The sequence below is a fragment of the Homo sapiens genome, chromosome 16 (assembly GCF_000001405.40).
Source record: "Homo sapiens chromosome 16, GRCh38.p14 Primary Assembly".
Classification (NCBI taxonomy): domain Eukaryota; kingdom Metazoa; phylum Chordata; class Mammalia; order Primates; family Hominidae; genus Homo; species Homo sapiens.
This window is the reverse complement of record NC_000016.10, coordinates 60321983-60610340: the sequence shown is the minus strand read 5'-3', so window position 1 is coordinate 60610340 and position 288358 is coordinate 60321983. Positions and strand designations below refer to the sequence as shown.

At 36.7% G+C, this 288358-nt stretch overlaps 1 long non-coding RNA gene and 1 pseudogene across 7 annotated transcripts, besides 2 other annotated features; one reads left to right on the top strand and one right to left on the bottom strand.

Moving 5' to 3' along the window:
• Window positions 1-63085: 63085 nt before the first annotated feature.
• LOC101927605 (uncharacterized) lies at window positions 63086-250559 on the bottom strand. Of its 7 annotated transcripts, XR_002957906.2 has the most exons (8): window positions 250438-250559; window positions 249636-249861; window positions 245409-245524; window positions 245246-245319; window positions 137518-137605; window positions 132793-132880; window positions 114185-114320; window positions 110975-111526 (listed from the first exon to the last, which is right to left on the bottom strand). It is a non-coding gene; the product is annotated as an uncharacterized LOC101927605 (long non-coding RNA). The 7 variants fall into 7 exon arrangements; XR_001752229.1 differs by lacking the exons at window positions 110975-111526; window positions 114185-114320 and adding an exon at window positions 63086-63249; XR_001752230.1 differs by lacking the exons at window positions 110975-111526; window positions 114185-114320 and adding an exon at window positions 63086-63249 and having other exon boundaries at window positions 250375-250473.
• Window positions 71649-71855: a silencer, noted in NCBI's record as "fragment chr16:60572390-60572596 (GRCh37/hg19 assembly coordinates)". NCBI's record gives its function as "represses an EF-1alpha promoter that drives an FKBP-Casp9 reporter gene in an ReSE screen in K562 erythroleukemia cells {active_cell/tissue: K562}" and the evidence as "EXISTENCE:reporter gene assay evidence [ECO:0000049][PMID:32094911]".
• Window positions 150679-151178: an enhancer, noted in NCBI's record as "NANOG-H3K4me1 hESC enhancer chr16:60493067-60493566 (GRCh37/hg19 assembly coordinates)". NCBI's record gives its function as "activates a minimal SCP1, AML or CMV promoter by ChIP-STARR-seq in primed H9 embryonic stem cells {active_cell/tissue: H9 hESC(primed)}" and the evidence as "EXISTENCE:reporter gene assay evidence [ECO:0000049][PMID:30033119]".
• Window positions 250548-252662, top strand: NPAP1L (nuclear pore associated protein 1 like (pseudogene); annotated as a pseudogene).

Sequence of the window (288358 nt, the reverse complement as noted above, 5' to 3'; positions counted from 1 at the left end):
CTACTCTGATGTAGAAAATTGTAACTTATTTCTTCTATCTAACTGTAAGTTTGTAACTATTCTCCAACATCCCTTTAATTTTTCCTCCCACCTTCACACCCTTCTCAGCCTATAGTATATATCATTCTATTCTTCATCTCTATGAGATCAAGGTTTTTAGCTCCCACATATGAGTAAGAACATGTGATATTTGTATTTCTGTGCCTGGCTTATTTCACTTAACGTAATGACCTCCAGTTCTACCCATGCTGCTGCAAATGACATGATTTCATTATTTTTCTATGACCAAATAGTGTTTCATTGTGCGTATATATACATACCACATTTTCTCTATCCATTTGTCTGTTGATGGACACTTAGATTGATTCTGTATCTTTGCTATTGTGAATATTGCTGCAATAAACATTGCAAGTGCACGTACCCCTTTGATTACTGATTTATTTTCCTTTGGAAAACACAGTAGTGAGATTGCTGGATCATACTGAAGTTCTGCTTTTAGTTTTTTGAGAAATCTCCATACTGTTTTCCATAGTGGTTGTACTAATTTACATTCCCACTAAAAGTGTATGAGTTTCCTGTTCTCCACATCCTTGACAGCATCTGTTATTTTTTCGTCTTTTTCATAATGGCCATTCTAAATGGAGTAAGATGGTATCTCATTGTGGCTTTGATTTTCATTTGTTTGATGGTTAGTGATGTCGAGCATTTATTTTCACGTGTTTGTTAGCCATTTGTATTTGTTCTTTTGAGAATTGTCTATTCATGTCCTGTGCTTACTTTTTAATGGAATTGTGTATTTGTATCATTAAGTTGTGTGATTTTCTTATACATTCTATATATTAGTCCCTTACCAGATGAATGGTTTGCAGATAGTTTCTCCCATGTAACAGATTGTCTCTCCACTCTGCTGATTGTTCCCTTTGCTGTACAAAAGTTTTTTAGTTTAATATAGTCCCATTTGTCTATCTTTGTTTTAGACATTTGTGCTTTTGAGGTCTAAAAATCTAAAGTGCCAAGACCAATTTCTTTTTCACAAAATTATTAAATAATGTATTCTGGCTAGGTTCTGTGTAGTACAATATATTGTTAATACTGTTGGCCTTTGGCCTAGAGAAACATTCCTTTACCAACCACGAATAAAGAGTTTCACCTCAGCGGATGCCCATTTACTTTACAAACATCCTGTCTGTGCAACCTAGTAAACTGTATTCTGGGAAGAACTGGCCAGAACCCCTGTGAACCACTTTCTTAATATATAAATGATAAGCTGTGAACTTAAACTGCAGGAGATCTTAGAAGCATCATCCTTAAGGACAATTAGCATGACTGGTGCATTGCTAAATGTGAAGTCTATCTGTATGTTAGTTTCATGATTTACTTTTTTATTTAAGCAACACATAAAAGTTACTAAGGCTTGTATCAGGTGCCCATTAAGTAACTCTTGACACTAATGAAGTAATGTTTTAGTAGGAACGATCCAAATATATACACCATGAAAATATATCCTTTGTTTCTTTCCCTAATGTTCAAATCCAATGTCAATACACTGTTCAGAATAACCAGGAATACTAATTACCAAACAGAACACTGTAGCTCAAAGCAGATTTTCTGCTAAGAAACAAAACTAATTGATTTACAGGTGACTTGAAGTCCAAAACTAAATTTGTAAGTAAGCCAAATATTCCATGAGGGCTATTGACTAGTAAAATCATAAAATCATCATAATAGTAACAATTCATAAGGAAGATAGGATAATAGTAGTTAGATTAGTTTTCTTTCTTAATGAAGACTGCTATAGTAAGCTTTAATGACATTCTCTTTGATTAATGTTTGCATTGCATACACTTTATTGGTCACTTGCTCAACAGAATCTTTTCAGAGAAAGATTACACGCAACGATGCTTCACCAGTTACATCTCCATAAAACATATCTAGATTACAAATTGGACAATAGGAGACTAATTAACAGTGATCAGCAGATGTGTATGCTGAGGTGGTGCACAGAGACAAACAAATTTACAACTCAGTTCCTGGAAAAGGAATTCATTTGTGACTCCTTACAGAATACCTGGATGGGTATTTAAAATCCATCCCCAAGGCCCTCTTTCCATATTACAACATCAACACATCAGTCTTCAGAGTTAGATAAAAGGAATCTGATGAGGACCACGTTAACATTTATGTTGAGCTTAAATAAAACATGAAACTAACGTCTTGAAAGACTGAGTTGAGCAAGGCAGCATTCACACCATGGTATTCAAGAATTATTCATGAAGCTTCAGTGCTTCTCAACATTTTAGTTTCTTATATCTGATTTTACTTAAAGTTCTTTTTTGCAGTGATTGTTTTTGGATATTTCGTCCACCGAGATAGGAATTTCTCAATAACAGGAAGAAACAGATTGAGCACCTAATGATATCTAAATGCTTTAATTGCCGGATCATCTTTCTTCCTGAGTGTTAATATCTCTATTTATTGTGGGTGGGGAGCATGTCATTGGGAGGAAAGGGAAAGGTTTACATTTAGGGAAGTCGATTACATAGAATGATCCTATTTTGAGAAAAATCAAGGCTATTCATTTTCTGGGTTCAGAGTCCAGTAAAGCTTAGGTAATTTTCTAATAATTTTATCACAACATTTCTTGGCGTTGTCTTTAAGCAAAAACCCAGAGAACTGACACCATTGACCCAGGTTTATTACTATTCATCCCCTAAACTTCTAAAACTTCTTGCCCATATCTGTAAGAGAAAGCCACTTCTTTTCTTAGGGTTTCCTCCTCTATACCCAAATTTGCACAGTCTCCAGAGAAAATGTGAGTGTTACAAAGTAACCCATCCTCACATCCTTCAGCCCCTGAAATGGCTCAGTCCCACCTCGTCTCTGAGAATTATTTGTGAAGTAAGCCTTTGTCTTCCAATAAACATCATTCCTTTCTCCAAGAGTTCCTGAAAGTCCTAATTTGCTAAGTCAGAAACCAAGGTCCTCTTACCTACCTCTTTAGTGGTTTATAATTTTTAAAACACTTCCATATACATTTTCTCATTTGATAATGATGAACATTTGGGTCCACTGAAAGCATGCAAGATGGGAAAGGGGCTGTGGCAGATGTGACATTTATGGGATTTCACACAGGTCAGAAGTTAACAGGAAGAAGCCAAGCCTATTCAAGTGTGTAAGACTCATAGTCCATAATCAGAGATAGGGCGTCATTTGTATTTACACCCAAGCAGAACTGGAAGTACCAATCATGAAACATTTAACAACATTCTTCTTCTCTGTCTTTTTTAACGTTGGTATGCATTGTAAACTCTGGTAATTCCCAAAATAATTTGTGCAAAATTAAAGACTAGAAACCATTTTGACCCATTCCATGCAATAGTTAATAAGAGAAAAAACACAAGCATATAAATGCAAAATGATTCTTTCAGTGGGAGTGTGTTATTCACTTTGAAATTAAAGTGTTTAATGGAAGGAGGGAAGACTGAATAGTTTTTGTGATTAAATATGTATTATGTTATTTACATTTTACAATGATGTAGCTTTTTCCTTATGACACTAAATTGTCTTTATTATTTTTTCATATTTAATTTCTATATCAAAGTGCCAATGCTTTTTATTTTAAAAAAAAATGACCATTGTGTTTCTTTCAGGACCATAGAAACTACATTTTAAAATATTTTATTTTTCAGGAACAAAGTGGCAAATACGTCTCTGTGTCTTAAATGTGTATGTCCCTTACAGTTTTTTGTATGAAAATAATTGTTCTATCAAAAGTTAGAATAAAAAAGTTCAATAAAAATGTTGAAGGACTTTTTCCTAGAAAAGTTTGATTTTGAATATTGTTTAGATCATTTATTTTTAAATATAGATTTTAGTGAAATAAAACATACATGCAGAAAATATGCAACTCATAAATGGATCAAGTCAATTAATTTTTGAAAAGTGAATATACTTGTTTAATTACAACACAGATCAAATTTGAACTTGACTAGCATCTTAAAAGCTTCCTGTATCACAGTCATTATACCCTTTAAAGGAAACCACAACTATGACCTATCACAACACAGATTAATTTTGTCTGTTTTAAAATGTATACTAAGGGAGTCATACAGTAGGTATGTATTTGAATACATTTCCAGTTTGGATTATTACGAACTACCTGATATGAATATATTTGACACATATTTGATTACCTTTTTGTCGGTCATAACCTCAAAGTAGAAATGCCTGTTTGAAGTATGATATGGTTTGACTCTGTGTCACCACCCAAATCACATGTTGAATTGTAATCCCCAATGTTGGGAGAGGGACCTGGTGGGAGGTGACTGTGATATGGAAGTGCTGCGAAGGGAAGGGCATGGTCCCTTTAAATGATAGGGGTTGGGGAGCAGGGTTAAGGGAAGTGCTGGGTAGAGGAGGGCATGGTCCCTGGCTAGGGCTCCACCTGCAGGGACCTAGGTGAGGACAGGCATTTCCTGCCCAGATGTTGCGTTTCCCAAGACCATCCTGGCCTGCCACGCCCCCATCCTGTGCCTATAAAAACCCCTGACTCACTCATAGGTGGGAATTGAACAATGAGAACACATGGACACAGGAAGGGGAACATCACACTCTGGGACAGCTGTGGGGTGGGGGGAGGGGGGAGGGATAGCATTGGGAGATATACCTAATGCTAGATGACAAGTTAGTGGGTGCAGCGCACCAGCATGGCACATGTATACATATGTAACTAACCTGCACATTGTGCACATGTACCCTAAAACTTAAAGTATAATAATAATAAATAAATAAATAAATAAAACCCATGACACCCTAGCAGGCAGATACATAGGCAGCTGGATGTCAAGAGGAGCACATCAGCCGAAGAACACAGAGGCAGCTGAACGTTGAGAGGAATGCACCAACAGGCACTGCAAGCCGGCAGGCAATCCACCAGCAGAACAATGTGGAGTTTGGCAGGGGCAGTCAGAAGAGAGCCCAGGTGACTCAGCAACCTGACTCCAGGGGAAAACCTTCCCACTCCATCCCCATCTGGCTTCCCCTATCTGCTAAGAGCTAGCTCAACTCAATAAAACCTTGCACTCATTCTCCAAGACCAGGTGTGATCTGATTCTTCCAGTACACCAAGGCAAGAACCCAAGATACAGAAAGCCCTCTGTCCTTGTGACAGGGTAGAGGGACTAACTGAGCTGGTTAACACAAGCCACCTATAGACAGGAAAAGTGAAAGAGCACCCTGTAACGCACACCCACTGGGGCTTCAGGCACTGTCAACATCCACCCCTAGACGTTGCCATGGGGTTGGAGCCCCACAACCTGCCTGTCTGTATGCTCCCCTAGAGGTCTGAGCAGCAGGGCACTGAAGAAGCAAGCCACTCCGCCTGTCATACACCCTGTGAGGGGGACAGAGGAACTTTTCCCATTTCAACTGGATCATGGGAGCAGATTTCCCCCTTGCTGTTCTCGGGATAGTGAGTTCTCTCATGAGATCCGGTAGTTTGAAAGTGTGTCACAGTCACACTTTCCCCTTCACTCCCTCTTCCTCCTGCCTGCCATGTAAGATGCACTTGTTTCCCCTTCACCCATCAGTCATGATTGTAAATTTCCTGAGGTTTCCCCAAAAGCAGAAGCCTGTACAGCCTAAGAAACTGTGAGTTTATTAAACTTCTTTTCTTCATAAATTGCCCAGTGTCAGTTATGTCTTTATAGGAGTGTGAGAATGGGCTAATATAAATAGTATGTATGTGTTCCAAAGTGATTGGATGGTCATAAACTGCATAATGAGCTTTAGATCATATACAGCGTTGGTCCCATAAGATTATAATACCATATTTTTACTCTACCTTTTTAATGTTTAGGTACACATTCTTATCATTGTGTTACAATTGCCTGTAATATTCAGTACAGTAACATGTTGTACTGGTTTTTAGCCTAGGAGCAATAAATAGGCTATACCATATAGCCTAGGTGTGTAGTAGACTACACCATCTAGGTTTGTGTAAATATATTCTGTGATGTTTGCATGATCAAATTGCCTAACACCACATTTCTCAGAATGTATCCTCATCATTAAGCAATACATAACTGTACTATTTTATATTCCCCCTCAAATTATACGAAAAATTCCTCCTAATCTTTGGCAGCAATTAGAATGTAGGTTTCGTTTATTTGTTTGCTTCTATTCTGGTCATCTGGTAAGTGTATAATGCACCTCTGTATGGTTTTAATTCACATTTCTCTACTGACTAATGATGTTAGATATCCTCTTAGATAAGGTGCCTGATATTTTGTCTTTTTTATTGGATTGTCTAATTTTTTTCTAATTGAGTTAAAGGAGTAGATTGACTGATAGAAAAATATATAGATTGATTGTTGGGTAAGTAGGTAGATAAATAGATGATGAAATGGACCTATTTATTTCTGGTAATATTCTCTGCTCTAAGAATGTATTTCCTCTGACAATATGACCACTTTTAGCCTTGTCTTAATAAACACTAGCATAGTATCTCTTTTTTCATTCTTCTACTTTTAACCTTTGTCTATATATATATGTGTGTGTGTGTATATATATATATATATATATATATATATTTTTTTTTTTTTTTTTTTTTTTTTTTTTGAGATGGAATCTTGTTCTGTCACCCAGGCTGGAGTGCAGTGGCGCTAACTTGGCTCACTACAACCTCTGCCTCCTGGGTTCAAGCAATTCTCATGCCTCAGCTCCCAAGTAGTTGGGACTACAGACATGCGCCACCACACCTGGCTAATTTTTGTATTTTTAGTAAAGACAGGGTTTCACCATGGTGCCCAGGATGGTCTCAAACTCCTGACCTCAGGTGATCCACCCACCTCAGCCTCCCAAAATGCTAGGATTACAAGCATGAGCCACCACGCCAGGCCTGTCTTAATATTTTAAATGAATATTTTGAAGGAAGGAATATAGAAAACATGTAGTAAGTCTTGCTTTTATTTCGGTAATCAAATCTGATAATTTCTACCTATAAACTGGAATTTTTAGACCACTTATATTTAAAGTAGTTATTTTATTTATTTATTTACTTGTTTACTTTTTAGAGATGAGGTCTCACTCTGTTGCCCAGACTGGAGTGCAGTGGTGCAATCATAGCTCTCTGCAGCCTCTGAACATCTGGGCTCAAATGATCTTCCTGCCTCAACCTGCCAACTAGCTGGTACTACAGGCTCATGCCACAGCCTCTAATTTTTATTTTTATTTTTATTTTTATTTTTTATAGAGATGTGGTCTTGCCTTTTTTTGCCCAGGCTCCTGGCTTCAAATAATCCTTCCACCCAGTCCTCCCAAAGTGCTAGAATTATAAGCATGAACACTGTGCCCAGCTAAAATGATTATTAGGATGTTTGGTTTTAAATCTACTATCTTCTTTTTTCTCCTAATTTGTTTTTGATCTCTTTTGATTCTAGATTAAACACTCCATTTCATGTCCTTTTTTGGCTTATTAGCTATGCCTCTTTATTGAGTTATTTTAGTGAAGCTGTGAGGTTTATAATATACACCTTTACTCATGGCAGTCTATTTTTAAGTGATATTGTATCACTTTAGCTATTGTAGAAGACACTTACAAGAGTGTACTCCTGTTCCCTGCTCAAGGGCTTTGTGCTGTTGATGTCATACATCTTACTTCTACAAATGTCATAAACTCTTCTACATATTGTTTTTAGTTTTTAACAATTATATTTAAAGAAATTTAAATAATTAGAAAATATACCTTAATACTTGTCCCCATTGTTACAATTTTCTATGCTTTTTGTTCTTTGGGTAGTAGATTTAGATTTTGATCTGGTATAATTTTTATTTTGCTAGGATTTACTTAAACTCTTTCTGTAGTACAGGTCCGTAGTGATGAATACTTACCTTTTTATTTTTGAATAATTCCTTATTTGCTTTTTTAAAAAAAAATTTTTTGTAAGATATTACTACCAGGTAAAGCATTCTAGATTGGCAGACACTTTTTTTTTTTCTGTATTGAAAAAAATCCCTAGTTCTCTTCTAGCCTGGATTAATTCCAATAAGAAGCTTGCCTTTTTTACCTTTTTGCCTCTATACATAATGTGTCTTTTTCTCTGGCTGCTTTTAAGACTTTTTTTTTAATCACTACAACTTGATTTTGATGTATTTTGACTTTGAGCTTCTAGTATCTGTGAATTTTTAATTTTCATCAAATTTAGAAAGTTGTTTGTCATTGGTTCCTCGAGTAGTGTTTGTTTGTGTTCTCTTTCTCTTTCAGAGACTAGGATTAAAAGTACATTAGACTACCTAGACTAACTCATAGCTCACTAATCTTCTTTTTTACTTTCATTTTTCTTTTGTTTTGAATATAGTCTTTTGCCATGTCTTCAGTTCTAGTAATCTTTTCTCTTGCAATGTCTAGTCTGCTGATAAGCCCATTCAGCATATTTTTTATTTCAGATATTATAGGTTAATTTATAATATCTGATTTCAATCTTTTTGTATGTATTTTGTATATTACATTTATTTTTCTAGTTTCTTGAACACATAGAATTCAGTGTTAATAATTGTTTCAATGCCTTAGTCAGCCAATTCCATTGTCTGTGTCATATGTTGGCAAGTTCCAGGTGATTTTATTCCTCATTATGTGTTTTATTTGCTTGCTTCTTCACATGCATGGATTCTTTTATTAGATTCTAGGCATTGTAAATTTTATCTTGTTTGATGATTGACAGATATTTTTAGCCCTTAACCAAGTCTATCTTTACTTGTGAAAAATAATATAAAACTTTGATGTTTAAGATCAAATTTTCTTTAGTAATAATGTTCATTTTATAATAAAATTGTGGTACAATACTGACATTTTATAGTTTCAACAAAGCATCATTCATGTAAAAATCATGTTCTAGCATGTAAATTTTACTTAGAAAATTTATAGTTCACAAAAGTGCAATCTTTTTGTTGATAGCTCATGAAACTTATAAATTTACCTAAGATGCAGAAAAAAATTCATAGCTAGACTTTACATTTAGTACTATACAATTCTATGTTGGATCTACTGATATTTTTATTAATAAGGTACATTTGAAATAATTGATTCAGACTACCAATGAATTGATATTTTATTGTATAATCAAGATCTATTGGTTTTATCATATGTCTAGTAATCAATTATTTCAAGCATAATTTAAATGACCGAGATCCAGTTGAAAACATCGTTGACATATACTTTTAACAGGATAACTAAAGTAAAAAGCACTAGCAGCTTTGATTTTATACGTGCATATAAGGTAAGACTGTATTTTACAGTTAAAATTTGTATACAAAGTCAAGCCCTATTTTTTCCCCAAGAAAAAAGTTCTGATGTTAAAAGTTTGAAAAAAAAAAAAAGAGTGAGAGAGTGTAAATATTTTTACTTAAAATGTTGGACATCAGCACCACTTGTGTTATAGATGAAATTTAACCTTCTACATATGAACATTATTTTGCCATTTAAGAGTCAAATTTAAGACTCACAAAATGTTAAAGCCTTCAGCATGCCATTAAAAAATAGTGGCAAATACATGTTCTCATAAATGGGAGCTAAATGATGAGAACACGTGGACACATAGAGGGGAACAAGAGACAATGGGATCTACTTGAGGGTGGAGGTGGAAGGAGGGAGAGGATCAGAAAAAATAACTAATGGGTTACTAGGCTTAGTACTTGGGTGATGAAATCATTTACACAACAGACCCTCATGACATGAGTTTACCTATATAACAAACCTGCCCATGTACCCCGAACTTAAAATAAAAGTTAAAAAACATCATGGTATATAAATGGAAGGACTTTAGTGAATTCAACACAAAGTACATCGTATTACATAAAGTCAGTCAGTTAATAATTTACTGATAATATGCTTCGTGGTAATGTGAGCAAAATTCATTGACGTATTCTGAGTCAAGTGATCATTTAATCAAGACTTCTTAGATATTTTTGTATTGCTATAAACATCCTTGGATGTGGTTGAGTTACTTATAAACTGTGTAATCCTTTGGGTTTTGTTTTTAAGCTTTTTCTAGGTGAAGATTGTTTTTGTTCTAAAGTTAGTTGTCACACACTTCTGAGGCAAGACTCTTAGCTGTACTCCACTCAATGTCCTGTATCTTATAAGATTTTCTCCTAGCTGGTGGTGCTAGGCTTTATTTCTGGTTGCAAGAAATCTCTGGGTTTGAATGGTTTTACAGCAGCTGTCATTAGTTTCCTCACATTTGTGTACTGATCAGCACTCAACTGAATAAGGAAGGGGCCCTCTGCAGATTTCTGGAGCTCCATCTCTGTGCAGCTCTCTCCTCTTTGGTACTCTGCCCTGCAAACTGTAATCACCTGGCCGGTGCTTTCTGAATTCTTCCTTCCTTCACTGTGGTCTGTAAACATTCTACATGTAGTAAGCTTGAGCAATTGTAGGAATCATCTTGCTTTCTTCTTAGAAATAAACAGCCTTCATTACCTGATCCTGGCTAAAGTTGGAGGTCCCGTGTCTAGTGGCTTTTGATGAATGGTGAATATTTTGGTAAAAGAACAGCTCAGTTTGTAAAAACATTTATATCCAGAAAAGGGCACACCCCATCTGTCAGGCTGCTGGTGTGGAGGACTGGCCAATCTGCGGATCTGTGTTTGTGTTCTGTTTTGCATTATTTAGGGTCAGTTCACTATAATTTTCAAATAATTTGAAGGTGAAATCATAAGCCTTCCTTTATCGGGGCTTGGGTTCTGAGTGTCTAAATGTTTCGTCTTAGGCACTGCTATCATCTCAGTGCTTGCTGATGAATAATGGTTGAGCAAGTAGAATAAAAGAAACCCTAGGCCTTAACACTACCAAGGAAACAGATGGTTCTTGGACTGTAAAGTGTCAGAAGAGCAAAAAGGAACACCCAGTGAAGCACAGTATTAGAGTAGAATTACGGCAGCAGAACAGTCTTCAAGAAACCCTCAATGCACCCTAGGCCTGACATCAAGTATCTTTCCTACTCCTATTTTTTCTCAAAAGCATTTGGTGAAAAGAGTTGACAAATGTAAACAGATCTTCTTTTCCATCTATGGCTCCCAGGGATTTGAAATTGCCATGTCAGTTCACCCTTGAACTTTGAAAATTCCTTAAACGTTAAGCTGTTTTCCTATTAAGTTTTTTCTTACCCACATCTATGGCGATTTTCTCCATTCTCACTGCTCCACCAAGGGTGACAGTAGCCATGAGTTCTGCCTTAGGATGGGCTCAACACTCTATCAATTTTAGTTCATTAGATTTCTTTACATTCTCAGCTCTCTACTGAGATTTATAATCATGATTTTGTAGATTATCTAGCAATTCTCATCACTAAAGTAGATGCAGATTCTCCTATGGCTTTCTACATCCTAAAAAGAAGCCTAAGTCAGCCAGGTAATTTTTTATTAAACGCTTTAATGTATGTGGAAAAAAAAACAACCCAGAAAGTGTAAATGATACTATTTTTTTCCAGAGATGATTTAACTTTTGTATAGTGAACTATTGGAAAGTAGCATGTTTAGCTTCATGCATTTAATATTTGAGTTAATCTGAAGCTGAATTTTAGGCTGGTCTACTTCTTGTTTGCACTACTCCTAGAGCTGAGCCCTCCTAGGACTTAAACTCAAAGCTTTATATACTTACCATGGTTCCTAGGCTTCAGTTGTTTTTCTTCTTCAACACTGCAAGGTTATTAATGCTCTGCCAGGCTTTTTAACCTCTAAGCATCAGACTTTTGCAGAATATTTAACCTTTTATTCCTGGAAATTTATATGTTGGCATGTGCCTTGTGAGCAAACAAAGCAAAATGACAGGTTGACTTTTCTATGGTTCTTCCCCACAACCCGCCCCCCAGGGATCTTTACTCCTCAGTGTGTAAAAGCCTTGCAAGTCCCAAATTCCTGGTTTTCTTTTTTTTTTTTTTTTTTTTGCTGTGTTTTCCCAGCCTGGGTAGAATAGTACAAACTGTAAGCCAGAATTTTCTATTTCCATGTCTTACCTTGATAAGAAATGTTCTAAGACAGAAAAAGAATACATATAAGTAGTGGAAAATATTGGGTTTGTCTCAATGCGCTCTTTTTCCCCTATCTTAGTTTGCTTTCTGATGCCTTCAAACTGCTTCATCTCCATCAGAGCTTGATGGAAATGTTTTAAGAAACATTCAAAGTGTAGTGAATTGATTTGGCAGCTGGTAATGTAAACTATCCTCATCATTAAAAAAAAAAAAAAAAAAAAGTACTGTGTGAGCCAAAGTAACCTATACGAATTTTGGCTTATTTTTAGCTAAATTTGGCTAAATTTCAATGAATTACATTAAAATGAAAAGTTACAGTGCTAGTGTCTTATTGGTAAAGGTATACCAGCTGTCTATTTACGATATGCATGCTGTAAGTCAAAATACCTAAATTTAATGTTACACAATTCCTATGACTTGCCTGTGTTCATATCAGCTAGTGGGAACTGCTCGTTAAAAACTCTCGATATCTGCCCAACCCAAACTTGAGTTTAGACTTGAATTTATTTCTGGTTTTCTGACATTAATAAATAGAATGTCTACCCAATAGTTGAATCACTCTGTAATTATCTTAATTTCTTTTCTTTCCCTTACCTACCACATCAATTTAGGTTTTAGGACAGCAGCCAGGTTTTGTAGTGGTTTTATTAAGTCTAACTTTCCTGTCTTAATGATTATCCCCAAACACATAATCCTGTGTATTAGATACAGCAAACTGCTTCCAAGTTATGAAGTAATATTTGCATGCATAATTATATTTTTGTAAAAGGCCTTTTGAATAAAATTTCTCTCTTTTATAAGGCTCCAAAACCCTGTCTGTGCAGTCATTTCTTCAACTAGTATTATACATTTCACTCTCTGATCTTCCATGACCCTTTATATATAGACCTGACATGGTACTTATGTGTTGTCTATTCATAAAAGTTTATTACTCTTCAGAGATACCTCCTGATTAATCTTAATAGTCTCTTCAAATTCTCCTTTCCCCAAGCTTCCAAATTTTAGTTTCAATTGCCTTCTTCAATTCCCCTGCCTTATTTACTCAACTTGTAACACTAAACTCATTATCTACTGCTCCCCACTTTATGGTCTTTATATTATCTAATCTTATTAATGGATACCCAATCTTTTTAGCCAAGAAAACCTCTGATTTCTCAACTCATTTATTTCATCTGCTTCCTGTATTCAATTGCTAAATTTTTTAAATCTGCAACAGATTTGTTGTTTATTTATTTATTTATGATTTTATTATACTTTAAGTTCTAGGGTGCATGTGCAGAACGTGCAAGTTTGTTACATAGGTTTACACAGGCCATGGTGGTTTGCTGCACCCATCAACGCCTCATCTATATTAAGTATTTCTCCTAATGCTATCCCTCCCATATCTCCCCACCACCCGACAGGCCCCGGTGTGTGATGTTCCCTTCCCTGTGCCCATCTGTTCTCACTGTTCAACTCCCACTTACGAGTGAGAACATGCGGTATTTGGTTTTCCGTTCTTGTGTTATTTTTCTGAGAATGATGGTTTCCAGCTTCATCCATGTCCCTGCAAAGGACATGAACTCATACATTTTTATGGCTGCATAGTATTCCATGGTATATGTTTGCCATGTTTTATTTATCCAGTCCATCATTGATGGGCATCTGGGTTGGTTCCAAGTCTTTGCTATTGTGAACAGTGCCACAATATACATACGTGTGCATGTGCCTTTATAGTAGAATGATTTATAATCCTTGAGGTATACACCCAGTAATGGGATTGCTGGGTCAAATGGTATTTCTGGTTCTAGATCCTTAAGGAATTGCAACACTGTCTTCCACAATGGTTGAACTAATTTACACTCCCACCAACAGTGTAAAAGCATTCCTATTTCTCCACATCCTCTCCAGCATCTGTTGTTTCCTGACTTTTTAATGATCGCCATTCTAACTGGTGTGAGATGGTATGTCATTGTGGTTTTGATTTGCATTTCTCTAATGACCAGTGATGATGAGCTTTTTTTCATATGTTTGTTGGCTGCATAAATGTCTTCTTTTAAGAAGTGTCTGTTCATATCCTTCACCCACTTTTTGATGGGGTTGTTTGTTTTTTTTGTGTAAGTTTGTTTAAGTTCCTTGAAGATTCTAGATATTAGCCCTTTGTCAGATGGATAGATTGAAAAAAGGTTCTCCCTTTCTGTTGGTTGCCAGTTCACTCTGATGATAGTTTCTTTTGCTGTGCAGAAGCTCTTTAGTTTAATTATATCTCATTTGTCAATTTTGGCTCTTGTTGCCATTGCTTTTGGTGTTTTAGTCATGAAGCATTTGCCCATGCCTATGTCCTGAATGGTATTGCCTAGGTTTTCTTCTATGGTTTTTATGGTTTTAGGTCTTACCTTTAAGTCTTTAATCCATTTTGAGTTAATTTTTGTATAAGGTGTAAGGAAGGGGTACAGTTTCTGTTTTCTTCATATGGCTAGCCAGTTTTCCCAACACCATTTATTAAATAGGGAATCCTTTCCCCATTGCTTGTTTTTTTCAGGTTTGCCAAAGATCAGATGGTTGTAGATGTGTGGTGTTATTTCTGAAGCCTCTGTTCTTTTTCATTGGTCTATATATCTGTTTTGGTACCAGTACCATGCTATTTTGGTTACTGTCACCTTGTAGTATAGTTTGAAGTCAGGTAGCATGATGCCTCCAGCTTTCTTCTTTTGGCTTAGGATTTTCTTGGCTATGTGGACTTTTTTTTGGTTCCATATTAAATTTAAAGTAGTTTTTTCTAATTCTGTGAAGAATGTCAATGGTAGCTTGATGGGAATAGCATTGAATCTATAAATTACTTTGGGTATGTCCATTTTCATGTTATTGATTCTTCCTATTCATGAGCATGGATTGATTTTCTACTTGTTTGGGTCCTCTCTTATTTCCTTGAGCAGTGGTTTGTAGTTCTCCTTGAAGAGGTCCTTCACATCCCTTGTAAGTTGGATTCCTAGGTATTTTATTATCTTTATAGCAATTGTGAATGGGAATTCACTCATGATTTGGCTCTCTGTCTATTATCGGTGTATAGGAATGCTTGTAAATTTTGCACATTGATTTTTGTATCCTGAGACTTTGCTTAAGTTGCTTATCAGCTTAAGGAGATTTGGGGCTGAGACGATGGGGTTTTCTAAATATACAATCATGTCATCTGCAAACAGAGAAAATTTGCAGATTTGTTATTTAATTGTATCAATTTCTCTTCATCTTCTTCACTTCATCTTCACCAGCACTAATAGTTCAAAGTATCACTATCTTCAAGGCTCATCCATCAGTCCACCCATGTTACAAGGGCTATTACTCAAAGATGAATGTAATATGACTTATTCTGCTTAAAATTTAAAAAATTGCCTGAAATATAAGCTTAACTCTCCAATTTGATGTCTAGGTGGAGAAGCAAGCTGGTACAAAGAGCCTAAGTCAGGAGCATGTGTGCCATATTTGAGAGCCCAAAGAGTTGATTTAGAGTGAGCAGAAGGAAAGAGTAGGAGATGGGAGTCATAAAACTATATGACACAAAAGCTTCTGTAAGGCCTTGTAGGCTACTGTGAGGGTTTTGGCTTTAACCCTGAGTAAACTTGTGAACTATTGCAGAGTTCTGAAAAATAACATGGCCTTTCCTACATGATCAAAGGATAAGATTGCTTGCCCCTAAATAAATCTATACCTATCTTTATTTTAATATTTATAGGAATACTTTAAGTCATCATATGAAATCTCATCTAACCCTGTCCCTGTACATATTCTGAAGTTCTCATGAATAAGAACAATGTGTTGTTATTCATCTTTTTTTAAAAATTTTATTATTATTATACTTTAACTTTTAGGGTACATGTGCACAATGTGCAGGTTTGTTACATATGTATACATGTGCCATGTTGGTGTGCTGCACCCATTAACTCATCATTAAGCATTAGGTATATCTCCTAATGCTATCCCTCCCCCTACCCCCACCCCACAACAGTCCCCAGAGTGTGATGTTCCCCTCCCTGTGTCCATGTGTTCTCATTGTTCAATTCCCACCTATGAGTGAGAACATGCGGTGTTTGGTTTTTTGTCCTTGCAACAGTTTGCTGAGAATGATGGTTTTCAGTTTCATCCATCTTTGTATTCATATGTACAGGCCTGTACTTACCCAGGACATTGCCTGTGACCAATAAATTGAGATGCAGAATTAATTACAAAATATTGCCTGTCTAGGATATAGGGTACAGAGATAGATGCTCTTGCATATTAAGTCAACTCACAATAGAAATCAGAGGTAATTTAATGCACACACCAATGAAAGCACATATTCATTGTACAGTGTTATTTCACTCACCTTTGGGTGTCTTTACATAACCATTTACTACTGTGAACACATAACTTGGACAGAGAATATCTCTTTTCACACGTCACCTGAAACCATTTTATGATTCAAATAAAATTGAGAATTACAAAAAACAAACAACAAAAAACTTTGAAGCTCTAATAATTCTTTTCATTATTGTGATACTGTATGTATGTCTTAATTCTTTTATTTTTTCACATGAATCCTAAGGGATGTGTAATAATATTTTAATGTTTATAATAAATATGATAATACTTATTAAAAATAAGAATTTGAATCCAAAACTATCACTGTGGAAATCAGAATTTCAGTATGTTTTTGCCTTGTCATCTTGTTGAGCAGAAAGTCTCCATGTTATAGAAAATTTATGCATCTACATGACAAAGATATGTATCTTTACATACATTCATAGACTTAAGCACACTTATAAAGCATATATGTTAAAAAAAGAAATTATTATAACAATTGGAAAAACTGTTTTGTATTTTTAACAAATGTTTTGTGTCAATGGCAAAGGATGAGATTTTGGCATATCCTAAGAAGTGAAGATAGGTTTAGCAGCTTATTTTCTTCAGTCTGGAAATTCTAACTTCTTTAGTAAGGTTCCATATCAATTTCTCACTTTGGCTTAATGTGCCTCTTAGAATGCTTTGAAAGATACATGGGGCTTTAAGTTGCTACCTTGCTTCTTTTTACCTTCACATAGTAGAAATAAAACCCTAGCAATTTTTCTTTCTCCTTACACCTCCCTATTACCCACAACCTCTCCTTGTCCGAGGCCACTGTATTCACACCTGAAGGGTAGTACCTATGACTTCCTCAGATTGCTCTTGTGAAGGACAATTCTGAAAGATACATAAAAACGATGCCCACTAACAATATGTGTATAGATACATAGATACATGCACATATACCTACATACATACCTACCTACATACATAAATATACAGGATAGACTTGCCTTTATGCAGTCTATGTATGTGCATTTGCATATAGTTGTTAAAAAATCTTAAACTCCAAGATCAGATAAACTGAGATTAGAATAAACTCGACTATCATTTTAGCAGCATGACCCTCAGCAAGTGAAAGCTCCCTAAAACTCAGTCTTCACATTTGTAGAATAGGGTTAATGTTGCCATCTTCAGAAGTTATTTGCAAGAATATAGTGACACAATAAAGTCAAAGGCAAATGGTGGAAGCTAATATTATTCATTTAATGATAGCAGTTTACTATCAGTTAATGACTAGAGCCTATGTATTAGTAGCTAATATTTCCATGTGAACATTGCACTTACGAATTTTGTATGTAAAATAATGAGTCAATATCAAATCAGCTTTTATAATAGAGCATTGTAATATAATTATTTATGCAAGCAGTGTTAATTTCCTTTTTTTTATAAAACCTTTGCTGGAAACTGAAAATTTTACAGTGGCATTGTATGGCCATTTTAGAGGAATGTGCTTCTTAAACCTTCCTCTTGGCAGTTAACTATTCTTTCCAATTTCCTGTAACTTACACATCTGTGCACCATGATGGGAAGCCATGCCACTAGATAGGCAGAGGTGGGCCATGCATCGATCTCAGTGACATGCCATTAGCCATCTTCTTTCACTTAATACAATCTGACGAGTCTTGACCCGTTCAATTTTCCCACTGAAGACACTGTGTTTAATAGAATTAGAACTCCCTCTACTCTTATGTTATATTTTATGCTTAGACAGGTTCAGTGTTGTCTCTTCTTAACCCTCTTTATACTAGGCCATTTTAGCTAATTCTTTGTTCTTTTTACATCCCTATGCTATGTGAAAAGCAAAACAGTTCCACTAGCTTGGGTAGAATTTGTCAGCCATTCTTTTGGAATATTTAGAATGCTAGCTAAACTATTTTGCAGAATTGTTCGGAAGCTTAGCAATTTGAAACTTTTGTCTTTGTCATTGTGTGCAACAGGATTATGAATTTATATATTAAAATATATCTTTTATTTTTGCTCTGGGAAACAATTTCTCTTTATTTTCAGATTTCTATTTTTTCTAAGCCAGAATATGTTTAGGATAAGAAAGTAGCAGTGACCCAGAATCAAATCCTTTCAATAGAAAAATTATTCAAGTCTGTTTCCAGGTATATTTTTTCCTTACTAATATGAAGTTTCCACCATAAAGATTGATATGGTTTGGCTTGTCCCCACCCAAGTCTCATCTTAAATTGTAGCTCCCATAATCCCCACATGAAGTGGGAGGGACCAGGTAAAGATAATTCAATCGTGGGGGCAGTTTCCCCCACCATGTTCTTTTGATAGCGAGTAAGTTCTCATGAGATCTAATGGTTTTCTATTGCTACTGCAGCAGGTTACCACAAATGGACTGGCTTAGAACCATGCAAATTTATCACCTGTGAGTTCTGTGGGTCAGAAATCTCACTGGGTTAAAATCCAGATGTTGGCAGGACTACACTCCTTCTAGACACTCTAAGTGAAAATCCATTTCCTTTCTTTTGCTTATTCTAGAAGCCTCCTGCATCCCTTGGCTTGTGGTCCTTTCCTCTCTGAGCAAAGCCAGCAGTGGGTCGTCTTTGTCTCTCTGACCCTGACCCTCCTAAAAAGCCTTTTGTAATTGCATCAGGCTTACTCAGATAATCCTGAGTAATCTTTTCCATTTCAAGAACCTTAATTTAATCATGTCTACAAACTTCAAAGTTATGTAAGACAATATATTATCTTTACATGTAAATAATATATTCACATGCCATGTAAGATAATATATTCTCAGCTTCTGGGGATGTGAACATGCACATCTTGATGGGTTACTATTCTGTCCATCACAGATGGAAACCAGCCTCTCCCTTTACATGCCCATAAGTGTTTAAAACACTTTTATGGCTTTTATGGCATACATTTAATATGAATTTATGCATATTGTTTCTGTTTTAGATTCATTTCATTCCTTCTACTATGTACCTTAGAATTCCAGAGGATGTGGAAATCTTATGTCTTCAAATCTGTTGTGAGAAATGTGGAAACATCCCCATCTCTTGATTGCTTTTTGATTCCTACAACTTACAGCACAGATTCAGTTTGTTGAATTGAATATTAAATTTTGGAAACAGATTTACGTGATGAATCATGCAGGACAATAGAAATAACAGATAATGGAGTTACTTTGTTAAGTAATTTTTGTTTCCAGGTATGAGAAGACAGGCAGCAATGTGAGCCTAATCTGTAGACTCTCATCAAGATGAAATTTAGGAAGTGAGCTTGTTGAGATTGGAGTATTTTCTGGAATGGGAAGATGCAGTCAAATTTTGAGAGGTGGATATCAAATAATAGTTGTTGATAAAACATTCAAAAAAGAAATAACTTAAGTCTCTTGCCTTTATTCCTGATTGCCTTCTAAGATCACTGGAGATCAGAGAGTTAGGGTGTTTCTGCCTCATATAAAAGAATGTAAACAGTCTTTAAACTGGGGTTCAAACCATTGACAATAATAAACTTGTTTCATGGCTGTGTTTAAAATTAAAGGAGAGGTTAATCATTAAGATAATAATATCCATGTTTTCCGTTTCTGGAGGGGTAGTTTATTCATTTACGGACTACGGTTAAGGACTGTAACAGAGACTATGATAAATATTTTCTTCGAATTCAGAACACAACAAAGTTGAGTTTCTCCACTCCATTGACTGTGATTGCCATTATGCTTATAAACTATGAGTGTCTAATGGATTTACAGAAATATCTTGAATCTCTGGAAGAAAAAGTCAGAAATGAAGACAAAAAAGGATTTACTGCAAGATGAAATATGTCTTCTTTTGAGGCAATAAGCACACAGTATTTAAGATTCAAAGCATTGTTTTATTTGTTTCAGGGTCTAACAAAAATTACCACTCTAAGAGACATTAATATCTTCAACTTTCAGATCAACAAATTAGGCAAAAGAGGCTGAATAACATAAAAAATAAAATAACATAAATTAATAAAAATTTAAGTGTCTAGAAAGATAACATTAAGACAACTCATTACTTTTTAAATTAATGGAATGCATTGTTAAATTAGCCATCACAAAATGTCCATCTTATTGAAAACATGTGGGTTTAGTTTTGTGACTTTGGAATAACTTTTCGGTGGGCACTATGTTTTCTAATGAAGCATATTAAATTTTAAATTAAATAAATTACTCATGGTCAAATAATTAGAAAAGCAAATTGTTAGAAGGCTTTTTTACTTGTTCTAAAAACTGATATTTAAAGCATTTTAATATGTATGATATGATGCAAATTTGACATCCTAAAAATCGAGGTGCCTGCCTAGTGCTTACAAAGATTAAAAATAAAACCTGCCTCCTTGTTATTAAGTGTATTTTATAGTCTTTCTTAGAAGCAAAACTATTATATAGCCTGATGTTCACTAGCTAACAAAATCTAGTAAGTTTGAAACTCAATTGCCAAGAAGTAGGATTCTGAACAAAGATTGTTTTCCGTAGACACACAATGATAGGTTTCTGTAGAGAAGGGTATGATGTTTAATTTTATGTGCCCAGATATGTGGTCCAAAATTATTCTGAATGTTTCTGTGTTTCTGTCAAAAAATACTCTGAATTTTTTTTTTTTTTTTGAGACGGAGTCTCGCTCTCTCACCCAGGCTGGAGTGCAGTGGCACGATCTCGGCTCACTGCAACCTGTGCCTCCCAGGTTCAAGTGATTCCTGTGCCTCAGCCTCCCAAGTAGCTGGGACTACAGGTGCCCACCACCACGGCCAGCTAATTTTTGCATTTTTAGTAGAGACGAGGTTTTGCCATGTTGGCCATGGCTGGTCTCGGACTCCTGTCCTCTAGTGAATGGCCTGCCTTGGCCTCCCAAAGTGCTGGGATTAAGGGCGCGAGCCACTGTGCCTGGCCTGAGATGAACATTTAAATGGGTGGGTTTTGAGTAAAGCTGATTGCCTTCCATAATGTGGGTGGGCCTCATTCAATCTGTTGAACACCTGAAGATAACTCAAGACTGATTTCCCCTGAGCAAGAGGAAGTAGTACTGCCTGCTGATGGCCTTTGAACTTCAATTGCAGATTTTGCACTTGCCAGCCTACATAACCACACGAGTCGATTCCTTAAAATAAATCTGTCTCTCTCTCCACTCTCTTTTTTCACATCGTATTTGTTCTATTTCTCTGAAGAACATTGACTAATACAAAGTGATTTATGTTCCCAAAATAAATGAAGTAGAAGGAAAAATAATGGATCACACATAAGGCATATTATCAAGAGCAGTATAAGTCATGAAGGTGAAAAGCAACCTGAATGGGTGAGGCAAGGAAACTAACATCTCTCAGCTGCCAAGGATTGGGCTGCTTGCTTCAACACTTAACCCTTGTAGCCTCCCTAAGAAATATTCATTATCATCCTCAATTTTCAAATAATGATAATGAGGCCAGAAACATCAAGTAATACACTATTTCAAGTAACAGAAAAATTGTTGGTAAATGCATAAATTAGACTTTCTTCACTTTGATTTTTCAGTTTACCTTGCACTTCAGGACCAATTTGATTACACCACCCATATAATTCATATGAAGTGTCATAAATATAGGTGGCATACATGACATTCAGGTACAGCTTTTATGTAGTTCTAAGTCATTACCTGTAGAGCTGAGTCAATTACTGGAAATTAACATTCAGGGAGTATTTCATATCTACAGCCATCATATGAACTCTTGCAATGGAGAGAAACCTTCTCCAATGGGCCCTCTGTGACTGAGGTTTATTACCTCGATGATTTTGTTGCTTGTTGTAACCCAATACGTATGTTAGTATACCTTAAGGAATATGTTGTCATCCGATTTATTAGTTGGAGTATCTTACATCTTTCAATGGTAAGGAAAATTTTATATTGACATATCCAGAGTTTTTATTGAAGTTATATTAGTCCTATCTATCAGAGATATGCTAGAAAATCTATAACTTCCACCAAAATGTTGCCCATGTGAGCAATTCAGTTTATGAAGTGCAATCTTCTAAGGCAGGCTTAGGGCTTCGTGATTCATTTTTCAACCTATGTGATGTTTAATGATTTTGTCAAAATAAAAACTAATATGCAGTTCTATGTCCATCATCAAATTATGCCATTCAATTTATAGCTTAAGCTATGAAAAAAGACACCTAGATACGGAGGTCTGAGGAGAGGGAAATAGCTCCAGTCTATGCAATTTTCATTCCTCTTTGACACAGATATTTGTAGTGGGTAAGAAGTTATTTGGCTTATTATTACACTGGGAATTTGTTAGAACAGAGTAATGACATTGTTTCATTATGTCAAACATGTAGATATCTGTCTAGGGTATACTGTTGAGCAAAAAAAAAAAAAAAATGAAACTATATAAAACAAGAGGGAAAAGGGTTGAAAGGTCTTTATCACCTTGTTTAAACCGATCTTAAATCCCATTTTCTAAACTACTGAACAGTAATTCCCGAACACATTCATTTTTCTTAACTATCATAGTCAACATAGCAAGGAGGATGCTTGCAGGGTACGTACATGTTTGTGCATGTGCGTGCATGTGTGTGTGTGTATGTTTGATGTGAGTTCATGCATGCAGACTTTTTAAAAGGTTTAATACAAGTTATATTCTGCTTTCATTAACTTTTTACATATTGTTTTCTTGAGAATTGGATATTATAAAATATGGTCAAGAAAAGTAAAAGCTTAATAATAAAAAAAGGAAAAATAGTCTTCTCTTTGGATGATATGATTTTTGAAAATGAAGTGTACATTGGTTATTTAGATTGCAGTATTCATTAAAAACAGCTGTTATGTACAGTGTGTTTTCACATTCAGAGTTGATGAAAAGTACCCTAATTTTTTTGGTAGGGTCAATTTTTTGATATCTTTTATTTGCCTTCCTGCAGTAGGAGACATCTAATATTTGCCAATAACTCTTCCAAGATCACTTTATGCTAGTCTCCTTATGCTCTGCGTTGAGATATACAGGGATTTAGACCTACTGTGTAACCCTCAACATGTATTCACCTGGCTCACTTGAAGGGCACTGGCACCTATGTTGAGAGGCCTCATGTCCATGCATAAAGACATTACATTTCAATATTTTGAGAAAACCAGTAAAGCTCTGAATGGTTCAAAGACTAGCTCAGAGCCTCACAATTATTAGTAGGGAGTTTGGCCTCATGCTCCAGTTTGTCAGATTCAAAGGCCTGTGTGCTTTATGCAATGTCACCCAGCCCCCGGAAGTTGCAGAATGCCAGCTGTAATGGGGTAAAGCCACAGGCACATGTCAGATTTAGAATATATCACCAGAATGTTCAGCACAAAGAATCGATCTTCCTCTGCATGCAAGACCCTGCCATTAATCATTTTGCCTTTTTCTCACACATAGCACATGACTTGGAAAGCAAGGTTCACATGGGAATGCAATTTACATTTTAAATGATAGCTCTGTTCCTGGATTGCATAAAAAAGATTCACCTCTAATACTACCTTAACCAAATCTTTTATTATCCACAAGTAGTCAAAGTTTATCTAGAGAAAGCAGACAAGTATTAAAAATAGAATCTCAGGGGATTTTGTCAACGATAGTGTAACTTAAGTGAAATAAAATGTAGGGGATTCTGGGAGACAAAACCTGTCATGCAAATAAGTTAATGGGTTAGAGGGTCTTTTATTTTTTATTTATTTTTTTTAATTATTCTTTAAGTTTTAGGGTACATATGCACAACGTGCAGGTTAGTTACATATGTATACATGCACCATGTTGGTGTGCTGCACCCATTAACTCGTCATTTAACATTAGGTATATCTCCTAATGCTATCCCTTCCCCCCCCTCCCCCCACCCCACAACAGGCCCCGGTGTGTGATGTTCCCCTTCCTGTGTCCATGTGTTCTCATTGTTCAATTCCCACCTATGAGTGAGAACATGTGGTGTTTGTTTTTTTGTCCTTGTGATAGTTTGCTGAGAAAGATGGTTTCCAGCTTCATCCATGTCCCTAAAAAGGACACGAACTCATCATTTTTTATGGCTGCATAGTATTCCATGGTGTATATGTGCCACATTTTCTTAATCTAGTCTATCATTGTTGGACATTTGGCTTGGTTCCAAGTCTTTGCTATTGTGAATAGTGCCACAATAAACATATGCGTGCATGTGTCTTTATAGCAGCATGATTTATAATCCTTTGGGTACATACCCAGTAATGGGATGGCTGGGTCTAATGGTATTTCTAGTTCTAGATCCCTGAGGAGTCGCCACACTGACTTCCACAATGGTTGAACTAGTTTACAGTCCCACCAACAGTGTAAAAGTGTTCCTGTTTCTCCACATCCTCTCCAGCACCTGTCGTTTCCTGACTTTTTAATGATCGCCATTCTAACTGGTGTGAGATGGTATCTCATTGCGGTTTTGATTTGCATTTCTCTGATGGCCAGTGATGATGAGCATTTTTTCATGTGTCTTTTGGCTGCATAAATGTCTTCTTTTGAGAAGTGTCTGTTCATACCCTTCACCCACTTTTTGATGGGGTTGTTTGTTTTTTTCTTGTAAATTTGTTGGAGTTCATTGTAGATTCTGGATATTAGCCCTTTGTCAGATGAGTAGATTGCAAAAATTTTCTCCTATTTTGTAGGTTGCCTGTTCACTCTGATGGTAGTTTCTTTTGCTGTGCAGAAACTCTTTAGTTTAATGAGATCCCATTTGTCAATTTTGGCTTTTGTTGCCATTGCTTTTGGTGTTTTAGACATGAAGTCCTTGCCCATGCCTATGTCCTGAATGGTATTGCCTAGGTTTTCTTCTAGGGTTTTTATGGTTTTAGGTCTAACATTGAAGTCTTTAATCCATCTTGAATTAATTTTTGTATAAGGTGTAAGGAAGGGATCCAGTTTCAGCTTTCTACATGTGGCTAGCCAGTTTTCCCAGCACCATTTATTAAATAGGGAATCCTTTCCCCATTGCTTGTTTTTCTCAGGTTTGTCAAAGATCAGATAGTGATATGTAGCATTATTTCTGAGGGCTCTGTTCTGTTCCATTGATCTATATCTCAGTTTTGGTACCAGTACCATGCTGTTTTGGTTACTGTCGCCTTGTAGTATAATTTGAAGTCAGGTAGTGTGATGCTTCCAGCTTTGTTGTTTTGGCTTAGGATTGACTTGGCAATGCAGGCTCTTTTTTGGTTCCATACGAACTTTAAAATAGTTTTTTCCAATTCTGTGAAGAAAGTCATTGGTAGTTTGATGGGGACGGCATTGAATCTATAAATTACCTTGGGCAGTATGGCCATTTTCACGATATTGATTCTTCCTACCCATGAGCATGGAATGTTCTTCCATTTGTTTGTATCCTCTTTTATTTCATTGCGCAGTGGTTTGTAGTTCTCCTTGAAGAGGTCCTTCACATCCCTTGTAAGTTGGATTCCTAGGTATTTTATTCTCTTTGAAGCAATACTTGAGGGGTTTGGTGTGAAAGGGAGACATTATACAGTATGAGTCAAAGCAAAAATTGTTTTATGAACTAGACAACCACCTAAAAATAGGTATCAAAATCCTACTGCCCTAATACATAGACCATTTAACTGGAAAGTGTGAGTAAACATTGAAACATTTTATAGAGGGTAGACAGACACTGGAAACAAACGCCATTGAATTGCTGAGGAAGTTACTTTCTTGTCCATTCTAATTGCATTACTAAAGAAGCCTTAGCTTTAAGTTAACATGTCTTTACCACTTTATTAACGCTTGTTAATTTCTCCTGTGTAGTAACATAAGGTTTCCCTTTAAGATACATTTGTTTACATTAAAAAGAGTCAATCAAAAGGAAGATAAGTAGAGACTTGTTGCAGATATGATGAAAATCATGATAGCATACTATAATTATTGAACTACATATATAGAGAGATGGAAGGGGAAACAGATAAGCACCTGAATCCATTAGCTAAATTTTAGAATTAGTCTCTCTCTAGTTGTCTTTAAGATTTGAGGGAGGAACTAATATTGGAGGGTCAAACACTAGATCCAGTTGAGGCAAGAAATAACAAGTTTGCATGTATACAATTGCTGATCATCTACCAAATATCAAGTCCTGAATGTACAGATAAGTGAGATGTTTTCTGACTATCCTCCCCAGCACTACCAATAGGTTTGTTCTTGTTTGTTTATTTAGCCTCTGAATACAATTTCCTGTAGTAAGAACCTTCCTCAAACAATTCTAACCATTACCAACAAATTTATTTCCACCACAGGCAGTCTTTCTATACTATTAGGTCACTCACGGGAGTTCTGATCTCTCTTATTATAGTATATGCCAAATATTCTTTCCTTGGAATGAATGTTCTCCATTTGAAATATTTCCAGGTCCTGCCATCATTCCTTAATTTTCCCTTCATCATCTTGATTCTTCATCACTGAAAGGATTCAATTTTGCCGTTTTTTAAAACCTTATAGCCAGAACTGAATTCACTGTTTTAGGTCTAGCAATATTATTTTAGGGTAGGAAACTTATTTATTAAAAACTTTTGTTTCAGCCCCAAATCACACTAGTTTTGCGTGTTCTGTTGATAGCTCCAAATGAGATTATTGTTATTTTGTTCTTAAAGGTACTGAAAGCATCTTAAGTAATCATTTCTTTTAAGCTTATAAGTTATTTAATTAGAAAACAAACGAAAAGATCACCCCCTCCAACAAGCATACCTCGTTCCCCAGTGTTCTCTGGATTGCTGAGGTAATATAAATGAGGGTACCAGAGAGTGGCCATGTGAATAGAAGAATATTAGATTATTGGTCATATGGCTCTATTTTGTTAATAATAATTTTTAAAGGCTTCATTCAGTCTGAGATATTTATAAAAACTTTAAAAGTTTCCAGATTGTTTTAAAGAATAAGTTTCTAAGTTTATTTCCACCAATTCCTTCCTCTCCCAACATCCAAAATTACTTACATGTATGTAATGATGTTGTTTTGTTACCAGTGGGGCAAGGGAGAGAGAGTAAAATTGATGCAATGAAAACATTTGTTGGTGCTGTATTTATCCTTTGTCAAAAATATTTCTCTAATACTATCAGTAGCAGAAAACTGCAGATTAGTTCACAAGCTAAGCCAGAAAAAGGTAGAGAACTCTAACTTTCTACCAAACATAGGAAGATGACTCTACACCTTTATTTACAAAGGGTTTTTAGCGGGCTTTAGTCTTGGACAATAGCGTCTAATTGAGGGAGTCTGTTCAATTAGCAGACAGCCAAAAGAAGTGAGGAATCGTTATACAAATAACGAGATATTCAAAGCCATTCTGCCTCAATGAACTCTCTGACCAAGCTTAGGCCAAAGCTGTTCTAACATTAATTTGCATACAGATCATCTGGAAGATCTTGTTAAAATGCAGATGTTGATTCTTGGCCTCTAGGGTGAAGCTTGAGAGTTTGCATTTCTAATAAGCTTTATGAAGAAGCCATGCCACTGGTCTACAGACCTAACTTGATTATTAAGGGATTAACACAAAACTGACAGATTAGAAATTTCCTAACTCTGCTTCCAATTCTATTTTAATATTAGACCACTGTATATTTCACTTAATAAATATTTATTGAGCATCTGCAATGTGCAAGGTCTGCTTTAGCTGGCTGGGAATTCAGCCGTAATTTTTTTCCCAGTGCCTTTTAGGCTTTAGTTCAAAAAAGCAGGTCTCCACTTCAAGACCTCTCTGCAACAATTCTAATACAGCTTTGACGTTAAATTAAGAGCAAGGATTTTGGAAATTAGAAAGATGGCTCTGCCATTTAATAGCCTTGCTACTTTGGGTAGATTAACTAAACTCTGAGCCTCAGTTTCCACATCTATGAAGGATGAAAGGATATATTTGTAAATCATTCATACCATGAGTAATAAACGTCAATTGGTATTTTTCTTGCCCCAATTGTGTCGTTCACTAAGCCACAGGGTGAAACTGAACCTGTGGGCACAGACACACTTACAGTTAATTCATGAGGGGCTGGGATAGAGGGGACCGACTAAAGATCCTGAAAGTAGTTCCTTAGAGGCATCTACACTCCCATTCCAGAGATTTTTGTATGCATCAAAATTGATCTTTCCTTAATGATAAAAATGTCTGCATTTTGAATGGAGCCATGGTTATAGGCAAGTCTACTTTCTGTACAAGCAGTAGAATGAAACATAGGAAGTGGCCAGGACAGATACCAAATCATCTAACCAGGTTTCACAAGAGCATATGGCTCCAAGGATACAGGGGACTTCCTATGCTCTGAATGAAATTCTTGGGGAGTGTAATAAGCCGCATAGGGTAAGGGATGACCCCAATAACAGGGTGATATTAGGAAGAGCAAAGCAGAGAAGAGGCAGGGACCTGGTTACAGGAACTGGGGTAGAAGGAGACATGGACACCATGGGGATGATCCTGTTGCTAACCTATGAAGTAACCTGCTTGAGGATCCTATGAGTTTTCCCGAATTGGATCTAAGATCTGAGAAAAAAAGATGTGTAAGGAGAAGAAGGTGAGAGTCACTCTTGGAAAGCAGGAGTGGCAAAAGAAACCTAACCCAAGCTGCAGTGCTTAGTTACACACATTAACAATTTGAACAAGGAAGTGCTATGTTCTGTGCTGTGCAGTATAGTTGATTGAGACGTGTTCACTTTAAGAATTATCAAAACACATATCATCATAGTGTTTAGACTGTAAGACTGAGAAATAGTCAGTGAGTTAAAAGCATAGGAAAAATATTTAAGAATGTCAGCCAAATGTTATGTCCATTTATAATATTAAAAGGATGGTAGAAACTACAGTCTAGAGCCATGAACTGTGATAACTGTATATAAGTCTGAAATATTAGTTTATTCTTTCATTGTTATTTTGTCAGTATCATTCTACCTTTCCCTTATTAATCAGGGTGTAATCCTTAAAAAGATAAACGTACTTGTGCTTGTCTGTCTAGATGACTGCAGGAAGAAAGAGTTGGGTATTCTGCTTTGATGCCAGGTATAGAAGGCAGAGAAAGATGACATAAGAGTGAATGACATTAGGGAAAAGTTAAGTACTTAAGGCAATAGCGAGAAAACCAAAAGCCATATTAGAATTGAGTAATGTGTTTAGTCATAGAGAACCATTGTAGTTTTGGAATCTTCTGCTTTTACTGAGCTGAAAATCTTTATTGATGAGCTTGACAGACTAAAGATCAGGTAAGAAGGCCAAACATGATTGGCAGCAGCAATTAGAGATTCACAAGCTACACTAGGAAATCATGAATTCCTCAGAAGAATGAACTTCTGCTCTTGTTCTCATTTACCTTTCTGATCTTACAGTGGAGTTCAGCATCAGAAGGAATTTAAGAGGCTGTGGCCACATGGTAAAATGTCAGAGGACTTGGCAACTGTCAGCCTACTTGAAGGGCATTTCTCCCTTTGGCTCATTAATCGTACCACAACAATATCTTGTGTACACTGGCATTTTAGAAACTTCCCCATTACTCCTTTCTGATGATTACCTAAGTGAATTACTGTTCCCTAGTGTGACTTTACCCTGCCTTTTCTTGTAACTAGCCATGAATATACCAACAGTAAATGGGTGACGAAATGGAAAAGGTGACTTTACAAATTTTTTTTGACTCTTCTGAAAATGTCATGTCCTCTGTTGGAAATATCTAAGAGGCCATTTTGCTTCCTCTCTCCCTATAATAAACCATGTCCACCTTTTTTTATATCTCCCTTCCATCTTGGTTTCACTTGGTCTTGGTCCAAATTAAAGTGTAAGGAGAGACACTGCTTTCATAGTAAATTGAGGTCTAGGGAAGATGTGTGAATTGGATGAATGAGGCACAGTAAAGACATGTAAATTAATTAATATAATGCACTTAATGCACTGTGTAAGAATTGCCTCTTTCTCAGCATTTACAGTCTACATTTTTAAAGCAACACCAAAGAAAATGTCATCCTCATTATAAAAAAAGGAATAATCTGGAGACTGTGTCTAAAATACAGCTACATTAATGGATAAAAAACTGTGATTTTTTTTTTATTGCCTACTTTAAAATGTTTTATTGTTGAACTCCAGGCAGAGTCTGTTTTTGTGGCAAAGAGAAATTAAAGTAAAAGTGACCTAGTAGTCCACCTAGGCTCTGTGCTCACCACCTATGGGGACAAAAATGTCAAAACCAGAAACAACTTACGCCACCAGGAATTTAGTTTTAATTGATTGGACGAACTTAAAACTCATTTTCCTGTCTCCTCCCTTTCCTCAAAGATGGACACAGGCCCAAGTTTTATCTGACTTTTCAAACACCTGATGTTCATATACTTAGTAGCCATAATGTTCTATGAATTCAAAATATGACACTAGTAATGGTTCCTAAAAAAGATAGTAGAAAATATTAGCTACGTATATTTTGCATTATACTTTACAATTGATATACCCCTTTCACCTTTGTTTTCCATTTTATCTTTCTTTATTCTTTTTTATTTGTTTTTATTTTTTGAGATGGAGTTTCGCTCTTGTTGCCCGGGCTGGAGTGCAATGGCACAGTCTCAGCTCACTGCAATCTCTGCCTCCTAGGTTCAAGCGAGTCTCCTGTCTCAGCCTCCAAAGTAGCTGGGATTACTGGTGCCCACCAACATGTCCGGCTAATTTTTGTATTTTTAGTAGAGACAGGGTTTCACCATATTGGCCAGGCTGGTCTCGAACTCCTGACTTCTAGTGATGCACCCACCTTGGCCTCCCAAAGTGCTGGGATTACAGGCGTGAACCACAACATCCAGCTTGTTTTCCATGTTATCTTATCTTCAATTAAAATAAATAATGTAACCCCATTGCTCAGCTAAAGGAAATGGAGGTGCCTAAGGGCAAATAGCTGCTGTGTGAAGTTTCATGTGCGTCCCTGTGAAGAGACCACCAAACAGGGTTTGTGTGAGCAATAAAGCTGTTTATTTCACCCGGGTGCAGGTGGGCTGAGTCCGAAAAGAGAGTCAGCAAAGGGTGGTGTATTATCATTAGTTCTTACAGGTTTTGGGATAGGTGGTGAAGTTAAGAGCAATGTTTTGCGGGTAGGGGTGGATCTCACAAAGTACATTCTCAAGGGTGGGGAGAATTACAAAGTACATTGATCAGTTAGGGTGGGGCAGGAACAAATCACAATGTTGGAATGTCATCAGTTAAGGCTATTTTTACTTCTTTTGTGGATCTTCAGTTACTTCAGGCCATCTGGATGTATACCTGCAAGTCACAGGGGATGCGATGGCTTGGCTTGGGCTCAGAGGCCTGATATTCCTGCCTTCTTATATTAATAAGAAAAATAACACAAAATAGTGTTGAAGTGTTGGGGCGGCGAAAATTTTTGGGCGGTGGTATGGAGAGAGAATGGGTGATGTTTCTCAGGGCTGCTTCAAGCGGGATTAGGGGCAGCGTGGGAACCTAGAGTGGGAGAGATTAAGCTGAAGGGAGGTCTTGTGGTAAGGGGTGATATTGTGGGGATGTTAGAAGAAACATTTGTCGTATAGAATGATTGGTCATGGCCTGGATACGGTTTTGGATGAATTGAGAAACTAAATGGAAGATACAAGGTCCGAATAAAAGAAGGAGAAAAATGGGTATTAAAGGACTAAAAATTGGGAGGACCCAGGACATCCAATTAGAGAGTGCCCAAGGGATTCAGCGTAATTACTTGCTTGGTTGGCAAGTTTTTGGGCTCTATCCTTGAGTTTTTTTGTTGTCATACACCTGGCCAGATTGATTTAGGTAAAAACAACTCTCTTCATTTAAGAATATACAGAGTCCTCCTTTTTCAGCAGTGAGTAAGTCAAGGCCTCAGCGGTTTTGGAGGACAACTGCAGCTAAAGAGTCAACTTGGGCCTGGAGGACTGATAAAGTTTGTGATATGTCTGTGAAGCTAGCAGAGAAGTCATTAGACAGGCTACGGAAGGTCGTGACAGAGGTTGAAATGCCTGCTATTCCAGTACTGAGAGCAATAGTGGAGGCAGAAAGTCCTAAACTGACCATCAAGGGAATTAGTGGAATAACTCTTTTTTGTTGTGTCGGTGTCATGAGGGGAACGGGGGGACCTCCCTTGGGAGATCAATCCCCTGTCCTCCTGCTCTTTGCTCCATGAAAAAGATCCACCTACGACCTCAGGTCCTCAGACCGACCAGCCCAAGAAACATCTCACCAATTTCAAATCCGAGTCACGGCACCAAATTTCATGTGCGTCTGTGTGAAGAGACCACCAAACAGGCTTTGTGTGAGCAATAAAGCTGTTTATTTCACCTGGGTGCAGGTAGGCTGAGTCCGAAAAGAGAGTCAGCAAAATGTGGTGGATTATCATTAGTTCTTACAAGTTTTAAGATAGGCGGTGAAGTTAAGAGCAATGTTTTGCAGGCAGGGGTGGATCTCACAAAGTACATTCTCAAGGGTGCGGAGAATTACAAAGTACATTGATCAGTTAAGGTAGTGCAGGAACAAATCACTATGGTGGAATGTCATCAGTTAAGGCTATTTTTACTTCTTTTGTAGATCTTCAGTTCCTTCAGGCCATCTGGATGCATACGTGCAAGTCACAGAAGATGCGATGGCTTGGCTTAGGCTCAGAGGCCTGACATGAAGAAACTACAGCTCAGAGACATGCCTTGTCCAATGGGCTAAAGGTTGTCTTGCACATTATCTCACTTATTTTTCAAAAAGTGTTATGAAGTATGTACTTGAAAATTATTATCCTACAGATAAGAAGCAAAATTTAATTGATAACAGTAAAAAGAAACTGATTCATTTAACTAGTGATATTCCAAGGGAGATTTAAATTTAACTTGTTTGCATTCCAAAACTTAGATTCTTTACATTTTTGAGAAAAGATATGTATAAGAAACCAAGAAGCACTGAAATATAGTGGCTAAGAGCACTGGAATCAGATTTCCGTACTGAAAATGCCAATTCTACCAGCTTATCATTGGGATAGTTTACTTAATTTGTCTATGTTTCAGCATTTTTGCCTGTACTGTGAAACTATTACACAGACATTCTCACAGAGACATCATAAAAAACAATGAAATACATCATGTAACTCTTGACACAGTGTATGTTATACAGTATGTAGTTTAAAAAAAGCTTGCTGCCAGGTGCAGTGGCTCATGCCTGTAATCCCAACACTTTGGGAGGCCGAGGCGGGTGGATCACCTTGAGGTCAGGAGTTCGAGACCAGCCTGGCTGACATGGCAAAACCCCATCTCTACTAAAAATACCAAAAAAAAAATTAGCTGGGCATGGCGGGGGCTCCTGTAGTCCCAGCTATTCAGGAGGCTGAGGCAGGAGAATCACTTGAACCCGGGAGGCAGAGCTGGCAGTGAGCCGAGATCGTGCCACTGCACACCAGCCAAGGCGATAGAGTGAGACTCCATCTCAAAAAAAAAAAAAAAAAAAAAAAAAGCTTGCTATGAGAGCTATGGTAACAATTATTCTTACTACGTCCTCTTCAGTGTAATCTGGAATCTAGTAGTAGGTAGGATCTAGGCCAGCACTTTGATTCAATATCCCTCCTCTGAAAAGAAACATGCCATCAGCATTGTATCCTTATGATGTTCCTGATAATATATTATTTTCCTGACAGAGAGAAGGCTCGTGTTACTGAATGATGTTTGCCAAGAGGAGTTTGTTTAGGAAGAAAAGATATATTTACCAAAACAAAAAAGCAGCTCAACACAGGGGCCCATTATTTCAGAGGGTCCACCACCGTAGCCAGATTGTCAGGCTTTTATACAATTTGCAAAGTAAAACATTTTAATCTTGATTGGTCATTGTGTCTTTCCTTCCCAAATCCTTCTATGTCTTACTCTTTGCTTGGGTTAGTTGGAGTTGAGGTGCTCCATGGACATTTTTGGGATCTGGCTAAAGGAAAATCGTGCCAGGAATACATGGATTTCACAGAATATTTTTATATAGTTCGTTTGCTGTGTGTATGGTTGCTACTGCTGGCTGTCTCAAAGTGAGAATGACTTCCCAAGCTATGATTCTGTCTCTCATAGCAAAACATAAATAGTTGGTATCATTATGCAAAAATGTCCTATGGCCCCCAACATCAGAACTAAGCGATGGAGGAGAAAAAAGATGTAAAATTTAAAACTTGTGTGTGGAATAATCTTCTAACCCATACACATGTAACTTTGTAAAGAAAGAATTTTGTTCTCACTGAAACCTAGTCAAATCACCATTTTTATTCCTTCAAGGATATCGTTGATAATTCAAGAAAAATAAGCAAAAAACAATCAAACTTGCTAGATAAAAGACTGAAAATAACTTTCTATTCACTCTATAAAACAGGATAATCCAAAACTGTCATGAGACTACACAGACAAATACTTTAGAAAACAAAAAGTATTATGGAAGTGTTTCAATAAGTTAATTAATTAAAAATATGCTATTCTTTTGGACTGTGTGATATTTGTAATCTTTTCAGTTTGTAATCTGCTATGATTTCTTCATTCATTTTAAATAAAAGATTTTGGTCATGCAAATTTGCATTCATAATTTGTATTATTAAAGAAGGCTTCACTCATATTGTAAAAGATTCCTTTTATAAAAGGAGAAATACACCTCTTCTAGGATATCTTCCAAAAATGCAAAAATTAGGCTCTTTCAAGTTTTTGAGGATGAATATTAACTCAGGCAACTGAAGTTGAACCAGAAATGCAGAGACAGTAAACACGAGGAGAAAGGTAAATTCATGCCGCATGTTCAGCTGGCTCTTTATATTTTGGGGGGCTTCAGGACTTTAGCCAAGTCTACACTGCAGAGCTCTGAAAGCCGAGAGGATGCATATCTTCTCTTGACTTATCAGAGCTACCAAATGGACTCTTTGGAAGGAAGAAATTGCATGAAGAACAAAGAAATAAACACGTGCGGAGACCTGAATAGCCATTATAAGGATTTAAAAAGGGGTTGAAAAAGGAACAATAAAGAAACTCTATTGGAAACAGACTGGAGAGGTTTTCACTGCTTAGAATAATGCTCCTTGCTAATAGTCCCCCACAATCTTCATTTGCTATAACCCCTTTTTTTCCTGTATCTTTAATCACAAATTTATGCACTAAATGTGTGTTACATAGCAACCCTGGGCCAGAATCTGAGCTATGTGTTGGGATACCATGTTGAGCAAAAATATACACCCTACACCTGTGGAACATATAGCTAGTATGCAAGATGACTCACACCTATACACAAATCACACAGATACAAATCATAACTCAGATAATGTGCTCGGAGTGGCACATTGGAAGAATATTTATGTGGATGTGACCTAGGCAGAGATCTCCAGACAGGTCTTTTTGAGTATGTAATATTTTTGCTAATTTCTGTTATGGGGGTAAGAATTAACAAGGAGATAGGAGTTAGGAATGAGTGTAGGTTGAGAGGGAAAGATAAACAACATTTCAATCAGAAGAAGAGTACATAGGGCAAAGGTACAAAACATAAGAGAGAATAAGAAAACAAGTCATGCACAAAAAGATTATTAATTTGGTATTTCAAGAAAATTCCTACTGTACAAAATATATTGTATCAAGTGGAATAATATCATCACCGTCACTTTCACCACTGTCACTGCCACCATGTCAATGACCACCAATTGCAGGCCTATGTTCCAGGAACTATAATAATTTTTATTGTACATTTTTCCATTTAATCCTTATACCATCTTGCGTTCATTTGTTTGCTCATCCATTCATTTATCCATTAACTTATTCAGTATATATTTATTAGATGCCTAATCTGTGGCAGGCATTCATTGTTATGCAATATTTAGTATTTGACAAGACAGATATAGATTCTACCCTAATGGAATAATAATTTGTAATTAAATATTGACTTGATATATGTTACTTGTTATTTTATATGCCTCATTTGATTCTATGTTCTGAAATTACACAATTCTTATTTCACAGCTCCTCCCTGGAGAGTGTCTCAAGCTGGCTAGATGAAACAAACACAAGTCAGGCCATGTGTGGTAGCTCACGCCTGTCATTCCAGCACATTGGGAGGCCAAGTCTGGCAGATCACTTCAGAACAGGAGATTGAGACTAGCCTGGCCAACATGGTGAAACCCTGTCTCTACTGAAAATACAAAAATTAGTCAGGTGTGGTGGCGCAAGCTGTAATTCCAACTACTTGGGAGGCTGAAGCACAAGAATTGCTTGAACCTGAGAGGCAGAAGTTGCAGTGAGCTGTGATGGCGACACTGCACTCCAGCCTGGGCAACAGAGAGAGACTTTATCTCAAACAACAACAACAACAAAATCCTACAAACACAAGTCAGATTCAGGAAGTTTGGAAGGTGGACGAGATAATCCCACTGGCATGGGAGTGGCTGAGAGATACTCCTGGGCATGGGACATACTCGTGGGTGAGTGCAGACCCTTAGAGAGGACCATGGGCCCTGCCACATAAAATTTGTCATACCTGTGCTTGCTGGAGCCTGTTGAGTGCCTGGCTCCCCATCTGCTAGCTGATGATCTGACACTCTATTCCCTGACCATGGGTAGAGTCTTGGGAAGTGGGATATCAGCTGTGTTTCCTTCCTTCAGGCTTTTCACTGCAACTCACAGTAGATGGCCAGCTCCCAGAGGTTTTAGTAGATGGTTTGGGGTTCCACTAAAGGCTTCCCCATGCTGAGATGCAGGCTCTAGTCAATCATCTGCCAGACAAACCATTGTGTTGCCAGCCTGCAGCAGTGACAGCCACTACTATGCCCCACTCTGAGATGTCATGGGGCAAGTGCATACAACTGTAACCTTCTGTACCCCTATCCGTGAACCTGCCAGTGCGAAGGATGGTGGTAGCCATGAGTGGAGAAAAGAGGGTGAGGCTGGGTGAGCCCAGGAAACCAGGAGGCAGGGGAGCAAGTGGCAGAGAACTCATCCCAGGAATGTGGTAGATTGTGATAGGATGTATAAGCCAAGGTTCCAAGTCCTGGGCACATGCTCCATTGTCTCCTTGGACTTCAGTTACAAAATACAAATTCAAAGACAAAATTATTAAGAACTCCTGGTAGCATGTACCTGTAGTCTCAGCTAGCTGGGAGGCTGAGGCAGGAGACTCACTTGAGCCCAGGAGTTTGTGGCTACAGTGAACGAGGATCACATCACTGCACTATAGCCTGGGCGACAGAGCAAGAGACTGTTTAAAAAAAAGAGAGAGAGAGAGGGAGATAATTGCAGGACAGCAATTGCAGACCACTGAACTCCAAATAAGGTGCCCTTCTGAGTTGGAGGGACCAATGCAACTTCACTGGTCATATGCCCATGAAGTCAGCTCTGAATGAAGGTCAGAAAATAATTATGTACAGCGGTCAGGAAGGCTTCTCTGAAAAGCTAAGACCTGAGGGATATGAATGCTCTGGCCATGGACTAGGAAGAGAGCATTGCTATTATTATAACCTTTTCTCTATTGAGATTTAGAGAGGTTAATTAACCTGTGTGTGACAAAACTCAAATTAGTTTGACTCCAAAGTCTGTTTTTAAGCCTTACTGTATACATCTGCCTCTACTTGGGAAGGTTACGTTTGTCCTGTTAGGCATTCTATAGAAAGAAGCCAAGATGATTTTCTGTAAGGAGCTATGCATACAATTAAGAAGAAATTAACTCATTAAAAACAACAACAAAAATCTGAACACCAGTAAAGCCATATGAAAAGCCAACTGTTACCTTTGTACTTAAACTTTGTCCTTGACTTCCAGTCATCAAGACAATAATGACTCATACCACTAGTCAAAGCTTAAACAAAGATGTTTCTGGTTTTTTTGTTTATTTGTTTTTTTTTTGGTTGTTTGTTTGTTTTAGAGACAGAGTCTGGCTCTGTCACGCAAGCTGGAGTGCAGTGGCACCATCATAACTCACTTCAACCTTGAAATCCTGGGATGAAACAATCCTTTCACCCCAGCCTCCCAAGTATCTAGGACTACAGGTGCATGGCACCACATCCAGCTACCTTTTTTTGTTTGTTTTTTGGGTTTTTGTTGGTGTTGTTGTTGTTGTTGGTGGTGGTGGTGGGGTATGTGTGTGTGTGCGTGTGTGTGTGTGTGTGTGTGTGTGTTTAGAGACAGGGTGTCCCAGGATGGTCTCAAACTCCTGGTTGCAAGTGATCCTCCCATCTCAGCTTCCCAAAGTGCTGTGATTACAGTTGTGAGCCACTGTACCCAACCCAAAGATGCTCCCTGCTCAGACTCATTATTCTTGTGTTAGCACATATCTTCATTCATTTCTGTTTACATTCTAGCACTCTACAATTGAATAATTGAGAAATTTACTCTTGCCTAAACCCACCATGTCATTTTATGCTTCTGAATCTTGTGATTGACTTTCCTAATCTCTTCAATGTCCTTCATTGCTTCTATTGCTTCTGTTTGCTCATACCAACCTTTTCCTCTATATTAAATAATTTTCTGTGAATGGTTTGCATAACCTTTGTGTTGATAGAGCTAACATTATGCTTAATTCATAGCTGGTACTCATTTAATGTTTATTGACTTGGGATCTGCCAATGGGATATTGATCAGCAACAATATCCCTCTGCCTGAAGAACCAGACAGGTTATTTTTTAAAAGATTATTTTCTTTAAAAACTCCATACAAATACATTAAAAACTCCATACAAATACAAAACATATTCTTGATGGGTGGACAGAGAAACAAAGGAACTGTGTCTGACTGTGGACCATTTTGATTTTGGAATTTTCTTGCCACAAATGTTCCCAATTAATGTTTGAAGAAAGCTATTTGTTTTGGACAATCATGCCAATGATATGTTTTGTTCTGTAAAAGAATAACATTTGACTCTAGAGAAATACAAGCAGACAGACAGGAGTCAGTGAAATGTAAAACTTCTTTCTTCTCTCCACTTTCGAATATGAAATATACATCAAGGGTAGTTTTTGAGTTCTGTTTGTGTTCCTGTCTCACTATTATGCCCATTAGGCACCCATGAAAACAAATAAGAGGAACACATAAAATATTGCAGAGGAAAAACAAGGACAAGAATCCATCAAACATAAATTATTAAAAATTATATACTTAATGTTATATATAACACATATGCTATGAGTAATATATTTGCAAACATAAATATAAAAACGTAAATGTGTATGAGTGTGCTTCCATTGTCACAGGAACCAGGCTAATTATTTTGTATAAAAAATTCATTTACTTATCACAACCATCCTTTTTTTGTTGTTTTTAAAGCACTTTATTAAGGTATGATTGATGTACAAAAAGCTATACATATTGAACTTGTACAACTTGATGATTTTGGAGGCAATATACACCTGTGAAACCATCACTACAATCTATGTTATAAGTGTATCCCTTAGCTACAAAAGTTCACTTCTACCTTCTTTATTTATTATCTTTGTCTGTGTGTGTGTGTGTGTTTGTGTGTGTGTGTGTGGTAACACTTAAGATCTCCACCCTCAACACATTTTTAAGTAGATAAGACGGTATTATTAACTGTAGCTACTATGCTGTACATACAGTAGATCTCAGAAACTTACTCATTTTGCATAATTGAAACTTTGTACCCTTTGACTACTACCTTCCATTTCCCCTCCCCAGTCCCTGGACATCATCATTCAATTCTCTGCTTTTATGAGTTTGGCTCTTTTAGATTCCTCATGTAAATTTTATCATGTAGCATTTGTCCTATGGCTTGGCTCATTTCACCTAGCATTATGTCCTCCAGATTTATCCATGTTGTTACAAATGACAGAATTTTTTTTATTTCTTAAGGCTGCATAATAGTTCATTGTATGTATAGACCACATTTTCTTTATCCATTCTTCTACCAATGGACATTGAGGTTGCCTCCATGTTTTTGCTATTATGACTAGTACTGCAGTGAGCATAGAGGTACAGATATCTTGTCAAGATCTTAATTTTAATTTATTTGAATACTTGAATAATAATTTTTATTTTTAATAATAAAAAAACAGATTATTTTTGAATGTTAATTATTTTTTCCAGAACAATAATTGATAATATGGTAGTTCTGTTTTTAATTGCTTTAGGGATCTCCATATTGTTTAAATTTATATTCTCACCAACACTATGGAAGGGTTCCTTACTTTTCCACTTCCTTGCCAACCATTATGTTTTTTTTTTTAATGGCCATCCTAAAAGGTGTCAGGTGATATCTCATTGTGGTTATGATGTGCATTACCCTGATGACTAGCAATGTTGAGCTCCTTTCATATACCTGCTGTTCATTTCTATGTCTTCTTTGGAGAAAGGTTTATTCAACTCCTTTGACTGTTTTTTAATCAAGTGGGGTTTTTGAGTGTTGTTATTGAGTTGTAGGAATTTCTTTTATATTTTGGAGATTAACCCTTTATCATAATATATATATACACACAAGCACACATATAACACACATAGGCACACATATATGTATACATATGTATACATGTATACATATATGTGTGCGTGTGTGTGTGTATATATATGTTCTCCTATTCCATAGATTGCCTTTTTTTCTTTTTTTTTTTTTCCTTTGCTGTGTGTATAGCAGCTTTTTAATTTGAGGTAGTCTTGTCTATTTTTTATTTTGTTTTTTTGTGCTTTTGGTATCATATTCAAGAAGCCATTACCAAGAGCAATGTCAAGAAGCTTTTCCCCAGTGCTTTCTTCTAAGAGATACAGTGTTTTGGGTCTTGTGTTTAAGCCTTTAATCCATTTTGAGTTGATTTTTGTGTATGGTGTAAGATAAGAGTCCAGTTTCATTTTTTGTATGTGAATACCTGGTTTTCTCAACACCATTTATGGAAGAGGCTATTCTTTTCCCATTGTGTATTTTTGGCACCCTTGCCAAATATCTATTTACCATATATGTGTACATTTATTTATGGGCTCTCTATTCTGCTCCATTGACTCATATATCAATTTTTATGCCCGTGTCACACTGTTTAGAATACTGTAGCTTTATAATATATTTTGAAATCAAAAAGTGTGATGCTCCCATCTTTGTTCTTCTTGCTTAAAATTTGTGTAGTTATTCTGGGTCTTTTATGGTTTCATATGAATTTTAGGATTGTTTCATTTATTTCTATATAAAACATTATTGAGATTTTGTTCAGGATTGCACCAAATTTGTACGTTGCTTTCAGTAGCATGGAAATTTTAACAATAGTAATCTACTCAACAAACGGGATGTCTCTCCATTTATTTGGATTCACTCCAATTTATTTTTACAGTCGTTTTATAGTTTTTAGTGTCTCGGTCTTTTACTTACTGGTTAAGTTTATCTTATTTAATTTTTTTTTTTTTTTTGAGATGGAGTCTCGCTCTGTCACCCAGGCTGGAGTGCAGTGGCGCAATCTCGGCTCACTGCAAGCTCCGTCTCCCAGGTTCACGCCATGCCTCAGCCTCCCGAGTAGCTGGGACTACAGGTGCCCACCACCACACCCAGCTAATATTTTTGTATTTTTAGTAGAGACGGGGTTTCACCATGTTAACCAAGATGGTCTCGATCTCCTGACCTTGTGATCCGCCCGCCTCTGCCTCCCAAAGTGCTGGGATTACAGGCGTGAACCACCACGCCCGGCCAAGTTTATTTTTAAATATTGTATTCTGCTTGATGTTATTGCATATGAAAGTGTTTTCTTAACATTTCTTTCAGATAGTTTGTTATTAGTGTATAGAAACACAACTGAGTTTTGCATTTTGATTTTGTATCCTGTATGTTCATGAATTTATTTATTAGTTCTCATAATTTTTGTGGAGTTGTTTTAGGTTTTCTATAGATAATATTATGACATCTGCAGAGATAATTTTACCTTTTATTTTCTGATTTTGATCTCCTTTATTTCTTTTCTTGCCTGACTGCTCTACCTAGCAATTCCAGTACCATGTTGAAATGAAGTGGAGAGAATAGGCATTTTTTCTTTTCTCACGTCTCCGAGGGGAAGCTTTCAGTTTTTCAGCATTGAGCATGATGTCCCCTGTGGGCTTTTCATATATGTACTTCACCATGTTGAGGCAACTTCCTTCCATACAAGTATTAGTCAGAGTTCTCCAAAGAAATAAAACCAATAGTATATGTAGATATTTAAGAAGAGTTTTGTTATGGGAATTTTCTCACAAAATAATAGAGGCTAAGAAGTCCTACAATGTACCTACTGCAAGATACAGAAAAAGAAAAGGTGGAGGTGTAATTCAGTCCAAGTTCAAAGTCCTGAGGATTGTGGGAGGGAACAGGGAGGTATATGGGAGGTTGGGGAGGGAGGCTGGTGTTAGTTCCAGAGTCTAAAGGCCTCACACAGGAGCTCTGATTTCCCAGGGCAGGAGAAGATAGATGTCCCAGCTCAAGAAAAGAAAGAGAGCACTTGTCCTTTCTCTACCTTTTTGTTCTATCTGGGCCATCAGTGGATAGGATGATACTCACTCACACTGGTGAGGGCAGATATTCTTTACTCTGTGTATGGATTCAAATGCTAATTTCTTCTGGAAACATTCTCACAGGTGCATCCATAAGTAATGTTTTCACTGTCTATCTGGGCATCCTTTAGCCCAGTGAAGTTGAGACAAAAAAATAACTATCAATGCCTAATTTGTTTAGATGTCACATTATCATTTTACAGATGTTAAAATCCAAGCTCAGAAAGAGATTTAAAGATTTAAACCTTGATTTTCTTGATTTCTGAGCGCATGTTATTAGTCCACTCAATGCTATCCAACCACAATGATAATATCAAAAACAATAATAAAACACAAGAGTAATCAGAGCTACAACTGAAAAGCTTCTAACTCTTATTGAATTCTTATCATATACCCATTCTTAGTGCTAGAGATATATGATGCAATTTAATTCTCACTGCTAAGCTATACATTTGTCATTCCCACTTGACAGAGGCACAGAGAACATAGACACAATGCTGAAGGATTACACTGCCTTTACATCATAGAACCAAAGTTATAAGCCAGGCAGTCTTACTGGAAAGCTCTAGTCCCAAGTATTTATGTTTCAGAATTATTCAGTATTGTATGAGTATGTTTATTATTCAGAATTATTATAATTATATGTATTATAGTATGTATGTAATATCTATAGACCTACATGTACCCAGTTAATATCAATTAACAATTAAACTGAAAAATTTTATAGGCAATGTGTTAACTAATTGTTATTACCATAACAAAATAGCAGGAGTGAACATGAGTCCTGTTATTTTTCACTAACAATCCTGTGGTTAATCCAATGACGTGGCTCTTTGAAAGTGATAGAAAGTTTCAACATTATCTATGTCAAGTCCATTTGGGATGAGGTTACACGGATCTCATTTAAGAATATAAGACCCTCTCTCGGCATGCTGTCAGGACATATATGGATGTGATTGAATGGATGTAAGGAGGAAGCAGGACTGTGAGTGCTGTAACTGGGTTTATGCTGGATTTACTGTACTAGGCACTTTACATTCCATTATTTCTTGGATACTGTATCTATGAGTTTGGAATTAGTATTCTCATTTTAAAGATGAGAAACCCAATTCTTGGTAAGGTTAATTAACTTCGCCAAGATCAGTCAGCAATTGAGTGCTTTTTAAAAAAATCCCGGAAATATGTAACTCTAATATTTCTGCTCATAACTACTAAGAAATTTGGCTTTCTTTTTATGTGTGTGATATATGGAGATCATGTTGTTTATGTGAACATTATAGGTCTAAAACACAAATAAAGTCGGGCAGGTAGTAGAAACAATTTATCATATCCATATCTCTTTTTCCAGGATGATTTTTCTTTGTATCTTAGATAAGAGAAATCCACAAGGAGAGTGCCCTGGTGTTGATTTTACCATTAAAAACAAAATTACGTATTTCGGAATTATTAAAAACATTATATTTTTATTGCCATCACTAAGTTTGTTAAGCTGTGATTGTAATTTTAGTGCTAATGTAAATTATGTTTCTCTTAAAAGAAATATCCAACATGGCATTTAGTACAGCAAATTGAATATGATCTTTTCACTGAGGCTATATTATCCTTTTGCTAATTAACATCGTCTTCCAGTGCAAGACTTTGTGGGGAAAAATGATGATGCCAACAGTAGCTGAGGGATGAAATCCAGAGGGAATGTTATTGAATTAGTTTGAGCACTGTGGAGTACAACTAAAACTAATTGTTTGGGAAAGATTTGAGGTTTGTATGCAAAAGGAAACAGATCAAATCCCCCTCTAAAGGATAATATGACTTTGTCTCATCTTTGAAAAAGAGACTAGTTATAGTTATTGTACATTTGTTACTTTTTTTTCCTCCCCAACAGTGGTTGAAAAGACAATTATTTATTTATTTCTCTCTCTCTCTCTCTCTCTCTCTCTCTCTCTCTCTGTGTGTGTATGTGTGTGTACACACAACTACAACCATTGTAAAAAATGCAGTTTTTACAAAAACCTCAACTATTCCTCCTCATAGTTTATTCATCTGCCACAAATAGTGATACACTGAAATGGATGAAGAGAGAACAATTGAATGATATAATACAGTTTATTCTTTTAAACAAATGGCTCGAGGCTTTATCCCAACATCCCTGTTTGAGTTCTCTTTTTGTTGTTTTGGTGCCTTGATGTTAGTTTTTGTGTTTGTTTTGGTTTTTTGTTTGTTTGTTTTTGTTTTGTTTTGTTTTTCCTGGGTAGTTTGTCCTTTTCATTTCCATCAGCCATCTTTTCTCATCATTAAAACTATGACAACTTGCACTACCACATGCTCTGATAAGCTTTAGGCTTGGAAATCAGAAAATCAAACCCATCCTTTTAACTTACTGAAGGGATACTTATGGTATAGTTAGTTAGACAATAAGTATAATGTTGACCTAAAAGCAACTTAAATAGTCCCTACCTTATAGAATGAGAGTGTAAGTCCAGTAGGCAATTCATAAAAGAGAGTTACATAAAGGAACAATAGCTACAATAAGTGGAAAGAACAATAATGCTATGAATATATATGCTAAAGAAAATTGTCCCAGCTATGGAATTGTGTCTGAAGAAGTATTTATTATCATTATTGTTAATAACATGAAGTTTTATACATGTGGTCAGACATAATTATCATAATTTTGAAAGCCTATTTCTCAATATCTGGTCTGGGAAAGTGAAAAGCAAAGAACTGATGACTTCTTTTACACCGCCCTTTTTCTGACCCACTGATCATCACAAGGACAGTGACTCAGCTTTTTTCCCCTCCTCCATATTTATTCCCAGCCTTGGCATCATTATATGCTGGCAACTTATATTCCATAATTTAAATTCGCTGAGTGATGAGAATTATTTTGTTTTTTCTGCTGTTGTTGTGTTATACATGAGTATTGACCTTATATGTAACTGCTAGAAAATTAAAGGTAGATATATGTAACTGCTAGAAAATTAAAGGTAGACACACCCTCAAGCTCATTATTCTCCTCTCTACCCTCTTTTTCTAATCCCAGTGAAAAAAGTGTCCAGCCATTAAGCGTGTGGGTTCTTAATGGCCCCAGAGACAATGTGGCCCAGTGGAAGGCTTGGCTACAGTACACAGAATGTGTCTTAACTTGGGCACTTACTAAATTTCTCTGTTTAGGCGTTTCATTATATACACAGATGGGATAGAAATTGCAATCTTCTCATTGGTGTGTTGTTGGGATAAAATGAAAAGGCTCCTGGCACACAGTAACTATTCTATGCATATCAGCTATCATCATTGCTGAATTTTAGCTTACTAACTGCAACATCTTAGCTTTCATTGTGCATCCTATGGGTCTACCTAGCCTCCTCTAATTATTCATTGGACATTCTTGTGGCTTAGTTTCATGCTCACAATTAGCACAGGCTTTCTGATACTGGATGTATCATCTTATTTTTCTTTCTTTCTTTCTTTCTTTTTTTTTTTTTGATGGAATCTCACTCTGTCGCTAGGCTAGAGTGCAGTGGCACAATCTCAGCTCACTGCAACCTCTGCCTCCAGGGTTCAAGCGATTCTCCTGCCTCAGCCTCCTGAGTAGATGGGAATAAGGCGTGTGCCACCATGCCCAGCTAATTTTTGTGTAGAGGCGGGGTTTCACCATGTTGGCCAGGATGGTCTCCATCTCTTTACCTTGTGATCTGCCCTCCTAGGCCTCCCAAAGTGCTGGGATTACAGGCGTGAGCCACCGTGTCCTGCCATCATCTTATTTTTCAAACTACACACATCTCTCAGTAACTTGTCTTTATGACAGACCCTTTCATTTGTGTTGGTATTCCTTCATTTTATAAGTCAGCTCATGTGCTCCAGTGGTCAAAGAACTTAGTGCAATTATGACAGACTCCTTGAATAGCTTGAATGGTAAATACATGAAGTAGTCTTCAGGGACCAGAAATCATGTTGATGTAGAGTCCCTCCTTCCACAGATGCCCTGCCTTCACATGACACAGATTCAGAATGGTTTAGAACTACAGGAAAAGTTTACTATTTTGGTACAGGAGGCTGCAAAGAAAAAGATTTCATTAGGAAGCATATTTACCTGGGAGATTTGAGCATGTGCTTTTGTTTCAGATTTTCTCATTTTGCAATCTGCATTGTTTGTGCTGACAAGTCCTTCTGAGAGAGGCTATAAGCAATTTCCAGCTGGAATAGAGAGGAGAAAACAAACAGCTTGCAAGCAAATACATGAAGAAATCTCAGCTGCTTCTTAAATGACATGTGCATACTTGTGACTATTTAAGTCCTAATGTCTCCACATGGAAGCCTTTCCTGCTCTAAATAAGAAATAGATTTTAAGAAATTAGCCTGGGTTTATGGATATCCTTGTTCTCTATTCTCTATTATGAAACCTCAAAGATGTATTGGGCCTGATTGGAGCACGAAGTCTCAAATCTTTTTATAGACTTGTGTACTTTCTATATACCACATATGCCAGTCAGTTTAGAGAAATAAAGGCCTTGAGAAACTTGACTTTGAGACTGGACTAGATGCAATAAGAGTAAAGTACCCAACTAGGAAGGAATAATGGGCTGGGTGTCACCAGGTACCCAGTAATGTGTGGCTTCTGTCTCAGAAGGATGAAAGGGGCTCCAAAGGGGATCGAAATAATGATCAAGATCTACTGAGTGCCTGCTATGTGGGGAGCACTGTAGTGAGTGGTGTAGCTCCTACATCCTCTTTCACTCTCACAATGATGCTGGGAGACAAATCCTAACATCATTATTATATCTGCACAAGCATATTGAATCATGGGGAAATTAAGCACCTTGTTCAAGGTCAAATTATCAGCATAGAAATGAAATTAAAAGCCAGGCCATCTATCTCCATGGTCTTATCCATAATTCCCACCCTCCACCTTCTCACAATTACCCCTATTGCAGCATTTTGAACAATTGCTGTGCATATAATGCAATCAGGCTCCCAGAATCAACAAGGATAAAACTTGAGGACACAATTTACCATATTACACCTATTTCCTAACAGGGTGATAGAAGCAGTAACAATATTTTATCACTTATCTTTCATCTTAAGTAACTTAGTTATTGGCATTCAGAGAAAAGACTGTGCCTGCAATTGTAACCAGTATGCATTATTGATCAAGGTAAAAGATTTGTAATCAGAAGTTCCTTAAGTTATACAAAGTGTTATACTTGAATCAAGATACAGCTTGTGTATAGAAGCTTTTTCAAATATAAAATCTCATCCAAAAATATATGAGAATTTTCCAAACAAATAAAACAGTATTATAAACAGTACCTTTTGCTTGATCCTGCCTTCTATTCCATATTCAGTGAAGATGCTAAAGACAGATTTACCTTTGAAAAACAGTTTATCAAGCATTATGGTTGAACAATTGGGAGATACTGTATAAAGGAGTAAGAGAATAATAGAGTATATACTTGGTAATGATTTTAAAAAATAAATTTTAAAAATAATTTTTGAATTTTAATTTTTAAAAATTTTTTAATAATTAAAATTTAAATAATTTAATAATTAAAATTTTTTAAATTTAAAATTTATCCTAAAAATAAATTTTAAACAATTAAAAAATAATTTGTGGTGTCTGTTAGGTACTAATGCACTATTAATTGCTTCGCAACTATTATCATATTTAATACTCTTAGTAACGTTGTAATATTATTGGAACATAGAGATCTTAGAAAAAGAAATAACTACATGAAAAACAAAGGTGCGGAAGTGTTCAGAGAAGTCTTTGAAAGAGAGATGTTCATAGGGCTGAGTTGTAAAAGGTAAGTAGAATTAAACAGAAAAAAATCAGGAAGCGTCTTCCAGGAAAAAAAAAATAACATACTCAAGGACGCTGGGAGGGGTGGGAGACTATAGGGCAATTTGGAGTCAGAAATTGTGGTCGTAGTTACCCACAGAGTGGGAGAAAATCTTCGCCAACTATGCATCTGACAAAAGACTAATATCCAGAATCTACAAGGAACTCAAACAAATCAGCAAGAAAAAAACTAACAATCCCATCAAAAAGTGGGCTAAGAAAGTAAATAGACAATTCTCAAAAACAGACATAGAAATGGCAAACATACATATGAAGAAAATTCTCAACATCACTAATTATCAGGGAAATGTAAATCAAAACTACAATGTAATACCACATTACTCCTGCAAGAATGGCCATAATAAAATAAATAAATAAATAAATAGTAGACGTTGGCGTGGATGTGATGAAAAGGGAACACTCACACTGCTGGTGGGAATATAAACTAGTACAAGTACTGTGGAAAACAGTGTGGAGATTCTTTAAAGAACGAAAAGTAGATCTACCATTTTATCTGGCAGTCCCACTACTGTGTGTCTACCCAGAGGAAAAGAGTTGTTATACGAAAAGATACTGGTACATGCATGTTTACAACAGCACAGTTCACAATTGTAAAAATACGGAACCAGCCCAAGTGCCCATCAATCAATAAGTGGCTAAGGAAAATGTGATAGATATATACATGCTCAGCCTGGCCAAGATGGTGAAACCCCATCTCTACTAAAAATACAAAAATCAGCTGGGCTTGGTGGCGGGCTCCTGTAATCTCAGCTACTTGGGAGGCTGAGGCAGAGAATTGCTTGAAACCAGGAGACAGATGTTGCGGTGAGTCGAGATCATGCCACTGCACTCCAGCCTGGGTGACACAGTGAGACTCCGTCTCAAAAAAAAAAAAAAAAAAAAGTGCTAAGTATTATGAACAAATGCAATGAAAGTCACGTGGTGGTCAAAATTGCTTTGAGGAGCAATGGGTATTTGAACTGCATATTTATGAATTATCTATATTTAAATAATCAGAATACCGGGTAGAGACCATAATTCTGGGCACAGGAAAAAATGATGTGTTTCATTTCTCTGTGCCTCAGAGAATAAAAATCTTGATGTGAACAGAAAATCTTCTTCAAGGTCCCTGCGATCAATCTAAGATACAAAGCTGTGTCTCTGGAAATCTTATAAGGATACCAGAGATTTTTAAATAATTAATGTAGAACTGATGTTATTATTATTAAACAGATGTACCTTGATGTTCATTAACTATTCATGGTATTTGTTTTGGAAATTCTAACCAAAAACTGATTGCAAGCTAATCTTCTGTCAAGGCCTGCCCAGCTTGTGTTAATAATAAGAAAAATGATAATAATAATAGTGACTCCTGAGTGAAATTGTCATATCTTAGAGTTTTGGCAAGGAAGCTTTTAAAACACTCTTATTTTTGACTGTGATTCTTGGCATTTTTAAGGTTTTACATCTGGAATTTTAGAATTTCTATCCCCTGTAAGACTCCAGTTTTGTTATTACTGTTAGTAAATCTGACATGGAGCACTCTATTAGAAAAAAAAAAACTTCGTTTGTGGAAAAAAATACTCATGTTTAAAGGTTCTGTTATTTTCAAAGGAGTTAAAAATATCACTGAATATGTTCAGTTTTTACTTTTTTATAGAGTGTATAACTTTGACAGCAAAATAAGTTTTAGTAGTTTCTGGAATATTTGTAGAAGATATCTCATAAACAACTATTCTAGTGCAAGATAATTCTGATCAATAACACTGAAATTTAACAAGTAAATTTTTATTTATCTCAAATATATTATTAAAAGTATGTCTAGTAATATTCTATTTATGAGAGAGTCTTGGCCACTCTATTTCCATACTTTCCATGCTATATTGGTAATTCCCATTTGCTGATCTAGAATTCCCAGCTTCAGAGCTCAAGCATACTGAGTTAGAGAAGATGTAGTATCAGTTTAACTGTATCAGGGAAATAAGATCTTTAGTGTTGTTCCTTCAGATCTGGTACTGATGGTGCCAATCACATCATTTGGGCTTAATTTTCATGACTGAGCTTCTTATGTCTCAGGCATCTTACCTACCAATGCAACTGCTTGAACTTAATCTCAAGTGTTTATGGTATAAATCTTGATTCCATGGAGTGACCTTGAGATGTCCTCTTCCTTGAGAGCCATTTGTATTTTCCATACTCCCCAAGTGTGAAAAAATTAGTCACCTGGGTAAAATCTCTATGATCACTAAAAAGTTTCCACCTATTTCTTATGGCTATTAATTTATTATCTAGCACTTCTCAATTCCCTGTGACAATGGTTTATGCCAAATTACTGCGCAATCCTTTTCTCTAGAGGAAGAACACACTTTGAAACTTGAGTTTGGGCTTAGCCGTGAATAGTGGTGTCAATGAACCACAAATCTCTGAAACTCTCCTCAACAAGTGGAAGTGAATACTTTTCCCCTGGAATCTCAGTTGGCCTTCGTGATTAGCTTGGAGCTAATAAATATAACATAAGACACATTGGGTAGCTTCTGAGATTAGGTTGGTAGATGTCATGCAGGTCCTATCTGGTTTCTTGACACACTTGTTTGAAGAGCCCTGAGTCACCATGTGAGAAACCCAACAACTCTGAGGTCAGAAAGGCCATGTTTAGATACCCTGTTCAGCATTTCTTGCTGAGTCTGTTTTATAGCCAGACCAACTCACCAGGCATATGAGTAAATATATCATCTTGGAAGATCTCCTATCCAACTATTCAAGTCTTTTGAGTCATCTCAGGTGAAGATCAGACATCATAGACTAGAGAAGAGATATCCATACTATGTCCTCCCTAAATGCTTAGACAACAGAATCTGAGAGGACAGTAAAGTAGTTGTTTTTTCTTTTTTTTTTTTTATGCCATTACATTTTTTTTTCACAGCTATGGATATCTGGAAAATCCTGTGATTACTTTGCCTGATGGGATACGGCAGGAACTGATTTTATGCCATGTATAAGCCTAGACCTCAAAACCTCAAGAAGTTTTACATATCTTATTTTTTTTCCCATGTGCTACTGACATTGGTAGAATAAGAACATGCTCTGGCTAGCCTGATGTTCCATTGAAGTCCTAAAACTTGGAAAAAATCTTCGTCCATCATGCAGTGGGGAGCTGGGCCCAGCCCACCCCACAGCTCACAGCACAGATGCCCAATCAAGTCCAGACTAGATTAGAAACCGCCACTTAACCTACAAACCCAGGAATGATTATAAATAATTGTTTTGTGATATCTATTTTGAGGATAGTTGACTACACAGCAAGAGCAGACCAAAACAAAAACAAAAACCAAAAGTATTGCTGCAACTAATTGCAATTGTTGGACTGCCTCTTACCACATAGTTGCATTGGCCAGTGACAAAGCCAGTGTTCCATGCCTCTTTCCATTTTATACTTTGACTTTTTGGAGATTTCTACCTCAGTGACCAACTTCAGGCCTCTCCTATCATCCTAGAAAGGCTTTCCCAGACTAAAATTGTGAAATAGAACCAATGTCTATGGAATATTGATTTGGGTCACCAGAATAATTAAAAGAAAAAGCATTTTTTCATACCTCCCACTGCGATCCTTCTAATCTCCTCCTTCATTCCTTAACTTTAAACCAGTTTCCCCCTCAATGATTTCTAGAGTTATCAAATGCTCTACTATATAATGCAACACTGAGTTTTCCTCAAAAGGCAAAGACTATCTTTCTCCAAATAAAGTATTTTTTTTTCACACTGGTAATTGTACAAATGTTTGTGTGGTTCTCTTTCTCTTTTTCTTTCTCCTTCTCTCTCTCTCTCATGCTGAGGGCATTTCAGAATTATTTCCTTTCCCATCTGTTTCCCAGCAAATGATATAGACTACAAAGTTCAGAGTTGTATAGATACAAGGGCTGATGGCATCAGTATTTCTTACTCACATATAGCCCCCCAAAGCTCAAAATCACATTTGCCACTAAATTCCAATTGCAAAAGCCAGATGGAGAACTGAAATGCAATAAAACAAGATGTGTATTTCCATTTCAAATGTTTAATGACTTGCCATTGGTAGATAAAAAATTAGGAACTTAAGGTTAGGTACAGCAGTCAGGAAAGGTGGGCACATCAGGACAGAATCTATAGAATAAAATTTTATAAATGTCTAGAGTGTCTGAAAGAAATATCATCAACATTATAAAATAGAAGTTCTGGGAAGGATCTTTGAGAATACCTATTGAATTTTATAGGTGAGGAAACAGAATCAAGGTTAAAATGCTGCATAATCCTATTGAATTCCATTAAGTGGCAGGGCTAGTATTTGATCTGAAACAGACATCCTGTGACTTTTTTCTAAATCACATTAATAAGTTTTGGAAAGAAAATGAGAATGCAGAAGAGACAGCAATGGTGGGAGGGAAGAGACTAATAAAGAATAATGTATAAACAGAAAGTTGTTAATCAAAGGAAAAAAGAAAACAAGTGAGAGTACCCCTCACCCCCACCAAACAAAGAAGAGTGGGAACCTGAAAACTGAACTTGGACTTTTCACCTGACCATCGGGTACCTCATTTTATTCTAGGCAAAAATTAGAATGATTAGTTTAATTTATAATGGATGGAGGGAGCTAAAAGACATATAATCTTCATGACACCCAAATACCAACATCGTGGGCATTACTTTTACTGTCCCACACAGCTCCAAGAAAAAGAAAATAACTTGGAAAGGGAGAGCCTGGCTGAAGAGGTCAGAATAGAATTGTTTTTGATATAAGTTTGCAGGTCAACAAAATAGGATTCAATAGTTTGTTTCATTATTTGCTGTTTTACCTTGAGCAAGTTATTTCATCATGCTGAGCCTCAATTTTTTTTCATCTTACAATTGAGGATTATTATGAGGATCACATGACGTACGTTTGTTAAAGCAACTGGCATGTCCTAAACACTTTTATAGATGCAAAGATGTTTAGATAGTTGTCAATGTTATACAGGAGTGGAAAACAAAGGGAGCAAACTTTGCTCAAAATTGGACAAAATCAGCCAACCAACCAAACAAATAAAACAACAAAATACTGTTAAAAACATTTGCAATAGTAGCACGAGCATTTCCTAAAATCCTACCTGTGGTGTTGAAGCTAGCAGTTATGGCAGTTCTATAAAGCCTTGATTGTTCTATAATTCTATAGTTGTTCTATAAATTCTAAAGCCTGTTATGCCACAACTATGAAACTTTGGGCACAATAGTTAATGGAGGCATTATGCTTGCCTGTATGATGCCAGGCTGCTGCAGTCTGAGCAAATAACACTTAAAGGAAAATGGGCTTCATGCAATGGGATTTGTGATAGAATGAAATTTTTGTTTATGCAAAATGCAACTATGTATAAGAAGGTCTCAGTCAATTGAGAGTATGGTCAACTGGGATTCCATTACTTGGCAATACATTATAACATTTGGATCTGTAATTTGTAAGGTTTGAAACTTTTCCTTAGTGTCCAGAAGAGAGTATGATACATAACCGGTTGTAAATAAATACTTTTTGTATTATTCTTCTGCTTATTTTACCACTTTATAATGTAATGCCTGCACAGGATAAATAACAGGATGGTATAGGGAAGAGAACAATAAGACAAGATGTGTGTATTCTGGTTTAGTCTCTCCTTCTAACTGGTTAGCTGCAGGAATCTAACTTTCAGTCTCTTCTAAGGCTGTTCCCTCAAGGGCATCTATATAGGGGCTGACATATTCTAGTTGCTAAGTGAGGCAATCCAAATATGATAATCTGATTGCTTTTTGTTGGTTTCAGTCTACTTACTTTTCAATACCAACTCTGTCACTTATTGACTGTGTGATCTTGAGAGAGTTATATCACCTCTCCCTAACTCTGTTTTCTCATCTATATCATGTGCCACAGTGGAGGCAGGTGACAATAATAACTGCCTCACATGACTGTTTTGAGGATTTAAAAAGTAACTTCTGCAACCAAATGGAAGAGCATCAGACACAAAGAGAAACTTTAAATATATGTTAGATGTTATTGGCCATATTCTAAGAAAAAATAGGAAGCCATGTAAGAGTTTCAGGTTGTAGTGGTGTCAGGGAGGTGAAACATGATTTTCAGTTTAAAAAAAAAAAAAAAGCTTCCTGGAGAGATGTGCATTGATTGTGCAATGTGTGGATAGACCATGAATATGATTATGAAACAGGGCAAATAACAGAGGGAACTGACTTCTGCTGGATCTACAGCTCATATCATTGCATAAGAGGGAGAACCAGTAATGGGACCCTACAGAGTATAATTTGTTGAACCAAACAATTTCATAAGAGTAAAAAATATAAAAGCCCACCACTACAAACAGTTCCCAAATTCAAAATTGTTATGTAAGAGGGCATTAGGTTGAGTCCTCTGTGTGAACTTGTTTTACATTAAATATGAACAGAAACGTTTTGTAGATTAAAGATCAGGCAAGAATATGGTAGTGAAGAGGGCAGAGCAAAAGGGTGGAACAGAAGCCCAAACCAATTATACCCTTCATGGGAATACCAAATTTTAACAATTATCTGTACACAGAAAAGCACCATCAGAAGAACCAAAAATCAGGTGAGCAATCACAGTACCCCATTTTAACATCATACCTTGGTAAAAGGCATTGAGGAGAGCAGGACAGACAGTCTTGATTTGCCAGTACCACCCCTCGCCATCTCCTGGCAGCTCAGTGCAGCGGGGAGAGTCTGTGCATTTAGGGGAGGGAGAGTGCAGTGATAGGGGAAGATTACATTGAACTCAGTGCTGCCCTGTCATAGCAGAAGGTAATGTGGTGCTGGGCTTAGCCAGTTTCCACACAGGGAAGGAGCATTTGGACCTAGCCAAAGAGGAATTGCCCATCCCAATGGTTGAAAGTCAAGTTTCTCCACAAGCCTTGCCACCATGGGCCAAAGTGCTCTGGGGTTCTAGGTAAATTTGAAAGGCAGTATAGGACACAAGGACTGCAGTTCCTAGGCAACTCCTACTGCTGGGCTGGGCTCAGAGCCAGAGGACTAGAGTGGCATGTGACCTAGGGAGACGATAGGTGGGCTGGCTAAAGGAGTGCTTGTACCATCTCACCACCAAGCCCAGGCAGTGCGGCTTGCAGTAATGAAAGTGTCTCCTTCCTTCTGCTTAAGGGATGGAGAGCAAAGCATAAAGAGGACTTTGCCTTGCATCTTGAATACCTGCTTAGCCAGAGTAGAATATGGCATCAGGCGGAGTTATAAAACCACCATTCCAGGACCCAGCTTCCAAATGGTATTTCCAGACACACCCTGGGCCAAAAGGGAAACTGCTACCTTGAAGGAGAGGACTCGGTCCTGGAAGGACTCATCACCTGCTAACCAAAGGGCCCTTGGACCCTGAATAACCAACAGCAAAGCTCAGGTAGTATGCCATGGGCCTTGGGTTCTAAAACGTGCTGAAATCAGATGTGACCCAGCACATTCCTAGTTGTGGTGGCTACAGTGAAGGACTTCTATTGAAAAAAAGCAAAGGGGAAATTAAGAGGGACTTTCTCTTGCTCCTTAGGTACCAGCTCATCCACAGTGCAGTAAAAAAACAAGCAGGCACTTAGGGTCCCCGAATCCAGGCCAAGGCTCTTGGACAGCATGTTCTGGACCTGCCCTGGGACAGAGTCTAGCCCACTGTCCTGAAGAGTGAGTCCCAGGCCAGGCAGCATTCACCACAGACTGATGGAAGAGTCCTTGGGCTTTAAGTGAATATTGGTGATGGACTGGAAGAATGCCCTTGTGAGCTGGTTGTGGTAGTGCCCACAGGGAGAGGCTCCCGTGACTATAGAAGGCGGGGGGAAGAGTGGGAAGGACTTTATATTGTGGTTAGAGTGCCAACATAGCTGAAATGAAATCAAACATCAGTTGAGTTTCTAAGATTATTGACTCAAATTTCTGGCTCCCAGATAGCATCTCTAGACTCCCCCAGGGCCCAGGGCAACTTGCTACACTGAAGGGAAGGATGCAAACCTAGCTGGCTTTATCACCTGCAGATTGCAGAGCCTTACAGGCTTGAGTGAACATAAGTGGTAGCCAGGTAGCAGTTACAGTGCAGTGGGCCTTGGGCAAAACCCAGTGCTGTTATGGCTTTTGTTCCAACCCAGCACAGTTCCTGTGGTCATGGAAACAAGAGTACTTGCAACACCACACCCCCAGTTCCAGGAGGTTCAGCACAAAGAGAGAGTCCCTTTGTTTGGGAAAAAGCAAGGGAAAATAACAAGAAATCTCTTCCTGGGGAACCAGATCCTATTCAAGACCACCAAGGCAGTGCATCTACGAGTCTGCAAAAACCCAAGTCCCTTTGAATACTTGGAAATCCTTGTCAAGAAGGAAGGGCACAAACAAAACCAGACTGTGAAGAGTGCAATTAATACCTAACTCTTCAATGCTAAGACAGCAAAGAACATACACAAGTATCGACACCCAGGAAAACATGACCTCACCGAATGAACTAAATAAGCCTCCAGGGACCAATGTTGAAGAAATAGACAACATGTGACCTGTCAGACAGAGCATTCAAAATAGCTGTTTTGAGGAAACAAAGAAAATCAAGATAACACAGAGAAAATTCAGAATTCTGTTATATAAATTTGATAAAGAGATTAAAAGATATATAAATTTAAAATTCAGAATTCTGTTATATAAATTTAATAGAGATAGAAGAATTAAGCAGAAATTCTTGAGTTGAAAAATGCAACTGACCTGCTGCATAACACATCAGAGTCATTTAATATCAGAACTGATCAAATAGAAGAAAGAACGAGTGAGCTTGAAGATAGGCTATTTGAAAATACACAGTGAAAGGAGACAAAAGAACAAAGAATAAAAAACAAGAAAGCACACCTACAAGATCTGGAAAATAGACTCAAAAGAGCAAATCTAAGAGTTATTGGCCTTAAAGAGGAGGCGGAGAAAGGTATAGGGGTAGAAAGTTTATTCAAAGGGATAATATCAGAGAACTTGCTAAACCCAGAGAAAAATATCAACATTGAAATACAAGAATGTTATAAAACACCAAGCAGATTTCATCTGAGGAAGACTACCTCAAGGCATTTAATAATCAAATTCCCAGAGGTCAAGGATAAAGAAAGGATCCTAAGAGCAGCAAGATAAATGAAAGAAGTAACATGCAATGGAGTTCCAATATTTCTGGCAGCAGACTTTTCAGTGGAAAAGGAGAGTGTGTCATGCCATATTAAAAGTGCTGAAGGAAAAAACTTTTATTCTAAAATGGTATATCCAGTGAAAATATCCTTCAAACATAAAGGAGAAATAAACACTTTCCTAGACAAATAAAAGCTGATGAATTTTATCAACACCAGGCCTCTCCTAGAAGAAATGCTGATGTGAATTCTTCAATTTGGATAAAAAGAATGTTAATGAGGAACAAGGATTCCTCTGAAGGTACAAAACTCACTGGTAATAGTAAGTAAACAGAAAAATACAGAATTTATATCACTTTAATCATTGGTTGTAAACTACTCAAGTAGAAAGATTAAAAATGAACCAATCAAAAATAGTAACTACACTGACTTTCCAAGACATAGTGTAATAAGGCATGAAGAGAAACAACAAAAGGTTAAAAAGTAGGAGAATATAGTTAAAGTGTAGAGTTTGTATTAATTTTCTTTTTATGTGTTTGTTTATGCAATCAGTGTTAAGTTGTCATCAGTTTAAAATAACAGGTTCTAAGATAGTATTTGCATGCCTCATGGTAACCTCAAATTGAAAAACATACAATGGATACACAGACACAAAAGAAAGAAATTAAATCATACAATCAGAGAAAATCACTTTTACTAAAAGGAAGACAGTAAAGAAGAAAAGAAGGAAGAGTAGACCACAAAACAACCAGAAAACAAAGTTTATGTGTGGCTATTATAAATGGGATTACTTTTCAAATTTCTTTTTCAGATTGTTCACAAAAACCATATCATCATTTCAAGTGATGGTAAAAAAGCATATGATAAAATTCAACATCTCTTCATGATAAAAAACCCTCAAAAAACTGGGTATTGGCTGAGCGTGTTGGCTCACGCCTGTAATCCCAGGACTTTGGGAGGCTGAGGTGAGTGGATCACAAGGTAAGGAGTTCGAGACCAGCTTGATCAACATAATGAAACCCCATCTCTACTAAAAATACAAAAATTAGCCAGGCATAGTGGCACGTGCCTCTAGTTCCAGCTACTTGGGAGGCTGAGGCAGAAGAATCGCATGAACCCAGGGGGCAGGTTGTGGTGAGCCGAGATCGTGCCACTGCACTCCAGTCCGGGCAACAGAGTGAGACTTCGTCTCAAAAAACAAAAAATAACAACAAAAAAACTGAGTATAGATGAAACATACCTCCACATAATAAAAGCTGTATACAACAGACCCACAGCTAGTATCATACTGAATGTGGAAAACTGAAAGCCTTTCCTCTAAGATCTGGAACACAACAAGTGTGTCCACTTTTACCACCGTTATTTCACGTAGTACTGGAAAACCTAGAGCAATCAGACAAGAGAAAAAAATATAGAGCCTCCAAGTTGGAAAGGAATAAGTCAAATTATTCTTATTTGCAGACGATATGATCTTATATTTGGAAAAACCTAAAGATTCCAGCAAAAAAAAATATTAGAACTGAGAAATTTAGTAACATTGCAGGATACAAGATCAACATATAAAAATCAGTCACATTTCTATATGCCAAGAGTGAAGAATTGGAAAAAGAAATTGAAAAGTAATCCCAATTACAATAGCAACAGATAAAATTAAATACCTAAGAATTAACCAAGAAAGTTGAGGAGCTCTACAAGTAAACCTATAAAACGCTGATGAAAGAAATTGCAAAGAACATAAAAAAATGAATATATGTTTCATGTTTATGGATTGGAAAAATCAATATTGTTAAAATTGTATATCCCAAAGTAATCTACAGATTCAATGCAATTTCTATCAAAATATGAATGATATTTTTCACATAAATAGAAAAATCAATTCTAAAATTTACGGAATCACAGAAGACCCAGAATATCCAAAGCTATCCTGAGCAAAAAGAGCAAAACTGGAGGAATTACATTACCTGGCTTCAAATTATACTAAGGAGCTGTAGGAACCAAAACAGCACAGCACTGGCATAAAAAGAGACACATAGACCAATGAACAGAATAGAGAACCCAGAAACAAATCCACACACCTACAGCAAACTCATTTCTGCAAAGATGCCAAGAACATACACTGGGGGAAAAAACAGTCTCTTCAACAAATGGTGCAGGGAAAATTAGATATCCACATGGAGAAGAATGAAACTAGACCCCTATCTTTCACCATATACAAAAATCAAATAAAAATGGATTAAAGAATTAAATCTAAGACCTCAAACTCTGAAACTACTACAAGAAAAAATTGGGGAAAGTCTCCAGGACATTGTTCTGGGCAAAAATTTCTTGAGTAATACCCCACAAACACAGGCAACCCAAGCAAAGATAGACAAATGGGATCATATCAAGTTAAAAATCTTCTGCACAGCAAAGAATACAATCAACAAAGTGAAGAGACAACCCACAGAGTGGGAGAAAGTATTTGCAAACTATCCATGGGCAAGATATTAATAACCAGAATATATAAGAAGCTCAAACAACTCCATAGGAAAAAAAATCTAATAATATGATCAACAAATAGGCAAAAGATTTGGATAGGCATTTCTCAAAGACATGCAAATAGCAAAGAGGTAAATTAAAAGGTACCCAACATTGCTGATCATCAAAGAAATGCAAATCAAAACTACCATAAGACATCATCTCACCCTAGTTAAAATGGCTTATATCCAAAAGAGAGGCAATAACAAATGCTGGTGAGGATGTGGAGAAAAGGGAACTCTCTTACACTGTTTGTGGGAATGTAAATTAGTACAACCTCTATGGAGAACAGTTTGGAGGTTCCTAAAAAAAACTTAAAATAGAGCTCCTATATGATCCAGCAATCTCAGTGTTGGGTGTATCTTCAAAATTAGAGAAATCAGGTATCTAAGAGATATTTGCACTTACATGTTTGTTGCAGCACTGCTCACAATAGCCAAGATTTGGAAGCAACCTAGGTGTTCATTAACAGATGAATGGATAAAGAAAATGTGGTACTTATACACAATGAAGTACTATTCAGCCATTAAAAAAAGAATGAGATTCTGTCATTTGCAACAACATGGATGGAACTGGAAGTCATTATGTTAAGTCAAATAAGCCAGGCACAGAAATTCAAACATTACATGTTCTCACTTATTTTGGGGATGTAAAAATCAAAACAATTGAACACATGGAGATAGAGATTAGAAGGATGGTTACCAGAGGCTAGGAATGGTATTAAGGGGTGGAAGTAGGGGTTGGAGGAGAGGTGATGATGGTCAATGGGTACAAAAAAAATAATTTGAATCAATGAAAAAGATCTAGTATTTTACAGCACAACAGGGGGACTATAGTCGATAAAAATTTAATTGTACATTTTAAAATAGCTAAAAAAGTATAATTGGATGGTTTGTAACACAAAAGATAAATGCTTGAGGGTATGGATATCCCATTTTACAAGATATGATTGTTACACATTGCATGCCTGTATGAAAATATCTCATTAACCCCATAAATATATACACCTACTATGTACCCACAGAAATAAAAAGTAACAAGAATACAGTAAATACGGATGGAAGGACTGTGTGCCTCCGAAGGTGGGAGGAGGATAGTCCTAAGGAAGTCTATAGCAGCACTATAGACTTTCTGCGGTTATATACGTTTTATACACCTATACTCTCCATTAAGGTAGTTATTAGTCTCATGTGACTATTGAACATTCAAAATGTCACTTGAAAAATGAGATAATAAAGCTTTACCAAGCAATTTCTGTGCTTAAAAAGTGTCAAGTCTCAATAATTGTGTTATGTAAGAATCAGTTCTGTCCTCTAAGCTTGAGAGGAAATTCCCTTTAAGCTTCTTTCTTCCTGAAACGTTCTGCTCTAGACATCTTCAGAGAAAAAAAAAAAAGTCTCCATTTTATTTAAGTCACTATTATTCTTGGCACCAAATGCTAATATATGCAGAATAATATTATGTTTTATTCCCAGCTGATTTGAGTTGAAGGTCCATTCCAAGCTACAATATGTTGGGGTCCAGTCTGCCTCTCCTCCTATAATTGATAGAATTTTCTTTCTTTCCTCCTGTAATAATACATAAATTTCATTGAATATTTACTGTATGTGATGCACTGTTCTAAGGTGCTTTTCACAAAATGTTTATGTAATCCTCAAAAGCAATGCTATGGAATAGCTATTGTAACTGTTCCTGGTTTACAAAAGAAAATCTTACTCACAGAATTTAAACAGCCAAGGTCAAAAACCTACTTAATGTTGAGATTGGTACGGACCACCTGGATTCGTGAGGCAATAGTGTATTCTCTTAACCGCTAATGCTAAATGATTAATATATGACTAGTATAGCATTACTTATGGGGGGACAATGAATTCTGCCAAAACGCAGGGAAGAATTTAGCCCTGCTGTGTAAAGACTGATCTTGTAGGCTTTTTGTCCTTTCAAACCAAGTTTTCAATAATTATACATCTAACAATTCATTTTTAATGTATTTACCCTTTTATTTTTTTATTTTTTTTATTTTTTTGATGGAGTCTCGTGCTGTCACCCAGGCTGGAGTGCAGTGGCGTGATCTCGGCTCACTGCAACCTCCGCCTCCTGGGTTCAAGTGATTCTCCTGCCTCAGCCTCCTGAGTAGGCTGGGACTACAGGTACGCATCACCGCGCCCGGCTAATTTTTGTGTTTTTAGTAGAGACGGGGTTTCACCATGTTGGCCAGGATGGTCTCCATATCCTGACCTTGTGATCCGACCACCTCGGCCTCCCAAAGTGCCGGGATTACGGGCGTGAGCCACAGCGCCTGGCCTTTACTCTTTTATTTATTATATTTGTACACTCATGAACATTTCAGTCCTCTTATCTGAAAAGTGCTGCTTAGATATCTACTACCTACCTACCTGGATTTTGTTGGCATTATCACCGTCATGATTGTAGCTAATACGTATTAAATACTTTCTCTATATCAGGTCCTAAATCAACAATTTAGAAACATTATCTCATTTAATATTGTTGTAGCATAAATTAATGGGCACTATTATTATCCCCAGTTTACAAATGAGGAAACTGAAGCTCAGAGTGGTTATGTACCTTTCTTAAGTTGTCACAGTTAGCAAGTAGCAGAGCCAGGAAATTAATCTAGGTCTGCCTTGTTATACTAATTCTATTGATGAACCACACACTTACACACCTCGTAATTTTGCCTGTGGACAAAGCTGATCATTCTATTCAGCTGTAGTTGTCAACCTGCAAATACACAATTTCCTATTTAGGGCATAATAAATATGCTGGTTATTAAGAACACATAACTTTCTCTCTCTACCTCAAAATGCATTTACTGTATTTTCCTCTAGGCAGGTAAGGAACATGCATTTAAATCTCCCTTTGACAAATGATTCATAGAGCAGCACTGATTCCTTGTTTTCCTTGTGCCTCTCGCATAAAATGCTGAATGAAGTCAAAGTGGTCAACGAGGGAGGTAGCAGCAGAATATGGACTGGTACTGTATAAAGAGAAAAAATGAGGGAGAGAAATCATCTTTGCCAGTGATGGAAATTACAAAGGCTAAATAAGAATTTAAACTCCCTTTTACCTCCCAGTGAACAAATGCACAACTTTTAACATTCTTCCTTTACATCTTAAATCTTAGAAGCTTGGTATCATTAAGTGACTCAGTGCAATAGTCCTTCAAGAGAAATTATACCCCATGTAAGAAACAGTGACAAATACCAGATATAGTACTCTCAGTCTAGTTAAACCACTGCCTTGGAAAGCAATAACATTGCCTGCTTTGATTCAAACGCTGAGTTTCTCTGCATCACGCACTGGTAGACTGTTTATCTTATTCAATGGCAGTTCAATATAAGACTGAGAGCTATAAAGAATTTATTCTATACTCCATCCCCAAATTCTGTTCTGGTCAAAATGTTAGAGCCTTGTTTTATTTAAGTTCAGGATTCTTTTTCTGTCTTATTGCTCACTCCTCTTGTCTAGTGATTGTTTCATTTTCTCTACACTCTGAGGAAGGGAAGAATTTCCCAGATGACATCCACTGGGTAGAAAGTCTTCTATACTAATTTCAAGATGGAAATGTCTTCATAAACATCCTCTAAATTTCTATAAAATTTTAATCCACCCATAGCAAGTCCATATTCTCTTCTGGCAGAAATTTTTTGCCTAACAACACACATTTTTCTTTATCTTTCTTCCTTTCTGGCAGAGACCAATCCCTACCATAGAGACTGAAAATGTTGGATCCTTGCTTTCCAAGCCTTTTTTGCTGCTAAGAGCCATGAGGGATCAAAATTCTGGGCAATAAGATATGCAAAAATGTCTTTTTTTTCACATATGAAAAAATTTCCCTCCCTGATAAAGAGATAGCTCCAAGAAGTATCCCACCTTCTTCCTTTGTGTCTTTGGGAATGATGGGTATAAATCTGTGACAACCATCTTGTCACAAGTTTACAAGATTGAAAATGGAAAACAAATATGCAAGCTATAACAGAACCAAAAGCAGAAAAAGTTGGAACAGTGATGGCATTATTGAGCCATTGAACCAATGCCGCAATAGCCTCTCTCCAGATTTCTTAATTTGTGAATAACCATCTTTGCTACTTTATTATCTAAGCCATGTTCATGCTTTTTCAGGTATTTTTTTTCTTCCAGCCAAAAGCATAGTAACTGATGTACCTATGTATCCCAACTGTTGCAACTATAGCAGGGAAAGGACAGAAACAGCTTTTATACCCATGAAGTTTCAGAAATATAATCCTTCTCAGAATATGGGGTTGTCAATAAATCTTAATCATCACCAGCTTTTGAACATGACCATCTTGGCTTTGACCTCCAAAAACTCAGCACATGGAGGAAAGGGAACAATAGTGATAAGCTCTTGGTCCTGAGTTTTTTGTTTATCAGTTTTATCATAAGAATTGCAAAGTTCCCCTTGGTTTTCCCCTTGGTTTCCAAAATTCAATCTTCTTCAGAAGAGTCTTTGGACATATTTAAAAATTTGCAAAATGGGCATTACTAAATTTATCCTAGATATAATTGTGCAACCACCAGAATTTCCCATCCTACTTACAATAAGGTTTTGACTTTCTGAAAGTATAAGAAGGATTAAATTTAGAGATGATAACGATAATGGAATTATAAATCAGCACACTTGAAAAAATAACATCAAATGGAATAAAAGCAGCAGCTCTACTTCCTAAATAAGATTTTATTTCTGGACTATTGGGAAAAGCCACAGATAAGACTGAAAGTGAATGGAATTTAAAGATAGGGAGACACTTCACAAGCAAAGACAGAATGACAGAAAGAGACCTCCAGGAATTGGCGCAAAGACAGGACCAAAGTGCAGGTCGTGGAGCTCCTCCTTCAGTAACCCAAAATGGATTCCTCAAACTGCTGAGTCCTAGGCTTCACCTCCAGGTCTAACACAAAAGAACTTCCAAGGTAAAGCTTGAAAATTTGCATTGTAATAAGTGCTTCCAGGTAAGTCTTCCTTAAACCCATTTAATTTTGTGAACCACTGCTCAAGACATGCTCTGTCATAGTGTAGCCACCAACCACATGGGGCTGTTTAAATTTAAATGTTAATTAATTAACTAAAAAAAATAAAAATGTAATTCCTTAGTTGCACTACTCTTATTTGAAGGGCTTTATCACCATATGTGGGTACCAGCTACCATATTGGACAGCACACAGAACATTTGGATCCTCGCAGAAAAGACTATTAGACCCAACAGTTCTGTTGTGTACATAAGCTTATGCCGTCCTTTCCTCCAAAATCAAATCCTCTGCTCTATGCTCCATCCCCTTTCCCTGTAAAATTACTCTAACCTATTTTGTACCTGTATTAGAGCACTGACACTGGCTATTTTATTTGAAAAAAAATTAAGACTATTATGTATCAATATTATGATTACTATGTATCAATATTGAACACAAAAGGCACTATATTCATTACTTTATATTCATTACACATTTTAATTTTCCTCCTTTTCTTTTTTTTTTTTTTTTTTGAGATGGAGTCTTACTCTGTCTCCCGGGCTAGAGTGCAGTGGTGCAATCTCTGCTCACTGCAACCTCCATCTCCTGGGTTCAAGCAATTCTCCCTGCCTCAGCCTCCCGAGTAGCTGGGATTACAGGCACCCACCACCACACCAGGCTAATTTTTTTTTTTTTGTATTTACAATTAACTCATGAAACACGTTTCAGTAGCTGCATTTTACTGATAATATAAGTGTGAGTTGGGACATTACTAATTTAAGAAACGAATATTAATTGTGTACCTCCTCTTGGTAGGTACTCTTCTAAAACTGGGTGGGAGGAGGAGAGTGCAGTATTATACATAAACACAAAAAAGAAAAATTGCTGCCACCATAGTTTTCACTATTGTGGGCAGAGACAGGCAAGAAAGAAGTAAATAAGTTGATTATTTGAAAAATGCATGTCAGATGGTGCTATTAAACAAAGTATTTCAGATTATATAAGGAGAAAATAAATACTGAAAGAGTAAGGTAAGACCAATCAGCCAGTAATTGGTAAAATTAATATTCATACTCAATTATATTTCAACCTATTACAAAAGTACTTTATTTGTAAACTAAAAACTTTCTGGATACATTAAAAAAAAATCTCTTATCCCAAGTCACCAACATCCCCTCTTTAACTTATTCGAAAAGAAAGGGTAGAGTCATTTCCGGAATAGAGGTAGAACAGGGCATGGCTGAGTACTAGGAATCACAGGGGAACATGTTTTCAGGAACTGAGGGAAAGAAGATAACATATAACTTAATTGAGAAGGAAATAATTTTCACAAAAATCTAGGTGGGATATGAGATAAAAGGAAATATATGTCTGCCTCAATTCTTTCCAACTTACTCTGCCAAAAGAGGGGTGAAATTTTATTTTTATCTATCTGTATTCACTGTGTGTACGTAGTGTATTCATCTTGGGAGCTCAGATATGTAGCTCTGTAGCACCATTTCTTCATCTTATTTTATTCTATTCTTTAACTATATAGGGTATTTGTAAATGCAAAGTCAAGTAAGCAAAAATAAAGTCATATTTTAAAAATTTCATTGTAAGTGGTTGAACTGTAACTCTAAGGTTTCTTCCCTCCAGGCTGGCAACTTTAATTTCAGTGAGTTTTGTGCATATGCACATACAAATGTACGTACATATACACATAACCTCTCAACAAATAGGCAAAGACGCCTTAGTCTTATTCAATACCTTAGTGTAAGGCAACACTCAAGTGCTTCACCTCCACACAAACACCACTTAAATTAGTCACTGTTCTGGAGTTGAAAACAGAAGCTGAGATGATTGAGAGACACACTTAAAACACAGAAATCTGCTGAGGCTTGGTGCCTAGAACCTAATTTCCTTAAGTACCTGTCTGGGCTATCTGCATGAAGGTCTTCCTGCTCTCCTGGGAACACCTCTATACATGAAGGTGTACATCCCCACTTCCAGCAGCAGCTTCCAGAGAATTGGCAATATCTGCCCTCTCCTTACTTCATTCTTTCTTACAGTTAAGGCTTAAAGGATTTACTTCCTTCACTCGCCATTCGAAATATCTGTCGAATTAGTTAGATTTCTTCAATTAGTTACATTTCTTCAAAGGCAGGAAGAAATATTGTCTTCATGGAGTTTTTGCCTCCCTTTTTATTTTTAAGGACATTTATGATTACAATGGGCCCATCCCGATAATCTAGGTTAATTCTTTATTTGAAGGTCAGCGGATTAGCAACATTAATTCCTTCTACACCCTTATTTCCCTTTGCCATGTAACATAACATGTTTGCAGGTTCTGAGGATTAGGGCATGGCTATCCCTGCGGACTATTATTCTGCCTACTGCAAGTTTTTATGTCAAAATAACAACTACAACGACAGAAAGAAAATAAACTATAAATTATCCTGACAGTCTATCTTTCAATTGAGAACTTTAAAATTTTGATTTGCAAGTAGCTATGTTACAACTGAGAAGCAGAGAGACAAGGATGTCATGCCATCACTACTCTATGAATAAAATGAGAAATATTAAGTAGCCAATATAAAATAGATATAAAGTGATTCAGAGAGAGTAGACTCTTCTAAGTAATTATCTGTGGGACTCAGATTTGTAGTTATATTTTAATTCTTTCTTTCTGGCACCTCCCTGTTTCAGTGCTTGGTTTGTTCCTGTCCGGAAGCTTAGTTCACTATCTCCAGTTTCAGCTATTATTACTCTCACACTAAAAAGAATATTGATGAGGGCACTGGGAGACTAGAGTTTCAATCCCAGCTCTTCTACTGGGTAACTCCAATTCCCCAGTTAATTTACTTTCTGCCTCTAAGATTTAGTTTCCTCATAGGTAAAAAAGCAATGAATTCGACTACATAGTAATGCAAACAATCATTTATTAAATAAGAACCATAGTGGCAGATTCTGGACTTGGAACATGGGAACAATATAATTTAATGCTCAATAGTTCTATAATTGTTATCTCTATCTTACAGATAAAGAAATTGAGGCTCAGAGATGGTTAAGTAGCATTTCTTAAAGTAACCCTGTTTACACATCGAAACATACCTCATATATTCTGACATAGTATAGAATACTCTCGTAATGCATAAAGTATAAAAACCTCTCATTTAATAATCTTAATGTCATTCAAATGGAAATGTGTGAATGTTTATAAAACATAAATTTGCACACAATATCCAACCTATGTCTCTGCAATAAATTCATGTAAATACCACCAATTCCAAATGATGTATTCAAAAGTGAGGGGAGCAGAAGGCTCAATTTCCCAAGCTGCTGAGTCTTTGCTGCAGGCAGATTCTAGCTCTGATTAAATTAATGTCTGCCCAAACATAGGAACAGAGCCAACCTGAGAATCAATGCCAGTTAAAGCTTTCAGCTCTTCGGGTGTAACTCTTACTTTTCATAGAATACAGTGGAATTCCTTCTATCACTATAAAATGTTAATAGGAGCATTTGGATTAAAAACTCCATATGATGTAGTAAAGTTTTCAGAAAATGAAGCTACAAGAATAAGAGAAAATCTAAAGAAAACTACATGTGCACATCTGTGTCATTGTTGTCTGTTAAAATGAAAGTACTAGAAGATCAACTGGGCATTATTGCCTCTTGCGAGTTTCTTTTCAAGCTTACAGAGTCTACCATACCTGCTATCACTACACCTGTTATAGACCATTCACTGTTCCTTAGATAACAATCAGAGCTAACAGTGACAGAGCATTCTAGGTACCAGACACCATATTAAGTAGGTTTATAAGCATTACTCATTTTTCATAAATATCTTATATAAGTGGGTAACCAAACTTTGCAACTGAAGTGACAGAGGGTTACAGGGATTAACTAATTTGCCCATGGTTGTACAGCTAACAAGATGTAGAGCAGCCACGTTCTTTTATTGAGGGCTCATGCTATATATAGGTTCAATTTAGTAGAGAAATATTGTCCCTCTGAATAAAAGCATTATTTTTTGTCTGTTTCTCTACCATTGTGTGTCCTTTGAAAAAAATAACACCATTGTTTCTTTTTTATTTTGAGATAGAGTCTCACTCTGTTGCCTAAGCTGGAGTGCAGTGGTGCAATCTGGGCTCACTACAACCTTCACCTCTGAGGTTCAAGTAATTCTCCTGCCTCAGTCTCCTGAGTAGCTGGGATTACAGTCACACACCACCATGCCTGGCTAATTTTTGTAATATTATTATTATTATTATTTTTAGTAGAGACAGGGTTTCTCCATGTTGGCAAGGCTGGTCTCAAACTCCTGACATCAAGTGATCCACTTGCCTCGGCCTCCCAAAGCACTGGAATTACAGGTGTGAGCCACCACACCCAGCCCAATAACACCATTCTTTACCTTTTCTTCCCACTTCATCTTCCACTGACCCACATAGAATCTTTCCCATAGAAAGATTCTATGAGAATCTATCTTAAAGTTAATAAATTATCTAATTGCTAACAAACTATCTTAAAGTTAATAAATTATTCTAGATGTAAGTGGAAATTCCATCCACATATTTATTTTTCCATGTTTGTCATCATTCTCATTAATCAAGGCCATCATCCTCACCCGACAAATTAATAACCATAAGAGTCCATATCATATGCTTAACATTTTATTGGCACATAATTGAAAATAACAAGGAGAGTAATTACTTTTGGATGACTAGCTTTTATTTTTTCTTAGCTATATGCATCAATTTTAAAAACTTGTTGGTTAACATTTATTTAGTATTTAATCCCATCTGTGTGCCTAAAGAAATTTAGTCACAGGAATGACTTCTGTCCTTCCATCTGCTTTTGAATTTATCAGATTTCTAAAACTCTTCTGAGGAGCTGTTGTATTTTTGCCAGCCTATACATGGGAAAAGATGAAACCCTGAGATGTAACACTTAGTTTAAGGATATGTTTGTACAATATTTTTTGTAAGCAGCTAAGATACTTTGAGGACTATTGAAAGGCTAATTTTCTACTCATGATTTTCTCAAATACAGATGGTATCTAAATAAAAAATATTTTGATACAGCAGTTAAGTCTCCTTGGGTGGGCAGTATTAGTCTTGAGAAATAAATATGTACGTATAAGGACCAAGGGATCAGTAGAAGGGTGACCCAAGTGATCCTTGACAGCTTTGGCAATAAAGTAGAAAGTCCTCAAACCTCACTGAACATTACAGTTGGGATTTTCTGTGAATTATTTTTCTTTTGGCCATTCTTGCCTGCATAGCCAACATGCTAATCAGCTACAGTTTTGAATTTTACTCCTTTGTCAGGTGACAACTGAGGACTATGGTTATGTGAAGAAGAAATATTAATATTAACTTTGATTCCTGGGCAAGATGGCTGCATAGGAACAGCTCCAGTCTACAGCTCCCAGCGAGACCAATGCAGAAGGTGGGTGATTTCTGCATTTTTAACTGAAGTATCCAGTTCATCTCACTGGGACTGGTTAGACAGTGGGTGCAGCCCATTGAGGGCGAGCTGAAGCAGGGTGGGGTGTCACCTCACCCAGGAAGCACAAAGGGTCAAGGAATTCCCTCCCCTAGCCAAGGGAAGGCATGAGGGACCGTGCTGTGAGGAATGGTGCACTCCATCCCATATACTACACTTTTCCCATGGTCTTTTCAACCCACAGACCAGGAGATTCCCTTGAGTGCCTAGACCACAAGGGCCCTGGGTTTCAAGCACAAAACTGGGTGGCCTTTTGGGCAGATTCTGAGCTAGCTGCAGGAGTTTTTTCATACCCCAGTGGCACTTGGAACACTAGCAAAATAGAACCATTTACTCCCCTGGAAAGGGGGCTGAAACCAGGGAGCCAAGTGGTCTTGCTTAGTGGATCCCACCCACATGGAGCCCAGCAAGCTAAGATCCACTGGCTTGAAATTCTCACTGCCAGCACAGCAGTCTGAAGTTGACCTGAGACACTTGAGCTTGGTGGGGGGAGGGGAGTCCACCATTACTGAGGCTTGAGTAGGCGGTTTTCCCCCTCACAGTGTAAACAGAGGTTGGGAAGTTTGAACTGGGCAGGGCCCAAACAGCTTGCCAAAGCCACTGTAGCCAGACTGTCTCTCTAGATTCCCCCTCTCTGGGCAGGTCATCTCTGAAAGAAAGGCAGCAGCCCCAGTCAGGGGATTATAGATAAAACTCCCATCTCCCTGGGACAGAGCACCTGGGGAGGGGTTGCTGTGGGCACAGCTTCAGTAGACTTAAATGTTCTGGCCTGCCAGCTCTGAAGAAAGCAGCAGATCTCCCAGAACAGCGCTCACTCGAGCTCTGCTAAGGGACTGACTGCCTCCTCAAGTAGGTCCCTGACCCCTGTGCCTCCTGACTGGGAGACACCTCCCAGTAGGGGTCAACAGACACCTCATACAGGAGAGTTCTGCCTTGCCTTTTGTGCCCGTCTGGGATGAAGCTTCCAGAGGGAGGAACAGGCAGCAATTTTTGCTGTTCTGCAGCCTCTGCTGGTGATACCCAGGCAAACAGGGTCTGGAATGGACCCCCAGCAAACTTCAGGAGACCTGCAGAAGTGCCTGACTGTTCTAAGGAAAACTAACAAACAGAAAGCAATAGCATCAACATCAAGAAAAAGGATGACCATGCAAAAACTCCATCTGAAGGAAAAACTCATCAACAGCAAAGACCAAAGGTAGATAAATCCATGAAAGTGAGGAAAAACCAGCATAAAAAGGCAGAAAATACCAAAAACCAGAAGGCCTCTTCTCCTCCAAAGGGTCACAACTCATCACCAGCAAGGGGAAAAACCGGACAGAGAATGAGTTTGACGAGTTGACAGAAGTAGGCTTCAGAGAGTGGGTAATCACAAACTCCTCCAAGCTAAAGGAGCATGTTCTAATCTAATGCAAGGAAGCTAAGAACCTTGATAAAAGGTTATAGGAACTGCTAACTAGAATAACCAGTTTGGAGAGAACATAAATGACCTGATGGAGCTGAAAAACAGAGCATGAGAACTTTGTGAAACATACACAAATATCAATTGCCAGCTCTATTAAGTGGAAAAAAGCATGTCAGAGATTGAAGATCAACTTAATAAAATAAAGCATGAAGACAAGAAAAGAGGGAAAAGAATGAAAAGGAATGAATAAAGCCTCCAAAAGATATGAGACTATGTGAAGAGACCAAACTTATGTCTGACTGGTGTTCCTGAAGGGGACAGGGAGAATGGAACCAAGTTGGAAAACACACTTCAGAATATTATCCAGGAGAACTACCCCAATCTAGCAAGACAGGTCAACATTCAAATTCAGGAAATACAGACAACACTACAAAGATACTCCTCGAGAAGAGCAACCCCAAGACACACAGTCATCAGATGCACCAAGGTTGAAATGAAGGAAAAAATGTTAAGGGCAGCCATAGAGAAAGGTCAGGTTACCCTCAAAGGGAAGCCCATCAGACTAACAGCAGATCTCTCGGCAGAAACCCTACAAGCCAGAAAAGAGTGGGGGCCAATATTCAACATTCTTAAAGAAAAGAGTTTTCAACCCAGAATTTCATATCCAGCCAAACTAAGCTTCATAAGTGAAGGAGAAATAAAATCCTTTACAGACAAGCAAATGCTGAGGGATTTTGTCACCACCAGGCCTGCCTTACAAGAGCTCCTGAAGGAAGCACTAAATATGGAAAGGAAAAGACTGTACCCATCACTGCAAAAACATACAAAAATGTAAAGACCATCGACACTATGAAGAAACTGCATCAACTAATGGGCAAAATAACCAGCTAGCATCGTAATCACAGGATCAAATTCACACATAACAATATTAACCTCAAATGTAAATGGGCAAAATGCCCCAATTAAAAGATACAGACTAGCAAATTAGATAGAGTCAAGATCCATCAGTGTGCTGTATTCAGGAGACCCACCTCACATGCAAAAACACATGTAGGCTCAAAATGAAGAGATGGAGGAAGGTTTATCAAGCAAATAAAAGAAAAAAAAAGCAGGGATTGCAATCCTAGTCTCTGATAAAATAGACTTTACCAACAAAGATCATGAAAATCAAAGAAGGGCATTAGATAATGGTAAAGGGATCAATGTAACAAGAAGAGCTAACCTAAATATATATGCACCCAATAATGGAGCACCCAGATTCATAAAGCAAGTTCTTAGAGACCTACAAAGAGACTTTGACTCTCACACAATAATAGTGGGAGACTTTAACACCCCTGTCAATATTAGACAGATCAATGAGACAGAAAATTAACAAGGATCTTAACAAGAACTTGAACTCAGCTCTGGACCAAGCAGACCTAACAGAACTCTCCACCCTAAATCGACAGAATATACATTCTTCTTTGCACTGCATAGCACTCATTCTAAAATTGGCTACATAATTGGAAATAAAACACTTCTCAGCAAATGCAAAAGAAAGAAAATCATAACAGTCTTTCAGACCACAGTGCAATCAAATTAGAATGCAAGATTAAGAAACTCACTCAAAACCGCACAACTACATGGAACCTGAACAACCTCCTCCTGAATGACTACTGGGTAAATAACAAAATTAACGCAGAAATAAATAAGTTCTTTGAAACCAATGAGAAAAAAGAGACAACATACCAAAATCTTTGGGACACAGCTAAAGCAGTGTTTAGAGGGAAATATATAGCACTAACTGCCCACAGACAAAGCAGGAAAGATCTAAAATTGGCACCCTAACATCACAATTAAAACAAATAGAGAACCAAGAGCAAACAAATCCAAAAGCTAGCAGAAGACAAGAAATAACTAAGATCAGAGCAGAACAAAAGGAGATAGAGACACAAAAAAACCTTCAAAAATCAATGAATCCAGGAACTGGCTTTTTGAAAAGATTAACAAAATAGATAGACTGCTAGACAGATTAATAAAGAAAAAAAGAGAGAAGAATCAAATGGACACAATAAAAAATGATAAAGAGAAGATCACCACTGATCCCAAATACAAACTACCATCAGAGAATACTGTAAACACCTCTACCCAAATAAACTAGAAAATCTAGAAGAAATGGATAAATTCCTGGACACATACACACTCCCAAGACTAATCAGGAAGAAGTCGAAACCCTTAATAGGCCAATAACAAGTTCTGATATTGAGGCAGTAATTAATAGCCTACCAACCAAAAAAAGTCCAAGACCAGATGGATTCACAGCCGAATTTTACCAGACATACAAACAAGAGCAGGCACCATTCCTTCTGAAACTATACCAAACAATAGAAAAAGAGGGACTCCTCCCTAACGCATTTTATGAGGCCAGCATCATCTTGATATCAAAACCTGGCAGAGACACAACAAAAAAAGAAAATTTCAGGCCAATATCCCTGATGAACTTCTAAAATCCTCAATAAAATACTGGCAAAGTGAATTGAGCAGCACATTAAAAAGCTTATCCACCACAATCAAATTGGCTTCATCCCTGGGATGCAAGGCTAGTTCAAAAAAATGCAAATCAATAAACGTAATCCATCCCATAAACAGAACCAACGACAAAAACCACATGATTATCTCAATAGATGCAGAAAAGGCCTTCAATAAAACTGAACATCGCTTCATGCTAAAAACACTCAATAAACTAGGTATTAACTGACCATATCTCAAAATAATAAAAACTATTTATGACAAACCCACAGCCAATATCATACTGAATGGGCAAAAGCTGGAAGCATTCCCTTTGAAAACCAGCACAAGACAAGGAATGCCCTCTCTTACCACTCCTATTCAACATAGTATTGAAATTTCTGACCAGGGCAATCAGGCAAGAGAAAGAAAGAAAGCACATTCAAACAGGAAGAGAGGAAGTCATATTATCTCTCTTTGCAGGTGACATGATTGTATATATAGAAAACTCCATTGTCTCAGCCCCAAAACTCCTGAAGCTGATAAGCAACGTTAGCAAAGTCTCAGAATAAAAAATCAATGTGCAAAAATCACAAGCATTCCTGTACACCAATAATAGACACACAGAGAGTCAAATCATGAGCAAACTCCCATTCACAATTGCTACAAAGAGAATAAAATACCTAGGAATCCAACTTACAAGGGACATGAAGGACCTCTTCAAGGAGACCTACAAACCACTGCTCAAGGAAATAAAAGAGGATACAAACAAATGGAAAACAATTCCATGCTCATGAATAGGAAGAATCAATATCGTGAAAATGGCCATATTACCCAAAGTAATTTATGGATTCAATGCTATTCCCATCAAGCTACCATTGACATTCTTCACAGAATTAGAAAAAACTACTTTAAATTTCATATGGAACCAAAAAGGAGCCCATATAGCCAAGAAAATCCTAAGCAAAAAGAACAAAGCTTGAGGCATCACACTACCTGACTTCAAACTATACTACAAGGCTACAGTAACCAAAACAGCATGGTATTGTACCAAAACAGATATATAGACCAATGGAAAAGAACAGAGGCCTCAGAAATAACACCACACATCTACAACCATCTGATCTTTGACAAACCTGAGAAAAACAAGCAATGGGGAAAGGATTCCCTATTCAATAAATGGTGCTGGGAAAACTGGCTAGCCATATGCAGAAAACTGAAACCGGATGCTTTCCTTACATCTTATACAGAAATTAACTCAAGATGGATTAAAGATTTAAATGTAAAACCTAAAACCATAAAAACCCTAGAAGAAAACCTAGGTAATACCATTCAGGACATAGTCATGGACAAAGACTTCATGACTAAAACACCAAAAGCAATGGCAACAAAAGCCAAAATTGACAAATGGGATCTAATTAAACTAAAGAGCTTCTGCACAGCAAAAGAAACTATCATCAGAGTGTACAGGCAACCTACAGAACGGGAGAGCATTTTTGTAATCTATCCATCTGACAAAGGTCTAATATCCAGAATCTACAAGGTAATTAAGGTAATTTACAAGAAAAAAAAACAACCCCATCAAAAAATGGGTGAAGGGTATGAGCAGACACTTTTCAAAAGAAGACATTTATGCAGCCAACAAACATGAAAAAAAGCTCATCATCACTGGTCATTAGAGAAATACAAATCAAAACCACAGTGAAATATCATCTCATGCCCGTTAGAATGGCAATTATTAAAAAGCCAGCAAACAATGGATGCTGGAGAGGATGTGGAGAAATAGGAAAGCTTTTACACTGTTGCTGGGAGTATAAATTAGTTCAATCATTGTGGAAGACAGTGTGGCAATTCCTCAAGGATCTAGAACTAGAAATACCATTTGACCCAGCAATCCCATTACTGGATATATACCTTAAGGATTATAAATCATTCTACTATAAAGACACATACACATGTATGTTTATTGCACACTATTCACAATAGCAAAGGCTAAGGGCCAACTCAAATGCCAATCAATGTTAGACTGAATAAAGGAAATGTGGCACATGTACACCATGGAATACTATGCAGCCATAAAAAAGAATGAGTTCATGTTCTTTGCAGGGACATAGATGAAGCTGGAAACCATCATTCTCAGCAAACTAACACAGGAACAGAGAACCAAACACCACATGTTCTCACTCACAAGTGGGAGTTGAACAATGAGAACATATGGGCACAGGGAGGGGAACATCACACACATCACACACTGTCATGGGGTTGGGGCTAAGGAAGGGATAACATTAGGAGAAATACCTAATGTAGATGACGGGTTGATGGGTGCAGCAAAACACCATGGAACATGTATACCTATGTAACAAACCTGCACATTCTGTACATATATCCCAGAACTTTAAGTATAATATATATATATAAATATTAATTTCATCTTTTTTATTGAAAATCAGATGCATGAATAAAAATTGTGAATTCCTAAGTCACAACATATTAATTTGATTATTGTTATCATTATTACTTGTTAGTACCCATTGTGTTAGGAATTTTACAAGAACTACTCATTTAGTTTTATAATTCCCTAAGGCAATTATCATGACTCTCTTCATTTGAATATTGAGGATATTGAATTGAGAGAGGTAAAATAGTGTATCTAAGTGCACACAGTTAATTTACACCTTTTCTGTCCACATTTTAAATTGTCTCTTTCCCCACTGATTGTACCTGTCACTGGTAATTTTGGTTAGGGAAGATGACTAGATGAGCTTAAATTCCAAATCTGCTGTTGTCTGTCAATTTGGGCAGTAGCTTACCCCACTCAGGACATCCATTTTCTATTTAAAATTGATGCGAATAACATTGGTCTTAAGATGTTTGTGAATTTAATGCTGGGCGTGGTGGCTCATGCCTGTAATCCCAGCACTTTGGGAGGCTGAGGTGGGTGGATCACGAGGTCAGGAGATCGAGACCATCCTGGCTAACACAGTGAAACCCTATCTCTACTAAAAATACGAAAAAAATAGCTGGGCATGTTGGCCTGCACCTGTAATACCAGGTACTCAAGAGGCTGAGGCAGGAGAATCGCTTGAACCCGGAGGTGGAGGTTAAGTGAGCCGAGAATACACCACTGCACTCCAGTCTGGGCGACATAGCGATACTCCGTCTCAAAAAAAAAATAAAAGATGTTTGTGAATTTAATATTATATATTATAATGTATGTAACAATAATCAATAATCAAAAAGTCCCAAGCATAGTAAATGGTAAATAAGTAATAGTTTATTATGATTTCTTTATTTAAATGTTCAGTAAAAATTCCTTCATTTGCTCATTCATCCATCTGTACAAATATCATATGTATATAGAAAAACCTAATCTACACTAAGCACTGAGCATATGCTGATATCTAAAACAGAAAATGTTACTGCCCTGGAGGAAACTTTGATTTCATTAGTAGATTAATATTACCCATAGCAAATTCTAAGAAAATAAACAGACTCAAAGGCAAGAATTAAAGAAATTAGCTTTTATAAGTAAAAAGAACAATGAGGAGGAATAATAACACAGGATTTTGTATTAATGGGTTTCAGGGATCCTTGCAGTACTATGAGCTTATACACTCAGATTTTGTTTCTATGATATTACATAATTTTGTTGCATGAGCCAGTTTAATTCAAAAACTCTCATACTGTTTATGTAGCATTGCACTGACCCAACCTGTTGCAGTTTAATCTTTGCATATATTTTCGTGACATGCTCCCCACAAAACAAAACAAAACAAAACAAAAACCAGTTTCTGCCACAGTCAACGTGCTTTGCACTACAAATACAAAATGTTCATTTTTTCCTTTCGTCTTCCAAATATTTTTCTGTTTTCTCTGCAATAATGTCAATGTCATAGGCATTTGTCCTTTCCAAATTAACCATCAGACATGTCTTTACCATGATTATCCTGGCTTTGCTTTTACATATCGACAACCAGATTCTACTTGACTGATTATAGATTGTTTACCCCCTACATGTTATTTAAAAGCACATATTTCAACATAGTGAATTTCCTAAACTACAGTTGATTTCAGTCAATTTTCTTTAGCTCATTTTTAATTCTCTTCATGCAGTCTTTAAAAAAATCCAACAAGATGTTTCGTGCGGTGCCATTTGACAATTTGAAAACTGATTATGCTGTGATCATAGCCATGTGCAACAACTCCACTTTCCTTCAAGTTTAGGATGGCAAAAAGAACAATATTAGTTGATGATTCTGGTGGGGTGGCAACTTGTATACTAAAAACACAAAAGACAAGAACGCAAAAGATCTAGATGCATCCTAATCATGTCATTTCTCAATTTAAAGCCAGTTAAAGCCCAACCTCCTGAGTAATATGTATGAGGCCATCACCACATGTACCATAATCTGAGCCTTCTTCTCTGGCTCCCAATTTTGACAACTATCTTCCAGCAATGTTGCAGATCTTTGTGTTTTCTCACCCTATTTCTTTTCATACTTGTTGTTATTTCTCTCTGGGCTTTTAAATGAAACTAACTCCTACTCGCCCTTCAAGGTTTAACTTAGACATTACTTCCTTCTTATGGCTTAGTTCATCTGTTTCTCAAACTTATGTAAGATAGAACTACTTCAGGAAATTCTCAAACCCTACTGAATGGTTGTTTTAAGGGTACTTGAGATTTGTTTCAATTAGGTATGGTAAGACATGCAGACATGAAAATGACTGTCATAAAATAAGTTTTTATACCTAAATATCCCTAGAAACAGGAGGCAAGACATGCCACACAAGATCACACAGGGAAGCACCAAAGTTAGTCAGGAGGCAGAGGAAATGAGAGGAAAACATGGACAAGAGCCTTTATTGTGGTTTTCATGGGAAGAAACAAGTGAGGCAGGACCAGCCAATTTAGGTTTGTAAGTATGAATAATATCTGCAGGCTCTGAGGTATAGAGGTTGTCTCTATTTGTCTGATACCTGGCCTTGGGATGATTAAAAAAGGAGAATAATGGCCCAAAGAATGATAGCTCCATAGAGGAGGTGGTTAGGGGTGTGGGCTTGGGATTGTTTGGTGTTCATTTGAAAGGTGTGCTCCCAGGGTAGTTGTTTCTTATCTCTAGGAATTAGCTATTCCAGGGAAGGGCAATTCCTCCAATGTCAGCAAGGACAGTAAGATGTCAAAGCATCAGAAAATGCAAGGGGAAAACAAGCACGATTAATACGATGACCTTCTTTAGGAAACATTGTTAACTTCTAAAGTGCCCAGGTGAAGTCCCAGTTCCAGTAATAGTGGTGAAATAGCTTGCATAAGAATAATCTTCCTGTATATAACAATTATAAACTGTTCACGAATTGGAGTCAAGAGTAGAGAAAAATTGGAAAGAATGTGACTCTGATAATAGGTATATCACTGGATAAGATCTGTGTTTCAAAAGTATTTTCCCTGGTATTTCTTCAGATTTGCATTATATGGGGCCACAAAAACTCAGGAAGGAATAGCAATAACAATAATTTTAGATTGAGGCGTCAAAGAAAGAATGTAGGTTATCAGAGTGTCTAGAAACTGAGGAGGTAACTAAAGAAGGTGGCGGCTTTAAGTCTGCATATAAACCTTCCACAAACCTTTGGCCAACTCTGAACTGTTCACACATATGTAGGCTCCAACAAGACTCTCAGAAAACAGAAGACTGAAAACAGACCAGAGGTCTCAACTGTTGTAACAGGAGAAAAATACACATTGAAGTTTTAATTTCACCTGGTTAAAAGTTTGATAAATACTTTCCATTGCAATTCCACATCTGTCATGCAGCGTATAGTTGGGTCACTGTATAAAAATAAACTCTATTAATCATTGTCTTCTAATTAGTGTATTTAGACCATTTGCATTGAAATTACTTATTGAGATGCAATAAATATACCTTTTTAAAAAAATGTTTATGTCCACTGTTCCCTATTCCTCTGTTTTTCTTTTCTTACCTTCTTGTGAATTATTCAAACACTTTGTGTAATTCAGTAAGATTCCATTTTGATTTACTTCAATGTTTTTTAAGAATATCACTTTGAATTATATTCTTAGTAACAACTGTATCTATTGAAATATACATATGTATCTTATCACAGTTTATTGGGATCAACATTTTACTACTTCAAATAAAGAGTGGAAACCTTGTTTATATTTAGGTCCTTTTACCATTCCCACTTTTATATATTATTATCTTGAATATCAAATGGTTTTATAATTTTGACTTTGACCATCATACATTATTTAGAAAACTATTGTTCTTACTCAGTGTATTAGTCTGTTTTCACACTGCTATAAAGAGCTACCTGAGGCTGGATTATTTATGAAGAAAAGAGGTTTAATTGACTCAAAGTTCCGCAGGCTTAATAGGAAGCATGACTGGGAGGGCTCAGGAAACTTACCATCATGGCAGAAGGCGAAGGAGAAGCAACTACCTTCTTCACAATGGTGTCAGGAGAGAGAGCGAGAGCAAGAGCAAGAGTGCGAGTGAAAGCGCACGCGTGTGAGAGAGAGACAGACAGACAGAAGGGGGGAGTGCCACACACTTTTAAACTATCAGATCTCATGGGAACCCACTCATTTTCATGAGAACAGCATGGGGGAAGTTCACCCCGTGATCCAACCACCTCCCACCAGGTTTCTCCTCCAATTTGACCTGAGAGTTTGGAAGGAATACCAATACAAACCATATCACTCACATGTCTCCTTCTGCCATTATTGATTCTTCCTTCCTGAGGCTCCAAGACACGCTCTTTTATTATTTGAAAAAAAATTATTTTATCCATTTTTTAAGGGTAGGTCTGCTAGCAACAAATACTTTTTTGTTTTCTGCATTTGAGAATTTATTTTTCCCTCATTATTTTTGATGACGGTTCTGCTGGTTATAGAATTAGTTGTTGCCAGTTCTTATTATTTATTTATTTATTTATTTATTTATTTTTATTATACTTTAAGTTTTAGGGTACATGTGCACATTGTGCAGGTTAGTTACATATGTATACATGTGCCATGCTGGTGCGCTGCACCCACTAACTCGTCATCTAGCATTAGGTATATCTCCCAATGCTATCCCTCCTCCCTCCCCCCACCCCACCACAGTCCCCAGAGTGTGATATTCCCCTTCCTGTGTCCATGTGATCTCATTGCTCAATTCCCACCTATGAGTGAGAATATGCGGTGTTTGGTTTTTTGTTCTTGCGATAGTTTACTGACAATGATGATTTCCAATTTCATCCATGTCCCTACAAAGGACATGAACTCATCATTTTTTATGGCTGCATAGTATTCCATGGTGTATATGTGCCACATTTTCTTAATCCAGTCTATCATTGTTGGACATTTGGGTTGGTTCCAAGTCTTTGCTATTGTGAATAATGCCACAATAAACATACGTGTGCATGTGTCTTTATAGCAGCATGATTTATAGCCCTTTGGGTATATACCCAGTAATGGGATGGCTGGGTCAAATGGTATTTCTAGTTCTAGATCCCTGAGGAGTCGCCACACTGACTTCCACAATGGTTGAACTAGTTTACAGTCCCACCAACAGTGTAAAAGTGTTCCTATTTCTCCACATCCTCTCCAGCACCTGTTGTTTCCTGACTTTTTAATGATTGCCATTCTAACTGGTGTGAGATGGTATCTCATTGTGGTTTTGATTTGCATTTCTCTGATGGCCAGTGATGATGAGCATTTTTTCATGTGTTTTTTGGCTGCATAAATGTCTTCTTTTGAGAAGTGTCTGTTCATGTCCTTCGCCCACTTTTTGATGGGGTTGTTTTTTTCTTGTAAATTTGTTTGAGTTCATTGTAGATTCTGGATATTAGCCCTTTGTCAGATGAGTAGGTTGTGAAAATTTTCTCCCATTTTGTAGGTTGCCTGTTCACTCTGATGGTAGTTTCTTTTGCTGTGCAGAAGCTCTTTAGTTTAATTAGATCCCATTTGTCAATTTTGGCTTTTGTTGCCATTGCTTTTGGTGTTTTGGACATGAAGTCCTTGCCCATGCCTATGTCCTGAATGGTAATGCCTAGGTTTTCTTCTAGGGTTTTTATGGTTTTAGGTCTAACGTTTAAGTCTTTAATCCATCTTGAATTGATTTTTGTATAAGGTGTAAGGAAGGGATCCAGTTTCAGCTTTCTACATATGGCTAGCCAGTTTTCCCAGCATCATTTATTAAATAGGGAATCCTTTCCCCATTGCTTGTTTTTCTCAGGTTTGTCAAAGATCAGATAGTTGTAGATATGCGCTGTTATTTCTGAGGGCTCTGTTCTGTTCCATTGATCTATATCTCTGTTTTGGTACCAGTATCATGCTGTTTTGGTTACTGTAGCCTTGTAGTATAGTTTGAAGTCAGGTAGCGTGATGCCTCCAGCTTTGTTCTTTTGGCTTAGGATTGACTTGGTGGTGCGGGCTCTTTTTTGGTTCCATATGAACTTTAAAGTAGTTTTTTCCAATTCTGTGAAGAAAGTCATTGGTAGCTTTATGGGGATGGCATTGAATCTGTAAATTACCTTGGGCAGTATGGCCATTTTCACGATATTGATTCTTCCTACCCATGAGCATGGAATGTTCTTCCATTTGTTTGTATCCTCTTTTATTTCCTTGAGCAGTGGTTTGTAGTTCTCCTTGAAGAGGTCCTTCACATCCCTTGTAAGTTGGATTCCTAGGTATTTTATTCTCTTTGTAGCAATTGTGAATGGGAGTTCACTCATGATTTGGCTCTCTGTTTGTCTGTTGTTGGTGTATAAGAATGCTTGTGATTTTTGTACATTGATTTTGTATCCTGAGACTTTGCTGAAGTTGCTTATCAGCTTAAGGAGATTTTGGGCTGAGACAATGGGGTTTTCTAGATATACAATCATATCGTCTGTAAACAGGGACAATTTGACTTCCTCTTTTCCTAATTGAATACCCTTTATTTTCTTCTCCTGCCTAATTGCCCTGGCCAGAACTTCCAACACTATGTTGAATAGGAGTGGTGAGAGAGGGCATCCCTGTCTTGTGCCAGTTTTCAAAGGGAATGCTTCCAGTTTTTGCCCATTCAGTATGATATTGGCTGTGGGTTTGTCATAGATAGCTCTTATTATTTTGAAATACGTCCCATCAATACCTAATTTATTGAGAGTTTTTAGCATGAAGGGTTGTTGAATTTTGTCAAAGGCCTTTTCTGCATCTATTGAGATAATCATGTGGTTTTTGTCTTTGGCTCTGTTTATATGCTGGATTACATTTATTGATTTTCATATATTGAACCAGCCTTGCATCCCAGGGATGAAGCCCACTTGATCATGGTGGATAAGCTTTTTGATGTGCTGCTGGATTCATTTTGCCAGTATTTTATTGAGGATTTTTGCATCAATGTTCATCAAGGATATTGGTCTAAAATTCTCTTTTTTGGTTGTGTCTCTGCCCGGCTTTGGTATCAGAATGATGCTAGCCTCATAAAATGAGTTAGGGAGGATTCCCTCTTTTTCTATTGATTGGAATAGTTTCAGAAGGAATCGTACCAGTTCCTCCTTGTACCTCTGGTAGAATTCGGCTGTGAATCCATCTGGTCCTGGACTCTTTTTGGTTGGTAAACTATTGATTATTGCCACAATTTCAGCTCCTGTTATTGGTCTATTCAGAGATTCAACTTCTTCCTGGTTTAGTCTTGGGAGAGTGTATGTGTCGAGGAATTTATCCATTTCTTCTAGATTTTCTAGTTTATTTCCGTACAGGTGTTTGTAGTATTCTCTGATGGTAGTTTGTATTTCTGTGGGATCGGTGGTGATATCCCCTTTATCATTTTTTATTGTGTCTATTTTTTTCTTTATTAGTCTTGCTAGCAGTCTATCAATTTTGTTGATCCTTTCAAAAAACCAGCTCCTGGATTCATTAATTTTTTGATGGGTTTTTTGTGTCTCTATTTCCTTCAGTTCTGCTCTGATTTTAGTTATTTCTTGCCTTCTGCTAGCTTTTGAATGTGTTTGCTCTTGCTTTTCTAGTTCTTTTAATTGTGATGTTAGGGTGTCAATTTTGGATCTTTCCTGCTTTCTCTTGTGGGCATTTAGTGCTATAAATTTCCCTCTACAGACTGCTTTGAATGCATCCCAGAGATTCTGGTATGTTGTGTCTTTGTTCTTGTTGGTTTCAAAGAACATCTTTATTTCTGCCTTCATTTCGTTATGTATCCAGTAGTCATTCAGGAGCAGGTTGTTCAGTTTCCATGTAGTTGAGTGGTTTTGAGTGAGATTCTTAATTCTGAGTTCTAGTTTGATTGCACTGTGGTCTGAAAGATAGTTTGTTATAATCTCTGTTCTTTTACATTTGCTGAGGAGAGCTTTACTTCCAAGTATGTGGTCAATTTTGGAATAGGTGTGGTGTGGTGCTGAAAAAAATGTATATTCTGTTGATTTGGGGTGGAGAGTTCTGTAGATGTCTATTAGGTCTGCTTGGTGCAGAGCTGAGTTCAATTCCTGGGTATCCTTGTTGACTTTCTGTCTCATTGATCTGTCTAATGTTGACAGTGGGGTGTTAAAGTCTCCCATTATTAATGTGTGGGAGTCTAAGTCTCTTTGTAGGTCACTCAGGACTTGCTTTATGAATCTGGGTGCTCCTGTATTGGGTGCATATATATTTAGGATAGTTAGCTCTTCTTCTTGAATTGATCCTTTTACCATTGTGTAATGGCCTTCTTTGTCTCTTTTGATCTTTGTTGGTTTAAAGTCTGTTTTATCAGAGACTAGGATTGCAACCCCTGCCTTTTTTTGTTTTCCATTGGCTTGGTGGATCTTCCTCCATCCTTTTATTTTGAGCCTATGTGTGTCACTGCACGTGAGATGGGTTTCCTGAATACAGCATACTGATGGGTCTTGACTCTTTATCCAATTTGCCAGACTGTGTCTTTTAATTGGAGCATTTAGTCCATTTACATTTAAAGTTAATATTGTTATGTGTGAATTTGATCCTGTCATTATGATGTTAGCTGGTTATTTTGCTCATTAGTTGATGCAGTTTCTTCCTAGTCTCAATGGTCTTTACATTTTGGCATGATTTTGCAGCGGCTGGTATCGGTTGTTCCTTTCCATGTTTAGCGCTTCCTTCAGGAGCTCTTTTAGGGCAGGCCTGGTCGTGACAAAATCTCTCAGCATTTGCTTGTCTGTAAAGTATTTTATTTCTCCTTCACTTATGAAGCTTAGTTTGGCTGGATATGAAATTCTGGGTTGAAAATTCTTTTCTTTAAGAATGTTGAATATTGGCCCCCACTCTCTTCTGGCTTGTAGGGTTTCTGCCAAGAGATCCGCTGTTAGTCTGATGGGCTTCCCTTTGAGGGTAACCCGACCTTTCTCTCTGGCTGCCCTTAACATTTTTTCCTTCATTTCAACTTTGGTGAATCTGACAATTATGTGTCTTGGAGTTGCTCTTCTCGAGGAGTATCTTTGTGGCGTTCTCTGTATTTCCTGAATTTGAACGTTGGCCTGCCTTGCTAGATTGGGGAAGTTCTCCTGGATAATATCCTGCAGAGTGTTTTCCAACTTGGTTCCATTCTCCCCATCACTTTCAGGTACACCAATCAGACGTAGATTTGGTCTTTTCACATAGTCCCATATTTCTTGGAGGCTTTGCTCATTTCTTTTTATTCTTTTGTCTCTAAACTTCCCTTCCCGCTTCATTTCATTCATTTCATCTTCCATCGCTGATACCCTTTCTTCCAGTTGATTGCATTGGCTCCTGAGGCTTCTGCATTCTTTACGTAGTTCTCGAGCCTTGGTTTTCAACTCCATCAGCTCCTTTAAGCACTTCTCTGTATTGGTTATTCTAGTTATACATTCTTCTAAATTTTTTTCAAAGTTTTCAACTTCTTTGCCTTTGGTTTGAATGTCCTCCCATAGCTCAGAGTAATTTGATCGTCTGAAGCCTTCTTCTCTCAGCTCGTCAAAGTCATTCTCCACCCAGCTTTGTTCCGTTGCTGGTGAGGAACTGCGTTCCTTTGGAGGAGGAGAGGCGCTCTGCGTTTTAGAGTTTCCCGTTTTTCTGTTCTGTTTTTTCCCCATCTTTGTGGTTTTATCTACTTTTGGTCTTTGATGATGGTGATGTACAGATGGGTTTTTGGTGTGGATGTCCTTTCTGTTTGTTAGTTTTCCTTCTAACAGACAGAACCCCCAGCTGCAGGTCTGTTGGAATACCCTGCCGTGTGAGATGTCAGTGTGCCCCTGCTGGGGGGTGCCTTCCAGTTAGGCTGCTCGGGGGTCGGGGGTCAGGGGTCAGGGACCCACTTGAGGAGGCAGTCTGCCCTTTCTCAGATCTCCAGCTGCGTGCTGGGAGAACCACTGCTCTCTTCAAAGCTGTCAGACAGGGACATTTAAGTCTGCAGAGGTTACTGCTGTCTTTTTGTTTGTCTGTGCCCTGCCCCCAGAGGTGGAGCCTACAGAGGCAGGCAGGCCTCCTTGAGCTGTGGTGGGCTCCACCCAGTTCGAGCTTCCCAGCTGCTTTGTTTACCTAATCAAGCCTGGGCAATGGCGGGCGCCCCTCCCCCAGCCTCGCTGCCGCCTTGCAGTTTGATCTCAGACTGCTGTGCTAGCAACCAGCGAGACTCCGTGGGCGTAGGACCCTCCACGCCAGGTGCCGGATATAATCTCGGGGATATAATCTCCCGTTTTTTAAGCCGGTCCGAAAAGCACAATATTCAGGTGGGAGTGACCCGATTTTCCAGGTGAGTCCGTCACCCCTTTCTTTGACTCGGAAAGGGAACTCCCTGACCCCTTGCGCTTCCCAAGTGAGGCAATGCCTCGCCCTGCTTCGGCTCACGCACGGTGCGCGCACCCACTGACCTGCGCCCACTGTCTGGCACTCCCTAGTGAGATGAACCTGGTACCTCAGATGGAAATGCAGAAATCACCCGTCTTCTGCGTTGCTCACCCTGGAAGCTGTAGACTGGAGCTGTTCCTATTCGGCCATCTTGGCTCCTCCCCCCGCCAGTTCTTTTCTTTCAGCATTTGAAAAATGCTCTACTACTTCTTTCTTACCTCTATCATGAAAAATGAGAAATTATTTAAATTGGTATTCCCCTATAGGATATATACCATTTTACTCTGGCTGTTTTCAAAAATTGTATTCTTTTTTTACTATTTTTCCCTTTTCACTATAATGAATCTTGCTGTAGATTCTTTTAGGTTTGTCTTATTGGGAGTTTGCTCAGCTTCTTATATTTATGGGTTTATACATTGAGTCAAATTTGTGAGCTTAATAGCTATTATTTCTTCATATGTCTTTACACCTTCACTGTCTGTCCTCTTCCTCTGAAATTCAAGTGATTCATCTAGGACCTTTAGTTATTATTCCACAGGTACCTGAGAACCTGTTCATTTTTCTCTCTTTCTAAAAATTTATGCATAATATTTCACAGATTTATGGAGTAAATGAGATATTTTGTTATAGGCATAGAATGTGTAATGATCAAGTCAAGGTATCTGTAGAATCTCACTTTGACTATCATTTCTTTGTATTGGGAATATTTCAAGTCCTTTCTTCTAGCTACTTTGAAATATCCAATACATTATTGCCAACTATAGTCACTCTACCTTCTATCAGACATTAGACTTACACCTTCTACCTAACTGTATGTTTATACTCATTGAGCAACCTCTTTTTATAGCCTCCTCCCAACCACATGCCCTTACCAGCCTTTGATATCTATTATTCTACTCTCTACCTTCATGAGATCAACTTTTTAAGCTCCTACATATAAAAGAGAACATGAGAGATATTTATTTTTCTATTCCTGGGTTATTTCATGTATCATAATGACCTCCACTTCCATCCATGTTGCTACAAATGACATTATTTTATTCTTTATTTATTGTCAAAAAGTATTCTATTGTTTATCTATACCACATTTTCTTTATCCATTTTTTCCACAGGTGGACATTTGTGTTGATTTCATATCTTTGCTATTGTGAATACTACTGCAATTAACATGCAAGTGCAAGTATCCTTTTAATATACTGATTTATTTTCCTGTGGATAAATACCCAGTAGTGGGATTGCTGAATTTTGTGGTAGTTCTATTTTTACTCTTTAAACAAATCTCCATACTGTTTTCCATAGTGGCTATGCTAATTTACATTCCCACTAGCAGTGTGTAAGAGTTCCCTAATCTCTGCATCCTTGCCAGTGTCTGTTAATTTTTGTCTTTCTAATAATAGCCATTTTAATTAGGGTAAGATTATATCTCATTATGGTTTTGATTTACATTTCCCTAATGATTAGTGATATTAAGAATTTTTTCATAGGTTTGTTGGCCAATTGTATGTCTTCTTTTGAGAAATGTCTGCACATGTTCTTGTTCACTTTTTTTTTTTTTCTCGGAGTTTCGCTGTTGTTACCCAAGCTAGAGTGCAATGGTGCAATCTTGGCTTGCTGCAACCTCCACCTCCCGGGTTCAAGCGATTCTCCTGCCTCAGCCTTCCAAGTAGCTGGAATTACAGGCATGCAACACCATACCTGGCTAATTTTTTGTATTTTTAGTAGAGACAGGGTTTCACCGTGTTGGACAGGCTGGTCTCGAACTCCTGACCTCAGGTGATCCCCCCACTTAGGCCTCCCAAAGTGCAGGGATTATAGGTGTGAGCCACCATGCCTGGCCTGCTCACTTTTGTAATGGGACTCTTTTTTTTTTTAACTGTTGAGAAGTGTGAGCACCTTGTATATCCAAGATATTAGTCCCTTGAAAGATGAATAGTTTGCAAATAGTCTCTCCCATTCAACAGGTTGACTCTTTACTCTGTTTATTGTTTTCTTTGCTGTATAGAAGCCTTTTAGTTTACTATAGTCCAATTTGTCTATTTTTTATTTTGTTGATCATGCTTTGGGGAACTTGGCCATAAAATCTTTGTCTAGTCCAATGTTCTGAAATGTTTTAACATTTTTCCTATTAGCAGTTTTATATTTTCAGTCTTATATTTAATCTTTTAATCCATGTTTAATTGATTTTTGTATAGAATGAGAGATAGAGGTCAAATTTTATTCTTCTGCATATAGATATCAAAATTTTCTAACATCATTTATTGAAAAGGGTGTTTTTTTCCCCAGTGTATATTATTGGAGCCTTTGTTGAAAATCGATTAGATGTAAATATGTGGATTTATTTTTAGAGTCTCTATTCTGTTTCAATGGCCAATATTTTTGTGATATATAACAATATCATGCTTATTTTGTTACTGTAGCCTTGTAATATATTTTTTTAAAAAGTGGGGTGATGTCTCTAGCTTTATTCTTTATGCTCAGGATTGCTTTTGTTATTCATGCTCTTTATTGGTTCCTCACAAATTTTAGAATCGTTTTTTCTATTACTGTGAAAAATGACATTGATATTTTGATAGGGACTGCATTGAAAATATTCTTTTCGGCAGTATGGTTATTTCAACAATATTGATTCTCTTGATCCATTAGTGTGGGATATCTTTGTATTTGTGTCCATTTCAATTTCTTTTATTAGTGAGGTATAGTTTTCCTTGTAGAGATCATTCATTTCCTTGGTTAACTATATCACTAGGTATTTTATACACTTTTGGTAGCTATTGTAAATGGAAATAATTTATTTCTTTCTTTCTCAGTTCATTATTGGTGTATAGAAATTCTACTGCTTTTGTATGCTGATTTTATATCCTGCAACTTTATTGAATTTATTTATTAGATCTAAGAGATTTTTGGTGAATTCTTTAGAAACCTTTCAGATATAAGATCATATCATTAGTAAAGAGAAACAATTTGACTTCTTCTTTTTCATTTTGGAGGCTCTTTATTTTTTTTATTTTGCCTAATCACTCTGGCTATGATGTCTAGTACTATATTGAATATGAGTGGTGCAAGTGGACATCCTTGTTTTGATCCAGTTCCTACATAAAAGGCTTCAGATTTTCCTCATTGAGTATGACATTAGCTGTGGTTTTGTCATATACAGCCTTTATGAGGTTGAGATATGTTTCTTCTATGCCTAGTTTGCTGAGAGTTTTTATAATAAAACAATATTACTTTTTCAAATGCTTTGTCTGCATTTATTGAGATTATCTTTATGGTTTTTGTCCTTCATTCTATTAATGTGATAATTTACATTTATTGATTTGTGTATGTTGAACCATCCTTGCATCCCTGGGATAAATTGGACTTGATCTTAATATAATTTTTTTGACATGTTATTGGATTTGGTTCTAATATTTTGTTGACAATTGTTGTATCTATGTTTATCAGAAACACTGGCATCTAGTTTTCTCTTTTTGTTGCGTCCTTGTCTGGTTTTGGCATATGAATTATGCTGGCCTGGTAGAATGACTTACAGATAATTTCCTCATCTTCATTTTTTTTTTTTTGGTAATACTTGAGAAGAAATGGTGATACTTCATTGAAAGTTAAATATATGATTTCAGTTAAGCTACCCAGTTCTGGACTTTTATTTCTTGCAATAATTTTTATTATTATTTCAATTCCATTACTCATTATTGATCTGTTTATTTTCTATTTTTTTCCTGATTCAATCTTTTTTGTGGCTATGTGTATTCTATAGTGTATATGTATCACATTTTCTTTATATTTTGCCTTTTAATAGTTTTGTGTTTGGTTTGTAATAGCCTAATTCCTTGAGATACATCATTGTATTACTGATTTGAAAGCCTTCTACATTTTTGTTGTTAATGTTTATTGTTATAAACTTTACTGCTTTTGCTATATCTCATAGATTTTTATATGGTGTGTTCCGATTTTCATTTGTTTCAAGATTCAAAAAAAATTTACCTTATGTCATTCAGGAACGTGTTGTTTAATTTCCTTGTATTATGTACAGTTTGCAAAGTTTCTCTTGTTTTTGATTTCTAGTTTTATTTCATTGTGATCTGTCAAGATTCTTGATATAATTTCAAGTTTTTAAGATTTGATGAGACTTGTTTTGTGCCCTAAAATATGGTCTATCCTGGAGGATATTCCATGTTGTTAAGAAGAATGTGTATTCTGTAGCTGTTGGGTAAAATGTTCTATAAATTTCTGTTTGGTCCATTTTCTTTAATGAGCAGTTTAAATCCAAAGTTTCTTTGTTAGTTATCTGTTTAGATAATATGGCTAATGCTGAGAGTAAGGTGTTGAGGTCCGCAACTATTATTGTATTGAAGTCTATATCTCTCTTTAGATCTAATAATATTTGTTTTATGTATCTTGGTACTCTGGTGCTGAGTTTATATATGTTTATAATTCTTATATTTTCTTACTAAATTGATCCCGTAATCATTATATAATGGCCTTCTTTCTATGGTTTTTGACCTAAAGTCTGTTTTATCTGATACGAATATAGTTGCTCCTCCTCTCTTTTGGTTTTCATTTGCATGGAATATCTTTTTCCACCTCTTTACTTTGTCTGTGTATTTTTTAACATGTGAGATAAATTTCTTTTAGGCAGCAAATAGGCCATGTTTATTTATACCTTCAGTTAATCTATCTGTTTTACATGGAAAATTTAATCTGCAAATATTCAAAGTTATTGATACTGGAGAGCTTATTCTTTCCATTTTATTAATTGATCTCTGGTTGTTTTGTATATTTTTTGTTCCTTTCTTTCTCTCTTATTGTTTATCATTGTGGTTTGGTGGTTTACTGTAGTGATAATATTTCAGTCTTTGTGTGTTTGCTCTACCAATGGTTTTTATATTTTCATGTGTTTTCATGAAGATAGATATTATTCCTTTTTTTTTCCAGCTATAGGACTCCCTTAAGGATTTCCTGTATAGCCAGTCTAGTGGTGATGAATTCCCTCAGTATTTGCCTGTCTGGGAAAGACTTTATATTTCCTTAATTTACAAGGGATACCTTTGCTGGGTATAGTATGTTTGTTTGACAGTTTTTTTTTTCTTTCATCACTTTGACTATATCATCTCATTATCTCCTGCTCTGTAAGGATTTTGCTGATAAATCCACTGTTAGTCTAATGGGGGTTCCCTTATTAATAACTAGATGCTTTCCTCTTGCTGTTTTCAGAATTCTCTCTTTGTCTTTGACTTTAGATAGTTTAACTATAATCTGCTGTGAAGGTTTTTCTACATTGCATCTATTTGGGGATTTCTGAACCATCTGTATCTGGATGTCTAAATCTGTTGTGGGAATTATGAAGTTTTCATCTATTATTTTGTTAAATGGGTTTTCTAATTCTTTTATTTTCATTTTGACTTCTGGAACACAAAATATTCAATATTTGGTGGCCTTCTGGTGTCCTGTATGTCAGGTAGGCTTTGCTCACTCTTTTTTGTTCTTTTTTCTTTATTTTAGTCTGACACGGTTATTTCAAAAGATCTGTCTTCAAGTTCTGAGGTTTTTTCTTCTGCTTGATTTAATTTAGTATTGAAACTTTCAAGTGTATTTTATATTTTATTCAAAATATTATTTAATTCCAGAATTTTTATTCTCTTTTTAATGATATCTCTCTCAGTAAATTTCTCATTCATATTCTAAATTATATTTATGATTTCTTTGTATTATTTAGCAGTATTATCCTGTATCTCACTGAACTTCTTTAATATTTCAAATTCTTTTTCCAGGACTTCATAAATTCCTTTTTTTCTTTTTTTAAATTAGAGACAGAGTCTTACTCTATTACTCAGGCTAGAGTGCAGTGGTGCCATCCTAGCTCACTGTAACCTTGAACTCCTAGACTCAAATTATCCTCCTGCCTCTGTCTCCATGTAGCTAGGGCTACAGGTACAAGCCATCAAACCTCACTAATTAAAAAAAAATTGTAAAGATATGGTCTCCTGATGTTGCCAAGACTCATCTCAAGCTACTGGCTTCAAGTAATCCTCTTGTCTTGATCTCTAAAAGTGCTGGGACTTCAGGCATTAGCCACCAAACCAAGCCTGTAAATTTCTTTTCGACTGAGATCTGTTGCTGAAAAATTATTATATACTTGGAAGTGTCACATTTCCTGGCTTTTCCATGTTTCCTGTGTCCTTACATCGATAACTGTGCATCTAGTGTAATGGTTACTTCTTGTATTTTTTTGAATTTGCTTCTGTAAGGGAAGATGTTTTCCTGAAGATGTATCTAGGATGTTGGTTGGGCAGAGTACTTATGTTTTAAATCTGAGGACATGCAGAAGTATAGTCTCTGTATGATTTCTTCAGCTATAAAAAGCATCAGTGATGTCTGTGATTTTCTCAGTAACTTAGGGTGCAGTTGTCAATGAAGGCTGTGATGAAGTTTTTCTAGGGTCTGGGATGCCAACTGAGCCAGTCTTCAAGTCCTAGTCATGGCTGCTGTGGGCTAAGAGGGCCTGTTTGGGGCCCTATGGCACTATACACTAGCATGAGACTAGGCAGGTGAATCCGTAGAACTCCAGGTGGATTTGCTTTCTTTTTTTTTTCTTTTTTGAGATGGAGTCTCACTCTGTCACCCAGGCTGGACTGCAATGGTGTGATCTCAGCTCACTGCAAACTCCGTCTCTCAGGTTCAAGCAATTCTCTTGCCTCACCCTCCCAAGTAGTTGGGATTACAGGCTTGTGCCATGACACCCAGCTAATTTTTGTATTTTTAGCAGAGACGAGGTTTCACTATATTGGCTAGGCTGCTCTTAAACTCCTGACCTCAAGTCATTCACCTACCTCGGCCTCCCAAAGTGCTGGGATTATAGGTGTGAGTCACTACGCCAGGCCCAGGTGGCTTTCTTGAGGGTTGAGAATGGCAGCAGTGGGTTGGGTGAGTGGGTAGGCTCTTGAGCCCCTGGGCAGTGGGTATGGAATGACTGATGGTAGTAGCAGTCGTCAGACAACCCTCTGGAACCCATTCGGTCTGCACTGGTGTTGGTGGTAACCGTTTCTTGACTTAGTCTACTTTATCTCTGTTGCTTCTATTGAGTAAAGCCTATTGATCAGTCCTCAAGTTTACTGATTCTATTTTTTGTTACTATTTACTATTGAGTCCATCCAGTGAGATTTGTTTCAAAATTCTGCTATCATATTTTTCAGTATAATTTTCATTTGGTACTTTTTTATAACTTTTATTTATTTGCTGAAATTTTTCTATTTTTTGTTTTTAAGAATATTTATAATTAGTTTTTTAATTATTTTTATAATAGTTGCTTTAAAATCTTTGTCAAGTGATTCTAATATCTGATTCATCTCAGTGTTGGTATCAGTTGATTTTCCTTTATTTCCAAGTTGTAATTTTTCTGCTTCTTGGTATTATGAGTGATTTTTAAGTGTTCCCTGGATATTTGGGGTGTGTGTGTGTGTGTGTGTGTGTGTAGGATATATTAAGATATTTGGGTCATATAAATGTTTATTTTATTGGGCAATTATCTTCTGTTGGTTGACCATGCAAGTCTTGGCTTACATTTCTGGGCTTTGTTTCCAATGATAAACTAATTTTCAGAGCCTCTGTGGTGATATTTTTGTCTGATCGGTTTATCACATGTTGCCTGGCTTGCTTGGTATTTTGTAAGACTACTCTTCCATTCCAGAGAGAAATCATGTCAAAATTTGTTGCCATGTTCGTGGTGTATGTCACTTTCTTTTGAGTATAAGGTCATAACATGCCCTACCTCTCTATTGTTCTTCCAGATCCCATAATTGCACTCTTTGGTATTTATCTAAAATAGTTGAAAACTTATGTCCCCACTCAAATCTGCATATGGATATTTATAACAGCTTTCTAGTAAGTTTGCCTTTGTCTTCCAGTTTTCACAGTTCTACTTTGGTTGTATTATTTCTGGGATTTATAGTTGTATTTAACAGGAAGAGGGAGAGAGAAAAGTTCATGCCTTACTGTCCAGATTGAACACTGCCAATTAATTTTACATAAAAGCATGAGTGTAATTCAATGGGGAGTAAAATATTCTTCCAAAAATTGGTTCTGAAATAACTGGAAAAAGTATGAAGAATAACTTTGATAGAAAACTGCTATTTAAAGCATACAAAAAGACCATTGAAAGTCAACAATAAGAAAATAGATAACTTAATTAAAAGTGAAGAAAAACACCAGAATGGAAACCTAACCAAAGAGGATACATAGATATCCAATAAGCATGTGAAAAGATGCTCAAAGTGTGTCACGAGGAAAATGCAAATTATAACAACAATTAAATATTACTACATACCTATTAGAATGACCAAAATCCAAAACACTAACAACACTAAATGCTAGCGAGAATGTGGAGCAACAGGAGCTCTCATTAATAGTTGAGAGAAATGCAAAATGATACAGCTACTTTGGAAAATAGTTTGATGATTTCTTATAAAGGTAAACATATTCTTACCCTATGATCCCGTAATTGCACTCTTTGGTATTTTCCTAAAACAGTTGAAAACTTATGTCCCCACTCAAACCTGCATATGGATATTTATAACAGCTTTATTAACAATTACCAAACTTGAAGTAACTAGATAATCTCTGGTACACTGAGATAATGCAATATTATATGGCACTAAAAATAAATGAACTATTATGTCATTAAAAGACATGAAGGAAAGTTAAATGCATATTACCAAGTAAAAGAAGGCAATCTGAAAAGGCTACATCCTGTATGATTCCATCTATATAATGTTCTGTAAAATGAAAAACTATGAAGATAGTGAAAGAACCAGTGCTTACCAGGAGTTAGAGAGTTGAGCAGGGTGAATCAGTAGAACAGAGAGGATTTTAAGGGTGGTGAAACTCTGTATGATGTTATATTGGTGGATATATCATTATACACTGATCCCAACTCACAGAATATGGAACACCAAGAATACATTCTAATGGTAAACTATGGACTTTGAGTGATAATGATGTGCCAATATAGGTTCATTTATTGTAACAAATATACTACTCTGGTATGGGATGTTGATGGGAGAAGGGTGTGTGTTTGTGAGGAATGGAAAGTAGGTGTATGGATTTTCGTACTTTTTACTTGATTTTTGCTGGGAACCTAAAACTTCTCTACAAAATAAAGTTCATTAAGAAAATACCTCAAACATATTCTGTAGAAGTTATTTTAAAATCTGAACAACATTTAGATAAAGCATTGGCACACATTAAAATATGTGAGACATAAAAAACTTAACTTTGACTCCTATATCACACTGTACACAAAGATTAATTCCAAAAAGATTACTGACATAAATGCATCACTTAAAACATTAAGGTTTATGTAAGAAAGCATAAGAGGAAATATTTTATCACCTTGGGGTAGACAAAGATTCCTTCAACTAGTTTTAAAAACCACTACATTTTTTCAAAAGATGGATTTGAATTTATTCACATACACACACACACCCTTTTACTCACGCCGAAACACTGTTAGTTAAATAAAACAGCAGGACAGGGACTGAGATAAAACACTGGAACATATATATCTAACAAAATATTTGTATTTAGGACAGAAGAAGAAATAAAAATCAGCAACACATAACTCAATAACTCAAAAGTAGGGGACTTGAACAGACACATTACAAAAGAAGTTATACAAATAACTAACAAGCACATAAAATGGTATCTAACATTATTATGTGTATGAAAATGCATATTAAAACCCCAATTACACATTGTTTTGAATCCACTAGAACAGTTACAAAAACAAAATCAGAAAGACTGATGATATGCAATATTGGCTAGCATATGGAACAGTGAAACTATCAACATATTTGGTATATGTGTAAAACTATACAGTCACTTTGGAAAGCTGAAGATATTATCATATAAAATTAGACATACCTATATCCTATGACCCCATAATTCTATTCCTAGGTATTTATTGGAGAAAAAGAAAAGTTTGTGTCTGGAAAATAAAAACTGGAAATGAACCAACTGTCTATCAAAAGGAAACTGGATTAAGAAAATGTGGAATATACTCTGCAATAAAGAATGAATTACTAAAACACTCAGAAACATGGATAAATCTCAAAAAACATCATGTTAAGTGAAAGGAACCAGAAACCAAAGTGCATATAAGAAGTATGAGAGCAGGCAAAATAATTTATTATGATAAAAATCAGAACAGTAGTTACCTCATAAAATGAAACATGCAATACACAACTGTTATGTCATGGGACTGGTAGATCCAGGCATTCTTTCTATAGTTTTAACTTTTAACTATAAGAAACTACATGTTGCCCTCTTCATAATCCTTCTATTAAAAAACCTTTGTGTCCATCATCTGTGCCTTGCTGTTAAAGCCACAGACTTGGGAAGCTGATGGGGCTTACCTGAAAGGTAACAAGAAGGAGCTTTTTGGAGTAATAGAAATGTTGTAGAAGTTCACTGATGTTATATAATACCAACACTATGTGAGTTATTGTCTCTTTTCTTGGATGGTTACTTAAAATGAGTTTCAGCTAAGAAAAACTTTAAGAAGGTTTATAGACATAAACTATTTTGTTTGAAAAATAAAGCCTGAATCAAGAAAAATAAAATGTAATTTGTTAAAGTAATTTTTAAATTTGTAAAATAAAGATTTGACAAAGTAAAGAGGCAAAGCTATGTGTCAAGATGTTTCATTGAAATGGTCAGTTTAGCAATCCGAATCTCAATAGATCAGTGGTTCTCAAACTGTAATTTGACTAATAAAATGTGGAAAGTTTGATTATGTGTTGATTGAGAAATCTAAGCTCCATAGAAGTTAGTTCAGTAGGAGAGAGTTGGAGGCCAGAAATAGTGGTACAACAATCATCCCACACTAATCACTAGTATAATGATCATCTCAAGAAAAAAGGATTTGTCTACTTCATTCTTACTCATTCCCATTAAGTCTGGCAGGTCATGGATGCTCAATCAGTATCTGAAGAATAAATAAATGAATGAATGACTATTCATCACCATCTTTGTGGCATTTATTTTTACTTTCCAATTTGGCTGTGGCTTTATCACTTACTCTTTGGCTAACTACTTTGGTAGTTTAGCACGTCTATCACTCCCCAGTCTGTCTTTTGGAGATGCCCTAATGGATTTTCCTGGAGTCAAGAACCTTATCCTAGATGTTAGAGTAAGTTAAGAAGTAAAACTATGTGTATGATGCTGAACATGACAGTTCAGATAGTGACACAGCTGCATTTAATTTTACCTGCTGGAATGGCTATGCCTATATAATTGTTGAAAAAGAGGGTCCTTTGTTTTGCTTGTCATTCATGGAACTTCAGCGAGCTGCTTTGAATGATTTTATCTCAGAATTTATTAACTATTTTGTCATAATGTGGACTAATGGACACATATCCTCTAATTTCTCTTCTTCCTGTTCATCAGACAGCCAAATTTTTCCTTTCACATCTTTGTCCGCAACATTAATGTTCAAAATCTAGACTGTTAGGAATCAAAATAACAAAACAATACAGACTCTTACATGAAAATTAAGAAGAGTTAGATCAACTTCTAATAACAAAAACAGTATAGAAGCATCATCATCAGCATTTCCTCATTGTACTCACTAAATGGTATTAAGAATCTTCAAGTGTGTTCAATTCTATGAGTGTGTCTGAATTTTGACTTTAAGCAGAACAATGCATGACTTGCTTCTCACCACATATCTTGATGTGTAGTATGTGCTGCTTTGGCATCTTGCCCACTGGTTCTCTCTGGCAAGGCAAAATTCCTGTCTTTTTAAGGTTCCTTATAAATGATTTCATCCTTATCGTAACAATTGCTACATCCAGATGCTTAGCTGTTGTAGACAGTTTTCTCGCTAAAGCATCTGGGCCAGCAATGATCAGGCAGTTGTGTCTGAGGCAGTTATGCGGTTAAATGGATAATGGACTGTCTGGGCTGCCTGGGTCTTTTGAATGTCAATTTCTTCCGACTCAAATTTTCAAGTAATTTATGCATCTTCTGCTATTGTCAATAGCATTTCTGCTGCAATACCCTCACGTGGCTCTATTCTATTTAACGTGATGGAGGAACACTTTATATTCTGATTTGCTTCAGTAAAAGAGTCTGAATTTAAAGGGTGTGTCGGCAATTTATTTATTAAAATATCAATAAAATATATACTTCTGTTTTTATTTTTTCTCTTTCCTTTTCCGCATCACAGATATTTGCTATAATTACGATATCTAACACGTGGTTTTATGAACTGGCAAGGACTTCAGCTGTTAGTTAAATTGTTTTAATATGCCATGAAGACACCCTATTTTGGAAACATTAAACTAATTCAAAAAAGTATCTTTAAGGGAAATAAAAACTCAAGCAGTTAATAGCCCACATGCATTCCTCAGTCAGAGGTGCGTTTTGTTTCAGTGGTGGCCACAAATGCAGACAGAGATCACTCTGATTTATTGTGAGTAAGACAGAAATTTCTGATTACTATCCTGTCTCTGCATGAAACCAATCTCTTTAGAAAGACCATTTGAATCTGGGAAATAGAGGGCAAATGTAAATACCAGTGGAGGTTAAAACTGTTGCTATGAGTATGGAGTCATAAATTATGCAGCCTGAAAATTCATTATGTTGTTTTTGTCACCAATCTCCTGAGCTGTATTACAAAAATTTAGAAAAAACAAAAGGAAATGAGATTTAAAACAGTGAAAATTCCCTGAAAGAAAATTGGGTTTATTGTAGCTTTTCCTGAGATTGCCTCATTGTAAAATACACTTCTTGCACAATACCTTATAGATGGCTATGGCCGAAAAACACTTTTTCTGTTTTTATTTTTTTTAGCTTATAATTGTTTGACTTTCAAATAACTTTTTACTTTCCCCAGTTACCAGAAGTTATCATAATACTTTAAGGAAAACAACCCATTGTAGGAAGAGCAAACACTATCATTTTATTTTTTTCAAACTTACAAAGATTTGGATTCCACTGGATATATGCTTAAGCTCTTCAACTGATATGGTTACTGAAGGTGTGTTTTAAAATATTCTAGTTCATATTTAAGCACATTTGAAGTCGGGACACTCATGCATTGATTTATTTATTCACTCGTTAATTTAGAGAATTTCATTTGAATGGCCCTGATGATAAGTTTAGTGGTAGTCACATGACCTGCAGTAGGTTATATTAGCTCTCAGAATTTCTGTTTGTCATCTGAAAACTGGGAATGATGTTTCCTGGGCTTTTAAACTCATAAGGTTTTGTGACAATCAATTCTGGTACGAGTTTTGACTTGCTTTTGAGCTGTAAAGACTCTGTCAAAGAGAGGTTGGTGATGATGATAAGAAATGAGAGGAGGATTAAACTGTATAAGATGATGAAAATTTACCAGATTTGGTTTGTCTTCCATTTTCTAGATGTGAATATTCTTTTAGCCTCTTAGGTTTTAGTTAGTACGTTAGAAATTTGTTAGGCTTAAAGAACTCAAGTTGTAAATGAAAAAGAGTTTTTAATTGGTGCTATAGCCCAGCTTTATCTTCCTATCTTATTGTATAGAACCAGGAACATCCCCTATACATGAAAATCCCTATTACAGTTTTGGTAATACCAATAGGAAGCACAGAGGTGACCCTAGATTTCAGTGTCTGTATTTAAAATGAGAATAATAGGTTGAATTTTCCTTGGGTATTATCCAGACAAAACATTCTATGATTCTTTTCTTTTAATCAAGTTGAAAAATATCCAATGAGGGGTGGCTTCCTGGCTCAGAAGATAAAAATCTCATGTGAATAGGACACTTAGGACAAGTCAAATAGACATCTGCCTCAAGAGGGAGATTAAATTAAATAGTACATCAGAGTTTGTGTGAAACTCACTTGCTCAACCATACTCTAGACTGCTGCTTCTAAAACTTCATGTACATACAGTCCATCTAGATATCCTATTTAATACTTGCATTTCCTTTTGATTCCTTCTAGAATTTCCAGGCCTTTGCTTATATTACTTTTGTGTTCTTTCATGTTGTGTACTTTTTCTATTAGTTTTTAACATATTAATCATAGTTATTTTTACATTCCGTATCTGATAATTACAAAATCTGCATCATATCTTATCTCGTTCTAATGCTTGTTTTGTGTCCTGAGAATGTGGTTATTTTTTGCCTGTTGCCATGCCTTGTAATTTTTTGTTGATTGCAGTACATAATGTATTGGTTTATAAAAATGCGAGTAGATAAGCTTTTAGTGTGGGGTTTCGTGCTAATTAATATACCTTAGAGTTGAGCTCTGTTTTATGTTTACTGGATCTGTAAGAGCCAGAGGCTTCAGCTTTCTTTAGTGTTCCTGTTTTCTCTCCTGTTGTCTTCGGGTTTCCTTATGAACTTTTCCTTAGATACAGTCTGCATCCTGCAGATTGTTTAGCTCGAAGCCATTGTTTTGAAGTTGGAACCTTCTGGTATGGTTATAAGGTATCATGGAATGGAAATATTATATAATTTTATAATTAAATCTCAGTCTTTTGATGGTCTCATGTTTCTGGGCTGTGAATTTTATAAGTGTTTCTTAGCATCTCCTGTGAGACAAGAAGGCTAGAAGGATCTGGGATTGGGGACATGCCTTTGTCCCATGTGACATAAGACTCTAGTCAATTATTTTACCACAAAATGTATGACATCTGTATGGTGAATACTTTGAGCATATTTCAAAAGTGTTACTCTTCTCCTCTCCTTGACAAAGCCACAGGGAAACTTCTTTGGCTTTTCACTGTGAAACCTGGTTTACTTCTGGGAGGCAAAAATCTTCAAAAGTGTGGAGGTCACCCTAATACTGCAGCCCCCAGGTGTTCCTTGCACTCATACTAGGCTTCACACAGCCTTCAACAATTTATCAAATTTACCACGTATACATTCCTTCAAGTTTATGGCTCCAGGTAGTCAGATGTTGATAATAACTCTGAATTCACCTGACTCTCCAATTGGGGATCACAATTTCTTTTGCAACCCTAGCTTCCTGGGGGAGGTAGGGACAAATAAAAGTTGTTGATTCTCAGTTTTTTAAATATTTTTTTGAATGATGACTTCCAACTGCTTTACATGTAAAACTGAATTAATAGTATCCTAGATACACTGTTAACTAGAAAATTTTGATTCAGTAAATCTAAAGTGGGGCTAGAGACTCTATATTTTAAATAAATTCCTAGCTGATGTTAGTGCTTCTGGTCTGAAGGATTAGGATTGGCAGATTTAGCAGATGAAATATAGAACTCCTAGTTAAATTTGAATTTCAAATAAGTATTTTAGTATAAGTATGCCCTAAATATTGCATAGGACAGACAGACTTACACTAAAACATTCTTCATTGGTTATCCAAGATTTTAATTTAAGCTGAGTACCCTGTATTATATCTGCAGACCCTAAGAGAACCACACTTTCAGTAGCAAAGCTCTAGACTTACTTTAATAAAAGTGTCTGTAGATTTTCTGCAACAGAATTATCAGGGGCTTTGGCTAAAGTCTTGGGTCCTGGAACCAGATTTTTGGAAGTCTAAACAGTAAGTCCATTAACATTATACTAATAGTATTTAGGTTTCTATTTAAGAGATAAAAAATCGTTGTTTTGTTTTGGTTTTTATTTCCCCATCTAGGATTAAGAAAATATCATCAGGCTTCATGTGGTTATCAGATGAACATACTTTCAGTTAGTAATAAACATACTAATCTAATATCAATTGTTTATTGATTTCAAGGTTGCAAGATAAAAACGTATAGACAAAACACAGTAACTTAATTTTACATTCTGCTTTATAATGATTAAGCTCAGCAACTAAAAGAAGTAATTACAAATGACTGCATTTAGGAGATAGAAGAAGAAGTGAGGTGAAGAGTAGAGGTGATAGTGAGTCCATTTGTAAGTAATTGCAAATACAGGTGTGCCTTCTAGAGTTAATAGAATAAGAAAAATGTGTAAACAAGGCTTTAAAAGTTTGAAAAATAATCAATAAATTAATTAAAGTTAGTAATATGCTGTACTGGTAGAATGGAAAGACTTGTATAGCTAGTATTAGAAAGCTAAATATTATCTAACATCACGTCATCAATGAACAATACCTAAATTTTTTATAGAAATAATGGCAGTAAAAGCATCTTCTTTGTAAGTTTAAAGAATGTAAAAAATACCTGGGAGAAAATCTGTTGAATGGAAATTAATAATGGAGCTGGAAAAGCTATAGAGCAGAAGACTTTTGCTTTTCATTATAAGCCTTTTTTACTATTCGGTTAATTTTTTAAAAAACATATGCATGTATACATAATTTCTTTAATATAAAAAATGTTTAACACAATTTATGGATTTTGGTTACCATTTCAATAAGAGTTTTACTGAAAAGTAGAAAGGAAAAAAAAGTCTGCACTTATAATGCTACCCACATCCTAAAATCTCTTTGCTCTATTGATTAAATTAAAATAATACAGAAAATATTTGATGTTTAGAGAACAATAATTATTTTTAATAACCACTTAAAATAATAATTTGGTCTATTTTCCTCATTTAAGGAATATATATCTGATTTTTAAATGGGTTAATTTGGGAACAATGTACATAATATTATATAAGCACTATATATAATTTATAATGTGTGTATGCATATGTTACAAACATATATATGTTTTATATATAGACATATTTATACATGGAAAGAACCTTTCCATTTATTGAAAATTTCAAAATGAACTAATTGATAAGGTTTATTTATATTTTCCTAGTTTCTGTATGTCAAGTAAGTTTGGATTATATCCTGGACATCTTAACACTGCATTATGAAACTGTGTGTTGCTAAAATCTTCTGGAGAGTGCTAATTTTATTTAAAATTTTTATTTGTTTTAGGGGACAATAAACCCAGAAAGGTCTATACTGCAAGTTCTGACCCACATCCTGTGGATCGTGGTTTCAACATCAGTTTAGTTTTCAAAGGCTTTGTGTTGCTATTCTGTTCTACTTCTTATGTTCACCACCCAGGGGCCAGTACGGGACACTAATGGTGGTCTATTTTAATCACCACTTCTGAAAGTCTTTGCCATTTTACAGTTTCACACGTGTACAGCTTGGAAGTGAGCCTGAGACTTTGTATATAATTTCAAAGAATTTCTTCCTTTAGCTCCACTCTAGTCATGATCTGCCATACATATGTGGGTTCCCGGGGCTTTTTATTTTTCCTAGCACTCTCGCTAGAAAGTAAGGGGCTTAGCTTCTCTGCACTGTTGCACACTTCCCATAACTGGGTCTGCACTGGGCAATGTGGCAAGAAAAAACGAGCCTATGAGGTCATCATACCATCACTATACTACATTGCCACCATCACTGCTGAAACAAGGGTGCAGTTTTGTAGCTGAGGCTCACCTTGGGAAAGACCAGAAGAATCAAATGAGATTTATTGCACGGAACCCTTTTCCAAGTTCTCTAGCTATTTTCTGTCTGAGAGCAATATTATCTTTATGCACCCATTTGTGACTTGGACCGCCTTAGAGTCTGAGTCTCCCAGGAAATCCAGGAGAAAAAAAAAAACTAGCTGCATATTGCCTTATGAGCCATTTCTTGAATTTTGATTCTCCTATCTTAGTTACTTGCTCATATTTAATTTTCAGAATCCTCCAATAAGTGTCTTTTTTTTTTTTCCAATAAGTGTCTTTACATTTTTTTTTACTTGTAATCATGGGAAGAGAAAGCAAAAGTGTCCTTGTTCCACCTTAAACTTATTCAGCTTCTTCTTAAAATGGCTTTTACTTTTTATTCGGATGTCTTGTTCTTTTGCTTGATTGAAATCCAGTGAATTTCAGAGTTACTTTAGTTATGAATTTCTGTTTTGATTTTATCCATTTTTTTTTGCCAGTTGGAACTACCATTGTTTAGAAAAAACAGTAAACCAAGAGATGTTCCCGTATCCCAAACATGTGAAGATAAATGAAGTATTTTACTTTTTCCATATTTTATACCATCCCGAATTATCTCTGAAGAATATTTGAAGTTCTTTTATTTCTTGAATATCTTCTCCCCCACAAACTTTTGGATAAGAATAATAATGTTCTTCGTATCATGAAGGTCTTTCTTAAACCTCCCACATCTGACTGAAGCAGTTCCTTACTGGTGACAGGAGAAGAAAATTAGAGGTTTTTATTTTCATCAGAGTATACATCTGTAATCCAAACACCTCTTATTATTGCACATATTGGTAATGTCTCCTAAATTAATTATAAAATAATAAAATAGACAAAATATGTAGAAATAAACAGATGCTTGATATGTTAACAAAGACACGCTACAAATAGGATGAATATGAAAAGCGATGGAGAATATAAGTGAAGTAAATTTAATACTACAGCAGAAATAGTAATAATAATCATCATCATTATTGTAATAACCACAACCATGATTTGATTGTCCAGTCTGCTGGATACCATGGTAGGTTCTGCATGTGCGCCATCTTTTTGTCCCCTCCAAGATGAGCCTTGGAATAAGTAATGTGCCTATCATGTAGAGAGTTAAAGTTAGGTAAGTCAAGTGTATCTTCTGCAGATTACATTCTAACTTTGTATACTTTGCTGAGATACTGTGTATAGTATAGTATACTGTGTATACTATTTTTCTATATTGCTCAGATTTTTGTAATCTCTCTCTCTCACACACACACATACACACACACACACTCATAAACCAGTTATCTGACAATTTGCCAAAACTTACTTGGAAGAGAGATTATTTCTTCTATCTATGTGTGTGTTTGTTTAACTAATTTTGTCATTGTTGTTGTCATGAGTGTTATGAACTAGATTAGAAAAAGTTTCCTGGATTCTGAGAAATTCAAGGATTCTGAGAAACTGCTTCTCTTTAATAGTTCCCGTGGCAAGTAGCATGGTCATTCTCTGGCCAGAGCTCTGTTTGGGGTTAGGCCCTAAAATTTGTATTTTTGAAACAATATTAAAAATAATTCCCTTTGGTAATTTGCTGGTTCATAAAGTTGGAAACGTCTTACTTAGAGAAATTGATGGTATAAAGTCAAATATGAAACAATATGGTTTCTGGCATCTGCAGCAAGCATTGTTAATATGGGATCTATGAATAGAATTGAGGCGATCTTTGAATATGGAAAATAAAACAAAATTGCATCTTTATTTTAATTAACATTAAACTGAAACTTGCATTTTCTTCAAATACAAATTTTTGCAAAAATATGATTAAGCTACTGTTTAATCAAGCAAGACATATGACTTTGTCACTAATAAAAACCACAGATATTGTAATATGTGTATTTTCTCAAATTATACTTGTGTAGATATCTGCATTATTAATCTCATCGCTATCTTGAAAGTATGATTGTTATTATAATAAAACTACACCAGGCTGTTAATATTTTAATTAAAAAGCACATAGATGACTACATTGATAAATTGCATTTTTAGTATTTTGATCACTATGTTTTGACATAATTGTTTTCCTTTGTAATCCTATGCTTTTTATTTTATGCATTTAAAAATAATTCTGAGAGGGTGTCTTTGTACTTCATCAGACTACTCATGGGGTCCAGGGTACAAAAAGGTTACATTTTCCTGTTCTAAGGGTTAATCTACTGAGTAAATAAAATGGGATTTTTACAAAGTAGAGCCAAGAGGCATAATGACCATCTTGTCATGTTTAATATTACTGTATAGTAAATACTTTACATTTACATGCTATCCCCTGTGCACCCCAACCAAACCCCAAACACTACTCTGTAGCTTCTTATTTTGTGTGTATATTTTGTGTGTGTATATTTTGTGTGTATATTTTTTCTGTGTATATATAGAGAGAGACGCACACACACGCACACACACATACACACACATGCTTGGGTATTTCACAATTACTATGCTGATTGTTATATTTGGGGAAAAGGAGATACAATAGAGGAAAAAGCTAAAAGAGTAAACTGAAGACAAAAATAAGACGGAAAAAATATAAAAAAGAGAAGGATAAAATGAGGAAGAAAGAAAAATCATTGAAACCAAGAGATAGATTTCTTTCATCCTCCTCTTAGTCAATAGCTTTAGACTTCCTATTCACTTACTATTCACAATCAACTAGAAAATAATCTCCCAGCACCTCCTTTGTCCCTTATCGTATTACATTGAGATTTCTCTTATCTTTTGTTTGTTTAATGCTATATTTTTCAATACTTCAAATATTTGCAAAATTCTGTGACTTAAAAGCAACCCTCCTTTCCCCAGGTACAGAGACTCTTTTTAATAACATAGTCACTTTAGAATGGTCAATAAATAACTTCATATTTGTTCACAATTTATTTTTTATATTTATGTAATGGCTTAGTTCTAATTCCATTGTACAGTTATTTTAATGTTTGAAATACTAAATATTTAAATTTTGTCTTTTTGGACTCCTACAGAATGTAACTTATCAATTTGACATGATGCCATTCTAATTTGCATGCAAAAAAACAAATAATTTCTAACCTCCTGTGATAGAGATTTCGTTTAATCTGCTCCCTTGTTTGAAAAAAAAAAATCACTAACTGCAATATCTTAAACCCCCAACTTTTTTTCATGAGAAATAATAATGGAATAAAAGAGTATTACTGCCAAAACTAGCTTCATTTAAATTTATGAGAAATAATAAATCAATCATTAAAATGGAAACTAGGCATGAATAAAATCGAGACAAGAACAGTGACAGCATTTTAAGTAAACTTTGTAACAATCCTCAAAAGCCCAATACTTATTGTTTATGCAATTGTTTTCATACAACCTTGTATTGAGCCTCCTTAATTATGCCATAGTTGAATTACAATTAATATGTAAATAGAAACATAAAACCTGGTTTATCCCATGTAGCGATCTGTACCAGCAAACATCCTTCACAATCCTCTCATTGGAAAGTCTCTGGGGTTGCTTAGGCATTCTATTTTTCTTTTCCTTTAGCTTTAGTAATCTGGTTGGCAAAGCTAATTCGGAGCAGGATGTGCTGCTCCTGTAACCTGTTTACAAATCTTTAACATCTGGAAAAACGTAGCTTCTCTGTTGGTCTCCCTGTACCCCTGACTCACTGACATTAAGTGTATTTATCACTACCTAAGGTGGGAGTGAATTTTACATGCTATGTTGTTGTTGTTGCTGTTCGTCTGCCTTTATTTTCAAAAACTACAGTGATTAATTATTTTAGGTAGATCATAAAAACATGTTCCTATGGATAGGATCACAAAAACACAGCCTATGGATTTTACATGAGTCAAGTAATAAATACAGAATTTGAGGTTATGTTTAAGTATTGTAATTAATTTTCTGCCCCTTCTGATTGTTCTCTTATTTTAGGAATATTTACCCTACAAAAAGGACCTCTGATTTTACCATCATGCTGGTAATTTATAGTATTTGATTTTGAATTACACAAAGCAAATAACCAACCACTAGAGGCTGGGAAGGTAAAGGGAATGGAGAGATAGGGAAAGATTTGTTAAAGGTTACACAATTATAGCTAGATAGGAAGAGTGATTTCCAGTATTCTATACCACTGTAGGATGGATACAGTCAATAATAATATATTGTATATTTTCAAATAGCTAGAAGAAGGTTATTAAAATGTTCCCAACACAAAGAAATAATGAATGTTTGAGATGATGTATATGCTGATTATCCTGATCTGATCACCATACATTATAGGTATGAACATGTACAATTATTATTAATTTAAAAATTGCAAAACTGAAGATAATAGAATGATTAAATGACATCACTCTGTTCTCAGCTTCCACATCAAGCCTATAACCCTTTTGGCAATAGATCCTGACCCTTTGACCACAGAATTTGGCACATTTCCTTACTCTGAATCCATTACTGTTCACTTTGTCCTGATTATAATGCTTGGATCACAAATGGAAACATGATTTAAGCATGGCCAGTTCAAATATTTTTCCAGGACTTTGGTGATGGACACTGAGAGCATTTCTCATCTTCTGTGTCAGAGAAATGAGTATGTGACTTAGGAATATTCCGACTATATTCCATCTAGGTAGAGGAAGTCTATTGTTACAGGAGAAAGCTAGATATCTATAAAATACAAAAGACTATGCAGACACACAGAATGACCAAGAAGCTAAAAAACTTTCAACAATTATTTAAAGATGAAGGTAGATACAGCTAAAAAGATAGCAAAAATATATGTACACATTTCACTCTCTTTTAGATGTATTAATTTGCTCTATTTTTTTAACTTAAGAATAAGTATACCTTATGATCAAGTGATTTCACAAATTGATATTAATAAAATAAATTTATATGCGCACATATAATTATATTTATAAAATGTTAAAGTATTAATTTTGGAATGATTTTAAATGTAGAGATTAATATATAGACTTTATATAAATTGTTACTTCAATTTTATGTAATATTACCATCCTTGAAGATAATGGTTTCCAAAAATTATTTAATGGCATGAAAATTATTAGTGTTTACTAAGTGGAAAATGGTCAAATGTTTAAATTTAACAAATCTCATAGTTAATATAAGTATACATTTAGTTTATGTTTCTATTTATACTAATATTCCATTAAAAAAACTTTAAAGAGCAGTAAAGGTAGGTCTTTCTAGGTGGTAAGAATATTGGTGATATAATTCTTTTGTTATTGTAAGTATTATCTAAGAAAACACTAACATTTCTACCATTAATCCCAGTAATTCCATTACTGAATATCTTATTATGTGTCATATCTTTCTATTAAGGTTTTAGAACTCTTTAAATGTGGTCCTCAAGCTGCTACTTAAATCAGATTTCAAAAAGCATATGTATTGTATTAGAATTCATAGGATAAATGACATTTATATATGGCACAATCATGTACGATGGCTGGCTGTCTCTCACACACACATGCACATCAGAATTCATAAATTATATTATTTTAGGATGACCTTGAAACCACTTTTCACTTTGTAAATTATGAAACTACTTTCGCTTTTTTACTTTTTAAATTAAATTATTTTTAAAACTTTACATGCTTATTGCTACAGGTAGAGGTTATTATTTCTGTCTCTGAAATGTGTGAGTTGGGCTACATCAGTATGTTAAAACCTTCTATCAAAGTCTATAACATTTGAGCTAGCAATTTCATGTCTGAAAAGTGGGCCTACATAAATTGAAGACATATGGAAATTTTTTGAATATTAAATGAAATTATTAAAACATGTGGCACATAGGAAATGTTAAATACATATTTCTATCATTACTGTTATTTTTAGCAGTAGAAATATAATCCATGAATGTAAGAGGTGAAATGGGTCTCTAGTAGGAATTGAAATGTTGAAGTTTTTTTCCAACTTTTCAGTTTATTTCTATCAAAGGACAGCTTGGGATATATGTAGTCATGTCCCTAAATGAGTATGATAAATATCACATTCATTTCACCAAAAACATGAAGGCACAAATATTTAAGATTACTGGCATCTGCATTTCTCTAATGTTACAGAGCTCAGAGTAAAACAGTAATAAGAGAATAAACAGGGTTAAATATGTTGCCATTATGACATTTATTTAAAATATTACCGAAATAACCAAATTAAACATGGAATAGCTATAGATTAATCCCAGGGTTTTCATTCAGGATAATTCATAGCATTGGTTATCCTAAAATACACAAAAATCCTAAATCTTATTTATTCTCTTATAGAGTTTTGTTTTATGAAATATGCAATATTATTAAAAATTTTGGCACAATGAGAATTTCATAATATTTTCTTTAAATGCAGGTTGTCTCAATAAAATGTTTTGGTGAACACTAATCCTGTACATTTCTCCTAGCTTCTAATTGTCTGGAGGTAGTAGAATGATGGCAGAGTGAAATCAAGTTGTAAATAACAGTGTGTTCACCTGTATGACATTCAAATATTAACGATAGTTAAACATGTTATTTCTCAAATCAAAAAGACTTAAAAAGTGAAATTCTTAAATATTGAAGGAGGAAACAGACGGCAGATTTCTGATGTTACTTCTCATCAGCTGTGGGTATAATTGTGACTAGCATTCCTCAATTGAAATTTTCTGCATCTTCAGTTAAACACCTCTGAAATTAGAAAGGATAGAGCTGAGCAGTTATCATTGAAATATAATAAATTAATTCAACCAAAGAATATGGTGCAGAAAATCCCTATCTGTTATATAACAACCACTTTAAATAATACCATTATGCAGGAGTAATTAACCTCAATCCTAATTTATTCTACATTGTTATAATACAACATCCCAAATCTGGTTTGTTCACTGTGTTGGATAGGGCAAGGCAGGATGAAGTTCTATTTTGTTTACGTATTTCTCTTCTATGCTTTGTAAATTACATATATTTGTGTTTCATAATGTATATGCTAGCACAATAGTTTATTCTTCTCATGTATATACATAAAACTATGATTTATTATTTTATAAACTGCTGATTTTGTCCCTAAATTTCAATTCCACACTTTTCTTCAGAATATAATTTAAATTTTAATTTAAATTATAATGTGGTCAGTGATGTGGCTAGTGAAAATACTCTTTCCCATCGTTCTGTATTTGCATTTGACCATGTGACTGACAATTGGGTAGTGAGGTAAGCAGAAGTATTCTCTGAGGTTTCACAGAATGCTCCTTGAATGCAGTTTCCCCGGTTTTTTGTTGTTATTGTCTGGAATAAGGGAAATTTAGCAAATACCTTAGATTATAAGCCTTTCTTGGATAATTACACAAAATACACGGAGGAGGTTTCAGCAATTTGTTCACAGAACCACAATACAAGCCCTATATAGCTGACCTTCAAAGAGAACAATATCAATGTACACATTGCTTAACCTAACATTATTTATTTGTTCTGATGAATACAGCCATACTAATCACAGTGACACAAAAAATATGGGGTTTACATCTCCAAATGTTTACTTATAGTTAAGTTTCATGATTACAGAATTTTGGAAACTATTAGTAGAAAGATGGTACTGATAATACCAAATTAAATCCAAAACCCAGAACTTAGGAAAACAACATTAGATTGGTGCAAAAATAATTGCGGGTTTTACCTTTGCTTTTAAAAGCAAAGACTGAAAGTTTCATAGTATTCTTATTATTAAATAACGGAAGTGTCTCTGTGTGTGTGTGTGTGTGTCTGTGTGTTTGGGATATATGGGATAAACAATGTATGAATGACTTGAAGTAAGTTTCTCACAACTATTAGCAGGTGTGGTCTTTTAATGACATCATATTAATCACAAGAATCTTTGGATATCAAACACATTGGTATACAACTTTTCTATCCCCACACTTCTTGGTTCTGAAGAAAGTAAAGAAAGAAAACCTCTGTCAACTGGGATTGCAGTCTAAATTATAGTTTCATGTGATGGGTTAGCAAGAAAAACTGCAGCATTTGCAAGAGTTTGGAATGGCATTCGGAAATTAAGATTTCATGCACACAGCTCAAAAGCTACTATTTAATAGGAAATCCTGTTACTCTACTTAGTATTTATGAATAGCTATAAATATTGATATATCTTTGTTCAGTCCCATAGTTTTTGAAAATAGCCAGTACGTTTTTGGGGATATTCTTTAAGTACCTTAGTCACAGTATAAACTATGGGGGATGCATTAGGCATACTATATACAGGAATTCTATAAAATTCTTCTTTGATTCTTAAATCTGAGTTTATCATTCTGCTTTTTTTGCAATTGTTTGTTGCTTTCTACCTATTTATTATAGTAATAATATGTTAGAAAATTTGAGAAAAATAATTACAAAGAGGAAAAATCAGTTTTTTAGATTTATTCATGTAAAGAGAGTGTATGAGACAATTACCAACATGCTTATAAAAAAGAGACAGTTTTGCTAAATAATTATTCTTTGAAGTCAAGTTTATCTACTTGTGATCATATTAAGCAGGCTTATGATTTGGCAATATGAATATTGCCAAATATTCATATGGCCTTATGATTTCAGCTGCATATCTTAAAAGAAGAAATTTTTAGAAAACTAAAACTATAGAGAAATAGTATTTTTCATTTTTTTTCTTGAAAAGCTGCAGTACAATCAGTGTGGAGTTTTTTTCCCTCATAAGTGGAGAGCAGATGAAAAATTATGAATTTTGGAACAAAGAAAACCACCACATTTTACATATGTTTAATAAAATACAAAGCAATATCATACTAAAGCAATTCAATTTAAATATTTAAGACACAAATAAAATAAAAAGTATTATTAAACAGTCTAATGCGTTTAGACAATTTCCTGCCATATTATTCATGAACATGGTCTTAAGTAAATAGCCTCCCTGTAATTGTTTATTTTTCTGAGCAATAAAAGCTATGTCTCTTGGACAATTGTACTTCAACTTCCAGGCAATTAATGTGTCTTGCTATAGAAATGCAATGTGCAATATATTATTTTAGGAAAATGTATCCTAAAATATGTAACATTTTATATAATATTAGAAACATAAAAACTTCATAAATTTCACTGAATTATTCTTATATTTTTGCCTGAAAGGACTTTGCATTTTATATGTGAAATCGGCAGACTCTGTGGCAATGTCTCTTTGATGAAATATACACAATAAAGGATGATAGATCTATAATATCTCTGATGTGGCCAGTAGAATTAAAGGATGAAAAATATTTAAATAAAAGATGGAAAGAAGAGGAAAACAGGTTTTAAGAATAATCATTCAGTTTTCTTTTACTTTTGCAAATGTCAGAATCATACCTTGCTTCCATAGCAAGTGAACAAGTTTGGAAGTCCATATGTTTCTATATTGGAGATGCTTTCAGTTCTACCATTCTGGTTTGACAATAGATTGGGCCATGTTTATGGAGCCACATGAATCCTGAGTCTCTGAGGGCTTTAAGGTTCAAAATAAAATTTAATTAATCTCATCATAATAAAGGGAAGTTTATAGCTGCTTATCTGTTATAATGAACATCCTCACGTTATTGTAGGACCTTAGCAAAAAAGACAAACTATTGTCTATCACTCTTGAAACATGCCCTTCATCATTTACTATTCCCCAAAATACAGAGGGACAATTAGATCAGCTCTATGACTAGCCAAGGCAATACTGAAGGAGCTTAATTTGCATCACAATACCTTTCTTGATTTTAAGCAAGTTATATAGATTTGTCGGCCTTAAATAGATCATATCGGTCTTGAATTGTATTTCTGGGAGTTACAAAATACACAGCATGTGTTCAATTTATATATGTCAAGGGATATAGCAAAAAAAGGATATAGCAAAACATTCTCAAGTTAAAAAGGAAACTTAACTATTATTTATTCTGTTTCTTACTTCATTCACTTGTGAATTTTACACCATTCATTATTAGCTTAAATATTTGAAGGTTTTAGGTCATGCAGCCCTCACCAAGTTATCATATTCCATGACAAGCTGCTCCACCTAGCATTTGGCTGTCCCTCCTAGGGAGGGCATATTTTCCTCTTTAAAAAGATATTTATGTAAGTCAAATAGGAATGTCAAACCACCTCACTTCTTTTTTACTTAGTATTCAGAGATAAGTGAAATGTGTCTCAAACACTTTTTTAATGCATTCATTTTTATACAGCCATCTCTATATGATTTAGTTTTATATCTTTTTAGAACAATATTCTAAAGGCAATATTTTTTAAAGTTCAATCACACTTAAGAGAGAAGCTTGCATGAATTCTTAACTTAAAGATTGTGAAATATTTAATTTATGAAAACATTTTAGGTAAAGTTGAAGAGTCCCTTGCCCCCAAAGGAGCTCTACTGTTTGCAGCATAAAGTGTTATTTTAATAATAACTAATTAAGTTAATAGTGCTCATTATGTCATTGAACCATGAAATTATAAATCTCTTTCCTCCCCTAAGCCTCTTTGACCAGAATGGTTGAATAGCCTAATAATTTACAAATCCTATCAGCAATATTCTGAATTTATAGCATCTTAATTGAATCAATGCAATAAATAAAATGTAATTCTAGTCAATGATATTTTGCATCAGTACTTCAAATTATTTTCAGCATGTTTAAACAATTGATTTTTTTTTGACAAAATGCAATCTGGTATTGAGGATCTGTAGTTCTGAGGGAACTATTTATTTTTCTATTGAAGTATTTCAAAACTTCTTTTAATTACTTCAGTCTCTTTCATGGCATACAATTACAACATGTTAAGTTTCTCACCACCCCTTTCTCTTCTGCTATGCTTTCATGCTAAGGATTTAATCCAATAATATGCTTTCTACTACCATTATAAGGATGACTATGGCTCCATTAAAACATCCCCTTATGTTTGTTGTTGTTTTTCTTGTTGTTTTTGTTGTTGTTTGAGACAGAGTCTCACTCTGTTGCCCAGGCTGGAGTGCAGTGGCATGATCTCAGCTCACTACAATCTCCGCCTCCTAGGTTCAAGCAATTCTCCTGCCTCAGCCTCCTGAGTAGCTTTTGTATTTTTGTATTTTTTTTTGTATTTTGTATTTTTAGCCACTGCACCCAGCTACTTTTTGTATTTTTAGTAGAGACGGGGTTTCACCACGTTAGCCAGGCTGGTCTCGAACTCCTGACTTGACATAATCCGCCCACCTCGGCCTACTGAAGTGCTGAGATTACAGGTGTGAGCCACCGCACCTGGCCATGTTTGAATTTTATATTCAAATTATCCTCTATTCTTAGCTCAAGCCAGAGCATCGGTTGGCAACATTCTGTATCCCATAAATGATCCGGGAGCCACCACACACGAACAATAGAATAGCTTCGATAAACTGTAATTTAATAGATATTAATTTATCATTTGTTATTTAATTATTGAAATACTGGAACATTATATTTTGGGCTTAATAAAGCCTACATTGTAAAAAAACATTAAAAGGAAAATCTCTGACTTATCATTTTATTCGCTCTGGAAATTTCAGTAGTATACTATGTTATACTTTCTCTTTATTTGAGAAAGTACTTTCAACAGAAACCCAGAGATATCTAATTAAAAATGACTTAAAACAAAATTTTTTGGCAATAAAAACTTCACAATTTATCAGTTTTTTCTTTTTTTGCCTTGGTGACAAAAAAGTTCAGAGCCAAATTGTGGAGTTTATAATAATACTTATTTACAAGTTAAATGGGGCTGGGTATGGCAGCTCACGCCTCTAATCCCAGCACTTTGGGAGGCAGAGGTGTGCAGATCACCTGAGGTCAGGAATTCAAGACTAGGCTGGTCAACATGGCGAAACCCTGTCTCTACTGAAAATACAAAAATTAGTCAAAAGTGGTGGCACGAGCCTGTAATCCCAACTGCTTGGGAGGAGGCTGAGGCAGGAGAATGGCGTGAACCCAGGAGGTGGAGGTTGCAGTGAGCCAAGATCACGCCACTCCACTCCACTCTAGTTTGGGTAACAGAGTGAGACTCCGTCTAAAAAAAAAAAAAAAAAAAGCAAGTTAAATGTACTCCAAGAATTTGTTTTTCTTAACATTGATTTCCTTTGGCTGATGGATTTCATGGATTTACATTGTTTGATGCATCTGGCTCTCTCAGTCTCTTTTTTCTTTTTGTCGATGAAAGTGTTCACCAGGAAGGATATGTTCCATGTTGTTTTAGTGAAGATTATCTTATAGTCAGCAGTAGAGAGAAACTGAGGCATTGACACCACATTAACCTAAAGCCTGTGTGTAAAACTAAATTTTAGTACTTTTATGGTATAGTTTCATGTACTACATTATATACTATGCATACCATTCAATCAGGGACTAGCAAACTAAAACCTGTGGGCCAAATCCTACAACTCATCTGGTTTTGTAAATAAAGGTTTATTGCATTGCCTATTGTTGCTTTCTGCTATAAAGGCGCAGTTGAGTATTTGTGACAGAAACTATATGGTTCACAAGGACTAAAAATAGTTATCTGGCCTTTTATGGATGAAGCTTGATGAATTACAGAAAAATTAATGAATATATTTTTAATTCTCAAGTCCAGTGGGAATATAATAAAAATGTTGTTTGTATGGAAGAATGAGTTATTCTCTAATAAGAATCAAGAACTTAAACTTACGTGTTTAATATGTGTCTCCAGACTTAAATTAAAATCTTGATTAAAGAATCGAGTTCTTCTAATCAGATCTGAATACCTGACACATGCCATAATAAAGGCTCAAAGTGAACCTAGAGAATCTGAAACCACAAAGTCCTAGATTTAATGAATTCTTAGATAAAATGAAATGGTTGCCTCTATCACAAGGGCTTTGGAAATGCATTCATGTAAAGCTGTCAAATAAAACGTATTTTTCCCTTTAAAGAGACCTCTCTGCTATGAAAAAGAAAGAAAAGGTAAAACAAAGGAACATAACTACTCATGCTCCTTCCAAAAAACTACTATAAAATATTAAGGAAAAAGATTGTACTTGAAGTCAGCTCTGAAATAAGTATCTAAATAATAGGTAAGGTATTATGGTAACAAAAATTTTTATCTAGCATGAAATCCCAAGAACTTGTATTACATAGGTATACTAAATAGAATTTAGATTTAAGGATAATAGCCGCTACGCATTAAGACACATAAAATGTCAGATATCATCTTTACTGAAACAAAAAATAGCAATATAATACTAAATAATAAAATCATATTTGTAAGTGTTTTAATAGCTTCTCGTAAAACTTGGTTTCCTAAACTGTTTCCGTCATTAATTTTTAAGGTTTCTCAGTTGCAAATTATTCTATCAGAAAGATTATTAAATTGAACATGTTTTGATTTCAGTGGCTACTGAAGTTTAAACTATAGATCCATTGTTAGAGAAGGAATAATGCTTCTCAAGAAGGAATAATACTGGTTAAAATATACATGCCACTGTCATGCCATTACAGACACAAAACTGTAAACTGTATGCAAAATCACCAAATTTACACAAGTGAAGAGTAAGGAGTAACTTTGGACATGAAGGTAAAGACTCAAAAAGTAGCTAAATCCATTTCATTTTACTTCAGACATCTTAGAGATAACTTTCTTATTTTCCTCCTCTCTACCATCACCTATTCTAATTAAATCATTATTTCTCAGTGGTTACCTATCCTAATTAAATGACAGTAGATTCCTAATGGGATGTTCTGCCACTAAGCAGGTCCTTCTCCCTTCTGCATCAGAGAAGCCAGAACTCATAGTAGTATTCTTAGGATCAGTGATCCCAAGTGAGACATGTAGCATGTGTATTTCATATGCAGACTTTCTGGTGTCCTAGGTGTTGTTCTTACACTAAAATCCATTCTTTTTCATGGGGCATTTAAAGGACTGTTTGCTTTCAACTTTCTTTTCTCGTTTCTTGCAGACGTTTACATTTACACTTCTTCTTCTGAGCATATGATACAGATATACTTGCTATGGTAAGACATATTGAGCATTTTTATATGTTGATGCCTTGGTTAATGTCAGTTCTTGTCAGTCTTATCCCACAAATATTTCCCTACAGACATAAGATAGTGACAGAATCATCCAGAGCAGTTGTCTGTAGTACAACTACAGTTTTTCTGGCGAATTAGCCTGTTCAAGCCACATAGTTTACACTAATTTCTCTTACTTCATTTTTTTTAAAGCACAGAAAGTCTCCTTTCTACTCCATAATGTGCCAAATACTATGTATATACTAGAAAAATCGAATCATATAAGATACTTATTTAAAACCACGAAAGGCGGAAAAGGGAAAATTAGAAAAGAAGAAACAAAGAAGAAGTATAGAGAGTGCTTACAAAGATAATAGATATTAATCCAACTATACAATGATCACTTGAAATGTGAATAGTCTAAAATTGCCAATTAAGAGACAATGACTAGCAGAATGGATGGAAAACAATACACAACTTTATATTACGTATAAGATACTCACTTTACATATAAAGATACAAACAGATTAATAGATTACACCCACACCCACACACACACACACACACATATATATATATATATATGTTATTTCACCTTGACTATGAACTCCTTGTCCAGGGATCATAGCTAATATGTCATTCCATTACTCAAGTCACTAAAAAAATTATTGCTAAAGAAAAAATATATATCAAATGAATAGCTGTAATACAAAGGACTATTTATTCATTGATGTTAAAATTTGAATTGCAGACAAATATTTCCTTTTAGTATCTTTACAAACATTGTAATATAATTTTTAAGCATGAATATGTTTTCTTCCTTTAATGCAACCCCATCACCATTTAAATATGGGATAAAAACATTAAGGGTCTCATTGTGTTGCGGATTTGCCAGTTCTATAGATAATCCATTTGTATTTAAAGACTAAGAGAGGTGGAAAAGCAAAATTGTGACTAAAATCCTTTTGCTTTTTGAAACTGCTCTACGGTTGAAATGTCGGCATCTTGTATGTATTATTTTAATAATGAATACACTATTTTTTACCACAGTGTTAGATTTACAGAATAATCTAACAGATAATATAGAGTTCTACGTATGCATTCCATCTGCTCCCTCCACTCTCACACAATTACCCCTCATGAGCAACTTTCATTAGTGCAGTATACTCATTATAACTAATGAAACAATATTGATGCATTCTTCTTATATTATGGTCCATGGTTTACATTAAGCTTTACTTTTTGTGTTGTACATTTCTATGGGTTTGACAAATACATAATTATTAATATATTTATATTAATTTTAATTTTATATAGTTGTATTGCCCCCCCAAATCCCCTGTGCTCCACTTATTCTTTCCTCCCCACCTCCACTAGAATATTCAGCAACCACTAACTTTTTTGTTGCCTCTGTAGTGTTGTCTTTTCCAGAATGTTATATAGTCAGGATAATGTGATATGTAATCTATTTAGATTGGCTCTTTTCACTAAGCAATATGTATTTAAGCAATATGCATTTTCACACTAAGCAATATTTCTACCAAGAAATAAACTACCAAGCCAGAGAAAACATGACAGAACCTTGTAATGAATAATATTGCCCTGTATGAACATGCCACAGTTTGCTTATCCAGTCAGCTTTGGAAGGCCATCTTGGTTGATTCCAGGTTTGGCAATTATGAATAAAGTTGTTATAAACATTCATAAGAAGGTTTCTGTGTGGACATAAGTTTTCAACTCATTTGAGTAAATGCCAAGGAGCACAATTGTTGAATCAGATTATATAATATGAATATGTTTAGTTTTGTAAGAAACTGTCAAACTAGGAGTGGCTGTACCATTTTGCATTCCAACTAGCAATGAATGAGAGTTCACCCTTCACTTTTAACCTGCATTTTTACATGTAAAGTCTGTAAACTTACCTTGTAACTTACCTATAAACTCAGAAACAGTATGTAATTGGTTGTTGTTTTTCTTCCACTCTGACAGTCACTGTCTTTTAATTGGCAAAGTTAGACTATTCACATTTAAAGTGATCATTGGTATAGTTCAATGAATATCTGTCATGTTTATAAGTTTTCTCTATTTGCTACACTTGTTCTTTCTGTTTTAAAATCTTCACCATTTTTTGCCTTCTCTGCTTTTAAATGAGCATGTTATATGATTCTATTTTTCTCTCATTTCTTAGAAGGGGAACCATAATTTAAAAAATATTAGTGTTTGTCCTAGCATTTCCAATATACATTTACCACTAATGCAAGTCCACTTTCAAATGCACTACACCACTTCAAGGTAGTATAGGTAATTTAAAACAGACTATTCTCAATTCTTCCTTCTAATTACTTATGATATTGCTGCTAATTATTTTTCTTATACCTTTTTAATAATCACATGATATGTTGTTACTATTAGTACTTTTAACAGTTATCTACTAGATCAGATTCAGGAATAAGAAATATAAAGATAGTATTTTATCTTCATTTATACCTTCTCTGACACTCTTCCTTTTTTCCTATAGAACCAAGTTTCTGACCTGTAAGAATTTCATTTTCTCTGAAAAACTTCTTTTGATATTCTTTGCAAGGAAACTTTTATGGATGAAATTCCTTTATTTTGTGTTTATCTATGGAAGTCTTCATTTCTCCTATACTCTTGAAGGATAATTTCACTGGATACAAAATCCTAGGTCTTTTAAGCATTTTAAATATTTTATTCTATTCTCTTCTTGCTTTCATGGCTGACAAGAAGTCTGATTGATCCTTATACTTGTTCCTGTATAGTTCATGCATTTTATACCCTCTGGCTCTTTCCAGGATTTTTTCTTTGTCTTTGGTTTTCTGCAGTTTGAATATAATACACCTAACTGTAGATTTTGTTGGTATTTATCCTGATTAGTATTCTGTGAACTTCCTGGATTTATGGGTGCTTTTTTTGTCGTTAATTTTAGAAAGTTTTAAGCCATTATTACTTCAAACATTTCTCTGGATTTATTCTTTCTTCTCTTTCTGGTATTCTCATGATGCGTATCTTAAACCTTTTAAATGACCCCATCATTCTTCAATATTCTATCCTATTTTTTTTTCCTTTCTCTTTCGTTTCCTTTTCAGGTTGGGAATTTTTGTTGTGTCTAACATTTTCTTTTGATATTTTCCTAAAAGTTTCATAACTTCTCTTATATTACTCATTACTTCTTGCATATTTTATATTTTTTAAATTATATCCTTTAGAATATCAGTCTTTGTTTATTGGCGTGACCATTACAAAATCTTTGCCATATCTGAGTCCAGTCCTGATATTTACTTTTTCTTTTCTGATTTTGTTTTTTTTCTTGCCTTTTAGCTGTCTTGTAATTTTTATCGAAAACTGAACATAATTTATATAGTAAAAGGAAATGAGGTAGATAGATCTTTGGGTGAGAGTTTATCTTTTTAAGAGTTAGCTATGTTTACTCTTTGCTGCATCTACAGATGTCAAAAGCTCAAATTTACTCTTGTATCCTTGATTTTGTCTCCTTTGTTATTTGTGGGTTTCCCTTAGAAAGTCCTTCTTAGAGTCCTAGCCTTGCAGGTACTGCAGTTATATCCCACTGTTATACAGGACTCCTGTTGATGTGGTGGTAAGGTGTGGGGGGGAGGAGAGGATTCCAAAATTTTATATTTAGGTCTTAGTCTTTTAGTGTCCTGTGTTTATAGGCTGTGGCCCTTGCAAGTGCTTCTTAGCATTTTCCCGTCTTAAGGGAGATAGACGGTACAGAAAGCTGGATTTGGGCATTTTGCTTCCCTCATGTACCTAATGCTCTGATGAAGTCTTCTCTCTTTCTGAGTATGCCTTTGTTTTACAGGAAGATCTGGGCATATTTCATAATTGTTACTTTCACCTTCACCCTGACCAAACTTGAGGGGATTTTTCTCCAATTTTCACCATGAAAACTTGGTGGGGCTCCTGGAGGTAAAACCTACAAAAGTGTGGGGGCCTCCCTTTGCTTGGCCCCCTCCAGAGTTTTAACTTCTAAACTAGTCCATAGTCAGCCTTCAGCAATACATTTAAATGTTTCTATCAGTTCCAGGCTCTTGTGATTTCTGCTTCAAGTAGATTGGTATATATTCTCTGTATTAGCCTGCCTCCCCAGTTTTTGGGGTGGTGATTTGTTGTGTGACCTCAATTCTCAGAAGTATTTAGGAAAAGTCATTGATTTTCAGTTTGTTCAGCTATTTTTTTTCTTGTTGTAAGGGTGGGAGCAATGTTTCCAAGGTCTTTACATGTCAAAAGCAGAAATATATATATGTGTATATATATTTCTTATATATATTTATATTTACTATATATTATATATTTATATATTTCTTATATTTACTATGTATTATATATATTTTATATATTTTATATATAATAAATCAATGACAAGTGATGCCATTAATTTATTCATTTATTCATTCCTTATTCATTGACATATAGCCAATCAAGCTGATGTCTTCAATTTATTCATGTATTCATTCATTATTCATTGATATATAGCCAATCAAGCAAGCAAGCAAACAAAAATATATGAGTGCCTATCATGGACCAAAATTTTGCTGGCTAAAGACTGAAGAAATAGAAGATAAAGTTTAAATACAGTTCATTTGTCTTCTTTATAGACTCACTTTTTGCAGCAGACAATGTGCTATGTCTGAAACAGTAAATTCCAGGGACCTTAGAAGAAAATAACTGCACCTAACTCAATTCTAAGTAATGAGAAACTCTTTGTGTAATCTGAGGTGAGCATGAGGATGCAAGGAGTCAGTCAAGCCAAAGAAAGACAAGATTGAATGCTGGATATGAAGAAAGCAAGGAGAACCAGGTAAAATAGGTGGAAAAGATGTCGAGGAGAATGTAGCCTAATCTTTATGCCCAATATTGTTCACCAACAATCAGGATTTCATATATATAAAACAAGAATATTTGCTGTACATCTAGAAAAAAATTATAACTGTTTCAGGCATTCATTCAAATGATAAAAATCTTTCTGTACAAAATTCTCCCAATAATAATTAAAATCATGTACCCTACTACCAATAATTTATTTCACAATAGGCCTCCAAAAAAGCAATCATGTCCACATTAATTAACAGGAGATTATCAACAATCTGAGAGATTCATGGCCTTACTTTCTGAATAGTAGCATGCAGAATATTTTTGGAAAAGAAAAGCTAAAAAATCAGGGACATAGTACATCTCAGAAAATGACATCATCTTTTACTTTATAACTTCAGGTTTGCTCTCAAAAATGTATAACACCACAATATTGTGAAGTTTTACAACCCAAATCCACAACAACTCTACAAGATCCTTCCCGTGTAAATGTCTTCAGATGCATAATCAAGCACAGAAAATAAAAAATATGCCCAGTTTGTTACACAGAACAGGGAAGAAGTGTTTGCTTAGATAGATTCTGGGCACCATCTGGGAGACAAGTGCCTGGTTTCACAACAGATTGCATAATTTTTCTGTTGAATCTGGAGAAAAGCCCTAACTGCTTTAATAGAGAGTTGATTTTACATGCCTTTAATCTTCATTTCAGTTTGTCTTAAAGGCAATCCATATGGTTGAATGGCAGAAGTAGTCATTAGCTTAACACAGTGTTCAGGCTTCCATCTTTCTGTGAGAGACATGCAGTATTTCACCTTATAGAGAGTTAGTTTTCATTGCACATGGTAATTAATCTTTTTACTAGCCAAGCGTCTACTGCATATATATGCCATTGATTGATTAGATTAGAAATTTAATGTTACAGTTCATACATTAGTAATATTTCAATATAACACATACCAAGGACTCCAGTATCAATATAAGTAAATCAAGAGCAGCACAAAAAATCAGCACCTGGATCAAGAAGGGTGACCTCAGCAGGAAGGGAATACTTCATCCACAACAGAGAAATCCTAAAGCAAAGTTCACCTTATTAGAAGCTCTGTGTGGAATCTATGGCTAGAGGGTACTTGGATTTTTAACAGAAAACAGAATACATCTAAAAGCAGATGGCAAGACACAATTCCCAAATGGACAAGACAGTCAGGCTACCCTTTTATGTACCTGTCTCTACATTCCTTTCTTGGCCGATGCTAGAGAAGAAAGCACTTTGGCATCACGTTGTAAAAGATACAATTAAAAATCAAAACAGATTGGCAAAGTTCGGTATTTTAATGAAAAGAATGGCTCATAATTGTATCCTGGTAATAGTTTCTGAAATGGAAGAAAAGTAAAAGAGCTTTTTTCATTGAGATAAATTCTTTTTAGGCCTGAGGCATGTACACGTGCTAGAAAAAAAAAAGTAACCTATATGTTTCTATCTACACAGAGAGGGAGAGTTGAGAAGAAAAATGTGTTTACCTTTATTTGTCACACGGGAATCAAAATGCTGGCCTGGGACTCTCAAATATGTTATCAAATATGATCTACCAAATGGTGTTCCAAGCTAAAGTGATGTTGGCTTTCACAGTACATTGGAAGAAATTGGGGAGTGAAGTATACAAACACATTCCTAAACTCCTAAATGTTAAATAAAAGCTATAAGATTAAAAAAATATAATTCCACAATGCAGACTTCTTTTCATCCTATTATATCATCCTTTTCTCTATTTTACCTTGATTTTCCTGCAGGGGAAGGGGTCTTCCAGGCAAGGAAAGTATCATTCTCCCCACAAACTATACACTTGGGTGACCCCAAGGAGTAGTACAATGATTATATGCGGCGGTAGCTAAATTAAAGGGTACAGAATGATAACCATGAAAGAGAAAGGAGAAAATAAATTCTAAGATTCTGATAGAGAAATAAAAACAGGAGCAGTTGAGGTCACTGTAGAAATAATTTTTTTTTTGTATTGTAGCTTTTGTAAAAATTAAATATATTGCAGATGATAATAATGGTCCCAATTCTTCAACACTTCGTGGTTCTATCCCCTTTGCCATCTACTTTGTAGTGCCTTTCCTTTCTGAGTCTGAGTTCAGCCATGTTTGCTTTGGGCCAAGTGAATCTTAACAGGCATCACACAAAAGGAGGGTTAGAAGGGCTCTTGGGCTTCTTCACTCTTTCCCTCTCTATTGCCATGTGAAGGACATACCTGGGCTAAGCCAGTGGCCCCAGGAGGAGGAAGAGAGACACACAGAGGTGAGTCACTCCAACCATTCTAATCAAGGCCATTCTAATCAGCTGACAGCTAGCCAAACTCCAGATATCTGAGTACACCAAGTGAGAAACAGAGAAGCTGCCTACAGGACCATCCCTGATATCTGAGCATAACTGCTTATTATTCTACTGAGATTTTGTGTTGTCTATCACACAACTTTATTATTTCAGTCGATATTTAATACAAAGTAAATGAAAATGGCCAGGCACAGTGGCTCACTCATGTAATCCCAGCACTTTGGGAGGCCAAGGCGGGTGCATCTCCTGAGGTCAGGAGTTCCAGACCAGCCTGGCCAACATGGCAAAACCCCGTCTCCACTAAAAATACAAAAATTAGCCTGGCATGGTGGCACGGGCATGTAATCCCAGCCACCCGGGAGGCTGAGGCAGGAGAATCGCTTGAACACAGGAGGCAGAGGTTGCCGTCAGCACTGCACTCCAGCCCGGGCTTCAGAGCAAGACTCCATCTCAAAAACAAACACCAACAAAAGTAAATGATAAACATTAACCTTTATTAATAACAATTGTTAATATGGTAGTCGGTTTTGTTTGCTGTATTTTTGTTTCTCTCTCTCTCTCTCTCCCCCTTGTTTGTTTCTAGGAAATTCCAGGATTGTGAAAGAACGCACTATGGCATTTGATATAGAGATACCCATAGCTCTTATATCGTTACTGAGAATTTTGGCCTTCAAGTTCAGTCTGAGCCTATCATTGCGGACAGAGTGATGGTAATTTTGATTAGCTTAAGTTAATCAGGATCCACGTCTAGAAATGAAAATGTACAAAATTGCTTGACTGGAAAATATAGAGTATTTTTGGGAAGGAAGAAAAGGGAAATGGATGGAAAAGAGATAATTAATAAATGCCGACCAGGGGCTAGCAGAGTCCAGCAAGTAGTTGAATGAATGCTTAAAAAGACAAATAATTGATTTATTGAATGAATGAATGAATACATGACTATTTTAAGGCTTAGATAATATTTGTTTTGTCTTTTAAGCACAATTGAGCATGATCTGATGGATAATGCACTAACAAAAGATAAACTAAACAAGTTTTTACTTTTATGTATCAAACAGGTACGATGTGCAGTGATATAATATGCAATTCACTTAATATTTTATGTAAATTCTATTATATTTTTTAAGAGTAGACATTACAGCTTAGAGTGTAGAAAATGGTGGTTCCTCTGCCTGAATGGTGATATGCATTCATTTGGCTTTTTAATGCAGAAGTCACTCTGCTGAGGAAAGCTTTTGCAGCCTATTTAAACTCGTTTTAATTTGAATCCCAAGTCATTCTTTGTGTCTGTAAGTTGGAACTGCTTAATAATCTATAGCAATAAAGCAAAGATTTGGGTAGAGATTGGCTTCCGAAGTACCTCTTGAATGCCGACTATAGACTACCCAATGCTTACAAATACAGTTAATATGAGTAATGAAAGGGAATGATGGATGCAAATTAACATGTATCATTCAAATCATCAGCCCAACAGCAGACAAACCTTCGATAAATGTCAAGCTAAAATGGTAAAATCAAATTGTTAACAGCCAAACGTAATTAATCAATCCTGTGCATAATTATTAGTTTACCAGCACTGTTAATAGTCAAACAAAGTGATCTTTCAAAATATAGTATTAGATTAATACAAATTAAATGGATTTCTGCTCAATGATATATCATGATGTGAGTTTCACTGCATGGAATTGAGATTAGTTAAATCTTGATTTGAAAATTGCATTCAAATTCTGTAATAACTATATGGGCTGGGGGCAGGGAGAGATGAGGTTGCTGCCCACAGTGTGAGAGCAAGGAAAGAAAATAACATTCTTCACATTTGAAATGCTGTCTTCTTCTTGTCACAGAGAATACCCTGCTCCAAGCTGTTCAGAATGTGAGAAATTCCTAGAGATTAAATTAAAAAGCGGCTACATGGCCTGATTACCAAAAGTCTAAAATATATGAAGTTAAACTGATGAAAGCTGTGAGCAGAGCCTAGCCAGGGCCTAAGATACGGAGTGCGAATTATGGACATGACGATGAAGGTCAGTTAAAATGTGGAGATACTACCATCATACAAGATGGGCAGTGGCTAAAGGAACAATAAATCAAGCCCACATCATCAACTACATGCAAAAAAGATTTTCTTATATAACTTTTAGTCAGAAGCCATGTGGAACTTAAAGTGGCTTGAGGTTCCTAGCGGTCTGAAAATAATAATACTGAAACAACAATAAAAAGTGTGTTAGTTTATGTTTGTTATACCTTGCATACTACATGCAAAGCTGCCTGGCTCTCCTGGTTATTTTTTATGTAATAAGTTATTTACTTTTTATGATAAATTTATGAATTCAGAAGTATTATTATCCCATCTTTTTCAAGGGTGAAAAATCCTTGACAAAGGGAGATTAAGTAGCATGTCCAAGGTCAGTTTACGGCTAGTACATCAAGCAGCTGAGATTAAATTCCAGGCAATTTAGCAGCAGAGTTCACATTCTTAGAGTAGAAGTTTATCCTTATGCCCTGCAATTCAATATTCCAAAGTTTCACTTTGCATATTTAAATTCCCTTGTGTCCATCTGGATGCCAAGTCTGGCTTACATTGGAAAAGTACTTTACCCTTTATAATGCATTCACATTTGATTTCTCAACAACCCAATGGGAAAGATGAGACACTAAGAATGAGATAGCTTAAGTGAATTTTTTAAAGGCAATATAACAAATTTAGTTTAGTTTAGTGTGTTTGTTTGTAGTTGTTTTCTGTGACGGTTTGCCTATTTATGTTTTATCTCGTTCCAGAAATATTTAAGATTCCTTATACAGCTAGTAAGTGTAAGAGGAAAGATTCAGTCATGCTAGAGTCCAGAATTCATGTGAAGTGTTCAGGAAAGGGTAAGTCTTATTTCTTCTCAGAGGCTGAAACTACCTGTCTGCATTCCACTTCCTAAGTAGGGATATGGCTACGACAAGTTGTAAGCTATAAGCAAACACATTGTTTTCATGTAGTCTCTTTCTGCATCTTGGGTTTCATCTGTGCAAACTGAAAGGGCATAAGAAAATTTTGTTTAAAAACACTTTAAATTTCAATATTCTAAGTGTTTGTAAATGCATTTCCTAATCTACAAGTAGAAACTCAGTGATAAATATTGAGTAAGTATTAAAAAAGTAAAACAGTAAATATGCTTTTTAAATATGCTGTATTCATATGCTTTTGGTGTGGTAAATAGCTTAACAGGGGAAAAACTGCATCAATATTACAAAAGAAAAACAACAAAATGTCAACCTTGCCTGGGTTGCCTAATGGACGTCAAATCCACCACAACTTTTTGCTTAACATTCACCTGAAATATATATTTCATTAACAAATCTCTAATATAAACCATGAAACTGGCGTTTTTGCCTGGAGAAGTAACAAAAATAAATAAAATGCCATGTTTAGGAGACAATGAAATATATCCTAAAGATTAAATCAATATCAAAAGTACAGATCAATAAAAGAAAGATGTGTGTACATTTAAATATAGTTGGAAAATTCAGACTCTCTATATATCTGTGTGTGTGTGTGTGTGTGTGTTTTATCAAGGCTACTTAAAGTGATTTTGCTGATGGAGTTGGAATTTGGGAACAGATTACTCCACAATTTATCAATATAATGCCAAAAGGAGTGATCTCAACTAGAAAACAGTCTCACGTAAATAAAGTCCACTATATATTTTAGTTGTTTTGTAATCCAGATTCAGGCACAGGTTCAGATTTCAGCAAGCTGAAACAAAAGGACGCGGGATTAAGTTTTAATTTAATTTTAAAGGTCTGGAAAGAGCACAATGATCTATTGTGGAAAAGACACTAATCACTGAGGACCGTAATGATTGCTGTTTGAAAATTTTAATATGTAAGGGTACCTGATTAAAATTTAAGGGGCATCTTGAGTTTTTCCGAAGATAAATTAACATTTATTGAGAATTTCTTGATGCCAGAATCTGGACTGGTTGCTTTGAACATGATATCCCATTTAAGCCTCATGGCAACTTTAGAAGCTAGGTTTCATTAGCTAGGAAAAGGTTACGATTTTAGTGCAAATAATGTGAAGTTTAGGATCAGATAGTTATGAATTCAAGGTTTCCATTAACAGTTTATTTATTGAGTGACTTTGGTATTATTTTACTTAGTTGGATGGGCCATGTGAATTGGACAGATGCTTTCTCATTTTAAACTTTGAAACAGTATTTTATTGTATCTTATTCAATATACATATTCTGCTATTCTACATATTCTAAAGTCTTCACACATAGCAGGGAAAATACTAACAGTGCTGGGAAAAGTGTAGATGAAATGTTGAGGAAAAAGAAGGAGGATGTTTATATATTAATTAACAATCTGTAAAAAGAGAGTGTTTTTTTGAACTAAAATTTAGGCTATATTGATGCCCTTATGATATGTCTAATGGCAAAGCATCATCTTGGGATTGTATTGTCAATCCTAAAACAAAGGACAGGCTACATTGTGATAAGCTAACAGCCAACCCCAAATTTTAAAGACATAACACAACAAAGCTTTGTTTCCTGCTCACAGTGAATTGGTGGTAAGTGGGAAGATTCTCTAGAGCAACTGTCCTCTAAGTGATGGCTCAGCATTGCACTTCCAAATCAACTTGTAATGCTTCCATTAACAAGAAACCCAGAAATAGAGAGGAGGGACAACACCAGTGATTAAATGCATTCACCTAGCAGTCATATACATCATCTTATTACATTCACATTTCATTGGGCAAAGAAGTTCAGGTGACTATGCCTAACTTCAAGGTGGCAGGGAAATGTAAGCTTCCTGTCGAGGAGAGGTCTGGAAGGAAAATAAAACTAGACATTATTGAACAGTTTTAGGCTAGACATTGCTTTATTTTTTAAGCATTTCTAATTTTTCTAAGAAAAAGATACACGAGGTGAACTAATCTAGGAAAGCTCCCATCCTTTCACTAGGGTATGGAGCAAGTATCTAGATGAAAAATATCAACTTCTGAAGAAAAATGTACAGAGGTTGCTCTCTAACACATTAAGTAAATAATAATAATAGCTGTTTTTTAAAATCTGCCTGTTACTGCCCACATTCTAAAGTCATATGTTTCCTATGCCTCTGAAAGTCTTCGTGAAAGTTATGGTATGAACTAACAGAGAGCTGATACCTGACAGAGAAAAACCTCCCTGAGACTACAACTGCCTGAATGTAGAATTTACTGCAAGGGATAAATGTGACATTTAAATTGCATTGCTCTTTTCCCTATGCATTTCTGTCAGGATACTTTCAGTCACAAAGTGGAATGATTTTAAAATACTTTAAAATACACAATATTTGACTGTAACATTACAATATGAAAGATCGTTCAATAAAATACTAGGCAGTACAAGTTGCTTGATTATTATGATGAATGTCAAAAGTATGTAATGTGGTATTTAATACAGTTCAGTGAGTGATGAGTTAGTAACATCATATTTCCTCAGAGGAACAAAATAGAAGACCAGGAAATTCAAAGAAAGTCTGATAATTTCTAACAATACAACATTCAAGAATAAAACAGAACAATAGATTTGAATCTATATGTATTTTGCTTGTAACAGAAATCTCTCATGGAAAACAAATAAATTAAAAAGTCAAGAAGATATTAACTGAAAAAATAATATAACAAAATTCAGGAATATAACAGAAAAGACCTTATTATATTTATAAAAATATATAAGCTTCTGAAATGTTTGAGCATGGCTAAACCTGTAATTAATAACCAGCCCCTATGTGTCAATTTAACTTTTCAATCTTTTCATCTTGAAAATAGTCATGGCAATGCAACCTCACAAAGGTTTCATGAGGGTTAAAAGACAACTAGTTAATATATCTAGCAAAATCCCTGTTGCATAGTGTAAGCCTGATTATACCTTGGATCTGAATCCTAGATAAGCCTCAAAACACAAATCCTAGGAATTGTGATTTAGACATTGATTATCTTAGTGTGTATTTTTTAAAGCAAATAGATGATTTAATAAACATGTAGCATACAAAAGTAGATTAGGCACTGAAAATTTTTGAAGTAAAGTACCTATATGATACATTCCCAGTAATCAGTGTGTGTGTGTGTGTGTGTGTGTGCATGTGCACGCCCACATGTGCTTACATAATTTCAAAAGCTTCACAAAGCCCATTTATGGTCCTTAAGAACAACTGTATTATTTTGTAAAATAATTTTTCTTATTTTTCCCTAATATAAATGAAAATAAACCAAACAATTGACTTAAATCTTCTTCCTCCATAAAATCAAGAAAAAAAGATGATATAGAATACATCAGTGTTCTAGCTAGCAGAGTGAATATGTGAATATTTCAACAAGCAACATTTTTATTCTAGCACCTCAAAATGCATTAAATATAGTACAGGTACTATCAATTAAAGTGTCTGAAAATTAATTTCAACAAGGAGCAGAATCATGCAACTAATCACAGACAGATCTAAATAAATTAGTTCTTAATCATAGCTTTGAAAGGAGAGAAAAAGAAGGCAACATCAAGAAAGTCAAATTACCTTCCCTGGGGTGAAGACATAATAAAACATACAATAAATCAAGGGTTTAACTTCAATTTTGTTGATAAGATCATCACAAAGTTTTAATAATGATACTATATATGTTTTTCTCCAATCTTGCTTTTCAATATAATTGTTTATTGTTACATAAAGGGACACATTTGCCAAAGCCAGAGTGAAATCTGCATGCAGCCAAATGACAGTGTTTGGGAGATAATGGGGAAAAACACTTTCTAGCTTCTCAAACTTACTTTATCTCCAGACTCTGTTGGAGCGCGGGGTGGGGAGACTCCCTTGCCATAGCTTCACATATGGAGGTTTTCCTCTTCTGCATTTTTTCTGTACAGAGAGATGGAAAAAAGTCATCCCAATATCTTTTCCTATTTAAGAGATCAAGGGTCAAAAACTTAAGGCAAAAGTCTAGGAACTGACTCTGGCATTTCAGGAGTTTCTGTCCCATAGTTTTCATAAAATAAGCTCATTTCTGCTTTTTTAAAGGAGAAATAAAACCAATCTGGTTTTGAATCCTGGCCTTTCTGCCCACTAGCTGTACTACTGGCCAACTTACTTAATCTTTCTGAATTTCAGTTTATTCAATAGGTGATTTAAAAAATAATTGTCTATATCTCATAGGGTTGTGGAGAGGATCAAATGAGATCATCCTCATAGCACCTTAACAATATTAAGAGTTATATAGTATTAATCATTTTGCACTTGCTGGCATTTAAATATTTATTTGCTGAAACATTTATTTTTATGGCTTTAATTACATTAGGCATCTTAACTCTCCACTAAAGCAATTGCTAGTGGTAGGGTAGAGTTTGCTAAGCATTTGAATTTGAACAAGAAATGGATTTCTTTGATTTACCATGCTTTACACCACTACTTTTTTGATCTACTAGGCATACCCTAGGAATAACCTAGAGAATGTTATAATATAAAGGGTACACAACTGGAGAATGTCTGGGTGCATGCATTAAAACTACTACTCTAAGACTCTGCTCATAATTCCAAAGCCTATCTCTCTATCTGTGCATTTTATGCAACATATGAATAGTTTCTGCATCAAACCGTTTCCATACAGCAGCCAGTATCTAAGGTGAAAAATTAATCACAATTCCCTGGCTTAAAACTCTTTAGTATTGGCTTTTACCTTTTTCATCAATTCCAAATATCTTAGGAAAGCTTACAGAGACCTTCATGATTAGGCTATAGCTCATCCCTATATCCTTATTTCACTCTTCTCTATCTCTTGTATTCTATGCTATCTTCTACAATATGGGGCCTCATCCCCTATCCCTTGATCATTTTTCCCCTTTGGACCACTCTTTGCCTGGCTGCCTTTGAGTCATTCTTCAACACATGTGCTGCTGCTGCTTCTCTGAATCGCACACCTCAGGTATGCTGACAGAATATCCTATATATGACGTTGCAGAGGTAGCTCTGGATCTACTGTCTAATATTGAAATTATTCAACTATTTAATTTTTCCCACTAGACCATAAGAGCAGGATTTTTTTTTGCTAGTCACTGTATCCTCAACATCTAATACGGTGCCTGGCACATAGAAAATATTTTTTAAAACTAATATGAATGAATCATATAGCATTAACATTTTTTATTATTGCACTTGTCTCCACATTTTGAGCCTTTAAAGAACATGACTAGTTTCAATAATTAAATGCAAAAGGTTTATATTGAATTTGGAATACTGTAGTTAGTTTCTTGAGGGCAGGAACCTATCTGACTTTGTGATTGCTGTTGTATCATTTAATACCCAACGGAGAACCTGGCACATAGTACGCGCAAGATCAACGTATGTTGAACAACAAATGAGTTAAGAGGCCTTTGACACTTAGAATCCAAAGAATCAAGAAAATACCAAATTACCCTGTACTACTAAATGTTAAGTAGTTCACAGACACTTAAAGCAATAATTAATGAACAAAGAAATGACAATGACCTTTCTAATAACCTCACGATTTCCTCAAGTTTGATCTGAATGGCTATCTAATAATTATTTTGAAGTCTTAAAGATGTAGGAATACATAGATCCCTTTCTTAGTACGCTTCGTTTGTTTCCATTGTTTAAAGAAGAAGTAAAACATATGATATCTTCACAAAATACAGAGTAACAAGGAGGAATGTATTTTGTGAGGGGTGTGTGTGTGTGTGTGTGTGTGTGTGTGTGTGTGTGTGTGTGTGTGTGTAGTGTTGTTCCATTCTGATATCCAGGTTAATTTGAAAATACCACATTTGGTTTCTCAGCATTTGCTAAGAAATTATACTCAAGGTGAATTTTGAAATGATTCATGTTGTGTAATCTGAAGAAACGACTGGTAATGATATTCCCCTATATTTGTAAGATACATTAATCTCCGTCATGGCCAGTTAATTGTGTACATTTCTAGTTCCTGAACGACAAATATTTTAGAAAGATAAATAGCTTCTCTTTCTGGAAATTACTATATATGGACTTTCAAAGAAAATCTTGCTAGTTCTTATGGAATGCATGTCATTATAGAAAACTGTTACTTTAGAATGAAATGAGATCCATGTCTAAGCCAGAGAATGATGAAGAAAATGAGGTGAAGGAGAGGGTCTCAGGTCTCTTCCAGGAACCACTGAAGGATGCATCAATAAGTAAAATAAATCTAAAAACTATTAAGTAACTAATAATACACCAGTATTCAAACATATGGGGGAGTGGGATCTCGGCTTGGGCCATCTGGATCTAGTAGTAAAATCATGCCACTGGGATTCTTGACTGTATTACTCTCTGTGTGCTCACTTTATTATCAGGAAGCATCATGCTATGTTAAGCTACTCTAAGCCTAACAACTTAAAACTTTGTTTTTTGTTTGGTTTTATTAATTTTAAAAAATAATTAGTTTTGTTTTGTTTTGTTTTGTTTTTGAGACAGGATTTCACTCTGTCACTCAGCCTGGAGTGCAGTGGCATGATCATAGCTCACTGCAGCCTCGAACTCCTGGGCTCAAGCAATTCTCTTGCCTCAGCCTTCTGAATAGCTGGGACTACAGGCATGCACCACCACACCTAGCTCAACTTTTGATTTCAATGATGTATAATCATGCCCTCTCTAGCATCCATATAACCAAATCACAGTAAAGATAAGACATGTCTTGCTGTCATTCCAACAGGCAAGAGGGACAGTGTAATATGACAGGTCAGTCTAGGTTGTCATGATGATGAGACAGAAGAGGAAACATGCCTGATAACCTCCATAGAGATACATGAACTGAGGTGTAAATAATTCTTTAAAGAAAACAATGATTTTATAAAAAATAAAAATGAAATTTTTTTGGAGACTTGGCATTTTATTAGGGGCTCACATACAGGGGAGAGTCCAGTGGTGACAGGCTGGACAGGAGAACCACCTGATGTACAGAATTGGTCCAGTGGTGATGGGCTAGACACGATATCTACTTTCCTACAGTCCATTGGTGGTCAGCTGGAAAACATATCCACCTTACATATGGTCCAGTGGCAGTGGACTGGACAGACAAACTGCAACTGCTTGCAAACATGATGCAGTTTATATAACATTCTCACTTCAAACCTTCCCCTTAATGACCTTCACCTGGCAAACTTCATGTAATCCAAAACTTCGGGCCACAACTCTCTGTACAGCCATGTTCTATGCAATGGGAAGCTCATAAGACCAACAAAAATAACAGATTTTGTGCAGTGAAGAAAGGATATGTGAATAGAACACCAAACTCATGCTACTTCAAACAAAGCAAGTTTACTTTCATCTGTTTTATGTATTAGTCATCTGCTTGAGACTTTTATTGGAGATATTGATTTATTTTAAAAAAACTTGACAACCTCTAACATTGATTAGCTTAAGGTTCACTTCAAGTTTAAAGATTTCATTTGTTTCTAAAAGCAGGGCCAATAGTATCCAAGAAAAAAAATGCTAGTGGAAAGACTAACAGATATCCATTCCAAAATAAAAAAGATACCCATGGTAGGAGCTAATTTTTACTAATTAGTGGCTAAAAGTGATGTTATAGTCAAAAAGAGTCAAGGTTAAATATGTAGTGCCAAGACCCACTAATCTTTTCAAGTTATGATTACTTGTCCAAGAGCAAAAAATATCCAGGCAGCTGTGTTCCTCTGGTTAATGTTGCTTCTGGGAACTCCTGAATCAGGTGGTAAATAGTTTCCCCAGATATCAAAAATTTAGGTTTTATAAATTCAAGAAACCACATATTCTTGTGAGGTTTTGCCTGATCCTGAGTTTTAATGGATGGTAAGGAGTAAGGAGGTCATCAAGAGTATGAACTCCTTCGCTTTTCTCTTTGGGAGCATCATTCCTGTAAGTTTCATCATGCAGGAATGTCTGCTTATGCCTAAAGCATGACTATGTCACCTCTATGTGCCATAGATAATGGTATTATTGATTATACAGATCCCTTTCAAGCACTTAGTAGATACCAAACACTTTATTAAGAATTTATCAACCAAAATATGCCAAATATTATTTTCATCTTTTCAAATTAGAAATCTTAGAGCAGATAAGTTAACCACCCTGGCTAAATTCCAATGGCTAAGAAAATTCAAACCTCAAATTATTTCATTACAAAGTTATTTGTTTTCCCCCTTTACAACTCAGGCTTTTTTCAATTCTTTGTTTCTTATGTCCACAATAATTCCCACATATAACAAAATAGAAAGAATAAGTTTTTTTTTTTTTATTTTTAGGGTTGCTCTCCTCCTCCACCTTCTATTTCTTCTCCTCCTTCTCCTCTTCCTCATCCTCCCCCTCCCCCTCAATCCTTGTCTTCTTCTTCTCTGTCTCCTTCTCCTTAACTGATTTTTCACCCTGTTATATAGCTTTCTTAGACAAAGGGCTACAGTAATTTCAAATATATCTCTCTTACTCTTCAGAGTTATTGCTTTCTAAAAAATAGTCTAGACAAGTGTCCCTGAATTCTTTGACCAAGAACTTACCTGTTCTCCAGAAGGAATTATATGGTGATCCATGTGAGTCAGATGACCTTCTCCTAATTCCCATACCATTAATAATGTGGGGAGAACTCTGTAAAGAGAAGCAACAAGGGCAATTATTTTGAAGACAACTCTTTTGGGGGTTCACAGTGTGAAGTTGACAAATGAGACAGAAAATTCTCCCTTCTGATAATGACAACACCGTCTACTATTATGCTAAACACTTTCCTCAAGAAAGCACTCATTTGACTTTGTCATTGTAAGAGCACTTGAAATTAAAACAAATTTGTGGTTTCAAAGGAGGTTAATAGAACCAAAATACTAAATTGCTTCCTGTATCTTAAACATAAATTTAGAGAAACTACATTTCAAAAGCAATTTTTCAGAATATAGAAAGCATATCTCTAAATTCAAGCCTCAGTAGGCATCAGGGCTTAAATATCTGAATCTCCTTTGTCTTAAACTAGAGTAATTTGGCAGTGACATCAGAATTGAAGCACTGTCCATGTTAGGACTCATGTACTAAGAGTTTTTGACAACAAGAATATTTGGTATTAAATTTTAAATTGATGCTGAGTGACAGACTATTTCCCATGTCTCTACCACTTGCAGACAACTACCACAAGCTCAATTTGCTTCACAGGAGCATGGCATGTGCCATCCCACAAAAAGTCATGTGCGTTCAAATGAGCACTGGCCAATATTGCTTTTGAGAAATAAGAAAGCTTGTCTGCGTTCACGGGGCCAATTATTCAGCCAACTATACATTGGGGAAATTAATTCTTGAAGCAAAAGGTTTCATTACATTCATAACTACACATATTGTTCTTGAATATAAACTTCCTGGCTCGCTTAACTCAGTGACCTTTTCTTTCTATATATCTAATAGATTTATAATACATTCTGGGAAGAAGCTTTTTTTTCCCTTAAATTGCTCTTTCAAGATCTTGAATATCAGATGAAAGTTCAGTCCTTCTAGAGATATCAGAGATGTCAAAGGACTAGATATTTTGTAAGCCCGGCTTCCAACTTGCTTCTTTGAGACAGAACATCATAGAATCAGTGTTGGAAGGGATCATAGGAATGATCCAGCCTAAATTGATAAAGTTTCTTTTTTTTTTTTTCCTACTGGATCTTGAGTGCCACAAGAACTAAGACAATGTCCAATTAGCCTTTATTTTCCAATGCCTAGTGAAGGATTTTATACATAACAAGTCTTAATTCTGTAATGACTAAATGGGGAAAAATAGTCACAAGCTTATCTATCTCAGTGTTTTCCAATAAGTGGTACATTTACCAGGAATCGTACAAGCTTATTTTAGGTAATATTTGGATAACTGTTGGTATATTATTTCCTATATTTTAATATAGGTGTAATAATAAATAAGAGGTACTAATCATGAAATTATAAGCTAAAAATAAATACAGTAAATAAATGGTACACATATCATCAATGGCACAACTTTTGAAGGGTGGAACTTAAGAATTCTAGAAATCCGTCATACTCAGTGCTTGGTTCTCTTCATTTCACCCCTCCTTTATAGAACCACAAACTGCCTAGGTTATTATTATTATTATTGATATTATTTGAGATGGAGTCTAGCTCTGTCACCTAGGCTGGAGTGCAGTGGTGCGATCTCAGCTCACTGCAACCTCCACCTCCCAGGTTCAAGCGATTCTCCTGCCTCAGCCTCCTGAGTAGCTGGGATTACAGGTGCCTGCTACCACGCCTGGATAATTTTTTGTATTTTTAGTAGAGACAGGGTTTCACCACGTTGGCCGGGCTGGTCTCGGGCTCCTGACTTCGTGATCCACCCGCCTTGGCCTCCCAAAGTTCTGGGATTACAGGCATGAGCCACTGTGCCCATCCTTCTTTACTATTATTTTATAGAAAAATACAATGTGAGTTTATGATGCCATTGAAATGTATCGTTCTAGTTTTTTGCTTCTCAACTAGTTGACCTATATGCTTCTGATTACTATGCAGTTGAATGTGTTCATGTTATAATTTTTTATTTTTATACTGCCCCTCTTCATCTTCTAATGCTTGTATTTCTTCTCTGCAGTCTATGATCTAAACAATAGCTTCAAAGGATAATTTTTTGAAAGATGCAAGTGGATTGTTGGTAAAAGGCTTATGCCGGTGTATTGGGAGGCATGGAGGTGGCAGAAAGGTAGTAGATTTGATACAGAATGAAAACTAGGATTCCGCAAAGTTTTAATTTTTATGATTTATTCCCACATTAGAGTAGAAAACAGATATTAATTAATTAATTTCTAAGAATTATTGAAACCGACCCTTAAATCTTCAGCCTCAATTTTTATACAAAGATCCTGCCTGAGGTACTTTGAAATAAATAATACAAGGATTTATTAGAAATGCTGTTTTCCTCTCACTAAAATTGGGCTTCCAAGCTTTGAAACCCTCTCCCATCATTATTTTTGACATTCACTTTCATTTTCATTTGGAGGATATTATTAAGATCGTGCTCATTCCACTGTCAGCTTTTACGGACAGAAAAGTGGTGTGAAAGCATTATATTCTTCGCTGAGCAGGAATGTGCACTTGGATTCTATCTGAAATCAGTACCAGAAGAAGAACTTGTCATTGTGTTTTTCCAGAGCAGATGATTAAATTGGGCATATTTTTCATTTCTTCTATTATTTTTTAAAATAAATGTGAACAATACATATACTTATGGGTTTATGCAGTTTGCCACTATAAAATGGCTAAACATCAGTCCTTTGTTCTTTCTACTCTTCAGGGGAGGCAGACTGTTTAAAGTGAGGTAGAGGTTATTTTAGGGATTCTGAATGCTGAGCACCTTTTATTACCTTTAGATATTTCAAACAATTTCCCAAATCATATTCCATATTCCAGCTTTGTGATACTTCTTACACAAAGTAATGTTTTAAACAATTTCTTATGTGCTTCTAGAGTACAACAAATAGTAAAACAAAGTGTGAATACAACACGTATTTTTCCTTCAGTCTATGATTTAATATTTCCCAATTTTACATCCATGCATCACTAACAAATGACCAAGAAAAGATTCCTAAGGTTCATTAAACTATACATAAAAGAGTCTCTGAATAATTATTTAAAAGAACTTCTTCCCATAAATTATTTGCCTCCACTTTTTAACAGCATAGTTAGGGACTTTCTGAGCTACTACTAATTTAAATGACTGTCCAGTCATTTACTGTTAAGTTTCTGTCTTGGTTTATTCACAGTCTACTTTCGTATACATAAAAAATTGCTTTACATAGTGTTCACAAAGCAATTCAGTGATTAACAAGGTTAATTTCTGGTTGAATTTCTGTAATATAATGTTTATTATTATGAGATATGTTACATTAAAACTAGAGACTTAGTAAAATTTTTCTGGTGGCGGAGGATGGAGTCTCGCTCTGTCTCCTAGGCTGGAGTGCAATGGCATTATCTCGGCTCACTGCAACCTCCGCCTCCCAGGTTCAAGTTATTCTTCTGCCTCAGCCTCCCTAGTGGCTGGGATTACAGGCGCCCGCCACCATGCCCAGCTAATTTTTGTATTTTTAGTAGAGGCACGGCTTTGACATGTTGGCCAGGCTTGTCTCAAACTCCTGACCTCAGGTGATCCACCCTCCTCGGCCTCCCAAAGTGCTGGGATTACAGGCATGAGCCACTACTCCCGGCTGAGACTTAGTAATTTTGACATTACCAGCACTACCTTGACTAAAAGAAGCATGATGAAATTTGGAGGCATGATAGACCAGTTCTATATCTTGATTGCTGGTAATTAAATGACTGTCCATATTTGTGAAAATTTATACAACTGCATAACAAAAAAGATGAATTTTCCTGTATGTAAATTATAACTCAATAAACAACTAAATTATGAAAAGGATCATATGTCAATATTAGCTTTAAAATATCACAGACATCTATATGTTATGTTTCAACTTTTTATCTTTGCATTTTCTCTTTAGCCAACCCTATTAAGCTTTCTTCTTCGTCCCCATCAATCCGCTGAAGACCTTAACAAGATTGCTTTCAGTGACTATCATTTTGCAAACTCATTGATCACTTATCAGTTCACATCTAACTTGGCATCTTGTCATCATTTAGCTGGTGTTGCAAGCAAAGACTCATTTATTCACTTTATTTCCAGGACACTGCCATTTTTTTCGATCATCCTTCTGTCATATTCACTGCTTCTTTCCTGGAAACTCCTTTTCTTCTCAATCACATGACTTGAAAAACATAAATACATGCTGCCAACTCTTTCCTCCCACCTCTCTTTCTCTCTCTCTTGTGTGTGTGTGTGTGTATGTTTGTGTGTATCTTTAGCTTTCACTTTTCCCTGAGTTCAAAAATGACATGTCCCAGCTCATGCCTTGGACATCTCCTTTTGTATATAAAATAGACATTCACTTAGCATACACAAGAAGAACCCTTGATTTTCTTTCCAATCTTTTCATTCTATGTATTTCTTGAACTCAAATAATTCCACCATTCACTGGCTTCTTCTGACCAAAATCCAGAAATTAATTATTGATTCTCTTTTTCATTCTTTATGTATAACCCATAAGCATGTTCTATATGCATTATTTAAAAAATATATCTTCACTCTTACATTTCAACATTTTTCAATTACTAGCCTGTCTCATCTGAACTTTTTCAATAGCTTTCTGATTTCTCTTCTTCCATAATTGTGTTTATAGGGTACAAGGTGACACTATAATCCATGAATACAATGTGAATTAATGAAATCAAGCTAATTAACATATCCATCACCTCAATGCTTATCTTTTTTGTGGTAATAACATTTGAAATTTACTCTCAGTGATTTTGAAATGTACAAAACATTATTATTTACTGTATTAACCACACTGTTTAATATATTACAAAAAAATTTTCTAAACGTATTCCACCTAATTTAGACTTTTTATTCTTTGACTATCACCTTTCCATTTCCTCCCCCAACTCCCAGCCTCTGGTAACCACCATTCTACTCTCTGTTTCTTTGAGTTCAATTGTTTTAGATTCCACATATAAGTGAGAACATATAACATTTGTTTTTCTGAGCCTGGCTTATTTTACTTACCTTAATGTTCTCCAGTTTAACCTGTATTATCACAAATAAGTTTTTTTCTTCCTTTTTAAAGGCTAAATAGTATTCCATTGTGTACACATACCACATTTCATTTACTCACCCTTCCATTGATGGACAGTCAGTTTGTTAACTCTATAATTTGGCTGTTGTGAAGAGTGCTGCAATGAACACAGGAGTGCAGACATCTTTTGACATATTATTCAAATTTTTGAGGGTAAATATCCAGAAGTGGGATTGCTAGATCATGTGGTAATTCTATTTTCAACTTTTCAAGGAACTTTTAAACAGTTTTCCATATGGTTTCACTAATTTACATCCCTACCAAAAGTGTACAAGGGCTCCCTTTTCTGTATGTCCTGACTAACATCTCTTGTTGTTTGTCTTTTTGATAATAGTTATTCTGACAAGTGTGAGGTGATATACAATTGTGGTTTTAATTTTCATTTTCCTAATGATTAGTGATGTTAAACATTTTAAAAAATATATCTGCTGGCCATTTATATTTCTTCTTTTGAGAAATGTCTATTCAGGTCCTTTGCCCATTTTTAATGTATGGCTTCAAGTATTTTCCCTGAAGCTTAAAATTGTCACTTCATGCTGCTTTTACACAGGCTTTTAATTTTGATGAAATCCCATTTGCAATCCCATTTGACCCTGGGACTTTGGGGTCAAATACAAAATATTATTCAGACCAATACAGTATTTTTTTCCGTATAGTTTTTCAGTAGTTTTATAGTTTCAGGTTTTATGTTTAAGTCTTTAATTAATTTTGAGTTGATTTTTGCATATAGTGTGAGCTAAAGGTACAATTTCCTTCTTCTGCATATGGCATCCATTTTTCCTAACATTATTTATTAAAGAGACTATTAATTTCCCATTGTGTATTTTTGGCACCTTTGTGAAAAAACAATTGACCATACATGCTTGGGTTCATTTCTGGGCACTCTTTTCTGTTCCACTGGCCAATGAGTCTATTTTTATGCCAGTACTATGCTGTTTTAATTATTGATCTTTTGCAATATAGTTCAAAATCAGGTAATGTGATGCTTCTAGCTTTGTTTTATTTTGTTTGTTTGTTTATAATTCCCTTAGCCATTTCAAGATTTTTGTGGTTCCACATTAATTTTAAGATGTATTTCTCTATGAAAAAAATATTGAAGTTTTGATAGCTTTTCCACTGAATTTGTAGATCACTTTGGTTAGTATGGTCATTTTAACAATATTTATTCTTCCAATTCATGAACACAGGATACCTTTCCATTTATTTGAGTCTTTTTTTTATTTCTTTCATTAATGTCTTATAGTTTTCAGTGTACAGCTCTTTCACTACCTTGGTTAAATTTATTCCTGGTATTTTATTTTTTATAGTTATTGTAAATAGGGTTGTTTTCCTTGTTTCTTTTTTGAAAAGTTTGTTATTAATGTATAGAAACACTACTCCATTTTCCACATTTTTGATTACACTCTCTTCTTCTCAGAATAATCAGAAAGATTTTTTACAAGTGGCACTTACATCTTGCAATTCCTGTGCTGAAACCATCCTATAATCTTCTTTTTCACACTTAACAATAAAATCCACATTCCCTATTATGACTTACAAAGCCCTACACCAGAAGTCAGCAAATTATGACCCATAAGCCAAATCCAGCCCATTGCCTATGTTTATTTTTGTAATTATAGTAAAATACATATAACATAAACTTTACCATGTTATTTATTTTTTAGTGTATGGTACAGTAGTGTTAAGTACATTTATATTGTCATGAATCCAATCTCCGGAATGCTTTCATCTTGTAAAAGTGAAACTCTAAAGCCATTAAACACCTCTCAGTTCCTTCTCCCACCAGATCCTGGAAAACATCATTCTTTTGTCTGTATTTATAAATTTGACTATTCTAGTTACCTCATATAAATGGAATTATACAGCGGCTGTATTTTTCTGACTTATTTATTTTAATAGCATGATGTCCTAGAGGTGCATCATGTTGTAACATGTGTCAGAATTTTCTTCTTTTTTAAGGTTGAGTAATACCCCTTTGTATATATATGCCACATTTTGTTTATTTATCCAGTGGTGGACATTTAGATTGCTTCCAACCCTTGGTTATTGTAAATAATCCTGGTATTAACATGATTGCACAAATATCTCTTTGAGACCCTGATTTCAGTTCTTTTGAGTATATGCCCAGAAGTGGAATTGCTAGATCATATGGTAATTTTATTTTTAGTTTTTTGAGTAATTGCCCTAATGTTTACCATAGCAGTTTCATCATTTTACATTTCCATCAAGACTACACAAAGATTCTAATTTCTCCACATACTAGCCAATACTTCTTTTCTTTCCTTTTTTATAATCCAGAACCTCATGGGTATGAGTCTGTATTTCATTGTGGTTTTGATTTACATTTCCCTAATGATTAGTGACGTTGAGCATCAGTTCATATGCTTGTTGGCCATTGTGTATCTTCCTAAGGGAAATGTCTATTCATGTCCTTTCCCATTTTTTAATCAGATTGATTTTTGTTACTGTTGACTTGTAGGAGTTCTTAAATATTATTAATAATAACCACTTATCAGATATATAATGTGCAGGTATTCTCCCATCAATAGGTTGCCTTTATAGTCTGTTGATCATGTTCTTTGATGCACAGAACTTTTAAATTTTGATTTAGCCCAATCTATCTATTTTGTCTGTTATTTCATGTGCCCATTGACTTTTCTTGTAAATGAAGTTTTATTGGAACATAGCTACACTCATGTGTTTCAGTTTTGTCTATGACTGTTTTCATGCTATTACAGGAGAGATGAGTAATTGCCGTGAAAACCATATGGCCTACAAAGCCTAAAATATTTACTGTCTGGACATTTACAGAAAAAGTTTGTGAATCCCTCCCCTGTGCAATCTAACTGTTGTCTGTCTTCCACCTTTTCTATATACCACTATTCCCACTTAATCTATTCTAGTCATATAAGGGCCCTTCTGTTTTCTTCTGAAACATCAAGATCATCCAACTTTAAGGGTTTGAACTTTCAGATTCATTCATTTAGACTGCGTGTTTTTTACTAGAACTTTAACTAGTTTATGCCTTTATTTCACTGTGGTCTCTGCTTAAATGTCCTGCCCTCAGAGAAAAGAGTTGACATCAGCTAAATATCTTAAAATGCTAATCTCTTGATTGTGTTTTATCTTAGAATGAAAAGGCAATGTCAAAGTTGGTAAAACATGTTTATATATCCCACTTACACATATGAGTTACTATATAGTAAGGGCTGCAAATCATTGTCCTTCCATTTTATACTAATCTGCTGAACTAGTAAAACTACTATGTCTCCCTTCCCCATATCAAACATAAATTATCTATGAAAGAGAGACACCAAGGAAGAGAATTAGAGCCTGAGAAAAATCCTTAGAGCAACTAATGGGGCTACTTTGAACCATTATGTGTGGCAGGGGTAGTGGCTTTGGCCTGGGGTAGGAGACAATAAGGCATGGCTGTGGGAGGATGGTGAAATAAAAATACTGAAGGACAAATAATACCTACTCATATTCGTATAATGACTCAGAGAGCTCTTGTTAAAGTACCATGAGGAGTAATAGATGAGCAATGTAGCCAGTTGTTGTTTTAAAAAAATATTTGATATTCCAGGGGAAAATAAAGTCACAGACTAGAATAACAGAGCATTTGAAAAACATAATTATTTCAAAGGAAAAGAAAAACATATTGGATTGTTGATTCCATCACAGACAGATACATTAGAATACAGAGATAAATACTTCTGAATTTATCTAAAAATATGCTAAAAGAAATAAGGGAATTTATTATTAATATATATTTTTAAAACCTGGGAAAAGCTAAGCGAAAGTGTTAGGTATTAAACATAATATTGGGGTTAAAATACATACAGATGCAATAAGGAATTAGAAGAAAGCATTGTATAGAATGCAAAAGGAAAATGCATAAATTAATATATTTTAATATATTTTTATATTGTATTATACATTTAAAGAGATAGGATATATGGAGAATGGAGGTAGAAGTGATAACACTCAGAGAACAGGGAGTTCAGAGAGAGAGACAGTTAGAGAGGGAGATGAAAGAAGTAAATTTTGGAAGCCATAATGGAGATATAACATTCAAAATTTTTTCAAAAATGTAAAATACTTCTTTTAACTGGAACTCCTAGATGTTGATAAAGGAGAGTAGATTCAGAGAGGGGTTCACCTACACACCATATAGTAGAGATTGAATAACAATAAGAATAAGAGAACTGGGAACATTTGAATAGCTTACAAAGAGAAAAAAACCAAAAAGTAGATTACCTACAAAGCAGCAAGAGTTAGATTGAAACCAGAATATTCAACATTAGCTAGGATGCAAGAAGACAAACAAATATTCTTTCATTAAATTAAAGTAACTTAGAATCAAGAATTCTAATTTAATTTCATTAAATTAAAGTAACTAACTTAGAATCAAGAATTTTAGGGCCCTGTCACACTGCAACTGCTGCTGCCATACAAGTGTGTGCATGGAAGTTGTAGCCCCCTGCCTCTGCCCCACCCCTGCTGGGACCTTACCCTCATGAATACATAGGGGCCCCACTGCATCGGCAGGAACTTAAGCATGAATTTAAATTTAGAAATTAATTTAGAACCAAAAAGAGCCTGCATTTCCAAAGCAATACTAAGCAGAAAGATCAAAGCTGGAGGCATCACATTACTTGATGTCAAACTATACTATAAGGCTACAGTAATTAAAACGGCATGGTACTGGTACAAAAACAGACAATAGATGAGTGGAAAAGAATATAAGACACAGAAATAAATCCACACACCTACAACCATCTGATCTATGACAATATCAATATCAACAAAAATAAACAATGGGGAAAGGGCTCCCTATTCAATAAATGATGCTGGGATAACTGGTTATCTATATGCAGAAGAATGAAACAGGACCCCTACCTCTTACTCTATATGAAAACTAACTCAAGATGGATTAAAGATTTAAATTTAAGACCTCAAATTATAAAAATCCTAGAAGAAAATCTAAGAAATACCCATCTTGAAGTCAGCTTTGGCAAAGAATTTATGGCTAAGTCACCAAAAGCAATTGTAACAAAAACAAAAATTGAGAAAAAATGGAACTTATTTAAAATGAAGAACTTCTGCAGAGCAAAAGAAATTTCCAACAGAAGAAAAAACAGCCTACAGAATGGAGAAAATATTTGCAAGCTATGCGTCTGACAAAGGTCAAATATCCAGAACCTATAAGAAGCGTAAATCAGCAAACAAAAATCAAACATTCCAACTAAAAAACAGGCAAGATACACGAACAGGCACTTCTCAAAAAGAGACATTCAAGTAGCCAACAAATATATGAAAAAAATCTCAATATCACTTAGTCATCAGAGAAATGCAAATTAAAACCACAATGAGATACCATCTCATACCAGTCAGAATGGCAATTATTAAAATGTCAAAAAATAATGGATGTTGGCAAGGTTGCAGAGAAAAATGAACATTTATATACAATTGCTTGTAATGTAAATTAGTCTAGCCACTGTGAAAAGCAGTTTGGAGATTTCTCAAAGAATGTAAAATAGAACTACTGTTCGACTCAGCAATCCCATTACTGGGTATGTACCCAAAAGAAAATAATTTATTCTATCATAAAGACACATGTACTCATATGTTCAATGCAGTGCTAGTCACAATAGCAACAACATGGAATCAAGCTAAGTATCTATCAACGGTACACTGGATAAAGAAAATGGGGTACATATACACCATGGGATACTATACAGCCATAAAAAACAACAGAATCATGCCCATGAAACATGGATGGAGCTGACGGCCATTACCCTGTGCAACCTAATGCAAGCACAGAAAATGAAATGTTCTCACTTATAAGTGGGAACTAAACATTGAATACACATGATTGCAAAGATGAGAACAATAGACACAGAGTGGCTCACTAGATGGGGGAGGGAGGGGGAGGGATGCATAGAATCACTTGTTGGGGACCATGCTTATAGACTGTGTGATGGGATAGTTGGGACTCCAAGCCTCAGTGTCATGTAATTTATCTGTGTAACAAATCTGTATGTGTATCCTTTCATCTATAATAAAAGTTGAATTTTTTAAAAAAAGAAATCAAAATGTCAGAAAGGACAGAAACATATACATTTCAGAGATCACAAGCATAAACTAAGGCAATTATAGTTATGCACCCAAAAAGTAGGTGATATATTACCTTCCCTGTGCAGGTAGGTATAGACTATAAAATTAATCATCTACTAAGGAATACAGAAAAACTCAATAAGATTTAAGGAACTTGTATTAAATCAGGCATGTTAGCTAAACCTGATTCAGTTCTATTACATGTGTACAACAAAAAGGTAAAATTCCCAGCTATTTAGAAATTGAAGAAAAAATGTTAAATAATTTACATAAGATCTAAATAATAAATAAAATCCTAAGCCTGAAAATGAGTGAGTTAGAAAGTTGGTAGTATAGAAAGAGGCCCTTATATCTTACAGTAGGAGGGTATAAAACCTGAGAACCAAATTTAGAACAGCATTGCCATTGTCATCAAACTTCAAAGGTGATTGAATTACATCAGCTAAGCCATGGCCAAGGGCTCTGTTGGGAAAAACTTGGACCCTGACAAATACGATGGGAGCATATAGGTGAGTGCTCCAAAGATGTTTGTTCTCCAGATTGCTCTTAACTTTTAGGGCCAGCAGAATCAATGTACCCCTCGCTAGAAAGAGCTAACACTCCCCTGTATGAGGACAGACTGCATAGGTCTGTCTGCCACAAGGCAGCTTGGATACTCACCCAGATGTGTTCCAGCTCCACTTATGCCTATTAAGCCAATAACCCAGCCACGGACACGCTAGGCCTGACAATAGAGACAATACTTTGAAGTACTAGAATACTTCAAAGGACCCACAAGAATTAGCCAGCACATACCAGACTGAATGTTGATGGCATTTGATCAAAGGATCTGGAACATAGGGCTTGATAAGAAAGAATCATCAGTTTGGGGCTACTCTCTTGAGATAAGGAATTTAAAACTCTGGCAAGTTCCTAGGGGATGGAGAAAATTTGCAGGTAGCATAGCTTCTAGAAGCTAGGGGAAAGTGATGACCTACTCTGAACCAAGTTGAGAGATTTAAATTACAAGGACAGATGCTTAAAGAAGGAAGTAAAAGGTTCAGGTAAGTAAGGATGTTACAGTGGTTACATTACGTAAGGCCAGAAGTATTATGTTTCTAGAGAAAGCTAAGAGGACACTATTCACCGAAGTCATAATATTCTCATGACAGACAATCAGGGTCAAGACAATCAGACAATCTGTGTCAGTGTGTCATAGCGGTTATCTTCTAAGCAGGCCAGCACTGAGTAAAAGACGCTATCCTAAAATTTTACTCATTAATCATAGCAATGAGGATGTGGGGGCCACAAATCAATAGAAGCCTTCTGGAACCCAGGGGTTCAAAATGACTTAAAAACTGACAGTGTGGGAGTAGCAGGTGAGAGGTCTTGATCCACACAGAGTTCTGAAGATGTTCCATAAAATACAGCACTGACAGAAGACAAGTGGACAGACAGCCAATCAGGGTGGTGCTTAATACAAAATCAAAGGAAAGCAAGAATGGATGCAGAGAGAACTGAGGGTAGTTGGCTTAGTTAAAAACTAAACAAACCAAACCTTGCCTAGTTTCTAGATACGAGCCAGTTTTCAGATTTGTAACCTGTGCACGTTAGGGGTCTATCACATCAGTAAAGTTTTTAAAGGTCTAGTGATCGGGGGTATGCAGGAATATACCCTTCAAAGTAAGAGGCAAACTGCCGCATCTTGTATCCTCTACCACAAAGAAAGAACCACAACACCCGGTAAGACTGTTCAGATTCTGCAGTGAACATATTTGACACTTTGCACTCCTGCTTTAGCCTCACAGCTTCAAATTTCCAGCATTGAGTGAGACCAAAAGCAAGGAATGACTCTCCAGGAGGGGCAGACTAGTGTCAAGCATGCCTAGTGCTTGGACCATATGATGCAACAGACCCTGTAGTGGTGGAAATATCAGTGGTGAGAAAAGATGTTATGTGCTGGCATGTAGCTTCCCAGTGAGAAAATCACAGTTCAGGAGTGAGTCCATGTGATTATCAGTGGAGTATTAGACAACCTTTATAAACAGCTCCTAGTGCATTAACGGGTCTTGGTAAAGGTAAAGACAAAATGCTTGACCATTAGTGTCTTGGGAAAGTAAAAGAACTTTTTTTTTTTTTTTTGAGAGTTTCACTCTGTTGCCGAGGCTGGAGTGCAGTCGAGCAATCTCTGCTCACTGCAACCTCTGCCTCCCCAGTTCAAATGCTTGCCTCGGCCTCCCAAGTAGCTGGGATTACAGGCACCCACCACCATGCCCAGCTAATTTTTGTATTTTTAGTAGAGACTTGGTTTTGCCATGTTGGCCAGGCTGGTCTCGAACTCCTAACCTCAGATGATCCACCCGCCTCGGCCTCCCAAAGTGTTAGGATTACAGGCTTGAGCCACCATGCCCGGCCTGATGAGTTGTGTTCTGTCAGACCTAGCAAGCAACACATTTGGGCAGGCCCAGCAGCAATTCACCAGGTGATGAAAATGGTATATCCAGGATCAAGCTTGAGCAAGACCACAGGGCAAGAACAAATTGAGTAAGCCTAAAACCCCACGTCACAAGTCACTATTATACCAGGATCTCTCCCTCAAGACAAACCTATGCCATATGAAAGGGTCCTGTGCAACCACCAAAATAAGGAAATAAATTCAAAACATGCTTTATGGATGGGCCAGCTCAGTATGTGGTATGCAAGCCAAAAATGGATGTCAGATTGAGTAAAGCTATATACTCAGGCATGACCTTGAGAGATGGTGCCAAGGGAAAATCTTTTCAATGGGCAGAAGTTGAAGAGGGCTGGGCACAGTGACTCATTCTTGTAATCCCCACAGTTTGGGAGATTGAGGCAGGTGGATCACTTGAGGCCAGAAGTTCAAGACCAGCCTGGCCAACATGGGGAAACCCAGTCTCCACTAAAAATACAAAAGATTAGCTGGCTATGGTTGTGAATACTTGGAATCCCAGCTACTCAGGTGGCTGGGGCACGAGAATCACTTGACCCTGGGAGGTGGAGGTTGCACTCTAGCCTGAGAGACAGAGTAAGACTGTCTCAAAATAATAATAATAATAATAATAATAATAATAATAATAATAATGATAATAAATTAAAACACACAAATAAATACATAAAATAAATTAAAAATGCCTCCACTCTGGCAAAACAAATGAACAAACAAAAATCCAAACAGAAGTTCAAGAGGTGCCCCTTGATTCTGTAATTTATGTTGAAGGAGAAATGGCCTGAGCTGAGAATATTTAGAGAGTCATGGAAAATGGCAAAAGGGCTGGCCAGCTTGTCAGATGCCTAAAAGGAAAAAAGACTCAAAGCTCTGAGACAAGGAAGACCACGTTAGATGCAGGTATAAAGAAGCAGGCTGGAAGTGTGGTGATTTTTCTTTTAGTTAATGTCCACCAAAACAAAAATCCATCAGGGAAAAGACACTGAACAATCAAGTACACAAAATCACTTGCTTAGTTGCTATTCGCCAAGCTTTGCCATTAATTATCTCAAAACTGCCATTACAGGCACACAAACAGAATAGCTATAGTGACAGAGATGGAGGCTTCTGATGGGTCCAACAGCATGGTTCCTACTCATCCAGGCAGATTTAGCCATATCTGAACATTTAAGTTGCCAGCAAGAATGACCAATGTCAAGCATTACTGTTCAAGGTGCCAACCAGTCACTGCATATCAAGGTGGATCCCTTTCATTATGAGAGCTAGAAGCTCATTCACATAAGAACAGGTACTTATCTGGGTATAGGCTTGCTTTTCTTGTCCACAACAATTACTTATAAAGTAATCCCATCTGAAGTATATATGGAAATGAATCTTTTGAACATGTATATTAAATGACGTAAGTATGATCACAGCTGCATTGTTTATGCAAAATATTGGAAATAATTTTTTTATTATTATACTTTAAGTCTTAGGGTACATGTGCACAACGTGCAGGTTAGTTACATATGTATGCATGTGCCATGTTTGTGTGCTGCACCCATTAACTCGTCATTTAACATTAGGTATATCTCCTAATGCTATCCCTCTCCCCACCCCCTACCCCACAACAGGCCCCGGTGTGTGATGTTTCCCTTCCTGTGTCCATGTGTTCTCATTGTTCAATTCCCACCTATGAGTGAGAACATGCGGTGTTTGGTTTTTTGTCCTTGCGATAGTTTGGGAAACAATCTTAATGCCTATTGATGGGAGAGTAAATGAATGAATAAACTGTAACATAATAAAATAATTGAACATAATAAAACAGTCTTAATAAATAAAGCCTTACCACTAGCATCAATATGGATGAATGACAACAAAAATATTAAGTGAAAAATATTAACATTCATGATAATACACATTTTTTTTTTTTTTTTTTTTTTTGAGACGGAGTCTCACTCTGTCGCCCAGGCTGGAGTGCAGTGGCGCAATCTCGGCTCACTGCAAGCTCCGCCTCCCGGGTTCACGCCATTCTCCTGCCTCAGCCTCCCAAGTAGCTGGGACTACAGGCGCCCGCCACTACGCCCGGCTAATTTTTTGTATTTTTAGTAGAGACGGGGTTTCACCGTTTTAGCCGGGATGGTCTCGATCTCCTGACCTCGTGATCCGCCCGCCTCGGCCTCCCAAAGTGCTGGGATTACAGGCGTGAGCCACCGCGCCCGGCCGATAATACACATTTTTAATAAAATTTAAAATAATAGAATAGATCATATATACAAATAACTGTAAACTAAATATATATAGTTGCACTTAACTATATATACATACACACACATATGTACACATATCTTCTTTAGGAATAAAACTAAAGGCAGAACTAAACCAGGAAGGAGTTGAATCCCTGAATAGACCAATAACAAATTCTGAATTGAGGCAGTAATTAATAGTTTACCAACCAAAAAAAGCCCAGGACCAGACGGATTCACAGCCAAATTCTACCAGAGGTACAAAGAGGAGTTAGTACCATTCCTTCTGAAACTATTCCAAACAACAGAAAGGGAAGGACTCCTCCCTCACTTATTTTATGAAGCCAGCATCATCCCGATACCCTAACTCATTTTATGAGGCCAGAATCATCCTGATACCAAAACCTGACAGAGACACAACAAAAAAAGAAAATTTCAGGCCAGCATCCCTGATGAACATCGATGCGAAAATCCTAAATAAAATACTGGCAAACTGAACCCAGCAGCATATCAAAAAGCTTATTCACCGTAATCAAGTCGGCTTCATCCCTGGGATGCAAGGCTGTTTCAACATATGCAGATAAATAAGCATAATCCATCACATAAACAGAACCATTGACAAAAACTATATGATTATCTCAATAGATACAGAAAAGGCCTTCAATAAAATTCAACACCCCTTCATGCCAAAATCTCTCAATAAACCAAGTATTGATGGAACATATCTCAAAATAATAAGAACTATTTTTGACAGACATAGCCAATATCAGACTGAATGGGCAAAAGCTGGAAGCATTCCCTTTGAAAACTGGCACAAGGCAAGGATGCCCTCTCTCACCACTCCTATTCAACATAGTATTGTAAGTTCTTGCCAGAGCAATCATGCCAGAGAAAGAAATAAAGGGTATTCAAATAGGAAGAGAAGAAGTCAAATTGTCTTTATTTGCAGATGACATGATTTTATATATAGAAAACCCCCATCATCTCAGCCCCCAAACTCCTTAAGCTGATAAGCAACTTCAGCAAAGTCTCAGGATATAAAATCAATGTGCAAAAATCACAAGCATTCCTATACACCAATAATAGACAAACAGAGAGCCAAATCATGAATGAACTCCCATTCACAATTGCTACAAAGAGAATAAAATACCTAGGAATACGACTTACAAGGGACGTGAAGGACCTCTTCAAGGAGAACTACAAACCACTGCTCAAGGAAATAAGAGACGACACAAAAAAATGGAAAAACATTCCATGCTCATGGATAGGAAGAATCAATATTGTGAAAATGGCCATACTGCCCAAAGTAATTTATAGATTCAATGCTGTTCCCATCAAGCTACCATTGACATTCTTCACAGAATTAGAAAAAACTACTTTAAATTTCATATGAAACCAAAAAAGAGCCCATATAGCAAAGACAATCCTAAGCAAAAGAACGAAGCTGGAGGCATCATGCTACCTGACTTCAAATTACAGTACAAGGCTACAGTAACCAAAACAGAATGGTACCAGTACCAAAACAAAGATATAGACCAATGGAACAGAACAGAGGCCTCAGAAATGACAGCACACCTCTACAACCATCTGATCTTCAACAAACCTGACAGAAACAAACAATGGGGAAACGATTCCCTGTTTAACAAATGGTGTTGGGAAAACAGAAATTGGACCCCTTCCTTATACCGTATATGAAAATTAACTCAGGATGGATTAACGACTTAAAAGTGAAACCTAGAACCATAAAAATCCTAGAAGAAAACCTAGGCAATACCATTCAGGACATAGGCATGGGCAAAGACTTCATGACTAAAACACAAAAAGCAACTGCAACAAAGCCAAAATTGACAAATGGGATTTAATTAAACTAAAGATCTTCTGCACAGCAAAAGAAACTATCATCAGAGTGAACAGTCAACTTACAGAACGGGAGAAAATTTTTGCTATCTATCCATCTGACAAAGGTCTAATATGCAGAATCTACAAGGAACTTAAATTTACAAGAAAAAAACAATCCCATCAAAAAGTGGACAAAGGACATGAACAGACAGTTCTCAAGAGAAGACATTTATGTGGCCAACATACATATGAAGAAAAGCTCATGATCACTGGTCATTGGAGAAATGCAAATCAAAACCACAATGAGATACCATCTCATGCCAATTAAAATGGTGATCATTAAGAAGTCAGAAAACAACAGATGCTAGTGAGGATGTGGAGAAATAGAAACGCCTTTATACTGTTGGTAGGAGTATAAATTAGTTCAACCATTGCAGAAGACAGTATGGCAATTCTTCAAGGATCTACAATCAGAAATACCATTTGACCCAGTAATCCCATTACTGGGTATATGCATAAAGGATTATAAATCATTCTAGTATAAAGACACATGCACACATATGTTTATTGCAGCACTAAAAAATATATAAATGAAGGTAATGCCTAAATTGATCATATCATCATAAGGTATTTAACGACTTGTGTTATCACAGATTATAATGAATGCAGTTCCATGAAGTAATGACCATTGTGTGTGTGTGTGCGTGTGTGTGTGCGCGTGTGTGTGTGCGTGTGTATTTATGCATGTAAAGAACAACCAAGGTCAATGTTGAACAGAAAAGGATTTTATTAGAATATATAAAGGCATTCAGTGTTTATATTTTTTATTGTTCTCAAATATCTACAGATTATTTTACAAGCCTCTTTACAAAAAGCAGAGACTTATTCTCTGCCCCTTGCCTGTGTGCCAGACTCTGTGTCTTGCTTCTAGTGGATAAAATGCAGTAGGAGTAATGACATATGACTCACAAAAAATAATTTAGGAATCATAACAACTTCCTCTTTTGGATCACTTGATGTATGAGAAGTCAGCTTCCATGCCATCAGACAAAGTTGCCATGTTTATCAAATAAAAATATAAGAAGCAGTTAAATGTGAATTTCCGATAAATAATGCATGATTTTTTTTTGGTATAAATATATTCCTTGCAATATTGGGGATATACCAAATTTTATTTATGCTTTTTGCCTGAAATCGTAAAGTTCAAGTAACTGCTTACCTAAAATTCAAGTTTAACTAGACATTTTTAATTTTATCTTAGGACACTTATAACAATCATCTGGAGAGGTGTGCATGGCACGGACCTGAGCTTTCCTGCCAAAGCCATCAGACTGCGCCATCTTGGAACTTGATTCTCTAGCCCCAGTCAAGCTTCCAGATGAGTGCAGCCCTGGCTGATGTCTTCATATCGATCTCCTGAGACACTGTGGGCTAGATCACTCAGATAAGCCACTCTTGAAACACTGTACCACAGAAACTGTGAAATAATCAATGTGTGCTGTTTTATAGTTTTAGTTTTGAGGCAGTTTGCTCCCCAGTAACAGATAAGTAATAGAGCAAATATCTCATCAATCATGCTTCTTAGAATCAGAATCCATAGAAGAGGAAACTGACATAAATCACTTGTTTTTAAATTATCTCACAATATTTTTTTTATTTGTTTGTTTTGTTTGTTTGCCTCAGCCCCAATATCACTAGGCCTTAAATGATGCTTAATTCACTAAATTGTAACTTTTAGATTTATCAGCTTTCAGGGTTCATTAAAACTGTTCTGTTCTGGAACATATCAGAGTCCTTTTCCTCTTGACAGAGATTTTATTTTCCACATTCTGATTGAGATCCCGAGAGAATAGGAAGAAAATGTGTATATTCTGATGGAAAGTAAAAGCTGTCATTTCATAAATTATACTTCTGATTCTGAAAGAAAGAAATATATCTTCCTTTTCCTGCTCTCTTAAAGGAAATTGTGTGTCCATTGATTGTCTCTGCTTCATCACATGCAAGTTCTATGACCAGTTATTTTTCTCTTTAATTACTCAGCAGTTTTTCTCTATAAGAACATTTCATATTCCATAATTTACCTTTGAATCCTGTGTAGCTACTTGTCCCTAGAGAGTCATTCACCTTTTTCTCATTTCTAAGCTTAACATCTGTGTAAATATCTGCTTCTCTGAAAATCCAACACACTTATTTTTTGCTGAGTACTGTTTATTTTCTTCCCCCTCAAGATATTTCAGAAATGCATTATGATTGTGGCTCAAGTGAGAGACTGGAAGCAAGATACTATGTGTCCTCATGTTTAGGAGTCTCTGATTCCAATTTGGAAACATCATTTCCTCCCCTTTAAGCAGTTTGCTGGCTTAAACTGTCTCAAAAGATTTCTTTGCCATAATAATTCTTCATTAATAAGATGGTAGCATAATGGAAAAGTATAACATGCAGGGCTACTTAAAGGAAAATAGAACAGCAAATGTGATTTCTCATATTCACCATGCAGAATTCAAAGTGAAACACATGGGTTGAAATGTTTGCATCCACTTTCCTCCAACAGACTATAGAGCTTTTAATTACCTGTAGCACATTTCCTCCTGTAGTATTTTATTCTTAATTCAGTCATTTCTTGGTGAAGGAGGAAGTGCATTGCCCTACTAGGCAGGAGACCTGGCATCGTCTCTGGGCTCTGGCACATTTATCTATCTCACTGGGACTCAATTCAAATATTATCTCAACTCTGGCAAAGAAGTTGACCTTTATGTTCAAATTTGGTTTTCCTTTTCATGATCCAAATTTTATTTTCTTTTGCTATGGTCTTGCCTTATAATTTCTAGTTCAACATTCTATTATTTAACGGATGTCTTCTTATTCTAAGTCAACTGAAGTCCTTTATGAATTAAACATTTAAAATACTAATAAATGGAAGTGGCTGCTGGCCTTATAATTTGTTCAAGGGTCTAACACGTATTAGAATCTTGATAATTTACATAAATAATAGTACAAAATTTTAGTTTGCACCAAACTATTTAAAGTTGAAATATTTTGCCATTTCACAAATGAGAAGATGAAACAGTGGCTTTTGCAGGTTGACAGCTCTAGTGATTCGTTTGAATCTAAGTCTACCTAATGGCAGAGTCCATGTTATTCTGCTTTGTGCTGAAGCTAACGAAATGCCTAAATCTTGTTTGTATCTTTAATCTCTCTGATTCATGGTGCGCTGGGAGTGGTGGATTAGAAGCTTTCTAATTTTGCTTTTCTCTCTAATTATAAAGGCAAGCGCCCTTGGTTTAATGTTGTGCTCCACTGATTCATGAAGTTCTGCTAATGCAATATTTGTCATCAATATTGCAATAAATTCATGGCATCTTTTTCCTTTGCCATGTAATATGAATGGATGAATTGCACTCAGAATAACTAGTGGTTAGTAAATCCAATTCCTTGTGTTTCCCACACAGTGGCTCAGAGCTCTTTCTTCTTTCTGGCTGCTGGCATCTTATCAGTCAAGTTTGTATCTATTTTCTCAGCTTTCTTCCACTGCTGTTGACTTATTTCATCTAATCCTATTACTGCAGGCTGTTGATGGGGTCTCCTGCCTTGAGTCTTTTTTCTCCTCTTACCTACTAGTATGAATCTTCCAACATACTATACCTGATATTAGTCATTACAATTACGTCTGGTAAAAATACTTCAGTGACTCTGTTGCCCTCAGAGAAAGAAAATAAAACTAACCAACACATATCTTCTCCATCATCTGGTACGTGTCTATTTCTGCAGCCTCACCACCCACGAGTCCCCCTACATAGTCTCATTGGTCTGGCTAATCTGCTGTATTGTCAATGCAGAATTGAATGCCTGGAATTCTCATCCATTTTCTTCATCAACCCCTGCTCAATCTTCAAGATGCAAATCAAGCATCAGCTTTCCTTGAAGGCTTACTTATTCTCCTCACACCTCCTTGTCCCAACTGCATTAGGTGTTACTTTATGTCACTGCTATGAAGGTTTAATTTTTAATCACCTAATCATGAAATACAGTCATTTAGTAGTTCTTTTTTCCCTTAAGACTGTGAGCTACATGAAGGCAAATGTGATAATTTCATTAATGCTTTTTAGACGTATATAGAACTTACATGTTAGGCAGTGTTTTCTAAGCATTTTACAAATATTAACTTGATTACTTCTCATTACAGCCTTTTGATGTAGGTACTGTTGTTATAGACATTATACTGATAAAATAAGGCAAGAGGAATTAGGTGGCTTTCTTAAGGCCTCTTAGCCTTAAGAAAGTGGTGATCTTAAACAGTCTGAATCCCGACTGTTCTTTTAACACAATCCTATGCTGCATATCTATATTCTCAGTGCCTAATTTTGTGCTTGGCAAAAACTAGATGTTCTGTAAGTCTTTTTTTAGTGAATAAATAAACTCTACTTCTGCCTAGTCAAAAATGCAACATTAAATACTAACATGGACCATCAAAATGTTAACTAAAATCACCCTTCACTTCAGCATGGTTTTACTTTGAATGCATTTCAAATTCTGGAAAATAACACTATGTCATTCAAAAAGAAAAGAAGAGGAAAGAAAAAAAGGCAATATTATCTTTAAACATAATAAAAACAGCTCAACCTTGGAGATACATACCAGTGAGTGAAACACTGAATGTCAAAAAATCCATTTCAAGCTCTTTAGGGTGTTAAGATAGCAGATAGATTTCCCCCTTATTTTAGCTTCCTGTTTTGTGAAAAGCATTTACTGATACTGGTGGTTGCAACGATATCTCTTTGCATTTTCTCTGTGGGGAAGATCACATCTGGGGTAAGGTGGCTCAGGTGGAGAAACACAGCAGATGTCACGAATCAAAGTGATCAGCTCAATACTGTTCTTGCCTCAATCAGCATGGATGGTCAAAGGAAGAAAAATGAACCAGGATGCTTCCAAACATCACATCCATCCAAATCCACACCTATATAGCATTTCTCATGGCCTGCAATAAAAAGTGTTTGAGATTTCCCCAGAAACCTACTGTAGAATAAATCAGAATAAATGCAAAAACAAAATGCTTCAAAACACTGAATACTTATTTATTTTTTAAAAAGGTATCATCCTGCTGGTGTCCTGGCATCTAGAAAGAAAAATTTTTAGTGATGAACAATTAGGAATGTTTGTCCTTCTCTTTACTTTAAAAAATGACTAAAATGGCATATTTAATATTTTGGGGGTACCAGGTTGGAAATTTCTGAGTCATTTGCATAAATGGGATAACAAATTGTGCTGGATTTATGCTAACAATGATAGCTACAATTTACCTGGAAGTTACTGTATAGTAATTTAATTCTAATAACCACTCTGTATGATAGTTATCACTAATATATCTATAATATAGGTAAGGAAGTCGAGGCTCTCGGAAGCTGATTACAAAATCCTAGTAGAGTTAGGATATAAATGCAGTTTTGTGTCATTATAAAATACATCTGAAATGATTATTTCTCTTGCTTTGAAGAGTGTAGTGTGTGTGTGTGTGTGTGTATGTGTATGTGTATGTGTATGTGTATGTGTATGTGTATGTGTTGGAGAAAATGAGTACATATGGAAGCTCCACTGTGTTTACTCAAGGAATCATATTCCTTAAGGAAAATGGGAATGAAAATCTTCCAGGAATCTGTTTGGAGTCAAGTGGATCCTTGGTTTCTTGGACAAATAATCATTTTAGGGTCAGAAAAAAAGGGAAACCATGAATGTAGATTATACGCCATCTGCCACAGACCACACAAGACTTGTCCTTAAGAAATGTAATAGTGGAGGTGCTGGTGATTGTTTTAGGGTTCATAATAGTGTGAGTAACAGCACTGGTATTTCTTAAGACCATTTATATGCCAGTAGGTGTAGCAAGCACTTTACATTGATTATCTCATTTACTCATCACAGCAATCCAAACCACAGGCACCATTATCATCCCTGATTTAAGGAGGAGGAATCTATGGCTTGAAGCCTTGACAAAGGTAACATTCTAAAGAGCCTCCCTAGATTTCTGCCCCTGCCCTCCAGCATGAATGTGGACTCCAAGTATGATGGGATAGTCACTCCCATGACTGTAAGACACAGTTGCATTTAAGAAAGGGAGATTGTCTGAGTGGATATGACTTAATGAGGTGAACCCTTAAAAACAACCAGGCTCTTCCTGAAGAAAGCATCTGAAGAGGGAGAAGGAGTCAACATGAGTTAGATTCTGTGTTGCTGGCTTTGAAGATAGAGTTGGCCACATAGATAGGAATGTCCAGGAGCTCCAAGAAGCCCCTGCCTGACAGCCAGTAAGGAAACAGGGACCTCAGTACTGAAGCAGCAAAGAACTGAATTCTGCCATCATCAGGTGAACTTGGAAGACCCTTGACCTCAAGATGAGAGCCAGGCTGAGATTTTGGTCTCAGCTTTGTGAAACCCTGAACTAAAAGTCCTGTCATACTGTGCTCAGACTTCTGACTGATACAACTTTGAGTTAATAAAGAGGTGTTATTTTTACCCACTGTTTGTGTTTAATGTTTTAATGGAACATTAAAAACCATATATCAAAGGTCCCCAGAGCAATTAAGTTTCAGAGAGGAAATATAAATGGTAACATGACATTGGAGCCCAATTCTTATCCATCTAGCAACATGTGTCTTAAAATGAGTCTAGAAGAATTGACTTAATAACACATCTAAAGACATCTTAAATGTAAAGAGACATTTTATTATAAATGTGATGAACTTTGGACTCATAGTGCCAGGTGAACTTTTCAGGTGAAAGCTAGTCAGAAACTCAGCATGAAAGAGGGGCTCTAGGCAAGTAAGTGCTCCAGAGATCATCTTATGAGTGGGTGGGTTTTGGACACGCTTGTCATAGCTTAAACAGACAACCTAATGCCTTTGGCAAAAACACTGGCCACCACTACAGGGGACAGCTGTAGTGCTCATGAGCAGAGAATGTCAATTAGGTGCCGCAGGTGCTTCAGCAGCCTCGAGCTTTGTAATAACCCCTTTTAAACAGCCAATTGGATCCTCATTTTGGGCAGCAGCTGTATACTTCCTGCCCTTCTTTCAGCTTTTGGAATATGCCATGTGATTCTATGATGCAAGTCTCTGGATATGCCTCTTATTCTGCCAGAAATGTTTTGCCACTGGCTTTCTTAGGTCATTTTTATTCTTACCTTCCACATACCAACTTCACTGTCACCTACTCAAGAAGCTTTCTTCTATCACTTCATTGAATCTTTCTTCTCTGCTTTTTCTCAAGCATCGTAGTCTTTGCCCTCCATGAAACTTATACCTTATAAATTTTCATTGGTTGGTTTACTTTTTTATGATGTCTCCATGATCACTAATATTTCTTTTAATAAAATTTATAACTAACATGTTATGTGAATTTATCGGATTATAATAAATATCTTGCAAAGAATCCAGAGACTTGGGGAGCATGCTATCCACATGCCAGAGATGTTTAAGTCAGATGAGTGGGGTTAGAGACCACCCAGTGTTACACAATGGCTAGCAGTGGTTTTATCCAGGGTTAAAACCCAGGCAGTCTGAATTCTTGTTACTCAGCAATACAATCTTTAGGCTAAAAGATAAGCAGTGCTCACTTAGCAGATAGCACCGTGCCTGATACACAGAAGACACTCAATAAAGATTTGTGAGGGGGAAAAAAAAGAAAAGAATGAATGCATCGCAATGGGGCAGACTTCAGGTGACTTCTGTTAGCTTTTTGGCAGCCTAGAACGCAATTATTGGATATGATAAGAGATATCCGAAGGATAAAAAGAGGACGAGAAGGCAGAGTTGGAGGAGATGATCATAGTGGCTATGCAGTAGCTGAAAGCAGACCCCAATCTGAAGATAAAGTGGAATTACTTAATGGTGCATCTTTACTCCAGACCTTCAGAATCAGCATTTTGTGGGGTTGGGAGGAGTGGGAGACATGAAACATTGCGTTTTTATAAAGTTACCAGGGGATTCTGGTGATGTGCCATCTTCTGTTTAGTGTGTGAACATGATTAAGATAATTCTGGTGAGTACTGGAAAGAGAGTAAAATCCCAGAGATTTCACAGTTGGAGACTACACTAAAAAACAAACAAATACCAAACTATTTTTCACTGAAACTATCACTTCAATTTTTACCATCAGGCCAAACAAATAATGGTATAGAGAGAATTACATTAATTCATTTTTTTTTTTTTTTACTTTTTGACAGTCTTTAATAAGCATCCCTTAAAAACCTGAAACTATGTGAAATTAATATATCTTCATAAATACAACTATTCTTTCAGATATAATAGTATTACCATTTGACACAAGAAGAAACTCAGGTACAGACAGAGATTATGCAATTTCTACATTACCAGACAATTGATCAGTGACAGAGCTAAGGTTAAATTTAGGGAGGTTGATGTTTGATCAAGCACTGGTCCACCTAATGGAAATCTATTCATCTTTTAAAAATGATGCATCACAGTTCTCGCAGGGTGAAAAATACATGCTAGGCAGCTAAAGTGCACACACACCCATATGTACAAACAGATTAAAAAGACAAATGTAGGGAACCATAATGGGTTTAATGTTTGGACTCTCTAGCGTGAAGTTGTAAATGAATGGTGAGAAATAAGAATGGAGAATCGGAAAATAGATATCCTAAGAATGCCAACTCACAGATTACAAAACTTGTCTTTATGATGGAGAGCTAACAAAGTGTCTTTCACATCCGTTTCAGTGCCAACATCATAGCACTTATGCTAACTATATCTTTCCATGTTCAACTCTCATAATAGCCTAGAATAAGTCATATGGGAATTTAAGACAAGTGAATTTTTTTTTTTTTTTTTTTTTTGAGATGGAGTCTCACTCTGTCACCCAGGCTGGAGTGCAGTGGCGCGATCTCCGCTCACTGCAACCTCTGCCTCCTGGGTTCAAGCGATTCTCCTACCTCAGCCTCCTGAGTAGCTGAGACTACAGGCGCATACCACCACCCCCGGCTAATTTTTGTATTTTTAGTAGAGATGGGGTTAAGTGAAATATTTTTGAGTTCTCATATAAAATAAAGATTCTCTAGTACGTAGATTAAATATTTGGTTTTCTTATATTTTACTGAAAGGTTAAAATAGCTGCAAGGTTGAACTTTTGACATAGAAGAAAAAACAAATTCAAACAAATATAATTCTATTAGGGAAGAAGGTGTGTGAATCTAGGTTTTTTTGTTTGTTTGTTTGTTTTGCTTAAAATATAAATTAGATTCACTAAAGATGATTCTTTTCTAATATATTTTAGGTAAAACCATCTCTGTTCCTGCCAGTGCCAAAATAAACATACAGTACTAAGTCTTTTTCAAAGTGTAATCTACTGGAATATTCTCATAATGGCATAATTTTAACAACAGAAGTTTTTGCTCTCTATTTAATCTGGGAAGCTTTGCAACTTAAATCTGATTTTCACACAAATATATTTTATTTTCTTTTTTCTTTTTTTTATTATACTTTAAGTTTTAGGGTACATGTGCACAAATACATTTTAAATATCCCTCCCTGAAACCCATCTGGATGATAAAAGTATGGAAGCTTATGCAAATGTGTAATACACGTGGAATTTTACATGAGCATTTATGTTACTAAACCTGAAATTAAATCATTCATTAGAATGACTACTGCCATTAAGCCCTTCTTATTGTTCTTAAACTCTATGTTTAACAGAAAAAAAATAGCAAAGCCAAGTATAGGTAAACACACTATTATTATTATTATTAATTATTATTATTATTATTATTGAAATGGACTCTCACTCTGTCCCCGAGGCTGGAGTGCAGTGGCACGATCTCGATTCACTGCAGCCTCCGCCTCCTAGGCTCAAGCAATTCTCCTGCTTCAGCCTCCCAAGAAGCTGGGACTATAGGTATGCAATACTATGCTTGACTAATTTTTGTATTTTTAGTAGAGATGGGGTTTCACTGGTCTTGAACTCCTGACCTCGGGTGATTCGCCTGTCTTGGCCTCCCAAAGTGCTGGGATTACAGGCATGAGCCACTGCGCTTGGCCATTTTTAATGTTAAACATCAAATTATATACTACAAAGCAAAGTGAATTAAGTAGAGCAATATTTAGATATGAAACATTTTGATATACTATGTGCATACTTTTCTTTTTCCAATGCAAAATAACCTTGAGTATCATTTAATTATGAGATTATCATAAAACACCCAGAAGAACAGCAGAGAAAAATGAGTATTTCTGATGAAGCATTTCTACAGAAGGTACAACAGAAATTTCAAGAGAAAAAGGTTGAAATTGACCAAAAAGTTTTATTATATACAACTTATGGCGTAAAATATATGGTAAAAATGGTTTCATCACCAATGTCAGCTTCAATATTGTGCTGAAGTTTATTAACTTGCTTTGTAATTATTATTTCTGTCAATTATCAGGAATGACATCTTGTAGAGTACCCTCATTTCTTAGCAAGACAGATAACCCCTTTTCAAGGTTATTACTTTTAACTCTTTCTGACAACTTAATCTGTGACACTAAAGTGCTGAGATTTAGAGATGGAAGTTAAAAACAAACTTTACAGAACACGTACTATAGTAGAAGCTCACATGCAAAAAAAATGCACTGCAATGAAACATGTAATTATGGAAGTATTATCAAGTAAAAGAATATATAGTAGAGAAGAGGGTAATATCTTCTGGAACTTTAAGACCAGCATCACTGAATAAAAGTCCACTGGAAAGGTTTACAGAATAAATTAGAGTTTGTTTCATACCCAAAAAGCAACGAAATAGAAAAACAACCATACACAAATGTCTGGAAAGGTTATCTTTATTTACTTCATTAAAGCAAAGGAGAGGAAGGGATAGTTTTAGAGTTTACCTTGGCAACTGGATCCTAGCACTCAAATATAATCAAACTGTTTTGTACATTTTTGAGGGGGTCTTGCTTTTTTGTTTCATTTTTAGTTTTGTTTGCTGTCTTTGTTTTTTATTAGAGAAAACTGCCTTTCTACACATAAAGGGCAATTTGACTTGAGCATCCAGGCTTCTGTGCCCAAGGAAGAAAGGACTTTTCCAGCATAATTATTAATAGTACTATCTCTCATTCTCAAAAGTATTCTAGTTTGAATGATAAGTTTTATAGTCAACCTAGCAAAAGATGACATCTTGTAAATGTGGATTGGAAGCCATGCATGTCACTATGGAACCATTTACCCACGTTGATCTAAAAATCTGTACATGGAAAATATGAATAAATATGAGACAAATCTAATCATTATTCTTTTCAAATTTTAGTGATAAAACTGAACAGTTTTTAACAATGAGCTAGTCCACCATAAGAAATATTTAAAGAACATTTTCCAAAGGATCCTCTGCTTCCTTAATAAGTTAGCATTTTGTATTAGGGTCAGATTGTGCTAAGTTATGATATCAAAATAAGCATATTAAATGGCTACAATTTCTCTAACATCTGAAGCTGTGATAAACTATTAAACAGTTTGATATTTCAGATATTTAATTCACCAAATAACATATTTCAGATATTTAATTCACCAAATAACATAACATATGTGTATTTTCTTCAAAATTTCCTCTGGAAAATAACAAAATGGTGAATGATCTATGCTTAGTGAAATGTAAAAGTAGATAAGCTCTTTTGCTTTTACTATTGTGAAAGGTAAGTAAAAAAAAGAGGGGGGCTTATGAATAAGGATGTATCTGAGAACTGTGTTAATAAGCTCTCCTATCTTATTTTTAATCAATGAATCATGTAGAAAGCTTTGTTTAGACCTTGGCTAATCGATAAGCTATTTTAGTAAAACAAGGAACATAGACTTGGGGTCATTGAATCCACTTTAAAATTTAACATATTGGGTAAAGAAAAATCTGCAAAGACTTTAGGATTTTTCACTGAAGCTTTCTAGATGAGTATGTTGTGATTTAAAAGGGTATACACCTTTAGCAGACTTTAGTATGTTGTGTTTCCATTCATCCAAATTTTATATTTGACCTCTGTCTGATTGACTTTAAAATTCTCTTCTGCATTTACTTATCAAAAATGGGTTGGGTATGCCTAGAAGAATCTTAGTAGCCATAGACAAGACCAAACAAAGATTGTTTTTTATTTTTCTGAGCTTCAGTCACCAATTATAAAACTCAGGAATTATCTTAGTGTTCTCAAGTGTTCCTGTCTTTCTTAATACATTTTTAGTGAAAAACATAAGATTCTAGTAAAAATATAGCAGTATATTGCATGTCATTTTATTCCTAAAAAGAACGTAATCCCATTCAACATTTTGTGATTCAGAACAGCTCATATGCACATATTTCATCTATGCAATTGCTAATATATTTAACTTATAAATATAAAGAAGAAATAATTATTCAGTGTATGCCATGGCCTTGATGATATATGAGATAAACACTATTTATAGAATCACAAATTTCAGAGTTGGATGTAATTTTAGATATTGTCATTGACCGAATGAGCTATTAGACATCCATCAAGATTGACTTAAGTGCCCAATGCTGAAAATCAATTCACTTCATACATTCATTAATTAATTCATGTGTTTGCCCATCCCTCTATCCATTCACCCCCACACTCATCCAATTAATCACACCTCAACTGTTGTTTGTAAATAACAAATAGCATAAACACATAAAAGAAATTGGGATTTAGCAAGACCTAAAATGCACTGGAACACTTATCATAATTGTTGAAGAGGATATGGGAATAAATAAGGGCTCATTAGAAATTAGTTTTACTGTGAACCAGACCATACAGAAGCTTTTGTTTAGGTTATTTTCTTTTTTATTCTTCTGAGACTGGAAGGAAAAAAATATATATATATATAAACACAGCAGGCCCTAGAACATGGAACATTCAACTATAGTGTATATTCTTTCCATTTCGCCATTATGTTTTGCAAAGAGTACTTTAAATACCACATGGTATAGGCACTGACAGGCAGACTCTCGCTGCATTCCTAAGGCTTAATGATCTAAAAGATGGGAGAGAGAAATGCATACTAGGGGAGAAGAGTCCTTATCATCTAAAGTGATAGCTCCTACAGAACTGGATAGAAGAAGGAAGGGATTAACTTGATCCAAAAATCATTTCACCAAGTTACATGGATGGAAGTTCAACTGGTGGTGCAATCCATCCTCTATCATGGGGACTTAGAGATGTTTCAGTGGATTGAATAAATCCGCGTTTAAAAGCAACTTTGTTCTTTTAGATTATGCAATGATATCTCAAGTTTTCTAAGTCACTGGAAGCTTTCCTTGGAAATTGAGTTTCCCCTAGTTTATGCTCAATCCCCTTTTCTAAAACTTTGCCAGGACACAGAACAGTTTTTAGCGGAAGGAGAAAATAAAGGAACATTTTAGAAGTCCAAAGTCAGGCATCTACCAACTGTGACATTGAACTTCTGTGGGCCCAGCCTCCTTTTGTATAAATGGAAGGCACTAAATTAAATTAGTAGTAGAAAACTTGTTGAACTCTGCCCCATAATGTGCTTTGTTTGTCAGAACTGTGTTTTATTATTATAAAATTCAACACGAAGGTCCTTAATTTGGGTGTGCACTCTCTAGTTTAGCAGAGGCTCTGTGAAAACTTAATGCCTAACATCCTGTCTGTTTTGCTGTTTATGTCACCTGCCCTTCCTTCATCTCCTAAGCTCATCTCTGTTTAATCCCCACTGCTCATGCCCCCATTTTTATCTCCCCACCCAACCACACAATTCCAGCTCTACTAGGCTCTTTATTGTTATAGGACTTCTCAAAACATGCTCCTACTTAGAGTCTTTGCATGGACTAAAATGTCTAAAACTCTTCCTCCACATAATTGCATGATGAACTAATTCACTTCCTTTCATCTTCTGCTCAAAGGTCTTCTTCTCGAAAAGGATTATCTGATCATCCCACTTAATAGTAAAACTCCAGAGCTTTCAGATCCCCCTTACTTTGCTCTCTTTTTATTTATTTATTTTTCTTTCTCTATGACCTGCTTTACAAAACATTCCATTCCTGACATAAAATACCCTACTGGATGTTTATCTCATTCTTTCCTTCGTTTAAATGCCAGGTTTTTTTCTTCTCATATTCTAAATTTTGCCGAGAACTCAGTTCAAATCCTAGCTCTACATTTCACAGATTTTTTCAAGTGCCAACTCTGAGCCTCAACTTTCCATCTCAGAAAAGTAGAAAGTGATTCTCATATAGCCTGATATGGTATTTTAAGTATTTACCACACTCATACTTAGACATGGCATGCTAAAACATAATTATTATTATTTCAAGTTTTGTTGTAAGCCACATATAAAAGTCGAGAATGGTATTTCCATTTTGTCAGGATTCTCCGGATTTTTTTTTAAAGCTCCTGACCTATTATAAGTTTATCCTACTTAAGTTACTCACTGTTCCACTACATCTGCGAATAGATTACCGCTGGACCTGGTACTCGATTGGATCTCTAGAAATGTAAAGCAAGGACATCAGGAATTTTCTTTCAAGTTTAAATTAGGCATTTGAAACTAGTGGTATACCAGGGCAACAAAGAAAAAGAAACAAACCTTTCTGCCAAAGTGATTTTACTTTAAAATTGCCTGCACTCCCATGATTGTTTGCAGGCAGAGACTGAAAGTCAGGTAGAGGACATAGCTACTGAAGAAACCTCCAGGGATGCTTCCGAGTTTGGAAAGTTAATAATCATAAGCTTAAAAATGCATTTGAATAAACTCTCACATTGCCTTCGAAATAGTCACAGACAATGTCAGAGTTTCAGATTCAAAAGATGAATGGCAAAAAGGTTTATTTAAGACTAGAATATTAATTTTTTTATTGGCGTTGCTATTGCTGTGTTAGTAGTAATGTTGTTGTTTTCGTCCTTCTTATTATTATATTAAATGTCACTAGAAATAAGTCCAGAACAAAAGAAACAGTGCGTGAAAATTTACCAGTGAAAAATTCTTACAAATGGATCAGCTATCTTAGAATTAGAAGTGCCCAGAACATTTGAAAAAAAAAAAAAAAAGAGGAATTCTAGCTGGAAATACCTGTGGAAACCTTTTCGGAACTCTTTTAAATATGTGCTTTATATTAAAACGCTACTGGAGAACAAATTTCCGATTTCAACTGCATAGAAAAATCTTAGAAATTCTCCATCCCACATATCCCTTTCAGATAATCATTGAGTCCCCACTTTAAGTATTTTTAACAATGGTTAAACCTCTGAAACATTTCTATATTATTTTTAGAGACCCCTAACTATTAGAAAGTAAGTCCTTATGTTGAACATGGATCAGGTTCCATGAAAATTCATTTATCTATTCATTCATTTTACATGCGTTGAGCATTGGGCTAAATACTAGGAGAACTAAAAGAAAAGGAAGAGAAAGCACACATTCTACATTCAAGGAGCTCACAATTTTCTGAGAACAATAGAAGAACAACTATGTATTAATAGCCAGATGTGATTAAGAAGCTAATTAAAATGGATTTTTCAACTGAATTAGGGGTGAAGAAGAGAGGCACATGAATTGTCATCTTCAGTATAGAAATATAATAACATATTTTAAAATTGAGATTTAAATAAACATTTTAAAACTCAAAGAATTTTCTCCCCTAATACCTATAAATTCAAACAATAGCAATAAGAATAAACACTTTGGGGAAAGTTTTCCAATAAGTAACAAAAGAAAAAAAGAAGGAGGAATAACCTCATCTTCAACAACCGGTGCTTGGCGAAAGAAAGAAAATAATCTGGAGTAGGCTGGGCTCAGTGGTTTACGCCTGTAATCCCAGCTACCCGGGAGGCTGAGGCAGCAACATCGCCTGAACCCAAGAGGCAGAGGTTGCAGTGAGCCAAGATCGAACCACTGCACTACAGCCTGGGTGAGAGAGCGAGACTTCATCTCAAAAATAAATAAATAAATAAATAAATAAATAAATAAATAAAATAAATTGCAGATAGAAGAAAACATTTTAGGGACCAAACTTTCTCATTATGCAACTAGTAAATTGAAAAATATGAATAAAACAGAATATAGATTTTAAACCTGAATTACTGACACTGAAATAATCATGGTAAAGGAAGATGAAAATGCAGAGTAAAACAATTAGAGATAAGCTAATAGATTTAGAAGATGTGGTAATTCAGCACAAGGTAATTGGTATCCCTAAAGTAGAATATCCTACATACAGAACAGAAAATCTACCTAATCATATAATGAAAGATATATTACTGGAAAAAATAAAAATTGAATACATATATCACAAGAACACATAATGTTTTAGGATATGAAAATCATAGGACAAATATATATCCCAGATAAACTGTCACACTGACACAGTAAACAAATTCTTCAAGTATTTTGACAGACAAAACAGGTCACCTACATGGAGGAAAAACTGGAGTAGTCTCAACCTTTTCCACAGCTATATTCACTTCTAGAATACAATGAACTGCATGTCAACAGAAAACATCTAGAGTTTTGAGGAAAGATAGTGACATTCAAGAATATTAAATCTAGCCAAAAGGTCTTCTAACTATAAAGGAAAAAAGCAGACATTCTCAATCATTAAAAATCTTGATGAGCATAGAATCTGTGAGATTGTCTTTGAAAACCTGCTTGATAATATCCTACCAATTAAAGGCAGAATCAAACTCAAGAATCCAGAGATAGACAATCCATGGTAAAAAGACCATGGTAAAAAATAAAGTGCATTTAAGCTTAAAGATAATGCTAAAACAAATAAAAGTTATGTAACTTATGGCTATAGAAAAAGATGTAAAAATCATATTTTTTAATAAAGGTTTATAGGCTGGGCGCTGTGGCTCATGTCTGTAATCCCAGCACTTTGGGAAGCCAAGATGGGCAGATCATGAGGTCAGGAGTTCGAGAACAGCCTGGCCAACATAGTGAAACCCTGTCTCTACTGAATACACAAAAAAATTAGCCAGGCACCTGTAATCCCAGGTACTCAGGAGGCAGAGGCAGGAGAATCTCTTGAACCCGGGAGGCGGGGGTTGCAGTGAGCTGAGATTGCACCATTGCACTCCATCCTGGGTAACAGAGTGAGACTGTCTCAAAAAAAAAAAAAAAGTTTATACACACACACATATGCTCTTATAAATTGGAGAACAGGTACAGAAGAGAGATTTGCAGCGTAATCTTTCAAAAAACTTATTTTATAAGCTAAAATTAAAACATTATTAAAAATAAGTACAAGGTGTAGTATTTATTTCATAATCTCTTAATTTACAAGAATCTTTCAGTAAATAATATCACCTATTGTAAAGAAATACTTTAATTTTGCTAATCTTCAGATTTATATCAGTTGGTTTTAATTATGTAATAGTCAAATAATATTCAAATTAATAATTCTAATAAAGACACTATTTTGATACAGTTTTATTTTTGTAAAAGTAACTCACAGATATTGTAGGTTCCCAATAAAGTCAATATTGCAATAAAGCAAGTCACACATCTTTTTTGGTTTCCCAACGCATATAAAAGTTATGTTTACACTACACTGTAGTCTAAGTGTGCAATAGCATTAAGTCTAAAAAAAAGTACATATCTTCATTAAAAGTACTTTATTGCTAAAAAAAAAAAAAGCCAATGATCTTCTGCACCTTCAGGGAGCCATAGTCTTTTTTCTAATGGGAGATCTTGCCTCGATGTTGATGGTTGCTGACTGTTTACGGTGGTATTTGCTGAAGGTTGAAGTGGCTATGGCAGTTTGTTAATATAAGACAACAAAGAAGTTTGCAGTATCAATGGACTCTTTTTTTTCACAAAGGTTTTTCTGTAGCATGTAATGCTGTTTGATAGCAATTTATCACAGTAGAACTCTTTCCAAAATTGGAGTCAGTTCTCTCAAACTCTCCCACTGCTTTATCAAATAAGTTTATAAAATATTCTAAATCTTGTGTTGTCTTTTCAACAATGTTTATAGCATCTTCACCAGAAATAGATTTCATCTCAAAAGCCATTTATTTGCTCATTCATAAGAAGCAACTCCTCATTCGTTCAAGTGTTACCATAAGTTTGAAGCAATGCAATCATATCATCGGACTCCATTCCCAATTCTAGCTCTTTTGCTATTTACACCTCATCTTCATTTCCTCCTCCACTGAAGTCTTGAACTTCTTAAAGTCAACCATGAAGGTTGACATTAACTTCTTCCAAACTCCTCTTAATGTTGCTATTTTGACCTCTTTCCATGAATTATGAATGTTCTTTATGGCATGTAGAATGGTAAATCCTTTTCAGAAAGTTTTCAATTTACTTTGCCCAGATTCCTCAGAGGAATCACTAATCTATGGTATCTATAGCCTTATGAAATTTAGTTCTTAAATAATAAAACTTGAAAGCTGAAATTATCGCCTAATACATAGGTTGCAGAATGGATGTTATACTAGCAGACAATGAAACAACATCAATCTCCTTGTACTTCTCCATCAGAGGTTTCAGGTGATCAGGTACATTGTCAAAGAGCAGTAATATTTTGAAATAAATCTATTTTTTCTGGACAGTAGATATCAACAGGGGGCTTAAAATATTCAGCAAATCATGTGTAAACATATGTGCTGCTATCCAGGTTTTGTTGTTCCAGTTGTAGAGCACAGGCAGATTTAACATGATTCTTAAGGGCCTTAGGACTTTCAAAATGGTAAATGATCATTGGTTTCAACTTAAAGTCATCAGCTGCATTACTCTCTAACAAGAGAGTCAGTCTGTCCTTTGAAGCTCTAAAGCCAGGCATTAACTTTTCCTCTCTAGCTACAAAAGTCCTAGATGGCATCATCTTCCAATAGAATGCTGTTTTGTCTACATTGAAAATCTATTGTGTAGCCTAGCCACCTTAATCAATGATCTTAGCTAGACCTCTGGATAACTCGCTGCAGCTTCTTCATTAGACCTTGCACTTCTATATTATGGAGATAACTTATTTCCTTAAACCTCATTAAGTAACCTCTGTTAGATTCATATTTTTCTTCTGCAGCTTCCTCACCTTTCTCACCTTAATAGAATTAAAAGAGAATTAAGCCTTTTTCTGGATTAGACTTTAGCTTAAAGGAACATTGTGACTGGTCTGATCTTCTATCCAGACCACTCAAACTTCTTTATAGCAACAAGGCTGTTTCACTTTCTTATCACTCTTGTGTTCACTGGGGTAGTGCTTTTAATTTTTACAAAAACTTTTCCTTTGCATTTACAACTTGACCGACTGTTTGGCACAGGAGGCCTAGCTTTCAGCCTAAATTGGGTCTTTACATGCCTTCCTTATTCAGTTTTATAACTTCTAGCTTTTTATTTAAGCTGAGGGATGTGCAAGTCTTTCTTCCACTTGAACACTTAGAGGCTATTGTTGGGTTATTAATTGGCCTAATTTCAATATTGTGTCTTAAAAAATAGGGAGGCCCAAGGTGAGAGATGGGATAGATGGAGCAATCAGAACAGACACAACATTTATCAATTAACTTTGCCATCTTATATGGGCATGTTTCCTGGTGCCCTATAGCAATTACAACAATAACATCAAAGATCACTGATCACAGATCACCGTAACACATATTATAATAAAATAGAAACGTTTGAAATATTGCAATAATTACCAAAATGTGACACAACACAAAGGGAGCACATGTTATTGGAAAAATGGCATCAATAAATTTCTCTATGCAGGGTTGCCACAAATCTTCAATTTGTAAAAAATGCAATATCTGAGAAGCACAATAAAGTGAAGTACAATAAAACCAGTATGCCTGTATTTATATCTACATCTCTCCCCCGGCCTCTCTTTCCTTCTTTCTCTCTTCCCCTTTCTGTCTCTCTTGCTGCAACATCCTGACATTTATATATGCAAAGAAAGATGTTTGTATTTATGGAGACATAATATTTAATGACAGGATTTGTTGTGATTGCTTAAATGTTCATTTTGGCAGTTTTCTGCACTGCTTGAATTTTTTTCTAATACATATTTTTCATTTTATAAAAATAAATAAGGGCCAGGCATGGTGGCCCAGGTCTGTAATCCCAGCACTTTGGGAGGCTGAGGCGGGTGGATCACCTGAGGTTGGGAGTTCGAGACCAGCCTGACCAACATGGAGAAATCCCGTCTCTACTAAAAATACAAAACAATTAGCCAGGTGTGATGGCATACACCTGTAATCCCAGCTACTTGGGAGGCTGAGGCAAGAGAACTGCCTGAACCCGGGAGGTGGAAGTTGCTGTGAGCCAAGATCGCACCATTGCACTCCAGCCTGGGCAACAAGAATGAAACTCCGTCTCAATAAATAAATAAATAAATAAATAAATAAATAAATAAATAAATAAGGCCGGGCATAGTGGCTCATGCCTGTAATCCCAACACTTTAGGAGGCCAAGGCGGGTCGATCATGAGGTCAAGAGATCGAGGCCATGCTGGCCAACATGGTGAAACCCCGTCTCTACTAAAAATACAAAAAAAAAAAAAACCAAAAACATAGCTGGGCGTGGTGGTGCACGTGTGTAGTCCCAGTTACTTGGGAGGCTGAGGCAGGAGAATCGCTCGAACCTGGGAGGCAGAAGTTGCAGTGAGCCAAGATTGCACCACTGTACTCTAGCCTGGCAACAGAGCAAGTCTCCGTCTCAAAAAGAACACATTCTTCCCTAGCACGGTGGTTCATGCCTGTAATCCCAACATTTTGGGAGGCTAAGGCGGGCAGATCACTTGAGGCCAAGAGTTCAAGACCAGCCTGGCCAACATGGCAAAACCCCATCTCTACTCAAAATATAAAATTAGCCAGGAGTGGTGGTGCACACCTGCAATCTCAGCTACTTGGGAGGCTGAGGCATAAGAATTGCCTGAACCAGGGAGGTGCAGGTAGCAGTGAGCTGAGATCACACCACTGCACTCCAGCCTGGACTCCAGCGAGACTCTGTCTCAAAAAAAAAAAAAACACATTTTTAAGACAAAAACACAAAGCATGCACACAAATATGTTAGTTGCTAATTCTGAGTAATGGGAATATAGCCACTGATACTCTTCTTTTCTAAAAGCTTTTTTTTGCATTAAAATATAGAATGTTTGGCATAAAACAGTATAAGCATTTTAAGTTTACAATGAACTCTTTACTCAAACTAATAAGTGGCTTTAGAGTCAGGTATAGGTAGATTTAGATTTAAACTCTACTTTAGTGCTTATTCTATATGTGACCTTGAGCAAATTACTTAAGCACTCACATGTTTATTTGCTTAATCTATGACATAGAGGCTATCTTACAGCTGATGGTTTTAATATGAGGACAAATTACATAAAACATGATTAATCCCATCTCTGGAACATAGTTAGCCCTCCATAAGTGATGTTTCTCTTTTCTTATGTTCCATTTTTCTTTTGTAGTAAGTGTACAGTGCCTAAATTGCATAATTATACATATTTAAATATTGCACACACACAATCACAATGTAGCAACTCACAAATACATACATAGCAGAATAAAAATGACTCACCAAACCCAAGGCCTGGAAAAAAAAATGGATTGTCTTTTTTTCCCAAATCAGTTTGAGGCAGGAAAATAGTTACATGATTTTATTAAATTCTGGTTGGAGCACAAAGGTGGGTGTTGAACAAGATGAAATCCATGGCATTTTTAGAATTAAGAATCTGTATCTCCCTATCTTCCTTTCTCTCTCCCTAACAGCCCCAATACAAAGTCCATCCATATTATTGTAAGCCAATCGTTAAAGGAGAAATTAAGAAATACTACCTACAACTAGATATGCAAAAATAAATATCCCCGATACTTTCCCTGATAACTCATGGAACATCATGGGAGGCTATACAAATGAGCCAAATGAAGAAATACCACACATCCAATTCTTATGTGCACAGACTTATGGATCACAAACACATTTCTGGGAGAAAAGAGCTCTCATGGAAGGGAGGTCAGATTTAACAACAAAAATACAGGAAGCTCAATAACACTGAATTTCAGATAAAGAACAGATCATTTTTCAGTATATCCCAAACATTGCATATATTTTATCTGGCCACCCTACTCTAAGGAGATATGACCAACACTTGAGTAGGTTTTCTAAGAATGAGTAGGAAGAGCTGGCTGCCCAGTGGACTGAGAGAAAGGAGAGAGTGGCCACATAGAAGTAAAATGATCACAGCAGAGACATGAGGTTCATCAGGTTTCTGGAATCTCTATCAGCTGAGTACTTGGAAAAGTTTTGTAGAGAAGAATGGACAAAGATAATCATGAAAAGTATTTGGACTTGGAATTTAAAGGTATTCCAGAGATATTGAAACTTGCTTGATAAGAAATGAGGAACTGAGCTGCCTTAGGTTTTGAGAAGGCCAAGGATGTGGTTGGTGCTGTTCTTTAGAAAAGGTTGACTTTCAGTCTCTCTCATACCTCTAACAGTGGTGTTCAAAGATTACAAAATATCTGTCAAAGCCAAATTAAACTTATTATTTTAGCTTTGTTCAGCATGTATTATTTTTTCTTGACTTTATTTATTCCAAAATCTGTTGGATAATCTATTATACCACTCTGTTTTTATATATTCAGTAACACTGCCATAAGATTAAAATGTCTTTTTGTTTTAACTAAAGAAATCAATAGGTAGACAGAAATGTGAAATATTTTTATCTCTCAAAATTATAAAAGTATATAGAACTTGCTTTTGCAAGGTGCATCTTTATTAAGATAAACAGTGCAGTAGTTAAAAATGTCAAACCTTATCACACACCTAGATTCAAATTCTTACCCATTTAATAGTTTGAGCTCAGGCTGAGTGCGGTGGCTCATGCCTGTAATCCAGCACTTTGGGAGGCCAAGGAAGGCAGATAACCTAGAGGTCAGGAGTTTGAGACCAGCCTGGCCAACATGGTGAAACCACTTCTTTTCTAAAAATACGAAAACTTAGCCGGTAGTGGTGGTGGACGCCTGTAATCCCAGCTACTCGGGAGGCTGAGGGAGGAAAATCACTTGAACCCAGGAGGGGAAGGTTGCAATGAGCTGAGATTGCGCCATTGCACTCCAGCCTGGGCAACAAGAGCAAAACCTCGTCTCAAAAAAAAAGAAAAGAAAAAAGAAAAACAATAGTTTGACCTCAGCAAATATGCTTAGAAATCCCAAGTTTGTGTTTCCTAATGAGAATAAAACTACACCTCACTTAGGTTTCATTTTGAAGAATTAGTAACGTAGAATATATAAGCTTTTAGCAACATTGGTTGGCACACAGCAAAAAAAAAATGCCATATTTTTGGTGTTGCATGAAGATTCTGATTTGGGAATCAGATGACATATTCATGTTATCATTCTGCAAGTTGACTGGTGGGTAACAATTTACTTAAACTTTCTGAACTTCAGTTTTTTATTTCTCAAAGGTATTATTATTTATAGATATTACTGGCTTCTTGCGAAGACTATGTTAATGTCTTAATTCTTTTTCATTACATTACTTTATATAAAGTGCTTGCAATACAGTTTTCCCCAAATAGGTACTTTATAATATTATATAATTGATTCATTTATCCAGCAAATATTTATTTAGTACCTACTATCTATAAGGTAGGGTGAACAAAGGCATAAATACTTTCTGTTTGAACAAGAAGGATTCCAACTTTCATTATTGTAATTACTTGATTTATATTATTTACAAACACTGATAATTACTTTGAAGAAAAATAACCTGACTTAGAATGGGAAGCCCAGGCAAGACTCTCTTGAGGAATATATATCCCCTTTGTCAGTTGAACCAGTTTTCTCATCTAGAATTCAAATGACTATAATATAAAACATATTCTAAAATGTCACTGGCATATTTGGGAATAGAACTCAAGTTTCTTGATTCTCAGCCTTTATCTGTTTCATGATCCAGCTAAGTGACCCCTAGGCTTCTTTTCCTATCTGTAAAATGAGGAAGGTCAGAGGAAGAAGATGATTTCTACAACAACCTACAGTCTATGGATTTTTGAACTTATCACTGTTACAAAACAAAGCTTGTAGGGAAACCCCATGAGAGGAATTTACTTATTTTATCCCAAAGCATTTTTGGTCTGAACACACATATGCCACCATATGGGATACATTTAGAACATTCATTAGAAGAAGAATAATTAGTCTCCTATCGTACATGGAAAAAAAAAAAAAAAGAGTAGACCCAGAGGATAAATACTTTAGAAACTGAAATAAAAGACTTTTAAAATAAATCTGCCAAAGACAAATCGAGGAGAAGTAAACTGGAGCTCATTTGAAAAAAAAAATGAAATGAAATGAACAATTAATTCACCTGTAAAGCTGCATAGGCACTTGTGTATTGGAGGAAGAGATTAATCTTGTATGGGTGGGAGGGAAGAATACAATCATACACATTAACAGAAGTATCCAAGGAGGATTTCTTGTTTATTGCAACAAGGAAAAGAATTGCAAATTTAAAGAACTTAGACCCTTGAAATGGTGATTTGAAACAGATTTTCAACTTCTATGACTTTAATTTTGTCATTAAGCACCAGATGCACATGAAAAATTACAGAGGACCTGCATATTTGGCTAGAGTTTTAGAGGACTGCAGAATAATGACAGAAAAGTGAGAATGAAAAGGAATGCATAAAAAAGTTGTTAAAAGGTCTTAGTCTATTTGATTTCCTATAAAGGAATCAAATAGAGGCTAGGTAATCTACAAAGGTTTATTTGGCTCACGGTTTTGCAGACTGTACAAGAAACATGGTGCCAGCATCTGCTTTTCGTGAGGGCTTTAGGAAGCCCCCACTCATGGTGGAAGGGGTAAGGGAGCAGGCATCACTTGGTGAGAGAGGAGAAAAGAGAGAGAGAGAGGGAGGAGGTGCCAGCCTCTTTTTACCCAATCAGATCTCCTGGGAGCTAATAGTGAGAATGCTTTCAATCCCATGAAAATGACACCAAGCCATTTATGAAATATTTGCCCCCATGACCCAAACACCTCAGAGCAGGCCTTACTTTCAACACTGGGGGTCAAATTTCAACATAAGATTTGGAGAAGACAAATATCCAAACCGTATCAGAAGGAGAAAAGGGAGTGATGTCCGAGAGGATAGACTAACTCATTCATTAATTCAGCAAATTCCACTGGTGCTACCTGCTAAATAAAGCCTGTGAGGACTTTTTGTTAGAGATGAGGTCTCTGTATGTTGCCCAGGATGGTCGCAAATTCCTGGGCTCGATCCTCCCTCTTCAGCCTCCTGCACAGATGGGACAACAGGTACGTGCCACCACACCTGGCTGTGAACAATTTTCACTATTTTTACAAAACCTCTAGTATTTATGTTGGTGCAAAAGTTATTGTGGTTTTTGCAATTAACTTAATGGCAAAAACCACAATTGCTTTTACACCAACCTAATACAAGCCACCATTGTCTCTTTTCTAGACGAGTATTTATTTGTTCCAGCACATCACCCAACTATAGTAGATCACCCAAAAGAGTACATTTTTCATGCAGAAATATTTTAAAACATAAATAAGTCACATTAATCTTCTTTATTCATAACTTACCAGTAGTTTTTTCCATCACACTTAGAAAAGGAAATCCAAAGTCTGTTCCATCTTACAATACTGACAATAAGCTGGAGTCCAATCACCAATTCATTTTCCTCTCTCACCTTCACTCTCTGGTCACTCTGACCCACTTTACCTTCCTTTTTATTCTTTTATTTATTTATTTATTTATTTATTTATTTATTATTTTTGAGACAGATTCTCACTCTGTCGCCCAAACTGGAGTGCAGTGGTGTGATCTCAGCTCACTGCAATCTCTGCCTCCCAGGTTCAAGCGATCCTCCCACCTCAACCTCCCAAGTAGCAGGGATTACAGGCACATGCCACCATGCCCTGCTAATTTTTGTGTTTTTAGTAGAAACTGGGTTTCACCATGTTGGCCAGGCTGGTCTCGAACTTCTGGCCTCAAGTGATCCACCTGTCTCGGCCTCCCAAAGTGCTGAGATTAGAGGCGTGAGCCACAGCACTAGGCCCCCCTTCATTTTTAAATGACCTATCTGCTTCTACTGCAAAAGTTTTCACTTGCTTTTTCCTTTTCCTGAAATACATCTTTGCTCAGATTCCTAAATATCATCTTTTAAGTCAGTTCTGTCAAAATACCCACCCCATCCTCCTTCTCTTTCCCTTCCAGTACACTGATTAGTGTTTATCCATAACATGCTACAACTACTTGAATTTTTTTTCTGTATTTTTCTCTCTGTCCCATGACAGCATGAAACCCATACAGACTGGAACCTGGTCTTCCTGGTTCACAGCAAATTCCTAGCACCTAGAACATTATGGGAGACATATTAATAATTAGATACATATTTTGAATCATTATTAAATCATTTTTATCATTAATATGGAAAATACTTATAAAATATTTGGTATATGCCACACACTATAGCAGGATCTGGGATATGCCAATCGGATCAAAGAGACTGGCCCTCCTGAGGATGTTAGTCTAGTCTGTGAGATAGACCATAATCAAATTGTAATTTCAACAAGAAAAAAATATAACTGTGAGGGGAACAGGGAATAAAAGGTCTAAGAACTAGGCTGGAAGTCCGAGAAGGCTTTCTCGAAGTGAAGTTTGAGCAGAGACCTACAGGATAAAAATGAATTGATTGATGAAGTTAAGCAGGAGAGAGACAAAGCATCCTATGCAGAGAAAACAGTTTGTGAAAGCAAGGAAGAACAGAGAAGCCATGAAGATCTGAAAGAAGGCCAGTGTGGCTAGAGCACAGAACACAGGAGTGATATGGTTCATGATGAGTGTTTTAGGTAGCTATTGCCATGTAACAAATCACCACAAAGCTTAGTAACTTAAAACAACAATAGCATTAATTTTGCTGATAAATCTATAATTTGGGGCAGGGCTCAATTGGGACAGCTTGTGTCTCCTCCATGTAGCTAGAACAGGGGTGGCTTGAAAGTGAGACTCAACAGCTAAAGTCTGGCAGCATCACATACATATCCAGCATGTATTTTTGGCTGTCAGCTGAGAAGTTGAGACTGTCAGCTGGAAAATATTCATGTGCCTTCTCCACATGGCTACTCAGCTTCTTCTCAGCATAACTGGGTTATCAGAGTCAGTACTCAAGGGAACAAGGCAGAAGTGCTTGGCGTATTTATGACTTAGCATTGCTTTGACGTTACTGTTTTGATCAGGTTGGTCAAATGGTGGTCCAGTTTCAAGGAAAGGGTGGATATATTGTGTGACTCAACGAGAACGTGAACATCACATGGTAAGAACATCATGTGAGATAAGACACGTTGTGGCAGTCATCTTTGGGAAAATATAATCTACCACAATAAGGTTGCATACATAGGTAAAATTGGACTATGGAAAACCAGGAAGTCTATTTCAGTTTACTCTTTATCCAAAGAGAAGTTAGATATCAGATATGTGCTTTGAAATGACTACTTTGGGTGCAGAGTGGAAACGGAAAGAAGTAGATGGTTTCATGAGATATTATTTGGAAGATAAAATCATTTGGGCTTGGTGACAGTTTGATTACAAGGAAGGTAGAAAGGAAGGAAGGAAGGTAGGAAGGAAGAAAAGAAGGGAAGGAAGGAGGGAGGGAGGAAGGAAAATGAAAAAAAGAAAAGAAAAGAAAGGAAAGAAAAGGAGAGGAGAGGAGAGGAAAGAAGAGAAAAAAGAAAAGAAGAAAGGTAAATTACTTGTCTACCTCCTAGTCACAAAAGCTAAGCATGATTACCCTAAATTTTATAGAGCCCATGGATATTTCAAGCATTTTAGTGTAAAAGGCTGATCTTTCTATCCATTCATTTTCCACTCATTTGTTTGACAATGTTTTAAGAGTTCCACGCATGAGAAAGTTATGTATCAGTAACTATTAACAAAATTATACTTTCAGGGTAACTGACCTCAGGGAATTTACAGTCAAGTGGTAGGTATATTCTTCTGTGCTCTCTGGAACATATGGTGCAGACTTGACCAAAACACCTACATTGACCAATGTTGCCATAGAAGAGATATACTTGTATATCCGTAGACTGGTTAAGAAGAGTGTCTCAGATGTGACTGCATTAGAGCTACGTTTTGAAGGATGAGAACATATTAAATACAGTAGCAAGGACAGATGGGTGGGATGAGTAAGCAGTGAAAACAATGCTTACAAGTGCACAGAAAGACCAACGCCGTAGTAGGAAATGGTGTTCCAGATCTTTCAAATGGCATGTACACAGACGGACCTGGAGATTTGAACATGATCTCAATCATTAGGAACCTTATGCACTCACTAAAGAGTTCAAAGTTCCTGTCTCACTCTAACATTGACTCTCAAGATTTTCAAGGAAGGTAATAGGGTCAAATGTGTTTTCAAATAGCTACACTATTCCCCAATTTTCTACAATGTTATAATTTTAGAGAAAGGGGAACCATGCAGAATAGTCTTGAATTATTTCAGGCATGAAGCAATTACAATCTGAACCAAGTCTTAGACATTGCAGAGGGCGAGAAATGGGTAAAAATAAGAGACATTAAAGTGTCTCATCCTACGCAGTACTTCCCAAGCAAGGCTAATCATCAGAATCACACAAGAAAATATTTTATCATCTTTTATTTCTTTAAATACTGAATTTTGGCCTCATTCTGAGAGATACTGATTTAGTAAATGAATTACATATGAAGGTAGAATTCTAATGTAAACATCTTTTGATCAGCAAGATTTCAAATATATTAATAATAAATGATTTAATGGCACTTAAAATTAGCTAGGAATATTCTAAATGTTTCCTATATATTATTTCTTTGAAACTTGCAATACCCATTTTGGCTACGTCGTTATATCCTCAATGTATATGTGAAAAAAACGATGCACTGAGAGGTTAAGCAACTTGCTCAAGGAAGCTTGGCCAAGGACTGGTAGACCTAGGATTGAAGCCCAGTTAGATTGTCTTCAGGCCTTGGTAATCGATCCCATCAGGGAAGGGACTAAGGAAAAGCAAGTGAGGTACTCACTATAGACACCAAATGTAAGGAAATGCCAACAACAACAAAAAAAAAACTCAGTAATCAAAATAAATAATATTTAATGCAATTTAAAAAATGATAACATGCAAAAAAATCTATGATGAACAAAATACGAAAATTTTAATTAAAAACAGGTTGTGTATGTCATACTGATTCTTCCTTTTCCATCATGGAAATACTGAAATGGTTCAGATGAAGAGCATGTTTTGGAGCCTAGTTCAAAACATGACCCATCTGGGGAGGTGAATTTGGGGGGTGGTGGGGCGGGGGGTAGTGTCTGTGGGTTAGTCCACTGGAAATATACAGCATATCTAGTTGAGCCCTTGGAACTGAATGAATACAGCAGAGAAGACCATGTAGAGGGAATAACAGAGCTCATTACAGAGTCGAGAAAAACATTTAGGGATTGAAATAGTATCCCAGGTAGAGAGACCCATAATATTAAGAATATTGCCAGAATGTACCAAATTGTTTTTAAGGAATGGGGACCAGACTATTAAGAGAACATCTATTTTCACAGAATAGATGTTTCTCTCCTCTAACATTTTAAACCTACCACACTACATATAAGCTGAGAAACTGAAGTACCTATTTAGTAGAATTAACAAGGATAATAACAGATATAATGATTAATTTAAAAAATAATTATCCATCTTATTGCATTATGTTCAAAGAGTATGGTGAATTGCTGATTGTCAAGTTATGTTGCTAATAAAAAGATATTCTTATATATCTATGAGAATATTGGAATAAAAGACATGTGAGTTACAATTCACAGACTGGGCACAACTTAATAAAGTTCACAACTATTAAAGTTCACAACTTAATAGCTGTGTTGGCTTCAAGAAGTAATTTAACCACTCTCAGACAATGTTTTCTCATGTGTATACTAAGAAATCATGATGACTATAGAATAATGTAGGGAAAGTGTCTATCTCAGGGCTTGACACACTGAGTATATTTATATTTCTATTTTCCCATCAAAGATAAAAAGGAAAAAAAAAAAAAAAGAAAGCCTGCAATGTTTTCCTTTCTTCCATGAAGAAATGCACTGGATTTTCCAACTTTCATTCCAGTGCAATAGTCTCAGACCTGGGCTATTTTCTCATGAATATAAACTTTAAAGGAGTCTCCATTTGCTATACAGAAGTACGGCTCCTCAGTCACTTGAACTTTTCAATAGAATGTCCATCAGAGAGAATTTACATCTATATCTCAGCCTCCACAGTATCTTTTACAAAACATAAGTGACTACAGGCATTGAATTTAGGTGTGAATATAATTAAATGTACTTACTGCTTCAGTCTTGAAGACCACTGATTCACTAGTGAGAGTAGTAAAATAGAAAATATATAAAAAGGCAAGAGAGAGTCCCTTCATACCTAATGAAGGATAGTTAAATATTCCTTAAAATGTGGCTGACAATTTCCACACTACAACCTTGCAAAATGGCTCAGAGCATGTCATAAAAAGAATTCTTGGATTCTGCAAGGAGTATGAAGTAAATGGAATTACTAGACCTTAGTTTATTGTGTTTTCATTAATCTTTTTCCCTTAGGTAATTGTGATTCAATTTTTTAAATAATCAAACCCTATGAACAATGGTCATTGCAAATGCAAGTGATTTGACAAAACTTTACAGCAGTACAGTTTCTACAGTAATTATTTAGTCCTAGCATTGGCAACTTTTTTCTGTAAAGGCCCAAAGACCAGAGAGTAAATTATTTAGGCTATGATCCTTATGGTCTCTGTCACAACTACTCATCTCTGTCATTGTAATGTGAAGGCAGACACAGACAATATGTAAACAATTGGGCAGGACTGTGTCTCAACAAAATTTTATTTAGAAAAAAGGGGGCTAACTGAATTTGTTCAATGGGCCAGAGTTTTCTCAGTAACCGAATCTAACTGCAGTTTTATTTCCATGATAGTGTCATGATATGTTCATAGTTATGTACCTAAGTAAAAATGCCAATCATATTACTGGTAAACAAAGACAGCTATCAAGTAATGCAACTAGTATTTTGAGGTTTACTAAAATCAGTCAAAATTTTGAGTACCTTGAATATAGTGTATGGATATTTCTGAGCCTCAAACTACTCGTGTAAAACGGAGATTAAAAACTACAACTCAAATTTTTGTAAGAATTAGAACTAATATAAGTAAGATAATCAACACAGTACCAGCCTAGGTTAAGGTGTTTAGATTGGCAATATTTTTATTCTTATAACAATAACAGGAAATTCAATTAGCTTAAACAGATAAGACGATAAATGTGGGCATATATGTATGTATTTTCCTACTTCAGATAGATACATAGACAGACAGATAGATGATAGATAGATGTAAATGTGTAAAACACAATTCAAGAAATTAGATTAAAAATAAGGACACGGTATCTTAATAGGAAACAACATATCAAGAAAAAGTTTAATGTCTTTTAAAGAATATATAGATTACATGACATGAACTCTGATTCATTCCCTTGTCTTACGATTCTTTCTGATCACTCTCTTCAGCCCATACAAGTCTTCCTGAGTGGGTAGTAGTCACTTACAAGGGATAAATACTATGTGAGCTGAATAGGTTAGGAAGTAGAAATTTATAACAATTACATTAAAAATGAAAGAGCTAATTTTTTTTTTTTTTTTTTTTTTTTTTTTGAGACAGAGTCTCACTCTGTCGCCCAGACTGGAGTGCAGTGGAGTGATCTCAGCTCACTGCAACCTCCATCTCCTGGGTCCAAGCAATTCTCCTGCCTCAGCCTCGGGGTGGCTAGGATTACAGACGTTCACCACTACGCCTGGCTTAATTTTGTATTTTTAGTAGAGGCAGGGTTTCACCATGTTGGCCAGGCTAGTCTTGAACTTCTGACCTCAGGTGTTCCACCTGCCTCGGCCTCCCAAAGTGCTGGGATTACAGGAGTGAGCCACTGTGCCCAGACAAAAGAGCTAAATTTTAATTGCACAAGAAATGTTCACATTGTTTAAATATCTTGCATCAAGAAATATGGTTGTCTTAAAAAATAAAATAAGCTATTGGCACCATGGGCAAAAAGATAAATCTTTTATGCTATAATTTTCTGCTAATACAGACAGGAAGAGGTGCTTTATACAGCTGTAGGTAGGACTGCTAGAGAGGTTTATGACTCCTTTAAACATGCAGAAGAAGTTGTTATTCTACAGCTGTATTTCTAGGATGATGGCTACTTAAAATGGGGTGGCTCACCTTCAGAATATACCAGATAATTACCTGGCTCTTCCTCCTATAGTGAGGTATTAATTATAGAAGCTAATTAGTGACCTGTTTGAAGAAGATCTGATCATATGGGTCTTTATTTATGGGTGTTCATGTCTCTTATATGCATGGTGGAGAAAAACCTTCCGGCAACTATGATTATTACCATTATTTCATTTTATTGCTTTTCCCATTCAAACGGAGACCACAGAAAGTCAACAATGTAGTTAATTTGCTTTAGCAAACTGGAAAATGCAAGATAATATTATTCCCTTATGAGTTAGAAACTACTGAAGAATATAACTACAGGTTCTAAAAGTTTAGTGTTACATCTAAACGGCAATCCTTTTTTTTTTTTTTTTGCATCTCTCAGCTTTCCTATTTCCTGTGAAAGCACATAACATTAAACTGATGACACAATCAAAAGTTAAGGCAGGCAGTATAAAGTTCTCCCTAACCAATCTTTGTAAGTTTTGTCTAACGTCTCTGTTGCTCAGTTCAGAATTTGATTTGATGGCAACACATTTTTCCCTGTTTAAAAAAACCACAGGAGAAAGGCGTTCTAGTTTAGAAAGAAAGATAATACATTCTCTCCCTCGATACTATCCCCAGAGCCAAAGACCCTAGGTTTATTCCAATCACAATTTTTTTCTAACTGTCCTTCTTTGATATAGTTACTATATTTGTTATGGCTATAGGATGTTATTTCTCCCGGGACTGACTAGATCACTACCTCCTTTTCTTTTTCTTTCTTTTTTTGAGAAGGAGTTTCCCTGTTGTCACTCAGGCTGGAGTGCGATGGTGTGATCTCGGCTCACTGCAACCTCTGTCTCCTTGGTTCAACCTATTCTCCTGCCTCAGCCTCCTGAGTAGCTGGGATTACAAGCATGCACCACCATGCCCGGCTAATTTTTGTATTTTTAGTAGTGACGGGGTTTCACCATGCTGGTCAGGCTGGTCTTGAACTCCCAACCTCAGGTGATCCACCCACCTCGGCCTCCCAAAGTGCTAGGATTACAGGCGTGACCCACCGCGCCCGGCCTCACTACCCCTTTTTCTATATTACAATATGAACAATTAATTATGAAAAAATAATATGGCATGATGGGGGGAGCAGAATGGTAGCTCATCATGTTGGAAAGTAGAAAACCAGCAGATAAAATATAGACATGTCTATCTATGTTAAGAAATATGACTGGGAATTTTACCTTTAGATATACTCTTGGTTGAGTATTTTAGACAATCAGGAAAAAGTTCAGGGTGACATTATGCATCAGTGTATAAAACTACCCTATGGATTGCTTGGTAAACTAGCAAAAGAAAGCAAAAAGCTTTACTCATAATCTAAGAAGTCTCACTCTAGATCTGAAAAATGAGAAAGGGGTCTCTTAGACCAGTTGAGATCAAGTAACCTCAACCAGTTTCTCAACATGGTACACACCAAAAGCAGAGTGTGAAAATGGAGAATTGTATATAAAAACTTGGTTTGGGAGGAAATACGAGGGAACAGGAACAGGGGGATGTGGGGAGGGAAGCAGGCAAGAAAGAAGGCAATAGAAGTGTGTTCTGTTAAGTGGGTAAGCGTGCGGGCCGCTGGAGCCAGACCCTGCTAGAGCCTTTGGAAGAAAGAAAGAAGCTCTCTCAGAATTGACAAGTGGAAAAGGAAGCATTTGTCTTTGGCTCTTATTTCCTGCTTTTTTAAAATTGTCTCAGAGAGTGTTAGCCACGTCACAATTCTGAGTTGTGACACAGCTTTGGCACCTAAGAAACCCAAGAAAAGATAGCAAGACTCCTGAGTGGGATGAGAAGCTGTCATAGCCAAGTGAGCCAGGGCTCACACAGAACTTTCCCTTCAGCTGGAATCAGGGTGAGGGCACCAGGCCGGGCAAAAGGGGCATCTGATAGGATCAGGATCAAGTTTGACCCACAAACTTGTAGATTCAATCGAGTCAGTTCAGATCACTTCCCAACCCATGCAAATAGGCAGAAAAACACTGTGGGGTGACTATGAGTCACAGCAATTTATTGCGTATTTTCAAATAGCTAGAAAAGGCGAATTTGAATGTTTCCAACATTAAGAAATAATGAAGTTTTGAGATACTAAATATGCTAACTACCCTGATTTGATCACTACACATGGTATACATGTATTGAAATATCACAGTGTACCCCATAAATATGCATAATTACTATGTGTCATTTAAAAATAAAAAAATAATAATTTAAAGTGAGCCTTCTGAGCTTGAAAAGACGAATAGCATATCATCGTGAAGATTCAGATGACCTTATCATTCAACAAAAATTACAGTGAAACCTATAAGAAAATGTAGGGAAATGTTCGGCATTTTCCAAAGAATTCAAATACCTGTCTCTATGAAAGAAGTTTTCTCTCTTTAGCATTTTGTCTCCGGGTTAACAATGTGTAATTATGAGGAAAAACAACAGCTGTTTGATGGTGGAGAAAGACTGTAAGACAACTGAAAATGCTTCAGCAAAATGGATATATGCAAGTGAAAAGGAGAAAGGAAAACAGGCAAGGCATCAGATTGGATTAATAGCAGAGAGGACAAATGAAAAAGCTCTCCCAGGAAATAAGCAAAAATGTGAAAGAAATGTAAAAGAAGGAAGGTGAATGGAAGTGCTGTCTACAACACAATCCCCACTGCTGCAGTAGTAACTCAGGAGCCGTGGAGCCCTGGTAGTAGCATAGCCACAAGGTGAAAACAGCCTGGATTTCTGAGTCACCATTGGAAAGGGAAACACCTAGAATGCATGGATACGAATCATTCAATTTGGCGTGTTGCTGTGCCACAACTGCAACGGGAGTCCTCAAATGTGTTAAGCTACAGAGCTTTTTTCTTTTCATTCTTCTACCTATTAATTACTTCAGAATAGCCCACTCTATTCTGATTAATACAAAAAATAGAAAACTAAGGGTTACCCGTTTCCAAGTCACAAATACATTTCTTAGCTCAATGTTTGACTCTCAAAGATTATATTTGTTAAAGGACACTTACTAAAGATGAAGAAAATTTTGATTAAATACGTGTGTATCAGAATTTTTTACTTCATTTCTAGAAATCTATATTAATGATGACAATAGACGGAAATTGTTTCTAAGCATCTCAATTGTAATAAACGTTTTCAGATTATCTATTCTCCCAAGTCAAATACACGCTGTTTAAATGAATGTAGTTTTAAGAATGACGGAATGATTGGCAAAAAATTCTGAGATATTATTTACTTCAGACTGAATGAAAATCAAGTCTGAACAACATTAGATAGGAAAGAAAACAATTTCAAATTGTTAAAAGGCACAATTTATAATGGCGTTAAGAGTCATAAATCACTATGTAACAAAATATTGAATCAAAATAGTAAAAGCTCTTAGAAAATGGAATGTTACTTCAATACAACTTTCTCAGTCTTAGACAGATCAAGTAATTCAAAATGAAGTTATAGAGGTTTATAGGTAATTTAATTAAAAAGCTGAAATACATAATACATAAATAAAATATATTTTAAAATAACCAAACATTAATAAACATTAAAATACATATATAACACTGAGAGCTTTTCCATAGAAAACAAAATTGCTATCAGCGTTAATCCCGAAGGATTCATCGCATGCAGTTAGTTAAGCAGTCTTTTTTTTTTTTTTTTTTTTTGAGACGGAGTCTCACTGTCGCCGAGGCTCGAGTGCAGTGGCGCGATCTCGGCTCACTGCAAGCTCCGCCTCCCGGGTTCACGCCATTCTCCTGCCTCAGCCTCCCGAGTAGCTGGGATTACAGGCACCTGCCACCACGCCTGGCTAATTTTTTTGTATTTTTAGTAGAGACGGGGTTTCACCATGTTAGCCAGGATGGTCTCAATCTCCTGACCTCGTGATCCACCTGCCTCAGCCTCCCAAAGTGCTGGGATTATAGGCGTGAGCCACCACGCCCAGACGTTAAGCAGTCTTTAAACAAGGAAATAAACAGGGACAAGGTAAAAGAACACTTCTTGAGGGATTTGAGCTCATTTTTATTTAAGCCTTTTAATAGTTTTTTTTTTCTTAATATGATTCTAGAGTCCTGCAAGTGACTTGTGATGATGAGCACTTCTTGAAGCACCCGGCCAAGGTGTAAGGAATCCTGTCAGCTCATACGTTAGGCTGAGCTAGAAGGGATCTGAAAAATAAGGTTTTGCTGTACACCATTCAGAAGCAGTAGAAGAATGCTTCATCTAAAAGCATTCTTCTAGGATTAAATGTGCACATCAAAGTAATATATATTGAATTTCATGTCTGTGGTTACAATGACCCCTTATCTACACCTGTACATATATTATTTTCTCATTAAGTATCTTCTCCTTAGAAAGGTTGCTCCACTACTGTCTGCATCTGAACAGAAAACTACTTCAGAAAACCTTCTTGGAAACAACAACAGAGCAAAATGAAGCAGGGTCTGGCCAATGATTTTCAGGAAGCCTGAGACTTAAAGGGATTCTCAGAAGAAACTCAGAAAAGTCGCTAACTTGTCTGTGAAGCCAGAATTGTGATCAGCTTCAGCGAGGGAATCAGAATGCTGGGATCTCACCTATATCAGCTTCACTAGTGTCAGGAGTCTCTGAACTACATATGGTGATATAGGACGATGTCAGACAAAATGCAAATTCGAGCAATCTTCTTATTTGAGTTCAAAATAGGTCATAAAGCAGTAGAGACAACTCACAACATCAATAAAGCATGTAGCCCAGGAACTGCTAATGAACATACAATGCAATGGTGGTTCAAGAAGTTTTGCAAAGGAGACGAGAACCTTGAATACCAGGAGCATAATGGCTGGCCATTGGAAGTTGACAACGAATAGTTGAGAGCAATCAAAACTGATCCTCTTACAACTACACAAGAAGTTGCTGAAGAACTCAATGTCAACCATCCTATGATAGTTCCGCATTTGAAACAAATTGGAAAGGTAAAAACGTTCCATAAATGGGTGCCCCATGAGCTGACCAAAAAAAAAAAAAAAAGTCATCGTTTTGAAGTGTCATCTTCTCTTATTCTATGCAACAATGAACCATTTATTGATCAGATTGTAATGTGTGATGAAAAGTGGATTTTATACAACAACCAGCTATGATCAGCTCAGTGGCTAGACTAAGAAGAAGCTTCAAAGTACTTCCCAAAGCCAAATTTGTACCAAAAAAAAAGGTCATGGTCACTGTTTGGTGGTCTGCTGCTGGTGTGATCCATTACAGCTTAGTGAAGCCATTATATCTGAGGAGTATGCTCAGCAAATCAGTGAGATGCACAGAAAACTGTAACGCCTGCAGCCGGCATTGGTCAACAGAAAGGGTCCAATTCTCCTGGACAATGCCCAACCGCACGTTGCACAACCAACGCTTCAAAAGTTGAACGAATTGGGCTACAAAGTTTTGCCTCAACTGCCATATTCACCTGACGTCTTGCCAACCAGCTACCACTTTTTCAAGCATCTCGACGACTTTGTGCAGGGAAAACACTTCCACACCCAGCAGGATCCAGAAAATCCTTTCCAAGAGTTCATCAAATCCCGAAGCATGGATTTTTATGCTACAAGAATAAAAAAACTTATTTCTCATTGGAAGGAAAAAAGTGTTGATTGTAATGGTTCCTATTTTGATTAATGAAGATGTGTTTGAGCCTAGTTATAATGATTTAAAATTCATGGTCTGAAACCGCAATTACTTTGGCACCAACCTAATAGTTTTACTGTTGTATCCATCAGTCTTGTATATTTACACATAAATACAGAAAAACTTTCTAAGATTCTAGAGTAGATTTGAAAGGAACCATGGAGATTACCGAACTGAACAAACAATGTATGAATGTCCCTCAAAAAAACATGCATTCAGTACCGTTCATTTTCACCCTCATCCAAGGCACTAGCATCTTCCTTCTTTTACTTCTTCGGCCAAGAAGCATCCTCTATACAATAACCACAATGATATTTTGAAAATGTGGATCATGCCACTCTCTCTCTTAAAACCTTTATTTCTGTTGTCATTTGATTGAAACTAAATGCTGCCATTGTCTTAAAAGCCCTGCAAGACCTTGCTTCTGGTGCATTAGGTCTCCAAACTCTCCAAGCCAATCTGCCTTGCTGAGAACGCTGCAAGCACATTGGCTTTCTTTAGGTTTTTTGGAACTTCAAGAGTCTTTGCAATGTCAGAATATTTGCACTTGCTATTACCTCTTCTGCTGGCTGTTGAAATTGCAGGTTTCTTCTCATTCTTCTCATTTGTGTCAGTTTAAACATCACAAACCCCTACGGGCTCTCTCCCATTTAGTATGTAGTTTTATCACATTATTCTATTTACAGAGTGCAATAAGTACTTTTACGAACAGTACAAAGTACTTTCCTCACTTATGTGTTTACATGTTTACAGGCCCTTTACTCTATTAGAATTTAAGCCCCACGAGGTAAGTAACTGTGTCCACTGTATGTCATTGTGACTAATATTTCAATTACCGATTGTTCCAATTTCTCAGTTAATTTAAGTAAATGTTGATTTCCCTTGAAGAAGTCCTTGTACTAATTTTTGAAGCTTTTAGAAACTATTTGTCAAGCAACACTGTGGTAGTTTAATTTTTTAGTTTCTGCCTGCTAAAAACAGCTTTCTGAAACTCCTTAGGAGTATATTTTCTTCTTTTCTTTACTTAATTTTTTTTACCCTCGAGTATACTAGGGGTCTCTGTTCATGTACTGTTTCTTGTTTTCCCAAAGAGATGAACAGTCCATGAAAGCCAAGGTATGTCTCTTAGATATATTTTTCCTTCCAGTCTCATAATAGGCCTATCTTATTTAGGCACTCAATAAAGAATACCTTACCTTGGAATTGAGAGCATTCTTAATAGAGTTTCTATATTAGTCCGAAGTATTTTGGTAGGAAGTATCAGAAACTCAGCTCAGATACCTCAAGTAAAATGAATTTATGAACTCATAAAACTTTCCAGAGCTGGCTTAGCATGGCTGGAGCCAGGGGCTCTGAGAATTTTATCAAGAACACTGTATTTCTCTCTTCAACTATCATCTTCATTTCCTTCTCTCAGTTGGCTTCTCTCCGAAGAGAAGCATTCTTCAGAAAAGTGGAAAGACGCCTACTGACGAAGTATATTGGTAACAACTTTCAACCTAGTATGGAATATCTGTTTATTCAAATATCAAGCAGTCTCTCGTTGGTGCTTTTTTGGTCACATGTCTTGCTTATACAAATCACTGTGCTAGAAGATTGGGTTAGTCTGTTGGACTCCCTAAATAGCATCCTATATCTGTTGGGGTAAAGCAGACTACTGAATTGGTCACATGGCCAGGATCAAATAATTGAGGAAAGGCCAATTCTCCAAAGAAGTCACATGGCAGAGAGCAATCACTTATTCCCATCTCACCTAACCTATCTTGCTTTGTGATAATTGAATATTTTGCAATTAATGCCCAAGTATCTGTTTTAAAATATTCAAAGTCAGAGAAAACACTATATCTAGAAGTTGCCTATTTCCTTTTTATTTTGTTCTCGTTGTTCCTTGAGTAATTTTTCTCCATGAGACATCTTCTAGGAGTATTTGTTAACAGACTAATAAACTTTAGACAGGTTTTCAGACTAGTTTACATTGTCTACTTCAGTTTTAAGATGTAATGGAACAATGGCCCTTTGTCAACCAGCAATTTTCACACCTTAAGTCCTTAGCCCTCCTAGCTGATAATTAATTTCACAGTTACAGCATAGCTCTATCAGCTTCCAATGAAAGAATTTAGATAAATCTAACATGAAGTGGGCATAAGGTAAAGCAATAGTAATCATTATTTCACAGGTGTTTTTTTTTTTCTATTTTCCCTGAGCCTTGTGAATTTATCTACATGACAATTTGAAAATGATGTTTGGGCCACAGTGACTTCTAGCCTGCTAAATACAGGAGGGGCCTGGGGACTTGCAGAGCTGGTAATGGGAAACCCGACTGAGCTAACATTTTGACACTGGCTCCTTCTCAGGAGAGGCAAACAGAGAAGAGGAATTGAAAGGAAGCTGTCACTAGGAAACCAAAAGGAAAAAAGAAAAAAAGAAATCTGCAGAGCACACAAAAGAGAGACCAAAAAAATAAAGGAGTTAATTAACAAAAAGGTGACATCCAAACACTTGCAAACACAAGTGGGAAGAACTATATCAAGGAGTAGGAAAGATTAAATAAGCAGGCAAGCTTGGAAAGTACTTTCCAATATTGCCAAAAATAAGGCTATCTCATAGACAGCACTGAGAACTGTCAAGGTAAGAATTGTCAGAAGACACTATACTACAAAACAGCATTAAAATGTTAGCTGTAAAATATGCATTGGTTTCTACAGACCTTTTCTTTAACCTAGACCCCCTTTTGCTAAGACCCAATTCTTTTTCTATATCTTGTCCTCTATATTAAAATTTCACCTCACACAATTATCAGCCCTAAAGAAAGAGCAGTATTAAAGACTTTTACCTCCAATTGCCTTAGCACAATCCTATTCTACAGAAGTTTCTCCTTAGAGAGACATCATTTGTTGGTGCACTTATGAGTGCTTCACATTGAATGGTCACAGTACTTTTGCAAGGTTGACAGGCTTATCGCTGTTCCAGAGAAAGAAGAGAATCAGAGGCTCTTAGAGGTTAATTAGCTTGTACTTTGTCTTGCAGATTGCAAGTGAAAGGACAGAAACTAAGAGAAGGAAAGTTTCCCTTTATTCTGACAATTTAAAATGCCCAATAAAGTGACATCCTGCTTCATGAGGTGGTGAAACTTCCCTCACCGAAGATGTTTTGGATGACAAAGCCTTGTCCGTGGTACTTTTGAGTAAATTTCTGTGTTTGTTAGGTGGCTGCAACAACTGATCTCTGAGGCTCTTCCAAACAGAAGATTTTTTTATTTCATAGAACACAACAATTAATTACTGCACTTTTACTTTTTCATTTCCAAGCCTGACTATGACTTATTTAATAAGGGGGGAAAGATACACTTGTTCTTCCTCCTAACTTACCCTTAAAATTAAGAAGCAGTTCAACCTAGCGACTAAAAACTAATCATATCAAAGGCAGAACAGAATAAAATTACCAAAAAAAAATATTATTATAATAATGTAAACACATGAACCTATTTCATGTATGCTGGTATTTTATTCACCTTGCCAATGTTTGGAATGCATTGTCAATGCCTTCTTTTTGTTTTTCTATAATTATAAAAATCAAACATCCTACTCTGTGGCAGGCACCATTCTGAGGGCTTTACCTATGTTAATTATTTATTCATCTTAACCTAATTATGCCAATTACATTATTATCCCCAGGACAAAGTACCATAAACTAGGTGGCTTATAAACAACAAAAATGTATTCTTCACAGATTTGGAGACTGGAATTCCAAGGTAAGACAGCCAGCTTGCTCAGGTTTTGGTGAGGACTCTCTTCTGGGTGGCAGGTGGCAACCTTTTCCTTGTGTTCTCACATAGCAGAAAACAGTGAATAAGCTTTCTGAGGTTTGTTTTATAAGGGTGCTAATTCCATTCTTGAAGGCTCCACGCTCATGGTCTAATTACCTTCCAAGAGTCTTCCATCAAATACCATCGCATTGGCGATTAGACTTCAACTTGTGAGTTTAGGAGGATGCAAATATTCAGCCCACAGCAGCCAGTTTATGTGAAGAGTCTATACTCAACTATGACATCAGGGTTTCTAAAATGTCTTCAAGCATCACGGAGTCACCTGGAGAGCTTTCTCAAAATTCAGAGTGCTGGGCCCCAACCCCAGAGTTCAGATTTAGCAGGTTCTGAATGGAAATCAAAATTGCGTTTCCCAAGCACTGTTGCTGCCACTGATCCAGGGGCCACACTCGAAGATCTACTGCCTTAGGATACTGCCTCTTTTACTTCATTTCTCCCATAGTCCCTTAAAGGGCAAAAAGGAGCCACTAGTTGCAAAAACAACTGAAACTAGAGAGAAAAGGTCTGCAGTAGCAGGGAAAACAGTCAAATACTGAACTAAGCTTCCATGGGAAGTTCTAAAACTGTTTTGCTTAAAAGGGTGAAGAGTGGTCTTCAAAAATATAATAGATTTTCACCCATGTGTTGTTGTCCTGGAGCACTATATGCAGGGAAAATGTGATAGATTGACTGGATGAGTCTTCGAAATTTCCTTGTACTGCATGGAACTGGAGTGAAACCATAGCCTAAGACTCGATAGAACAAATATTTTCCACAAAGCATTCTGATTGGGAACAAACTGAGTCCGTGAGTGAGAGCCAAGGGTCAAAATCAGGAAGTCGGACTCAGCTATTAATTTCAAGGGCAAGCCAGTTTAAAATGTGTGATAAATCCACATGTTCAGAAACGTAAAATCAAAACAACAGAAAAAGTGGAAGCTAAGTAAGAGTGAGAGGTAATTGCTATAAAAAGAGTTGAAGACGGGGCAATTTACTCATTCTGGCTATCTACGCTATGGTGTTGGGGTGGGTTTTTGGTACAGTGGGCAGGTCCGAAGTGAGATTCATCTTTCCTGTCATAATTATATCATAAAGTATCACAATACCCAAGAAAACCCACTGGTGTATTGGAACAAGGGAGACCAGAACAAATCCCTCAGAGAGAAAGTTGTTTTAATTCAATCCAACTGAAAAAACACTAAAATAATAAATGTTATACCTTGCTACTGAAATTTATCACATTTAAAGCACATGCAAGCTGCTTTTCTTCTTTGCTGTTTATATAGCTTAGTATATCCGCTCTATCACTCCCAGATCCTTAGATTGCAAGCTTGTCAAAGCACTGTGGGATTAGAGTGATAGGGGCTATAGGCTCACATACAGAGGCAGATGGATTAAGAACACCTGTCTTTTCAAGGAACCACAGATTTGACAAAAATGTAAACACATCATGACTTCCTGAAGAGTATAAGAAAGAGGTTAGTAAAATTAAAGTGAACCAAACCAGTCCTCTAATTTCTTTGTTATACTTAACAGTTAAATAGATTAGTCACAAAATATATAATTAATATACACTCACACACATATATACATGAATATATATAAATGTATATAATATGAAAGACATCAGAAATTTTCAACTCTAGTGCAATCAATTGAACATATATTTTGTTGACAGAATAATAGAAAGATCAAAGTAATATAAATTATTTTTTCTTCTTTTTTGAGACAGAGTCTCACTCTGTTGCCCAGGCTGGAGTGCAGTGGCACAATCTTGCCTCACTACAACCTCCACCTCCCGGGTTCAGGTGATTCTCATGCCTCAGCCTCCTAAGTAGCTGGGACTACAGGTGTACGCCACCACACCAGGCTAATTTTTGTATTTTTAGTAGAGGAAGGGTTTCACCATGTTGTCCAGGCTCCTGGTCTCCCACTCCTGGCCTCAAGTGATTTGCCCACCTCGGCCTCCCAAAGTGCTGGTATTACAGTCATGAGCCATCATGCCCAGCCAGAAAATGAAATATTGTCTAAAAGGAAAAATTACATTCACAAATAAGGCTTAGGTTTTCTTTTCTAAAGATACCTGAAGAAAAACTACAAATTTTATTTACTGGGATTGCATTTAGTAAGCACCTGCTCTATTCCTGAAATTGATGCAAGCTGGGAACAAAGACAATTCAAGGACCATGTTCTGTAGTGGGGGAGAGAGAAAACACAACTACAAACTATAGTGTGATATGTTTTATAATAGATATCTTCAGAGGACATTTAAAAGTAGAGAAGGAACACCTAAGCCAGGAGGGGATGGGGAAAGCTTCTTAGAGGGCATGACACTTGTCAACAGGAAGAAAAAGAGGGAAAGTCACTTCAGACAGAGGGGCCAGGTTTAAGACATGGAGACTGTCAGAGCTTGGCTAGTCTTCATATTGCACAAGGAGCTGTGGACTATGGAACAGGAACCGGCGCTCCATAAACTTAGAATCTCATATTCAAGTTAATAAAAACAAAGTTGAGTGTCTTTTTAGTTAACTAAACTTTTAATTTCAATGAATTTACATGACTTTCATATGCAAATGTGGACGAGATATACTCTGGAGGAGCTATAGTATGCAGTGTTCCTAAGATTTATCAGGTCTTTGCAAAAAGTTCCTTTTTGTTTTTTTTCTTTTTCTTCTTGAGCATCTCTCAGTTCCAGTTACTACAAATGATACCCTGGGGAGAACTTGAATTCGATAATCCCTTAGAAAGGTGAATGCTCTTAAACTGAGCAGAGGGCCTAGAAGGAGCACTGGGCTGGTCATTGGAATGGCTGGATTCTAGTCTGCAAATAAACTGCCAATATCAAATGCAAGGCCCTAGACTTCCTTTTTCTGAACTGTTTCATCACTAAAAACTGAGCAATTTCTAAAGTCTTTTCTAATGATTGTAGCACTAGGAAAGCCTCTACTTTGCTGTACAATCATTTCCAGGCATTTTAACAACCTTCTCTGACAAAAAGTCCTCCTTACTGAATAGTTGACAAGGTTGTATTAATATCAAATTTGCTATTGAACTTAAGGCATACTTTTATTGTGGTGGGATTTAAATACTTTTTGAGAGGTGTCACTCTAATTTATGATTTTTTCAGACATTAGTCAATTTTATATAAAATGTCTAACAAATTTGGCCAGTTTTTAGCTTTTGAGCCAAATTATGACACCAGGTACAATATAACTATTAGCTGTTCTCAAGGACAATTTTAAATGAGATGTCACATTGAAGTAATGTTATGCCTCTGGGAAGAAGAGCCTATTTTAATAACAGAATAGAATAAAAACTCATTCACAGTGAGAAGAATGCCATCTTATTCTAATATCTTAGACACTTTTTATTTTCAATGCTTTACTTACAGCATGCACTGGGGAAATAACCTAACTCCTGCACTCCTAGCACATGGATCTGTAAATCAGCACAATATATAACTAACAGCATACACAATTTGAAGCAAAACAAGAATGTTGATTGAGTGGCCAGTGCACCTTTTCATTTAAAGCAGGATTTTTTAACCTCAGCGCTATTGACATCTAGAACTAGATAATGCTTTTTTGGCGGGATGGATGGGGGTCTTAATTATCTCTATCTTCTATGTGCTAGTAACACCTCCCCAGTTGTGAATAGCAAAAATGTCTCCAGACATTCCCCAGTGACTCCTGGGGAACAAAACTACCCTTAGTTGACAACCACTGATGTGAAGTATATACATTACATCTAGCTCATATAATATCTGTCTCTCTCTCTCACACACACACACACACACACACCCTATCTCTCTCCTCTCTGTTATGTATGTTTAGTAAACATGCATGGGTATTTTATTATAGATTCTTATAAATATTTTTACTGATTTTTTTAACATAGAGAAGGGGTCTCACTATGCTGCCCTGGCTGGTCTCAAACTCCTAAGCTCAAGCAATCCATTTGTTTTGGCCTCCCAAAGTGCTGAGATTTCAGGTGTGAGCCACAGTGCCCAGCCTACTGTGTTTTATTAGTTAAAATCTTCTATCTAGCTGGTCCCAGTGGTTCACACCTGTAATCTCAGAACCTTGGGAGGCTGAGGCAGGTGGATCGCCTGTGGTCAGCAGTTTGAGACCAGCCTGGCCAACATGGTGAAACTCTGTCTCTACTAAAAATACAAAAAATTAGCTGGGCATGGTGGCAGGTGCCTGTAATCCCAGCTACTTGGGAGGGTGAGGGAGGAGAATCACTTAAACCCGGGAGGCAGAGGTTGCAGGGAGCCGAGATTGCACCACTGCTGCACTCCAGCCTGGGCAACAAGAGCGAAACTCCGTCTGAAAATAAACAAAACAAAACAATCTTCTATGTGAGGGGACATTTCCACATTACAGTCAAAAATATTTTCATGATAGAGATGAAAGGAGATTGTATTATTTATTTCTGCTCGACCACATTGAATCCAGATGTTAAGATAAAGCTGCCTTTCCCAAGTGTCCTTCCAACCTCTGAACATTTCAGTGATGGGGGAGTTGCCACCTGATGAAGTGGCAAGAGCTCTGTCTTCTGGAGAGCTAAGGCATGTTTACACATCACTTCAAATGAGGACTTCTGGAGATGTACTGTGACCTGCTGCTACCACTTTTTAAACATGTTCACTTTTGTGTTCTGTTTTCAACTATACCTGTCAGAGTAGTTCAACTCTCTACTAAAAACAATACAAAGATTTGACCCTTGTTGACTGCAATGTTTCTTAACTGCTTTAATTGACTTCCTTCTTTTTACTTCTTATTCATCTACACACATGTCCACTTTATCTTTTCCTGATGATATCATTTTTATCTCTGCTAAAAAGCTCCTAAATGTTTCCCTCACTCTTCAAAGAGAATCTTGAACTTTATTCAGAGGGTAATCTGAGAGAGGCTTCTATGAGTCCAGTAAGATCCAAGTATATCCTTTTCCAACTCTCCAGCCCACATCATGAAGCCAGTGTCCTTTCTTCTTTCCTACTTGTCTTAACATTTGTTTCTCCCCCTTTGTCTTGGTCACTCAGAGTCCTCCACTGTAACATCCATTCTGATGCTCAATCTATCCTTACAAACTGTGCTGACCAGAAATGTAAACCCATCTACCTCATAAATATTTTCAATACTACAGTCCATTATGTCTCATTTCTCATTTTACTTCAGCATCCATTGTAACTTTATGCCTTTATTTTCTTTATGTGGAATTCTTGTCCCTCACATTCTCTCCCCACTTGCATTCCCCTCTACACAGCTGGTACACAATAGTTGCAGACTCACCACTGCTTGATTTAAATAACCATACGATTTCAATGTCTAGATCTGATAGAAGTCACAGAGAACAGCATTGGTTTTTCTCCAAAACCAGAAGTGGAAAATTACAACTTGAACTCAGTTGTTATTTTTAAGGCCCCTTTGAGAAAGTGTTATAATGAATTCTGTTCATTCATGTGTACAAACTTACATAGCTGTTGCTTTATCAACATAAGCATATGTTGAAATATAGATTGCATTGTTTATTTATATGTACATTTGTTTGGGGCTTTTGAAAAAATGGCATTATACAGTTCAACCATTAGCTTGCTATATGACCTTGCGCTAGTCCTTTAAACTATCTGGACTTTCATTTCTTTATTTGTGGGGGAAAAGGTGATTATAAGATTCCTGGAACAACTTTAAACTAGGAAGTTGTACTTCTTCAGTAAGCAGTGATTGCCTTCTATTCATCCTTTCTCTTCTTTCTGGAAAACAGAATTCTAGGTTTGTTTAAGTATTGACTCCTTATCTCTGTAACTCAGAGGCGATGGCCCAGGCCCAGCTTAGCAGTTTATACTGACTGTTCTAAGCAATTATAATGCTCAACTTTTCTTTATGTATCCATCAATAGGCATATAACCCTGGGAGGAAGACTGCTGAGAGCCTTCTGATACGGTTAAATCATTTCTGAAACAAAATCCCACAAAAGAGAATAGTCCTTTTTTCCCATGAATATCCGACTTCCAGACTGAGCGCTTGGATCATTGGTAGCTTTCCTAAGACAGGGAGGAGGACTTCCATAAGGGAAAAAAATCACACATCACTGATGGCAGAGAATAGCAAAGGAAGGAAGTTGACATAAATGAGCTGCTGCATCAACACACAGTGAAAGCTGCCTGTGGCTGGTGCTGCTAGTTCTCTCCTGCCTCTTAGTATCTGCTCTCCCTTCTTCCGTTTAGTAACAAATTTCACTTCCATTTTATTAGGCCAAACATTTTCTCAGCCAGACATGGCCTTGAGAATGAGTCCTTGGAAACAGAATGTGAATAGAACTGGCGTGATCTTCAACTGTCATATTACCTCCTCTTTAAAAGGAAATTGCCTGTTTTGTACTTCTTGATACCTTCACCTACGGGCTGGAACATATATATATGTACATATATATATGTATACATATATACACACACATATGTATACATATATATACACACACGTATACATACACACACACATATATGTATACATACACACATATATGTATACATACACACATATATGTATACATACACACATATATGTATACATACATATACACACATATGTATACATACATATACACACATATGTATACATACATATACACACATATGCATACATACACATACACATATGTATACATACATACACACACATATGTATACATACACATACACACATATGTATACATACACATACACACATATGTATACATACACATGCACACATATATGTATGCATGCACATACACACATATATGTATGCATGCACATACACACGTACATATGCATGCATATACACACGTACATATGTATGCATATACACACGTACATATGTATGCATATACACACGTACATATGTATGCATATACACGTACATATGTATGCATATACACACGTACATATATATGCATATACACGTACATATGTATGCATATAGACACGTACATATGTATGCATATAGACACGTACATATGTATGCATATAGACACGTACATATGTATGCATATAGACACGTATATATGTATGCGTGTATATATGTATACATATATACACACATATATGTATATATGTATATATGTGTATATATATATACACACACGTGTATATATATATATAGTTCTCTCTCTATATATAGCTAGTAAGCCAGAAATGAGCAAAGGAATGATGATAACATCATAGGATCTTGGAGTAACAGAAGGAATTTTTGGGGGAATGACCTCATAGAGCAGAGCCTTTTTTTTTTTTTTTTTTTGAGACAGAGTCTCACTCTGTCCAACCAGGCTGGCATGCAATGGTGCAGTCTTGGCTCACTGCAACCTCCGCCTCCTGGGTTCAAGTGATTCTCCCGCCTCAACCTCCTGAGTAGCTGGGACTACAGGCACGTGCCACCACACCCGGCTAATTTTTGTATTTTTCGTAGAGACGGGGTTTCACCATGTTGGCCAGACTGGTCTCAAACTCCTTACCTCATGATCCACCCACCTTGGCCTCTCAAAGTGCTGGGATTACAGGCGTGAGCCACCACACCCGGGCAGAGCAGAGCCACTTACCTGCCCTCAAAGGCCCATTGAAAAGGAGCGCTCTTACTTTAACTACTATATTTTTGAATATTATTTTTCTAACAGCTTTATCTTTACCTACCTAATATGCCATGCTTCAGTCGGACTTCTTGATTTGTGAGGTAACATATTTCCCTTTTGTTTACTCAATTTGAGTAGTGAATTCCTGTTACAAGTTGCCAAAATCTTTCTAAATGGTACAGCCAAATTTCACATCTGTGGCCTGTGTGTGAACAAAGCAAAAAAGCTTTCGCAGGACAACTAGTGGAAATTTATGTCCAAAAGGCATTTCAAGGTGGATTTAATCCAAATATGCTCAAGAATTGAAAAAAAAAATCATTGGGCTCACATTTTGAGATTTTCCAACTGTTTGTATGCCTTCATGAATAATGGAAATCAAAATAATGAGTATCTGTAAATGTAGTAGAAAATCTAGGAAGAATTTAGAAAAACTTAAACAATTCTTCAAAGGGGCCAGTGCTGTGGGAAAGTTATTATGATTCAGGATTGAAGATCCGGGGAGATTATAGGAGCCTTTTGAATCACTGATGAGACAACCCAATAAGACATATGAAATAACTAAACTAAAATTGTCAAGATAAAAGGTAACCAGCTCTTTTCAATGATAGAGGTGACTAGCCAGGTACAATCACCTGGTGTGATACGGAAAACAATCTCAGAAGCTCCCTTTCATCAGCAGAAAAATAAGATGGTTTCTAAGATGCTTTCTGGCTGTGATTGTCTAGTGCTCTATACAAGTGAGAGGTGCTTCCTTGCCCAACTTGTGCTGTTCCTTCAGCAAACAAAAAAATCAGCATTGATTATACCACAAAGTTGATTCTTACTCTTTGTGAAAAAAGTGTTTTCAGAAGTAATCTAATCTGTCCACGTGGCATACACTGAGATAGTTTCAGATGCACTATGTATGCAGAAAAAGAATTCAATTAGTTAAGAGCAGAGCCATGAATGAGTGATGATGTAGTTATTAAGTATCCTTATAGGTCTCATGTACAGCATTATAGGAAGAAAAGAAAATTCCTGATGATCAGCTGAAACAATGTTGGAAAACTGTGAGACATAAAATGATGTCGCACTAAGAAAACACTCCCCTACTCTCCCCACACAAGCAACCTAATTCCGCTGTAAATGCCCACAGTCTAACTTCTTAATCTGATGAGTCATACGATTCCAGAAAGGAAAGAACTGCAACTTATTTTTGCTGTAAGTTTTCCACTTAAACATTTGGGAAACAATAATGCATATAACATCCCAAATCCAATAACTCTGAGCATTATCATGCTCCTCCTATTCAAAATTTTTAATATTAAAAGTGGCAAATATCAGAGTGCCAGGTATGTTACAGATACATCCCTGTGTTTTACATGTATTATCTAATGCCACTGATTTAAAGGCTTTTTTTGGTAACTGCTGTTAAGACAGTTATCACAGTCTTTATTTTATTATTATTATTTTGAGACAGAGTCTCACTCTATCACTCAGGCTGGAGTACACTGGCAGGATCTTGACTCGACACAGCCTCAACCTCCCGAGCTCAATTGATCCTCCCACCTCAGCCTCCCAAGTAGCTGGGATTGCAAGCACACACCACCACACCTGGCTATATTTTATTTTCAGTTTTTGTAGAGACTTAATCTCACTATGTTTCCCAAGCTCGTCTCGAACTCTCAAGTTCAAGTGACACTGCCACCTCAGCCTCCCAAAGTGCTGGGATTCACATGCATGAACCACCACACCCAGCCTAATACCACTGTTAATATCCTTATTTAATATATAAAGGAAATGACTTCCAAACAGTTTGAAAAATCTTCCCACAATTATACAGTACATAAGTGATGATTTAGAAGTCAAATCCAGATAAACTATCTTCAAAGCATTAGCTTTTAACTTGACCCTACCAGATAATGGATATTATACACTAATTATTAAATGTCAGCAACAAACCAGGGGATACAACATTACTGCATGAGCATTTACTTATGTTAAATAAAAAGAGAAAATAATATCACCTTATGATTAACAGTGCTGTAATAAATGGCCTACTAAAGTAAGGTGAAAAGAGATAGTACAAAATATTAACAGCAGTTGTGTTAAGATATTATGGATTATTTCCTATGTATTGCTCTGGTTTTCCACAATAAGCATATACCAATTTTTGTATTTCAAAACAAATATAGATGTCACAAATTATAAATTGTTGCTGAGTAAAAAAATGTGAACCACACAAATATAACCCATCTCATGGAGAATAGATAATATAGTGGAAAATGGCAATTGTTAAACTTCTATGCCGTTCAACTGTTAAAAGAGGAAGGGAGGCTGGGCATGGTGGCTCACGCCTGTAATCCCAGCACTTTGGGAGGCCAAGGCGGGCAGATCACCAGAGGTCGGGAGTTCAAGATCAGCCTGACCAACATGGAGAAACCCCGTCTCTACTAAAAATACAAAATTAGCCAGGTGTGGTGGTGCATGCCTGTAATCCCGGCTACTCGGGAGCCTGAGGCAGGAGAATTGCTTGAGCCCGGGAGGCGGAGGTTGCAGTGAGCTGAGGTATCCCCGTTGTACTCCAGCCCGGGCAATAAGGGCGAAACTCTGACTCAAAAAAAAAGAGGAAGTGAAATAATGAGATAAAATTAGGACAAAATGAAAAGAAAAAAAATCAGAGTTATTCAACACATCTCATTAGTTTGTTTTTGTTTTGTTTTTGTAAAGAACCTATGAAGTTCAGGGAAGAGGAAAATTCATAAAATTTGATGATATGCAAAAATAATTAAAGAAATGATGATCAGAAAGGGAAGAGTAAGCCACCAATGATAACTGCAGCATAATAAATGAGGTTATCCTAACCATCTCTCTACTGAAATGTATTAGAATTTTTTTAGTTTTTATTTTTATTTCAATAGTTTTTGGGGTACAAGTGGTTTTTGGTTACATAAATAAGTTATTTAGTGGTGATTTCTGATATTGTAGTGTATCCACCACCCAAGCAGTGTATACTATACCCAATAGGTAGTCTTTTATCCCTCATTCTCCTCCCACCCTTTCCCAGAGTCCCCAAAGTCAGATATTGAAATATATTAGAATTTAACAAACTCCAGCCAGATGCAGTGGCTTACACCTGTAATCCCAACACTTTGGGAAGCCAAGATGGGCGGATCATTTGAGGCCAAGAGTTCAAGACCAGCCTGGGCAACATGGTGAAACTCTGTCTCTATTAAAAATATAAAAATTAGCCCAGGGTGGTGGCGAGTGCCTATAGTCCCAGCTACTCTAGAGGCTGAGCCAGGAAGATCACTTGAACCCAGAAGGTGGAGGTTGCATGAGCTGAGACCACACCACTGCATTCCAGCCTGGGTGACAGAGTGAGACTCTGCCAAAAAAATAAAAAATAAAATAAAAATTAAAAAATAAATAAATAACAAACTCCATCATCTTAAAAGATTTGTAGATCTGAAAAGATATTAATTAAGGTGAAATACTAGAGCACACCAATTGGCATCAACCAATATCATACTCTCAGGCTTTGTTGTGCCATCCTTGCAGGGTAAGAAATACCAAACCCAAGACTAGCCTCACCAAAGGTGAGAGTCTTATAGAATACCCTCCCTTACATTAAGTTGGAATTCCAGGAATGAGCAAATATAAATATGACTTATCTTTCTGTTTAAAAAATAAGCAATGAGAATAATATTTGGTCCTGATGCTAGCATGAGAAGGGAGAAGAAAGGACAAAATGTTCTTGAGAAGTTTTGCCAGCGTTTGACTTTTTGTTGGTTTATGTATAATCTAGGTGGGCCAGAGAATCTCAATTCACAAACTAATTTTAGGTAGTCCCAAAGGGCAGTCTCCCCAGACATCTAGCAAAATTAAACACTCATCTCTTTGTAAAAAGGCATATTAATTCCAGGCCTCAGGAAACAGGCACAAATTTCAAAGGAAAGGAACAGCACACAAAGATAACTGCCACAAAATGAAATAAGACAATATGAGTGAGCCTAGGAGAAAATATAGAGAACAGAAAAAGACATACACTGAATTTAAAATATTGAAAACATTGGATCAGTCTTATAAAACAAAAGAAAACATGCCAACTATGTAAATAAGCAAAATAAGATTGAACATAGGATCAGGGAGAGGAAAATATAAGGTTCCATAGCAAATAAAAATTCTAGAAATGAAAAAAGTCAAATTTAATAACTCAATGAACACATTTGATGGTAAATTAAACAAAGCAGAAAAGGTAATTAGTGAACTGGAGTATATGTAAGTCAAGAATTCAGTTCAGAAAGACAAGACATAGTAAACATAAGGAAAAGTTAAGTGATATATAAAATAGAGTAAAAGAAGTTGAATATTTCTAAAAGGAAAAGAACAGGTAAAGATAAGGTCAGAAGAAATATTGAAAAGATTACAACTGACAATTTTCGAGACCTAAAAGTCATTGATTATCAGTTTTAAGAAACACGGAATTTTCTGAGAAGGACAACTCCAAATAAATCCACAATTTGATACATCATAATAAACCAGAATAAAAAGCAGAAAAAAGAAAACTTTAAGAGGAACAAGAGAAAAATGAAACACTACTTTCAAAGAAACAAAAGTTTGACACCTAAGCTCTCAACAGGATAAAACGAAAACCTGAGAAAGTGGAATGACATTTTTAATGTAAAAAAAAACACAGAAAGCAAAACACAAGTGCCTACTCAGAATTTAATTATCAGTAAAAATATTCTTCAATAATAATGGGGAAATAAGGACATTTCAGACATACATACAAAAAAGTATTTTCCATCCTCACACCTACATTAAAAGTAATTCTAAATGCTTCAGTCAAACAGAAAATGACTCCAGATAGAAAAAGTTGCAGAACAGAACGAAGATCAGAAAATTAAGATGTATAACAATAAACATTGAGTGTATACAGCAAAAAATACATACTTTTTTGAAATATAGGCCAGGTGCAGTGGCTCATGTCTGTAATCCCAGCATTTTGGGAGGCCTAGGCAGGTGGATCACCTGAGATCAGGAGTTTGAGACCACCCTGTCCAACATGGTGAAATTCTGTCTCTACTAAAAACACAAAAATTAGCTGGGCATGGTGGCATGCGCCTATAATCCCAGCTACTCAGGATGCTGAGGCAGGATAATTGCTTGAACCTGGGAGGCGGTGGTTGCAAGTGAGCCAAGATTGCGCCACTGCACTCCAGCCTGGGCAGAACGAGACTCTGTCTCAAGAAAAAAAAAAAAAAACAAATTTTGAAATGTAAATGTGTAAGAATTAAAACAACAAGTGCAAGACTATATAATTTAGGAGGATTAGGAGGAGAGTAAAAGATTTAAATTTTGCAAAGTTTTTGTGCTATTCGAAAGGAAAATAATGGCCTTGACTGACATTAGAATTTGATAAGTTAAGGACACATATTTAATGGTTAGTTGTAAAGTTTAGCCATAAAGTTTCAGAATTAGAGAACCTCATTACCACATTAGTAAAGAAGAAGACTGGTTAAAGCCATTCTCAGTCAAAATCAGATGAGGGAGAGAGGATGGGGAGAGAGAAAGAGAAACTTGGAATAGACAAGATAATTAGAAAGCACTCCAAATAAATCAATACTTATATTAACTATAAACACACAAGCTCCACTGATTAAAGGTCAGAGAATGATGATAGAAAAAAGACATACCAAGTAAACAAAAACAAAGCATTCATCACCATCAGAACTTCATTAAAGGAAACTAGTTCTTCAAGCAGAAAAAAAGGCTCCAGATAAGAGGTCTGAGACACAAGAAGAAATAAATGCTAGTAAATGTAAGCAAACGTTAAATATATAAAAGAGTAATAACAAACTGGAAATTAATTGACTAAGCAAAGAAACAAAGATAATTACTTAAAATAATAGACTGTAGAAATGGTGTTAAAGTGTTCCAACCCCCATGATATTAGGTAGGAGGAATTGTTCCCACATCTTCCATTTCTCGCATTTTCAGGTGAGGATTCATTACATAACTTGTGCCTTTGTTTATGCCACTCCCTCAACCTGGTTATTTGTTCTTCCTTATTATCTTCAATTAACATATTAACTCAAAATTTTACCCAGGTGGCGTATCCTTCTAAATTGTCCAAAATGACCCTCTTCCTCACTCTGATAACCCTGTGTTAAATTCTGCCTTAATATGGATTGCTTCTGTCTTACATTGTTTGCAGCGACTATTTTGAATTCATCTTAATATTGGTTAAGATGCTTAACATTTTTAATTATGAGCAAATATATCCATATACAAATGAGTTCATGTACATGCACAAATAAATCCTTGATTCAAATATATTTCAGTAGCATAAATGTGTATCACTGATGCCTGCTAGGGGCTTTATTGTTGTTTCATCAGATAAATTTACACAGCTCAAGTATTTATACTTAAATACATTACCCAAATCTTTTATTAGCTATGTGCAAAAAATAGCAGGCAATATTATAGTATTGACATCGTTTCTGTACAGGGGTTCTAAGAACAAACACATTTAATGGCTTCAAAAAATGCAAATCGGGAAATATACAAAAGCTGAAACCTGCTGTACTCTAAGCTCTTTGGAGCTCAAAAGAATGTTTTAGCTTAGATTTGGTTTCCAATGAGTACTTAGGCTAGCTTTATGTAATTCAATGTCCTTACTTATTTCTAATGGAAATTTAGAAAACTTTTGATTTTGCCTGTGTTATGTCTTAATCTTTTTAACTCTTGAACAGGGGCTATAAAGAACAAAAAGAACACTAATATCTCAAAATCATAACCTGAAGTTCTACCTATAAGTCAAATGTAATTATTCAAATACCGAATCCCACCCAACTGATGAGGTCATATGGGGTAATACACCTGATTGTTTCAATCAACTCCTTAAAGGATTCTTAATGAAAATTAACCAATGAAAGAGTAACTTAAGGATCTCCTGCAGGATTTATTCAAGAATGAGTTCCTAGAAGTCTGTAGTCTTTGAAATGGAGAGGCTGACTAAAGAAGGGGGCCTATTAAGGTAAAAATAATTATGAAGGTAATTGGCAAAAGAGAAGCTAAATTATAAACACCAAATCAGTAGAATACAAAGCAACTGAAGCTTAAGAACAGATCATGAAATAATATTTTCTTTTTACTTCCTTAGAAGTCTTGCCTGTGTGAACCACTCCTTGGTACAGTCACTGGAAAAAGTTTTTAGGGGTTTCAAATATTAATTGAGTTATTACTTAGCTCAAAAATATATATAACACAGTACACTTAGCACTACAAGATAATGATTCAAGATGATTCTCCTACGAATAGTTTTCCTTCAAATTGAACCTTTAATACTTACAATAAGTATTTCATTTGTAAATTGCTACTTCTCTAGAAATGACCTATTAAAATACGTCTTGAGGCCAGACGCAGTGGCTCATGCCTGTAATCTCAGCACTTTGGGAGGCCGAGGCAAGCGGATCACGAGGTCAGGAGATCAAGACCATCCTGGCTAACACGGTGAAACCCCGTCTCTACTTAAAATACAAAAAATTAGCCGGGCGCGGTGGCGGGCGCCTGCAGTCCCAGCTACTCGGGAGGCTGAGGCAAGAGAATGGCGTGAACCCGGGAGGCGGAGCTTGCAGTGAGCGGAGATCGCGCCACTGCACTCCAGCCTGGGAGACAGAGCGAGACTCCGTCTCAAAAACAAACAAACAAACAAACAAAAGTCCTGAACCTCTTCCAAATTACTTAACCTATGCTGAGTCATCAGGAAAACCTAACCTGTTGAGACATAGTGAGGTTTTGAATAAATCAGTGTAGAAAATGTTTATTTTATTTTTAAATTTTTATCCCGTGTTCTACCTGCCACGTATGCCTGTAAAAGAGAGAATTGCCTAAGAAAAAGGAGAGTGACTGCTATCACATATCTCCCTGATCAATATTCTAAATTTTTCAAAATGACACACAGAAAAATAAAAATAATAAATATTAACATTGGTAGGATTATCTTTTAATAACTCATCATAAGTATTATTTTAAAATCAGACTCTTACTGGATTCTAATTATCTATTCAATCATCTTATCATCTCTCTCCAAATTACTTTTTGAAATTTTTTGCCATAAATTCTATCATGCCTTTTTCACAGTAAGTGGTGAAAAATTTATGTCTAGTAAGACTACTTTTGAAATTTCTTCTTTAAATACATGTAGTGACAACTAGGGAATTTGAGTTCATATATGGCTCAAAAGCAAAGAAATGTGAATTTGCTTCAAGGATGCAAAAACTGAAATAATCTAACTTATAATTAAATACGAATAGATCTTTCTCTAGACCAAAACACCACAATAATCTTAACATATATTTTTAATACACAAACCATGAAATGCTTAAAGGAAACAAATGCATTTTGAAATTTTCAAAGTCAAACTTTATACCCTTATATTCACAAATTCTGTGTTCTAAAACTTAATTTTCTTCCTTATATTTCAGGCTATAAGCTCCCACATGTGGTCCTGATGGTGTTGTTCATGACATTGCTGATTATTCCATTGGTTACTGGGTAACAGCTAAATGCTAAACATGACATTAACTGTTCCTAGGAATTTAGTAGAAACAATGATGCTCAAGCCAGATCTTAAGATTTATGTTCCTATCTTTTGAGGAACAAACCTACACAATGCTCACATCAAGAACAAAAACAGTCATAATTGTTACAACTATCATTTGTTCAGCCTTAATTACATACCAAATAACGTCATAAACTTTTCACAAACTTTTTCCAATTTAATATTTTTCCTTCCTTCTTTCCTTCTTTTCATCATTCTTCTTTTTTCCTTCTTTTCTGTCTTTCTTTCTTTTTTCTGCAACATGAATCTCAGACTATTAATCTAGAAGTCAATAAGAGCTCTCATGAAATTTACATTCTTTTGTAAGGAGTGGCATGTGACAGTAAACAGTAATCAGTATGCACATAAGTAAGATGATTTCAGATAGTGCAAAGGACTTTTAAATCAATACAAGTTGGAAATGTGAAATTTGCCAGCAATCATCTATTTGTGAAGGTGTATATAAGGGTGGGCTGGTTCTTCATGTAGGTTCGCCAAAGAATGGCTTTCTGAGAGCAAATTATCTGAAGTACATCCTATATCTGGCAACGAACAAAGGCATCTGGAGAAAGATATTTTTAGTAAGAAGGAACAGCAAATGAGAAGCTTCAAGGTGAGAATGAGCCTGACGTGTTGAGGGGGAACAAGACCAATGTGACAAGATCAATACGTTGGGAGCAATAGTTAGGAATGTATTGTAGAATTTTGATGACCGTAGAACAACGTTTACATATTACTTCCAAACTGATATGTAAATCTTTTAAATCAAATTACTATGGTTACTTCTGCACTTATTTAATATTTGTTAGAACATTCCTTACTTTTTAGTTTATAAAATTCATTCATAAATGTTGTCTCATTGGTCTTCACAAAAGACTTGTGAACAATCTCTAATGTGTAAACAGGAAAATTGAGTTTGAAAGACTAGCCAAAAATTTAGATGCTACTAAAGTTTAAACCAAGCACAAGAACCCAGGGTTTTGAACTTCATATGTTCTTTCCTTTGCACAAATCCCATCTTTTACTTTGAGTTCCAACTCAAAATACAAAGGCTATGAAAACATTTGTTTGCGATTGATTTAAAGCTCAGGGGAGTAAGATATAACAATCTATCAGTTTCACAAATATGAATATGCTTGTAACATTGATTCAAAACCAGATGATCAATATCACAAAATTCTTATCTACACAGATTGCACAACCAGTATAAATTATGGGTAAAAACTACCATTGGGATAAAATATTGTAGGAGTCTTTCTTTTGCACATATTGTAATTCAAAAAAGATGCCAGATTGCTTGGAACTTCAGGTATTGATGTTTTAACGAGTAGACTATTTTCTCTAGTGGAGCACATCCAATTAAATTTAGCATTCAGTCATTTGCTAAAGGGACAGTCTGCAGCTTCTAATTGATTCCACTTCTTCTTTGCTCCCCCCGCCCCCTCATTCCCATATGCCAGTTTGATGACTTGTTTGTTTTTCTAGGAAGTACTGAATATCTTCCGGGGATACCTATTCATAGAAGAGAAGTCAAGGGTCTACCATATTTAATATTTATCCTTTTGTTTTCTCAGATCTGCCTAGACTTTCCTTTTTATTTACTGTTATTCAGGTTTTAAAAATTTGAATTCCAGCCTTAATTTTATTCTTCATTCACTCATTTGGTCATTAATTCATCAAATACTTATTGAGTGCCTATAAAACATTGCATTAGGAATTAATGAACACCAGTGAATGACGCAAAAGTCTCCATCTTCCTGGAACTTTTATACATAGAGGTAAATTCTATGAGGTAAAAACCAGGCAATTATACAAAAGGGGCAGGAGGGGCATGATTATAGATATGGTGGTTATAAGGGCATCTATAGGGCAGTAACATTTGCACACGTGGGTAGCATTCCCACAAAGGGAAGCAAGATGGATAAAGACGTTGAGAAATAATATTCCAAATAGGTATTTCAGGAAAGGTAAATTGCTATGGAACAAATGAACTGAGTATGTCATAGCAATGACAAGAAGACCAGTGTTTCTGGAGAATAATAAGCAAATAAGAGCACAGTTGAGATTATGATCAGGGTGGGCAGAGAGATGGTGGAGATGGGCCTGCTACAGGCCAAGGTCTAGAAATTGGTTTTAGACTTAAAAATTATGTGGCCTGACAAAACCTTTATGCCACTTTTCTAAACTGAGGAAGTAAGAGCCGTGAGGGAACTCTGAGGTTTCAAATCCCAAAGTTGTAGTCTGATAAGCCTGCATAGATGAGGCATAAATAGTTTAGTCAAATGGCTCCTTGACGAAAGATTATTTTTCAGATTGTCCTGTGTCAGTTCCTTGGAAACCACAGACCACCTTAGCAAGATATTAACCAGAATCCACACGAAAATTTTCACACCTCTGTAATCCAAACATTCACAATAACTTTCTTATTCAACAATGTCAGAGGTTAGAATAAAAACAAATCATACACTAACAGTAAATACACTTGTTATTCATTCTCTTTATGCTTTTTGTTCAATTTTGCTTGCTTTTTATCAACATATATATATACATGGGATTGGAGGGTCTTTTAAGTAAATTTACCTCAGCCAAGTTAATTCTCTTCAAGCCTAAAAATGAAGAGAAAAATAATATGCGTTGGAAGGCGTGGGGGCGCTAAGTGAGGCAGACTCTCAAAAACCCCAGGTGGGACACAAAAAAGCAGATTTTGTAGACCGCACCACTTCCGGAGTCTGATGTGTTTTGAAAGTGTCCCACAAAGCAGTTTAATACAATCCATCAGTGGTATAATTACAGCATAATCTACAGCACAATAAAATAAACCTATAAACCTTAATCCATTTCCATACAAATATCCTTACTGATGAAATCAGGAATGATGAATAAGAACAATGTACAATGGCAGGCTCTGCTCAAAAAAGGCTTCAGTTCTACACAAGTTCTCCACAGGTCTCTCAAATATTATGCCATTTATGCAATTACAATCAGCTACTATTCTTAGGGGTTAAAGGCCTCTGCAAAATAAATGGAGATACTGCTTCAGAAAAGACTGCTCAATCAATCTAGAAATGTTTCTGCTTGTTCATGAGGATGACATACTCTAATCTGTATAGCAGACAGCGGAGTTTCATTAAAAATCATGATTTCACAGCTCATTACGTGATTGTCACATGAATACATCTTGCCCCAATCTTGATGGGCTGAGCTTTGTATTTCTTCTGGGTAGTAACCACTACATCCTACTAGAAAAGGGAAGCAGAACCAGCCTCTGGTGGTAGTTTTGAGAAGAGTGATTGGGAATATTGTAAAGAATTTAAATCTTCTGATCAAAATGGTACTCCCTTCAGGAAATAATAGCACCTAAAGGCAGGACCAAGAGTGGTGGGTGAGTGGCTGCATAGAATAAGAGAAAAACCAATACAAACCATGAGGGCCTAGGTCTTGATTGACGCTGAATCTGTCGTGAATATCATTTGAAATCAGCACATGTCTCCTTGGAAGGATGAGGCTTCCCATCTCCACCCCCAATCAGGGTATAATCTCACATACACTAGCTTATAAGTAAAAATATTTCCCTTCATTTGGAGGTCAACAGTCAATAAAAATGCCCACGTATGTTTTCTAACATGGAGTGGCTTCACACGGAAGGCATTTTCGTCCCTGACAAGTTACATATGTGGTAGCTGCCCAGTTCCTGCTTAATTAGACAAGATTACATGGAGTGAGGACACCTGCAACAGATCTGCTGCAAGAAAACCCAGACAGTTTAGGAATGTCTGAGATTGTCTATAGCTGGGGAAACAGTATGAAAGAACAGTCTCACTATGAGGCAAGAGTTACAGAGAGAGAGTAAATGATGTTTTGTTAAGTAGGAATAAACAAAGGCAGGATGGAACGTAATACAAAAAAATGAAGGCAAGCAAGGCATTCGGATCGGAGACTGCATTTCCCTCTAGATGCTACCTAGACTGACAGAGCCAGCTGCTGAAGGAGATACTGTAGAACGTGTCCACAATTGGAACATAATTTAAAACATAAAGCAAATTCCTGTTGTGAGAGTGGCGCTCACAGCATTTGCTAAGTGTCCAAAACAGGGCAAGAATATACATTTCCCACCCAAATGAAGCCAGAGCTGCATCTCGCAGTCTGATGTGGGAAGGGAATACCCACGCCCAGAAATGAAGGTCAAGGACTTGAGGTCTACCTCTGTGACGTGTGGATTATTGTAAGCATTTTGATAACCTCTCTTTATCTTTAATAATTGCTTGGATACCTGAAGGACTATTTTGCTGTGTCATACCCATAATTTCAAGGACATTCTCTCCCATCTTGCTTATCTACATAGAACTCAACCTCCCCTTTAAGATTCAGGCATTAGCGCTTTCCTCCCACCTTGACTTTCATGGGGCGGGATGTGAATCGCTTTTAGCTTGGGTTCTTTTTTTACAATCTGTACATCTCAGATGCTCATATACGTTGGTGACTTCACCAAACAAATTGCTTGTTAGCTTGGCTTTTCTCTTCCTTATTTTTGTCTGCTCAGCAATTAGCATTGTTCTTGGAAGTTAGAGAATTCTAAGGAAATTTGTTAAATGTACTTTGAATTGGACCACATAATGCACACACTCATCACTTTTTAAATCCCATTTCTGACAGTCACAAGATTGCAAAAACCAAATTGCTTTTTTGATCAATGAGAGAGGCTCTGCTTCCTTCAGCAAATTTGTAACCCAATAATCCTGACCATTCACAGTTGGAGAGCATTCTACCACTATCTCTAACCCATGCTCACTGGGCGCATTCCCTGTCAACCTCACCTTAGTCTTCTCTTTATTCTCTTTCCCCTACAAAGGTCTCAGCAAGTAAGGGTGCTAAAACTGTCATGAAAAATAAAGTATTGCACTACATTCTCAAGGACTTTCTATTACTACGATATAATAAAGTCATTCTGTCTCCATCATGAAAGGCTGTTTTCTTTTAAGGATGTTTTCACAAATTTTAATGCAATTATTAACTCTTCAGGTTAAAAATATACTACGTAAGGCCAATAAAGGTGTTACATAAATTGAACAATTTATGTACTAAATAAGACCAATAAAGGTGTTAGGTACATAGGATAACATTGATAATAATACTGATATTAGTATAAATTTAAGCTTGTGAAATTATTCAGTTCATACGCAAAACAAAAACAAGAACAGATGTGGCCTAGTTGGTAAGAAAGACAGACTAGGTAAGTTTCCATTTTTCTAGGACCAGAGGCTCAAGATTTGCCTAGGAACAAGTTTGGTTATTAAGTTATTATATTATTTGAATTGCACATCTATAGAGACATTATGTGGCTGTATTTCTATACAGAATCTTTCATTCAAACTCTGAAGTCATACAAGTCCTAATGTCATTGAGGGATCACCTATGCTATAAGGATTCCAGACAGATACTTCTGTGACCATCCCTAAAATAAGGAGGTTGGCTAGATACAATCTAGTGTTTTCCAACCCTAACATTTTACAGTTCTCAACTATGGCACACAGTGTACTTAATTGAGATAGTAAAGAGTATTGTAATCAGCATCACCAGAAAGTTTTAATTATTATAATAGTGCCACCTGGAATGTCTCTTATCTGTGTTGTTTTAATTCTTACATGGAGGTCTGTGTTTTTTCTATAAATGGTATATTTTCCTTTATGGATGGATAAATATTACAAATAATGACCAATAACTTCAGAAGGCAACCATTAAAGGCACTTACAAAAAGGATTCTGCACTTGGAATTCCATCACATAAGCTATATTTATGGTTTCTGCATAATAAGGTAATGCAAAGTAGCCCACAACAATTCATGTCCTGGCATCTCTGCCACCATACTTTTCCTAAGGAGCAGAGCTATAGGAAAGTAAGAATGTCGTATTTCCGCAAAGAGTATTAATTATGCATTGCAGATTTATGCCCCAAATTCTCCTCTGTTTAAGTATGTGGATATCAAATTGAGTAATTCACATTTTACTATAGATTATTTGGGTAAATATATTATTTATTCTAAGTATATAAATTCTAAGTATATATATTCTATATATATTATATATAGAATATATGTATAAATAAATATATAGAATATATATAAATTCTAAGTATATAAAGTATATATATTCTAAGTATATAAAAGATTTCCTCAACACACAGCTAAAGTGGATTTAACATGTTCTCACTATAAATTCATGATCACATACACAGTCTCTCACACATTAAAAGACATGAATTGAGCACTGATTATAGGCCTGGCAAGGTAATAAGCTTAGCAGATACATCAGAAATCATAATGCTGTATCTTTGATCAAGGGACTTACAAGATATAAGGCAGACTTAATTGATATTTTTCTTTAAAGATACATTGTGTGTGTGTGTGCGCGCACTCACATGCATGCATGTACATGTGTTTCCTGAGGGTGCATCACTGTTGTGTAATGACAGAGTGAAAAGTTTTGCTGTCGTATGACTTGATGTTTGATCAATAACACCACTTTTAGCTAAATGTATTTTTCTTTTTCTTTTCTTTTTCTTTTTTTTTTTTTTTTTGAGTCAGGATCTCACTTTGTCACCCATGCTGGAGAGCTGTGGTGCAATCCTGGCTCACTGCAGCCTCCACCTCCCAGGATTAAGCAATTCTCCCACAGGTGCCCACCACCAGGCCCAGCTAATTTTCGTATTTTTTGTAGAGACAGGGTTTCACCATGTTCCCCAGGCTAGTCTGGAACTGCTGAGTTCAGGTGATCCACCGCTTTGGGCTTCCAAAGTGCTGGGACTACAGGCATGTGCCAGCATGCCTGACTTAAATGCCCTGTTCTTTTTTCTTTTTTTGAAACGGTCTCACTGTGTCCCCCAGGCTGGTATGCAGTGGCTCACTGCAACCCCCACCTCCCAGGTTCAAGCCATTCTCCTGCCTCAGCCTCCCCAGTAGCTGGGATTACAGGTGCATGCCACCACATCCAGCCAATTGTTGTATTTTTAGTAGAGATGGGGTTTCACCATGTTGGCCAGGCTGGTCTCGAACTCCTGACCTCAAGTGATCCTCCCACCTCGGCCTCCCAAAGTGCTGGGATTATAGGCGTGAGCCACCACGTCTGGCCTTTTTCTTAAGTAATCAACATTTGGAGCCTATACTACAAACAGAATATAAAGATGGCTAAATGGGATGGTTTTACACGTAAAAGATTTTTATATAATACTTGAGACATCACTATACCTAGGATGCAAACAAAACATTTTTTATTTAATAATATCCAATAATATCCCCAACATGTATGCATTTTCATTTTACCATCTTTTCTCAATCTTTAGAAAGTTCACATTTCAGCTCTAATGTGTTATTTATTCACAACTTATTGTTTGCTTGGGCAGAAATGACATTCTTGTTATTGATCAGCTAGGGTCACTAAAAACAGTTCCTCATGCCATATCAAAGTGTTGTTTATCCATCTAGGGAGCTTTATAACAATTGCCTAAAAATTGAAAAAAAAAAATATGAGTAATGACAGCTAGAATGCCAGCTGCCCATTTCTCACTACAAAACAGGCAGAATGCAGGATATCCAGGAATCTCACTCAAACAACAAAAGGACTAAAACTTGTCATGCTCAGCAGTTTACAATCTTTTTAATGAGACTGCTAATGCCTTTACCCAAGAGAAGACAACTTTTGATGAGGGCAACCTAAGATCTATTTAAAATCAATAACGTCTGTGACTTTACTCTTTGAATATGAAGTTTGTAAATGTAGAACAATTGCTGAAAGTTATATCAATTACACATGAATACAGAGAAGATGATGCACTGAATCTACCCCCCCCAATCCCTGAAACAACTCACTTGAGTGTGAAAGTCAATTTACATTTTTTTCTATTCTAGAAATAGAATTTTCATTTTGTGTCATATTCACAAAAAAACTCATATATAACTCAGCAGGGTACTCACATGTGCTTAGAAACAATATTAGGTATGGGAATTACCTTTTGTATCATAAAGACAAAATTACTCACTGAGAAATAAGATTTTAAAGGATCTTCAGGAAGCAAAGGAGAAAAAAAACTGATAGAGAATTTCATCCGAGACTGGAACTGTTGTACTGCTCATCCGCAGGCTTCTCATCCCTCCTGTATCAATTTTACATCTCTGCTTAGGTTCTCTTCTCTCCCAGGAGCACGAAAAGCTATTAGATTTTAATGAAGACATGTTGTGGAGGGAGCGGTGGGGTTACAAATATGAGTTCGAATCCTGCAAAGTGTTTCTCAGGAACAAAGGCATGGAAGATTTAGTTTAAAGGGATTATGAATGCAGGTGCAATTAAAGCAAAGCAAATTTACTTAATATGGTACCGTAAGCATATGCTGTTATTATAAAATCTTCAAAATTCTATTCTACTGATTGTGTAATATTTTATCAAGTAAAGATGCCATAGGCTACTTAACTAGTTCCCAATTAAAGACATTTATGTTTTCTTTTCTATTTTTTACTGTAGGGAAACATGCTGCAATAAGACTTGTACTTAATTGCTTCCCCTTTTCCCATATCCTTTCTGTATTCAGAATACTTTTCTTGGTTTATATTCACATAAGTATATTTATTAGGTCAATATTTGCTAATATTTTAAGCTCTTATTTATATTGCCAAGTTGCTTACCAAATGAATTTTAAAAATGTAGCTCTGTAAAAGAGTGGTTATTTCACCGTATTTTTGCAAGCAATGGCTATATTATAATTTTGCTGTAACATGACTGGTATTCACAGGTGGTGATATGGTGAAATGGAACCAAAGGTTAAAATTTTTCAATGACTCACCCATTTCTACTGAAATGTGGTCACAGTGGAGAAAAATCTTGTATGAGCTTCCAGCAAATTTCTAGGGCATATTTTTTTCATTATAATTTAACAATGAGGTAGAAAAGAAGGCCAAATGTCTAAAAGATCACTTGATCATTTGGGACTGTCTTTGCCTTTTTAACTTGTTTTCTAATCCAAGGAAGTATTATCAAAAGATTATTAGGAACTGAATACAATGTGGGAAGCATCTCTGAGTTTGTCAGGGATGCTTTAAAATATGTGTAGACTTAATTCAGAAAGAAACCTGAAAATCACTTTTATGTGAAGTTGTTATATGCCTACGCAGTGTTGTCTTTCACATATTCCCTAAAGAGTTATCAGATACAGACATGTTATTAGTGACAGCATGTGTCAATTCATTATAATAAAATACCTGCTTAAAAAATCAAAAGCACTCCTATATGCCAACAATAGACAAGCAGAGAGGAAAAACGTGAATGAACTCTGATTTACAATTGCTACAAAGAGAATAAAATACGTAGGAATACAGCTAACAAGAGAAGTGAAGCACCCCTTCAAAGAAAACTGCAAACCCCTGCTCAAGGAAACCACAGAGGAAACAAACAAATGGAAAAATATTTCATGCTCATGGATAGGAAGAATCAATATTGTGAAAATGGCCATACTGCCCGAAATAATTTATAGATTCAATGCTATTCCCATTAAATTACCATTGACATTCTTCACAGAATGAGAAAAAAACTATTTTAAAATTCATACGGAACCACAAAAGAGCACGTATAGCAAATATAATCCTAAGCAAAAAGAACAAAGCTAGAGGCATCACACCACCTGACTCCAAACTATACTACAAGGCTTTAGTGACCAAAACAGCATGGTATTGGTACAAAAGCAGACACACAGACCATTGGAGCAGAATAGGGAATTTAGAAATAAGACCACACACCTACAACCATCTGCTTTGAAAAACCTGACGAAAACAAGCAATAGGGAAAGGATTTCCTATTAATAAATGGTGCTGGGAGAACTGGCTAGGAATATGCAGAAAATTGAAGCTGGACCACTTCCTTACATCTTATACAAAAATTAACTCAAGATGGATTAAAGAGTTAAACGTAAAACCCAAAACTATAAAAACCCTGGAAGAAAATCCAGATAATACTATTCAGGACATAGGCATGGGCAAATATTTCATCATGAAAACATCAAAAGCAAATGCAGCAAAAGCAAAAATTGACAACTGAGATCTAACTAAAGAGCTTCTGCACAGCAAAAGAAACTATCATCAAAGCGAACAGACCACCTACAGAATGGGAGAAAATTTTTGCAATCTATCCATCTTACACAGGTGGTGTACCAGATACCAAATACCATTTCTGGTATTTCTGGTGGGGTCGGGGGAGGGAGAGCATCAGGATAAATAGCTAATGCATACTGGGCTTAATACCTAGGTGATGAGTTGACAGGTGCTGCAAACCACCATGGCACACGTTTACCTATGTAACAAACCTGCACATTCTGCAAATGTATCCTGCAACTTAAATAAAATAAATTAAAATTAAATATAATACCTGCTTAAACATTAATATTACACATATACCCAAAGTCAGTATGGTTTAGAATAAACACAAGCTTTGGTATTACACAAATCTCTATACAAAATATGATTCTGCTGCATACTGGCTTTCTAGTTCTAACTGAATCCTTTAACGTTCCCAAAACTATGTGTGAACATGTCTAGCACATGGTAGTTGCATAATAAATGAGCAAAGCGTGAAGGGTGGGACAGACAATTCAACTGACATGTCTTATGGTTATTTTTTATTTTTATTTTTTAAGAAACAGAGTTTTGCCCTGTTGCTCAGGCTGGAGTGCAGTGGTACGATTACAGTTCACTGCAGCCTTGACCTCCTGGGCTCAAGTGATACTCCCTTCTTAGTCTCCCAAGTAGATGGAACTACAGGCACATGCCACCACACCTAGCTGTTTTATGGTCATTTAGTGAAACCAAATCAAAGAGGAACTCCTCTATTTGTTCAGGATAGTAGTAGTTATGAGATTTAAATTTAACACAGTGGTGATGTCTTAACTCTAAGCATAATTGTCACAAATGTAGGCAAAGGCAAATATTAGCCCTGGAATTCACATGTAATTGGAGGCTACTAAAAAATAAAGAATATAATCAGCAACTATTTCAAACGAGTTCTGTAGCTGCCATCCCACATATTTCTGGGGACTACTTTAGCAACTAACAATGGGATCTTTGAAACATTCTTTGGAGTGACTGACAAATATAATTACATTGAGAAAGTAAGGTCTTAATTCAAAAGAAAAATAAGTTGGAGAGTTGAATGCTAGGAGAAGAGAAACTGGTTCATCTAAAAAAGACAATGGTGAAATGAATTAGTGCATCAAAGATGTAATTCATTCATATACCCCATAATTTCCAAAATCTGGAGACCAACTAAAATTTTATTGGGCCCAGAAATCTCTTTGGTATAGTATATGTGACTCTGCCATGTCTCTCATACAAACTTCCTCTTTGATAAAAGAAAAGTAGGAATTATGAGTAGCAAAGAGTAATTTCTTGTAGGATAGAGATGAAAAAAAGGAAAAAATATATAAGTAGAAGATAAAGTAGTCTTTTATCTGGTAGCCTTAAAGCACCTAACCTGAACAGTCCAATAAGAAGAAATTGAAAATTTAACATCGAAGTGTACTCATCTGATGACTCTGGTCAAATATTAGGGGGTCATCATTCATTCACTCATTCATCCATTTATTCAACCTTTTATTGAGGGGCTGCTATGGGCCAGGTAATATAATGTGTTAGCAATTCAGATATGACACATGACCCTCAAAGACTCTCATCATCTCATGATGGGGAAGACCAATAAGTAAAAGAGGAATCCCAAAACAGTGAAATTAGTGCTAGGATCAATGGTTTTAGAAAATATCAGTGTAAGTAGTTGAGTAACCTTCACGGGACTTCCATTTTCTGTGAAAATAAGGAAAATTTTAGCCAACATTAACAGAGCCCCTATTATATGTAAGGAAGGTAAGAGTCTTTCTACTGAAGATGGTAACAGTCCCCACACTCAGTAATGCTATAGACATGAGGGCAGACAAATGTACTCTGTTAATTATTTTAAAATATTTTCTATTTTGCTGCACAGATATGTGTGAAGCGTGTAATCAAACAACAGAATGCCTTCCGTTTTTCTCAATCAGACATTGTATGGAGTCATCCTATGATTCTCATCTCTCTCTACAGAACTTGGTTTCCTTTATCAATGATGTTGTTCAAATGCTGTGTCAAGAACTGAACATGATATTCTATGAGAAACCCAATTGTCCCCACATGCAAAGGAGATGTAGTAGAAGAGGGAGGCAATGATGTTAGGCTGAAAACAATCCCGGACAAATTAACCAAGACTAGACCATTGTGTTTTTGTTTTCGTTTTCCTTCTGGATACTCTGGCTGTAAGGGAAGAAAAAAGGAGATCCTTCATCTAAGACTAAAATGGTTTTAGAAAACATTTTACACACGCAATCAATTTTATGTATTCTAAAGATAAGTGCAAGTAGGGCTCTTGTTGTCTTTCCTTATCTTATAGTAATTAAAGTCACAAGATGAAACTTCATCCGTCGATTTTTTCCTCTCCTTAAAACTTCATTGAAGCACACAGGCTCAGTAGGACACATCCCATTGTTGCTACCCCGGTAACATTTCCTCACCTGTCTGATGCTCTGCCTCTCCCTGCTGTTGCATCACTCAGATGCCACCCTCACTGGCACTGTTTCTAAGAGTCAACCTCAAATCTCTAGTCTAGAAAGTGTTGCTGATGTCCTGAGGCTTTTGTAAGGATCTTTTCTCACTTTAAATAATACATTATGATACTGCTCTCCACAGGTAATCCTGGGCCTATGCAGATGGCACTATTCTTCTGCTCTACTTAGAAAGGAGAAAAAGAATCCTGCAACTGTATTTGCTGCCTTGATCGAGACTTCATTTCTCTGGGTGCTCTCTCTACTTTACTATGAGTAAATTGATTTCCATTGTACACTGCTATACGGTTCCCTTTGCTCCCTTGTCTTTGCTGTTGTCAGTAGGATTATAAAAGTCACAGGTCTCCAAAGCTGGTTAGGCAAGGAAAATTTCATTTTATTTTATTTTATTTTTCAAGGGATAATATAGAATTTCTTGGCTATAAAAGAGTCACCTATTAGCTGCAGAGGATGGCAGTTCACTTATAGGTGATTGTTCATGAGCTGGCATCTGAGAGGGCATGTGAACAGTAAGGTCAATGGAGTTAGGGGAAGACTTGGTAAAATTGCCCTCAGATTAAACAGTGGCATAAAAAGCCAATCTTATCTTTGGCTTAACTTTTAGTCATACAATGTGCGGAAGAGAGGTGAGAGGCCTAACTCTACTCTTAAACAATCAGTATCTCCCCTGGACTATCTATCAAATACTCTGAGAACTACAGAACAATTTTGGCCCACTGTTGCCATGTCCAACAGAGAGACATTAAGATCCAGAAGTGTCTTTACAACATTTTTCATAAGGACAAATTGAAGAAATTAAAAATATTACACCTGGACCGGGTGCGGTGGCTCATGTCTGTAATCCCAGCACTTTACAGTACAAGTAAGTTTATCTTGAATCCTCTGAGAGCAAATTGCCCCCAGCCTTGAAAAATTACTTTTTTTTTTTTTTTGAGATGGAGTCTTACTCTATTGCCCAGGCAGGAGTGTAATGGTGGATCTCGGCTCACTGCAACCTCCGCCTCCCGGGTTCAAGCAATTCTCTGCCTCAGCCTCCTGAGTAGCTAGGATTACAGGCACCCACCACCACGCCCAGCTAATTTTTGTATTTTTAGTAGAGATGGGGTTTCTCCATCTTTGCCAGGCTGGTCTTGAACTCCTGACCTCGTGATTCACCCGCCTCAGCCTCCCAAAGTGCTGGGATTACAGGCGTGAGCTACTGCACCCGGCTCAAAACTATTTTCTAACAATAATGTCATTCTCCTCCATAAGATAATAAAGCCATAAAAACCAGAACATTAACTTTGCTATTTTATTATCATTTACTTTTTAGACACTTCAGTTTTCACCACTTTCCTATTCAAGTTTTGCCATTTGTACCAATAAGTACCTTTTATAGCAATTGTATTCAATCCAGAGTCCTTCGTTGCATTTATTTGCCATCCCCTTATTAGTCTCCATTAATCCAAAACAGTCTTTTCTGGGCTTTCATAATCATGATTCTTTGGGAGATAATAGGCTACTTATGTTTTAGACTTTCCCTCTATTTAAGTTTGTCTAATGTTGCCTCATTCTTAGATTTAGGTGACGCATGTTTGGCAACCATATTATGGTAGTAATGCTACATTCTCATTACATCCTCTCAGGTGGCACTGAATTTCAATGTAGTCCATGACTGGTGATGCTGATTTTGATCAGTTGTTTAAGGGGATTTTTTTCAGCCTTCTCCAGTATACAGCTTGTTCTCCCATTATAAAGAATAAGTGCTTTTTGTGAGGAGGTATTATGAGATTATGTAAATATTACATTCCTCATTAAACTTTCAATTAATTTCTTTAAGTATTTTTGTCACTAAGATCTTATAAATTCTTTTTATTCCATGGCTTTAATCTACTACTTTTATTATTTAATATGATGCTAAAATTTATCCAGATTTGGCCAGTGGGAGCCCCTTTACACTGGCATCTGTGTTATTTTTATACGCTGTCATCACTTTTATTTTCTGGCATACTTTTTGGCCTTTCTTTTCTATGCTTCAGCTTGGAATCAGCCATTTCTCCAAGAAGGCTTGATTCCATTTAGTCAAAAGCAATATTTAGAAACCATGCTCTGGGCATTAGGGGTGTTTTCGGCCATTGGGTATCACAGGTGGCAGGCTGTTTCAGTGGAAGGGCTGAAAATATATTTCTTTACACAGTCACATACTGTGATGGCTAATATTGAGTGTCAACTTGATTGGATTGAAGGATGCAAACTATTGTTCCTGGGTGTGTCTGTGAGGGTGTTGCCAAAGAGGATTAACATTTGAGTCAGTGGACTGGGAGCGGCAGACCCACCCTCAATCTGGGTGGGAACCATCTAATCAGCTGCCAGCATGGCTAGAATAAAAGCAAGCAGAAGAACGTGCAAGGACTGGACTGCCTGAGTCTTCTGGCCTCCATATTTCTCCCATGCTGGATGCTTCCTGCCCTCGAACATGGGACTTCAAGTTCTGTAGCTTTTGGATTCTTGGACCTACACCAGTGGTTTGCCAGTGGCTCTCAGGCCTTCAGCCACAGACTGAAGCCTGCACTGTTGGCTTCCCTGCTTTTGAGGTTTTGGGACTCGGACTGGCTTCCTTGCTCCTCAGCTTGAAGATGGCCTATTGTGGGACTTCACCTTGTGATCCTGTAAGTCAACACTCCTTAATAAACTCCCTTTTATATATACATCTATTCTGTCCCTCTAGAGAACATTAGTCCTGTCCCTCTAGAGAACCCTGATACACATACATACAAATCTCACATTTATATTTCTATCTTACATAATCTGTCCACATATTGAGAACTGTATGTTCGTGTCACTACCTCATCTCATCTTCTAATTTAATACCAGAGTTTAGTGACAGTTTTCTCCCTTTTCTCATGTGAAACACCACTACCCAACAGTGAGAAGCCAGGCTCCCATTATCATTAACATATGACTTACAGATCCATCCTCTACATGTACACAGTCTCTCCTTTGGTCTCCCTGTCACTTATGTGAATGGTGGATACCCTCCCTCATCACATCACAGGGCTCCTACCCTCCCTGCCCTCTTCTGTCAGTAGGTAGACACCCTGCTACTCTTCTACTTGGACTTAAATATTTAAAATCCCCCCTACCCCTTGCACAGATTCCTTCTTCATTTTGCTCTGGATCTGACAAGTGCGTTGAAGTTTTGAAGAACTTCTTACCCCATTAAAATTCCCATCTTGCTTGGTCCAACTGGTAATTTTAGAGAATAACTTAGGAAAGAAAGAGAAAGAGAAAGGGACAAGAACAAAGGAACTCTTAATTACAGTTGTATCTGAAGAGGTCAATTGAATATTCGAACATGAAAAGGTGCTTTTATTTTTTAATACTTGCTTTTTCTTACAACTTGATATGTATAACATGTATGATACCCTATATTACTTTTCAAATTTGAAAGATACTTTAAGAGTTTAGTGGGTAAAAAAATGTAATCTAAACATTTTAATTGATGAACAGTAATCATTTAATTCTGAATATATCTAGAATTATGTCTTTACATTCTCATATTTATAATTTATAAATAATTATAAAATTTTCAGTTCATTCTCAAAACAAAATAACAACAATAAACCTGCAATGGGTCCCACCAAGAACTTAGTAATGAGTCTGGGTGCCACATGGCTTATGACTTTAATCTCAGCACTTTGGGAAGCTGAGATGGGAGGATTGCTTGAGCCCAGGAGTTCAAGACCAGCCTGAGTAACATAGGAAGGCTGTCTCTACAATAAATAAATAAATAAATAGCCGGTTTGGTGGTGTATGCCTTCCTGTAGTTCCAGCTACAGGCTTGGTGGTACACGCCTATAGTCCCACCTACTCAGGAGGCTGAGGTGGGAGGGTCTCTTGAGCTGGGGAGGTGAAGCTGCAGTGAGCCATGATTGCACCACTGCACTCCAGCTTGGGCAAGAGCAAGATCCTGTCTCCAAAAAACCCCCCAAAAACTTAGTAGTGAAATATCATGTCTTCCAGATAGTCACACTTGAGAGGTGCAAAGCCTACTATAAATCTTAAAGGGCTGTGCAAATACAAGGTACTTTTTTTTTTTTTCCCCAATTAGGGGCATTAAATTCATCTAGCTCACATGATCCTCATAATAGTGTAAAAAGTAGGTAGCATAGATGATTTAGTTCTCAGGTTTTCAAGTCAACTGAGCTCCAGAATCCAAACACATTTTCTTAGAAATGATGCTTTACACAGCTCTTTAGCGTCTAAATGGCCTAACCCTGCTGTGTATTAAATCTCAGCAAGTGACCCAGACCCTTCTTATATCCTCCTTATGAAAACTTCTTAATAAATATGAAACTGACAACACCAAAAAGTAAATGCCTAAGAGATATCTTCCATGGAAGAAAAAAATTTATAAATATTCATGCTTTATAGAGCAATCAAGATGTTGATGTTAATATTAGAGCAATAACTTTAATTGTATTTCAGCAAACGGATGCCAATTAGGAAACAAATTATCTCATAGAAGCATGTCTTGCGCACAGTTTTGCCCTGAAGGTAAGCCGAGGGCTAAGCCAGCTTCCTGAATTTTAATGCACAAGTGAACACCTCCAAAATTATTAAAATTAAAAATAAGCATTTAAAGGACTTTAAATTATGCCAAAAAAAAAAAGAAAATGACAGCCACCTGCTTACTGGTAAAGGCGGAGCATTTTTTCCCATAGAAGGAAAAAGAAAATCACTTGTCATGGCAGGGCTGCTGCTCATAAAAGTAAAGGAGGACTGTTTAGGCTGTTCCTTTACTGATGGATTTGCGATCCCCACACGTATCTGATAAAGTGCTCAGAATTGTAAATTGCCATGAAAACCTCCTTTGAACTTTCTAAACTCTTTAAAACTCCACAATCTTGAAAATAACAGACTTTTACCTCAGATTTCTCAGAGCCTACCTAGAAAAGTTCCAGTGTGAAGATCCAATGGGATAAGAGATAGGCATCAAAAGACGGCTGTTCAAAGGGGTCCTGGATAGGGTAGGAAATTGCTGATTTTTTTAGGATTCCCAGTAGCCCTAATGTATCTAAGACTGGCATAATATCTCCCAGAACGTAAGGCTCCTATGATAGGGCAGGCTAGGGCAGGCTCTGTCCTCTGAACTCATGCTGCAGAATTGGTCTGTGTCAGGGAGTCTCTGAGCCTCCCAGGAACTAGTCTCAAGTTTGAGCTTTCTCTTTATTGCCAGAGCAAGTCGTGCACATTCCTGACTAAATTACATAGTATTATTAACATTTGACCATAGCGACCTTCCTTGCTAGAATGGGGGCATCTTATGGGAATGCCTTATTTTCCTAAACGTTTCTGTGTTCCTAGTGGAACCGGAATTATTAGTCCTCGTCAGAATGGACCTTAGATGTTAGCTGGGAAAACCATGACTCCTTGATTTCTGTGTGAGGTTATCTGGAACATGTATGTTCATGAAGCAGAGAAGTCTAAGACCTTCCCTTCATTAAGGTAAGTACCCAGGAACTTATTTTCCCATAGACATATCTGTGTCTGAGTCCCTACTTCTAAACATGTTCTGCAGAAAAAGCCCAAAGCCCAGCCCTTTCTATAGTTTCAACACACAATTCACTTACGTATTTTTCCATATATAGAGTAGATCTTACTGAAGTATCATTGTATTTTGCACACCCAAACTAAATTAAAATTTCATCTTAGACATTTCTATTTTGAAACAACCTTGCCAAAATCCCACCAATAAGGGTTGCACTTATATAGTCCCCTGGTTAACCCCCCTTTTTCTTCTGTCTTCATGTTGCCCCCTTACCCCTAACACCCACACGCTAGAAGAGCAAATGTATCTTTTTATCTCTTTTGCATTCTTAATCTTCAAATTTTTATGTACATTTATGCTGCCTAGTAACCCTGGACATATTTATCAATATATTTTATTTTACCAAACAATGTCTGTTACCCCTCAGCTGGTATATATATATGTATATATGGTGTGTGTGTGTGTGTGTGTGTGTGTGTGTGTGTGTGTATATATATATATATTTACCACATATATATGGCAATTATATATAGAGAATCTCATCTTATCAATAAATCATTGAGATAAATCTTATCAATAAATAATCAAGAGACATATATAAAGGCTGGTTTGTAACAAGGTGGTCATGAAAGCTCAATGCACTAGAAGAATAAATAGCTGAAATATCGTATTGAACATATGGTTCATGTAGCTGAATGGATTTTAGGATCTGCTCAGCTCAAATTTACCTAATTGTTCAAGCATGCCTTATACTGTGGAAACACTAATCTGCATTGGAAATGAGAAGTCACAGACTTGATCCTAGTCTGGGATTAGTTCACCTCCAAGTCAGAATTCCCACATCACATGAGACAGTGAAGGCAACCACTGAAACTGTTAAGCAATGACTATGTTGGAAATAGTGGTGACGTATTAGGCTTAGACTAAAATTCTGAGATGAAAACAAAGACTAGAAATTTATTCCACATACATTACTCTTTCTTCTTTTTTTTCTGGCTATCCAATCTGTTTATTTCTGGGTACTTGCATGAGAAAACTTTGTTTTGTTACTTATCTAGAAATAGAGACTTCTACAGCCTCTTGATTTGCTTTGACAGCAACATTCTAGTGATTACTGAGCAACCACTGCAAAACACTGAGTTTTAATTTCTCCCTTAAGGGGTGGATCAGCTAGTATTCTCTTTGGCACATCTGTCGAAGATGTGAGCTAATTTGGAAGTTCAAGCCTAGGCTGTGACAGGCTTCCATCCTCATGATGTTTCCAGCCTGATTTCCAGAGTGGGATTTAAGTTGACTCCAAGTCAGTTTTTGAGACACCTGCTTTAGAGGAGTGCCTGCATTTCAAATGCACCATTGCAACTAACTCCTCAAAGAGGCTTTTCAAATTGCTGAAGAAGGACAAATATACCTGACATGGGATCAAAATACATGAAGGCTCCAGTTCTTCTGTCCCAGTCCACCATAGCTGCACACATACTTGTCAGGACATTTATTCCACGAGCTGCTCAAGCATAGTAGAAGAATGGTTGTGATCAGATGTGAGCTCATGCCTCTACTGACATTTTTCTTAAACTGTGGCCTGTCTGCAACTCATCTGGATTTTATGTTCTTGAAAGTGTAGCTAAGATAGTCACTAGGTTTATGGACAGTGCCAAGACTGTGCCAACTAGAAAATATTTGGAAGCTTTAAAATTAGACCTACACTTCCAAGTCTGAGAAGTTGTTTTCCTGAAGATAGCCAACTGCCAACTGCCCTCTCACACAGCTCCCTTTGAGGCATAAAATTGAATGTACCAAGATGCTGGTGCTTATATTTAGTTAATTGTGGGTGCAAGCAGCCAACTGAGGATACAATTAGACACTGCAATTAGCTGCTGTGGCCCAAATGATTAGAGAGAGAAAAAACAGGAGGCCCAGTCAAATCCTCTTTAAAAATGCAGGTCTGTGGATGAAATCTCTGACGACAGTCATTCAAATGAATATATCCATGAAGGCAATGAGAAGCTGGGAAAATAGCATAAGGCAAAACTTATTTGTAGAACAGTAGAATAATAAAAGTATTACTTCACATGCATATGTGTATTCATTTTTATAGTTTGTACATCTGCCATCAAAGCCATTTTATTATAGGCTTATTTTATCTAAAAGATGTCCACTTAAATTACATAATAGAAATCACAGTGCACAAGTTTGAAGCAAAGATAGAAAAAAAGTCTCTCCCACTAGCATATACCATACAACAGAGGTCCAATACCCCTTCTCTGCTACAATTCTGTAGTCTTATAAGGCAAAACGGGGAAAGCATAAATATTCACTGATTGTCTCCATGTCCCACGGCCTGCAGTGGAGAGTTGACAAGTGATATTACATGTAATCCTTGTAACAACTCAATGTGAGACATGTTACTTCATTTATAAATGCAGAAACTAAGCCTCAGTGAGGTTAATGATTTGACAAAGCTCACTACCACTGATGAAGGCCAAGGTCAGGTCTGCCTGTCCCTAACAACTCTTTCCTCAAAATTATAATCTTACAAAACTCCAGTTTATTTTCAGTAAGATTTGTATAACACCAAATCTAATGCTGGAAAACATACTTTTGAATCTGGGTCTGAATTCCAGGAAAATGTCAATCACCTACTAAATGTTCATTTAAGACATTTAGAAAATGGTTCTTTACTTGGTGGGAGATCACATGGATAATGAATATCACTTTAATACCTGTGATTCTGTTATATACATTCTAATAACTTTATATATATTTCACTTTGCTATGGTCCCTTGAAATATCGAAGGAAAACTCTTTTGGTGATTTGCAAGTGAGTTCTTCCATAGAATTTTAATTTTGAATTATGTCTTTGTTTCAGCATTTAATTAAATTCTGTTTTAGAAATTCACCAAAATGGCTAAAAGAGGAGAAAAGATAAATGGTCATATGGAATTCAATGCTTTTTAATTACAGGAATCCATTCACTTTGTAATATCAGTATAACAATTCCTTAATGAAATTAAATTATTTCTTTTAAAATTGACTTAATTAATGATTCAATTTATATTAGATTGATTTTATAATCCAATTTTAACTATAATAGTAAAGTTTAGGGTTCTTTAAAAGAGAGACTTTTAAGAACTATTAAAATCTGAACTTCTTTGAAATGGAAGTTTATATGAAAAAAAGATGGCTTTAGTTAAGACACTCAAAATTTTACTACTCTATTTTGTTTAAGGAAAATGCAATAATTTTATATTATAATTAATTTTAGGGTTTTTAAAATCCAATTATTTCCTGAATAAGCTATGAAACATATTTCCTTATGTAAGAAGTAAACTGAACGGCTTAGAGAAGAATGGCTCTATGATATTTAATGGGCTTTTCATCTGTTAATAAATCCTCCGCATTTGCTGTCAGGCTCTCAGAACTGTTCACATCACACCTACCTTCCATTCTCCCTAAGCCTAGGTCCAGGCCACATGTATGGCATTTTATGTTTAAGAGACTTTTCATAATAATACTTCACTAAATAATACTTCACTAAAAGGATGTAAGGGGTTAATTCCCTTTTCCGATTTCTCACCAGTTTTCCCGGAGGAAGCATATATTGACTATCCACTGCCTTCACGGACTTTCAAAGCTTTGAATACTCCTGTAAATCCAGATGTGAAAGGTTTGAAATACACCTACAAATCTCCCAGTAGGAAGAAAAATAATGGCAATAAGCCCACGTGTTTTTTGTAATGCACTCATCATAGGAATTGTTGCACATGTACAAAAAGGAGGCGTATACCTCGTTCTTCACAAATATGTGAAAATCAGAATAACTGTATAACATTGATAATATACCATTTAGTCATTAATCTTCCCTGTATGAGTTTACTATTCCTGCTGTAACAAATTACCACAAATTTCATGGCTTAAAACAACACACATTTATTATTTCATAGTTCTGGAGCTCAGACATCTGAAATGGGTTATCAAGGCTCATTTCTTGTGGAGACTTCAGGACAGAATTCGTTGCCTTGTCTTTTCCAGCTTCTAAGGGTTGTCAACATTCCTTTGCTCATATCCCAGCACCAGTCTCACCTTGGCTTCCATCCCTCATCTCTTCTGACTCCAACCCTCATGCCTCCTTCTTGCAAGGCCTTTATGATTTCACTGGGCCCACAAAGATAATCCAGCACACTCACCCTTTCTCAAGATCCTTAACTTATTTACATCTGCCAAATCATATTAAGAAGTTTCAGGGATTAGAGTTCAGACATCCTTTAGGGAGCCATTATTCAGGCCACCACAATCCCATATAGAATTAATCCCAGATAATTAGCCTTTTCCTTGTGGAAAAAGGAGAAGAGAGTTGGGCATGGTGGCTCAAGCCTGTAATCCCAGCACTTTGGGAGGCTGAGGCAGGCAGATCACCTGAGGTCAGGAGTTCAAGACCAGCCTGGCCAAGGTGGAGAAACCCCATCTCTACTAAAAATACAAAAAAATTAGCTGGGCATGGTGGTGCATGCCTGTAGTCCCAACTACTCAGGAGGCTAAGACAGGAGAATGGCTTGAACCCAGAAGGAGGAGGTTGCAGTGAGCCGAGATGGCGCCACTGTGCTCCACACTCCAGCCTAGGCGACAAGACTCCATCTCACAAAAAAAAAAAAAAAAAAAAAAAGGAGAAGAGGATGGGAGGGCAATTTTCTTGGTTCTTTTCTACCCCTTTTCTTAACTGCTTTCGCTTGTTCTCACATGCCTGAACCTGTGTGTACTTTTGCTTGTACACACAAACACATCACGGCATACATACACACTCACACACACACATACACACACACAAAGTTCCAAATTCCATCCTGGAAAAATAACAGTTTATTTTAAAGATAAACTGTCTTCTGATCTATAAAGCAGCAAATACATATTTGGGGAAAAATGACGTTGATAGAATTTCAATACATCAAGACCATCCCGTCCTATGCTCCCATTTCAAATGATAAAAGATCCAGAAGGAAGAAGCAGGAAGGAAGGAAGGAGAAAAAGGGAGGTGGAGGAGGAGGAAGAAGAGGAGGAGGAGAAGGAGAAAGAGAAGGAAAAGGCTAAGGAGAAGGAGAAGATCCTCAGCAAACTTACACAGAGACAGAAAACCAAAGACCACATGCTCTCACTCAAAAGAGAGAGCTGAACAATGAGAACACATGGACATAGGGAGGGGAATGACACACACTGGGGTCTGTGGTTGGGGCAGCGAGAGGGAGAGCATCAGGATAAGCAGCTAATGCATGCAGGGTTGCATACCCAGGTGATGGGTTGATAGGTGCAGCTAACCACCGTGGCACACATTTACCTATGTAACAAACCTGCACATCCTGCATGTGTATCCTGGAATGTAAAATTAAAGTAAATGAAAAAGAGGAAGGAGAAAAACAAGAAGAGGAAGAAGAAGAAGAAGGAGAAAGAGGAGGAGGAGGAGGAGGAAGGTGGAGGAGAAAAGTAAACCTCTACCGTTCTTTCATACTTCGTTATCTGAAGCTCCCCAGGACAACTTCCATTCTCTATTTGCTTACAGGATTAAGGTTTTGAAATCCTGAAAATTTACTTTGTGCATTTTTTCCTCACTTTCTTTCCTCCGACTAATTCCGTATCTTTTGAAAGAGAGAGAGAGAGAGAAAGAAAGATAGAAAGAGAGACAGTAAGATAGAGAGAGTGAACCAAGAGTCTATTCATTCCTTTAATCTCTTGTCTTACCAGGAAAACATTGTCTTTTGAGGCCATTTAGTGAAGATGATTCTTTCTGTCTGGAAAACAGTTACATTAGGTAGTAAAATCTAGCTTCTTTACAGTGCTCATAAGCCATATATATGTACTGTGGTTCAGGACCCTCATCCTGTCCAATAAAATCCTCTTTCTCCCTCTCTTTAAGTCTAGAATCAATTGAGAGACCAAGAGTTAGAATAATGGAAGTCAAAACCTAAACTTTTGCTTCCAAAAAAGGAGATTAGAAATGTGGTTTTAAGTCTGTGACCAAATGGGCATGCTACCATTTTACTCCTGAATCCAAACTTAAAGCCAGACGATAACAGTCTGCTCTGACCATATGCCTGGCTCACCCCAAATATGAGCAGAGCAGAAGAGAAAATATCTGAGTTGGACATGCTTGATTCCCTCTCCCAAAGACACAAGTCAGATGAATCATTCATTTCCCCAGGAGAACAGTGAGTAGCAAATTGTGAGAAACTGGAATTATATTCAGCTTCACAGGAAAGTAAATGGAAATAGTCCTTGTTTTGGAAAACATACAGGCAAGGAATTAAATTTTCCAATCCAATTGAGAAATTTTCTTTCGAAAGGGGATGACATGAAGGCTAAATACTCTGAACCAGTCCTATTAGCAAAGTTTTTTTCAAAGCCAATGATTAAAAAAATTAAAATTGTATTGCCAAATAGGAAAGATAATAAGAGGAGGCAACGGAAAAGCTGACAATAAACAATTTAAAAATATTTGGAAGATTAACTTGTTTGGCAAAGGGCTCAGCACAGTTTAGGTTAGTCAATAAAACCAAAGAAAAAAATAATAAATTGTAGCTGGGCTATAAATTTCTTAAGGAAAGATACTAACACTTATTATTCCATTTATATATCTGACTCTTAGCAGACCACCCGACACATAGTAGACACTTCATATCTGCTAGTTAGTTGACAGGCCTTGGGTATTGCCTTCACCTTTTAAGACTTCAGTTTCCTGTTTTGTGTGGTGCGTGTGTGTTTGTGAGTGTGTGTATGGTGCATGTGTGTGTTTATATTTTTTTCCAAAGCCCTATGACCTCCCAAAATTATAATTTTTAAGTGAATCTTACCCTTTTCATTTCTAACCAGATCTTGCAACAAATTATTTTGCCTTCTTCGGAATACTTTTCTGACACTTTTTTTTGTAATGGCTTTAACCTTGTTAACGAGCTCCCACTGAGTCCTTTAATACGCTACTTTAATGCCCAAATTCCCTGTGAGTTCAAGGAGAGAAAATGCTTCCAAAGGAAACCCCAGGCTAGATTTCAGGTATTCTTAATCCTGTCTACATGAGAAGCAATAGTTAGATAATTTCACAAGCATACGCCTTTAGGATTCAAGCTGTTAATGTTTGCAAACCAGACAACCACCCTTAATACCACTGCTGGTTTATTGACACAAACTCTTCGCTTCCCACAGCTTGTAATTGAATCCCCCCACTGCTTAATTGGAAATAGAATGACTCCACAACCAGATTTGAAACATCTTCTGAAGCTGGTAGCAACATCAGCACTCCCTTTTAAAAATAAAAATTATATCATTAACTGTGTTAAGTGAAGATTGGTGTTCTGGTGAATATCAGGAAATGAGTGCACCCCAGGACTGTCTGAACACAAGGCAATTAGGGATGTTTTCTGTTTTACAGTGCATGCACACATGGCCTCCTTTTTAGCCAAAGCATAAAAGCTAAAGCTGGACTAAGTTTCTACCTTGTGAAAGTCCTGACGTTTGCACTATTCTGATCCCTTTCAAGACTTGTTCTCTTAAACTTATTTACATACTTTGACCAGGAATTGCATTCAAACTCTCATTCAACAAATAATTACTGAGCTCTTATCACAAGCTAGGAGATAAATAGTGTACAAAAGAACATAATAAGAAAAGAAGTCAATGAATATATTACATACCCATTAAAAATTAAATGTGCATATTATAAGGTATCTAAATATCTACATGCTTCCAAAGGAAACCCCAGACTGCATTTCAGGTATTCTTAATTCTGTCTACATGAGAAGCAATAGTTAAATAATTTCACAGTGATTTCAGCTCTATCAGTGTAGAGAAAACAAATAAATCATTGACTATACTTTTAATGACACATACGGCTATTCATTGAGGCATTGGTTGTAATAATAATAAATTAAAAACTAAATGATTGAAAAAGGGGAAGAATAAAATAAATTATGGTATCTAACGTAAAGTATTATGCAGACAATACAATAATATTGTCAAAGCATATTTAATGCCATAGGATCATGTTAAGCAGAGGCGTATGGTAAAACTTAGACATGTTATTTTATGTATATATGTATGTAAAATATGTACAGAAAGACATATGTACATAAAAATATGTACAGAAAGACAATGGACCACAATATATCAAAATGTTCACAGAACTTATCTGTAAGTATTGGGATTTAATAAAAATTTCTCTCTAATGATTTGTTTTAAATTAAGATTATTTTATATTTTTAAGAAAACATTTTCATGATAAAATTATTTAGTACAGACAATCTCTGGACTTAGGATGGTTTGACATATTATTTTCCTGTTTTATGATGATTTGAAGGTGATACACATTTAGTAGCAACCTCACTTTGAGTACTCATACAAGGTTCAGTAGTCAATAAATTACACAAGATATTCAACACTTTATTATAAAATAAATCCACTTTTTTTTTTTTGAGACGAAGTCTCGCTCTGTCACCCAGCATGGAGTGCAGTGGTGCGATCTCAGCTCACTGCAAGCTCCACTTCCCGGGCTCATGCCATTCTCCTGCTTCAGCCTCCCAAGTAGCTGGGACTACAGGTGCCCACCACCACACCCGGCTAATTTTTTTTTTTTTTTTTTTTTTTTTTGTATTTTTAGTAGAGACAGGGTTTCACCGTCTTAGCCAGGATGGTCTCAATCTCCTGACCTCGTGATCCGCCGGCCTCGGCCTCCCAAAGTGCTGGGTTTACAGCCATGAGCCACTGCGCCCAGCCAAACTCCACTTTATATTACATGATGTTACTCAACTGTAGGCCAATGTAAATGTTCTGAACATGTTTTAAGTAGGCTAGGCTAAGCTATGATGTTTGGTAGTTTAGGTGTCTTAAATGCATTTTTCACCATAGGATCTTTTCAATTTAGATGGGTTTATCTGGACATAACTTCATCGTTAGTTGAGAAGCATCTGCATTATATTTTTAAATATTCTCACTCACAAAAGGTATGTTGCAGACATCCTCCAGCCTTTGCCAGCATTCATTTCCACCACCCCCTTCGTGCCTCATTAAGCCAGGTTGTATGCTATAATTGATTATGAGTCTGGAGGCTCTGGACTTGGAACACTTATTGCATATCTTGCCTCAGTCATTTACTAATTGCATAAACTGGGAGAAACTATTTAGTATGTGTGTATTAGTCCATTCTCACACTGCTCATATAGATATACCCAAGACTGGGTAATTTATAAAGGAAAGAGTTTTAATTGACCCACAGTTCCACATGGTTAGGGAGGCCTCACAATCATAGCAGAAGGTGAAGGAGGAGCAAAGTCACATCTTACATGGCAGCAGCCTAAGAGAGCTTGTGCAGGAGAGCTCCCATTTTAACACAATCAAATCTCATGACACTTATTTCCTACCACAAGAACAGTATAAGGAAACCTCCCCAAGATTTAATTATCTATGCCTGGCTCTTCCCTTGACATGTGGGGATTATTAAAATTCAAGGTGAGATTTGAGTGGGGACACAGCCAAACCATATCAATGTATAAACTCACTACTCTATTAGAAAGAATGCATTACTAGCCCCATTATACATAGAAGGAAAATAGTTGGGTCATTTATTATTTCAAAGATTTTAGCAGATTGCCTGTCTTTTTAACAATAAGAGCAACCATTTATTGAGCATTTTCTATTTCCTTGTTCCTCTCTTCTCATTTCACAACCTTCTTTATCTCATAGTCCCCTCCATCACCTGGTGTCTTTCCTTGGACATTTGAGTTAGGTGCCCTCTTTCATCTTGTAAACTTGCCATTGTCAAGTCCCAGATGTTCTACAGTGAGACCTCACATACTATGCCCTCAGATGTAGTGAGGATAGGGGCAGTCACTTGCCATGCTTCTCTGTCATCAAAGGTGTTGTACTTTCTGGGCTCCACATGGCTGTCCATCAACCTTGCTATTCTCTTTGTGCAAGGATCCCAGCTGAACTACTCTTTCACCTGCAAGATCATTCCTGTCTCACAGTCTTTACCATTGCTATGTCTTCTGCTTGAGGTACCCTTCTCCCTGACAGCTGAATGGCTCATTTCTTCTGTCTTCACAGATGTCAGAACCAATGTTACTTCCTTGGAGATGCCTTCCCTGAACACACTATCCCAAATGAGGGGTATTTGCCTCATTACTTCATTTAACTCTCATTACAGCTCTATTTGCTAACTTAAATGATAGTATTTATTTGGAGAGGCAGGGTACTATGCAGGTTCAATCAGTGTTTGCCAATTAATTAATTAATTACTTGGAGTTGACACCCCACATGCTTAAGAAGAATTTGCCACAAAATCGGGAAGAGATAATGCATTGTACCCCAGGAAATTGTTCAAACTCCATTCAGTCACACAGTGAAAGGATAATTTCTCTGAAAGGTTTTCTCTCTCCAAGCATTTAATGAGCAATCCAGTCAGAGCCCCCAGAAGAAATTATGGCCCTTTCTATGATCGCCTTCATTCCATAATAAGATTGTGCTCTAAAATAAGAAGAATCTGCCTACTGCTGAGCACTTGAGAATGAGCAACTGTGCTCAACAAAGTAGCTGGTGTAGCAAGATGTGTGGAATACTAAGGACAAACGCTTATCTGCTGTAGGAAACGCATGTAAATTTGCTGCCGTGATGAGAGCTATAGATGGGGTGGCACATATTGCTGTAAGAACATCAAACTAAATTAAATCACCCTTTTAAGAAGATCTGGCAAGTTTTCCCTGAAGAAAAGACAAGTGAGCTGAGATCTGAAGAGTATGAAAGGCTTAACTAGATACATAGAAAGGGTAGAGGGAGGCCCCAGCCTTCCAGAGAAAGAACAGCATGTGCATATATCCTGGACAAGAAGAAATAGAGATGTGTGAGGATATGAAAGGAGAAAAGCTGTTTTTCCTTTTATATTGACGTCACTCTCTTCACTTCTGACACCTAATTTGTAGGTTTTTCCCATACCAAGCAATTCTCAAATTCTCTGCAGACACCAACTGGGTGCCCTACAATTTAGCTCAGCTGCAACTACCTGGAGATAGTGTCAGATTTCACACTATCAGCTAAGGCCTCAGTCCCAGAAGACTGGCCCAATTGCAGATGCCAATTGCAAGTTCAGTTGTCACTTGCGCTGTAAATCAGAGGTTCCCACCGCCTCCACTCAGGTTGAATTATTGGCTTGAATAGCTCACAGAACTCCAAAAAATGATTTACTTGCAAGATTACCAATTTATTATATAAACTTATAGACACAATCAGGGACAGCCAGATGGAAGAAATGCAGAGGGCAAGGTATACAAGAAGGGGTGTGGAGTTTCCATGCTCTTTCCAGGCATGCCACTTTGCCAGGACCTCCATGTATTCACCAACCAAGAAGCCCTCTAAAACCCATCCTTTTGAATTTTTGTGGAAGTTTGATTACACAGTCAGGATTCACTAAATCATTGGCTATTGGTAATCAACTCAATCTTGAGCCCCTGTACCCTCCCTGGAGGTCAGGGGTGGGGCTAAATGCTCCAACTCTCTAATCACATGGTTGATTCTCCCAGAAATCAGCCCTCACCCTGAGACTATTCAGGAGCTTCCAGTCACCAGTCATCTCATTAGTAAGCAAAAAGATACATCACTTTGGAGATGCTAGTGGTTTTAGGAGATAAGTGCCAGGAAATGGGGGCACAGACAATATATAAATATATATTTTTTATTTTATCACAGGATAGTACAGCTCTTAGACCAGAGTAAGGGGGACCTAGCATCAGGTCCTATAAGGATGACTAACTTGTTCCAGTTTGGCTAGGACTTCACTGGTTTTAGCACTACAATTTTCACATTTGGGGAACCCTTTAGTTATGGGTTAGTTATGGACTAACCAAGACTAGTCCACCTTACCTGAACTTTACACTGTTCCTCCAGCTGTACCCCTCTCAACAGAATAAGGTATATCCAGAGCCAAGGGGACAAGCCCACTTGAAGGTCCCTCCCCTTTCTGGATCTTGCTCCAGGTAGCTGAATCACCTTAATTCTTTTCCCTAAGGGTCCCAAGCTTGCATTGAGATCCTCTGCATGCCTCCTGCGCAAGTCTGCCCTTCTGCGGATTACTGATATCATCAATGTATGCATGGCTTCCCTGATGGACAGCAAAGGGGTAGCTGTTTGTGGGAGTCATGGACAGTACTTGGGAATGCAAGCTGGGGTTCCGTACACATCCATGTGAGCACTTTGTGGTGTAGGATGAAGCAAAAGCACAGAGTTGGGGTGGGAAAGAGGCCAGGTAGTGGTCTGGAGCCTGGGAACTAACTCTTCTCACACCACCATGTACCAAAACAGATTTCCAAGGGGTCTAAAAGTCTTTAATTCCTACTTAGCCTCCTAAGTCATTATAAAGGTGTATCTTTCATAAGACACAGCACATATATGTATTTAACTGTCTAGTAGTTTACTTTGTACCTCTTACATAATTAAACATATGATACACGGCCTGCTGTTTGCACTATTGCCTGGGGCTCCCTAAGGGTTAATTATTTGTGTAAGGAACTGAAAAATGGAAGAAAATGTTTCAAGATTAACAACCAAAAAAAAAAAAAAAACATAAAAGTCATACTAATACACAATAATTACTAAATGTTTTAGTAATAATTTACTGTGCCTTCCAGATTGACCTTCATGACTGAAGGAAGTTACTCTCACAGCTGCTTAGAGTGGTCCTCTCTAGGTATTGCTTTCTGCTCAAGAAAGCTGCCTCACTGAAAGGAAAGACCTTCACCCTAATTCAGGACCATTCAGAGGGGTCTTCTGAGCTCCAGGGTTCTTGGAGGGGTGGGCAGAAACCTTGCTGTGACCTCTTCTCGTCCTAACTTCTCACTCTGCCCAATCTTATCTCTTTGCTTTTGCTATAGATGTGGATCCCAAGTTCACTTTTCAAGAATCTTCTTTCATGTTAATGTCTGTTTCAGACTCCTGTAAACCTTACCAACCTCAATGCTTATAATTACTATATTACTATTAGTCAGGCTCTGCCCAAGTATTATTTATAAATTGTTTTAATTCTCACAGCAATTTGATGCAGTGGTGCTCTTATTCATAAATATCCATTTTAGAGATGAGGAACTTAAAAGTTACTCAGGTCACATGGTTGAATAACTAAGGATCACCCAGTTAATAATAAAGAAACAGGGACTTCTAGTATTAGCTTTTGGACCTGTAGTTACAGTAGGCACTCTTTAGAATTTGAACTCATATCTGTATTTGGTTTTTATTTATCTCTATTTATTCCAGTCAATTTTGGGAGGTGATTAATCTGGATCCTTCAGTATTGTAGACTGAATGGATCTGTCTATTCAATTGAAATAAATTGAATGGAACTATTTATTCTATGTATTGAAATGATAGCCATCGAGTCTTTTTCAAGCTTTTTCCCATTTACAACAGAAAAAAAAAAAAGGAGGACAAAACGTTGGTGTATCCAGAAGAAAGAAGAAATGATGAGACATGATAAGAAAACATTGCTATATTAAGTCAGGTCCTGTGTTAAATCCTATAATGCAAGAGAGTGCTTGGCACCCACAAGCTGGCAGTTAGGGAAAATGTTGGCAGGAAGAGCACTGGTCCTATAATACCATGATTTATGGGTTCACACAGGCTGCAGACCCATTTTCATTCCTAAAATGAACTATCTTTTGAGTTTTAGGTTCCTAAAGATCTTTTTATCTGATAATTGTTACATTTTACCTCCCTCAAGGAGGAATGGAGAGAATGTTATGGTGATAATTTATGGGGGCTTCTGATAGGAGGTGGTATTTGAAATGTGTCTCTATGAATGAGTAGAGGTGAGTGAACTTTTTAAACAGCTCCTGTGCACATCATAGTCTCTTACTCTTACCTCTGAGTCATGGCTTGAGATATCCCCTCTGTTTGGAAGCATCTTTAATTCCATCCTGATAATTCCACCTTTTTCTAGAAAAGAGTGATGGTAAGGTAATTACTGAAGGCTGTCTTCCTTGACAACTCTCTCCATGGCCTCGTTGTTAGATGAATTGTCTTACCTTTGTATAGCTTGTCCTGCTGCTCTTACACAAATCATTAGAATGTAAGCGTTAAATGCTGTTTCCCCTACTTCACTCTCAATTTGGTGGACTTCTTTGAGCCTCAATTTTTTCATCTGTAAAATGGAAATACACTCTTAGACTAACAGGTAGCTGTTAATTTTTAAAATTATCTTCTGTAAACTCCAGGTCACAGGATATTATTCTGAAATTTTTACTCCTTTCTTTCTGCACATAATTCAAAACACTTATTAATGGAAACATACAGGATGGGCTGGGGATAAGAGTTCATTTTTCTTCTAATCTGTTCTCCAGTTTCACCTGCGATATGGCTAATAACTGACTCAGTGTTGACACATGCCTCAATCTCACACTTGTTTCTCTACAGACAAAAGGGCAACCTGAGGGATACCTGTTAACAATAGCCTTTTGCTGGGAGGGAGTAAATAAAGGTATAGCCTAATGCTCTTTCAGATAAGGGAAGTCTGAGTTCTTACTTCCGTAAGTAAGGATCTGACAATAAAAAAGAGCAAGAGAGAGACAGTGAGGAATACAGTCAACAATAATGTATTATATATCTCAAAACAACAAAGAGAATAAGTTTTAAATGTCTCAACTTAAAAAATGATAGGTAAGCAAGGTGATAGACAGGTAAATTAGCTTGATTTAATCATGCTACATTGTATACATATATCAAAACATCACATCATACCCCAGAAACATATACAATTATGCTTTGTCAATCAAAAATTGTATTAATAATTTGTTTTAAGTGAAAAATACAGATTCATCCAACCAGGTTCTTCTTAGCCAAGAAACAAGGCTGGCCAGGCTGCTCTAACCACTTAGCTCCCACTTAGCTTCTGAAAACTCCTCACTTATTCAAGAGGTGCCTCTGAGTATTCATTAGAATCTAATGCTTGTCCTAAACTTAGTGGCCTTGCAGAGAAGATGTACTCTGCAGTTTGATGCAGTTATGAGCACACTGGAAAACAATAGCTTCAGACGCCGGGGAAAATGATATCCCATTCAGCAAAAGTCCTCTGTCATTGGCTTTGTGATTGGAAATAAGGTAGGGAGCAGTTTCCCAAATACAGTATATTGCTGAGCAGATGTATAAGAATCAAAGGGAAAATGGTTGCCAGGGAGACAAGACACTCATGCCAACTCTGTCGCAGACTAATCATAAAATGTCTCCAGGGGGCATTGTATAGCCACAAGCACAGACAGGAACAGAGCCAAGCCCAGGGATCCAGATGTTGCCCTTGGAACTGGGCGCCCATTTCAGGGACTGGCATCTGCCTTCTGCCGAACAGAATGTGCGTGGCTGCATCTGCTCACTGCAAAAGTTAACACACACTAAAAGCAGAGGAAAGGTTGCCATAAACTAATGATTTGGCACCGTGCATAGGAAGGTATTACATATTAGATATATCTTCTGTTAACCCCGAGTTCATTTCTGCATGGCTCTTTCACAACACACAACTCACCCATATCCTGTCTCTCAGTAATTTCCATCCTGTTCATCTGAGAGCAATCTTGTTTACAAATAACACCTGAATTATTTACAACGTACCTGAGTACATTTGACATCAAAAGAGAAAAAGTTGGATGGACTAGTTTTTTCAATTAATCCAATAAAATACAGCTTTTACTTTACAGCTCTTAAAAAAAAAAAAAAGGACGTGATATACATTTGTGTCTGAGACTCTACTATTAAAAAACTACCTCTGATAAGAAGGGTGGGTGACGACAAGGGGTTTTCAAAGTGTTTGTTTTCACTTTCATCTACTGTCACTTGCAATGATGAGATTTTTGAACAGTAAATTATGGTATTTCAACATCTGAAGAACTTTCTTATGACCAGAGAAAAGTTCAATGAGGCGTAATTTAAACGTACACTATATCTGATTCTGTATATATGACTAGCATTTTATAGTTTACAAGACTTTTTCACTTATTTTGTATGCTATTCTTAACCTCTCTATAGCAGTTAGTTGAAAGAGGTAATATTAATCTTTTTTTAAAAAAAAATCTTGAGGACACTGAAGTCCAGAAAGGTTTAAAGGTTTCTTCAAAGTCAAAGAAGTAAAAGAGAAAGAGTTGAGACCACTATATGTATATTGTCAATTGCAAATTCTGTGTTCTTTGCATTAAAAATGATTCTATGTTTGGTTATCAAGAAACAAGGATCAAAACTTGTTTTTTACCCCAAATATGAATGGCAAGATTTCACTTAGTTTTATTGAATTACAACCTTCCTACTTGTATTAGTTTTCTGCTGCTACCTAACAAATTATTACAAACTTAGCCATTTAAAATGACTCCAGGAGTCTGGGCACAGCATGGTTGAGCTGTTTTTTTCTATCTAGAGTTTCTCAGTTGTTCTCAAGACATCCATGTATCAGCAAGGCTGCATTCTCTTCTGGAGGTTCTGGGGATAAACTCCCTTCCAAGCTCATTCAAGTTTTTGGCAGGATCCAGTTCCTCACAAGACCCCATTTCCTTGCCGGCTGTCATCTGGAGGCCACCCTCATCTCTTTGAAGCTGACACATTCCTTCTCACACGCATGCTCCATGTTCAAAGCAACAACAGCATGTCAAACCCCTAGCATCTTTTGAATTTCTTTACCTCCTTTCTGCTCCCCTATCCTGCTTTTTAAAGGTCTCATGTGATTAGAGCAGGCCCACCTGGATAACCTCTGCATCTTAAGGTCAATTAAAACTGATTTGGAACTTCAATTATAACTGCAAACTTCCCTTCCAGCAGAACCTAAATTGATCTTTGATTAAATAACCAGGGTATAAGAATCTTAGAGGAAGAAGGGCATTGTTAGGATTCTGCCCAACACACCACTCAAAATGTGGTCCTTGGGCTGGCAGCATCAACATCACATGGAAGCTTGTTAGAAATGCAGAATTTCAGGCCTCACCCCAGATGTCCTGAAACAGTAATTTATCAAGATCATCAGGAGATCCATATGCATATTAATAAGAAGCATTTGCTTCGAATGTGTGTTTTTTTTCCTTTTTTTTTTTTTTTTTTTTGGCAGCAGACATTGGGTTGACGGAAACAAGAAGCAAACCATTCAATTCTTTTATTCCATCTTGTGAGTGTTCTCTCCCTTTCTGACATGGAGAAAGGGGTCAGATAAGGCCAAAGGCAACTTTCTCATTCATGGCCTGAAAATGTAAGCAGAGCTGCACCCTGCTGAGCTGTGGAAGGAAAAGAGATTTTTCAGAGCATTTGCAATGAAGCTTTTGATGGTTTATTACTTCTTAGCCTTCAGCATTCGTAGTGGCACTCTTTGCTGCTGAGAGTGGACAATCTTGAGAATATTATGAAATCTTTTAGTGTTTGTTTATGGTGCACGGCTGAAAAGTTTGAAACTTTAAATGAAAATAGATCCCTTTGCAGTACTGGGATAATAGAGGACAAAAATCAATTTTGTTTTAGATGGAGGGAATTATGTACCATCCAATTGTTACGATATGCTGCATTATTTAGAATGTATCTCACGGGGGCTAGCTTTCCATGAGTGCATATTGATTTCATGTCCATTTAGCTATAGACTGAGATGCAACTATAAGGAAATCTAAGTGATGTTGGTTAAGGATTTTAAACATATGCTCAGCTTCCGAGAGCTAATCAACCTTACCAGGAGAATGCTGAAAAACCTGGATGTGCCTCCACTTGGTGCCAGCATGCTCATGATGTGGCAACTCCTCTATCCTAGGTATAAAGTGGCAACTCTTCAATTGTGGGTATAAGGCAGGATAATGTAAAATGGATATAATGAAAGAATCATGAGATCAATGTTCTTTTTTTTTTTAACTTCTTGCCTTTTAATAATATCTTTGAATATAGATGGTTTCAATTCTCCAGTAACAAGATGTAGAGTGGCCAAATGGTTTTTCATGCATGTTTCCCTAGTCCAGACACCCAAGAGTATGTCCCTCTCTTGGGCATAAGAAAACCTAGAGTTATATTTAGGGCATCATGTATGGTGAATAGTTGACTGAGCTGGCATGCTCACAATGACCAAATTATGTTTGTCATATTTTAATCCAATACATTGATCTACTATGAATTGTAAATAATGTATTTGCTTTCTAGACACATTCCAGGAAGACCAGAGAAACTGACTTTTATCCATATGGAATAATCCACTGGCAAATTTCTTTTAGGACAGACCAAAGCTGATCTAGAACATAATCTTTACATACTTGGATCCTTCCCATCAGACGAGAAAGAACATCTGGGGTGAAAGTCTCCATTAGAAGAGCAATGTGGGATGGTGCTGTGCTGACAACTGGTAGTTCCTGCCCTACATCTTTGTAGAGGACTGGAGCCCAGAGCATGCCATGGTCAACTTGTATGTTGAAGTGAAGACCTCCTTCGAGGTGTGCATGTGCTTATTACAGATATGCCACGGTGCTAAGTACCCCAGGACTAGAGGAAAAAATAAGAATAGATGCTGTATCCATGATCATGAGGCACACAGGCCAGAGTGCCAGCTGTGGAATCGCACAGCCCAGGTTCAAAGCCTGGCTGGGCCATGATCACCTGAATGACCTGAGGAATGGTCTCAGGCAAACTTGTAAAAAGTGGAGACCCTGCCTGCCAGGGAGGCATGTGGTAAGAGGTGCATCCAGTCAGGTCAGGGCACTGCATCCTCTCTTGGAAACCTGTGGAGCGAGGCTGGTGGCCCTTGAGGCCACGGCAGCCATGGAGAAGGCAGGCCTGGCTCCAGGCAGCACAGAGGCACTGGAGAGCCTGGCGGGATCTGGCTGGTCCTGCGCTCTGCTTCCAGGTTCTGGCCCTGCAACCCGGGGTACAGGGCCGGCCAAGACAGGGCCACTGGGTGCCAGCCAGCACCTGGGCCAGGCGCCAGGCGGAAGCGCTCTGGCAGATCAGCCCCGCACCCCCAACAGCCCCACAGGGGGCCCATCCAGGGCCACACACCTGCCCCCAGGAGCAGGACGTCCCTGAGGCTAGAGTCCAGGGGAACCGGTGGAAGGGTCTCACCCTTTGCCCTTTGACTCCTCTTGTAGGCACCCTCGCTGGGCTCCTAAGCACTCCTCCACACCCTAGCTCTGTCACCAGCCCCATTGTGATGTCATAAACTCCCAGATGCCCAGTGTGCACCCGGCCACAGAGAAGTGGGTGACTTAGGAGTATCCTCTCCGCTTCTCACCCTTACTTTCGTCTGTGCACAACTCGCTCAAAATGGGCAACTCACTAAGCGTATTTTGTTCCTGGTTCCGCCGCAGGTCCTGGCCATGCCATCGGCCACCTGCTCGTCTTGTCCGTGAGGCCTTCCCAGCTGGCCGGGCTCACCCCGCGGCTCCTGCACCTGTGCCTGCCCGGGGAATCTGGGGCCATTTCCCACTCTTCAACCGTCAGCGACATCTTGGGCCTTCTTTTCCAGACAGGTGGGATGGTGCCCCTATGAGGCTGTGTCTTAGCCCTCAGAACACGGGCACCCCACAGAGGGTCCTGCCTCCTGTGGTCTGGAGCCCCCCCTCGAGGAAGAAACCTGCGCTGTCTGCTCGCAACTCCACGATGTTTGGACACCTCAGGCCCCTGAGGATCCCTCGTCTCAGAGGCAAGTTTAACCTTCAACTTCCTTCATTTGATGAGCAGGTGATCCCAGCCAGGCTCCCGAAGACGGAGATGAGGGCAGAAGAGCCCAAAGAAGCAACGGAGGTGAAAGACCAGGTAGAGACCCAGGGGCAGGAGGACAATAAAAGGGGCCCCTGTAGCAATGGGGAAGCGGCCTCCACCTCTAGGCCCCTGGAGACTCAGGGAAACCTCACTTCCTCCTGGTACAATCCCAGGACCTTGGAGGGAAATGTCCACCTCAAGAGCTTGACAGAAAACAACCAGACTGACAAGGCCCAGGTGCATGCAGTGAGTTTCTACTCCAAGGGCCATGGAGTCGCCAGTTCACACAGCCCTGCTGGAGGCATCCTTCCCTTTGGGAAGCCTGACCCACTTCCAACAGTGCTCCCTGCCCCAGTTCCGGGCTGCTCCCTGTGGCCAGAGAAGGGGGCCTTGAAGGTGCTGGGTAAAGACCACCTGCCCAGCTCTCCAGGCTTGCTGATGGTGGGGGAGGACATGCAGCCCAAGGATCCTGCAGCTCTTGGATCAAGTAGGTCTTCTCCACCCAGAGCTGCCGGCCACAGTTCCCGCAAAAGAAAACTGTCGGGGCCACTGCTGCAGCTGCAACTGACCCCTCCCCTGCAACTGAGGTGGGATAGAGACGAGGGGCCCCCACCGGCTAAGCTTCCATGTCTATCTCCTGAGGCACTGTTGGTGGGTCAGGCTTCCCAAAGAGAAGGACGCCTCCAGCAGGGCAACATGCATAAGAACATGAGGGTGCTAAGTAGAACATCAAAATTCAGGAGACTAAGAGAGCTGCTTAGGAGGAGAAAGGAGAGACGGCAGGGCAGGCGTGGTGGCCCACGCCTGTAATCCAGCACTTTGGGAGGCCCAGGCGGGCGGATCAGGAGGTCAAGAGATTGAGACCTGAGGAGCATCTCTGCCTGCACCATCTGGGAAGTGAGGAGCGCCTCTGCCTGGCTGCCGTCCTGTCTGCGAAGCAAGGAGTGCCTCTGCCCGGCCCCCTTACACTCTGGGAAGTGAGGAGTGCTTCTGCCTGGCCACTGCCCTGTCTGGGAAGTGAGGAGTGCCTCTACCCAGCTGCCCACCATCTGGGAATTGAGAAGGAGCACCGCCTCTGCCCGGCCTCCACCCCATCTGGGAAGTGACGAGCACCTCTGCCCGGCCGCCTCACGGTATGGGAAGTCAGGAGCGCCTCTGCCCAGCTGCCCTGTCTGGGAAGTAAGGAGCGCCTCTGCCTCGCCGCCATCCCGTCTGCGAAGTGAGGCGTGCCTCTGCCCGGCCTCCTCACCGTCTGGGAAATGAGAAGCGCCTCTGCCCGGCCACCGTCCCATCTGGGAAGTGAGGAGCGCTTCTGCCCAGCCACCGCCCTGTCTGGAAAGTGAGGAGCACCTCTGCCCAGCCCCCTCACCCTTTGTAAGGGAGGAGTGCCTCTGCCCAGCCCCTGCACCGTCTGGGAAGTGAGGAGCGCCTCTGCCCGGCCCCCTCACCATCTGGGAAGTGAGGAGCGTCTCTGCCCAGCCGCTGTGCAACCTTCCACGTGTGAAGTGACAGCCTTGTGTGTGATCTTTCTGCCCTCCCCAAGTTTGCATTTTCGACATTAAAGTTTACTTTTTAATTAAAAAAAAGGAGATCGAGATCATTCTGGCCAACATGGTGAAACTCCATCTCTACTAAAAATACAAAAATTAGGTGGGCATGGTGGCTTGTGCCTGTAGTCCCAGCTACTCGGGAGGCTGAGGCAGGAGAATGGCTTTAACCCGGGAGGTGGAGGTTGCAGTGAGCCGAGATCGCACCACTGCACTCCAGCCTGGTGACAGAGCAAGACTCCGTCCTGAAACGATGTTGTAATTGAGAGCAGGATGGTCTTTTGGGACAGGAGGAACAAGAGGTTCTGGTTACCACTCTTCAATCAGTTCTTCTTTTTCCTCGACTGTAAGATCAGATCGTTCTTGTAATTTGTAAGTCTTAGAGAAAAGAAGTCTGATTATCCAGAGTATGAGAATCCCTTCCAAAATAAGATGGTAAGCAGGAGCCTTGTAAAGCGCCTGTACCATCTCCACCAGAACCCACTGCTGCGTGGCGGTCGCCATAGTTAGCCGCTTCCTTCCCGAGGTCAAAGTTCTAATTAAACTTTGTAGCTAATGATAAAATGAATAGCTGATGAGAAAAAAAGGGAGCTACTAGATCAGAAAGTATTTGAATTTATGATGTGACTGTGTATATACTGATGTCAGAAGTGTGGATGAAGTGAGGGGGCAAAGGACTGAATGCAGAAAGAAACCGCAGGACCCTTTTAACAGGTTAGAGCCAGAAAGATCTAGCATTCATTTTGAAAAAGTGACACGTCTCACATAGTATATATGCTATGAAACATTGTATAATGTATTATATTAGTAACTGCACCATTATTTCTTACATATATTAGATATGCTAGGATTATTTTCATGTATTATATGAAGCTTAGTAGAAATTTCTTCTTTGATTTCTGATTTTCTCCCTCATGGTAATGTGTCCAAAACTGAAATGGGAATGCCCCACTAATACACATAGTACTAATAACAATGAGCTAAAATTATTACATTTAAAAAAATTTATTGCATGCCACTTCCCTGCCAGAAGCCATGCCAGGTGCTATGGATACAAAAATGAATAAGCCTTTTTTTCTAGGAGCTTGTAGACAATTATAAAATAATGTGATACGAGTACTAAGAGGTACATGGAAATTGCTATGTGACCACAGGAAAATGAATGGTCAAACGCAGGAAATTAGGTGGCAGGAGTAAGGAAGGCCTCACAGAGAACATTTTGATGTATCTCAAAGAACAATGAAAGCTCATCTAACTTGGAACTCAATGGCCAAGTAAAATGAGTATTTAAAAAAAAAAAGACACAGAAAACAAGTGTAGGTATTGGTATGTATAAGTTATAGCAATTCTACAGATTAGTGAGCAGATAGGACTATCAGTTCCATTAGGAGGGAAATCGGGAAAGATGAAACAGAAGACATTCAGGATAAATTATAATGTTATAATTCCTGAAAAATTACTTTATAAATTCTAATGTGTGCAAATGTCCTGCTCATTGTCTCCAAAGCAGTATTACCCACATTTTACAGATGCAAAAGTGGATGCCCATAAAGGTAAAATGATCTGCTGAGGTTTTTAGGGCCAGTAAATGTAGCCAGTAAATGAAGGGACTCCAGGCCTTCTATTTCTACTACCTGTGTAATCCATGACAGCCTATAAAGTAAAGTGCTTTATTCCATCTTTTCTTACTGTTGCTTTGTGGTTAATTCTAAGTTTCAAACCTGGATACGTGAATTAATAAATGTGAGCACAGAGCACAGTGCTTGCTCCTAAAAATCAATTAATCGATGTAAGGTCTCTTTTCCTTCTTTTTAAGAACCTACATCGTCACCACTCTGGCACAAACTCTGCATGTTAAGCTGTAGAATCGTCAACACCTCCTGTCTCATCCCTTAGCCTGTTGGCCAACTCCCTCCAGTCTAGAACTCTAAATTAATCATCCTTAGAAATGGCTTTACCAGTCCTTTGTTCTAAAATGTACAGTGGTTTATTAATAATAACTACCATTTCAGAGAATGTAATGTGGGGCAGCCTCTTGGCTCACTGTTTTGCATATATGATCTTGCTTAATATTCAAAACAATCCCTAGGAGATAGGCACTCTTATCATCTCTGTTTTTAGGGGATGGAATAATAGTCCAAAGAGTGACAAGGTCAAGTTTCTTTACACAATTATAAAGAGACAGAGTCCTGATTCGTAACAGTCTATTCACAGTACACGTGTTCTTAACCTCTAAGCTTAAGCTGCCTCCTGCAGCAAGCTGATGGACAAAACAAGTGGAAAACAAGAAATACGTATTGAGTATCCAGAGTCAGTATGACACAAATGGGGAGCTAGAAGCTTCATCTTTCCTGATTTGGGATTTGGGCCAAGGAGGATAGAAGAAAAGCTATCGAAAATTATTTATTTATTTATTTTTGGCATTTTGGGAAAGCACAAGAACATTTCCTGAATGAAACAATTTTCTTTAAAAAAAAATTTTTTTTACGAGCTCAGAATCAATTGCTTTTCTTTCCTTGGCTACAGTCATTTTAGGCAATGGGCATCATCATCACCATCAGCAGCAGCAAATATGATCATTAGGCTTTAAACTGCCCTTACATTCTTGGTCATTTCCTAGTGCAGTTGGATTTCAACTTGGTTATTACATTACGAAGTGGAATGTATTAAGTTTTCTCAAGTTCAGCTCTGCAGTTTACATCAGAGTGCTGTGATTATACAGTATTTGGACTGGAGCTAAAAATGACATTTTCTTAGAATATAAAGATTAAACTATAAACAAAGACTAAGAAAATCCCAATATGTTTAAATATGCAATATGCAAATGCTGAAAATAGACTTTTGATGTCACACACACTCAAGTTATTATACAAGCAGCAACTCCAATGCCCAAGTCATAGCCACAGCAAATGCTGCCCAATGATAAAATCTGGTGCCCAATTCAATCAGCCTGAAGTTCCTGGAAGTGTTTATGGCCAGTGAAGACTCAGCAATATGGACCTGAGAGGTTTTAAAAACAGATGCAAGGAGGGACCTTCTTGCTTTAGCAAGTATCATGTCCTGTTTTGCCATTTCTTACCTCTCCCAATTTTGATTTTAAATGGAAATTTAGAGTTTCACAAAGTACATTTTTTCTTCCATAACAGTATAGTCCATGGTAGTGGTTCTCAAATGCTACCTGTTCAAATGCAGATTCTTTCATCCCACCTTCAGAGATTATAGTTCTAGAGATGGGACACAGGAAGGAATGCCCCATGAATTGTACTCCCTAAACATGTGAAATGCATTTCTATCCAAGAATCTACACCCACAGGTGGCCCATGAACTGCACTTTGAGAAACATATTATGAAGAAAAGAAAAATGGCTCTGCAGTCACAGTGACTTGGGTTTGAATCCTGGGCTCCACCCAATCAAGAACTCCAGGACTTTGAGACAAAGTCTCTGAGTCCCTGGACGCTTCAGTTTTCTCATTTATAAAATAGGGATAAGAATGTTTACCTGGAAGAACTGTTTTGAGAATGGAAAGTAATGGCTGTTTATTACCTTGGGCTGTGTTTACATGTTGCAAAGACTCAATAAAGTATCATTTATTAAAAATGTTATTCCATTTTTAACGAGCGAGGATGAAAATGAGGATGATGGCAAAAATGGCCAAATTCTGTGGTGCAGTAACACACCCTTTTAACCAGGACAAAAGGTAGTACTTTCACCGTGCGAAACTACTACTGACTACCCCCATTCATCCCAGACACTCACAGACACTCACTGGGATGAATGGGGGTAGAACTGACTACCCCCATTCATCCCAGACACTCACAGACACATACATTAACACGTTGATAAACTCTTTTGGTTTCTAATAGGCCGTAGATTCCTCACTCTTTTGGAAATGAGGAGATCTTTTTAACAAGTCCGAAGTCCATGGACATTTACATAATATTACTTAAGCTTTAGTATGCACTTGAGTATTGAGGAGTGTGAATATGCTTATGGGTTAATGAATCCCTAGTATAATTCTACACCCACCTCTACATGATCTACTCCCACCCTTTTAATCCCGGGTAAAGGGGTCTGTAACTCAGAGGTAGTGACTCTGTAACCTAAGCTATACATTAAGAAAAAAGTTTTAAGCATGGTTTTGAAAAATTAAATTAACAATTGATTCTCTGCTTTATGATTTTAAAGCCATAGTTAATTACTATGACTAATTAACTTAATTGACTTCAAATTAATACAAAAAATATTCAGTGCTATCTGTAAGCCAAAATCAATACTGATAGCCTGTATATACCAGAGGAAATGAGAAAAAGATGGCCCTGCTCTCACTGGGTAGGAAGCATGTTTTTCTCATTGGTCCTTTGGGCAGGGATCCATTGAGCAGGATCCAATGGATGGATCCTGCCCAGTGGATCCTACCCAAAGGGATTTTGGTTAGAAAAAAATAGCCAAAGATCAGGCTAGAAGGGAATATTGTAATTGAGCACATTTTGGCATATAGACATAAATAAATATATTCACAATCATTGTGATAAGTTAGTGCAGGATTTCTGGGCTACATGAAACAGGAATAACACATACACTTTGAGGAAATCAGAAATGAACACTCCTCTATGGAGATGAAGAAAGGTTAGGGATTCTCTAATAGTTCTATTGTTTAGAGGGCAGATTTCTTAGTAACCACTAAAAGTCTCTTCTTTGGTCATAAGCCAAAGAGTATGTAATGTAAATATTTCTGGTTTTACCTGTAAGCCGCACTGCAGGCTTATAATTCTTGCTTTATGAACAAGATAGAGGAGAGAGGGAAAAGAATGTTTGTTTCTCTTGCTTAGACATTGAACATCTATACATTCTCTTCCTGAAAAATAAAACACAAATCAAATGGGAATTTTTCAAAAATAATTTCCAGGCCAGGTGCGGTGGCTCATGCCTATAATCCCAGCACTTTGGGAGGCCAAGGCTGGTGGATCACTTGAGGTCAGGAGTTCGAGACCAGCCTGGTCAACACAGTGAAACTCTGTCTCTGCTAAAAATACAAAATTAGCTGGGCGTGGTGGCGCGTGCCTGTAATCGTACCTACTCGGGAGGCTGAGGAAGGAGAATTGCTTGAATCTGGGAGGCAGAGGTTGCAGTGAGCTGAGATCATGCCACTGCACTCCAGCCTGAGCGACACAGTGAGACTCCATCTCAAAAATAAATAAATAAATAAATAAAATTTCCACAGTTAACAGGCAAATTTTTGTCTGAGGTGCTATCCAGGCATATACTTATAGTCATAGTGGCCTAAACACCCATCACTAAGTTGAATTTAACTGTAGTTCTCTAATAACGTAAATGACATATCCTAATGGAAGGAAATCAGAGAAATCTTAAGAGTCTAATATCAAGCATGCTCTGTTCTTCCAATTTCTAATCTAACTTAAGACCTTTGAATGTTTGATGTTGCTGCAGTATCAATGAAGAATTTCTGACACCTTGAGACTGTAAAGCATTGATATAATTTATCCTGTTATCTTTTACTGTTTGGCATTGGAGGTCTCATTTTTGAGTTTGAGATATATGTCTTAATTCATTTCATGTCCCTAAAGAACACAAGCCTTTTATGGAGGAACAGAAGTTTTATCACAATGCAACCAACTGCAACTCCCTACTACCTTCTCCTGCATCTTTTTTTCACCCCCAATGCATATGTAAACACGCATGCAGGGACACATTACTGGTATGTCATTATTTGCAGCTTTGCAAATATGCCATGATCTTCCACATTTCTGAGACTTTGGACATGAGATTTCTTGTTCCATTTCCAATGATTTTTTATCTCAGAAAATTCATATTCATCTCTAAACCTACTTCAGATAATCACTACCATTAATAACCATTAATAAAAATTAAAAATTGCATTTTTAAAAAATTGGAGATTTGATACCGTTAACACCAAATCTCCAATTTGTTAAAAATACAATTCCTGTGAAGTGCAATAAAGCAAAGTTCCATAAAACAAGCTACATCTGTACCTATTTCAATTGTTTAGATAAACTATGCATCTTTCTCTCCTATCCAGGGCTGGCTTCAGAGTGTGTGACCAGTTATGCCTTACCCTCTCCAGAAGGGTTTCTGCTTAGAGAATAATGCACTGCAATAGTCATTTTTAAATATTTAATAATTTTATCTTGAAATTTATGTTTTGAATGATGTGTCAATGGAGCATGTCCCTGGGGTTTGGAGCCTTGGTTTATCAGTAGTACAACTTCCCACAGCCTCCCAAGAGCAGATTCTCAGCAGTTCACTCTCCCACTCCCTCTACCCCAAGCCCCCCATCCTCCCCTCCCCATCCTCACCCTGCCACTGCTGCCATCTTTCACCCTATGAGTGTCTGGAGAGTTGGGTACACTGCTCCATGGCCTCTTGGGATGGGGCACTGTGGCAGCCACCCTACACTGGGCTGACAGCACCCCAGAGCACCTGTCTCTTTGTGAGAGTGAGCTTTTCCAACCTCTGTCTGTGTAACCTGGCACACAGGTTTAAAGATCTTTGTGAAGTTGGCTATCTGCCATGGGTTGGAGTGTCTCTTGGTGAGAGTGAGCTTTTCCAACCTCTGTTCGTGTAACCTGGCACATAGGTTTAAATATCTTTGTGGAGTTGGCTATCTGCCATGGGTTGGAGTGGCAGACTCATGAAAAATGGAAATATCTAGCTCAATGTTCAAGACCCCACATCTGGCTGGGACACTGAGCAGGTCTAGGAGTTGGCAGGAAGGGCAATCCCAGGGTACCTGTGACAGTCTGCTCTTGCCCCATGAGTATAACCTTGCTCTAGAGCATTCCTTCTGCAGACTCCTGTCTAGGGTGAAGATCTCCTTCTAACCTTCTCTGAATCTGGCTTGTGTTTATCTCTTCAGACCAACTCAAGGAACCCTCAAGGCACCCTCCAAGGATAAACTGTGATACAAGCATGCAATTTCAGTGATTCTGATTAAGGGCTAAAATGCTCTGATGTTTACATTTAAAACTATCATTGCACAGTATAACCAATGGGAAAATTAATGCTAATCACTTGCTTAGAATGAAATTTGCCTGCAAATTAAATTTTTAAAAATGACGAGGTGGTGGCTCACGCCTGTAATCCCAGCACTTTGGGAGGCCAAGGTGGGCGCATCACCTGAGGTCAGGAGTTCGAGACCAGCCTGGCCAACATGGTGAAACCCCGTCTCTACTAAAAATACAAAAAACATATATATATAGCTGGGCATGGTGGCACATTCCTGTAGTCCCAGTTACTTGGGAAGGTGAGGCATGAGGGTCACTTGAACCTAGGTGGCAGAGGCTGCAGTGAGCAGAGATCACGCCGCTGCAGTCCAACCTGGGAGACAGAGTGGCACTCCATCTCAATGAAAAAATAAAATAATTAAATAAATAAATTATAAGACAACTGGAGAGGAAGAGATGATTAAAAAGAAAGGAAACATCTTTGTGTGCATTTTTAATGGCATTTTTTTCTGGCTTTTCAAACAAAAGATTATATTTTTTCACCAGGACCTACAAACCAAGTAGCAAGCTCTGTACCTAATTAAAACTGAGTCCCTGAAAATTGGAGTACATGCTTTTTTAACTTGCTTTTCTGTACCTAGCATAATATCTGGCATTTATCAAATATTCAATAAATGCTTTTTTTGAGATCATTTACATATATTTGATTTATGTTATATATACATCTGTGTGTTTGTGTGTGTGTGTGTGTGTGTGTGTACAATATGTAGGTGGGTAACACCTGAATTCTACATATTTATGATTATACTTTAATATAGTATAAATTAGTATAATATATACTTTGATATGTAATGATATATGAAATAGAACAATAGAATAAAATACTTTAAAAACTGATTTCCAAACATTTTAGTCTTTCAGTTATCATTCTGTATTAAGAGAATACTGTTTTAGTTCCTTTGCATTTAAAAGATCATTAATCCAAATACTAATTTAATCAATATTATATTAAACAAACTATAAGAGTAAATTAATATTAAGAAAGTGGATTCATCACACTATAAGCTTTCAGAATGTGCCTAGTGTCAGCATATTTCTATGAGAAATAAGTCCTGTTTACACCGGCTATGAAAATCTTAGACTGATTTTTCCTCATTGTTTATACTTTGATTCATGGAGAAAGCTAAGATTAATATGAATACCATTACAATTTTTAGATTGTCTACTTTCCAGGTGCTTATCATTTTGTTAACACCTGTGGCTAAATGTAGACAATATAGAATATGATAAAAGCAGATGTATTTTAATATGAATATTTCCAGAACATTAGGTTCTAAATAGCTTATTTTTTCTGCAAACAACACTTTCACTTACTTAAAATGTAGGAAATATGTCTAATGGTGCATGTGTAAAGACACACAATCACATAGTTACCTACACACAGTCATCCAAATATACACATAAATTCATACTTACAGGTACAGATACATAAAGGCATATGTGAACAAGGAGACACACAGATATCTACAGAGGCACATATACACATAGACTAGAGACACACACATATAAACATGTACACATGCACCCACACTGATTTAAACACATGCAGACTGGCAAACACACAAATCTATATATAGAAACAAACACACATACTGATCCAATTGCACACAGTTACATAGCCATGTATACACACAGCTCATATACATAAATTTATACACAAACAAGAACATATGCTCACAGATACACATATATATAGACACAAACTCATGCATACAGACACCTAGACACATATATACATGCACATACTCATATCTCTTCTGTCACATGCTTTTGGAATTGAACAGAATTGCTTGAAATTAAAGGAGAAAAGCTAGATGAGATGCTTCTAGCAAAAGAGAGAAATACAAAAAGAAAAAAAAAAGCAATTATAAAATCATTGCCTATACCAAAAAAAGCTATTATGCTTTCCTTTCTGATAATTAAGTCACTTTAGTTAAACATTTAATCGTTTCCTGAACACTGACTATGTGCCAGGTCCTGTCTGAATGCCCCAGTCCGTGTAAAGCATGCATCATATTAACATCGCTGAATATAGAAGCATTTTTTCATTTTCTTAATACATTGTAAATGTATTGCAGAATTGTGGAAGCAGCTTGATATGTCTTGCAAGTTCAATGAAGATACTAATAACTTCATGGAAAGCAAGATATGCCCCCAAATCCCTTGTCTTTGCCTCTCCCTCTATGGATTACTTTTTCCCCTAAATCAAAAGACAAACACAAGTCTTGAGAAACTATAAAATACCTGATATGGTTTGGCTCTGTGTCCCCAACCGAATCTCATGTTGAATTGTAATTTCCAATGTTGGAGGAGGCATCTGGTGGGAGGTGATTGGATCATGGGGGTGGGTTCCCCCTTGCTGTTCTTGTGATAGTGAGTGAGTTCTCACAAGATCTGTTCATTTAAATGTGTTTGGTACCTCTCTCTCCTCTCTCTCTCTCTCTCTCTCTCTCTCTCTCTCTCCTCTCCCGTTCCGGCATGGTAAAGATGTGCTTGCTTCCCCTTCACCTTCTGCCACAATTGTAAGTTTCCTGAATTATCCCCATCCATGCTTACTGTGCAGCCTGCAGAACTGTGAGTCAATTAAACCTCTTTTCTTTGTAGTCTTAGGTAGTTCTTTATAGCAGTTTGAGAACGAATTAACACGACACCTCTCTCCCATCTGTCTGTCCTCTTCCTGTGTGTTCTTCTATATTTGCCATTTAAATTGGCTTATGACCTTATTTTTCTGTGTGTGTTTTATTTTATTGTGTTTTGTTTTCCAGATAGATGCAGCATTCACTAGAAGAATACAATTTTAATAGATATATGTCAAAGTTACTATATAGTATTAAACAAGAATATGTGAATCATTAACAGTCCTCTAATGAGGATGGATTAAAAGTAAAGCAAAGAGGTAATTGCCATCTTCTCCGTTCTTCCTTCTCACCCTGCCTTGTAAAGCATGTGACAGTAGAATTAGATCTAGGTTTTAGAAGGCTGTTACTACAATCACATGTGTCACAGTTTCTGCTACTCGGTATTGTAAATCCTGTCCAATTCTCTAACCAGCAAACTACATGTACACACAATTCCTCATTTGTAACCTTGGGACAATAATTAACTCCTTAATGGGGTTGCCATGAGACCACATTGATCTGGAAGTATACAGAATCAAAGAGAATCTTTAATATAAGACATTTATCAAAAATGCCTGGCATTTGAAGCTCTAAACAAAGTTAAAAATGTTCGGTTAATAAAATAAATAATGTTTTCCAACTAACCCTTAGAGATGAAAAATCCTTCTAGAATACTTTTTGGTTGTCCATCCTTAACTTTATGTAGAAAAGCTAGAAGTAAGGGTATTCCTTTCCATCTTTCATACTTACAGGAATTTTGCAAACCTCTGTTTACACATGGTACACACAGACATATACACACATGCACTACTCTACATTTTAGTATTAATAGGGCTCCTGTTTACCAACATTAATAGATGTCTAACAATCTTCCAGACACTTCTTTTACCTTTCGAGTTTATCCTGGCCATTAAAAGAGAAAAGAGATGTATTTTCATGCCAATTGAATTTCCAGTTGAAAGTCCAGTTGAATTTCCAAGAAACTATATTTGTGCTATCTTCCTCCTACCTATCCAGGTTAATCTCCTTTCATGGTAATTTACCCCCAATGCTGTCTCCTCTCCCAACTCACACACAAATACCCATACCCTGTTTCCACCTGTCATTCTTCCTGCTGATACAGTCTCAGGAAGCATGTGAGGAAATGGTAAATGGCTGTTTGCTCTGTCAAGTTCCTTGCCACCTAAAAATCTTTCCCTGATTCTTCAGGCCTCAGCTGTAATGTCTGAAATCCACAAAGGCAAGTTTTGGTTCTTTGTCTCCCAAAGATATTTCTCCTTATTACAATTTCTTCTACCATTGAAGCTTCTTTTATTATGGGAATTGCTTGTAACCATTATTGTCCTCCTCAGTAGAATGTAAGCTTCTTGAAGTCAAAGGCATATTATGGTATGTACTTACCATGAATAGTAGATGAGCCAATGGTATTTCCAAGGTCACATGTGTATAACTCAAGCTTGCAGCTTTTTATAGTGTGTTACTTGTTTTCAACCATATCAGAAGAGCTTTGATTTCACATTTTTACATTGGCTTCTTCCTTTTCAACTGAGGCTTTCTTTCCACTAAAAGGGACCTGCTAAATAAAGAAAGAATTCATGGTCTCATTATAATTCTCCACATGCCAGAGGACCTTGTGGTGAGGTCCTGGATCACATGTGATGCTTTTGACCTTTACTGACTCTATTCTGAACATACACAGGAATTGTCTGTAGAATTAGAGTGACTCAAAGTAGACTTCTATTCATTAAGTTCCAGCATACACTTTGAAGAGTTCGTAGTAGTAGCAGTTAATGTGTCACTTTCTTCCCTTTCTAAATAATTATGTCTTACTTGTGTTAGTGCATAAATAAATAGAATTATTTAAAGGTTGAACGGCATCTTTTCTGTACTTTGCTTAAACATTCATAAATCCTGAACTATAGCTTCATATTTATTCTATTGTTGTGACAGTATTGGGAAACACACATTGGGGTCACTGATAAGCTCACAATTATTCCTCCTCCAGTGTTGGTATCTTTATAATCACATATTCAGGTAAATCAGGTCACTCCTTACAAGGACAGCCTTATGACCTGAGACGGTTTAATAACTCACTCCCTACTGACAGAGACTGGTTCAAATTATTGGCATGAGATTCTACCCAGGCCATTCATGCCCCATTCTCTTTGGGTAGAAATTGGCTAACTGTATAGAGCAAAATACTTCTTTCTCTATATTTTCTTTGGAGAGAGCTTAGCAGTAAAAACTGAAAAAGAGTGAGAGGAGAAAAAGGAGGGTAAACCAAGAAAATGATAAAGTTGCTTTAGTATGCCTGATGTATCATCTCTACCCATTCCTAGATAATATTGAAAGAAAAAAAATGAAAGTCCTCCTTTTTGGTGACAGTGACAGAAAGTAAACTCCATCTAGGACTCTGCTTCTCAAAATGTGGCTGTGGACCAGAAACACTGACATTCCTTGGGAGGTGTCTTTTGGAAAAGAAAAATCTTAGGTTCCTCTCCAAACCTACTGAACCAGATTGTGCATTTTAAAGAAAATTCCCAGGTATTTCACATGCACATGAAACAATGAGAAGCACTGATACAGTTGCTTTATTTATTTTTTATTTATTTTTGCTGCTCTCTGTGTTAAATTCAACTGGATATTTTTTGAACTTCCCCAACCTTTCTCAACCACAGGGCCTTTGCAAATGCTATTTTCTCTGCCTCAAAACCTCTACTCTTCTTTCCGTTACCTAGTTAACATGTCTTTAAACATTAAATCTCAGTGCAAGTGTCATTTTTTTCATGGGCATCTTTCTGACCAGATTAAAGTACCTACTATATAAGCGTATGGTATGTGAAGTTTTAGAGTAAACATAAAGCATATTAAGCTTAATGACTGATTTATTTTTTAATCACTGAGTTCCCAATATCGAAATTGGCACATACTATACTCTCCACCTATATTTATTGAATGAATGAATGCCTGAGTGAATGATGTAAAAATTTTTATAGACAAAGTGAAGCCCAGAGAAGTTGAGAGATTTACCTAAAGTCATCTAAAAACTGGTTGATCCATTATCTATGTTACTGCTCTAATGTCTGAGAATAGGTATACTTAAATTCTCCTCTTTCCCTCGGCAATTTTCTTCACCAAAGACAACAAAATTAGAAGCCAAACACATAGCCGAATGGGAACCGCCAATCTTGAAAATCTATGAGAATGAGATAAACTTTTTCTAAAGAATCTTCTTTTCTGCAAATATCCTTCTGCTGAGTGAGTGGCTTAGATGGCATAAGCATATTTATTATCAGGTGATGACACTTTTGCTTGAATGCTGTGTTCTTTGGCTGTAGAAAAAATAAAATATAATAAATCAAAGTGAAACTGCAGCAGCTGATCAGCCTCTGACCAACTGCAGAATGGGAAGTCTCCAATGAGCAGAAACTCAGGTAATCATCTGATGTATGCTCTGTCCATAGCAGACCCCCAAGAGGTGGAATGAGTTCAATTTATCAAAATAAACTTCATGGCATTTCTGTCTGGGGGTGCAGTGCAGTTTTTATTATTGGAAGGTTTTTTATCAGCAGAGCAATATAGGGAAGGGCTCGTGGAAATTTAAAGTGATTGTGATTCAGACATGCCTTGGCATGAAAGTAGGTGCCACAGGATGAAGGTCATTTTTTCTTTATTTTTTTTCTTTTCTTTCCTTTCTTTTCTTTTCTTTTTTTTGTTTTTCATCCCATCTGAGCAACTTCTACACTGTTAAGCTTACCAACTGCCTGTACACCATCACAAATCACCACTTATGACTTATTTTTAGGCATTCCAACACTGTTTATGGACAATATCCTAGACAGTTTCTCCTTGCACATCTTAGATTCCTATTCCCTGAACTGGTTGTTATTGTCCTAACTTCTGGATTGCTATTTTGTATAATGATAATAGCCCTGAGCTCATGCTCCTTTTGAGCTTGGAAATTGTGGTCCTAATACTGTTCTGTTAAGCTTTATTTAGGCATGACTATTTTGTGGTTTTTTGGTTCATTTATTCAAATATTTAATTTCAGAATGCAAGATATTACACACTGCTAAATGCTGGAAGATGAAAACACAGTACTCTCGCTCATGCACATGTAATTAAGTTGTACTTAATATACATTACTGTATTATTACAATACAGTGAGATGTTTCTATACAGACATGGACTGCCACTGAATACTTTAAATAAAGGCCCTGAAAGACCCATCTCTCCAGGCTAATCTCAAAAGACCCGTCTCTTAGCACCATGCCAGTTCCTCTGGGTTTGTCTTACCTCTGTCCTCAGGCCTTTGCCCTATAACTTTGAGGCCACCCATTAGATTCACCTACATCCTCCCCTACCACCCTTTGCTTATCTCAACTCTTATATTTACAGGCACAGAGAATTACAGTGTTCTGCTCTGTTTGTAACTTCCAACAAATATTACATATCTTGATGAAAGTTATTGTTCTTAATTCATCTTTAGAACTCTAATATCTAATACTGTGTCTTCTATTCAGAGGTACTCAGTAAATGTTGAATTCATTGGCTCATTTGACAAATGCAAAACAAGCTTAAAGTGTCATTTTCTTCAAATGAAACTCAAAATAGGATTAATTTTGTCATTCCTCAGAAATGAAGCCATTTCTAATATGCCTTCAGTGAAGGAGAAGACTTAAAAAAAACATTTTGCAAATTACAATAACTTGACAGCTGCTTGCTAAACAATGCTGCATTAATTTTCAACTTTCTGCACATGGCTGAGTGGAAGATCCCTTAATCCCAGGTCCCATTTTATTCTTGCCTCATTGTCTCTGTCCCCTCATTGTATCACTTGCAGAAATCACCAGTGGCTGAGCACTCTCTTAAACCTTACTATTGTCAGAGAAGTCATAGACTAGGTTAATGTAGATCTGCTTCCCAGAGGTATGTTAACATGGATTTAAGTTCTTTATTTTGAGTGATTGACTTTGAGAAAACTCCTTCTTTATCAGTTACTACCAGAGAAATAGAACCTTCCAAAAGTGACACTAAACTAACCATGTATTCTTGAGTTCTGCAGGCATAATAACTTTTAAAGAGATTGAGATTAATTTGGCCATTTATGAGTCGGTGTAATCAGATGACCCTGCATGTTGAGGCCAGTGAGACAGTGTGTCAGAGGTTTAAATTATTGGCTCTAAACGATCTACATTTCGGAAGCTTTTCTGAACAAATTCTCTAAGGTTTAGTTATGCTGCCGTGATAATGGTGTTGTTGTTGATGCACCTGGCTTACTGTTTCCAACAAATGGTTACCTTCATAGGAAAGGGATGAGAGAGTCTTTCCTGAAGAGGCTCTTTGCTTTTTAAAAATCCAAACTTCCTTATCTCATCATTGAAAACCTAATAACCTGCTTAGGGAAACTAAAGATATCTTTCAAATACAGAATATGAGTGGCACAAAATACAACCTAGATAAAAAAAGAGGAACGGTAATTGCAACTGAGCCAGTGTTTTAGAGAGTTAAGTGGTGTTTGATGTGCTCATTCTCATCCAATAAATAAAAGGATTGAGACAATGCATGTTTTTTGCTATACAAAGCTATTTTTACTTATTTAGGCTCTTTGACAAAATGCACATATTCATAGGCATTTCAGAAATTGCCTACAGAGCACATCAGGGATGCTGTTCCTAGGAAAGGCCACGTGGGCTGGGAAATGGGCCAAGAGAAACACTCCGATGAGCACACTCCTCCCACAAGTTAAATGGTACCTTAGGTTCTCAGGGAGGTCTTCTTGGGGTTGATAATCATCGGAACGCAAGTGACCTTAATTATTACGGTATGACATGGAGTTGAAAATACTGAAGACTGAACTATGCTCCTAATCAGGTCATAAACAGGGGTGTCTTGAATTTCCTAATCCTGTTAGGGTCACTCCTTATCAGGACTAAAAATAATAAGGAAGGGTACAAGAAAATCTTTTATCATTCATCCACATTTTCAGTGCTGTGCAAAACAAAATAAAAAAGAATAGGCCAGGCGCGGTGACTCACGCCTATAATCCCAAAACTTTGGGAGGCCAAGGCGGGCAGATCACCTCAAGTTGGGAGTTTGAGACCAGTCTGACCAACATGGAGAAACCCTGTCTCTACTGAAAATACAAAATTAGCCAGATGCGGTGGTGCATACCTGTAATCCCAGCTACTCGGGAGGCTGAGGCAGGAGAATCACTTGAACACGGGAGGCGGCAGTTGCGGTAGCTGAGATCGCACCATCACACTCGCTTGAACCCGGGAGGCCGCAGTTGCAGTAGCTTAGATCGCACCATTGCATTCCAGCCTGGGCAACAAGAGAGAAACTCCATCTAAAAAAAAAAACAAGAAGAAAAGGAAAAAGAATATCGGTCAAGAGGAACCAAATGTGAATATTATCAGAAAATATTTTTAAAAGCAGGGGCCAGGCGCAGAGGCTCACACCTGTAATCCCAGCACTTTGGGAGGCCAAGGCGGGCAGATCACGAGGTCAGGAGATCGAGACCATCCTGGCTAACACGGTGAAACCCCGTCTCTACTAAAAATACAAAAAATTAGCCAGGCGCGGTGGCGGGCGCCTGTAGTCCCAGCTACTCAGGAGGCTGAGGCAGAAGAATGGCATGAACCCAGGAGGTGGAGTTTGCAGTGAGCCGAGATCGCGCCACTGCACTCCAGCCTGAGCAACAGAGCGAGACTCCATCTCAAAACAACAAAAACAAACAAACAAACAAAATGTAGGAAGACAATTATCAGTGCACTCTTTTGCATGCATGTACCAACTGATAAAATTGTAGCTTGAAACTTGTATTTTATATTTATATTCGTATATGTATATATGCATTATGTGTATACAGTAGTTCGCCCTTGTATGTAGGGGATATGTTTTAAGACCCCTTGAAGTTACAGATAGCACCAAACCCTATATATACTATGTTATTTTCGATACTTACCTAGGATTAAGTTTAATTTATAAATTAGGCAAAGTAAGTGATTAACAACAATAACTAATAATAAAACAGAACATTTTTTAACAGTATACTGTAATAAAAGTTATATGAATATAGTCTCTTTCTCTTTCAAAATGTCTTATTGTATTGGACTCACCATTTTTGGACCACCATTGACTGTGGATAACTGAAACCACAGGTAAGGGGGGACTATTACATGTGAATATATATACACTGATATTTGGAAATTATTTCTAAATATACAGTATATAAAATCTATATTTATATAAATTTATATTTAAACTTATACGTGTATATATATATATATTTGTGTGTGTGTGTGTGTGTGTGTCTGTAATTTGAAGAGGCTTCAAAATGACAGCAAATAAGAAATAAGATGTGCTTCTGTGCATTCCCGTTCATGGCTTAGGGTTTGATCTCAACCCAGCATCAACCGTCATGCCGCAACATGAGCCTTGGTATCTCAGCCTTTGAGTCCCACAGAACCATTAGAGCCATAAGGAACAATTTGTAGTCCCAAGTGCACATTTGTGTGTTTTCTTGTGCTTTCTTGTTTCAGAATATGCCTCACTGTATCCATCTGGCCAATTCCCACTCAATTTCCACTCATCTTTCACGAACAAAATAAAATGCCAGTCATTTTAGAGAATCATCACTGACTCCTTCAGCCCATAAAGAGCTATCTGCTCAGTCCTCTCCTGGCATCTCTTTCATGCTGCTATGCCAATATGCCTCACATTTCTGCAATTATTTACTTATTTTTCTAGATGCTTCATCTCCACAGACTAGGAGATACCAAAAGGCACGAAAGCTATATCACTGGCTTTTGCTCCCAAATACCTAAAACTACATTCTAGAATACTAGAGTAGAGTCATATCCTAAAAACATTCACAATGAATGGGAAAAAAATATATTTTTTCCCTTTTAAGCATTTCATAACCACTCCTCTATTGTAAGCTCCACTTTGTTCACATTTTAGTTTAGATCGTCCTATTCAAAAGCATGAACTTTTGCAAGAAATTATATATAATGTTTTAGTGGTGATCTGTATAAATTTTTTGTCTACACAATCTCTGAGTTATCCTTCAGAAATCTTTATAGGTTCTCCATCTTTTACAATATTCAATTTAATACAGAAATAGAGCATTAAAAATAATACATCTCCTCTAGAGAACACCACAGGCTTGATTGTATTTGGAAATGCTCAGCAAACTTTTCATTTCAAATATTTCAGTCTTGCATTACATAGATGAAGTTCACTATCTGCCATATCAAAGCAGGAAGAATACTTGTCAAATCATTTTGGTAAAATTCCAAGCAAGGAAGTTTGGAGTTTATTAAAGAATGTCTTTGTAATGAAATCATTGAGGCATTTTTAAATTATGGCTTCTGACCATATGGACTATTGTTTTTAGACCTGTAAATCCATTAGTGAAAGAGAAAATAGAACACCCTTTTGAAGGGAAAAGACACGCCACAATACCTATGCAGAGACTATCCTTTTAAACTTGGATATTTCTGTGTATTTGAAGTAAACGTAGGACAGGATAAGTATATGGAGATATAGATCTCTCTATATATATCTTGACTCTTCCATCTCTAATATTTATACACAGTATTATTTGGCATTTGTTGAAAAAATTTTTAAAAATTAGAATGCCCACCTGATAAATCGAAATAGCTCAATTATATGCTCTATTAATAAGTCTCCTCTCTGGAATCCCTGATTAATCATCATCTAACATAGCAAAAACATGTTTGGTGGAAAAGAATATATTCAACAATGAAGATGTTGAGTTAATTTAAAGAATCCTATTCTCACTAAAAAGGTTTTCCGTATTTAGTTGAAATCTTTTAATTTGGCTAAAATCACCTGACATTTCCTCTATTTCTTACCTGTTTCTATTCCACCCGAATTTTTTTGTTTAATATCAAGTAAATGTTGTGCTTCAGCCCACAGTGAAGGCTGGAGTCTTGGGTTCCTTTGGTTTCATGCTGCAACGACAGGAAGTGATATTTGAGGTGACATCATTTGCTCCAGAAAAATTTGTAAATATTTAAACAGTTAAGTTTGTTTGAAACTCTATTTTTAAAAATATATAGTCACTGTGCATACCCAGGTTGAGAAGTATTTCATCTTCTGGCTGTTGTGCAAAGAGGATAATTCTTTCAAATTCACTTTTTTTTTTTTTTTTTGGAGATAAAGTCTCACTCTCACCCAGGTTGGAGTGGTGTGGCGCAATCTCGGCTCACTGAAACGGCCACCTCCCAGGTTCAAGTGATTCTCCTGCCTCAGATTCTCAAGTAGCTGGAATTACAAGTGCCCACCACCACGCCTGGCTAATTTTTTTGTATTTTTAGTAGAGATGGGGTTTCACCATGTTGGACAGGCTAGTCTCGAACCCCTTACCTCAGATGATCCACCTATCTGGGCCTCCCAAAGTGCTGGGATTACAGGCATGAGCCACCGTGCCCGGCCTAATACTAAGAGATTGGGAAGATAATACTCCCGTGTACTTTCTAACTCAGTATCCGTATATCACTAGCATGGAGCTGTGGGAAAAAAATGAGAACCTTAAATTCAGACAGAGTTGGACTTGAATTTCAGACTTAATGCATAGAGACAGAAGTGTGAGCTAAGTTTTTGTTTTTACTTTCCTACACCTTACATTTCTCTTCTATAACATAATAACATGATGATGTATTAACATGATAATGTACGTGAAATAGCCAGTTAATTGATGTTCCATAAACATTGAATCCTTTATTCCAGGCTTTGTTACAATTTTTATTATTTGTTGTACTTATAATTTCATCCATTCATTCTTTCACACTTTTATCCATTCATCTAATCAACTCACAATTCTCCCATTTTCCATCCTTCAATCCACAAACACATTGGCCACTTTTTATGTTACAAATAACTTTGTTAAGTGGTGAGGATATAGGGATGAGTAATGATTCCTGACCACAAGCAGATCTCAGCCAAGTGGAGATGACCTCTATATAATCACAAATAAGAAACAACTTGTGTTATGAAAGAGAAATAAATAAAGTACTACTGAGTACAAAGGAGAGGGGTTCTCAAAAGGAAAGGATTTCCAAGTATGGGAGGCACATTTGATGCATTTAAGTCTGTACTTTGTGGTCCATGACCCGTGCTAAGCACTTTATCCGGGGCATATTGTTGGCAGTTCTCCCAACAATAATTGCTATTATAGAGTTAGACTCATTTTAGAAATAAATGGCGTGAAGCTTAAGTAAGTTAAATCACATGGCCAAATTCAAGTCATAAGTAGCCGATCTTGAATTTGACCCCATACTAGTTCTTGTAACTATTATGTTAGGTTGCCTTCATGGAAAGGACAGATGTTAAAAGCATCATGGTATAAAAGTGAGAAAGAGCAGACTTGTGTTGTCCAGTTTTACATTTATATTGCCCAGAATAAATTGAAAAAATAACCTGGATAAATGATTAATGACAGCCTCTTCCCACCAGAAAAACACCTAAGTTCCTGAGAGCAGTGATTAAACAGCTGAATAGCAGATAAAAAGAGACAGACCCAGGGATCTTAGCACCAGAGAAGCCACAATGTATTTGCGTATATAGTTGGCCCTTTTGCTAATAATGGGTATGCTTTGACTATACTCTGAGAATACTCTAATCATATTTTATTGAAAAAAAATAAGTTCAAATTGCAATGCTTTTTGCTGTTGTTTTTGTCGGTGGTGTCTTGGGCAAAGGCAATCATTTCTGTAGAGTGCAATGAGAAAGAACAATGTGTTCAACATTATTTCAGCTAGCATCACTCTGAGCCTTTTTCCCAGATGAAAACAATTGATTTCAGTATTTTTTCTCTATGTCTTTGGTTTAAATTAAAAGTTATCCTTTGACCTTCCTTCCTTATTTTCTTTCTTTCTCTGTCTATACTTCCCTTTCTTTTTCCCTTCTTTTCTTTTCTCCTTCCTTTGTAATTCTTTCAACAGCCATTAGATGAGACTCAAGTAGGCAACTACATAGGAAGGCCAGAACCTGATGGGGGAGTATGGGGTACCCACAAGGAGGGGAGTAGGGCACAAGCATTTGGGGAAAAGAGACAGAGTGGCAGCAATGGCTTGTCACAGGAAGTCAAGGAGAAAGAGTTTGTGTAGGGAGGTTGTGGGTGACAGCGGAAGCCCAGTGCAGGATGTTGGAGCTCAGGCACTGCAAAGAAGCCTCACAGACATCACCTTAATCAAGTAATCAATGTTATTATACTCAAAATTGGGACAAATTGAAATTGCACATCACCTGCTAAGAGGCAATGAGACGAACACAGCAATGTCTCTGTCATATTCCTGCCCAAAATGCTGTGTAACATGAATCTAATCATGAGAAAATATAAGATAAACCCAAATTAAGGGAGATTCTATGAAATAACTGACCTATGTCTTCAAAAGTGGCAAGGTCATGAAAGTCAAGCCAAACATTGACAATTCTGCAGATTGAGAGACACTAAATAGACATGGCAACTAAATGCAATGTGAGATTCTGAACTGGATTCTTTTACTGCGAAGACATAGTCTTGGGTAAGAAAAAAGGCATTAATTTCAATTTTCTGATTTTGATGGTTGTGTTGAGGTAATATAAGAGAAAATCTTGGTGGTAGGTATTACACACAGAAGTTTCAGGGGTTGTAGTACAATCACATTAACCACTTCCTCTCAAACAGTTTTTTAAAAATTGTATTGATGTTACAACTTCTTAGTAACTTTTAAATTGCTCCAAAAAATAAAAAAAAAACTTTAAGCTGGCATTAAGAGGAGGATTAACTGTCCAATCTCTAAAGAGCCATATAACCTTGAGTTTAAATTCAAGTTTGAGTTTGAACTTGAATTCAAATTCAAGTTTATCCCTTAAAAGCTATATGATATGGACAAGTTATTTAACTTACATACATTTGCACAATGGGGATAACCTTAAGTTTCATGCAAAGATTAAAATAATTCATAGGTTTTCTGTGAGGATTAAGATTTTTAGTGCCTGAACCGTGATTGGAAGAGTGCTTGACACATAGAAGCACTACATCCATCAGTGTAGCTGTATTATCAACATTCTTAGTATCATCATTATTTTATTGAATGGTTCAATTCCAAGAACTGTAATAAACAAACTGAAATTTGCAATCACAGAAATCTGGGATCAAATGATTACTTAATAGCCAGGTGGCCCAAAGTTCCTTAACTGTGAAATTTCTTTGTTTTCCATCAAATTCTATGACCTTCCCATGACCTGAAATTCATTTTTGCTTACTAAGTTCAGTCTACACCGGCTTTCTTTCAGTTCCTCAAAAACATCAAGTAGTTTCCACATCCAAAGAATCACACAGTCTTTTGCCTCTTCCAGGATCACACCTTTGCCCTTACTGGCCTGAACGACTACTACTTCAGAGCCCTACTAGAAAGTGAAACTCCCATAGTCCCTGATCATTAAGCTATTCTCTTTCATAGGTTTCTATATTTTATATAAGTTACTGAAATTTGCATTTTTATTGTTTGTATCTTACCCAAAACAAAACCTTTTTGAACTCAGGGTTCAGGTCTGTCGATTTTGTTATATTCCCCATTGTGTACCTAAGATATAGCACAGGGTGCAGCATATAGAATGTTTTCTACAAGTAATTGTAGGATGAGGCAATACATGAATAAGCCAACCACAGTACCAGGCACTTGAGACTCATTATACCAACTCTTTTTTTTTTTTGAGACAGAGTCTTGCTCTGTCACCCAAGCTGGAGTGCAGTGGCGCGATCTCGGCTCACTGCAAGCTTCGCCTCCCGGGGTTCACGCCATTCTCCTGCCTCAGCCTCCTGAGTAGCTGGGACTACAGGCGCCCGCCACCGTGCCCGGCTAATTTTTTGTATTTTTAGTAGAGACGGGGTTTCACTGTGTTAGCCAGGATTGTCTCGATCTCCTGACCTTGTGATCCGCCCGCCTCGGCCTCCCAAAGTATATCAACTCTTTAAAGCAACCCACAATGATGATACAAAATAGGTACTAATATCACTGTTACCATAAACATAATCTTGCTCCTTACCCTAGGCAAAAATAAAAAGTGTCAGTAGATCTTGACACTTCCCTAAGAAAAACTAATTATTTTCGTGTATTAAACATCAAGGCAAGAGAGTAAAGGAGACTCACCCTAATTATGTAAGGAGACAATGTTGGATGCAAATTTTCAGTTTCCACTAAAAAATGAATGATTACTTGGGAAGAAAATAATTGCTTTGGCACTAAATGCAGCTGTTATTTATGTCACATTATTTATAAGACTGATGTGCATAATATTCCTCCAGTCTTACTATAAATTAAAACAATTCAGGAGCATATTATATACAGACACTTATGAGAAGATGTGTTTACAATTGTTATTGCTGACTCCAATAAGAACAGAATTTTTCTCAGTGATAAAGGCATTTCATGGGAAATAAAGAAACAAATAACCTCATCATTGTACATTGGAATGATGGCAAACCAATCGCAAGTTATGTGACATGAAAATGTCCTAATGATTTTAAGTTACTGAGACTTAGTCACATGATTTTAGAAGAGGGTAGTGTATAAAGAATTATAAATCAACATCACAACCAGAAAGCATGGTCCATACTCCAGCATCTTGTATGTTTGCTCTAAAACATGGGGCAGATTATTCACTAAAATAAGCCTCAGCTTCCTCATCAATCAAATGGGGACAATAATAACACTTATTTCATGCCCTTTCCTCAAAGTTCATATGCTAAAACCAAATCCCCAACGTGATAGTATTAGAAAGTAGAGCCTTAAGGAGGAAATTAGATCTTGAGGGCTCTGCCCTCATGAGTTGAATTTGTCCCCTTATAAAAGAGACTCCAGGCCGGGCGCGGTGGCTCTCGCCTGTAGTCCCAGCACTTTGGGAGGCCGAGGCAGGCAGATCACAAGGTCAGGAGATCAAGATCATCCTGGGTAACATGGTGAAACCCTGTCTCTACTAAAAATACACAAATTAGCTGGGTGTGGTGGTGTGTGCCTGTAATCCCAGCTACTCAGGAGGCTGAGGCACGAGAATCACTTGAACCTGGGAGGCAGAGGGTGCCGTGAGCTGAGATCACCCCACTGCACTCCAGCCTATAATCCCAGCACTTTGGGAGGCCAAAGTGGGCAGATCACGAGGTTAGGAGATTCAGACCATCCTGGCCAACATGGTGAAACCCTGTCTCTACTAAAAATACACAAATTAGCTGGGTGTGGTGGTGCATGCCTGTAATCCCAGCTACTCGGGAGGCTGAGGCACGAGAATCGCTTGAACCTGGGAGGCAGAGGGTGCAGTGAGCTGAGAGCATGCCACTGCATTCCAGCCTGGTGAAAGAGCGAGACTCTGTCTCAAAAAAAAAAAAAAAAAAAAAAAGAGACTCCAGCCAGGCGCAGTGGCATGGCTCATATCTGTAATCTCAGGTCTCAGGGAGGCAGAGTGGGGAGGATGGCTTGAGTCCAGGAGTTTGAGACCTGCCTGGGCAATATAGTGAGACCCTGTTTAAAAAAAAAAAAAGAGAGAGACTCCATAGAGTGAGCTAGCCCCTTCCACCTTATAAGGACACATCCAGAAGGTGCTAGCTATGAACCAGGGAGCAAGCAAGCCCTTACCAGAAACCGAATCTGCCAACACCTTGATATTGAGCTTCCCATTCTCCAGAATTGTGAGCAATACATGTCTGTCATTTATAAGCCACCCAGTAAATGGTATTATGTTATGACAGCCTGAATGAATTAAGACACCCTGTAAATTATTTTAGGGGTTAAATGAGATAACGTATGTAGCATAGTTCAATTATGGCCACATGGAACACATTTAACAAATGATGATAAAGAAAACATGTAATTTTGTTTTGTATAAAACCATTTAATCTCGTATGAATGAGTGTAAAGGTCTAGTTGTTAACAATGGCTTAATAACTGGATTAAAAGCACCAGCCTATGTTTTAGTATTAAGGAGGGGGACAGAATATGGTATTACTTGATGACAATGATACAGCACATCACGAAAATGAAAGTACCATGATAACACTAAGGACACTACCTCAGTTCCACCTGGTCATGGATGAGCTCTTCCAGGCAGGGATTAAAGCAGAAGCTTAAACTTTTAACTTGCCACGGCTCTGTTTCAGGCACTTGATATGAGTGTGTCTGAAGTTGGTTCCTTCCAGTGGGTTCTTGGTCTCGCTGACTTCAAGAATGAAGCCACAGACCTTCACGGTGAGTGTTACAGCTCTTAAAGGTGGCACAGACCCAAAGAGTGAGCAGCAGCAAGATTATCGTGAAGAGCGAAAGAACAAAGCCTCCACAGCATGGAAGGGGACCCAAGCTAGTTGCTGCTGCTGGCTAGAGGGGTGGCCAGCTTTTATTCCCTTATTTGACCCCACCCACATCCTGCTGATTGGTCCATTTTACAGAGTGCTGATTGGTCCATTTTATAGAGTGCTGATTGGTCCATTTTGCAGATTGCTGATTGGTTCATTTACAATCCTTTAGCTATACAAGGAGTTCTGATTGGTGTGTTTTGACAGAGTGCTGATTGGTGCATTTACAATCTTTTAGCTAGACACAGAGTGCTGATTGGTGCGTTTTGACAGAGTGCTGATTGGTGCATTTACAATCCTTTAGCTAGACACAGAAAAGTTCTCCAAGTCCTCACTTGACCCAGGAAATCCAGCTGACTTCACCTCTCACGAGGATGGAGTTGAATGGTACCGAGTGACCTTGTATATAAGATTCCATCACTAGGACCATTTTAATAATGAGGCAGTTCCCTCATTACTAAACTGACACTTAGAGCAGTTTAGTAGCTTATCTAAAAACTTAGAGCCAGGCCAATGATGAATCTAAGCCAGGGACATAAGTAAATACTCAGTGGCTTCCTTCTGTGATAAAGCCAAGAGGAAAACTTGATTCCTATTTCTCTTCTGGTAGTAGCCAGTGATGCGGGCAGAGAATATCAGCTATTGAGTTCAATACTGTGCATGCATTAAAAAAAAAAAAAAGGCCCCTGAGTGAAAGTCTTTCCTGGGTGTCCTATAATGCAGAGAGCCAAAATGATCCTGAAGAAGTGTCTGTCCCCATGCCTCATCCATAGCATCTGCCAGGCCTCACTGAACCAGCAGAATCTAGACCTCAGTCTTTCTGCTGTGCTCACATCATTGTCACTCCTGCCTCAGGCCCCTTTAGAAGGTACACTGACTCTGTTTTATTTCCAAAGGAGTTCATTCTCTTTTTTAATGAGGGAAATTTCTTGGAGTAAGGACTATAATAACAGCAGTTGCTGCTGCCACTGCTGCTACTGAGTATTGAGTATCTATGTGTCAGGCACTAAGCTAGCTGCTTTAGATACATTATCTCTCACCATTAAAACAACTCTGGAAATGGAAATTATTATTCACATTGCACAGAGGTAAAGTACATTGTCCAATGTCACAGAGCTATGAGAACAAGACTGCAGTGTTAACTCAGGCTTGCCTGACTGCAACCCTATGCTCATCCAACTATACCACAATATAGACAGGTTTATAATTATCCAAGTACTTCCTATGTTCATTATGCTTAGGGCAATTAAAAGCTAATAAATTGGCAAGTCACAGTTAATCATTATTCTGTTAATCTAACGGCATCTTAGATTTATATTGCGCAATATAACTTACACATGTTTTTTATGTGATTGACTTCACTGGTTCTCATACCAAGCTTGTATTTCTCACATGTAGCTTCACCTCTCACCCCACTTACAGGATCATCTATATGTATGTTCAGATATTGAGAGCTGAACTTATTTCTGTTTATTCTTTTTCTTGTATCAGTACACTGGTTGTTGGAAAGAACACCTTAGTCAACCTAACTATGCTTGAAATAAAGAAGAAAAGCCTTGTTTTTTTTGGATATTAATCCCTTATCAGATGGATAATTTCGAAATATTTCCTCCCAATCTGTACGTTGTCTCCACATACTGTGCTGGAGCTTGTGACATGAAGCTTTCCCCATATGTATTTTTCTGGCAATTTTCCAATTTCATTTATTATATTTAAATCTTTATTCACTTTGCATTTTTATATAGTATGAGTGTCTAATTTCATTCTTCTGCATGTAAATATTCAGTTTTTCTAATACCATTTAATGTAGAGAATGTCTTCCCCATTGTGGGTTCATGCCGCCTCTGTCAAAAATTAGTTGATCATTAATGCATGGATTTATTTCTGGGTTTTTTATTAACCTATACCCTTGGTTGATATGTCTGTTTTAATGCCAGTACCATGCTGTTTGATTATAAGTGCTCTATGTTTTGAAATCAAGGAGTGTGATGCCTCCAACTATGGTGACCTCCCAAAGTGCTGGGATTACAGGTGTAAGCCATCATGCCCAGCCAGGGTACAACATTTAAGATAGATAGGAGAAATAGGTTTTGAGATCTATTACACAGCAGGGTGACTATAGTCAATAACATTGTATTATATATGTCAAAATAACCAAGAGAGTAAATTTCATATGTCTCATTGTAAACAATGATAGATTTACTCCATCAAAATAAAAGAAGAAAAGCCGATTACATATTCTTTCTTTCCTTTGTTAAGTCACCCTTTCCCACTGCAGAATATAAATTCAGATCCCTTTATACTCTAATTGAAACCTCTGAGCTCACATGGCAGCTTTGCTCACTCAAGAGGATTATGTGCCAATTTTGGGGGAACTGGCTTGCCCAGCTTCAACTAACAGATGTTAAGTTAAGGCTTTTTACCAGCCAATCCAACTTTCATGTTATCCCTCTAAGGCAAAAAGCAACAAAAACAAAAATTTACCTTTTCCTCTAACCAGATAATGGGCGAAAACATTTTTATATGCATTAGATGAAACTTGACCATATGATTTCAGTTCCAGCCTCAACACTGAGTTCTACTACAGGGGAGACATCAGCTTGCATGGAGAGGGGGCAAAACAGGATGTGAGGAAAGAAGAAAGGAGAGCAATGGCAGCCTAGGTGAAGAGGTGGCTCAGGGAGAAAAATGACTTCAGAGGCCATGGAGGTGTTCACTTACATTACTCAGAAATCTGTAAATTAAAAATAAATAAACAGTCTGGGCGTGGTGGCTCACGCCTGTAATCCCAGCACTTTGAGAGGCTGAGACGGGCAGATCACCTGAGGTCAGGAGTTCGAGACCAGCTCGGCCAACATGGTGAAACCCCATCTTTACTAAAATTACCAAAACTTAGCTGGGCGTGGTGGCGGGCGCCTGTAGACCCAGCTACTGGAGAGGCTGAGACAGGAGAATCGCTTGAACCCTGGAGGCGGAGGTTGCAGTGAGCTGAGATCGCGCCATTGCACTCCAACCTGGGCAACAAGAATGAAACTCCATCTCAATTAATAAATAAATACATAAACAAACAATAAGTAACATATAATGCCCATGTCTATATGGTTCAAACGTATATGGTTCAAATGATCTGCTTTTACCTTTCACCATTCTTAATTTTTGAATGATGGATTAATGAATGAAAATTTTTGGAATTGCTTAGTAATAAGAATAAAATTGTCACCCATTATCTGGATTTTTAATGCTATTGAGATGCTAATGAGCAGTGTTCATAAAAGCCTCACCTTAGTATAATGAGAGATTAGTAAACTAGATTGCATTGCCCCTTGAAATCAGGCATTTGAATCATCTCTTTCTACAGTGCGGTTCTCTCCAAATGACACATTCTATAGCAGGTCAATAACTCATTTCTGCCTCCCTGAAGGTTTCTCTTCCTATCTCTGAACCCAAAATGCATTACTCATATATATTAACATTTTGTTAGTGTGGGATCTTAGGCCAATTTGAATGGTTGAGATTGGGACGTGATTTGACTTGAAAAGAGTAATGAAGTTATTATTGTGAGTCCAAGGATGGAAATGAGTTTTGGAGAAGAAAACATCTCAAACGGTGCATAAAATAAGTGACAATTGTTAGCTTCTTTAATTACAGTCTGAATAAGGAAAATCACAATGGAGATATTAAGCTCATTTTTACAGCCTTAAAATTGGATACTGACCCTTCAAACTCATTTTTTTCCTTTCCTCCGTGTCCTCAAGAATAGGCTTTTAAAATCAAAGACTGCCTAGCACATATTATCTATTATTATTAACACCTTTACATGCATAATTTCATAAAATATTCACAAAATCCCAGCTGAATAATTATTATGATTATTCTCCACAAACGTATTATCTTATTACTTTACTTTCCTACAAATTGCAGACGTGGGATATGAACTCAGAGCTGTTGAAATCCAGAGTCGGGCATCTTAGCCTCTAGGTGCACTGCTTAAAATTAACATGGTATGGGGGAGAATAGGGTAAGGCAGAAATCGCTCTGTCCCTTGCGTTGTAAAGCTCTTCCTTACTGTTTAAAGAATAATTTTTGAGTTAAGCATTTTTTCCAGCTTAATGATGGCACACATCATTAGCCTCAAATAGGTAGACTTAAACTATTTTTACATGTTTTTTTGGCAAAATAAGATGCTGTATTAGACACCTTCAAGGCTATATTTGTGAAGAGCGCACATTTGATATCTCTAAATGCATGTGTATTGATGGACTGCTTGACTACTTAATGTTTTAAGGTAATTAAACCACAAAAACTCATTGGAGTAATGTTTAGGGCTGACTTAAACCCTTAAAAGCCATTAGCTGTTAACTGCCAAGTTTCTCTGAGTCTCTGTCTGCATGAAATTGAATCATATTTGAAAGGTTTTGGAGGCTAGTGGCAAGATTCATAAAAGCCCAACAGCTTTACATCTTTCATCACAAATCAGGAAATGGGAGGGAGGGCAAAGAACTGGATTTGAGAGGGAAAACTGCACTTGATGTTTCATCCACTGTTTCTTAGAATCTTTTACTAATTAACCCCACTTGCGCCTTCCTATGGTGAAATTGCATCTATTAATTTACCATTTGTTTAATTCAATTCAAGACAGAGTATTTTTGCTGTCTTGATATACCGGTATCGGTATATCTACAGATACTGATACGTGGAACAGAGGATGAATAAGGCACTGGCCCTGTCCTCAGCAGCTTTAGATTTAAGAGAGACAGTCAGATAAACAACTGTGGAAAGCACACAAATAGAGGAATGTGCAAAGTGAACAGGAAAGGATTGTGAGTGGCATCAAGGAAGACTTCCTGGAAGAGTTTATGATGGAGCTGAGTTTGGAAAGTTAATAGGAGTTTCCCAGCAGCAGACAGTGGCACAACATTTAAGACTAAAAAAATCAAAAGCACACAGGAAAAAGGTAATGGTGATTTTCCACTCAAATTAAGAATATTTCACACACACACACGCATGTGTGTGCGCACGCATGCACACACACACACACACGTTTCTGACTTTTAAATACCTTTTATTCTGCTAAAGATTATATGAGCACCTGCTGGCCCTGCTCACAGATAATCCTACCCATGGCTGAAAATGTTTTTGTCACTGAAGACTCTGCATGGTCACAACCTGTTCCTGTAATCCTTACTAATGTCCTCCACCAGGGCTGCTGATGCACACACCTCTCCACCGTATCTTTCCTATCCATGTCTGCAAAGCTCTCTCCCAACATGGACACTCCTGCAGCCCCTCGCTCTGATTACTCTGTACCTAATTGGAGTCCAGCCTTCAGATGGGTCAGAAGAACCTCAGAATTTTGAGATATCTGTGTGTGTGTGTGTGTGTGTGTGTGTGTGTGTATATATACACACACACATATATATACACACACATATATATACACACATATATATACACACATATATAGATACAGATATATAATGAAGCTAACTTATATTTAAAAGATTCTATACTATTCAGCTATAAATAAAATAGAGCAACATTGGCAAAGAACATAAATACCATTCATGGTGCTGCTTTGATGGGAAACCATATTGACGGCAATCGGTATATGGTGAGAATCTATGTATTTAAGGAACTGAGGTGGTAGACAATATATACATCTGCACATCAGGACTGAAATACAGGTTGCAGAACATTGTTTCCTGTTTATCTCAAAGACTTAGTGGTGTTTCTTCACTTGTAAAGTAGAGATATTAATGTTTACTTTTCGAGGTTGCTATGTGGGTTCATAGAGAAATGGATAGAAAGTGCCTATAATATAGGTAATGCTTGTAAGAGCTACACAGTATTTCTTTTTTTAGTAAATGCTCTGGGTAATTAGAAAATGATTCAATGACTTCCTTTTGTCTACAGAAAAAATGGCCAAAATTTATTACACAATTCTAAACTTCTACTTAATATGTTCTAATTTGACTACATATTTCTTCCCAAAATATATATTACATCCCAGCAAAAGTGGAATGAGCCAACCTTTCCTGAAAAGGATATTGCACTTTCTCTCATTCTGTCACCCAAATGTCTGTTAAGAAGTATTGAAGAAGCTGGACACGGTGGGTCACAGCTGCAATTCCAGCACTTTGGGAGGCTGAGACTGGAGGATCACTTAAACCCAGGAGTTCGAGACCAGCCTGGGCAACATGGCAAAATCCTGTATCTAGTGTCTACCAAAAAAGTATAAAAATTAGCTGGGTATGGTGGCATGCACCTGTAGTTCCAGCTACTTGGGAGGCTGAGGTAGGAGGATCACTTGAGTCTGGGAGGCACAGAGGTTGCAGTTAGCCAAGATTGTGCCACTGCACCACTGCACTCCAGACTGAGCAACAGAGCCAGACCTTGGGGAAAAAAAAAAAAGAAAGCATTGAAGAGAAGCAGCAGCAGCTTTGGATAAGTTGTTTTTGCCATTTGTGCTTTTGCACTGTTGCACTTAATCAAAAAGTTAGTTGGAGTTTCTTTTCTTGTTGATTTGTTCTATTACAAACTTTCATCCTTCCACCAACAGTCTATGGCAAGAGACTGTCTTGTTTTACTAAGTTCCTCAAGTCCTAAAGGAAATAAATAAATTCTGTAAGAATTTGAATTACTTTTATTTTCTGAGTATAGTTTAAAATATGTTCCAAGAATATACCTGGAGCTCTTAAGATTCAACATGTCCACTTTGGTAGCCCAACCCCAGAGCCACCAATGACATTTTATATTTTATGAGATTGGTGCCCACATAAAGTACAGCTCCAGCCTAGCTATCTATAGTAGCAAAGCACCCTTTAACTCGTACTATGCAATCTTCTTTATTGCCTGCAGAGTCCTCACCATAATAGACAATTATTAAATTGATACATTGGTTTATTTACCATCTATTTCCCATCCTAGAATATAAGTTCCTTGAAATTCTTGTTAATATTGTCTAACATTTGAATTCTTACTATGTTTCTGTCTCATGATTGGAAGAATAGATATATAAATAATTGGTGAATAAGGATTAAATGGGATTACACACTTCAAATGGTTTTTAAACTCCAGAATGCCATGAAATATCAGACCCTTGTTGGCAATACCCCAACTGTACAATGGCTCCCAAACATTACGTGTAACACCACTCCTATCATCACTATCCTGTAGCCACCATCTATTGAATACTTATTATGTGCTTAATATTTTATAGACAAGACCTCATTAATACCCATAAAATATGTATGATAATACTGTTATTATTTCCTCTCCTCCTTCCATTTTACAGATAGGAAAACTGAGGTCCATAAAATCTAAGTGCTATTAAAGGGAGAGTAGTAGGAAATGGGTCTGGAGATAGGAAATGATCAAATTCTAATTGGAATGTTATACATTTTTCTCCATATAAGAGTTCTGGTTCTGTCTTCAGCCAATAGAACACTGAAAGTTTCCAATTTATATATTTTTATAGAATCCCCAAACTCACGTGAAAGAAAGAGATCAAAAGAATGCATACATGCACACACACATTCATATTTTGCTTTTATATGTGTAAGAAAATAGTAGATACACACAAAACCAATACCATTTGACTCTGCAGTAGGATTTAGGGCTCTAAGGCGGAAGGGATCTACTTTTTATAAGATAACTTTTGTTACTTTTCAATTTTTTTCTCATATGCATGCATTATTTTTTGAGATAAATAAAACAGAACAACAAAACAAAATGAAATATAAAGGAAAGGAAAACCAAGGAACTGAACCAGATCAGTGGCAGTGAGATAGAGAAGCAGGGACAGATTCAAGACTTCCACTGGAAAACATGGTTCAATGCCTTTAACATATTAAGAGTTATAAAATTTAAAATAAAGATTGCATAGTCCAATATGATTAAAAATGAAATAAGTAAGTAAAGGTAAAGTCCTCTCAATGTCATAGTTTTTTGCATAATTGAAATCCCTGATATGTGTATATTTTATTCTCTAAACTTATTGATCAAGGGATCCTTTTTTACATGGAGCAGTTCATATATGTAATGTTCTGGACAAAACACTTTGTCATGTGATCATCTAGAGTAGGACTCAGCAACTACAACTTGTCAAGCAAATCCAGCTTACCGCCTATTTTTTTTTATAACATCTTGTAGAATACAATTATTCTCAATGGTCTACATATCATCTGTGTATATATACATATACACTTAGGAATACAGCTAACTAGGGAGGAGAATAATCTCTACAATGAGAATTACAAAACACTCCTCAAAGAAATCAGAGATGACACAAACAAATGAAAAAATATCCCATGTTTACAGATAGGAAGAATCAATTCATTAAAATGTCCATACTGCCCAAAGCAATTTGCAGATTCAGTGCTATTCTTATCAAATGACCAATGATATTCTTTACAAAAATAAAATAAACAAACAAACAACGAAAAAGAAAAGCTATTTTAAAATTCATATAAAACCAAAACCAAAACCAAAAAATAGCCCAAATAACCAAGGCAATCCTAAGCAAAAAGAACATAGCTGAAGGCATCATGCTACCCAACTTCAAACTATACTATGGGGCTACAGTAACTAAAACAGCTTTGTACTGACAGAAAAACAGACACATAGACAAATGGAACAGAATAGAGAGCCCAGAAATAAGCCCACACGCCTACAACAATCTAATCTTTTAGAAACTTGACAAAAATAACCAATGAAGAAAGGACTCCCTAGTCAATAAATAGTTATAGGATAACTGGCCAGCCATATGCAGAAGATTAAAACTGGACCCCTTCTTTAAGCGTATACAAAAATCAACTCAAGGGGCTGGGAGTGGTGGCTCACGCCTCTAATCCCAGCACTTTGGGAGGCCGAGGCAGGTGGATCACAACATCAGGAGTTCGAGACCAGCCTGACCAATATGGTGAAACCCTGTCTCTACTAAAAATACAAAAATTAGCTGGGTCCGGTGGCTCGCGCCTGTAATCCCAGCTACTCGGGAAGCTGAGGCAGAAGAATTGCTTGATCCCGGGAGGTGGAGGTTGCAGTGAGCCAAGATCGTGCCACTGCACTCCAGCTTCATGACAGAGCGAGACTACATCTCAAAAAAAAAAAAAAAAAAAAAATTCAACTCAAGGCTGGGTGCAATGGTTCACTCCTGTAATCCCAGCACTTTGGGAGGCTGAGGTGGGTGGATCACCTAAGGTCAGGAGTTCGAGACCAGACTGACCAAAATGGTGAAACACAGTCTCTACTAAAAATACAAAAAATTAGCTGGACATGGTGGCAGGCACCTGTAATCCCAGCTACTGGGGAAGCTGAGACAGGAGAATCGCTTTAACCCAGGAGGTGGGAGTTGCAGTGAGCCAAGATCGCACCATTGCTCTCCAGCCTAAGCAATAAAAGCAAAACTTCATCTCAAAAAGAGCAAAAACAAACAAACAAAAACCAAAAATCAACTCAGGATGAATTAAAGACTTAACTGTAAAACACAAAAATATAAAAACCCTGGAAGACAACCTAGGCAATACCATTCTGGACATAGGCATGGGCAAAGACTTCATGACTAAGATGCCAAAAGCAATTAAGACAAAAGCAAAAATTGACAAATGGGATCTAATTAAAGAGTCTCTGCACAGCAGAAGAAACTATAACCAAAGTAGACAGACAACATACACAATAGGAGAATATTTTTGCAAACTATACATCTGACAACTGTCTACTATCTAGCATCTATAATGAACTTTAACAAATTTCTGAGGAAAAAACAAACAACCCCATTAAAAAGTGGGCAAAGGACATGAACAGACACTTTTCAAAAGAAGACATACTTGTAGCCAAAAAGCATATGAAAAAACTCAATGTCACTGATCATTAGAGAAATGCAAATCAAAACCACAATGCAATACCATCTAACACCAGTCAGAATGGCTATTATTAAACAGTCAAAAAAATAACAGGTGCTAGCAAGTTTGTGGAGAAAAAGGAATGCTTATACGCTGTTGGTGGGAGTGTAAATAGTTCAACCATTGTGGAAAGCAGTGTGGCGTTTCCTCAAAGACCTAAAAACAGAACTACCATTCGACCCAGCAATCCCATTACTGGGTATATATCCAAAGGAATATAAATCACTCTATCATAAAGACACACAGACACATATGTTCATTGCAACATTATTCATAATAGCAAAGACATGAAATCAACCTAAATATCCATCAATGGTAGACTGTATAAAGAAAACGTGGTACATAGACACCATGGAATACTATGCAGACATAAAAATGAATACAATCATATCTTTTGCAGAAACATAGACAGAGCTGGAGGCCATTATCCTTAGCAAATTAATGCAGGAAAAGAAAAGTAAATCCCTCATGTTCTCACTTACAAGTGGCAGGTAAATGATGAGAACACATGGACACATAGAGGGGAACAAAAGACACTGGGGTCTACCTGAGACTGGAGGGTGGAAGGAAAGAGAGGATCAGGAAAAATAACTAATAGGTACTAGGCTTCATACCTGGGTGATGAAATAATCTGTATGACAAACCCCTGTAACATGAGTTTACCTACGTAACAAAGCTGCACATGTACCCCTGAACTTAAATGTTTTTTTAAAAAGATACAAAAAAGAGAGAAGTATGCTTATATTTTAGAGTAATGAATGGCTTAAGCGTTTTTCTAGCCATAAAATCAGAAAAATGTTAGCTGGATTGGAG